Source organism: Mastigoproctus giganteus, chromosome 1 (genome assembly GCF_048544385.1).
Source record: "Mastigoproctus giganteus isolate SK-2022 chromosome 1, ASM4854438v1, whole genome shotgun sequence".
NCBI classification, from domain to species: Eukaryota; Metazoa; Arthropoda; class Arachnida; order Uropygi; family Thelyphonidae; genus Mastigoproctus; species Mastigoproctus giganteus.
In genome coordinates this window covers 54,701,684-54,918,083 of record NC_143575.1, presented here as the reverse complement: position 1 = coordinate 54,918,083, position 216,400 = coordinate 54,701,684, and the positions used below count along the sequence as shown (strand labels likewise).

Here is a 216,400-nt window from a genome sequence, read left to right as displayed (position 1 = left end):
CCACGATGAGCAGAGGCCATTGATTACCACTCTCTCTGTCTTCTCCCACTCAACCATCCCTTTTTCCATAGCAGCAATTTGCCTCCAATGTCACACTGCTCCAATCTGTACAGCAGTCTTCCATGTGCAACAGTATCAAAAGCCTTTCTAAGATCCAAGTATATAATATCAAAGTTATTCCCTGCATCCAGCTCTTTTGTGACTGTATCATAGTATCCAATCAAATTGGTCAGGCAAGACTTCCCATTAACAAAACCATGCTGTGTCCAAGCTATAACTGAAGTCTTGTCTAGATGATCCTGCAGTGTTTCTTTAACCAGTGCCTCCATTAATTTTCCTGGAACAGAAGTTAAACTCACAGGTCTATAATTACTTGTGTTAGCCTTTGATCCTCCTTTGTAAATTGGGGTCACATTTGCACGTCTCCAGTCTGTGGGTACCTCCCCTGAGTCCAAGGAAGCTCTCATAATTATGGCTAAGGGTTTGCTTACTTCCTCTGCTGCCTCCTTTAATATAACTGGATAGATCCCATCCACCCCATGGCGCCTCCGTAGCCAGGTGGGAAGGAGCAGCAGTGCATAGCACACGCTTCTTGATTAGACTGGGGTTCGAGCCCGTCACCACCAAATACGGAGGATGCGGAGAGGTCAGGGAATGACCACCGCATATCCCGGAGCAATATGGCCTTAGTTGCTAATGCTCCTAAAAACCAAATAACAAACAAACCATCCACCCCAGGTGCCTTTCTTGTGTTTATCTTCAACAATTTCTCCTCCACTTTACTCTCAGTTATTACAAGATTCTCTAGCTTACTGCCAGAGTTGAATACACCTCTGGCATTCCCCTCGCTGAATAACTCCTCATGTGTGAATGTTGATGCAAAATATTAATTAGTTTGTTAGCTACCCGAGCAGGATCATCAACAGTTGAACTATCGATAACAAGTGGACCAATCTGATTCATCCCCTTCCTTCTAGATTTACATAAGTAAAGAACACTTTGCTGTTATTCTTTGCATCCCTTGCCAAAGATTTCTCGTAATCTGCCTTCACTTGCCTAACCTCCTTTGTAACTTGGTTACACATCAACTTGTATCTATCATAGGCTTCTGTGTCACTTGTTAATTTATATGTATCCCATGCATTCTTCTCTGCCATATGTCTTGTTAGTTCATCTGACATTCATTTAGGCCTAAACCTTGAACAATATTTCTTAGTTGGTATGTAAAGCCTAGTAGCTTCGAAGATAAGTTCTTTAATGCTTCCCATTTTGAATTTGCTGTTGGTAACATCATCAGTTGGTCCCACTGTATAGAATTTAAATACTGTCTCAGACCATCGTAGTCGCCTTTACGAAAACAAATAACCCTTCCCTTTAACCCTGATGGTAGTTACCTCTTTGAGTAAATCCCACTTCAGCACACTGTGATCACTGCCACCTAGTGGTTCCTTTATCTGCAGATTCTTAATGCACGAAGAATCACTACTGATAATTAAATCAAGAGTATTCCTCCCTCTAGTTGCCTCCCGAACATGCTGATGTAGAAAACAATCATCCAATAAATCCACAAAAGCCTTGCTAGTGTGTGAGTGACCAACCCACAAATTCCAGTCAATATCTGTGAAATTAAAATCCCCCATTTCAATACTCTCTGATTTACTGGCCCACTCTATTTTCCTGTTCAGTTTCTTATTATACTAATCAGAGTCATTAGGCCTATAGCACACTCCTACTCTCAATTTTGATCTCCCAGTGCTTATGTCACCAAACTGACTCGACACTGCACTGTACAGCGATGTTGACTGGCTTCACTTCCTTGGATTTTATGTGTTTCTTAACTAATAGCATAACCCCTCCTCCCTTCCTATCCTGTCTATCCTTTCTGTAGACATTGTACTCCCCAAATTCCAGTTCTGCATTCCTTATGTCTGTGTGATACCACGTCTCTGATATCCCAACCAATATCTGCCTTTGATGCTTTGAGCAATACCTCAAATTCATCAAATCTGTTTACCGAACTCCTAGCATTGGCATACACGCAAGTATACATGCACCTGTTTCTATTCTTAGCTACCCTAACACAACCCATGTGTTTACTTGTACCGCAATGACTCACAGCAGTCTCTGAAATATCCTGCATCTTGTTTTTCAGGCTTCTGCTCATTCCAATAGAAGCAGTGCAAGAATCAATTTCACTTCTGCCAGTGGCTACTGTTAATCTATTAGTCCTTGTATCCCCCCCAAGCTAGCAGTTTTCCAACCCACCTAACACTGCCTCGATAGCATCAGCAAATATTTTTGCACCCTTTCTATTTAAGTGTATCCCATCCCTGTAGAAGCAGTCTCTCCTGTTAATAAGTAAAGACCAAGCTGAAAAAAAAATTCTACCCCTTGAGCCTTGCACAATCTTTCCAGGGCCGAAATGATCAACAAGGCTCTCATCCTATACTCCCTCCTATCGTGTCTGGGCAGAATTGCAGACAATTTCAAATTCGACCCTAATTCACGGCTTTTTTTCAACAGTGACCTGTACTTGTTAAGTAATTCTCCCGGTTATATAGTAACATGTCATGAAGGACTGAGGCAAATGCCTTGCTAAAATCCAAATAAACTACATCAAAATTGTTCCCTACATACAGCTCATCAGTAACTACATCAAAATGGTTTACCAGGTTAGATAAACATGATTTTCCTTTAACAAAAACAACCCCAGGGGCTTACATCTGGTGAGTATGGGCTTGGCAAACCCAGGGTCCTGAGCTGGATATCATCATTCATCTCTCTGTCTCAGGGTAACTCGGGAATTTTTTTTTTGGCTGGTGCAGCATAAGCCTCATGCTTCCTTGCAACATGTATGTCCTTCAGAATGCCATTTCTATTTAAATGTCTCTGGATTGCACTCTTAATCACTGTCCCCAAGATTTTCACTATCACTGAAATCAGACTAACTAGTCTATAGTTACTAACTTCACTCTTAGAACTGCTTTTTTGTTTTGGAAATATGCTGGCACTTCTCCAATAAAAAGGAATCTCTCCTAATACAATGTTGCCCTCATAATTAACTTCAATGTTCAGACTATGCACATGAGCAGACATAAATTCACACTGAGGAAGGATGGTTGCAGAATAGATGTGAGGAAGTTTGCCTTAAGCCAACGGGTGGTTTTTTGGCTGATGCTGTATAAGCTTGCTTTCTGCATCATTTGCCAATATTGTTTTTGAAATGTTTTTGAATTTCTTTAAAGACAAAAATTTAATTTTAACATGTGATATAAATTTAGTGAGGCCACAGAATGAAAAGTATCTAGGGCCTATGGACACCAAAAGACAGCTCTGCACAGCAGAGATGAGGTACCAACTCGTCTTGTTCAACCAGCATTCCAAAATAGAGTTGTTCATATGCACCTAAAAAACTTTTGGCCACCAAATAATATATAATTCTTCAACTGTTTTGGCCTTATAAAATATCCACAAACATATCAGAATGAGTCTGGAAATAACTTACACTTCATTTGGTAGCCACAGAAAACAAAAAAAAATAACACTGCTATAAGCCCTTATATATCGCAGCATCGGTACACTTATGTAATATATATAAATGCCACAAAAATATAAAACTCTTTGAACTGCCACCAAAATATTAATTCTAGAGAAAAACCAATGGCACTAGTTGGTTTGGTGAACACAATGCATATAAGAAACAGTTACATAAAGAAATTTTTTTTGGTTACATCATAAAATTTTTCTATTTATATGATTACACCAGTCTGCATTTTAAGAAATCTCAACTACATTTTTAATGGAAATTTCAAAAGTTACTCGAGTTACTCTATCACATCAATTTTCAATGAATAACAAAAAAAAAAAAAAACTGGTAGTGGTGTTTCTGGTTTATTTTGTATTTTTATCAATTTTGCAACTAGGTTATTTTTATATAAAAATACCAAAAAGAATATGCAAAAACAGAAATATCAAAGACTAAATCCTCCAGTCAAGCACAGATGGCTGCAAACTGGATTTCTTACACATTAGATTGGATTAAAGTGTGCATTTGGCAGCTAGTTTCAATGCCCGTTCCTTTTTTTTTTTTTTTTTTTAAGCATCAGGCGGTAGTCAGCCATCATATTGGCATTATATTTCCTTCGGAACCCCCGACTTATGCGAACTCGGAGTTACGCGGTTCTTGATTTTTTCGTTTGGCAACACTGCCGCCCACTATCTTCAAGGTCGTTTTTCATATGTTATCAATATACGGTGCAACGGCGGAGAGTGACAGCGAAAGATGAACAAAATTCAACTTTGCTGTGCATGAGCTGCACACATATACAAGAATTTGTATTCAAACTGTCGTATTTATATGTGTACGTTCGAATTCGTGCTCAACTTTTGTCAGAAATTACATCGTTTTCACGAGAGAAATGGATCGCGTCGGTCGAGCCGTATACAGTCAGTCCTCGTATAACATGTGTTTACACTACACAAATTCGATCATACACTATTTATAAATACGGTAATGATATCTTATAATATAACACAAACCGAATTGGCTTATGCATGATTCGCCTTTGTGTTTACAAGAAATGGCAGTCGAACGCAGAATCACCCCAACCGAACGCAACACGATAGGAATGAAGAGAAGATTCTGAAAATGTATTTATGGTTTTTTATATCAGTGAAGGGGAAACACATTTCACCATAATAACGTAAAATCCAACACAATTCCAGCTATCGGTATAATCGCAAATGCAATTAGATCGAGTTTACTACCAGTTTATAGGCGCCTCCGTAGCCAGGTGGGAAGGAGCAGCAGTGCGTAGCACACGCTTCTTGATTAAACCGGGGTTCGAGCCCGTCACCACCAAATACGGAGGATGCGGAAAGGTCAGGGAATGACCACCGCATATCCCCGGAGCAATATGGCCTTAGTTGCTAATGCTCCTAAAAACCAAAAATAACAATAACTACCAGTTTATAACAGATTCCACTAGCAGAAACGCAACTGGATTTTTATTGTTTTATGGTAGTAACTCTAGAAATGTGAGGTGTTAATAGTGTATCTCTGCCTTTATGGTGTTGTTTATTCAGTTGCTACATGCGCGCAGCTTTGTTTATGCGTATCAAGCGTGCCTCCTCGTTTTGTAATTGTGCTTTATTCCCTAAAAATGAGTAAAATACTTAAAAGGTGTGAAAAGGAAGCGTACTGGTGGAGACACTGCAGATTCAGAGACAAAAAGGAAAGCAATATCGATAAACAGAGGTGGACTGGATCAAAAATTCTTACCTGGGAAAATTTATAGTGGCCTCATACTATGGTTTATGGCCAAAATCACACCAGCCTCCGGCCCACCGGGGTTTCCACGGTAAGGCTTATGGCCAGTCCGCCTCTATCGATAGAGAAAAAAATATGAAATCGTGAAATGCTTTGAGCGAAATGAAAGACCATGTGATATTGCACGAGCTACAGGCCTAAATGAGGTAACGGCGAAAAGCACATGACAATTGCAAACTTGACAGGTCTCAGCTCAATTGAAAAGGGCTTAAAAATTTTAGAAAACATAGATTCCAACGAAGAACACGTTATAGCTACAAAGCAAGGAATAAAAAAATTATTAGCTTGCTAGGAAGAAATTCTGCGTGAAAAAAAGAAGGCGCTGTGTCGTCAGACGAATTTGTTAGATTTTATGAAGCCATCGACATCGAAATAACTTTTTTAAGTAAGTCATTTATTTTTTTAATACATATTTTGTATTAATATGTATAAAGAACTGCAATTTTATTAATATTTTACTTCTAAACTAGTGTTTTTGTTAGTCCTTGGTCCCAATTAAACAAAATTTATATGTATTTATATGCAAAGTTGTACCTCGACTTACGCGAATTCGACTTAAGCGATTTTCGTCGGACCCACCTATCGCGTAACTTCGGGGTATTACTGTATATCTTGATGGAACCTTTCCCCCTCCTTTTCTACTACCTAAATTTTCTGGGAAATAGCTGAAATGAGAAGATAGAGCAAAGAGTGTGCCTCAACACTCCTATTGCAGCCTAGTTTTCTGAATTTCTCCACCACATCACTTGCCATCATCTGGGTGTTTGTTGTTTCCCAAAATATTATGTACATTTTTAAAGCCAGTCCAAGCATCTCTTTCAATTTGGTTCATGGATTCTTCAAATACTGCTTATGGATTTGAGATCAAACAAAAATTTCTGCTTTAATTTTTTTAAATGCAAGTGAGGGAAATTTAGTGCAAATATACTTGAAACAGATGGGTTGTTGTCTTTAATGATCTTTGAACCTGGTGGCCACACTTTCTTTCCCAATGTTCATTTCTTGCTTGAGTATCTCACTCACACAGTTGTGTAACCAAGTTGTTGGCCAAATAGCAGACCAATAACCTTAAAATCCCCACACATTAGCCAACCATGATCCTCGTAGTGAATTTTTTTTAAATAACTTTAATATTTTCATAGTTTTCTTTTAAGTTTAATTTAATTACAACCCATTCAGCAGTCTTTTAATTGTCAAGACTGCTGAAAGGGCTCAAGGAATGGATGCATACTTGTTTTCATTATGAAGGGAAACTCCTTTTTAGGCTTTGCTTCAATAAGTCAACTGATACAAAGGTTGGCAGGGTTATTAATGACTGTAATTACAGTTGCTGCTGCAACAGGATCTGGAAAAGTTGGGCAGAGGGGCTGAAAAGTGGTAACCGAAGTTTGACATTGACAAATGCAAAGTACTGCATATGGGTAGCAGTAACCCCAGGGAAATGTACCAACTAGTTGGTACATTTCTCTGGGATTACTGCTACCCATATGGCGTTAAGCTCGGGTAGTGAAGAATGAAAGAGACCTGGGGTAATTGTGCAGTCAGATATGAAGTTTTCTGAGCAGTGCAGACAGGCTGCCAGAGTAGATCATGGGATCTTGTCAATGATATACAGGAATTTTGCTATCAGGGATAAGATGATTATCCCTTTGTATAAGGCAATGGTCAGGCCACACCTTTAGTACTGCATACATGTCTGGAAGCCTCATTTTAGGAATGAGTACAGAGAAGGGCAACAAGACTGGTGAAGGGAACAAAAGGGTGCTCTTATGAAGAAAGGCTTAATTTCTGCAAAGTGCAGCTTCTGGAGACTAGGCACCTGCAAGACAATCTTATTGAGGTGTATAAGGCCTTGAATGGATTGAGCAGGCTGAATGCTGATGGGATTCTTCCTCTTACTCAAATTACAAACCTGAAGGGGTGTAGGTTTGAACTGAGGAAAGACAGTTGTAGAACTGGTGTGCGGAAGTTTGCCTTTAGCCAGTGGGTAGTTGATTGCTGGAAATCTGTTGTTGTGGAAGTTGATAGTGTAAATAAATTGAAGACAGAATTAGACAAACATTTGAAATGAATGGATCAATGAAATGGGAAGGTTTTTTTTTTTTTTTTTTTCCTGATGCTGTATAAACTTGCTTTTTTGCATCATGTGCCTTACTAATGCTAATGGTCTCCAACTCTGTTGATTAGTAGAAAGTTCCAGAAAAGTTCACAACTGCTGGAATGTTGTTGCAATATATTGAGTCTTTTTCAGCAAAATCGGGAAAAATTTCTTTTTCAAAATCTGTACCATGAAAGGACTGTTCTTGGGACTAGTCTTGACCCTAAAAGCTCTGCAGACCCTTTGGGTAGATTTCAATCTCTCCCAAGATTGTCAAGTTCACTTTGGATAAACAGCTATGGTTTAGAGCTGTAAATTTCTTTGTCACAATATCATCCTCAAGACCATAAATTTCTTATTTAGGATCTTGATAGCATATGTTCAAGAACAGCTGGTGCAAGTAGTTCAGACCCATTGGGTACTGGCCATACAGCTGAAGTAATGTTGTTGAGATACACAATGCTCTGCTTGATCTTCATATTACAACCTGCTACTTTTGTTCTGTAAATGTAACCTGCTACATTTATGGAACAAAAATAGCAGTCATTAATATGATCCCAAGGTTCTCTTCACATTACATAATGGCAAATGTCATGGCTTTCTTTTTAATACATTACCACAATCACAAGACCTCCAACATGTATGACAGGCCTAACTTTTATCCTGGTAACTTAATTTAATTCCAAAATAGTCAGCATATAGATTTTTCACAATTGATGATATATCCTGCCTGTGTTTACACTTACTACAAATATAACAAAATATATTTGGGTTGTTCACAACTTAAACTAGTTGCTACTATTAAAGACACAGAATATGAAAATCATGTTAGAAGCAGATACTAATTAGCCCAACAGCACCAGAAAACAACTGAATGCAAAAGAAACTGTAGTTTTATACAGTTATCTGATTTGTAGGCTTTTACATGTCTAAACACATATGGGCAACATCTATTCCTGTCAGTCACAGAGTGTAGCACTCGTATCACATATAGATGGAATGTATATCAAATAAAAAAAAAAAAAAAAAATTTTTACTGTTTGTAAAGAAAGCTCGATATATGGCAGGTAAAAACGGTTTGAATTTTTACATTAGCATTAAAGGCACATCCAAAACACCATGAACTTTGGAAGCATCAAAATCTATGCAAACCATCGTTATTTATGTTTATAAATAAATATACACACACATATGAAGAACTACAACTAAAAAACTCTAAAATCATAATTTAAAAATTATTCTCTTACATTCATAATGCCTACTTCATTGCCTCTGTAATCAACAATTTCCAGTTGTTCTCTTAATTCAACCTGTAATGAATAAAAGGCATTTTTCATCTTTTCATTTTACATACATGTGCATGCAAAGAAATATATAAATGTATCTCTTTTGTGTAAGTAAGAATGTGTGTCATGCATACAAGTTTGTTTGTTGTTTGTTATTTTGGTTTTTAGGAGCATTAGCAACTAAGGCCATATTGCTCTGGGGATATGCGGTGGTCATTCCCTGACCTTTCAACATCCTCCGTATTTGGTGATCATGGGCTTGAACCTAGATCTAATCAAGAAGCGTATGCTACGCACTGCTGCTCCTGCCCATCTGGCTACGGAGGCACCTGCATACAAGTATGTGTGCCTGACATATACATGCATGCATATATACTTTCATATACAGGTTGATAAATAAAGTCCCTCTCTGAAGAGTAATGGAATGCTTGGGGACCTGTGATGACTCACAGAAGCTAATAGCACTAACCTCAATATAAAAGATAGCACAAAAAAGGTTAGGTGCAGAGCAAGAGAACACCAATGCTAAAATCTGCAATCTTTCTTCAATTCATGGCACAAACGAACTTCAAACAGCAACAATTCAGATTGTCTGGGTTTCGTGTCATGACTACCTAGTTCATTGGACTTTTTTTTGGGTTACACAAAATCCAGGCTGAGTAGGCTACATCCCTATTGCATTTTCAAGATTCTGAGGAATGGATATTGTAGCATCAGTACTGCTCCAAGTGCAGCACTACTGGTGCTGCAGTGATATCACTGAAAGAATCAAAGTCTGTATCATAGAAGGCAATAGTCATTTTGGATATGTGCCAATCTATCAGTTAGCTATACCTTTAATTTTCCTGTTTGTCATAAACAATTGTATTGTAATTATTATTTTATTATTATTATTATTAGCCATATGGTGCAAGGAAGCCTGATGCTGCACAAGCCAAAAAAATTCCCGAGGAGTTACCCTGAGAGAGGGAGAGAGAGAGAGAGCGTGAGCAAGAGTCAGAAATAGAAAGCAATCACCAAGAAAGAGAAGAACGATAATGTCCAGCTCAGGACCCTGGTTGTGCCAAGCCCATGCTCACAAGATGTGAGCCCCTCGGGTAGTTTTTTGTGTGCCAGTGGTATTAGGTACATTATTTTGCTACTGTGTGTGTGTATGTGTATTAACAACTACACTTCCCATTTCACCCATCCGTTCGCTCCAAAGGTTTGTCCAGTTCTGCTTTGAACTTATTTAAGTTGTCAACCTCCTCTACAACAGATGGAAGATTGTTCCAACAATCAACCACCCACTGGCTAAAGGAAAATTTCTGCCATCTATTCTACAATTGTCTTTCCTCCATTTGAATTCATATCCCCTCAGGTGAGTAATCTGTGCAAGACGAAGAATCCCATCAGCATTAAGCTTGCACAAAATAATCAAAGACTTATATACCCCAATCAGATCACCTTGCACGTGCCTAGTCTCCAGATGCTGAAAATTACAGAACTTAAACCTTTCCTGGTAACAGCAACCCTTTGTTCCATTCACCAATCTTGCTGCCCTTCTCTGTACTCATTCCAGCAGGTCTACATCCTTCAAATGAGGCCTCCACACCTCTATGCAGTACTCAAGGTGTGGCCTGAAAATTGCTTTATACAAGGGGATAATCATCTCCTTATCTCTGCTAGCAAAATTCCTGTATATCATTGACAAGACATGAGCTACTCTTGCAGCCTGTCTGCCCTGCTCTAAAAGCCATATCTGACTGCACAATTATCCCCAAGTTCTTTTTCATTCTTCACTACCCTACGTATAGCATCACACATTTGGTACATTATTCTGGGGTTACTGCTACCCATATACAGTACTTTACATTTGTCAATGCTTAACTTCAGTTGCCACCTCTCAACCCATCTGCTCAACTTTTCTAGATCCTGTTGCAGTAGTGTCCTGTCACTACTGACATTAACAATCCTGCCAACCTTTGCATCATCTGCAAACTTGAACATTAACCCTGATATATCTTCATCAATATCATTGATAAATACAGAAAACAAAAATGGGTCCAACAGTGAACCCTTGGGGACTCCACTAATAACATAAGTCCACAAAGAGCAGGGTCCATCGATTACCACCCTTTGTCTTCTCCCACTCAACCATCCCTTTTTCCATAGCAGCTTGCTCTTATTATATCCATAGCAACTTATTCATAATGCCATATTGCTCCAATTTGTACAGTAGTATTCCATGTTTTGCCTTTAGCCAGAGGGTAGTTGATTGCTGGAACAGACTTCCATCTGTTGTTGTGGAAATTGATTGCTTAAATAAATTTAAGGCTGAGATAGAGAGGCATTTGGAGTGAATGGATGGGTGAAATGGAAGGGTTTTTTTTGGTTGATGCTGCATAAGCTTGCTTTCTTGCATCATATGCATCATATTAAATTTTGCTGAAGTTAATGTGCAACAGTATCAAAAGCTTTCTTGAAATCCAAGTATATGATAGCAAAATTACTTTTTCATCCAGTTCCTTTGTGACCATATTGTAGTATCCAATCCAATTGGTCAGGCAAGGCTTCCCATTTAACAAACCAATGCTGTGTCTAAACTATAACTGCTGTCTTGTCTAGATGATCCCATAGTGCTTCTTTAAAAAGTGACTCCATTTTCCTCGGAACTGAAATTAGACTAACATGTCTGTAATTACTCATGTCACCCTTTGATCGCCCTTTATAAACTAGGGACACAGTACAACCAAACTTTCATAATTATAGCTAAGGGTTTAGTTAATTCCTTTGCTGCCTCCTTTAATATAACTGGATATATCCCATCCACCTCAGGTGCCTTCCTTATGTTTAACTTCAACAATTTCTCCTCCACTTTGCTCTCAGTTATTGCAAAATCATTTAGCTCCCTGTTAGAGTTTAATAAATTTCTTTAATCCACTTTCCTACAGAATTCCTCATGTGTGAAAATAGACAAAAAATACTCATTCAGTTTGTTAGCAACCTGAGCAGGATCATCAACAGTTGAACCATCGATATCAAGTGGACTGATCTGATTCATCCCCTTCCTTCTAGAGTTTATATGAGCAAAGGAGTCTTTGCTGTTTTTTTTTTTTGTATCCTTTGCCAAATATTTTTCATAATCTGCCTTCATTAGCCCAACCTCCTTTGCAACTTGATTACAGACTAGCTTATATCTACTAAAGGCTTCTATGTCACCTGATAATTTATATGTATCCCATGCATTTTTCTTCTCTGCCATGAGTCTCATTAGTTTAGCTGATATCCATTTACACCTAAACCTTGAACAGCATTTCTTAGTTGGTATGAAAAGTCTAGTAGCTTCCAAGATTAATTCCTTGAATGCTTCCCATTTAGAATTTGCTGTTGGTAACATCACCAGTTGGTCCCACTATGTAGAATTTAAAAACTGTCTGAGACCACTGTAGTCACCTTTACAAAAGTAAAAACCCATCCCTTTACCCCTGATGGTAGAGTTACATCTTTAAGCAAATCCCACATGAGTACACTGTGTCACTACCATCTAGTGGTTCCTTTATCTGCAAATTCTTAATGCATGAATAATCACTGCTGATAATCAGATCAAGAGTGTTACTCCCTCTAGTTGCTTCTTGAACATGCTGCTGTAGAAAACAATCATCCAATAAATCCACAAAAGCCTTGCTAGTCTGTGAGTGACCAACCCACAAGTACCAGTCAATATTTGGGAAGTTAAAATCCCTCATCATAAGACAATCTGATTTAGTGGTTCATTCTATTTCTCAGGAGCCTCTGTAGCCAGGTGGGCAGGAGCAGCAGTGCGTAGCACACGCTTCTTGATTAGACCGGGGTTCGAGCCTGTGACCACCAAATACAGAGGATGCAGGAAGGTCAGAGAATGATAACCACATATCCCCGGAGCAATATGGCCTTAGTTGCTAATGCTCCTAAAAAAACAAAAAACAAACAATCAAACATTCTATTTCTTTGTACAGCTGTTCACTGTACTCAGAGTCATTAGGCCTATAACACACTCCTACTCTCAATTTTGCATTCTCAGTGCTTACATCTCACCAAACTAACTCAACATTGCACTGTCCACCCATGAAAACTGAATGCACTTCCTTAGATTTTGCGTGTTTCTTAACTAACAGCATGATCCCTCTTTCCTTTCTATCCTCTCTATACACTTTGTACTCCCAAAATTCCAAATCTGCATTCCTTATATCTGTGTGACACCACATCTCTGATATCCCAAAAATATCTGCCTTTGATGTCTTGACCAGCAAATTCATCAAATTTATTTACTAAACTCCTAGCATTGGTGTAAATACAAGTATACATGCACCTCTTCTTATCCTTAGTTATCCTAACACAGGCCATGTATTTACTTGTTCCATGACTCCTGGCAGTCCTGAAAATCCTGAGCACCTTGCTTTCCAGTCTACTGCTCATTCCAATAGAAATGGCGCAAGAATCACTTTCACATCTGCATGCAGCTACTGTTAATCTATTAGTCTATGAACCCTCCCCAAGCCAGCAGTTTTCTTACCCACCGAACAATGCCTCAATAGCATCAGCAAATATTCTTGCACACTTTCTATTAAGTGTATCCCAGTCCTGTAGAAGTAGCCTCTCCTGTTAACATAGTGTCAGCATTTAGGAATACCACTTGGAATAATGTAGGTTTGTTTTAAAATCATGTTATAACTGTTTTTCTATGACACAAACTTTAATGTGTGCCCTGGATTTCAGTTTGCTCACATGACTTTTGATGGTAAAAGTTGATGGTAAAAATCAAATGTGAGCATATTGATGATATTTTAATGGTTTGCTCATATGTGACTTTTGCTCCTTGAGGCTATCATAGAAATTTTCTCACATATAGCAAGCTGTGCTTGCTACCCGAGAGTCAAAAACACTGAAGAAGCATATTCAAGTGACACTTGAGTCAATTGGACTGAATTTCGGTAAAGTCTGGTCAATCTGTGACAATCAAATTCAAGGATGAGGCAGTGATGGAACCAGTTCAGGAAGTGTTTCTTCACCATCCAGGCTTTTACATTCCACATCCATTACACAGGTATTCTTGTTACATCCTCTAAGAGCTCTTGGGTTCTGCATGCAGAAGATTAGGCCAGGCTTTGTCATATGGCCTGCTGCATTGCTGCAAACTAGCAGCATAACCCAATCTCGTGCCACCTTGAATCCTGGGGGCTTCTTCTCTTTGATGGCTATTTAGGTATGCTGAGGCATCTTCCAGAAAATTGCTGTCTCATTGGCATTGGAAACCTGTTCAGGTTTATATCCCTTTTCCTTGATGAGCTTCTTGAGTTCAGATGAGTAGGCCTTAGCAGCCTCGTGATCAGTTGAAGCAGACTCGCCTGCAATCTTTACATTATGGAGTGAATAACGCCTCTTGAATTTCTGGAACCAGCCTTTGCTGGCAATGAAAGTGGTTTCCGCAGTGCTACTGGTACAGGGGACTTAATGCTTAAATCTGTTGTAAAGAATGAAGGCCTTAATGGAAATCATACCAATGTTCACAGGCAAGTTTTTCTTTTGCTGGTCTTCGATCCAAATGAACAGTGCATCTCCATTTTTAACATCACTTTATCATGTACATAAGCCGTATATTTAGCAGTAAGAATTCCACCAGTTTACACTGCCTCTCTGATCTCAGTTTTTTGTTTCCTTATGTATCATATACTTTCATTGATAACCAAACATGTGGCCTATGGCCACATATACGACATTTAGGTCCTTTGACATTTAGGAGTCCGCATATATAAGTCCTTTGACTTTGACAGTTTAGGATCCTGCTCAGGTGGCTAACAAACTAAACGAGTATTTTGCATCTACATTCACACATGAGGAGTTATTCAGGAAGGGGAATGCCAGAGGTTAAGTAAACTCTGGCAATGAGCTAGATGATTTTGTAATAACTGAGAGCAAAGTGGAGGAGAAATTGTTGAAGTTAAACACAAGGAAGGCACCTGGGGTGGACGGAATCTATCCAGTTATATTAAAGGAAGCAGCAAAGGAAGTAAGAAAACCCTTAGCCATAATTATGAGAGCTTCTTTGGACTCAGGGGAGGTACCCATAGACTGGAGATGTGAAAATGTGACCCCAATTCACAAAGGGGGATCAAAGGCTGACATAAGTGATTATAGACCTGTGAGTTTAACTTCTGTTCCAGGAAAATTAATGGAGGCACTGGTTAAAGAAGCATTGCAGGATCATCTAGACAAGACTTTCAGTTATAGCTCGGACACAGCACGGTTTTGTTAAGGGGAAGTCTTGCCTGACCAATTTGACTGGATACTATGATGCAGTCACAAAAGAACTGGATGCAGGGAATAACTTTGATATTATATACTTGGATCTTAGACAGGCTTTTGATACTATTGCACATGGAAGACTGCTGCACAAATGGGAGCAATGTGGCAATGGAGGCAAACTGCTGCTATGGATAAAGGGTTGGTTGAAGGGGAAAAGACAGAGAGTGGTAATCAATGGACATTGCTCATCGGGGACTAATGTTATTAGTGGAGTCCCTCGGGGTTCAGTGTTGGGTCCATTATTGTTTTCTGTATTTATAAATAATACTGATAATGGTATATCAAGCTTAATGTCCAAGTTTGCAGATGATACAAAGGTTGGCAGAGTTGTTAAGGACACTACTAACACTATGCTGCTGCAACAGGATCCGGAAAGGTTGAGCAGATGGGCTGAGAGGTGGCAAATGAAGTTTAACTTTGACAAATGTAAAGTACTACATATGGGAAACAGTTACCCCAGAGCAACGTATCAACTCTGTGGTACTACAATGACAGTGGCAGAGAATGAAAAGGACCTGGGGATAATTGTGCAGGCAGATATGAAGTTTTCTGAGCAGTGCAGACAGGCTGCAAGAGTAGCTCATGGTGTCTTGTCAATGATATATAGGAATTTTTCTAGCAGGGATAAGGAGGTGATTATTCCCTTGTATAAGGCAAGGTTAGGCCACACCTTGAGTACTGTATACAGGTCTGGAGGCCTCATTTCAAGAAGAATGTAGAGCTGCTGGAACGAGTACAGAGAAGGGCAACAAGATTAGTGAATGGAAGAAAGGGTTGCTCTTACGAAGAAAGGCTTAAGTTTTGCAAATTACAGTGTCTGGAGACTAGGCACCGGCAAGGTGATCTGATAGAGGTGTATAAAGACTTGAATGGTTTGAGCATGCTCAATGCCGATGGGATTCTTCCTCTTGCTCAGAATAATCACCTGAGAGGGCATAAATTCAAACTGAGGAAAGACAGATGTAGGATAGATGTGCGGAAATTTGCCTTTAGCCAGCGGGTAGTTGGTTGGTGGAACAGACTTCCATCTCTTGTTGTGGAAGTTGACAGCATAAATAAATTTAAGGCTCAGCTGGACAGATATTTCGAATGAACGGAGGGGTGAAATGGGAGTGCTTTTTTTTTTTTTTCCTGGCTGTTGCTGCATAAGTTTGCTTTCTTGCATGATATGCCTCTACTATTGCTAATTTATCTAGAATCCACACTTTCTCATTCAAAGGCATCACTTTCTTGGCCCTTTTAGACTTTTGTCCATCACTAAACACACTTCGTTTAGAACCCATGGGTATTCACATAAGCACAGTAATATTTTAAGCAAAAGGAGCCTAATACAGACACAACACACCAAAGGTCACAATAGTCCTACTCAGATAATGCTCACTGCAAGACTGAAGATGTGTGCCACACCATCACTCAGCATGAATGTAGCGAGCTATAGCCAAATTTTTAGTATGATAAATTTTGCAACTGCCAATGCAAAAACATGAATCTGCAAATATACAGATCCTGTGAATATGGAGACCTGATTGTACTACAGGTTCTAATACCTATTATACCTGTGATTTTCATAAAAAAAAAAAAAAAAAAAAAAAAATGCTTTTTTGAGCTACCAGCATAGCTACACAATTAGTTCTGTTAATTTATGAGATACACACCACCACTACAGTGATTGCTCAAATCCAGCTATGAACAAGTACTAGGCATTTTGTTATATATACACTGCATCTTTAGTATGCTGCAAGTTCCCAAGATTTTTCCCTAGATGAGGACTTTATCTGCCACCTTGTGTGTGTGTGTGTGTGTGTGTGTGTGTGTGTGTGTGTGTGTGTGTGTGTGTGTGTGTGTGTGTGTGTGTGTGTGTGTGTGTGTGTGTGTGTAGTGTCTTTAAAGAAGTAAAATAAATCCCCCCAAATCCCTCCAGAATCCAATCTACCTATGAGGGCAATATTTACAAGGGGATGTTCAAAAAAGATTTGTATTCACCAAAAGTAGTTGTAATAGAAGGTTGAAACAAGCACCATGTATATTACACTTTTTAAACATAGTTATCAGACAAAATGACACATTTTTGCCATCTTTCAATACACTTCCATGGGCCAGTTTTATAGAAGTATTTCGACTCTCCTTCAAACTATGACTCAGCACCAGAAATGACCTCATCATCTGCCGCAAAGTGTTTTTTGTGAAGCAAGGACTTCGGGGCAGGAAGAAGGAAGAAATCCAAGATCAAAGAATGAGCAGGATATGGCGATATTTCAAACCCACATTCATGGGAACACCTCACTGCAGCATGCGGGAAATGCACAGGGGAAATATCATGGAGCAGCCACACACCTTTTAACAGCTTTCCCTGTCTTTTTTCTTTTATAGCAGTATGTAGCGTTATGAGGACGTTAGAATAATACTTCGCTATCACAGTATAGCCCTTTTGAAAATAATCTATTAGTATTTCACTATATTGATTCCAAAAAACTAATCATCTTGCTAGCACTTGGTTGTACCTTTGCCTTTTTGAGGGGGGGGATGTTTCTGCATGCTTCCATTGTTTTGACACTTGTTTCATTTTGGGATCATAGTGATGGATCCATGTTTCATCCATGGTGACTACCTGCAAAAATAACTCCTTGCTTTTTCCTGGCATATCAATTCTTATGCACATTTCTGTGCATAGGAAATGTGCCTTTTCCTTCTGGTAATGGGGTCAGAAGTCTGGGAATCCATCTACCAAATACTTTACACATATGCAACTGTTAATGGATTATGTTCTCCACAAACCCTAGACTAATTTGGAGCTCTGCAGCTAGTTCTTTGATGCTAATACAGTAATCTTTTCTGTTACTGCAGTTGCTGAGCAACTTGGGATTTCTTCATCATGCACTGAGGTTCTTTCACATTTGAATTGTTTATACTCATGTTCAACAACACTGTAACCCAGGCAGTCTTCTCCACAAACAGCAATCATTTCTTCAGGGATTGTTTTGGGAGTTCTATCTTGCAGAAAGAGGAACCAAATCACTGATCTGTATTTCACTTCATCCATTGGGACTCTTCACTTCATTCAGCACTACAAATAAAAAAAAATTGGCGAAGGTAAAGAAAGCCCACATGAGAAGCATGCAAAAGTTCAATAAATTTACCAGTAAAAGTACTTTGCCGTAGCAGCATTTGTATTGTTGCTCGCTCCAACATTTGTATTGGTCAGGAGTAGAAATTGAATCCCATGGGGGATTGAAACCCTCCCAAAGTGGAGGGGATAAGCTGACCTTTTTTCTTTAGAATCACTGGTGGACTAGTGGATAAATTATTTATTAAGAAAAAAAAGGCAAAGGTTAAGGTAGCCCACACGAGAAGCATGGCAAACTTTGGAAAAGTTTACTGGTGAAACTATGTTACGAACATTTTTTTATGACGCCAGAACTTCCAATATGACTCTGTTTGTGATTCAATTAGTGATTCTAAAGAAAAAAGGTCAGGTTACCCCCCTCCACTTCGAGAGGGTTTCAAACTCCCGTGGGATTCAACTGCTATTCCAGACCGATAACACTCACCGTCTGTTTACCGAGCAAGCAACAATACAAATTCCGTTATGGCAAAGTACTTTTACCGGTAAATTTCATTGAACTTTTGCATGCTTCTCATGTGGGCTTTCTTTACCTTAGCCAAAAAAATCAACTGTCAGATGAAAACCAAATTGCTATACAGGTTTCAAGGTATCAAAACAATAAAATTTCTATCAGCAATCTACTTCTGAGTGAATACAAATCTTTTTTGAACTCCCCTCAAATAGGTTTAAAGATGTAATATCTGCAATATGCAGCACGGAAATATTTTTCAGAAATGTGCCATCATTCAGTATATTCTCAGGATTATCTCTATAAATTCTAAAAATCATAGTTCAGACTATAAACACAGCTTCATTGTATGGCAGAAAGTAAATGGTAAACTTTAACATTGGGTTTGGCTTACTACAGTCTTGTGGTAAGCTGTTCTGGCAAAGATGTGTATCCTTCATATTAGTGGGGGGGGAAGTGATGCCTTCTGTTTATTAGTATGTTCTTTTTAATTTGCCTTTAGCCAGCGGGTGGTTGGTTGGTGGAACAGACTTCCATCCCTTGTGGTGGAGGTTGATAGCCTAAATAAGTTTAAGGCTCAGCTGGACAGGTATTTTGAATGAACAGAGGGGTGAAGTGGAAGTGGGTTTTTTTTTTGGCTGATGCTGCATAAGCTTGCTTTCTTGCATCAAATGCCTCTACTAATGCTAATGCTAAAAAATGCTAATGCTAATTTTTGAAGCCAGTGAATCAATACAGGATTAGTGGTGTGTTTTTTTTTTTTTTTAATGAATTAATCGGTTAGCCATATATGTACCAGTTCCTGTTTGAATGGGAAGGAATGTGAGGGAAAATTTTGGATATAAACATTTCATAGTAGGATACTGTTTACGGAGAAGCTGTCAAGATTTCAAGTAGGTCTTTTATTTTTAAAATAAATAACTTGATGCCCATGTTTTAAGACCCAGAGCTAAGAAGATTATTAAGTATATTAACTGTATTTAATCTAAAAAATCAAGAATAGAAGTATATATAATGTATTCTGCTTATGAAAAGTATAGTTTGGCAAATTATACAGCAGCCTGCACAGATTCTAAATCATGCATAGATAGTCAACAGCTAATTTTTAAGGATATCTGCAAAAAAATCGCCAATAAGAGACATCCCATTAGAATAATTCAGTACTTGTACTGCAAATGGCTGAGTTTAATGATAACACTAACTTAAATTAAGAAAGTATGGTTATAGAATAAAATACAGAAATATTCTTTTAGCCAGAAGATGTTGACTGTTGGAGCAATGGTCAATTATCTTCTGACTAAAAGAATATATGGTGGAAGGAGGACAGTGTTGAAGTCTACCAGTGGTTTATGAACTATGTTCTTTAATCCAGGCAATAAACAGACCCTCTTTGGCAAGACCATGACAATCTAGTGCTTACGCCTTGCCTGATTGCATCATTCACATAAAGAGAAAGGCATTCTGTGTAATCAGATTGCTATTCAAGTAACATGCTATCACTTTAAAATCAGAACAGACCAACCAACCATGTTCTCCACACTTAATTTTTGTCAACAACTTCAAATTCTCGTATGTTTCTTTCAAATGCTTAGAGGGAAGCTACTGGGATTTGACCGATATTTAATTCCACATTTTTTCAGATGAACTAATGAGACTAGTGATAGAGAAGAAAATGCATGGAATGCACATAATTATAGTAGATATAAGCTAGTCTGTAATCAAATCACAAAGGAGGTTGTGCAAGCGAAGGCAGATTATAAGAAATCTTTGGCAAAAGATACAAAAAAGATGTCCAAATGTGCAGATGATACAAAGGTTGGCAGGTTTGTTAATGACAGTATGCTACAACAATATCTATAAAATTTGAGCAGATGGGCTGAGAAGTGCAACTGAAGTTTAACATTAACAAATGCAAAGTACTGCATATTGGTAGCAGTAACCCCAGAGAAATGTACCAACTCAGGGTAGTGGAGAATGAAATTACCTGGTGGTAATTGTGCAGTCAGATATGAAGTTTTCCTGCAGAGTGGTGATAGGTTGCCAGACCAGGCCGTGGGGTCTTGTCAATGATATACAGGAATTTTGCTAGCACGAATAGGTGATTATCCCTGTACATTCTGCTGCAATTTGCAGAACAAAGAGGCCCTCTTATCAAGAAAGGGTTAAATTCTGCAAATTGTAGCATCTAGAAACTAGTCATCTGCAAGGTGATCTGATTGAGGTGTATAAGGTCTTGAATGGTTTGAGCAGGCTGAATGCTGATGGGATTCTTCCTCTTGCTCAGATTACTAACCTGAGAGGACATAAATTCAAATTGAGGAAAGACAGTTGTAGAATAGATGTGCAGAAATTTGCCTTTTGCCAGCAGGCAGTTTATTGGTGAAACAAACTTTCATCTGTTGTTGTGGAAGTTGACAGCTTAAATAAATTCAATGAGGAACTGGACAAAACTTTGGAGTGAAATGGGAAGGGGTTTTTTTGACTGATTCTGTATAGGCTTGCTTTCTTGCATCATATTCCTCTTTCTAATGCTAATTTTTAAGCTTTTAAAAATGGGTATCTACACACCCATTGATGAGATTCCAAACAGTGCTGTGTGTAGGGGGTGGTTATACTCAAATGAGTATAAATAACAGCAAACTTCTCTAATGGGGAAGTGTTGATTAATTGAAGTATAAAAGGAAGGCAACTCAAAATATTTTACATGAGATGTTTTAATAATGGTGACAAACTTCTGTTTGTCTTATAAGTCAACTATGCAATAATAACACATTTGCAAACACAACATTGCAGCTCTTATTAGTATATGGAACACAGTAAAAATTTATATATGGAGCACACAGTAAAATAAGTATGATCATTATATATGATTTTTTTTTTTCTTAATCAACTCAAATAAACTAGTCAGCAAAAGAATTAATTGGGGGAGCCATTTCAGAACCAAAAAATAAAAAAATTACCATGTATGCCAGTGGCTGGAGAAACACTTGCACACTACCAATATGAACTTCAGTGTCTTCATTTTCAAGGAAAGGGTCACGGTCCTAAACGAATGAATAATGATTATCAGTATTTTTGTTAACTTAATATACTACAGACTGAATATACACAGGGTAATACCAAATGAAAGTGGACTGTATGCTTATTTAAACATACTCTCCAATGGTATTAAGATCATTTTTTGTTGTCTATTAGTTCAGAAATAGATCTTTGCTGGTGAAGAATCAAGATACCTCCATTATGACTTTTAGGGTTTGGTTCTACATAATAGTGCCACCATACTTCCTAATCAGAGATAGTGTATCACATAAATCTGTCCCCTCCAGTGCTACAATAAAGCAAGTGTGTCAAAGCATAGATCATGCTGAGAATAATTTTACCCCATGAACCTTAGCACAGTCTCTCCAGGAGCAAATTGGTTGACAAAGTTCCCATCATATACTCTCTCTTCTACCATTTCAGACACTCAAATTTAATTCTAACTCATGACTTTTTCTCAACATTGCTCTATATCTGTTAAGTAAATCCCTAGATATGTTATTCTTAATATCATTAGTACTCCTGTATAACAATATTAGCTTTTGTGCCCTTATAAAATAATAAATGCTCTACAACATCATTAACTTTTGTTCCTTGCAGACATATCTTAGTCATATTCCATCTATCCTTTTTATACAATGTAATTCCCATTTCCCTGACTGTCACTGATATTGGTTGCCTCCTGTGGAATCAGCATCTTCTGCCTTTCAATCCTCATCATTAATTATTTTTTAATTGAAAAAAGCATAGCAGTAAAAAAAAAAAAAAAAAACTGTTACAACACCAGCAACATGTTCAACAAAAAAATACCTGTTTTAATGTTAATTTTATAGAAAGGTTTGGTGCTTGTATTTTTTTTTGACCACTTTGCTACCCTGAACCTTGGCCATAAGACAGTGGGGAAACTTTTTTTTGGGGGGGGGAGGGATAACATGATACTTGCCTCTTTTTTGGGGGGATACTTGCCTCTAACAATGTTTTTTGGTCTTATTATACAATACAATACCAGATTTAAAATTCTAAAGTTTCCTATTTTAAACTATTTCTTTCCTTTTATTTCCACCAAAGAATACACTAGCTTCCACTAACATATTTGAATTTGGCATGCCAGATAACGAGTTAATTAACCTGAAGTTGGCCAAATCAGAACTCTTTAGTTGCTTGGTTGCATTGCATTGAAATCTATTACTAATATATGAATTAAAGGCCTTCTTTTCACACAGAGGTATGCAGGGGTAAAATGATAAACACTGCTCTGCATGGATACCAAATAATTTATTTAAAAAATAATGAATAACAGATAACTGCTCATAAGGATCCTTAGCCTTAAGATCACAATTTTGCAAATCTTAAATATTTAACTAATATTATTAAAGGGACAGTTGAAATGGATGAAATTCTATTTTCCATCCCCAAAATTTCAAGTGTGTATATCCTACATTTCCTTAGGTGCTTCTTTAATCTCCTTACATCTTTGGCAGCCAATTTCTTTCCTTCTGATTCATCGATGTACAAACTTTCTTCTCCAAAAATGTAAAAATCCTGAACTCTTAAAAATGTCCACCCCCTATCAAGTTTCTGTTTCCATTTTAAAAGTTATTGAACAGTGTTTATTACCTTTATCTAATCAACTATTCCCAATGCATATGCACCATATAAATTATGGTATCTCCAATCATTCAACTGAAATGAACTTCCTTTACACAAACTTCTACATCCTAAAAACTCTTAATGACAAATGTCAAGTAGACATTTACACCAATATCAGTTCTGCTTTTTTTTTGCAATTTACTCACCTTCTCTGCTCCCTCTTTCTAACCAATTTCTTCTCAATTTCTGGAAATAACCTCAATTTCCTTGCAAATCTAATCAAACTGGAAATCCTATCCATAGTTTTTCCGATGATAGCACATTGCATTCCACTTTCCATTTTGAGAAACCTTGTCCTGCTCAATCAGCTTCAACTTCTAGAAAATCTGCTACCAATTCCTTAAATGCCGATCTTCAGGTAATTCTCCAGTGGGGCAAAGACAACTTATAGTTGATTTCAACCCTTCTAAAACTCAGTCTTGTCTTATATCTCACAAAAAGGATTCTTCTGCTCCTATGCTTATCTTTAGTGACGCTCCGATTTCTGGACAAAATGATATATCTCTTTTGGGGATTACCCTGACTTCTAATCTCTCTTGGCACAAGCACAAATATTGTGCTTGTTCCAAGACAAATATTTCTTGTTACAAATATTGCTTCCTCTGCATCTAAAAAACTTGGTTTTCTCTTTCGCTCCCGGCGTTACTTTTCTTCCAAACAGCTGCTCATTCTGTATAAATCGCAAATCTGCCCTGCCATGGAATACTGTTCCCACATCTGGGGTGGTGCCTCCAAAACCTCTCTCAGGCTTCTTGATTCCATTCAGAACAGGGCAGTTAGGTTAATTAATGATTCATCCCTAACAGAGTCTCTCCACTTGCTTTCTCATAGACGTACTGTTTCTGCTGCATGCCTCTTCTACAGATACTTCCATGGGCACTGTTCTTCTGAATTGGCTTCTATAATTCCTGCTCTCTCTTTCAAAACAGTCCAAACATGTACTGCCACCAGCCAACATCCATTTACTGTCCAACTTCAAACCCACAGAACCAACTTTTCATCTTCCTCATTTATTCATTCAACTGCCGCTTTCTGGAACAACCTTCCTTCATACGTACTTCCTGAAAATTACAATCTACAGAAGTTCAAGTCCAATGTCAACAAATATCTTCTTTCATCTTCTCAACCTCCAAGCCAAGCACGGTACTAAGTACTATAGGTTCTAATACCTCTCGTGTTTGGGATTCACATAAAAAAAAAAAAAAAACCTTGAACTTTAATAGTTAAATTAATGGCTTTAAGAGGAATTTGATATCATCCAGCATTCCTTAAGGTAGTATTCTCTCTGAACTTCTGGTTTCCTCTATTCTTCAGGCTTTTTTTGAAAACTCACCCTAATGTAATCTCCTATGATGATGACGTAAAAGTCTTGTCTAACATGAACTCCACTGACTTCTCCCTGATCTTGGATTATCTTGCTCTGTTTAATCTCTCAATAAACCGTCTAAATCTAAACGTTCGCAAATTTCTTTCAAAAAGAGGACTTTTGACATTACCATTTCTTTAGATAGTATACTCGCTACTAAAGTTGAAGCTCATAATGAACTTGGAATTCTCTGATTCAAAATTTAATTTTGCTCCTCATATTGACTGATTAGCTATTGATGAAATTTATAAAAACCATTTTGATCTTAAAACAATATTTGCTACATGTTACCTCTCTCAAGATAATTATTGAATAGTTTAATCTGATCGTAAAACCAACTACTCTTTATGCCCATCCAGTTTCGGCTGGAATTACCAAATCCAATTTTAAGATATTCTCCTTCCTTGAATACTGGTTCCTCAAGTGGACCTTTTCAAAGCCAACTTTGAGATCATCTCAGAGACAATTATGAATGCTGAAATTCTAAAGTCAAATTTATCCAATCTCAGTAAACTCTATAATTCAAAAAGTTGATTGTCCTATTATTTGGACAAATTCCCTGAAGATCTCAAATTCAAGCCTAAATTAATTTCTCTGCTCAACAGATTTCATCAAATTGGTATGCACTTTCTGCTCTGCCTGATCTCAATCATTAACTCCTTAAACATTAATCCTATCCTATCCTTCTCACTTCTGATCAGACAAATTTTAAACTGAAATGTAAAAGAATTGCTGAAATACATGCTATGTGACCTAGTCTTAGTGTACAAAATCATTTATGCTATCTCCCAAATGCAATCACTTTGTTGCCATCTATTAGATAGACTACTTTATTAATTCTCTTATAATTTTTCTCTATCTAACATTGAGTCTTCCCCTATAAATTTGCATGCAACAACATTCACTATTTGCCATTTTAATGTTATTAGTTTTATATTCCTATACGTAATGTTTTTATATTAATGTGTATTATCATAACCTTATTTTTTCTTTGCTTCTATTCTTTTACTGTTACCTTTTTTTTTAACGTGGTACTCATCCAGCTGTACTTGTGGCTTACTCTGGAAACACTTAGATTGTTATGTTCTTCAACCAAACCTGTTCCAGCTCTGTAATTTGTGAAGCTGTGTATGTTCACTGTACTTATACTTGTGTGCAGTTGTGGGAAACCACCGGTGGCACCTCACCCCCAAACACTATATACTTTTTTTTGGCAATAAATTAATATTGACATTGAATGAGTTAATGCTTTTTTGCACTTCTTCTGTGGCAACCTGGAGTAGGGAAATGCCCAAAAAATACTTACATAATCTCTGTCTCCTCAACCATGATTCCATATATTCATGTGGAACCATGACCCAGGCTGTAACAAAGGAAAGAATGAATAGGTTTTCATAAGATGTACAGACATGATTGGACCTATGGAAGCCTGACACAGATACACAAGTCAACAGAACATAAAAGTATATTCCACCAGATCCACAGAATGCATTCCTCAGTGGAGATAGTCCCTTCTAAAAGGTCTCCAATTCAATCCCTTCATCTCTGGGACTTCTGTGTAGGCTGTTGGAACTATCTTGGAGATTTCTGTTCATATTCAAGATGATATTACTTATGGAAAGATAAAGAGAGACTATACAAGAACATTGGAAAGCCACATTAAGAAGATGCTCAAACAATCATTAAACAAGAGTAGGACAGATGATCAGTCTAACAAATTTTCTTGTAACAACCAACACAGTAAAAATCTATATCAGTACTAAAATACAGTAAATAATAATAAAAGTAAAATAGAATAAATTGCTTTTGAAGCAAGGTGTCTCTTCTTCAGCTTAGCAGAATGCACTGCATATTAATCAATAAATTCATATGAATTTATTTATATCCAGAACAGAATATAATAAAAATAAGCTGGATTTTCTTATGTATTACTTTATGTTGATTTATGTAAATGTCTATGTAAAAATGAATTAAATATTGCAAATTTTAATATTCAGAATTATCTAGCATACAAGTTAGTGCAATTGCATCATTTCTGTACATAGCCAACTACTTAAGTAGTTACAAATTAGCATCATTAAGTATATCTCATATTGTATATACCTTCACGAGTTGCCATGATATTGCACTACCTCGAATAAGTAGTGCTTCACCATAGGAGAAGACTATTCACAATATGAGATATACTTAATGATGCCATATAACTACTTAAGTAGTTGGCTACATACAGAAATTATGCAATTGCACTAACTTGTACACTAGTTAACTCCCTATGTAAACTGAGGCTTTAGCCCTAAACTATTCTGTAATCTAAATTACTGCACACCATCAGGCATCTCTCATATTGTGGAGTTATACTTCGCAACTGGGTTGTCATCATTGCAACCCCAGGGTACCTGTCCACCCACTGATGAGGAGCCAATAAGTTCCAAAACGGTGCCGTATGGGTGATGGTATCCGCTGATAATAAGTAACAATAGTCTTCTCCTATGGTGAAGTATTACTTATTCAAGGTAGTGTATAGCAACTCATTGCGAAGGTATTCACAATATGAAATATACTTAATGATGCCAATTGATAACTACTTAAGTAGTTGGCTATGTACAGAAATGATGCAATTGCACTAACTAGTACACTAGTTAACTCCCTTAACCGAGGCTTTAGCCCTGCATAATAAAGTAAACTATTCTGTATTCAGAATTATATAATCAAAATATTTCTATACCATTGCTCAATCATAATTATAATTAATAATCCAGCACAAACAGTTAATTCAACAGTTTTATTTTCAAATTTCAACAAGCATATATTAGTATGCAGAGGACAGATGGCAATTCACTGGAGACAAAAGCCAGATACACTTTGCTGTGGAGATATATGTTGAGTCACTGCAGTCTGGAATTTATGGTGCCTATGAAGTGGCAATTTACTGAAATCAGAGCATCTATGTACATAGAATAAAACCCCTGCTGTAAATCTACAAAACTGGGTGCATGCAAGATAAGTGGGTATTATTAATATGCATTAAAAAAAGGGCTTCAAACTGGTTTACTTCTTCTATTTCTGTAGTGACTTTTTTAGCTATGCCTTGATTAAATGTAATCATCAACTCGTGGCGAGATAAATGGCAGTCCAACTGATATCAGTCTCCAGTATCAATGGTTGCTGATCCCAATACTACAATGCAGTTCAAAATTTGTGCAACCAAAAATGAAAGGGCTAATTTCTCTCATCTTGGTAACATGCAATTCTATAAACACTACATTGGCAACAAATCTATATACCTCCAAATGCAAAACAATGGCTGTTGGACTACACTTACATAAACTCTCAATATCAGTTCATTCGTGACAAAGCCATCATGATGTATTTCTGTCTGAATGCATTTATAATTGAACACTTTTGTTAAAAATCACATGTCTGATAGTAAAATAACTAATATATTTTAATCACTGATATGAGTTTCTTGCTCATGAATCATTTTGTAGTATTAATTTAAATGTGTTAATGAAAGGTGGATAACAAACAGTCATCCAAGCATTAAGTTAACCATATTTTAACTATCCTATTCAGAATTTTAGAAGTATAGCAGCAACATAACTTGCAAAACTCTTCAAAAGTAATACTTATACTACTACTTAAGCAATAGTAATCAACCTTATTAATCAGTCATAGGTCATTATAAAACGTTACATCCAATTTAAACACTGCGAGATCTATGGTATTACAGATATCACAGGGTTTAAATTGTATATATAAGCAATTCTATGGTATTATTTATTAATGATGAATTATATTATATTTCTATGTTATTTATGATGGGAACTTTTGTCAGTGACTTAACAATTATCTTGAAAATCAATGAATTGGATACCATTAATTTCTAAAGTTCATCAAATCAGGTATTTGATGCCCCAGAACTTTTTTTTTTTTTTTTTTCTTGTGGAATGTATTGAAGCATCTAGTGTATTGCCAGAAATCCTGAAAATTGCAAGAACCAAAAGAAACCACTAAAATTTACTACAATTAATATCAAGATTATATCAAAGATCACTCAGTATACCCAGACTTAAAAAGTGCATCCAACATGAGGGGGAATACAACTCAAACACTTATGTTTAATCAACAGCATAGTCATAATCATTAACACGCTACTGCATATTTACTTCGTTGTGTTGTTAAATGATACTATTATATCATCTTTTCTGAATAAAAATGTAAATAAAGTTGGGCAGCACTTTTTTATTCATCTTGTATATATAGCATTTTCTGCACACAATTTATTCATAATTTATATAGAAGGAAGTAATTTTTTTAAAAAACATGACCTGAAATTTCTGTTAAAATTTGTTTATTTATTTAAATTAATAGTAACTTTTGATTAAAAAAAAAAAAAACTTTCACAACAACAGAACTATGAATTCTGCTGAGTCACAGATTACTTCTCAAAATGCTCTAATAATAATAAAAGAATTAGAAAAATATCATACATGAATGCACCCTGTGTATTCATGTATGATATTTTTTGAGTAGTGAAAAAAAAAAAAAAAAAAAAAGACTAATGTACCTCTTGAACATCCCATTCTTCTCCACTCTCATAATTCTGGTACATTTCTTTCATAAGATATAGTCGATTGAGAAATTTTTCTTTAGGCCACTCATATTCTTGCTCAGTCTCCAAATTTCGCATCCTTACAAAAACCTGCATAATAAAGTAACACAATTTAATAGTTTATAATGAGTATTAAAATAAGTTAGAATTAAGTTAGAATAAAATAAGGCAGAATTACTTAACAAGTACAGGTCACTGCTGAACAAAAGCCGAGAATTAGGGTTGAATTTGAAAGTGTCTGCAATTCTGGTCAGACACGATAGGAGGGAGTATATGATGAGAGCCCTGTCGATCAATTCGACCCTGGAAAGATTGTGCAAGGCTCAAGGGGTAGAATTTTTTTCAGCCTGGACTGTACTTGTTAACAGGAGAGATTGCTTCTACAGGGATGGGATACACTTAAATAGAAAGGGTGCAAGAATATTTGCTGATGCTATCGAGGCAGTGTTAGGTGGGTCGGAAAACTGCTAGCTTGGGGGGAGACAAAGACCAATAGATTGACAGTAGCCACTGGCAGAGGTGAAAGAGATTCTTGCACTGCTTCTATTAGAATAAGCAGAAGCCTGAAAAACAAGATGCATGGTATTTCAGAGACTGCTGGGAGCCATTGCAGTACAAGTAAACACATGGGTTGTGTTAGGGTAGCTAAGAATAGAAACAGGTACATGTATACCTGCGTGTACACCAATGCTAGGAGTTTAGTAAATAAATTTGATGAATTTGAAGTGTTGGTCAAGACATCAAAGGCGGATATTGTTGGGATAGCAGAGACGTGGTGTCACAAAGATATAAGGGATGCAGAACTGCAATTTGGGGAGTACAACGTCTACAGAAAGGATAGAAAGGGTAGCTAACAAACTAAATGAATATTTTGCATCGACATTCACACATGAGGAGTTATTCAGCAAGGGGAATGCCAGAGGTGTATTCAACTCTAGCAGTAAGCTACAGAATCTTGAAATAACTGGGAGTAAAGTGGAGAAGAAACTGTTGAAGATAAACACAAGAAAGGCACCCGGGGTGGATGGGATCTATCCAGTTATATTAAAGGAGACAGCAAAGGAAGTAAGCAAACCCTTAGCCATAATTATGAGAGCTTCCTTGGACTCAGGGGAGGTACCCATAGACTGGAAATGTGCAAATGTGACCCCAATTCACAAAGGAGGATCAAAGGCTGACACAAGTAATTATAGACCTGTGAGCTTAACTTCTGTTCCAGGAAAATTAATGGAGGCACTGGTTAAAGAAGCACTGCAGGATCATTTAGACAAGACTTCAGTTATAGCTCAGACACAGCATGGTTTTGTTAAGGGGAAGTCTTGCCTGACCAACTTGATTGGATACTATGATGCAGTCACAAAAGAACTGGATGCAGGGAATAACTTTGATATTATATACTTGGATCTTAGAAAGGCTTTTGATACTCTTGCACATGGAAGACTGCTACACAAATTGGAGCAGTGTGACATTGGAGGCAAATTGCTGCTATGGATAAAGGGGTGGTTGAGGGGAAGAAGACAGAGAGTGGTAATCAATGGACACTGCTCTTCGTGGACTAATGTTATTGGTGGAGTCCCTCAGGGCTCAGTGTTGGGTCCATTATTGTTTTCTGTATTTATAAATGATATTGATGATGGTATATCAAGCTTAATGTCCAAGTTTGCAGACGATACAAAGGTTGGCAGGGTTGTCAAGGACACCATTTTTAAACCATTCTGGGGCACCAGAATGGTTTAAAAGGTGCGCTGGTCCCACAGGAACTAGTAGTTGTTGGTGACTCTATTGTCGGAAGCGGGGAACATCCTTTGTAAAAAGGATAGGTGGAACAGGACCAGGGTATGTCTGCCAGGGGCAAAGGTTGATGACGTTGTAGAGCGGATATCATCTTTCAAGGGCACAAAAGGTGATATAGTTGTACACGTTGGCACTAATGATATTAAGAGTAGGAGACCGGCGGAATTACTCAACAAGTACAGGTCACTGTTGAAAAAAAGCCGTGAAATAGGGTTGAATTTGAAAGTGTCTGCAATTCTGCCCAGACACGATAGGAGGGAGTACATGATGAGAGCGTTGTCGATCAATTCGGCCCTGGAAAGATTGTGCAAGGCTCAAGGGGTAGAATTTTTTTCAGCCTGGACTGTACTTGTTAACAGGAGAGATTGCTTCTACAGGGATGGGATACACTTAAATAGAAAGGGTGCAAGAATATTTGCTGATGCTATCGAGGCAGTGTTAGGTGAGTCGGAAAACTGCTAGTTTGGGGGGATACAAAGACTAATAGTTTAACAGTAACCGCAGGCAGAGGTGAAGGTGATTCTTGCACAACTTCTATTAGAATAAGAAGCGACCTGGAGCAAGGGGTGTTGGGGGTTTCAGGGACGAATGGCAGTCATCATGGAATAGTTGGGTATATGGGATGTGTTAGGGTAACAAGGAATAGGCATAGGAGCATGTATGCTTGCATGTATACCAATGCTAGAAGTATAGTAAATAAATTTGATGAATTTGAAGTGTTGGTCAAGACATCAAAGGCGGATATTGTTGGGATAGCAGAGACGTGGTGTCACAAAGATATAAGGAATGCAAAACTGGAATTTGGGGAGTACAATGTGTACAGAAAGGATAGACAGGACAGAAAGGGAGGGGGTGTTATGCTGTTAATTAAGAAAAACATAAAATCAAAGGAAGTGCACCCAGTTAATATAGATGAACAGTGCTCTGTTGAGTCAGTTTGGTGTGAGATAAGCACGGCGAAAGGAAAAATAAGAGTAGGAGTGTGTTATAGGCCTAATGACTTAAATGAGTACAATGAACAATTGTACAGAGAAATAGAGTGGGCCAGTAAATCAGAATGTCTTATAATGGGGGATTTTAACTTCCCAGATATTGACTGGAACTTGTGGGTTGGTCACTCACACACTAGTCAGACTTTTGTGGATTTATTGGATGATTGTTTTCTGCAGCAGCATGTTCGAGAGGCAACCAGAGAAAGTAACACTCTTGATCTGGTTATCAGCAGTGATCATTCGTGTATTAAGAATTTGCAGATAAAGGAACCACTAGGTGACAGTGATCACAGTGTGCTGAAGTGGGATTTACTCAAAGAGGTAACTACCGTCAGGGTAAAGGAAAGGGTTTTTGCTTCCGTAAAGGGGAGTACAGTGGTCTCAGACAGTTTTTAAATTCTGTACAGTGGGATCAACTGACGATGTTACAAACAGTAAATTCTAAGTGGGAAGCATTCAAGGAATTAATCGTGGAAGCTACTAGACTTTATATACCGATTAAGAAATATCGTTCAAGGTTTAGGCCTAAATGGTTATCAAATGAACTAATGAGACTCGTGACAGAGAAGAAAAAATGCATGGGATGCATATAAATTATCAGGTGATGCAGAAGCCTGTGGCAGATATAAGCTAGTCTGTAATCAGGTCACAAAGGAGGTTCGGCAGGCGAAGGCGGATTACGAGAAATCTTTGGCAAAAGATGCTAAGAAAAACAGCAAGGATTTCTTTACTTATATAAACTCTAAAAGGAAGGGGATTAATATGATTGGTCCCCTTGACATCAATGGTTCGACTATTGATGATCCTGCTCAGATAGCAAACAAACTGAATGAGTATTTTGCATCTACATTCACACGTGAGGAATTATTACAGTTTGAAAATAAAAGAAGGTTATCAAATTGTAGCAGTGTGCTTAATGATTTTGTAATAACTGAGAGCAAAGTGGAGGAGAAATTGTTGAAGTTAAACATAAGAAAGGCACCTGGGGTGGATGGGATCTATCCAGTTATTTGAAAGGAGGCGGCAAAGCAACTAAGCAAACCCTTAGCCATAATTATGAGAGCATCCTTGGACTCAGGGGAGGTTCCCACGGACTGGAGATGTGCAAATGTGTCCCCAATTCACAAAGGTGGATCAAAGGGTGACACCAGTAATTACAGACCAGTTAGTTTAACTTCTGTTCCGGGTAAAATAATGGAGTCACTGGTTAAAGATGCATTGCAGGATCATCTAGACAAGACTGCAGCAATCATTCAAACACAGCATGGGTTTGTTAAGGGAAAGTCTTGTCTGACAAATTTGATTGGTTATTATGATGTGGTCACAAAGGAACTGGATGCAAAAAATAATTTTGATATCATATACTTGGATTTCAGGAAAGCTTTTGACACTGTTGCGCATGGAAGACTACTGTACAAATTGGAGCAGAATGGTATTAAGGGTAAGTTGCTACAATGGATAAAAGGATGGTTAAGTGGGAGAAGACAGAGGGTGGTAATCAATGGATGCTGCTCTTCGTGGACTAATGTTATTAGTGGAGTCCCACAGGGTTCGGTGTTGGGTCCACTGTTGTTTTGTGTATTTATCAATGATATTGATGAAGGTATATCAGGCTTAATGTCAAAGTTTGCAGATGACACAAAGGTTGGCAGGGTTGTTAATGACAGTAATGGCAGTGTGCTACTGCAACAGGATCTAGATAATTTGGGCAGATGGGCTAAGAAATGGCAACTGAAGTTCAACCTTGACAAATGCAAAGTACTGCATATGGGGAAAAGTAACCCCAGAGAAACGTACCAACTGTGTGGTACTACACTTAAGGTGGTAGAAAATGAAAAAGACCTGGGAGTAATTGTGCAGTCAGATATGAAGTTTTCTGAGCAGTGCAGACAGGCTGCTAGGGCGGGTCATGGGGTTTTGTCAATGATATATAGGAATTTTGCTAGCAGGGAAAAGGAGGTGATTGTCCCTCTGTATAAGGCAATGGTCAGGCCACGCCTTGAGTACTGCGTACAGGTCTGGAGGCCTCATTTTAGGAAGGATGTAGATTTACTTGAGCGTGTACAGAGAAGAGCAACACGATTGGTGAGGGGAATGAAGGGATCCTCTTACCAAGAGAGGCTTAAGTTCTGCAAATTGCAGTGGCTGGAGACTAGGCACCTGCGCGGTGATCTGATTGAGGTCTATAAGGCCTTGAATGGGTTGAGCACGCTGAATTCTGATGGGATCCTTCCACTTGTTCAGATTACGAACCTACGGGGACATAAGTTCAAATTAAGAAAGGACAGATGTAGAATAGATGTGCGGAAATTTGCCTTTAGTCAGCGGGTGGTTAATTGCTGGAACAAACTTCCATCTGTCGTTGTGGAAGTTGATAGGTTAAATAAATTTAAGGAGGAACTGGACAGGTATTTGGAAGGAATGGTGTGATTTTTTTTTTTTTGGCTGATGCTGCATAAGCTCCTACACTTGCTTTCTTGCATCATGTGCCACTACTACTACCAGCTATAAGGAATCGAGCATCCATAACATTGTTCACAAGTAAGATAAAACCTACTTTCACTTTGCATTCTTAAAGTGAAAGTCATGTAGAGAAAGAATGGCTAATTGTTCAACAAAGTCCATTCACAATCACTGTGATGCATCCATTTGAGTTGATGTTCTCTCATGACATGCTGCACATGCTACAGTTTGTTAGTAAAAATGATGGTCAACCTGACTATGATGTAATCACCAGAGTCTAAGATTATTTTACAAGAACAAAATCAATTATAAATTGATTTTGTTCTTGTAAAAGGGCAACATCTTCCAATAGTAATTGGTAAATTCACATTTCACTTGTTCAATGCTAAAAAATTTAGCACAAAAAGCTTATATATTCCATCTTTTCCATGAAGAAAGCATATTTTCAAATGTTGGAATTCTCCGTCACCATGTAATACTGCTACATTAATCTGCAAGCATTGCCAGCAGTTTTTCGGAGTGTTAAAACACCTATGTTAAAATGCTAAAAGTTATCAAATAAACAAAATAGTCAAAAATATAAAAATGTAAAAGTAATGTTTTCTAAAATCCAGAGCTCACTCTAGTGCACAAGGCAACAATCACCAACAATAACTAACCCCTGTGGGATCAGTGCATTCTGCACTGATCCCACAGGGGTTAGTTATTGTTGGTGACTCTATGGCCAAGGAAGCAGGTAATACACTGTGTTAAAAGGATAGGTGGAATAGGACCAGGGTATGTCTGCCAGGGACAAAATTTGATGTTGTACAGTAGATATCTTTTAAGGGCACAAAGGGTGATATTGTTGTACACTTTGGCACTAATGATATTAAGAGTAGGAGATCAGCAGACTTACTTAACAAATACAGGTCAATGTTGAAAAAAAGTTGTGAGTTAGGGTTGAATTTGAAAGTGTCTGCAATTCTGCGCAGACGTGATAGGAGAGAGTATATGATGAGAGCCTTGTCAATCAATTCAGCCCTGGAGAGACTGTGCAAGGCTCATTGGGTAGAATTTTCCTCAGCGTGATCTGTGCTTGTTAACAGGAAAGACTACTTCTACAGGGATGGGATACACTTAAATAGAAGGGTGCAAGAATATTTGCTGAAGCTATTGAGGCAGTGTTAGGTTGGCTGGAAAACTGCTAGCTTGGGGAAATTCACGGGCTAAAAGATTAGCAGTAGCTGAAGGAAGAGGCGAAACTGATTCTTGCACTGCTTCTATTAGATTAGAGGGTGGGGTGCTGGGGTTTTCAGAGATGGTGGGGATCATCACGGAAAAAAATAAAGGCATAGGTAAAGAAAGCCAACATGAGAACCACAGGAAACTTCAGAAAACTTAGTGGTCAAACACGTTTCCCGGTACCTCAACGTCTCCCTGCATTCTCGGTAAACAGATGGTGCATGTTATCGGTAATGGCAGTACAAGTCGATAATGATGTCATTTTTATCATTATTAAAAGCAGATTACTGGAGTTCATGAGCGTAATGCATTCGCGGCTGAAATTTACTTATGGGTACACCATCCAGACTGCCTCAGTCTTATGGTGTTTATCTCCTCTTCCCGCTGTTTTAACCTGATAGGAAAACTACTTCTACTGCAACTACCGATAACATGCACTGGCTGCAGAAGTAGTTTTCTCATTGGGCAAAAACAACTTCTACAACTGGACTTTGAGATGGCCTCTGGTGTTGAAACATGTACATGAACTATCCAAAGATGGCTTTTGAAATGTGGTCTGATGCCTATCAGCCCAAGAAGAAGAAGCCTTTGTTGTCCCAACAAATGAGGAAGAAGTGACTTTCTTGGGCTAAAATGCATGTTTCAATGGGACACCGTCATCTTTTCTGATGAATCGAAATTCGACCTGCATGGCTCGGATGAGAAGCAATATGTTAAAAGACGAAAATCGGAGGCATACCATCCTGACTGCATAACACCAACTGTAAAGTTCCCCGCTGGTCTCATGGTCTGGGGATGCATAACAAGCAAAGGGATGGTGCAAATTAAGTTTACTAACAGAATGGTGAATGCAGAAACCTACAGTGCTATCTCCGAGGAGTGCCTGAAACCCATTATTAGGAATCACCAACGGATGTCCAAAACTGCATTTTTCAACAGGACTCAGCACCTTACCACACAGCAAAACTGGTAAGTTTTATGCTATTTAGATTTAATGATGAGTTTGTCTTCTTGTCTCACAAGGTTTAAATCTTACACCAATGTTTTCCCTCATTTTTCTCCCTTAAAGTACCTCAGAAATGCTGGCATTACAGTGTTGGATTGGCCTGGCAACAGTCCAGATTTGAACCTTATTGAAAATTGCTGGTACATTAGCATTAGCAAAGGCACATGATTCAAAAAAGCAAGCTTATATAGCATCAGCCAAAAAAAAAAAAAACCCCTTATTTCACCCATCCACTCACTCCAAATTGTTTGTCAAGTTCTGCCTTGAATCTATTTAAGCTATCAACTTCTACGACAGATGGAAGTTTGTTCCAGCAATCAACCACCCGCTGGCTAAAGGCAAACTTCCCCACATCTTCCCCACATCCTACAACCTTCCCCACATCCTTCAACCCTCTTTCCTCAATTTGAATTTGTGTCCTCTCAAGCGATTATTCTGAGCAAGAGGAAGAATCTAAAACATGTCATCTAAAATTGCTCAGAATAAGCCAACAAGCAAGATTCAACTGCAGGAGAGCATTGTAAGGGTGTGGTACCACGAAATTGGGCAACTGTATATCCAGAAGTTGATTAACTCTATGCCAGATCGTTGCAAGGCTGTAATTGCAGCTCAAGGAGGAAAAACAAAATTTTGAGGGCTTATTTTGCTGATTTACAGTAAATAATACTATTATGTTAACTTGTTATTTCAGTTTGCACATGTAAATGCAATAAAATGTATATTTGGTTGTCATGATTGCCATATGCATGATTTCTCATATTTTTATTAATTATGCATTTTACCCCTCGGGAAGATATTTATGGCAATTAGGTATATCAGAGGATATATATACCATCTAACAAATGCATTTTGAACATTTCTGCAACCCACAATGCAACTCACAACACATTATTTGCAAAATTCACAAATGATGCTGGTTTTTTTGTCCACCTCTGTAGTACTGCTTATTAACACACAGAGATGACATTCCTCTGTGTGGTGTGGATGCCACACCTCAATCCCTGCTTACACCTGGTTGGTCACCTCCAGTATACTAGGTGCCATATTTAAGGACTTGCACATGGGGGTTACACCCAAGGTTACTAACAGTCCCAGGCGCCACCGTAGCCAGGTGGGAAGGAGCAGCAGTGTGTAGCACACGCTTTTTGATTAGACCGGGGTTCGAGCCTGTCACCACCAAATACGGAAAGGTCAGGGAATGACCATCGCATATCCCCGAGCAATATGGCCTTAGTTGCTAATGCTCCTAAAAACCAAATAACAACAACTAACAGTCCCACTATCATAAATGTGCAAGCAGAGGATTTGGTTGTCGTAGAATAGCTGGACCTTGCCAAAATTTGTTCCATTTGACATGAGTGTCACCTGAATATCATTTCCATCAGCGTAATAGAAAAAAACATATCAGCGAGTTTTTTTTTTTTCCATAAAGATGTTCTCAATGAATTTTTTGTTTAATTCTGACTGGAATTTTGACAAATTTCACCCTGTTGGGCTGTTAAGTCAAAATAAGAACTTATCAATATTTAAAAGCATTATATATGAATTTCATTTTTTCAAAACTTCAAGGATTCAAAAAAAAAAAAAAAAAAAAAACTCCACACAGCTAGTTCCTCTAATGGAAAACTTACTACCTCCAGGCACACGTAGGCTGCTGTAACCTAGTAGTAAAGTGCAAGGATATAGACGTATATGTGCTTTGAGTGACCATGATTCAAGCTCAAGTAACTAAGAAATATGATGCTGTTCTTGTATTCACTCTGCCTTGTGAATTCTTCTGACCATATGTGATTGTAAATTTATATGCTTGGCAAAATCACTCTTGAGAGAGTTAATTTATTTATAAAATTGTTTAAAATTTTTAAAAATGTTTTTATTAGTGTGCTTACAAAGGAGATATATATATTATTTTACTGAATTATTGGTAAACATTGATAAATAAATTATTTTCAGAATACCTCATGCCATGTCAATGAGATAATAGTAGCACAGCATCTCTGCCAAAACTAGAAAACATTTAGTTTAATATTCCTTCCCAATGAGATGTTCTTAAAAATGTTCCACACTATTTTCTGCTTCATATCCATTTATTCATTTTTAAAATCGTCAGTTCGTAAAATTGTGATGTCTAGCACTTTATTAATTTTAAAGTAAAGTAATTCAGTAGTATTTAGCATTAGCATTAGCAGAGGCATTTGATGCAAGAAAGCAAGCTTATGCAGCATCAGCCAAAAAAAAAAAATCCCACTTCCACTTCACCCCTCTGTTCTTTCAAAATACCTGTCCAGCTGAGCCTTAAACTTATTTAGGCTATCAACCTCCACCACAAGGGATGGAAGTCTGTTCCACCAACCAACCACCCGCTGGCTAAAGGCAAATTTCCGCACGTCTATCCTACATCTGTCTTTCCTCAATTTGAATTTATGCCCTCTCAGGTGATTTTTCTGAGCTAGAGGAAGAATCCCATCAGCATTGAGCATGCTTAAACCATTCAAGGCTTTATACACCTCTATCAGATCATCTCGCTGGTGCCTAGTCTCCAGACGCTTTAATTTGCAAAACTTAAGCCTTTCTTCGTAAGAGCACCCCTTTGTTCCATTCACTAATCTTGTTGCCCTTCTCTGTACTCATTCCAGCAGCTCTACTTCCTTCTTGAAATGAGGCCTCCAGACCTGTATACAGTACTCTAGGTGTGGCCTGACCATTGCCTTATACAATGGAATAATCACCTCCTTATCCCTGCTGGAAAAATTCCTGTATACCATTGACAATACTCCATGAGCTACTCTTGCAGCCCGTCTGCACTGCTCAGAGAACTTCATATCTGCCTGCACAACCACCCCCAAGTCCCTTTCATTCTCTACCACTGTCAGTGTAGTACCACAGAGTTGATACGTTGCTCTGGGGTTGCTGTTTCCCATGTGTAGTACTTTACATTTGTCAATGTTAAACTTCATTTGCCACCTCTCAGCCCATCTGCTCAACCTTTCCAGATCCTGTTGCAGCAGCATAGTGTCAGTAGTGTCCTTGACAATCCTGCCAACCTTTGTATCATCTGCAAACTTGGACATTAAGCTTGATATACCATCATCAATATCATTTATAAATACAGAAAACAATAATGGACCCAACACTGAGCCCTGAGGGACTCCACTAATAACATTAGTCCACGATGAGCAGTGTCCATTGATTACCACTCTCTGTCTTCTCCCCCTCAACCACCCCTTTATCCATAGCAGCAATTTGCCTCCAATGTCACACTGCTCCAATTTGTGTAGCAGTCTTCCATGTGCAACAGTATCAAAAGCCTTTCTAAGATCCAAGTATATAATATCAAAGTTATTCCCTGCATCCAGTTCTTTTGTGACTGCATCATAGTATCCAATCAAGTTGGTCAGGCAAGACTTCCCCTTAACAAAACCATGCTGTGTCTGAGCTATAACTGAAGTCTTGTCTAAATGATCCTGCAGTGCTTCTTTAACCAGTGCCTCCATTAATTTTCCTGGAACAGAAGTTAAGTTCACAGGTCTATAATTACTTGTGTCAGCCTTTGATCCTCCTTTGTGAATTGGGGTCACATTTGCACAATAGTAGTGTAAAGTAGAGATAATGTGCAAATTTAAATTTGAAAAAAGTAACTCCCCTCCACTTTTAAGGGTGAACAAGGAAATGTTGGCCTTCCCGGAGCTCCTGGTCCTCAAGTGAGTAATACATATATACTAATTATATTATTAATAAAAATATTTTATTAGTGGTTAGTAATTAAATACTAGTAGTGATGATAGTAATTAATTAAAGTCTAAAATGAATGCAAAAGCATAATTAGCATAAATATAATATATCATAATCTGAAATGTAAATTTACAAAATTTCTCAAAAAAATTAAATGATTCAAATTAGTTTAGCTGAGTTCTCCTTTCCATTGCTCAATATGTATTATTTTTAAAGATTCTGGATATTGTACTCATGTGATCCTCATATAACAAAGGTGGTTCCAGAGAGGGGTAATTAGAGAAATAATCACCCCCACAACTAAGGTTGGAGCAGTATGGTATTAAGAGGAAGTTAGCATTAGTAGAGGCATTTGATGCAAGAAAGCAAGCTTATGCAGCATCAGCCAAAAAAAAAAAAAAAAAAACCCACTTCCACTTCACCCCTCTGTTCGTTCAAAATACCTGTCCAGCTGAGCCTTAAACTTATTTAGGCTATCAACCTCCACCACAAGGGATGGAAGTCTGTTCCACCAACCAACCACCCGCTGGCTAAAGGCAAATTTCCGCACGTCTATCCTACATCTGTCTTTCCTCAATTTGAATTTATGCCCTCTCAGGTGATTTTTCTGAGCTAGAGGAAGAATCCCATCAGCATTGAGCATGCTTAAACCATTCAAGGCTTTATACACCTCTATCAGATCACCTCGCTGGTGCCTAGTCTCCAGACACTGTAATTTGCAAAACTTAAGCCTTTCTTCGTAAGAGCACCCCTTTGTTCCATTCACTAATCTTGTTGCCCTTCTCTGTACTCGTTCCAGCAGCTCTACATCCTTCTTCAAATGAGGCCTCCAGACCTGTATACAGTACTCTAGGTGTGGCCTGACCATCGCCTTATACAATGGAATAATCACCTCCTTATCCCTGCTGTTACAATGGACAGAAGTGTGGTCGAGTGGGTGAAGACAGAGAGTGGTAATCAACGGATGCTGCTCTTCGTGGACTAATGTTATTAGTAAAGTCCACCAGAGTTTGCTGTTGGTCCCGCTGTTGTTTTGTATATCTATCAATGATATTGATGAAGGTATATCAGGCTTAATGTTGAAGTTTGCAGATGATACAAAGGTTGGCAGGGTTGTTAATGACAGTAATAGCAGTGTACTACTGCAACAGGATCTAGAAAAGTTTGGGAGATGGGTTGAGAAGTGGCAACTGTAGTCTAATATTGACAAATACAAAGTACTGCATATGGGTAGCAGTATCCCGAGAGAAATGTACCAACTGTGTGGTACTACACTCAGGGTTGTGGAGAATGAAAAAGACCTGGTGGTAATTGTGAAGTCAGATATGAAGTTTTCTGAGGAGTGCCGACAGGCTGCCAGAGCAGGTCATGGGGTATTGTCAATGATATACAGGAATTTTGCTAGTAAGGATAAGGAGGTGATTATCCCTTTGTATAAGGCAATGGGCAGGCCACACCTTGAATACTGCATACAGGTCTGGAGGCCTCATTTTAGGAGGGATGTAGAGTTGCTTGAGTGAGTACAGAGAAGGGCAACAAGATTGGTGAGGGGAACAAAGTGGTGCTCTTACAAGGAAAGGCTTAAGTTCTGCAAATTGCGGTGTCTAGAGACTAGGCACCTGCATGGTGATCTGATTGAGGTGTATAAGGCTTGAATGGGTTGAGCAGGCTCATTCTGATGGGATTGTTCCTCTTCCTCAGATTAAGAACCTGGTGGGGCATAAATTCAAATTGAGGAAAGACAGTTATAGAATACATGTGCAGAAATTTGTCTTTAGCCAGCGGGTTGTTGATTGTTTCTTGCCCAGATTAATTTCACCCTGTTGAAAGAATCTCATCAGCATTGAGTTTGCTCAAACCACTCAGTGCCTTATACACCTCAATCAGATCACCTCGCAGATGCCTAGTCACTTTCGTGATTGGCATTCGTGGCAGCTTTTCAAAGCAACAACAAAGTATAGAGAAGAGGATTAGAGCAGGATTAGGGAAGTAGAGCAGGGTTTCAAAGGTTATTTAGTATATTCTAAAGTTTATATTCATAAATTTTTTCCTGTATTTTTTTTTAATAGAAATATAATTTTTTGAAAGTTTCTGTTATTAATAATTAATAAATTTTATAATGGTTATTACAAGGTCCACCTTGAACACTTCATCAGAGGGCATCATGGCTCATACGGAAATAGCCGATGGTGGTTCCCAGTGAGTCATGATTTTATCCTTTGCAGAACCTGTAGCATGTATTCCAAGGTCGACCTAGTGGATAATTCTAGCTCACTTGGAGATTCTTTACTTTGTCACCATTGCAAGGAATGCACCAAACTTAAGTTACAATTTGGTGCATTGCTAAATTGCTAACAATTTGAGTCACTGAAAAAACGGGTGCTTGCCCTCGAGAATAATGTACCTGGGAGCTCGGCAGGGACTCAAGACTCTAGTAACCCACCAAGGGATGCACTCCCAATTTCGGCCCCCAGAACTGAATAACAAAGTGCAAACTACTCTGGTTCAAAACGACTCCATATTAGGAGACTCCATTGTCAGGGAAATGCAAAATATTTTGCAATAAGGATATGTGGATTAGAACCAGTGTATGTCTGCCGGAGCAACTATTAATGATGTCACCAAAAGACTGTCAGATTTTAAGTCAGGGGTAAAGAGAATATTATTATTCATGTGAGGACTAATGACATTAAGCATACACGACCTGATGATTTGTTAGACAACTATAGGACCATGCCAAAGAAATGATATTGTTAGGTCACAATGTCTATGTGTCTGCAATTCTGTCCAGGCATGATAGGAGGGATTATATGCTAAAAGCCTTGTGGATTAACTCAAGACTTGAAGGACTCTGAAAGGCTTTTGGGGGGAAATTTGTTTCAGCTTAGCCCACACTTGTAGGTAGAAGGAATCTGTTTTTTAGAGATGGGATACATTTAAACAAAGGTGGCACAAGAGTTTGTGCCAGTATTATTGAGGATACCTTAAAGGTTCAGGGAAACTGCTAGTTGGGGGGGGAAACAAGGGTAATATTGATATGCATTTATCAGATAATATTGGTCAAAGTAACACTTGCACATACCTCAAGAGTTCTTGTTTGTTACTACAACATTGTAGCAAGACGTTCTGAGGGCAGAAAATGAGCGGGCACCCAATGCCAGGGACACAAGCTTAAATAACTTTAAGGGGTGTGTCAGGGTAGTTAACTATGCAAGAACACCAAGTCTTAAATTTTTATACAGTAATGTCAAAAGTGTCGTCAATAAAATAAGTGAATTTGGACTGCTGGTTAGGACAAGTAACGCTGACATAATAGGACTTAAGAAAACATGGTACCACACGGAGATAGGGGATCATGAATTTCAGTATGGTATGCATAATGTATTTAACAAGAGTACGAAAGATAGAAGGGGTGGTGGGGTCATGCTTCTTATCAAAAGCAGCCTGAGAATGTTGAAAGCTTTCCCGGATTCAGATGTTTTGTATAATCACACACCATACATATAGAATATGTATGGTGTGAGATTGTTGGAATCAAAGGTTTAATGAGAGTGATTGGGAAGATTATGATGAGAGCCTCTATATCCACATGAAATGGGCAAGTTAGCGTGAATGTCTTATTACAGGTGATTTTAATTTGCCTGTAATTGATTGGAGCAAATGGGAAGGAAACTCCACATGAGGGACAAAATTTTTAAATCAACTAGATGATTGTTATTTGTATTAACATGTCAGGGAAAGTACTAGGGAAAAAGAATACTCTAGACCTTATCATCACCCATGAACCAGATGATATAATAGGGCTGACAGTACAGGAAGTGTTATTGTTGTTATTTTGGATTTTAGGAGCATTAGCAACTAAGGCCATATTGCTCTGAGAATATGCAGTGGTCATTCCCTGACCTTTCCGCATCCTCCATATTTGGTGGTCACGGGCTCGAACCCTGGTCTAATCAAGAAGCGTGTGCTACACACTGCTGCTCCTGCCCACCTGGCTATGGAGGCACCATACAGGAAGTGATCATGGAGTCTACGGTGGATGATGAAGAGAGAGGTAGCAGTAGTTAAAGGCAAAGATAATAATTTCAGGAAAGGAAATTACCACAGCTTAAGATGCTACATGGTCTCTATTAACTGGTTAGATATCTCACAGAGAGCAAATACAATGGAATTATGGTATGCCTTTAAAGCATTAATCACAGAAGCCTTGAATGCTTATATACCATTAAAAAAAAAAAATACTCCATGAGGAGGATTCCAAGTTGGATGAATAATAAAGTTTCTGGATTACTTCAGCAGGAAAGTGAGAGCAATGAAAAATGAAGTTGCTATATTTTTGAATGGAATAAAGAAGTTGCTAGATTACTTGAGCAGAAAAAGTTACAGAGCAATAAAAAGTACTGAAGCATATAACAGCTACAATTTTATCTATAATAGTGCTACAGAAAAGGTTAGAATGGCAAAGGCAGATTATGAGAAATTGCTGGCAAAGAGATCAAAGAAGGGGGATAAGGAATTCTTCACATACATAAATGCAAAAAAGAGAAGGATAAACCAGATCACACCTTATGTAATGGATGTGGAATAGTATTCGATATCCCAGCTGAAATTGCAGATGAACTAAACAGTTACTTTGCATCAATATTTACAGAAGAAAACCCTTCACGTCAATGAGAAATTAAGGGAGTAATTCTGATATGAAGGTATATTAGAATTAATGTCCAAGTTTGCAGATGATACAAAGGTTGGCAGGGTTGTTAACAACAGTAAAGACAGTAAGCAACTCCAACTGGATGTAGACAAGTTGGGCAAATGGGCTGAGAAGTGAGAACTGAAGTTTAACATTGACAAATGCAAAGTACTGCATATGGGTAGCAATAACTCAAGAGAAATGTACCAACTGTGTGATACTACACTCAGGGAAGTAGAAAGTGAAAAAGACCTGGGGGTAATTGTTCAGTCAAATATTTAGTTTGCTGAGCAGTGCAGATAGGCGGCCATGGTAGGTCATAGAGTCTTGTCAATGATATATAGGAATTTTGCTAGCAAGGACAGGGAGGTGATTATCCCATTGTGCAAGGCAATGATCAGGCCACACCTAGAGTACTGTATACAAGTCTGGAGGCCTCATTTTAGGAAGGATATAGAGTTGCTAGAATGAGTACAAAGAAAAGCAACAAGATTGGTGAGGGGAACAAAGGGGTGCTCTTACCAAGAAAGGCTTAAGTTCTGCAAATTGCAGTGCCTGAAGAGTAGGCACCTGTGAGGTGATCTGATTGAGGTGCACAAGGCCTTGAATGGGTTGAGCAAGCTGAATGCTGATGGGATTCTTCCTCTTGCTCAGATTAAGAACCTGAGGGGGCATAGATTCAAATTGAGGAAAGACAGTTGTAGAATAGATGTGCAGAAATTTGCCTTTAGCCAGCAGGTGGTTGATTGGTGGAACGGATTTCCATCTTTTGTTGTGGAAGTTGATAGCCTAAATAAATTTAAGGCTAAGCTGGACAGGCATTTGGAACAAATGGAGGGCTGAAATGGGAGGGTTTTTTTTTTTTTTTTTTTGGCTGATACTGCATAAGCTTGCTTTCTTGCTTGTATGCCTCTATTAATGCTAATGGTCTACTTACAGATATAAGTACTGTGAAAGGTAAAGGGAAGGGATTTTGCTTTCACAAAGACAACTAAAGTGGTTGTAGACAATTTTAAAATTACTTTCAGTGAGAACTGATGATGCTGCCAACTACAAAGTATAAATGGGAAGCACTCAGGGAAGTAATTATATAAACTACTAAGCTTTTTATACCAACTAAGAAATATTGATCAAGGTTTAGACCTAAATGGGTCTCACATGAAACTGATGAAACTAGTGGCGGAGAAGAAAATTCATGGGATGATTATATATTAGCAGGGAACAAAGAAACCTAGAGTAAGTAAAAACTGCAATTAAATCAGTAAGGATGATATTCAACCTAATGCAGATTATAAGAAATCATTTAGTATGAACGCAAAGAAAAGTATCTAAGAATTCTTTACTTATGTTAACACTGGAAGGAAAGGGATGACCTCATTGGCCCACTAGATATAAATGGCATAACTACTGATGATCCTGTTCAGGTTGCTGATAAGCTAAATAAATCTTTTGGCATCTACATTCACCAGAAAAGAAGTTTTTAGAGAGCTAAATGATGTGATAACTGAGAAGAAAGTGAAAGAGAAATTGTTGAAGCTAAGAGTGATTATGGCAGAGGTACCCATGGATGAGGAGATCAATTCAATTATATTAAAAGAATCAGCAAAAGAATCAGCATAATTACAAAAGCAACCTTGAATTTGGATTCAGGAGAAATCTCTTTAGATTGGGGATGTGCAAATGTCACCCCAATTCACAATGAGGGAATATCAAAGTGAGTAATTACAGGTTTATAAGTTTCACTTTTGTTAAACTGAAAATAATGGAGTCGCTGGTTAAAGAAGTAATGCAGGACCATCTATACAGAAATATAGTTATATAAGAAAATCACAGCATGGACTTTTAAGGAGCAATCTTGTCTGACCAATCTGAATATTTACTATGATGCATTAACAATGCAGCTGGATGCAAAAATAATTTTTACATCATATACTTAGATTTCAGAAAAGCTTTTGATAGTGATCCACATGAAAGACTGCTGTAATTAGAGCAGTCTAACATTATCAGCAAGCTACTGTTAAAGATAAAGGAATGGTTGAGTTAGAGAAGACAGAGGTAGTTATCAATGGGCACTGTTCTTTTTGGACTAATGTTATTAGCAGAGTAAGGATATGTAAAGAGATCTGATTAAGTGTTTAAGGTTTTGAATAGATTGAGTAAGCTAAATGATGACGGTATCCTCTTGCTCAGACAACACATATAAGGGGGTATAAATTTAAATTGAGAAAGGATAAACTGAAATTTGATTTTTCAGCCACAGACAGTTGACTGTTGGAACAAACTTCCATCTGGTGTTTTGGAAGTGGGTCAAATTCCTCCTTAAATTTGAATAAGTTTAAGAAGGAATTAGATAAATTATTAGAGGGTGTGAAGAGATGATATGGGAAGTTTTTTTTGTATATGTATTTTATTTCTTTATTTATTTATTTTTTTGTTAGTGAATGCTATATAAGCTTGCTTCCTTGCATCATTTGTTCAGTACTAATTTCGTTACGAGATAAAGCATTTGTTGAATAGAATTACCTCGGTTCTCCCAGACTGCTTTCCAAGGAGTTGGGGCGACACCAACATAATCTCAAACTTTACTCTTTTATCTAATTCTTCACTTATTGAATTGGCTTCATCTATACCTGGTAACACTTCCAGCAGGTCCTTGTTTAAAATAGCAGTATCTGAAAATAAGGTTTGTTTTTCATCACAGGAGCATGAACACATCTGAGACTTTCGAGATATGCATATACATATAAAAAAACAATTTTTGAAAGTTCTGTTATGATTTTTATTTCTTGTTTCTTTATGAATTTGGATATGCTAAATGAATATGACATTAAGAAATAAAAAAAATTACAAATCAGTAATGAAAAGAATTTAATTTGAATGTAAATATATAGTCATGTTTATCTAATTTAATAAGAATACCACTCTTTAGCGATAGAAGTCTGTAAGTCATCTTGGAATAACAACACATCTGAATAATGTAACCAAGAATATGTATTATAGCACTTTTGACAAAAATGAACATTTGAATGTCTTTTTCTTCTGTTATCACTCTGAACCAAATGCTCAATCTTAGTAACTGAAAAACACTCAATCCTGTGGGTGTGGTGAATGAATAATTTATATAGCCATTTTCAAATACAATACTGATTCCCTCTGATACAGATATTTCACTGCACCCTTCTCTGCTTCCCAATGTGTAGCTGCCTCTGCTGCTGTTACAATTTCACAAAAGGTAGCAAATTACTGAAGTGAAAAGAATTTCTGAAAAATTTCCATTAAAACCTCAACAAATTAAAATTATGCATCAAAATGATTATACTGTGTAGCAAATTTTTAAAAAAAATTCTATTTATCTGCATTTCCTGGTGTTTCTTTATGAACTTGGGTATGCTGATTCTGAATATGACCTTACTTTTTGCATAGCAACAATGGTTTAACCAGAAATGAAAGAAAAGTAAATATGCAATAATACTATATCATATTTATTAAAATGTTTAATTTCTGTACAGAATAGAGTATTTATCTTTGTTGCAGTAAACATCAAGCTAAAAATAAATAAAATTAAAAAAGTAGAACTCTTTCTCAGATTAATCAAAAAAAAAATAATAATTTCTTTAAACGTATATTTAACTCTTATTGATCATCCTGAACCAAAAATCAGATACAGTCAAACAGCACACCTCCATTCCACCTTTCCTGGTAACACTTCTCCATCGACTGCATGTCCTGTCAAAATCTCTCTCCATGCTCTTCACTAGCATCACCTTAATTAGATCTGTAGAAATCCAGGTGAGAATGCTGACAATCTGAATCCCATTTTTCTGTAAATTTAAATCAACTTGCCAACTAGTTCTTTGTAATTTTCACTTTTAATGTTACCGAGAAAGACATTCACTACAAGGCAAAATGCCAGGTATTATGCTTGGCATCAGTCATTTTGTCATTAGTTCTCAGGAAGCTAATATCTATATCACATGTTGGCTTCATGACTATGACAAACTAGTGGATCAATAAATATGCCACCGAAACTACTGCATCAGACAATTTTGGAAGCATACATTGTTATATGCCTGAATATGACTCCTTGAGGATGCAATGCTTTAACAAATTGTTTGACTCTTCCCAGCTTCACATGGTGTGGTAGAAGAAAGACTTTCTTGGAACCAAGGGACCGTTTACTACATTGTGTGCACCAGGTAGCAACTGAATCCTTGCTGGTCATTCTCTTCTCCCATACACTGATCTACTGCCCTGCTGTCCCGGAATCAAAAAACTAGGGAACTTAGTAAAATGACCATTAAAATGAAAAGGAAATCCAACATCTTGAAGTCTCCAGAGACATCTATTTATACTTGATGGTATAAATACTTGATCATACTTGACCTTCTGTAACATGATTCACATTTCTGTAATCTTTTTTGATATGAATAGAGTGCACAACAGGAATCAATAGATATATATTCTCATTGTGAAGCAACATGGCTTTTAAACTTTTACTTGAATCATCTATGAAAAGAAACCACCCTTCTAGATTTTGACTAATACCAATTTCTTCAAAAAAGATCATTCAAATAAAAAGCACAGGGATTCTGAAAAAGTGTAAAAAGTGTAAGTGGATGTCTTGCAGCTAGACCTGGTAAATTTCCCTCTTTTAAACAGGATATCAATTCTCCTGTTCAGATTCATCACCCAATTCTGAAATTCACTCTGGAAGGTGGATTAAAAATTTGCAGGTCTTCATTGTGTAATAGCACAGCAATAGAGGATAGTATTTTGAGATACACAGCTTTCTGACCCACAGATGTTTAAACTTTGATATATCCACCATAAAAAAAGTAGTAGATGTCAGAATTATTTGTTAGCTCTCTTCATATTTGAGGTATAGCAAAACACACACTTGAAACATCAAAAGAAATCAATTACTGTTATTATGAATATGAACATTTATTTTTAAAGTGGCTAATAACAGTAATAAGCAGAAAAAATAAGATTTTCATTTAAAAATACCCTCATGTGGTAACATCATAAGCTAGCGAAGGATAGTATGTGAAAATTAGTATGTGTAAATAAAATTCATTTTGGTTACAAAATTATCAGGAAGTGAACATGCAATCGTCAGTTGGAAGATGAAGAACGATGTTGCAGTAGTTAAAGGTAAAGGCGTGGGTTTTAACTTAAGAAGAGGGGACTTTGATAGTTTAAGGTGCTATATGGCATATGTGAATTGGATGAATACATTTGAATTATGAAATACTTTTAAAGCAAAATTCACAGAAGCCATGAACACATACATACCCTTAAGAAAATATTGCAGGATGAGGATGCAAAATGGATGATTGAAGAGCTGACTGATCAAATAGAGCAGAAAAAGATAGCACTGGACAGTTATAGAGTGATGAAAATAACTGAAGCCTCCAACAGGTACAAGTTGATTTCTTTCTCTCTCTCTCTCTCTCTCTCTGAGGCTGGGCTAATAGCTGGGCAGTCAAAAGAACTACAACCTATAATCCTAATATTTGCTATAGGCAATGATTTAAGTAGAGAAGACATCCTGGAGGATGACATTTTTCATAAAAATCTAAAAGACTTTGTTATCATGAGAGAAGAAATAGGAAAAGAAATTAGCTTTCATTTTAAGAAAAAAGCTAGATCAAAAAATTCATCAAACTGGGTGCTGAAATTATCTCTTTGGATTCATTCCATTGTTATCTCACTAGATTGAATCTACATCAAATGGTCATCCCATAAGGTTAAATATTTTCACTGTTATGACAAAGTGTTTTTGTTGTCTGATGTTCGGTCACACGTCAAACACATGCAAACAGGAAGTGCCTACTTACGGGCACTGTGCTCGTCGAGGACATATATTTAATGAATATCCTCACAAGAAAGACCCACCCATCTGCTCAAATTCCAAATACAAAAATAAGGATCACAGGCATTCCAATCACTATACTACTTGCCCAGAAAACTTACGAGCTTTAGAAACTGTACATACATTCACAACCCATTCATTCCAAAATATAAGGAACCGTGATACTTTACCAGTACCACTTCTTTTGATATTTAAAGTACATTTACTACAGTGAAATGCTCAATGGGCAAGATTGGTTGCCAATGAGGTTCACCACTGACCGTTTAGCAGATGTATCGCCTTTTAATCTAATTTGCCTTCAGGAGCCACAACCTCAGGAATAATTCAACCCAATCATGAGAATCCAAAGTCTGCAAAAATTATCTTCAATAAAAATCTTGATACAGTCAGTTTCCAGTCTTTGTACACAATTTACAATGTGCATTAATGTTACTATGGCAACCCTTTCATTTTACATTATTTCCCTGTACTGCGATCCATCTACAGATATCGCTCCTCATCTTCATTACTTAGAACTGCACTTCACACTATTAACCAAGAGCATCTATTAGTTTTAATGGATGAAAATTATAAAGCTTCTCTATGGTACAACAAATCCACAGATATAAGATGATGCTTTTAGAAGACCTAATTTTTTCTCATCAACTGGATGTCATTAACCTTCCAGGCGAGCCTTATACCTTTTCTAATTCCTTAGGTCAATCAAATATAGACATTACATTGGTAACTAACAACCTACTCTCATTTATTCGTAGTTGAATAAATGAGAGTAGGTTGTTAGTTACCAAGGGACCTCGTGGGGTATTCACTTTGTAACATTTATTAGAACAACTTTGAAAAATCTATAAGCCAGGATTTTCCTTCAGATGCTATTAAAGCTATTTTAATCCTGAGGAATTAGCACTTCTCATTCAAAAGACAGTTCAGAAAGCCATATATAACAAGGAAGAAGTTCTTGACAACCCAAACCACACCTTGGTGGTAACAGGAACTCATGATACTAAGACGTAAAGTTTGAGTTGGAAAAACGTTTCTAAAAGCCCAAAGAAACAACAATATCTTACCATCAGAACTCTCAATACTACATGAAGAATTTAAAAATACTAAGAAACTATATGTCAAAATAATTAAAAAAAATAAGTTGGAATCCTGGCAAAATTTCGTAAAAACTCTGGTAACAAGGGTTCATGGTGTTTTATTTACAAAATCTGTAGAAACAAAATGAATCCAGGAGATATTCTAATACAGTTATAACAAATACTGAAGACTCTTTAAATTGAAACAATATTGTCAATAAAAATAGCAGACAGACTTCCCACAGGATGATCCGTTCTTGACTTCCCTCTGCAGGCTGAAATCAGAAATTTAAATGAATCATATTTCTTCCCCACTTCAATGTTGCTTTTCTCATTGGAAGAATTAAAATCTGCAGTTAATTCAACGAAAAAGGCCAAATGTCTTGGACTAGATCTACTGGAATGTACTTTTCTTAAACATTTCTATGAGCAACAACTAAATCACAAGCTTTTTCCTCTTTAATAAATGCTTAGAATTTAGTACCTTTCCTGTTATCTGGAAGTCAGTTTTGCTGAAAGTTTTACCAAAACCAGGAAAGCCTTGGAACAACCTAAAATCTTTCAGGCCAATCGCCTTGCTTTCGCACTTAGGAAAACTAAGTGTGAAAAACTAAGTCTGGAGGCCTCAATTTTTGGAAAGATGTTGAGCTACTAGAACAAGTATAGAGAATGGCAACGAGATTAGTGAGTGGAACAAAGGGTTGCTGTTATGAAGATAGGCTTAACTGCTGCAAATTACAGTCTGGAGACTGTTTTTTTTTTTTTTTTGGCTGATGCTAAATAAGCTTGCTTTCTTGCATCATACGCCTGTACTAATGCTAATGCTAACTACTTGAATGTTTAATCAGTCTCAGAATTAATTCCCTGCTTGCAGAGGCCAATTAAATTTCATCCCTTCAATATGGCTTTACGCCAGTCCCATGGCTGTGAAGCTACAGGCCTAGCATAAAGTCATATTGAAGTAATGAGATAGATACACTGTTTCAAATGAAAAAGCTCATAGATAAATGTACATTTAAATACATTAATTTTATTTATAGACTTCGAAGCTGCTTTCAATAAACTATGGTGGGGGAGTGTCCTTCATTGTCTTAGAGTAGCAAGTTGCCCTCAGTTATCATACCTTCTCATAAAGGGCTATTTTAGTAATCACTCTGCCTTGATACAAACTAAACAACAATCTGTATCCAAACATATTACTCGAGGCTGCCCCAGGTGTCTATTCTTGGGCCCCTAGAGTGGAACTTAGTTCTAAATGATTGGCTTCTCCTTTGATGACCTGACAAATATAAATGCAATAGCTTACACCGATGACTTATCCATTCTTGTCCATGGAAATTCCAGAAGGGATCTAGAAAGTTCTGCAAACAATATTCTCTCCAGACCATCTGACTTGGCCACTCAAAATAAGCTCACAGTTTCAGTGACAAAAACAAAAAGATGATCTTTAAGGGAAGACTAAATTATGCTAGGCCTCCAATGATAAAAGTCAAGGAAATTTACTACCTTTTAGTGTCCACACACAAACACCTTGGTGTTCTAGATGACCATCTGGCCTTCTCTTCACACTTACAGCATCTCTCTAAAAAGATAAGAACTTTACATCAATGCTCTTCAGAATTTCTAGGAATGAATAGGAAATAAAAACAATAATCTCCGTATCTTTTATTGTACTGTCTTTATCCCAATTCTATCATATATCACCTGTATTTGGTTTCAAAGGGCCAGCCTTCCTACTGTCAAATCTCAACTGGAAACTATACAAAGGTGTTTTCACTTGGCATTGCTACAAGCATGCCATACAGTCTCCACACCAGTGGTAAAAGCCATCGCAGGCAATTTACTCACTGACCTTCATGTTATTTATAAAGATCTCTGCTATTATGTTAGGAAAGGGTTACCTATTATGTTCCTAAATGTTACTGTCGATCCAACTGCCGACCCAAAGAAAGGAAAGAGAAATTCTGGAATCTACTCACCAACTGTTGGCAATCCAAGTGGCCCTTCTCTACTAAAGGTATTATTAGTAAGTTGCTTATACCTGACATTTCATTTACCTGTTCCAATATTGTACAGAAATGGTTCTTCCCCAGTCTCTGCACATCATACTTAATAACAGGACATGGATCATTGAATGCAAAGCTTTTACAGTTTTATCTGTAGAGGCGATTTACAGATTCTTGCTTATATGGTGACAATCAGGACTGGCAACACATGATTTATTCTTGCCCAATCTAGCTAGACCTTCAGCAACAAATCTCAACTAAATTTCATCATTTTGCTCCTGGAAATGAACATGATTTGCAAATAAGGAAACATATGAACTCTTCCAACAATTTGTAAAAGAAATCTTTAATAGATGTCGCCAGCTAAAGGGCTTCCCTACTATCAGGATAAAAAAAAAGATAAACTGCAGCCATTATCAACCCACTGCGGGATGGAAGCCTCCTCAACAATTCATGCTGAGGGATATAGACCATAATCTGCGACGCCTCCATAGCCAGGTGGGAAGGAGCAGCAGTGCGTTGCACATGCTTCTTGATTAGACCGGGGTTCGAGCCCGTCACCACCAAATACGGAGGATGCGGAAAGGTCAAGGAATGACCACTGCATATCCCAGAGCAATATGGCCTTAGTTGCTAATGCTCCTAAAAACCAAATAACAAACATAACAAACCATAATCTGCCACGCTGATCCAGTGCAGATTGGCAGATTGACCGTATTTAGCAGTCAGTAGCTTGAACCCTGATCTACTCAAAGGGCATGTGCTACTGCACTCCCACTCTTGACCACTTGGCTAGAGACTATCAGGATATCCCCTTATAACCCAATTGTAATTTCTTATGATACAGTTACCTGCCTCAAATAGAACTTATTGATTAACATTCATGTTTTTACCTTACTTAATCGTTGACTATATATATTTTTCAATTCTTCATGCGATTCTGGCATCAACCCGACTGAGTCTTCTGATTTTCCAAGTGTTGTCTTAGACAAGTTTCCTGAAATTTTACTATACAACAGTGGCTAACAGGCTTTGCTTCCTGATTTCTCCAACGATTAGACTGCTGACTGCAACCCCTTGACTAGGCTACATGATGAATGCTGAATAAATCTGTTATTCCATACTCACTTTTCTTTTCAGTGTTCATGATGGCTTTTTTTTACCTTTTGTCAATTAATTTTTTTTTTGTATGTATTTATTGCTCTTATTTTATTACTCTTATTTATTTATTTACTTCTTTTTTTTTCTTTTTTTTTGCTGGTATCATGGTTTGAGCTCCCAATGGTGTGGAATCTGCTGGCATCCACTGGAACTGATTTTTATCCAGTGGATGTGGGATTCTTACCTGTCACTTTCATTTAACAGTACACGTATTCTTATGGTCTGCCTTCTCATGGTGTGGAAAGGTACTAGGGAGCAGCCATCCTAGTGATTGCTGCTCCCTAGTAGCTAAGTGGATAAAACAACAAAACAAGACACACACACACTCCACAGACACAACACCATACTCACATCCAGCCATTTTACAGAATTCTGTATTCACACAGTGTATACCATGGTGGAGTTGAACTAACATTTATGTGCCACCATACATAAGACACAGCACATGTCCACATATAACAGTACCACAAATAAGGTCAGATGCCAAGGCTGCATATGAGAAAGCAATGGCTAAGACAGCAAAGAATGGGGGACAAGGAATTTTTCATGTAAGTGAATACAACAAAGAAGAAACTAATCAGATCAGACCCCTTGTGCACTGGGTGTTTGAAAGTCTCAGATAGTCCAGCTGATGTTCAGATGAATTGAATATGCACTCTGCACTGGTCTTTACTGACAAAAGACTCTTCATGCTGAAAAGAGGCCGAGGCATATGAGATTAGTGATGTCATAATTACAGATGATATTTTATTAGGAAAACATTCGAGCATAAAGGCAAGTAAGGCTCCCAGAGTTGATGGCATATATCCTGTAGTTCTGAGGGAGAGCACGAGGGAGTATACTGAACCACAGATTAATTATAAGGGCATCTTTGCACTCGGAGGAGATTCCTTTGGACTGGAAAAGTGCCAATGTACCACCAATACATAAAAGCAATTTTAAGAGTGAAGTTGGTAACTACAGACTGGTTAGTCTGATTTCAGTGGTAGGTAAAACCTTAGAGGCAATGATTAAGGGTGCAATTAGATAGATGTGGCATTTTGAAGGACAACGTGGCTTTGTTAAGGGAAAATCATGCTTAACTAACTTAGTAGACTACTTTGACACAGTTACTCATGAGCTGGATTTAGAGAACAATTTTAATATATTTATTTGAATTGTAGCAAAGCATTTGACTCGGTACCTCGTGAGAGGTTTGGTTTGGTATTGGATTGTATTGGCACATTAGCAGCAATGGCTATTATGCACCAAGACAACCTCCAAAGAGGTTAATGTATAAGCTTTAACAGGTTTGATTACTGGTAAGATTCTAAGAGAGATTGCAGGGTAGCTGCAGGGCAGAACGGAGAGCCCTTACTTAGTAGCACTAACATAATCTCAGCCCTAACTTAGTAGTCTACTAAGTTAGGGTTGTGATTAATAAATATGCTACAGATTGGTGTAATGCCAGGAGTGGGGTCAACATCAGTTTCGGATCACTATTGTTTCTCAATTTCATAAATGACATTGGCAAAGAGATATAAGGCATGATGTCAAAATTTGCAGATGACAAACATTGGCAGAGTCGTTAAAGATCAGTACCAAGCAGCATTCCTTCAGGATGACTTGAACAGATTTCAAAGATGGTCAGATAAGTGGCAGCTATGTTTCAATGCTGCTAAATGCAAGATCATACACTTGGGGAATAGCAACCCACAAATAAATTATACCGGGTTTTTCCATTAAGAAGCCCATGTATTTGGTTTTTGCATTTTTAAAGTTCTCATGTTGTCCCTAAATAGAAGCCCATGGGCTTCTTAACGGAAACAGGTTTATTTTGAAATAATATTTATTTGATTAATGAAAGGCTATTTTTATTTTAAATAATATTTATTTTAATTAATGAAAGGTTATTTTTATTTTAAATATTGCAACAATAGAACAGTATGAAATTAAAAATTATTTTTATTATCTTAAAAAAATATAAATATATAAGACAAATAATAATTGCAAGAAGAGAATTATTTACATTAGTAATTTTCATTCAGAACCTGTTGTATCAGAGCAATCCAAGTTAGTAGTGGAAGAATTGTTGTTTTCGTCTTCATCCGAGCAATCCGAGTTAGTAGTGGAAGAATTGTTGTTTTCGTCTTCATCCAATTCCATTAATTCTTCATCACTTCCATCACCAGCAGCCAGATCATCAGATTCAATTTCAAGTCCATGATTGTTTTCAAGGATAATTCGCAATTTTTGATTTAATATATTGGTCGCTGGTACTTCTTGTCCATTTGCAGCAACCGCAACATTCAAATGCTCTTTGAATTGATTTTGATTGGATTGTATTATAGGCAGAAATAACCATTTCAACAATCTTTTGGTAAGATGGTCTTTTTCTATATCCTTTTGGAGTAAATTCAGCAGTTTCTTCTCTTACCCAATTATCCCATTCCTTTCTCATAGAATCTTTGAAACTGGAATTTATGGCAACATCTAGGGGCTGCATGTAGTGCATTGTCTTTCCTGGAATTATTACTGCCTTTGAGCCATAATTTTTAAAAAAGATATTTTAAAATTTCTTCTTTCTTATGAGTTCCATAAGATCCCAAATAATTACTGATGGAGTGTTACTAAAATAAGATCCTCTCTGGCAGAAAACAGTATCCATCCACGTCTTCAGTAGATTTGTGTCCATTTATCCGCTTTTGTTTACAGCAACAACTGCTTTACCACTGGGGATTGTTACTTTGGGAATTTTCTTTAAGCCACAAAAAATAATCATAGGTGGGAGTATGCATCCATCCAATGATATTGTCAAACAGACAGTGTATCGATTTTTTCTGAACCCTGTATCTGCACCATCCACATTTTTGCTCCCAACAAAGTAAAGAGTGCAATCTCTTGCCATGTCAAAGTAACATGGAGTTTCATCCATATTAAAAACATGATCACTTGTCAATCCTGCTGTAGCATTATTTACTTGAATTAAGTATTGCTTTACTTGTTTCTGCGTTTCCTTTGGATCGCGATTATCCAGTTGTCCATGATGAGTTATTTTACATGATCTAATCCGATGTCTCCTGGTCCATACAAATAAAAACTTGTTGCTTATTTTAAAAGCAGGTGGTATTTTAAGGCCAAATTCTGGTGAGAAAATACAGTTTCACAATGTGTTATAGGTAACTAAGTGGTGGTTATTTCGTTCCTTTTTGAAAAATTCGAATAGTTTTTTCTCAATTTCGAGATAAAACGCCTTCCTTCCTGCACCCTCAAGACATTTGTGTTTACATTTTTTAACCAGCTTCAATAATTCTGCTTCTTGTTGCAACCAACGGCGAAAATTTTTCCTGTCAATGCCTTTTTGTTGCGATATCTAATTTTGACTTTCCCCCACTTTTAAATGTGTCACAAACTGTAGTTTTTCCTGGATAGCATACGATTTTCGTTTATTAGACTTTTTATTTTCCATTTTTAGGGTTAAATATTCTGACAACGAGTAAAGACGCGCAGTTCACATCTATTGCAATGACATCTCGGGCATGCACAGAGCGCCGATATACGGTATGTTACGAGAAAGTGCATTATTATTTGTCCCCAATAAAACCCCATGGGCTTCTATTTGGAAAACAAAATCCTAATACAGGCCCAGATGGGCCTATATTTGGGTGGGCCTCTTAACGGAAAAACCCGGTACACTTGGTGGGGTTGAATTAAAAACAGTGGAGGAGGTAAGGGATCTGTAAATTACAATACAGGCAAATATGAAGTTTTCTGAACAGTGTAAACAGCAGACAGGAAAGCCCATGATGTCCTATTGATGATTTATCAAACGCTATCCCATAGCAATAGAGAGGTCATAATCCAACTGCATAAGGCAATTGTAAGATGACATTTGGAATACTGTGTTCAAGTATGGAGACCTCATCTGAAAAAAGACATTGAGCTCCTTGAAAGGATCCAAAGATGGCCAATTTGAATGATGAGACTGGTAGAAGAACGATCATATGAGGAAAGACTGATTATGTGGGCTACAGAACTTGGCACCCAGACACCTCAGAGGTGACCTGATTAAAGTTTATAAGGCTCTGAGAAGGATTAGAAAAATGAATGCAGGTGGAATTCTTACTATTATAAAGAATTCCAGAACTAGGGGTCATAAATTCAAATTAAGGGATTCAGGTTTAGATTAGATTGTAGGAAGTTTTCTTTCAGCCAACAAGGCATGGATTGCTGGAACAAGTTTCCCCTCACAAATAGTTGAGGATGACAGTTTGAATAAATTGAAAGGTCAATTGGATTGTTACTTGTGTGAGGAGGGAAGCATATCATTTGTATTTTCTTATCAACTTGCATGTTTTTTTTTTTTTTTTTTTTTTGCCAGTGCAGCAAAAGAAATGGCCTTTGCACTATATGGCAAACACTATTACAAAATAAAAAAAATAAAACTACTGCCATTAAGACTATGTTTCAAAGGTCATTTAAATAAAAAGAGCAAACCTTTTATAAAACTTGATTTTTGCAAACAAGGAACTTATGTGTCAATCTTCAATGTAGTCCCCATTACATTTGACCCACTTCCTCCAACTAGGCACTAATGCCTCGATTCCTTGAGAAGTTTCATAGTTTTTATTAATGCCATTCATGCAATGCCATCTTGACCTCTTAGTATTAGTATTAATGGTGGCAAATGATGTAAGAAATCGTGCTTATATAACATCAGCCAAAAAAAAAAAAAAAAAAAAAAAATCACATTTCACCTATCCATCCTCTCCAAAAGTTTGTTTAGTTCTTCCTGCAATTTAATCAAGCTATCCAGTTCCACGTCAGATGTAAGTTTGTTCCATCAATCAACCACCTGTTGGTAAATTTCTGCACATCTATTCTGCAACCATCCTTCCTCAATTTGAATTTATGGCCCCTATGTAGTTTGAGCAAGAGGAAGAATCCCATCAGCACTGAGGTTGTACAATCCATTCAAAGCCTTAAACACCTCAATCAAATCACCTTGCAGTTGCCTAGTCTCCAGATACTACAATTTTTAGAACTGTAGCCTTTCTTGGGGGAGCACTCCTTAGTTCCCCTCACCGTATGTAGTTTGAGCAAGAGGAAGAATCCCATCAGCACTGAGGTTGTACAATCCATTCAAAGCCTTAAACACCTCAATCAAATCACCTTGCAGTTGCCTAGTCTCCAGATACTACAATTTTTAGAACTGTAGCCTTTCTTGGGGGAACACTCCTTAGTTCCCCTCACCAATCTCATTGCCCTTCTTTGTACCTGCTGCAGCAACTCTACATCCATTCTTAAAATTTGGCTTCTTATACACCTTATTCCTGGTAGCAAAATTCCTGTATATCATTGACAGAACCCCATGTGTTGTCCTGGGCAGACTTTCTGCACTGCCAGGAGAATTTTAAATCTGACAACATAATTACCCCCAAATAATTTTCATTTTCCACTACCCTAAATGTGGCACCACACAGGTGGTATGCTAATCTGGGATTACTGCTATCCATATGCGGTACTTTGCATTTGTTAATGTTAAATCTCAATTGCCATTTCTCAGTTCAATTGCCTAATTTTCTAAGATCTTGTTGCATCTTGTTGCATACCATCATTAACCACACTGCCATTCTTCATATCATCTGCAAACTTAAACATTAAGCCTGATATGCCTTCATCAATATCATTAATAAATACAGAAAACAGCAATGGGCCCAGCACTGAACCCTGGAGGACCCCCACTGAAAACATTAGTCCATGAGGAACAGTCAATTAATAACAACACAGTCTTCTCCCACTCAACAACCTCTTTATCTATAGCAGTAATTACCCCTTTTTCCATTGCCCTTAATGCCACCCTGCTCCAATTTGTATAGCAGTCTATTATGTGCAACAGTATCAAAAGCTTTCCTGAAATCAAACTATATGATATCAAAATAATTTTTTTGCATCCAATTCCTTTGTTACTGCATCACAGTATCAAATTGGTCAGACAAGATCTCCCCTTAACAAACCCATTCTGTGACTGAAGTATAACTGCACTCCTGTCTAAATGGTGCTGCATTACTTCTTTAACTAGTGATTCCATTATTTTCCCTGGAACAGAAGTTAAGCCAACATGTCTGTAATTACTCATATCTCCCTTTGTGAATTGGAGATACATTTGCACATCTTCAGTCCACAGGGAACTCCCCTGAATCCAAAGATGCTCGTATAATTTATGGTTAAGGGTATGCTAACCTCCTTTGCTATCTCCCTCAGTACGATTGGATAGATCCCATCCACCCCAAGTACCTTTCATATGTTTAACTTCAGTGATTTCTCTTCCACCTTCCTTTCAGTTATTACAAAATCATTTAGTTCCCTGTCAGAGTATGATTAACCTCTGGCATCCCTAAAGAATTCCTCATGTGTGTGACTGTAGATACAAAACACCTATTCAGCCTCGTAACAACCTGAGCAGGTTCATCAGCAGTTAAACTAATGACATCAAGGGGACCAATGTGATTCAACCCCTTCCTTCTACTGTTAATATAAGGAAAGAAGCCTTCGCTGCTTTGCTTGGCTTTCTTTGCCAGAAAATTCTGGTAATCTGCTTTTTTAATGATTGCAGACTAATTTATATCTACCATACGCTTCTGAATCTTCTGATAATTTATATGAATCACATGCATTTTCTTCTTTGCCATACATCAACAGTTCATCCATTTAGGTCTAAGTCTTGAACTGTATTTCTTAGATGATATGAAAAGTCAAGTAGCTTCTATGATTATTTCCCTGAATACTTCCCATTTAAAATTTGTTGTTGTTGGTAACATCAGTTGGTCCCACTATACAGAATTTAAAAACTGTTCAAGACCATTGTAATCTTTCACAAAAGCAAAAACCCTTCCCTTTACCCTCAATGGTAGTTACATCTTTGCCGACCGGGCTAGCCGAGTGGGTAAAGTACCTGCCCGGCAACCCAAAGGTCGCAGGTTCGATTCCCGCCTCGAGCTTGGATCAAAGTACTGCAAAAACCTTGGGAGGTGCAATATGGCCACAGAAGCCGATGCGCCAACAACTACCAAATCAAAAAAAAAAAAAAAGTTACATCTTTAAGTAAGTCCCACATCAATACACTGTGATCACTGCCACCTAGTGGTTCTTCTACCTGCAGATTCTTAATGCATGCAGAATCACTGCTGATAATCAGATAAAGAGTATTACTTTCTCTTGTTGCTTCTCTAACATGCTGCTGCAGAAAACAGTCTCTAATAAATCCACAAACGTCTTGCTAGTGTGTGTGTGTGTGTGTGTGTGTGTGTGTGTGTGTGTGTGTGTGTGTGTGTGTGTGTGTGTGTGTGTGTGAGAGTGACAAACCCAAAAATTCCAGTAACCATCTGGAAAGTTAAAATTCCACTTTATAACATATTCTGATTTTCTGGCCCACTATTTCTCTGTATAATTGTTTAATATTCATCTCAGTCATTAAGCTTATAGCACTCCTAATCTCTTTTTTTGTTTTTCTAGTACTTATGTTACACCAAACTGACTACCCATGTCAACTGGATGAACTGTCTTAGATTTTATGTGCTTCTTAACTAAGAGTATAACCACCCTCCTGTCTTGTCCTGTCTGTCCTTTCTGTATACATTGTACTCCCCATATTCAAGTTCTTTATCTTTTATATCTGAGTGACACCACATCTCTGATATCCCTACAATGTCTGCATTTAATGATTTGACCAGCACTTCAAAATTTTCAAATTTATTTACAATGCTCCTAGCATTGGTGTACATGCAAATACACTCTTAGTTCTTACTCTTTGTCTAACCACTCCTCAGTTGTGAGAATAACATTCTTTGTCCCAAGTGTCACCATTTCAAATGGTTTTTTAGTACAGTTTAAGAAACACAGATTCATTCCTTACCATTTATCTAGTGCAGGAAATATAACTCAGTAACAATGGAACTGAATGTAAAAAAATAATTTGTAAAAAGTGACATCATATGCTTAGACTTCAATAAAGCCTTCCTCACTGTTCCACATGAAAGACTGCTGTACAAAGTGGAGCAGTGTGGTATTATGGACAAGACAGTGTTGTGGTTAAAGGACTGGTTGAGCAGCAGAAGACAGAGGGTGGTTATAAATAGGCATTGCTCTTCTTAAACTGTTATTAATGAAGTCCTCCAAGTTCAGTGCTGGGCACAGTACCATTTTCAATACTGGTGAATGCATATCAAGCTTATCGCCTAAGTTTGCAGATGGTACACAGGTTGGCAGGGTTGAATGAATGATAAGAATTACAGCATCCTACTGAAATAAGACTTAAAAAACTTGGACAAATGGGCTGAGAAGGGAAATTGAGGTTTAACATTGATAAATGCAAGTTATGGCATATAGGCAGCAAAAAGCTCCAAATAACATACCAATTTGTAGCACCATACTCAAGGTGGTGGAGAACAAAAGACATCTAGAGGTAATTGTACAGCCTGACACGAAATTCTCTAAGCAGTGTAGACACACTGCTAGGACAGGTTATGACGTTGTCAATAATATACAGGAATTTTGCCAGCAGAGATAAGGAAGTGATTAACCATTGTATAAGGCAATGGTTAGGCCATATCATGAGTATTGCACACAGGTTTAGAAGCCTCATTTTATGAAGGATGTGGATCTGTTGGAACAGATGCAGAGAAGAGTAATAAGATTAATGAAGGACATAAAAGTATTTTTACCATAAAAGACTTCAGTTCTGCAAATTGCACACTTGGAAACTAGACACCTATAAGGAGACCTGATTGAGGTGTTTAAGGCTTTAAATGGATTACATAAACTAAATGCTAATGGCATCCTTACTCTTTCTCAGGTAATGTCCCCCTACACATTACTCTTTCTCAGGTAACGCATGGGGGGGGGCATAAATTCAAAGTGAGGAAGCATGGTGTAGGACAGTACCATTTTGCAAAAATATGCAAATATGCAAAAATTGGGCTCAGCCAGAATGATTGTCAGAACAAAACTTCCATATGGTATTTTGGAAGTGGGTAATTGGAATAAATTTAAAGAAGAATTAGGTAAATTATTAAAGGGTATGGAAAGTAAACTTTAAAATCTTGTTTTTGCAGGATAGTGACACTACTAAGATAAATATTGCATATTAAATATTTTCATATATTTCCCCTTGGGCAAAAGCATGATATCACAACCACTGACATTTACGGAACATTAGCATTAGTAGAGGCATATGATGCAAGAAAGCAAGCTCATAACAGCATCAACCAAAAAAAAAATTTCACCCATCCATTTGCTCCAAATATCTGCCTTGAATTTATTTAAGCTGTCCACTTTTACAATGACAGATGGAAGTTTGTTCCAGAAATCAACCACCGCTGGCTAAAGGCAAATTTCCACACATCTATTCTACAACTGTTTTTCCTCAATTTGAATTTATGTCCCCTCAGGTGATTAATTAGGGTAAGAGGAAAAATTCCATCAGCACTGAGCTTGCTCATACCATTCAAGGCCTTATACACCTCAATCAGATCACCTAGCAGGTGCCTAGTCTCCAGAAACTGTAATTTGCAAAATGTAAGCCTGTCTTCATAAGAGCAACCCTTTGTTCCATTCACTAATCTTGTTGATCTTCTCTGTGCTCGTTCCAGCAGCTCAACATCCTTCCTAAAATGAGGCCTCCAGACCTGTATACAGTACTCAAGTTGTGGCCTGACCATTACTTAATACAAGGGAATAATCGCCTTCTTATCACTGTCAGAAAAATTCCTGTATATCATTGACAAGACACCATGAACTACTCTTGCAGACTGTCTGCACTGCTCAGAAAACTTCATATCTGACTGCAAAATTATCCCAGGTCCTTTTCATTCTCTACCACCCTGAGTGTAGTATCACACAGTTGATATATTACTCTGGGGTTACTGCTACCCATATGCAGTACCTCACATTTGTCAATGTTAAACTTCAGTTGCCACCTCTCAGCCCATCTGCTCAACTTTTCTAGATCCTGTTGCAGTAGTGTACTGTCATTAGTGTCATAACAACCCTGCCAACCTTTGTATCATCTGCAAATTTAGACATGAAGCCTGACATACCTTCATCAATATCATTAATAAATACAGAAAACAACGGTGGACCCAACACTGAACCCTGGGGAACTCCACTAATAACATTAGTCCACAAAGAGCAGTATCTATTGATTACCACTCTGTCTTCTCCCACTCAACCATCCTTTTACCGATAGCAGCAATTTTCTCCCAATGCCACACTGCTCCAATTTGTACAGCAGTTTTCCATGTGCAACAGTATCAGTACATTCATAAAAGTTACAAATTTTATTTAAATTTCATATTAATGAATCTTCTTTCAGCATCACAATTATTTTCATACACTGTTAACTCATGGTCATGATGGAACACTTGTCAACATTTGAGCGATGGAACACTACAAATATCAGAGCCAGTTTGCTAAGCCTGAATTCTAGATAAAGGTAAGACAACTGTGCTAAACAAGGACTAACCACATCAAAAACAGAACACTTCATCAGTTAATAGTGAGTAACATCATGAAGAGGAAGGCACACTGACTTATCTGAAATACCTCCAAAATTTACTATAAAAAAGAAAGTGAGATGATAAATTATTTGGATCGACTAAAAAGGTTAAGTATTTTAGAAGAAATATATAAATAACCTACGGGGCCCCCTTTTCCCATTTACATCACGCTTTGAATACAACTGAAGGTGAAAACTGGTCTTCATACTAATTAATAAGAAAGATTCCAATGTAACTTTCTCCACTAAAAGCATTACCAAATTCTTATGCTCAAAGACTATTTTGATGGTACAGGCACCCTCCAACATACTTAATACTCTACTTCCATAAATTCGACTTTTTTTTTTCCAGCCAGTGGAAACGTATTTTGCATCTTATAGGAATTAATGGAGGCATCATGAAAACATCGCAATGTGAACCCAATAACAAATTGTTTTTGTGGTAATTCGTTCCAAGACTCAGAAGTTGGAAGTTGAAATTTTCTCTATATAACTATGCTATTTATCTCTCTAAAAAGGTCATTTTTATAATGGAGCGCTACCCTTTCATCGTTAACATATGTTCCATTATAGGAATCAATTTAACACCTTTGTGATATTTTTCTAAAGAACATTTCTGGAGGTCACAACCATAAAACAATAAAAACAATTTGCACTTTCCGGTTTATTGGGCTTTTCTGTTAGTGCATCTAATTATAAATGGATAGTAAACTCGATCTTATTGCATTTGCAATAATATTGAGTTTACTACCCATTAGAGATAACTGGAATTGTGTGGTTTTGTATTTATTATAGTAAAATAAATTATTATGGTAAAATGTGTTCCCCTTCACTGAAATCTTCAATTATATATAAGAAACAAATAAATTTTCATAATCTTCTCTTCATTCCTATTTACTTATTACAATGGTGAAGGGAAAGGGACCAATGGAAAGTGCAAGTGGTGGCAGTGATAGGAAACAAAACAAAATTGATTTAGAAATGAAGATGGAAATGATTAAGAAGTAAGTAAGAAAACAGGACAAAGTTTGTCATCTATTGCAAGGGAATTAGGTCTCACTGCTTCAACAGTGAATACTGTTGTAAGGGATAGTGTGCATATAAAATAATGTGTTAAAGGATCAAGGCATTTAAGATCGACAGTGATCACAAAACAGCATTCAGGTTCTATATAGATGATGGAAAAGCTATTAATAATATGGATGGAAAATCAGATTCAGAAGTGAGTGCCCCTGAGTCTAATGGCCATTCAAGCAAAAGCGTATTTATGAAGATATTAAGGATAAGTATGGTGAACCCAAAAGTCAAGTTTGTGGCAAGCAATGGGTAGTTTAATAGGTTCAAGCATTGTGCTGGTTTCCACAACGTTAAAGTATGCAGTGAAGTCGCCAGTGCCAATTCTGCAGCAGCAGAGAGAAATTTTGTGATGTGTTAAAAAAAAAAAACCCTTCTAAATTTTCACAGTCCTCAACCTCTGCGGCGGCATACTTATCAGCTGAAGAAGTTGATTCTGGCAACCTTTAATAGGTTCAAGCATCGTGCTGGTTTCCACAATGTTAAAGTATGCAGTGAAGTCACCAGTGCCGATTCTGCAGCAGCAGAAAAATTTTGTGATGTGGTCAAAAAAACCCCTTATAAATTTTCGCAGCCTTCAACCTCTGCAGCGGCATACTTATCAGCTGAAGAAGTTGATTCTGGCAATGATGCTCAAAAGGTAAAACTAGCTGATGTTATGCCTGTCCCCTCCCTTTTTTTGTAATTTTATAATTTTGAAATTTTTGTAATTGAACACTTTTGTAATTTTTCCTATGCATGAAATTAAAAAAATGAACAAATAATTCTATTTACATGTTCATTGAATATTTATTTTTTGCTTCAATCAAATTCAGCATGCATAGTTGCGAGTGCTGCATAAGCATTTAGGGAAATTCCGACTTACCAGAGTTCCGCAAAATGCAACCCTTACATAAGTCAAGGAGTGGCTGCACTTTCGTGTACCATCTATATATATAAAACACTTAGGTATGCTGCCCAACAATTAACAGTTGGCAACAACTGCTAATTGCTGCCAGCACCCGTTCGCATGGTTCACCTCGCATGACCACCATACCAACATTCTTTATTAATTTTTGTACTAATGTTTTTCAACTGAAGAAAGGCAATCTATGCCTGAAATGTAACTGCTATTTTAACTGTTTATTTTGTCTATCTTTACTCAGAAAAAAAGCTGAACTTATTAACATAATCAATTTAAGTTTTAAGAAGTGTAAAAATGGCTGAACAGTGTTAAGAACTTTGAGAAACCATAGAATAAATGCTAATGAAACATTAGAGGAGAGATCTAATAGACTAAGAGACCAAAACGAGACTCTACAACTATGAAGACGGACAGAAAATACTGAAGAAAGAGAAGCAAGATTGGAAATGAGAAGACAGGCGAAATGCCATAGGACTAATCAAATAGAAGTACCGGATGTGAATAATCAACAAGTTGTAATTAAGTGGAAGAGTATGACATAGGAAATAGATGTTAGAACAGTGAGTTTTGTGATGCAAGATATTGGGGACATGAGTTAGATACATCGAATAAATACACTAAATGCTGTCATGATGGAAAGGTTTTACTCAACCCACTGTCTGCGACACCTACTCTATTACGAAAGCTGCTTACAGGGGATACATGTGAAGCAAATAACTACAGAGAACATATAAGAGAGTACAACTCAGCACTGGCAGTCACATCAATGGGCGCAGATATGAAATCACCGCCTGGAAATGGTCCATACTGTTTTAGAATACACAGCCAGATTTACCATTTTGTCTGATTCAAACGAGACAAATAAGCCAGGATACGGACAACTTTATATTTTCAATTCTGCTGAAGCAACAACAAAACGGCTTGAAAAACAATCAAACCAAGGGTGTAGGGCCGAAGTAATGCAAGAATTGGACGAGATGCTGTTAAAAGTTAACCCATTTGTTGAGTCATAAATAAATGCATCAAATAACCCAGGCCAATCCAACAATGAATGTGCACATAGTATTTATAGAAGACCCAGGAAACTCAATTAAACTTAGATAAAAGATGATATAATGCACCTAAATCAAAAATGTAGGTTGCTGCAGTATTTGTTGGAGAAGATGGGGAACCACCTGAAAATAGAGACATATGCATACATCTCACAGGTGACAGCTGCAAAATTATATCACCACTAAACAAGAATTGAGACCCTATGCTATTCCCCTACGGAGAGGGTGGCTGGTACTGTCAGAATATGGACAACTTTATATTAAAACTGTCAGAATATGGACAACTTTATATTTTCGATTCTGCTAAAGCAACAACAAAATGGCTTAGATTAAGTAATACAGTTACAATTCTTTGCTTATAGACTTGTGTTGAGACCTGGTTTTAGCCTATTTCATAGCATTGGGAAATTATTTCAGCAATACATTGTAGACGCTTATGTGAAGACTAAAGGATCTAGATTAAACTATTTATGCCATAATCGGGAAGATCTAAGAGTGGAAATGTACCGTGGATATATGGATGCAGTAGAAGCAAAAGCTCAGAACCAAAACTTGAAAGCAGGGAAGATGATAATTCTGCCTTCGACTATCCAAGGCAGCCCAAGGTACATGCAACAAAACTATCAAGATGTGATGGCAATTGTATGAAAGTTTGGGAGACCTGATCTATTTGTTACATTTACTTGCAATCCTGCCTGGTCTGAGATTGTGAATGTAATGGAAGAGAAGCAATAACCTGAACACAGACCAGACATAACTGTGCGAGTGTTCAAAATAAAACTTGCAGAACTGCTTGACGACATTCTCAAGTGGAATCTTTTTGGTACTGTGATAGCCTTCATCTACATGATAGAGTTCCAGAAATGTGGACTACGACATGCGCACATACTCCTCACCCTGTCTGCAGATTCTAAAATACACACAAAGGATGACATCGGCAGAGTCGTAAGTGCAGAGCTACCATGCTTAAAAACAAATCCAAGGTTGTTTGAAATCATCACAAAGTGAATGCTACATGGTCCCTGTGGCACACTCAATGCACAATTTCTGTGCATGAAAAAAGGTGTATGGAGTAAGGAATTTCCAAAAAAGTTCACAGATGCAACAGAAGAGAATGTCAATGGCTATCCGATATATAAAAGAAGAAAAGGACCTGCTGTTAAAGTAGGAAAGTATGACGTGGACAACAGATGGATTGTACCTTATAATCCATGTTTGTCGAAGAAATTCAATGCCCACATTAAAACGTGGAAGCGTGTGCCTCCATGAAGAGTGTAAAGTACCTCTATAAATACGTTTATAAAGGTCACAATATGGAATCTGTACAATTACAGAGGGAAGGTACCAATGTAATTCGATCTTTTATGAGATTCAAACTCTCTTAGATGGACAGTATATTAGTCGAAGAAATTCAATGCCCACATTAAAACGTGGAAGCGTGTGCCTCCATGAAGAGTGTAAAGTACCTCTATAAATACGTTTATAAAGGTCACAATATGGAATCTGTACAATTACAGAGGGAAGGTACCAATGTAATTCGATCTTTTATGAGATTCAAACTCTCTTAGATGGACAGTATATTAGTGCACCTGAAACAATGTGGCATTTGATTAAGTTTCCAATGTCAGAGAAGTTGCACTCCATTATAAGATTGGCAGTGCATCTACCTGATCAACAGCAAGTGATTTTCCAAGAGGGCAGAGAAGATGCGGCCTTGCAGCAGGAAATGTCTACAAAGAATTTTATTTGAATTAAACAGGACAGATGTCAAGCAATGCTATTGAATTATATAGAGATACCAAAGTACTACTTATTTGAGAAAAAATTCAGGCAAATGGAAACGTAGGCAAAGAGGTGGAGATGGTGTTATTGGACGTATGTCTGTTGTAAGTGTTCAAGACAGTGAGCGCTACTATCTACGTATGTTTCTTACAAGAGTTACAAGTTTTGAGCATTTGCGAACAGTCAATGGAAAACTCTGTGAAACATTTCAGCAAGCTTGCAGAGAACATGGACTTTTGAAAGAAGACAGAAGAATATGGCACGACACACTTTCCAAGGCAATCGAGGCACATACACCAAGTTATATACGGTTACTGTTTGCAATTGTATGTCGATTTGGAGAACCAAAAGATGTATCTGAACGATGGAAAAGACATAAGCAGGGCATGAGTGAAGATTTGTTCTCATACCGCAAATACCTCTTATTCCATCTGATACAAATATGCCTTTCAAATTTAAAAGAAAACAGTTTCCTATATTAGCATTTTCAATGACCATCAATAAGTCACAGGGACAGACTTTTGAAAGAATATGCTTATACCTTCCGAAACCTGTATTCCGTCATGGGCAACTATGTTGGTCTCACAAGAATTAGATCAATGGACTCATTAAGTGTTGTATTTGAGAAGTTACAGCTTTGTTCACATGTATAATATGCATCCACAGAATTAAATGTGAAATTCAATAAAGAGTTTACCACACCTGATCCTAATATTTTTTACTTGTCGATACATTAATGCTCAAAAATTCTAGTATTCAGTAGCCCAGCTAGAATTTGAGCACCTATGTAAAAACCACTAAGCAGGCCCCAACACTATTTTATTAACATAAAATGCTAACACTTTACCCTTAAAAATGTTACTGAAAATGTATATTTTAAGAAATATCCCAATGCTTTCTGGCAATTACTAAGTGACATAACACATGTCCATATCTTGTTTGGAGTGGGAGATACCATGGAAGCTTAGCCGGTTGTTGTTGCTGTTGTTTTTCTTTACTGCTCAAAGATTATTCTTTTTTGTAACTTTTGATTTAAATTTAGTAGTGTAGTTATTATTTGTGTCTGTCCGATTATGTATGAATTTGTTCATTACTTGGCTTTTAAAGTTGCTTAGGCAACCTAAGTCAACTTCAGCCATTGCATTGTATCAATATTAGAACATATTAATTCTGCCATCATTGTTATAGTATCGAAGTGTTTTTGTTGGTCCTATGAACTATAAATTTATAGCAATACAAATGATTTTATTATGTAACTTTTACCATGTAGAACCAGTGTAGCTTGTACTCGAGTTAAAAAAGCAGGATTAGTGTAGAGTTACTCTTGTCAATCACTTAGTTTTGTGAGTTCTTTTTAAATTAAATTTAGACTAAAATCATAACACAGGCTACAGCAGAAAAGCAAAGAACTCTAATTAGGGGAAATACTTTGGTTTGGGGAGAACTTCCAAGGGCAGTTCTCCCATAAATCAGGATTATGTTATGTGTGTTACTTGTGTCCCCTTTGCCAAGCTACCTTTAGCAGGACAAGATACAGCCATAGGAAATGGCTTTGTGTGTCATTATTGCAAAGAGCATGAAGAGGTTAAGCACAAATTTTGTATTCTGATATGATTATAACAGGCCTTGAAGAATAGGGCCGATACCCACAAAACATTAAAAAAGCGGGACCCATCAAATACTCAGTCACCCACCCCAAAGCATGATTTATACCCCAGGATCAGACAACACAACATCCTCTGCAGCAGATATCCTTGGTCCCACACAAAGTAGCTATAGCTGATGACTCAATTGTCAAGGAAACAGGAAATATACTATTCAAAATGAAAAGGGTGGAACAGGACTAGGGCATGTCTGGCAGGGGCTGAAGTTCATGATATTGTAGAGCAGCCATCATCTTTTAAGGACATAAAAGGTGATACTTTTATACACTTTGTACTAATGTTATTAAGGGTAGGAGATCTGAGCATTTAATTAACAAGTACAGCTCAATGTTGAGAAAAATTAGTGAGTTACGAATGAAACTGAAAATGTTTTCAAATCTGCCCAGACACAATAGGAAAGAGATGAGGCATATATAATGAGAGCCCAGTCCATTAATTTAACCCTGGAAAGACTGTGTAGGGCTTGGGGGTAAAATTTCCTCAGAGGGGTCTGTGCTTGTTAACATAAGAGTGTTTCTACAGGGGGTGTGATACACTTAAATACAAGGACTGTTCAATAAAGAATGATCAATTTTTCATGGACAACCATACTGCTTGCTATTTCTAGCTGAACTGCATCACATAGGAACTGTGCAGATGACTCTTGTGCATGGTGTGACCTTTATGGTTGGCCAAGTTTATGCCTGTTCAGTTTTGCCTATGTACCAACGAACACGACATTCAGGGAACAGTATATTGTTTTCAGATTTTGTTTCCATCTCAAGAAAACATCAGCTGAAGCATATGAAATGTTAAAAGAGGCTTATGGTTAATCTATGATTCCACATAGCACAGATAACAGGTGGTTTAGAATATTTAAAGATGGCCATAATTCAATCACAAAAATTGATAGTCCTGGAACTCCAACCCCTGCTCTTACCACAGAAACCATAAGCACTGCTTCTGTAATTGTGAGAGAAGATCATTGTATAACAGTAAGGCAATTGGCAGAGATGTTGAGAATATCAGCAGAAAGCATGCATGGTATTCTCCATGACCATTTGTATATGACATGTTTGTGCATACTGGCCTCCAAGACTACTCACACCTGAGCAACAGAAGTTCACATGAAGGTTTGTCAGGGGCTGCAATAGATGGTTACTGAAGATGGTGAGATTTTGCACAAGGCGATAATGGTGGATGAGACATGGCTTCATCATTTCATTTCGACCATCCCCCTCAGACAGTCTGATTACTTCTTCCCTGATTTTATTCGTGCTTCCACAACACCATATGGTTGCACAAGGCGATAACGGTGGATGAGACATGGCCTCATTTCATTTTGACCATCCCCCCTCAGACAGTCTGATTACTTCTTCCCTGATTTTATTCATGCTTCCACAACACCATATGGAAGTCTTTTCAACAATCAACCACTGACTGGCTAAAGGCAAACTTCTGCACATCCATTCTGTAACTGTCTTTCCTCCTTTTGAACTTATTTCCCCTCATGTGCATAGTCTAAGCAAAAGAAAAAAAAATGCTATCAGAACTGAATCAATGAATCAGACCACCTCAATGGTGCCTAGTTCTAGACTCTGCAATTTGCAGACCTGAAGCCTTTATTGGTAAGAGAACCCCCTTTGTTTCCTTCACCAGTCTCATTGTCCTTTCTACACCCTTACTAAAATGATGCCTCCAGACCTGTTTACAGTAAGCAATATGTGGCCTGACCATTGCCTTGTACAATGCAATAATGACCTCCTTAGCCTTGCTAACAAATTTCCTGTATATCATTGTCAAAAACACAAGAGCTGTCCTGGCAGTCTGTCTAAACTGCTCTGAGAACTACATATCTGACTACAAAATTACCCACTAGTATTTTTCATTTTCCACTACCCTGAGCACAATACCACACAGTTGGTACATTAATATGGGATTACTACTATAACCCATATGTAGTAACCTTACATTTGTCAATGTTAACCTTCAATAGCCATTTCTCAGTCCATCTTCCTAATTTTTATAGATTTTGCTGCAGTAGCATACCATGATTACTGTCATACAATAAGTCTGATATATCTTCATCAATATCATTAAATATAGAAAAAAAAAATAGGCCCAACATCGAACTCTGGAGGACTTGACTAATCATATTAGTCCGCAAAAAGCAGTATCCGCTGATTGAGAGAAGACAGAGTGGTTATCAGTAGACATTGATAACCATTATCTTTATCCATAGCAAAAACTTACCCTTAATGCCACACTGCTCCAATTTTATAGCAGTATTTTATGTGCAACAGTATCAAAATCTTTCCTGAAATCCAAGCATATGATTATTATCAAAATTATTTTTTGCATCCAGATGCTGTTACTGGGTAAAAATATCCAATCAGATTCGTCACAAAAGATTATCTTACCCCTTATCAAATCCATGCTGTGATTGCACAGTATAATTGCATTCCTGTTTAGATGGTCCTACATTACTTCTTTAACCAGCAATTCACTTATTTCCCCCTGGAACAGAAGTTAAACTACAACAGGTCTGTAAATACAATATCGCTTTTTGATCCTTTTTTTTTGTATTAGGGATATATTTGCACATCTCTGGTCAACAGGACCTCCCCAAAATCTCAAGTTGCTCTCATAATTATGTCTGAAAGTCTGCTTACCTTCTTCGCTGCCTCCCTTAATATAATTGGATAGATCCTGTCCTCCTGAAGTGCTTTTTTTTTTTTTTTTTTTTTTTTAAGTGTTTAACTTCACAGTTATCACAAAATCATTCAGGTTCCTCTTAGAGTTGGATAAACTACAGGCATCCTCCTACCTCAAGAATTCCTCATGTGTAAATGGAGATGCAAAATACCTATTCAGTCTGTCAGTAACCCGAGCAGGCTTATAAACAGTTAAACCATTGATATCAAGTGGACCAATGTGATTGAACCGCTTCCTTCTACTATTTATATAAGTAAAAAGTCTTTGCTGCTTTTGTTGTCATTCCTTGCCAGAGATACCTTGTAAACTGTCCTGGCTTGCCTAAACTCCTTAGTGATTGCAGACTAGTTTATATCTACAGCAGGCTTCTGTATCTTCTGATAATTTATGTGCATCCCATGCATTTTTCTTCTCTGCCACACATCTCAACAGTTCATCTGACATCCATTTAGGTCTAAACCTTGAACAGTATTTCTTAGTTGGTATGAAAAGCCTAGTAGCTTCTATGATTATTTCCGTGAATGCTTCCCATTTAGAATTTTTGTTTGCAACATCATTAGTTGATCCTACTATATAGAATTTTAAAACTGCCTGAGGCCACTAGTCTCCTTTATGAAAGTAAAAATGCTTCCCTTTGCTCTTCATAGTGGTCACATCTTTAAGTAAACCCTGCATAAATACACTGATCGCTGCCACCTAGTGGTTCCTTTATCTTCAGATTCTTAATGTATGAAGAATCACTGCTGATAATCAGGGCTAAGGTTAAGAAAGCCACGAGAACAATGAGAAACGTTGGTTAACTTAAGCGGAAAATTTGTTTCCCAACACCAGACTCTAAAAGTATTAATTTACTTTTCATCAAACAAGCAACCAATGTTTTATTTTCCTTACAAATTTCTTCCATCTTTAAAAGATTCAACGCTACTATTACCTGTTTACCGTTCATAATAGTTTTGTGATGAAGGGTAAACAGGTAATAGTAGCGATGAATCTTTTAGAGATGGAAGAAATTTGTAAGGAAAATAAAACATTGGTTGCTTTTTTGATGAAAAGTAAATTAATAAAAGTTTTGTTCTGTTCATTTTTACGTTCTTCATTATGTTTTTTTTCTCATTATTAGAAGCAGATTTTTTGAGTTCATGAGTGTTTTCACTATATTGTTGATTTAGGTTTGGTTATGAAAAAAGGAAAAGGTTTCGTTATTTTTCGTAAACTGACCTTAAATGGTAGGTTAGGAAATAACAGGAAAAGAAAGAAAGATTGCTTTTATATATATATAGTGAATAGCTATTGAGGTGTTGATTAATGTTATGATACGTGTGTATCTGCACGAGTGTCTTTAAAAATAAAAGTACAGTAATAAAAAATTGAATAATTTTGTTAATAAACAATTTATGCGCTAGTCCACCAATTATTCTAAAGAAAAAAGGTTAGGTTACCCCCTCCACTTCGGGAGGGGTTCAAACTCCCATGGGATTCAAGTGGAGGTAACCTGACCTTTTTTCACCATGATGGAAAGCGTTCATTAGGGCAAGTTACCATTAGTGCTTCTGAGTGCTACTAAACCGATGTTATCGTGTGTTCTGTTGTGTTCATGCACCAATCAGCACATTATTTGCCAAGCCTACCTGTCAATCAATATATCGTTCTTGACTCTTCTCCAGACCGATAACACCTACCGCCTGTTTACCGAGCGAGCAGCGTTAGAGTGCTGTATCGGGAAACTAATTTTCTGCATAAGTTATCCGACGTTTCTCGTCGTTCTTGTGTTGGCTTTCTTTACCTTCACCATAATCAGATCAAGAGTATTGCTCTCTCTCTTATTGCCTCTCTGACATATTGCTATAAAAAACAGTCATCCAATAAATCCATAAAAGTTTTGCTAGTGTGTAACCAAACCCCCAAATTCCAGTCGATATCTGGAAAGTTAAAATCTCCCATTATAAGACATTATGATTTACTGACCCACTATTTTTCTGTATAGTTTGTTGTTGTACATCAGCTTATACCACACTCCTACTCTCAATTTTGTTTTCCCAGTGCTTATGTTACAACAAATTGACTCAACTTTACCCAGTCCACCCATGTCAACTGGATGCATTGCCTCTGATTTTATGTGCTTCTTAGCATAGAGCATACCCTCCCCCTCCTGGCTTGTCTATCCTTTCTGACGATCATGCTGACATCATGCCTCCTCTCTTTTGAGGCACAACATAGGACCTGCTGACATGAGCTGCAGCTGGCCTTTGGATTTTGAACAGAGAAGTGCTGTCTGTTCACAGTGTGATCTCCTCTTCCACATAGGACACTCTGACCCTATATTTTTACTCCCCCCCTTCATTACATATTCATCTTCCCCACCTCCCTCCAAAACATTTTACCTGGTGTTCTCTACCACCACAAACCTTTTTCTGCTCTTCACAATTCCTTCCTGTGGAGAAGGGGCTTCCTCCCCAGTGTTCCCCTATATCCCTTAACTTCCTGTTTCTAGGTGGAAAGTCTTCTTATCATCCACTTCCTCTATCTTCACCCCCTTTTAACCATCACTTGAACTATTAACCTAACCCACCCTTTCCAATTAAAAAAAATTTTTTTTTTTTTTTTTTTTTTACTTCACAGTCCTCCCTGGCAAGCTAAGAAAACATTCAGGGTTCGCCCAAGCCAGAGACATATTTACTCCCTACTACACTTGTCCTGCCTCCACAGGGCAATGGATGGGGTCTCATGGCTAAACAGCCAGAAGACCAACACACTACACTACACAGACTAAAACTTATACTATCTCTGGCCTTTACAGAATTGTACTGCATTGCAGAATATACTATGTAGAGATGGGGGAAGGAAGGCCATCAGTGGCACTTGACAAGCAACACTGTTCACCATGTTCTTTCTATACACATTTAACTCCCCATATTCAAATTCTGCATCCCTTATAGCTGAGTGACACCACGTTTCTGATATCCACACAATCTCAGCATTGAATAACATGATCAGCACTTCAATTTCATCAAATTTATTTACTATGCTACTAGCATTGGTGCACATCCAAGTATACATGCACCTGTTCTTGCTCTTAGTTACCCTAAAACAGCCCATATATTTCCTTGTTCCACGATGACCCGCAGCAGGCCTTAATCTCTGGTATCTTGCTTTCTGGGTTATTGCACATTCCAATAGAAGCAGCACAAGAATCACTTTCACTTCAGCCTTCAGCTATTTTTAATCTATTAGTCTGTATATTCCCCCAAGCTAGCAGTACCCAACCCACCTAACGCTGCCTCAATAACATCAGCAAATATTCTTGCATCCTTTCTATTTAAGTCTATCCCACCCCTGTAGCAGTCTCTTCTGTTAACAAGCACAGAACACGCTAAGAAAAATTTTATTCCATAAGCCTCACACAATCTCTCTCTCTCAAGTCATCAGAGGCCACTATATGCATGAAACGTAACAGCCATTCAGAAAAGCACTAAATTATGGATAAAAAGTAAAAATAATAAAATAGTGGTTTGCATTATTTATGGTCAGCTTCACATACTCTTACTGCCAAACATGCTCCCAATAACATAGCAATGAGACAAGCACATTTCAAACAGATAAGCAGATGAAGAAAAGAGCTCTTTAAAAGTCTGTTTCACAGATGAAAGGATATCTGAATTTCTGAACATTAAAAGTTCTGCCAGCAAATAAATCTTTATTTGCTGTAAAAATGCAAGTTAATAAAGACAGATACAAATATAATCCATCCCAGCTGTAGCTAGGGGGATTTTACAGCACCCAAAATGAGGTATCTCAGCTTCTGAGACAGCTGTTCAACATCCTTAATCCAGGACTGAGTTTCACCTAGAAATGATTTGATCTACAATAGCTCATAGCAAATATACTGTGTACTAATTCATGTATACAGGGTGTTTATAAATGGTGGGAACACTTTCTGTGACTAGGACAGACATCAGTGTCATACACATACCTTGTGAAAGAGAAAATGTCAAAAGTTTTTTTTACATCACATCACTTCACAACAATTCAATATAGGAACCATGTGTGACACGGCAAATGTCCACACCATAATTGAACTCTTGACATACCCTGTCCAGTATATCCTGTGTCACCATGGTGGTAGCTTCTTCAATTTTCTGCTTTAGTTCCTGGATGACAAGTGGCAAAGGTGGTACATCAACACAATTCTTTATGTAGCCCCACAAGAAGAAATCACACGGAGTTAGGTCTGGTAATCTCGGCAGCCATTTCAAGAAACATTCGTCCCTTTCTCCAGCACGTTCAATCCAGCGCTTGTGTAGCTCAGTGTTAAGGTAGGCCTGAAATCATCGAGGTAGGATATCCCAGTTACAGTGCCCTCAGCAAAAAAGAATGGTCCGTACAGTTTTCGGCATGACAAAGTGCAGAAAACATTCACCTTCAGCAAATCAAGCTCATATTCAATTATCTCTTCAGGTTTCTGGGTGCCCCAGATTTGACAATTGTGTCGGTTGACCTTCCCATTGGTGTAAAATGTGGCCTCATCGCTAAATACTATGCGATTAAAGAAGTCATCATGTTCTTCTGTCAGTCCTTGCAGTTCAAAATTGGAAACGCTTCTCTTTGTCATCTTCCTTTAACAAATGTACCAACTGCAATTTATACGGCTTCATAGAAAGTTTTTTACAAAGAACTTTCCATACTGTCGGGGCTGGCATTTGCAGCTCACGTGATGCTCTCCACACTGATTTATTGTGATGTCTCTCTCACTTGTTCCACATTATCAACAGTAACACTAGGCCGGCCACTGCTCTTTCTCGAACACAAGCAATGTGTTTACAAATTATGTTAAATAGCCTTACTGGTTGGTAGCTCTTTACCTTACGCACTTCGAAATTTCCTTTGAACACCTGTTGTTCTTATCAAACAGTAGCACACAAAATGCCTTCTTGGGACTGGAAGCCAACATCTTTCAACAAGGCTGTGCATGTGGTAGAGGTATGACAGGTATCGCCAACTGGCGGCGAATGATGGAACTACACACCTCGGCAGTAACAACTGGAAACTTTCGTGTTTTCTCTTTCACATGGTATAAATAAGTAAATGGTATCTCTCTTACTTCATGTGCAATAAATTATTGAAAGTGTTCTCACTGTTTATAGACACCCTGTACCAAATACCATATTCAAGCTGCATGCTGGCAACTTGAAGTCAGTATCCACATAAAGTATGTTGAAGAATAAACTTATACGCAGCAATGAAACTACTGTGCAGCCAGGTTCACCACTGCAGGAAGCCCCAGTAGTCAGGTAAGGGGAGAGCGGGAATGCAACATCTAGATTGGCATGGTTGTTAAAGATTACACAGAGACCATTTGGCAATCTGGAAGTTGGGAGGTAAAATTTACAGTTTTGCTACTGTTATCAGGGATAGTTAACAATATGCTATACAGTGTATTCATTTTTTGGATCAATCTTTTTGTGTTGTTATTTTGATTTTTAGGAGCATTAGCAACTAAGGCAATATTGCTCCGGGAAATGCGGTGGTCATTCCCTGATCTTCCCGCATCCTCCGTATTTGGTGGTGACGGGCTCGAACCCCGGTCAATCAAGAAGCGTGTGCTACGCACTGCTGCTCCTTCCCACCTGGCTACGGAGGCGCCCTTTTTGTGTGTGTGTGTGTGTGTGTGTGTGTGTGTGTGTGTGTGTGTGTGTGTGTGTGTGTGTGTGTGTGTGTGTGTGTGTGGAATGGAATAACAAGAAAATGGAAATAAGAAGATAGAAAAATTGGGAATTAGCCTAGTGCAGTCAAAGGCAGCAAATGTTAAACCTAAGCAGAGCATGGACAATAAAGTGAGAGAAAAAAAAATAAAGAAACTGAGGGAGATAGAGTGATAAAAGGGAGAATATATATAAAGTGGAACATTGGTGTTATATATATACATATATATAATAAAAGAATAATAGTATTAAGAAGCTAAGTAATCATGGAGGGCGGAGTGTAACAGTACGAAAAGAAAGATAATGTTGATTATGGATCAGGGACACTGCATTAGCAAAATGTACCCTACAGTCATAATGTGTATATATATAAATATATCGTATGTAGAAAGTGTGAAGAAGATTTTTGTTTAAACCTATTGAATCTAAGGTATACACCAGAAGTGAACTTGACTAAATGAATAAGGAATGTAGTGATATATGGTAGGATGAGACAACCAGGTAAGATATGAAAAAGAGAGAGATAGATAGTTGGCAAGAAATTAAAAATAAAAATAAGAAATGTAAAGGTGACCAAAATAAGATTACATTGCAGTGTTTTTCACAATTTCAGTGTCTTCATCAGAAGCCATCCACCAAAATTATGAGAAAGATGGCAATGTTCTTGCTTCTGTTTCCGAAACCCTGTACCCACCAATTGGCCTAACACAGTGTATTAACCATGTATATAATTTAATTAAATTTTATTTTCATTTCATTATCTATCTACCATATATTTTTCTCACTCACACACAACTGACCTTAAATACATGATGTACTTACTCCCAGACCTTCGTTCAGGGTCCTAACTATAGGAACAGGTTTGCAACCCCGAACTACCCGAGCCCAACTACTTACCTCTACTTCATTCATCTTTCTGCTTTACTTGCCCCTACTTCAGTGTCCTGTGAGCCATTAGTTTTTCAAATGCTTGATTTGATTTGATTTGATAGTTGTTGGCGCATCGGCTTCTGTGGCCATATTGCACCTCCCAAGGTTTTTGCAGTATTTTGATCCAAGCCCGAGGCGGGAATCGAACCCGCGACCTTTGGGTTGCCAGGCAGGTACTTTACCCACTCGGCTAGCCCGGTCGGCTTTTCATATGCAATATGCAGGATACTATCTTCTTACTTTACCCAATCTATTTTTCGCCTTAACAAAGTTTAGCTGCCTTTCACTGCTACTTTGTAAGATATTATATCTCTCAACTATCCTGGGCAGTTTGGGCACCATGTATTTAACAGCATTCATCCCATATATTGCATTTCAATTTATACAAACACCATACCATAAATTTTTTTTTTTCTAACGCTAGGAAACGCTAGCGTACCTACACATAAATATACCGGCATGCCACCATCTTGGTCATTTGGTCAGTTTCAGTCTTACAAGGTAATCCCACAAGTTTAGACAAAATACACCAACTGTTTAAATAAACTTATTTTAATGATAAAATAATACTGAATGGTATACTGAAATAATACAATAAAAACTGTAAAACAATTTACCAAAAACTAATTTACTTTAAAACAAATAAAAATGAATTGATGAATTTAAAATACATTAAAAATATAAATTTAAAAGCGATAAAACACCATTGAAGCTTTTGGGGGCATTCGCCTCCTTTCTCAACAATAATAATGAAGTTCAAGCGACACAACCTTAAATAACAGGCTCGTGGCACACGGGTCTGACCAGGTGCATGTTCAAAATGGGAAGCATTCAAAGAACTTATCTTGGAAGCTACTAGGCTTTACATACCAACTAAGAAATATTGTTCAAGGTTTAGGCCTAAGTGGATGTCAGATGAACTAATGAGACATATGGCAGAGAATAAAAATGCATGGGATACATACAAATTAACACGTGACACAGAAGCCTATGATAGATACAAGTTGATCTGTAACAAAGTTACAAAGGAGGATAGGCAGGCAAAGGCAGATTACGAGAAACATTCACACACGAGGAGTTATTCAGCGAGGGGAATGCCAGAGGTGTATTCAACTCTGGCAGTAAGCTAGAGAATCTTGTAATAACTGAGAGTAAAGTGGAGGAGATGTTGAAGATAAATACAAGAAAGACACCTGGGGTGGATGGGATCTATCCAGTTATATTAAAGGAGGCAGCAAAGGAAGTAAGCAAACGCTTAGCCATAATTATGAGAGCTTCCTTGGACTCAGGGGAAGTACCCATGGACTGGAGATGTGCAAATGTGACCCCAATTCACAAAGGAGGATCAAAGGGCAACACAAGTAATTATATACCTGTTAGTTTAACTTCTGTTCCCGGAAAATTAATGGAAGCACTGCAGGATCATCTAGACAAGACTTCAGTTATAGCTCAGACACAGCATGCTTTTGTTAAGGGAAAGTCTTGCCTGACCAATTTGATTGGATACTATGATGCAGTCACAAAAGAACTGGATGCAGGGAATAACTTTGATATTATATACTTGGATCTTAGAAAGGCTTTTGATACTGTTGCACATGGAAGACTGCTGCACAAATTGGAGCAGTGTGGCATTGGAGACAAATTGCTGCTATGGATAAAGGGGTGGTTGAGGGGGAGAAGACAGAGAGTGGTAATCAATGGACACTGCTCATCGTGGACTAATGTTATTAGTGGAGTCCCTCAGGGTTCAGTATCAGGTCCATTATTGTTTTCTGTATTTATAAATGATATTGATGATGGTATATCAAGCTTAATGTCCAAGTTTGCAGATGATACGAACGTTGGCAGGGTTGTCAAGGACACTATTGACACTATGCTACTGCAACAGGATCTGGAAAGGTTGAGCAGATGGGCTGAGAGGTGGCAAATGAAGTTTAACATTGACAAATGTAAAGTACTACATATGGGAAACAGCAACAACAGAGCAACGTATCAACTCGGTGGTACTACACTGACAGTGGTACAGAATGAAAGGGACCTGGGGGTGGTTGTGCAGGCAGATATGAAGTTTTCTGAGCAGTGCAGACTGGCTGCAAGAGTAGCTCATGGTGTATTGTCGAATATATATAGGAATTTTTCTAGCAGGGATAAGGAGGTGATTATTCCCTTGTATAAGGCAATGGTCAGGCCACACCTAGAGTACTGTATACAGGTCTGGAGGCCTCATTTCAAGAAGGATGTAGAGCTGCTGGAACGAGAACAGAGAAGGGCAACAAGATTGGTGAATGGAACAAAGGGGGTGCTCTTATGAAGAAAGGCTTAAGTTTTGCAAATTACAGGGTCTGGAGACTAGGCACCAGCGAGGTGATCTGATAGAAGTGTATAAAGCCTTGAATGGTTTGAGCATGCTCAATGCTGATGGGATTCTTCATCTTGCTCAGAATAATGACCTGAGAGGGCATAAATTCAAATTGAGGAAAGACAGATATAGGTTAGACGTGAGGAAATTTGCCTTTAGCCAGCGGGTGGTTGGTTGGTGGAACAGACTTCCATCCCTTGTCGTGGAAGTTGATAGCCTAAATAAGTTTAAGGCTCAGCTGGACAGGTATTTCAAACGAACAGAGGGTGAAGTGGAAGTGGTTATTTTTTATTTATTTATTTTTTTTTTTTTTTGGCTGATGCTGCATAAGCTTGCTTTCTTGCATCGAATGCCTCTACAAATGCTAAATGCTAAAATGCTAATGTTCAACACTCCCTTCATGTGTGCTGGAACCGGAAATGGTCTGGGAGCATGGCAAATTAAAACATTTGTCTCTGGCGACCACAGCCTCCAAAAGGGGGGGGGGGTGGAGCCGAACTGCCCTATCTCTATTCATACTATTGTTACCAGATACCCAATCCACAAACTCTCCAGCCACTTGCGATCCCAGAATCTATGCGCCCGGTCAAGGATGACAGCATTCTCAGGGGATACCTGATGTTGTTTTTCCCAATAGTGCTCGGCAATGGCGGATTTATTGAGTTCTGCGGTCTGTTTAGCTCTCGTATGTTCCCCCAGGCAGTCCTTAAGTCGTCGCCCTGTCTCCCCCACGTACCATTCCCCACAATCCGGGCATTTGATCTTATATACGACCCTTGTAATGGGGTCTTCTACTAGAATCCCTAGTAATGGGGTCTTTGACCTGTGACACCACTGTGTGGAATCTCCGACCCGGGAGCTGCACACACTGCTCCGACAATAATTTACCAAAATTTAACATTTTGGTAAATTATTTTACAGTTTTTATTGTATTATTTCAGTATACCATTCAGTATTATTTTATCACTAAATCAGTTTATTTATATTTAAACAGTTGGTGTATTTTTTCTAAACTTATGGTATGTATAACCCTAACCTTAGAGGCCTTTTTGCAGATATTACAAGGTAATGGTAAGTTCCTTTCTTCTTGCCTATTCCTACATTCCGATATCATTACTTTAGTTTTTCAATTCTTTTTACTTGCTTCTGTAAGGTCATCCATGATCTGTATACCCTATGTAATATATAATTACATTTATTAGCACAATTTATTAGACCTTATTCTTGCCGCAAAATTTAAAATATCGTTCTTCATACATGTCTACAGCACCCGTGTACCATAGCATACAGAACATGTCGGAAACAGACGCAAGAACATTGCCGTCTTTCTCATAATTTCAGTGGATGGCCTCTGATGAGGACTCTGAAATTGTGAAAAACACTGCCTGCAATGTAATCTTATTTTGGTCACCTTTACATTTCTTATTTTTAATTTCTTGCCAGCTATCTGTCTCTCTCTTTTTCATACCTTACCTTTCATATCGTCTAATCCTGCCATATATCGCTACATTCCTTATCCATTTAGTCGAGTTCACTTCTGGTGTACACCATAGATTCAATAGGTTTAAACAAAAATCTTCTTCACACTTTTTATATATATATATATATATATATATATATTTTTTTTTTTTTTTTTTTTGTTAGTTGTTGGCACATCAGCTTCTGTGGCCATAATGCACCTCCCTATATATATATTTTTTTTTTTTTTTTTTTTTATTAAAACGTGAACAGTTGATACATTTTCAACAACAACTACTGTATTTACATTCTATGTACAAAGCAAAAAAGAAAGATAAAGAAAACTTTTTAGAAAGAAATACAAAGGTTTCAATATTTTAATTTCAGGAAATAAGAAAAAAAACAGTTTCTTGGAGTTGGATCGTTCTCACGTTAAGTGTCACACATTGAAGGTGATGGACTGTTCAGTGATGGTGAAGAGGTGACCGCCGCTGTTCCATTCGCTGTTAAGATGATCCACAGTTTCTGGTCTTTTGCAGTGGAATTCGAGTAGAAGTCTGCTCTGCAACTTCCTCCGTAGGCTCCACTTCAGATGTTGCGCCGATGTGTCGACAGGTGGCACGTCGTCACTGCTTCTTGTGTGCTTCAAGTAGAAGCTGTAAATGACGGCCTTGGCCGCAATGAATAGGAAGTTGCAGGTGGTGTGTGCTGTCTGCTCAGAGTGAAGTAGGTACCAGTAGTCCTCCGGAGTGTGGGCGTGGTTGCAGGCAAGCTTTGCTGCATCCAAAGCGTATTTGACGAGTTCCTTGTTCACAGGGCATGCCAGGTATATGTGTTCCAGGGTACCTGGGGTGGCGCAGAAGAGGCAGTAGTTTGAGGAGCTTAACCCGAAGATTTGTAGCTTGACTGGGGTGGGAAGGATGTTGTGCCACAGTCTCCACTGGATGTCTGCGTCCGATTTGGAACATTTCGTCCTGTACGGAAGGTTCCACTGAAAGTTTGATGGTGGCTTGTGGTGAGTGGAGAGGGGTGCAGGGACAGCTTGGCAGGTGGATGACTGGAAAATCGTGGTTGCATGGCGAGACATGATTAGCTGATAGACTTTTTTGGAGGGTGCAGGAGACAGAGGTACCGTGTCTTCTGGTGATGTGATGACGACGGTTGGTGTAAGCGAGGATCCAGTGACATTTCCAATCCCTTTAGTTGTAGTGATGTCTGGAAGAGCTTGTGTGATCGCTGATTTTAGATGTATGTGTTGCTGCTTTGCATTAATGGTTTTAATGGGCAAATCTTCTGATCCTTTCCATTCAAGGCTTGGTGTCAGGAGGTCGCCTATGGTTCTTATTCCTGCCCAGTTCCACGTAGGGAAGAAGAGAATATCATCATTTGCAGGGTCTATTATTCTTTTATTGTAGAAGAGCGGTTCTGAAAGTATTCCGGGAAGGGATGTTCTCTCAAGATTATGGTGAAGGTTTAGCTTTTTCCAGCGGTATAGTGCGTCTTTTTAAACGGCGGTAGTTTGAGTGGTACTGGTGCCATGTCCATTCTCAATATTGTTGAAAGGGATAGTCCTCTAGTGGCTGTGGCTAGTAGTTTATCCGTAGTGTTGGATTGTGCGTATTTTGTTTGCAGCGTCTTAAGAAGAAAGGTGATCCGGAATGCTGTGATTTTGTCGTCTAAAGAGACCAACCCTTGACCCCCGTGAGTAAGTGGTTGGCTAAGTTTGGAGAAGGACATCCAGTTGGTTTTGTTCCAAAGGAAGCTTTGGATAGATGCCTGGATTTGGTGGAGGAAGTCAGCAGGTGGAGTGAGAATTTTGAAGGTGTGCCAGAGAACGCTTGCCGCCATATGATTGACCACAAGCACTCTTCCTCTCAGCGAAGATGTGGCGCACACGCTTCTCCATCTTCCGAGTACTTTGTTGAAACGACTCAGCAATTCGGGCCAGTTCTTCTGGGAGAAAAGGAGGGTATTGCCGAGGTACACACCTAGGTATTTCTGTCCCTCGCTGGACCATGTGCCTTGGATGGGGGAGTCGGTTCTAGTTTTCCAGTTGCCAGCCCACAGGCCGCTGGTCTTACAGTGGTTGAGTTTTGCGCCTGATGCTTGAGCATAAAGATCATGAGCCTTTTGAATGACTTCAAATTCACTCTCGTGTCGTATTGCAATTGTGACGTCATCTGCGTATGCTGAGTAGGTTATATTTAGGTGGGGTTCTGGTAGCAGCGTTCGTCGGGATTGTATACTGGTGGCAATTTTATTAAGGAATGGTTCTATGGCAATTGCATAGAGTTGTCCAGAGAGTGGGCAGCCTTGTTTTATCCCTCTGGAATACGGAAAGTGGCAGGTGAGCTGGTTGTTGAGTTTCAGGCAGAATTTGGCTTCCTTATATAGCAGATGGATTGTTCCGATGATGTAAGGTCCATATCCAAAGGCTTTCAAGGTTTGAAATAGGTAGCTGTGTTCAACGCTGTCGAATGCCTTTTCCTGGTCAAGGCTAATTAGTGCTAGGAATTCTCTTTGGCTGTTTGCAGTGGAGAGGAGGTCTCGGATCAGATGTAGATTGTCATGAATCGATCTTCCAGGTACAGAATATGTTTGTTGGTGATCGATGATATCAGGGAGAGTGGCTTTTAATCTATTGGCGATGGCTTTGGAAATGATTTTACAGTCCGTGTTCATTAAGGAAATCGGGCGCCAGTTTCGTAGATTGGCGCGATTTCCTTTCTTGGGAATCAGTCGAGCGACAGAGGTGGTGACCGAAGCTGGTAGTCCTTGGAACTGAGCTTCTTCAAGCATTTCAAAGAGTAGCATTCCGAGTTGATCCCAAAACGTTTGGAAGAATTCAGAAGTCAGTCCGTCCAGACCTGGTGATTTATTTTTGGAAAGGGCTTTGCATGCTGCTGTTAGTTCTTCTAGGGTGATTTGTTTCTCCATGCTGCAGTGGGCCGTATGGGAGATTTTTTTAAGTCCTGAAAGGATTTCCTCCGTTGCCTTTGTAGAGGTTTCTTGAGAACTGTAAATTTCTCTATAAAATCTTGTTACTTCAGAGAAGATTTCCTCTGGGTCTTCAGTGATGTTTCCGTTTTGCAGCTGAATGGCAGTGATGGTGGTTGATTTCTGATGTCTGCTTTCTAATGAGAAAAAGTATTTGGTCGGGGCATCAGATAGATTTATGTGGGTGTATCTTGATCGGAGCAGGGCGCCTTTTGCAGAGTGTTCTAAGTGGGTTTGTATGGCTTGTAGTGTTGACTGGTAGGTCTGACTTTCAGATGGGAGATTTTTCAGCCTTTGCTCAAGTTGATAGAGGTTATTACGCTTTTGTTGACTTTTCTGATGGCTGTAGGTTTGCGAGAATGATTTCAGTTTACTTTTAAATCTAGGCCACCATGTGTTCATGGGCTCCAATCTGTCTTTGGATTGGGCAAGGTTGGATATCAGGTCTTGCAGCTTAGAGATGTATTCCTTGTCTTGAAGAAGGCTATTGTTGAACATCCAATAAGCACCTCTACTTCTGTAGTGATTGGGTGAGAAAGAGAGCTGTAATTTGATAAAGGAGTGATCTGAGATATAAGATGGCAAATGTGTGATGCTTCTGACCAGGGGGATGGTGTGTTTTGGGATGTAGTATCTGTCCAGTCGGGCTTGGTAAGGTAGTCTTGCTGATGCTGTATTTGCTGATCTCCAGGTGTAGGACTTTTCTTCTGGGTGCTGGTGTCTAAATACGTCGACCAATTCATTGTTGTTTATCAAGGCTTGCAGGTTATTGATTAGTGTTGTGCGGTGCTCAGTGCATCGTGCTCTGTCCATTTTTGGGTCAAGAGTGCAGTTGAAGTCGCCAGCAAGAATGATATGTTCTTGATCTATGGTAGAGAGGTGGCTTTGTATGAAGTTGGTTATTTGGATAGCGAGTCTGTCCTGCTGTGGCATGTAGATGTTAAAAAGGTGCAGGGTTTCCTTCTGGGGTGTATCCAGGAGGGCGTAAATTGCGTAGCCAGCGATCTCTGCTATCACATTGAGCTTGCAGGCTGACCTTTGATGAAGGCCGATACTCACTCCTGCCCCATGATGTTGTTGTGTTGGAGAATGATGAAAAACATATGGCCAATCTGCCCATTTCAAGGATGGCCTTGTGTCTGTTTTAATATTTGTTTCTTGTAGGAAGAGTAGGTCGGCATGATGTCGTTGGACCTGGTGAAGGATCAGCTTATTGCGCGATGCAGAGGAGCATCCTCTTGCATTAAGTGATAGCATGCTAAGAGTCAGCATTATCTGCAGGGATAAAGATAAGGGTTTTGCAAGTTTTGGGGCGGTTAACATCCTGATTGATGATATTGCTGTTCAAGCCCGTTAATCAAGTAGTACAGGCGTTTGGATCTATTCACATCTGCTCTGTCTTTCTTTCCTTTTAGTTTGGAACGCAGACCCGTAAGTTGTGAGATCAGCTCGGGTATGTTAGAGGTGAACTTCAGAGCTGTCACCAGCTTCTGTGGCGAGCCGCGTACTTCCCGTAGAAAGGATCGTAGTTTCTCCACAGTTAAAGGACCTTTAGTGTAGGGAAAATCGGTTTCCTCGTCCTCTGAAGCACTTGAATAGTGAGAATCACAGTTGGTCTCTTCTTCAGTGCCCAGAAATTCGGGTTCTTCTTCATTTGGATCGTCAGTAGTTTGTAGCTGTTTATTTATTTCCATACTCGGTGGTATGATGGACTTACTTGAGATCTGGCCGTTTATCTTCTGTGGTGTTCTGTATTTATTTTCGTCGCCCCTGTTGTTTTTGTTTGCGGTTTGCTCTTTTCCTGCCGCCGTGTGCGTTGTCTTCTTCTGTTTTGTGGCTTTGGACATGGTCTGCCTTGGGGGTTGCTTTTGAGATAAAACTCTTCGGTCTCCTGAAGAGATTGCGTCCTGGTCTTCTGTGGTTTTTGAATTTTCTTTTTCTAAAGAGTTTGTTGTGGGGAGCATCACAGACTGTTTGACAGTTTCTTCAGCATCCCCATTTTCTCCAACAGTCAGCTCGCTTTGTGCATCTGGCCTGACCCAGGTTGGTGCCGCCTGAATTTCGGTATTACTTTCAGAAGAGTTAGAGATATGCGGGCAGTTTTTCCTGATGTGACCCTCTTCGTGGCAGAAGAAACATTGTGAGGAAATGGAGGTATAGAAGGTGTAAGTTATTCCGTTTAGATCGGTGTTGATGAGTTTTGGGATGTTTGCTGCGTCATTGTTGGCGAAGTGCATAAGTGCTTGCCTGCGGAAGCTTTTTATATGCGAAAATTCCGGTTTCGTGGTTGCTGCAGAGAGTGTGCATATTTTCCCGGTAACTGATCCGTATTTGGATAAAATCCCTCTCAGAAAGTGATGAGGGATTTCAGGTGGGACGTTTGAAATTGTGACTTTCGTTGGTGCTAAGGCAATTGGCGCCGCTTCTAGGTGATGAAGACCGATGTCTACTCCATTTTGCAGGATAGTTTGCGCCCATGAGGGGTGGCTGAAATACACCTGCACAGTTCCCGCCACACGGGATGCGTGGGTAATATTTTTCGGTGGTACTTTCTCCGCGATCGCTGTAAGGTACTGTTCTAAGGGAGTGTTTTCCTTGGTAGCGAAAATTACTATTCCATTTTCCCGGGAAGTGATAGCGGTTGCTTCATTTGTAAGAGCGTTGTTCGACCGCGTATGTACTATTGTTGGTCGCGAGAGAGAGGTTTTTGCTGGCGTCAAGCATAATCCATTAGATACGGTATTAGCATAAGTATTAACAGTTACTGACCTTTTGGACCTTGAAGTATTCACCTGTTGTCGCAGGGTGTGGTTTCCAGTATCTTGGTCACTGCTGGCAGTAGCTGTAGGTTCCGTTGCTGTGGTTGTTTGACCTTCGCTGGCCATAGCTGGAGGCAATAGATGGGGTGGACGGGGAGTGGAATAAGCCGCTATTGGAATGTCCAGCTTTCCATGGCTGAAGTTAATAAATTATTTTCTAACCTAACTGAAACTCCGCTAAATCTACACACACAAAATTATTATTACTCGAAAGCTCTTCCGAAGAGGAATCGAAATATATATATCTTGACTGAGGGTTCTCGCAGACAAACGTTGAAAGGGGCAAAAGGGCGGGAGCTCAAAAGCACGTGTCCGATCGGCGTGGACTAGATTAATCCCTATATATATATATATATAGATAGATAGATAGATAGATAGATAGATAGAGGAACCAACAGTCCTATTTCCAGTTTACACCAAATTTGTTTGCTTTGTTCTTTATTTGCTTAAAACTAAATTAACTCCCCATTGATATAATTTCTGTACCTATTAAAAAAAAATCTGTCAAAACTGGAATATGGATCATAGAAACAGAGGTTTTGATTGATTGCCTTCACTTGTACATTGATGGGTGTTAGTCCACGTTGAGTGCTCATCAACATATACAGGCAGTAATCAGCAGGTGAATTAAATATTAAAAATTTTAAATATTTATAGTGTTCAATATGTTAACTGTCAGTAAGATTAGTTTTAATATCCCTATTACCATACTTTGCAATTACCCTTAGTTGCACATAAGTAATTGATACATTATTAATTCTATTTGAAAACAAATTGCACAAGGCATAATCCTTATTGGTTTTGGTAATTAACTATATAATATCGGTGTAGATACACCATAGTTAACCCATAAATATGAACTACCATAGTTAACCCATAAATTTGAAGTAGTTCAAATTTATGGGTTAACTATGGTGTATCTACACCAATATTATATAATTATTAATTCTAGTACTTGAACACAATTTATAGTTTAGATATGGCTTATATTATAGGTTATAATGCATATAATTTGAACTACATAATAGATTTAATTATATCAATATATATTGTTTGTTGTTGTTTTCATCCATTCAGTCACAGCCAACTTTCAGAGACTTTATGGGCAAGCTGCCTCCATGCTGTCTGGTACTCAACAGCTTCTTACAAGTCCTTCATGTTCATGCCAGTGTCGCTCTTGATGGTAACAAGCCTGTGCATTCTTTGTCGGCCTCTTCTCCTTGTTCCACTGACCTTTCTTAGCATTATCGATTTATTCTTGAGCTCATTCATAAAGTTTTCTAGTGAAAAATACTGGAGTAAGTCACCAAGTCTTTCTCCAGCAGTGGTGCTATTATATGGCTGTATAGGCCTTTACTAATTAAAATTCAAAAGTCTTTAAAAATCTATATCATTTTCCGATAAGGTGATATTTTATCCCAAAATTAGATACACCTAATCAATGTGACAAACCCCTCCACCTAATTAAAGTCCCCTGCATCTATAACTTGTAGAATTCAAAAAGTGGCTCTTCAAACTTTCAGATACCAGTGCTATACTAAAGCATAGGCAGCTGGAATTGACAGTTGGAGCAAAGAATGCTCTAACTGCCAAAACAGACTTATCATAAATTTAGCATAAATATTACCTTTCCATGATTATAAATAATCAAACCTGACAAGCCTTATCACACAATACTTGAGTTTCACAAAAGAATTTTAAATAAACACCTTAAAACCATATTAATACACTATTTAGCAAGAGCACATATAAAAGCAACCATCACAGCTACACACTAGTGCCAACTAATATATATATGCATCAATATATATATATGCAAATACAAAAAGGACAGCAATGTACAGATGAAATACACTTAGATCGAGAAGTTAAAGATCGCAGATTTTTCACTGTTTGTGACGAAATATACATATGTAAAACTGGCAAAACAAATTTTTCCTTTCTTTCAAGAAATGAAAATAAAATTCTCATAAGAGACCTCAATATGCAATCATCACAGCCCTTCTAGAAGGAGCCTTAAATGGTATGTTTCACTTTTATTTCTCTAGACAAGAGAACAATAGGTGTTTTGGCAGGACTATGCAACATAGAAAGGAGATACCAAAAGAAAAAGTTATTAAGCACTAGACTTGTCACTCGTGTGTGTGTGTGTGTGTGTGTGTGTGTGTGTGTGTGTGTGTGTGTGTGTGTGTGTGTGTGTGTGTGTGTGTGTGTGTGTGTGTGTGTGTAACATGAAATAACTGATGGCAATTCCTAATTCCTCTACCAGAAGCCCATTAACAACAGTTACTTTTAAAATTCCTCCAGTCATTGATGCAAATTGAACTCAGATCTTTCCAAAGGATTTTATACTCTGAATATAAGGCAATCTTTAAATTTTAGTCTATTTTCAGTGCTTCAAAGTAGGTGTACCTAATAAAGTGGCCACCACTCAATGTAAATTCAAGATTGGCCAAGTTATTACATGTAAAACAAATGAGATATTCTATAAATTGTTAAAAAATGTATGGAAGTAACTGTTACTGGTTGCAAAAGTTAAACTGCCTAACATATGCAAGGTTCATATAATTCATACCAAGGGACTGATCCTCTCCATCCATTGAAATTCCAGCTTTTGCAGCAATCTCTTCTTGAGCCATTTCGTAAGTAACCACGTTTAATGGCTTATTTGGATCCCTGTATTGTTTGGGATTTATGAAAACATACAGTTGTGTAGTTCCGAACATTACTCTGAAAACAATGAACAAAAATTAATTCATTTTAAAATCACACGTGGGCCTACTTAGCTAATCCCAGTTATTTACAATGGAAAAATAAGTAATTAAGACACATTAAATTGATGTCTTAATATCAAATTCTTGTCTTAATAATTAATTAAAAGTAATATATTAACAAAACCATACAAACTAATTACCATTAAATTAATTGAAATTAATTGATTTATTAAAATATTAACTCAATTTTTTTTATTTTTTGAATAAAGAATTAACTCTGTAAGAGGTAACATTCAGAAGAAACATTGTAGAATATTTTTCTACAAAGTAAGATTTTTGTCAAAAAGTGATACTTGTGCATATATTTTTCATGATTTTTTTTATTTTGGCATCGTGTATCAGCAGAAACCAGTCCTCTGTACACTTGAGAGCCAAAATATATAATATATGGATCAATAATATTTGTTATTATATTATTACTGCAAATCTTGAAAAATTCAAAGTTTGCAGAAGAGTACAAAAACTGCATTTTTACTCTGTAAATGCAAAAAAATACAGTAGTACTAGATAAAAAGTATATTTTCATTATCAATACATATCAAGATATTAAAAAAAAAAGAATATGAGAAGAAAAAATTTGATGAAATTAAAAAGACAATTCAAAGTGATATGCATGGAATTGAAAAGTTCTTCAAAATTAAGTTTCGTCGAAGAAAAAAAATATTTTTACATATGCCCATGGAGGAAAACAAAACAGCTGTTTTCTTTGAAAATTACTTAAATAATCCAATGAGATGCAGTATTTCAAGAGTATTTGTAAAATGCTTTAACCATTTTACTCTAGAAAAAATAAATAAAATATTTTCCATATTTCTCAACTCTAATTCTATTTTCATTCAGTTCTCATACCATACTTAGATTTCACTAATAGAAGGCCTGAAAAAAGCCTTTTCACATAAATAAGGGCGCCTCCATAGCCAGGTGGGCAGGAGCAGCAGTCATAGCACACGCTTCTTGATTAGACCACCAAATACGGAAAGGTCAGGGAATGACCACCGATGCCAAAATAAAAAAAATCATGAAAAATATATGCACAAGTATCACTTTTTGACAAAAATCTTACTTTGTAGAAAAATATTCTACAATGTTGCTTCTGAATGTTACCTCAACAGAGTTAACTCTTTATTCAAAAAATAAAAAAAATTGAGTTATTTGAATAAATCAATTAATTTAATGGTAATTAGTTTGTATGGTTTTGTTAACATATTACTTTTAATATGGCAATATGGCCTTAGTTGCTAATGCTCCAAAAAATAACTAAATAACTAACTAATAAAAACTAACATAAATAAGTTGCATAACACTATCAGTGATCATAAGTTGTGTGAAACTATGTGGAAACCATTAGTTTGTTTGTTTGTTTATTTGGTTTTTAGGAGCATTAGCAACTAAGGCCATATTGCTCCGGGGAGATATGCGGTGGTCATTCCCTGACCTTTCCGCATCCTCCGTATTTGGTGGTCATGGGCTCGAACCCGGTCTAATCAAGAAGCATGTGCTATGCACTGCTGCTCCTGCCCACCTGGCTACGGAAGTGCCCAAGAAACCATTAGTGACATCAGTGATGCAAACGCATTAGCAACTCAACATACATCGAATTGCTCACATACACTGTTGCATAAAACGGATGGTGTGTGTTCATGCCATCCATGTTTTTTTTTTTTTTGTTTTTTTTTTTTATGAAATGATTTCACACACTATAAATTGGCTCGATGTTTAGGGTGGACCGTGGTGTATCGGAGAACCAATTATGGATCGTTTAGAAGCATCGCTCGATGACAACAAAAGTAGCGTGTTGCACACACCCGAAATGCAATTCAAAAGTGCACTGGTCCTGAATATAAAATAACTCATTAGATAGTATGAACCAGAGCTGTAATGCTCAATATGTTCTATGCTGATATCACCATTTATAAAATAATAAGAGAAGTTTACCTCAATATAGAACACAGAACATCTGTATGATACTCTCCAGAAATTAAAACGAAAAAAATCGAAAAATCTTACATTAGAGTAACAAATAATTAAAAATCAATTTAACACAATTAAAAATAAGAGAATTAAAAGAATTTAATGAAAGATTTTTTCATTAAATTCTTTTAATTAATTCTCTTATTTTTAATTGTGTTAAATTGATTTTTAATTATTTGTTACTCTAATGTAAGATTTTCGATTTTTTTCGTTTTAATTTCTGGAGAGTATCATACGGAAGTGTTCTACATACTATACTGAGGTAAAGTTCTCTTATTATTTTACAAAAATAACTGTTTCTGTGAAACTTCATTAGGATTTTGTTGACCTCATATTAAGAAAAGTTATAGCCAAACCATTAAATAATAAGCAACATTAATCAGTCATCAGCCACTCAGATATTTGCCCTTCTTTCATTTTTTTTATTTCTCAAAGAATTCCACCTTCTTCCCAATGACTACAATATTTGTAGCCCTTTCAAAATGCCACCATCCTTTAAACCAGCTCTAACATTAAGACACTTAATTTTTTTCCTTATAGAGCAATTCAATGAAGCAACTTTTGATGGAGCACACAGCTTTTGCACAATCAATAAACCAGCAGCAGAAAATTTCTTTAATATTACTTCACAGACTTCTTTGCTTGGAGGAATATTAACCACAGATACTTGCAGTGCGGGAATTAATTCCCTTGGCTAAGAACAAGATATCAAGCAATGCTTTGCCAAAGCCAAAAACAAGGATGGTAGGCAGTACTGACAATCATCTTCTAGCCAACTGTATTTAAACATGTTTGCTACTAATATCAATGTAAGATATAATCTGGTGATCTACTCCAAAAAAAAAAAAAAAAAGATAAAATAAAATAAAATAAATAAAATAATAAAATAATGATTCCAAGGTTCAGTTGTGGGACCACTATTGTTTCTCAGCCAAGTGGACAGAAGCTACAGTACAGTAGACTATGGTTAAAGCCCATGACTGCTAAATATGATTATCATACCTGGTAATCGTGCCAGAGTATAAAAATGATGGGATGAGGGTGTGATGTGAAGATCAGGAAATTAGTTAATGATCAGCAACATGCAGAGCTTCTTCAAAAAGACTGAAAGATACGCTTTGGGGTTGGTCAAAAAAGTAGCAGCACTATGTTTTAATGCATAAAATGTAAGGTCTTACACTTGGGAAATGGCTATCCCCAAGTAACTTATACACTTAGTGGAGCTAAATTAAAAACAACAGAAGAAGGGGATTTGGGAATTATAATACGATTGGGCATGATGTTCTGTGGGTAGTATAAACAGGCTGCAACGAAGGCTCACTGTGTCCTATCGACAATTTATCAACCATTTGCTCATAGAGATAGATCATAATCACACAAGGATTATGACCTCCTTTCTTCACTTTCATCTCTGACCATATTGTAATTCCCAAACCGCTTTCTTCCTTTACTGTCTTTAACTCCACCAGGAATACTATCTCCACATTTTAAAAAAAAATGCACCGAGCTTCTTCAAAAAGTACACAGAACTGCAACCTGCTAGATTATATTTGCAAAATGCTGAAAAGTTCAAAAGATTAGTTGGATGCATACGGGTTTTTTTTTTTATTTATTATTATTTCCTTAATTTTTATTTTTGTTATTTATTGTTGATATTTTATTTTTCTTGACTTCACCTAAGAGCATCTAAGAGCACGAATACTGGATAATGAGATGGTTTAATCGAGTATTATCAACCTCTAACCACATCAAAACCTTTACTCCACTCACACTTAAAAATCATCCTTCAGAATCAATTTCTAATTGAGAAAAATATGCCATCATATGAAAAATTAATGGACTGAGCATAAATAACGTTGTTGGATAACCTAGTTGCATAAAGCCACAAAAATAGATAGACGAATACATTCAAAGCTTCATATGTCAGATTAACGCAACTTTCCTCTATAAATACCATTCAGTGCTACAACTCTCTCAAACCAACAAATAATTCTCTCTAAATAGCAAAAGAAGAAAAGTTGAGTGGCACCACCTGAATGGGTGGTGCCACTCAACTCAGAATAAATAATAATAGCCTTCCCTACTTGGGAAGTATGATTATTCAAAGTGTAATGAGTAGGGGAAACTCTTTATGAACGAATTCACAATGTGAACTATTCAAATGAGGGTATTGTTTGCAATCTTTGTTTGCTTATTCAGCTATGTAAATTCGTGGTTGGCTCACTATTTACAACATAGTTATAAAGGTGAATAAACACCTTTATAACTTCTTATTGCAGATTTCAATCTTTCTCTTATTAACTGGACAACCAGAATGGAAACTCACCATGGGGGACAAAATTTTAAAATCAACTAGATAATTGTTACTTACATCAGCATGTCAGAAAAAGCACTAAGAATAAGAATATTGTCAATCTGATCAACACCCACTCTCTGAATAGTATCACAGGGTTGAAAGTACAAAAACTCTTAGCAGGGAGTGATCATGGAGTGCTAATGTAGATGACAACAGGGAATGTCTTGGTATTTAATGGTAAAGCAGAGATTTCGCTTTCTGAAAAGGGAATTACAACACTCTACGACATTTCACCGCCTGATATGAATTATGAACCAAGAAGACAGTTGAGAAGTATGTAGAGAGTGAACACAGGAGAATTGCTAAGTAACTTGAAGGTCACTGTCACAATAGCTACAAATGCACACATGCCATTAAAAATATATGGCATGAAGATGAGTCCGAGGTAAATAAATACAGAACTGGCTTGGCTAATAGAAGAAAAAAGAAGGCATGGTACAGTTATAAAGTGACTGGAAGCTCTGAAGCATATAATAGTTATAGTTACTATAAATTAATTTGTAACAGTATCCCAGTAATGGTTAGGCTAGAAAACATGAGAGACAGACAGACAGAGAAGTATTACATTTATGCAGATAAAAGAAAAGAGCAAATCAGAATTGACTCTTAATGATGCAAGGAATTCATTGTTAACACAGCTAATGGACTGAACAGGTTAATTGTGCTACTGATCCTGAGTGCTGTTAAATTGGCAATATGGAAATAACATTTTGTAATAAGTCAAAATCAAAAATAAAATACATGATTCCAATTATAAAACATCCAGAGGTATTTCATAAACTAATTACATTTCAATTTTGGATAAACATAAGCATAATATAAATAACCAAAAACAATAATAGTCTTTACCTCTGCATTCTGAGATAATTATTGCATTCATCTATGCATTTGTCAAAAGCCCAAAAATCATTTCTGTATTTTAACTCTATATATTTTATTTGCAATAAAGTTCATACTGTTTTACAGTTTGCCTATAGTAGCAAGGTCTCTTTTTAAATATGCCCAAAGATTATAGTCTATTTGCACTTCATTCCTTGTTTGAAGAACTGAATTAGTGAAGTGTCTTTTAGAAAGAAGTGTTTGGAGGGTTGACCGAAGCACAGTTTTAGTGCATTTATTGCAGATATCATCCAGCTTACCATAATACAGATGATTAGATGATCCTGCTGAGTTGATCACAAGGGAAAGGCCTTCATTTTAAGTAAATCTGATTTGTGCTCAGAAAGCATATACTGAAGGTATCAAAAGCATATATTGAAAAAGTTTTAAACACAAGAATTTCTTCATCAGATGGAAAAATTCCAAGCAATTCATTGAAAGTTAATTATTGAGTTTGTTTGAGTTCTCAAAAAGTAAAATTCAAAAATTTGATTTATTTTATTTTTTGAGTTCTGAAAAAACAATTTTGAAAGTTTTACTTTAGCATTAGTAGAGGCTTATAATGCAAGAATTCACTCTTTTCATCCATCCATTCACTCCAAATGTTTGTCTAGTTCTACCTTAAATTTATTTAAGCTGTGAACTTCCACAATGACAGATGGAAGTTTGTTCCAGCAATCAACCACCCACTGACTAAAGGTAAATTTCCACACATCTATTCTACAACCGTCTTTCCTCAATTTGAATTTATGTCCCCTCAGGTGATTAATCTGGGCAAGAGAAGGAATCCCATCAGCATTGAGTTAGCTCAAACCATTCAAGGTCTTGTACACCTCAATCAGATCCCCTTGCAGGTGCCTAGTCTCCAGACACTGCAAACTGCAGAACTTAAGCCTTTCTTTGTAAGAGCAACCCCTCGTTCCATTCACCAATCTCTTTGCCCTTCTCTGTACTCATTCCAGCAGCTCTACATCCTTCCTAAAATGAGGCCTCCAGACCTGTATATAGAACTCAAGGTGTGGCCTGACCATTGCCTTATACAAGGGGATAATCACCTCCTTATCCCTGCTAGAAAAATTCTTGTATATCATTGACAAGACACCATGAGCTACTCTTGCAAACCATCTGCACTGCTCAGAAAACTTCATATTTGACTGCACAATTATCCCCGGGTCTTTTTCATTCTCCACTACCCTGAGCATAGTACCACACAGTTGACATGTTACTCTGGGGATGCTGCTACCCATATGCAGAACTTTATATTTGTCAATGTTAAACTTCAGTTGCCATCTCTCAGCACATCTGCTCAATTTTTCTAGATCCTGTTGCAGTACGCACTGTCATTAACAACCCTGCCAACCTTCGTATCATATTTCTGATATACCTTCTTCAATATCATTAATATATACAGAAACAATTATTTTCTTATAATAAATATATTTCCATATTGGGACATTGCATACAAAGAAACAAATCTGCAGCCAGTACTAAACAAACAACAAGGAATAACAAGTTTCATATCGAAAGCCTTTCAAGTATACATATAACATCATAAGAGCGATTTCAAGTCATTACCTAAGCCTGTAAGTTTTGATTAAGCACAAATCTAACAATAGATGTCAAATTATTCACCATCCATCCATCTTGCAAGGAAAATTATGCTTATAAGAGATTTAAAAAAAAAAATTTTTTTTAAAGCATATGACCATGATACCTTCTTGGATTTTTTGTATTTGTTCTGGTAACAAATGTTTAATTAATATTACATATTAAAAATCCTGGTACAAACTGCCAAAATCTGGTGTCAAATTGAAAAATAATTCAAATATTTTGTCGTGAGAAAAAAAGAGAGAGTGCATTCATAATGAATTTTTTTTTTTCCAAAAGATATTGTTATAGAATATTTTTCTATAACATGTGGTATCATGGTTTGGGGGATGTTTTCATGGATGTCACTGGATTCTTCATCTCCTTCTAATACAACCTCACCACCAAATCCTACCTCAGCAGTGTTTATGCCCAAGTTTTGTCCAACATAGCAACCATGTATCCAGATGGCAATGGACTCTTTCGGCAAAACAACACCCTCCATGACACAAGGCCCACATTGTAGAGGAGTAGTTTTAGGATCACATCAAAACGTTTTGTGTGCTCTCCTGACTGCCAAATTTCACTGACATCAATCCCATAAAACATTTGTGTGGTAGAATGCAGTATTCACCAGATCAAGCCAGTGCTTTGCTCTACTGCTAAACTGTAGCATTTCCTTCTGTCCAGACACCTGAGAACACCTTCCATGGTCTCGTGGAGTTGATGCCACAATGGATGCGAGTATTATCATGGTGAAAGGAGGCCCGTTGTTCATTGTAACTGACATCTTCCAGATGAAAGCTGTCCTCCATGGAACAATCTGCAATAAAAGTGATTATGTGTGTAAACATTTTTTAATCAGTTTGATCTCTGCCCAAGGAGATCAATTTTATGCAATTATAAAATACCTTCTTTGACAGTCGCCAAGGGTGACAAATATGTAACTGTCTTTGGAAAATTATTAAGATTGCATTTAAGCATGTAATTAAATTATAGAATTGCTTAAAATTTAGCTCACCTATCATTGTCAGAGAGTAGTGCACGAGCAAGTACTGCATCGCCATTCAACAATATACGGCAGTCACTACTACATTTCTCCAACGTAATAGCACCATTATCATGCCATGTTACAGCAGCATGTCTTTCCTGTATGCTAAAAGAAGAGTGCATTGCATTAATTCCCATTTATTAATTTTTAAAAATTAATTCATTCACATCTGTTATTATACAGGATAAAATTTTAACATAGATACTATAAACAATTTCAAATATTTATATATCTCTCTCTATGAGATTTCCAGGCTGTTGTTGTTATTTGGTTTTTAGGAGCATTAGCAACTAAGGCCATATTACTCTGGGGATATGCAGTGGTCATTCCCTGACCTTTCTGCATCCTCCATATTTGGTGGTCATGGGCTCAAACCCCAGTCTAATTAAGAAGCGTGTGCTATGCACTGCCACTCCTGCCCACCTGGCTACGGAGGCACCAATTTCCAAGTAATTGTACCTAATTTCCCGACTAAAATTTATGCAGGGATACTGTGAATGATGGTCTTATAGATGATCCCCAAGGGTGTCAACATATTTGGACAACTCTCAGCACCAGTGCCACTTTGTTAAGTTTGATGCCAGTATAAATAGCCGATATTATTCATATTAGTGTTGGCTTATGTACATTAAATTGGATTTAATTTGCCTAACCAAATACAAAATTCTCAAGATAAAATGATGAATAAGAAAGGGAAAAAAAATATTACATTAAATAAAATTTAAACAGATAACTTAATCACATCAACAACACTTCTTAATAATTAGGTTGGTACATGCAGCAGCCCGGAAAGCAAGGTGTCTGGGACTTCGGCCCTGCTGTGGGTCATGATGGAACAAATAAATATGTGGGCTGTGTTAGGATAACTAAGAGTAAGAACATGTGCAAGTATACTTGCATATACACTAATGCTAGGAGAACTGTAAATAAATTTGATGATTAAGTCATCAAATGCAGACATTGTAGGAATAGCGGAACCATGGTGTTACTCAGACATTAACCCCGTGGGCTCACATCTGGTGAGTATGGGGTTAATGTCTGAGTAACACCGTGGTTTCACTATTCCTACATCATTCTTGTCTTTCTTGGTGATTCTCTCTCTCTCTCTCTCTCTCTCTCTCTCTCTTTTTTTCCTGGTGCAGCATAAGCCTCAGGCTTCCTTGCACCAGATGGCTATTAATAATAATAATAAGTGATGTTGATATGGGGAGTACAATGTATACAGGAGAGAGACAGGACAGTAGAGGTGGAAGGATTGTGATCTTAGTTAAGAAGCATATTAAATCTAAGGCAGTTGACATGGGTGATGAGTGCAATGTAGAGTCAGTTTGGTATGATATAAGCACTGGGAAAACAAAATTGAAAATAGAAGTGTGTTATTGGCCTAATAACTGTGATGAATATATCAAACAGCTATTCGAGAAATAGAGCAGGCCAGTAAATCCCAATGTCTTATAATGGGGGATTTTAACTTTCCAGATGTTAACTGGAATTTGTGGGCTGGTCACTCACAATACTAGCAAGCCTTCTGTAGATTTCTTGGATGACTGTTTCCTACAGCAGAATGTTAGAGAGGCAACAAGAGGAAGCAATACTCTTGATCTGGTTATCAGCAGTGATTCTACATGCATTAAGAATCTGCAAGTAAAAGACCCACTGGGTGGCAGGGATCACAGTGTACTAATGTGGAATTTAATTAAAAACATAACTACAGTCAGGGGTAAGGGGAAGGACTTTTGTTTCATAAGAGTGAACACATTATATTAAGACAGATTTTAAATTGTGTGCAGTGGGGCTGGAGCCAACTGATGATGTTACCAACAGCAAATTCTAAATTGGAAGCATTCACAGAAGTAACTATAGAAGCTAATAGGCTTTTCATACCAATGAAGAAATACTGTTCAAGGTTTTGACCTAAATGGAGGTCAGATGGACTATTACACAAGTGGCAGAGAAGAAAAGTGCATGGGATGCATATAAATTATTGGGTGATTCAGAAGCCTATGGTAGATATAAATTGGTCTGTAATCAAGTCACAAAGGATGTTAAGCAAGCTAAGGCAGATTATGAGAGGTCTCTGGCAAAGAATACAAAGAAAAATAGCAGACTTCTATGTTTATATTAACAATAGAAGGAAGGGGTTGAATCACATTGGGCCACTTGGTGTCTATGGATTAACTGTTGATAACACTACTCAGGCTGTGTGCAAATCGGATAAGTATTTTGCATCTACATTCACACATGAGGAATTCTTTAGAGAAGGGGATACCAGAAGTTTATCAAATTCTAATGGGGAGTTAAATAACTTTGTGATAACTGAAAAGAAAAGGGAGGAGGAATTTTAGAAGCTGAACATAAAAAAAGGCATCTGGGTGGATGGGATCTATCCAGTCACATTAAAAGAGGCAGCAAACGATGTAAGTAAGCCTTTAGCCATAATTATGAGAGCAACCTTGGATTCAGGTCACTATGGATTAGAGAGGTACGAATATATCCGCAATTCATAAAGGGGAATCAAAAGGTTACATGAGTAATTACAGACCAGTTAGCTTAATATTTGTTCTAGGGATTATGGGTTAAAGAAGTAATGCAAGACCATCTGGACAGGCATGCAATTATACTACAATCACAACATGAATTTCTTAAGGGATGGTTTTATCTAACCAATCTGATAGGTCACCTTGATGCAGCGCTCAGGTAGCTAGCAAACTGAATGAGTATTTTTCATCAACATTTACACATGAGGAGTTATTCAGTGAGGGTAATGCTAGAGGTGTATCAAACTCTGGCAGTGAGCTAAATAATTCTGTAATAACGGAGAACAAAGTGGAGGAGAAATTTTTGAAATTAAACAGCAGAAAGGCACCTGGGATGGATGGGATTTATCCAGTTATATTAAAGGAGATGGCAAGGGAAATAAGCAAACTCTTAGCCATAATTATGAGAGCATCCTTGGACCCAGGGAAAGTCCTGATGGACTGCAGATGTGCAAATGTATCTCCAATTCACAAAGGGAATCAAAGGGTGATATGAGTAATTATAGACCTGTTAGTTTGACTTCTGTTCCAGGAAAATAATGAAGTCACTAGTTAAATAAACATTGCAGGATCATCTAGACAAGACAGCAGTAATAATTCAGACACAGCATGGGTTTGTTAAAGGGAAGTCTTATCTGACCAATCGGATACTATGACATGGTCACAAAGGAACTGGATGCAAAAAATAATTTTGATATCATATACTTGGATTTCATGAAAGCTTTTGATACTGTTGCACACGGAAGACTGCTGTACAAATTGGAGAAGTATGGCATTAAGGGCAAGTTGCTGCAATGGATAAAGGGATGGTTGAGTGGAAGATGACAGAGAGTGGTAATAAATGGAACACTGCTCTACGTGGACTAATGCTATTAGTTGAGTCCCCCAGTGTTCGATGCTGGGCCTATTGTTGTTTTGCATATTTATTAATGATATCGACGAAGGTATAAAAGTAAAAAAAAAGTAAAGTGCAGCCATTATCAACCCACTGCAGGATGGAAGCCACCTCAACAATTCATGCTGAGGGAAATGGACCATAATCTGCCACGCTGGTCCAGTGCGGGTTGGCAGATCGACCGTATTCAGCAGTCAGGGGCTTGAATCCCGGTCTACTCAAAGAGCGTGTGCTACTGCACTCCCGCTCCTGACCACTTGGCTACGGAGGCGACTTAATGTCAAAGTTTGCAGATGATACAAAGGTTGGCAGGGTTGTTAATGATAGTAATGACAATATGCTGCTGCATCAGGATCTGGAAAAGTTGGGCAGAGTGCTGAGAAGTGGCAACTGAAGTTTAACACTAACAAAAAAACTGAAAAGTACTGGAAAGTACTGCATATGGGTAGCAGAAAAAAAAGTACCAACTGGTCAATAATACACTCAGGGTAGTGGAGAATGAAAGAGACCTGGGGGTAATTGTGCAGTCAGATATTAAGTTTTCCGAGCAGTCAAGACAGGCTGCCAGAGTAGGTCATGGGGGGGGTTTTCTCAATGATATACAGGAACTTGGCGAGCAGGGATAAGGTGATTATCCCCTAGTATAAGGCAATAGTCAGGCCACACCTTCAGTACTGCGTACTGGTCTGGAAGCCTCATTTTAGGAAGGATGTAGAATTGCTAGAATGAGTACAGAGAAAGGCAACAAGACTGGTGATTAGAACAAAGCGGTGCTCTTACAAAGAAAGGCTTAAGTTCTGCAAATTGTAATGTCTGAAGACCAGGCACCTGTGAGGCTGTTATGTTATGTTATGTTATGTTATGTTATTTTGGTTTTTTAGGAGCATTAGCAACTAAGGCAATATTTCTCAGGGGATATGCGGTGGTCATTCCCTGACCTTTCCGCATCCTCCATATTTGGTAGTCATGGGCTCGAACCCGGTCTAATCAAGAAGTGTGTGCTACACACTGCTGCTCCTGGCCACCTGGCTACGGAGGCACCGCCCATGAGGCAATCTGATTGAGGTGTATAAGGCCTTGAATGGATTGAACAGGCTTAATGCTGATGGGATTCTTCCTCTTGCTCAGATTACAAACCTGAGGGGTCATAAACTGAAATTGAGGAAAGTTGTTGAATAGATGTGTGGCAATTTTCCTTTAGCCAGTGGGTAGTTGACTGCAGGAACAAACTTCCATCTGTTGCCGTGGAAGTTGATAGCTTAAATAAATTCAAGGCAGAACTAGACAAACATTTGGAACCAATGGATGGGTGAAATGGGAAGGGGTTTTTTTTTTTGGCTGATGCTGTATAAGCTTGCTTTTTTTGCATTATGTGCCTCTACTAATGCTGATGCTAAAGTAATGCAGGACCATCTGAATAGGCATGCAATTATACTGCAATCACAGCATGGATTTGCTGTTCTTTCTTTTCTTACCAATCTGAAAAGTTACCATGATGTAATGACTAGGGATCTCAAAAAATAATTTTGACATCATATACTTGGATTTCAAGAAGGCATTTGATACAATAATACATAAAAGACTGCTGTACAAACTGGAACAATTTGGCATTAAAGGCAAATTACTGATATGGATAAGGGATTGTTAAGTGAAAGAAGACAGAGTGGTTATCAATGGGCATTGCTCTTCGTGGACTAATGTTATTATGGAAACAATAACATAATAACTAATGTTATTATGTTATTATTGAAAACCACAATGGGCTCAGCACTCAAGGTTCAATGCATTGTGGTTTTCAATATTTATCAATGGTATTTATGAAGGTATATCAGACTTAATGTCTAAGTTTGAAGATGATGTAAAGGTTTGCAGGGTGATTAATGACAGTCATGGTTTGAGCTACTGCATCAAGATCTAGGAAAATTGGGTAGATGGGCTGAGAAATGGCAGTTGAAGTTAGTAACATTGACAAATGCCAGTTACTGCACATGGGTAGAAGTAACCCCAGAGAAACTTATCAACTGTGTGATACTACACTCAAGGTAGCAGAGAATGAAAAAGACCTGGGCGGTAATTGTGCAATCAGACATGAAATTCTCTGAGCAGCGCAGACAGCAGAAATGCTGTCAGGCCAGCTCTTCTGCTTTTAACAATGATATACAGAACATTTGCTAGCAGGGACAAGCAAATGTTCCCTTATAAGACCATGGTTAGGCCACATCTTGTGCACTGTATACAGGTCCGGAGGCCTCACTTTGGGAAGGATGAAGAACTGCAGAAATGGGTGTAGAGAAGGACAATCAGACTGTTGAAGGAACAAAACGGTGCTATTACTTAGAAAAAGCTTATTTATGAAAATGTCAGTGTCCTGAGACCAGGTAACTGTGGGGAGATCTGATTGAGGTGTTTAAAGCCTTGAATAAGCTGAATGTTAATATCATTCTTCCACTTGCTGAGACTACAAATGAGGGGGGCATAAATTCAAATTGAGAAGGATAGTTGCAGGTTAGATGTACAGTAGTTTGCATTCAGCCAGCAGGTGGTTGATTGTTGGAACAGGCTTCCATCTGTTGAATCTGAATAGGAATTGGATGGGTTGAATAAATCCAAGGAAGAATTAGACAAACTCTTGGATGGTACAGATGGGTGAACTGTATAGATGGGTTTTTTTTTTGGCTGACGCTATATAACCTTGCTTTTTTTGCATCATTTGCCATTACTACTAACACAGCAGTTCAACCTTGATCAGAATACTAAATGTATAACTATAGTACTAACTCTTAACATTTACCAGAAGACAGTGTGTGCTTGTAAATGTTACGAATTAATACTACAGTTATAAGTTGATTTCTTACAAAACTGTTGCATTTGGTTGATTCATTAAGGTATCAATAATTAACTATGTCACTAATGGAAATTTCAAACAACATAGACTCCAAAACTGAACCCTGCAAATTTCTGTACCTATCTGATGCTCTTCTGAAGCTTCTAACTAGTCTATCCTATTTTATGTCTACTGTTTGAAACAATAATAATAAAAAAAAATGATCTCAGGTTGCTGTCTTTAATATTATACATCATCATCATCATCAGCCATTTTCAATCCACTGCAGGATGAAGGCCTCTACAGCAACTTTCCATTTCCTTCTATTTTGAGCACTGGCCATCCATTTACTACCCACAAACTCATGAATTTCATCTATCCATGTCTGCCTTTGTCTTCCAGGTTTTCTTCTAGCTCCTCTTGGGTACCATTCTGTTATTTTCTTAGTCCATCTGTCATCATGTCTTCGAGCTATGTGTCCTGCCCAAGACCATTTTAGTTCTTTAGTTTTGATAAGAAGTCCCTTACTTGAGTTTGCTGCCTAATCCATGTGTTTCTCTTCTTATCTAACAGTCTGATTCCCAATATAATTTGTTCCATTCTTCGCTGTGTAGTTTTCAGCTTCTCTTCCATTCTTTTGGTGAGTGCCCAAGTTTCACTTCCATAAGTCATGGTGGGGAGTATACATTGGTTCATTATTTTTCATTTCAGACAAACTGGGATATTGCTCTTCAGTATGTGACTATATTTCCTGAATGCTATCCATCCAAAATTTATTCTTCTCTTGATTCCAGCCATTTATCATTATTACAGCTAATAACTTGTCCCAGATAAGTATATGACTCCACCTTTTCAATTACTGCTCCTTCAATCATTATTTCCCTTTCTGTGGCATACTTGTTCATCATTACTTTTGTTTTAGCCATATTCATCTTTAGTCCAAAATCCTTACTAACTGTGCATAACTGACTGAGATTTTCCTCTAATTCTTTGGGATCATGGCTTATGACCACAATGTCATCTGAAATCGTCAATAGTTTAGGTACTCTCCTTTCACATTGACTCCTTTCTGCGACCAGTATAATCTTCTGAAAGCTTCCTCAAGGGCAGCATTAAACAGCTTCAGAGATATTGTGTCTCCTTGTCGAACCACTTTCTCGATTTTAAATTTCCTACTGTCTTTGTCTAGTCTAATAAAGGAGGTAGCATTCTCATATATTTTCTTCAAAATCATAATATGTGGGGTATCTATGCCTTGTCTTTCCAGTGCCCGAAACATTGCCTTATGCTGTATGGAGTCAAATGTCATAATCGACAAATGCCAGGCATAATGGTGTTTTATATTCATTTGCTTTCTCCATTAGCTGTGATATTATATGAAGGTGATCCATAGTTTAGAATCCTGTCCTAAAGCCAGGTTGCTCTTTCGGTTGATTCTCATCAAGTATTCTTTCTAATCTGTTAGTAATGACCCTTGTGAACAACTTGTAGATGTGGGATAACAAGCTAATTGGACTATAATTTCCAATTTCTGATTTATCTCCTTTCTTATGCAGCAAAACTATGATTGCATTATTCCACTGCTTAGGCATCACACCTTTTCTAATGCACTTTGTGAAGAGCCTTGGCAGTTTTTGTGTTATGTCTCTTCCTCCCAATTTTAACAACTCTACAGTAACTTCATCTTCCCCCGGAGCTTTCTGATTCTTCATTTTCTTCAATGCATGTTCTACCTCATCAGGAAGAATATTCGTATGTGTTGCTACTTTGCAATCCATCTTCCCCACTGCTGGCATCATTCCCTCGCTCCTTGTATAATTCTCTATAGTAATCTTCTGCTATTTGAATTATGCCTTCTCTGCTGTTTATAAGTGCACCATCACTATTCTTCAGTTTCAGTCGGCGCCTCCGTAGCCAGGTGGGCAGGAGCAGCAGTGCATAGCACATGCTTCTTGATTAGACCGAGGTTTGAGCCCGTGACCACCAAATATGGAGGATGCGGAAAGGTCAGGGAATGACCACCGCATATCCACGGAGCAATATTGCCTTAGTTGCTAATGCTCCTAAAAACCAAATAACAAACAAACAAACAAACAATCAGTTTCAGTATCATTTGTCTTTCTGTATTACTGCTCATGGCTGCTGATTTAAATCCTTTGTTTTCCCTTAATGCTTGTTCTATTTTTCTTGTGTTAAATTTTCTTATGTCCTCTCTGAGTCTCTTTCTAATGGCTTTGCATAACTCAGTATACTCAATTTTCTCCATGTCAGTGTTTATCTTGCTCTTCATTTTTTGCCTTCAGTTCATCATAACAAGTGTTTCTTGATTAATTTTTTCTTCTTTGGATTTATTTTTCCCTATAGGTTTCTTGGGCTTTATCACTTTCAGAAAGTTGTAATATTCCTCATCGATATCTTGGTTCTGAGCAGTCTGCAGAAGCTCAAACTTGTTCTTAAGTTCCAGTACATACTGCTTTTTCTCCTCTTCTGTTATCTCAAAGACCTTTGTATTATTTACTCGAGTCAGTTTTTTTCTTTCCTTTCCTACATCAAGTGTACATCTTACCATTCTGTGATCATTTCCAACATTTACCTTATTCAGGACGGTAACATCATTCACAATATATCTTCTGTTAGTGAGGACGAAGTTGATTTCATTAGTTGTTAATCCATTTGGACTCTTCCATGTCCACTTTCTATTCACCCTTTTCTTGAAAAAAGTGTTCATTACTGACAATCCTTGAGATTCTGCAAATTCCACAAGTCTTTCGCCTCTTTCATTTCTTTCACCAATTCCAAAATTTCCTATAGTTCCCCTTTCTGCGCTATTTTGTCTTTTTCCAACCTTAGCATCGAAGTCCCCCATAATAATAGTGTAGTGGGTTTTCTGCTCATCTAGAAGACTCTCAATTTCGGTGTACATTTCTTCAACCTCTTCATCATCATGGCTCAATGTTGGTGCATAAATCATTATAACCTTTAGTTTGTACCTCTTAGAAATCCTGAGTATTAGTCTTGACACACTTGGTGATGTACTTTTGAATTCCAAAATGTTGTTTTTTAAATCTTTATGGACCAGAAACCCAACTCCACCTTCATTCCTTACACTGTTTCCCTTGGTCTACAGCAGATTTCCACTTGATAAACTTATAAGGGATTCATTTCTTCTTCTTGTTTCAGCCAAACTGATGATATTGCAATTTACATTTTCTAATTCCTTTTCCAGCTCTAATATCCTGTCTTCACTGATGAGTGAGCTTACTTTGTAACAGGCGAAGTTCAGTTTCCGTGCATAGCAGCCTGGTCGTACCTAGAGATTCTTAGCACCCTCTGCTTCCACTCTGATCCTCTCGCTGCTGTAAGAGGGAGAGTGAAAGCCACTGGGGACTGAGGGCCATTTGTTTTGTCGTGCTGTCATATGCTGGAGGGTTTGGTCTTAATATTATACAATACTGTATACCTAATATTATACAATACTGATTTAATTTGGACCATAAAGGCAGGACAGAAACAGTGTCAAAGGTCAAATGAAAGGTCAAAATAAATGACATCCATTTGAAACCCTCTGACCAAAGTACACTTAATATCATAATCCACATTCAAAGTTTGTTACCCTGAATTTATAAATAAAAATATCATGATGGATTTCACCATATACAGTCTTAAAAAATGCTTGCAGCTGGTAATATTTAAAGACTAAATTAATTTTGCTGGGACATACAGCCCGTCAACTGACTATAAAATTCCAGGATCACCATTGTTCCTTTCTCAAATAAGAGACTTATGAAAGTCTGCTTTAACTTGATGGGTACAGTCTCAAATTCAGATATGGTCCTAATGAAATGCCAATATTACACTGCCTGGTCAGTCACACTGTTAGTCATGGACCTGTATTCGGACCATGACTAACAGCGTATTGGATTTCCATTGGTATATTTGAGGAATACTGGACCACTCATATAACAAAATTGGCCTAAATTCCTTAGGGTGAGGTGGGCAGAGATCTGTTCCGAGGAACACACTTTTCCGGTTCTTACTACAGCTGCTCAAAGGAATTAATTTTCCGGTTCTTACTACAGCTGCTCAAAGGAAAAAAGAAGTCAAATGCTTGAAGTCTTCCTTGTATTCACTCTTTCATACATTTGGCAGGGTGGATGGCTGCATTGTCACCTTGAAAGTACTCCTTCCATACAGATGAACATGCAACATTGCCAGGTACTCTGTCCACACATATATTCAGATATATTCTGGAGTTCATGGTGGCTTTCAGTGGATTCAGGAGTCCAAAGGCATTTCCAGTGTCGACTAGAAAAAGTGGGTCCCAATGCAAAGTTTAGTGTGGGCTCTCCGAAAATTATTTTTTTTGGTAAAAATAAAAAATCCTTAAAGATTGTCCTGGAAGCAGCAGCTATGCTAATACCATTTCACCTTTATTCACTTCAGTTTCGCTTGTGCTGTGCAACTAGCTAACAATAAACATGCTTCGGGTGAAAAAAATTATTGTTCGTAGACATAGTAAATTTTAACATAAACATAACTAAAAAAAACTTACATTTTTACTTGATTAAATTTTTTTCCGTTTCAGGCAGGAGGGCAGCGGGCCCCCTTTCGTTCATCATCCCCAATGCACCATTGGCTACATTGGCATAGTTACACCACTGGGTATTTCCCAACACATGATGCCCACCTTTACACCTTCTCCTCAAGCCTATAATGTCAGTGCAGAACAGGCTTACATTTTTACTTGATTAAATTTTTTTCCGTTTCAGGCAGGAGGGCAGCGGGCCCCCTTTCGTTCATCATCCCCAATGCACCATTGGCTACATTGGCATAGTTACACCACTGGGTATTTCCCAACACATGATGCCCACCTTTACACCTTCTCCTCAAGCCTATAATGTCAGTGCAGAACAGGCTGGTTCCAGTGCCCAGTGCAGTTCTCTATATATGCACTTTTCCACTTAAGAGACCCTGAGAAGAATCCAGTTTAAGTTGACTAGGCCACTGCTGACAACACCCCAACTAATATATAACTACACAAAGCCTTGTGTTATCAACAGACAGAGAAGATTCAGACTTAACATGACAAATTTGCTACATTCTGAACATCTTAATAAGCAAGAAAAGATGATGGCAAATGGCTTCTATTGCTTGGCACAGGATTGGAGCTTGGCTTGGAGCTGTGGAAATCATTTGTTATGCAGCTCTAATTTGTATGGTCATCTGGTATCACCATTTAAAAGCAGATTTTTTTTTTAAAAGTAATGTTTCCCTATTTTGAAATTGAGAATAAAATGATGACCTATGAAAAAAAAAACACTAAAGAAAGTAACAAATACAGCTGACTTCTGCTTGGGCCACCAATATTCAAAATAAAATAAGATGTTCATAAAATATATTTATTCATACCTTGGGCCAAGAAGTGGAATATCAGAATCCTCTCTTTTTCCAACAAAGTTAATTCCTTCCTTTAAGAGATGGGTGATCTTTCCTGTTAACATAGGATCAAAGTTTAAATTATAAAAATGAGGACATATCTTTTTTTCCTCTTCAATTCTTAGTTTTTCATGGTCCTGTACAAAGAGAGAAAGAGTTTATATTATCTGAAACAATCAACATGAAACAAATAATAATTTATATATTTTAATAAAAGGTGAGTGTATAAGTTCCCATTTCTCCAGTTGACTATCAGTTCTCAAAAAAGTAAAGTTTAAACTTAAGAACATGATCATCCTTCCATGGATCATTGTGCAAAAATGATGGACAGGCCTAGCCCCTCCCACCCTTTGCTTTCTTTGTGTTTTGCATTCCCCCCTCCCTGCCACTGAATTAAAATCAGAAAATGGGTTAGTCTTTACAATCTGGTACCCCTTCCGATCAATCGTTGCAAGTAGCAATGATTGATAGACCTAGCCCCTCTCACCAGTTTGCTTTTTACTCAGCATTAGAGGGAATTCTTCCCCCCTTCTGCTGCTGTTTTAAAATTGGGAACTCATTTTCCAATTTTAAAACAGCTGCAAGGGGAAATGAACATATTAATCACTTCCAATCACTGTGAGCAAAGCAATGAGTAGGAGAGGCTAGGCCTGTCAAATACTGCTATTATTGTGAATTCACTCTAACAGTTATGAAAGCAAAGGGTAGGAGGTGCTAACCCTATCCATCACTGCATCATGCCACACCTCTGTAACAATCGATTGAAAGGGGGATCATATTCTAAACATTAACCGAAACTAATTCTTTAAAAGTTAGTGCAATAAAGAATTTGGTTAAACTTTACAAGTGGGTACCTATTCTGTGGATCTTTGAGACAAGCAATAATAGACAAGTGTGGTTCCTCCTACTTGCTCTGACAGGCTGTTAATTACCAGTGGTGTGTGCTAGAGTTAATGCCGTCTTTCCACTAAATAAAGCCTGCAAGTTTGCATTAGAGTATACAGAAACACAGGGTACCTTTTTCTGAAGATTTTGAAAATGCAAAGGGAATATAGATAGTGAATGCCACCCTGAAGCTGGTTTTAAATCGGGAAATGAGTCCCCGTTCGGCAGGTGACGAAACTTGTTTCCCAATTTTAAAAACAGCACCAAGGTGGGCGAACTTATTTTCCAATTTTAAACCATTGCCAAGGTGGCATTCACTCTCTCTCTCTCTCTCTCTCTCTCTCTCTCTCTCTCTCCCAGGGAAAGCACTGTCATGGTGCCATAGATGTTATGTAACCAACTCACAAAGACCAATAGTCTGTTCTTTCAGCTCCTTCTAACAGTCATGTGACATCTCGTGACTGTTAGGAGGAGCTGCACTTGCCAAGCAGGCTGTGAGAGCAATAAGCTGATGTAGTAGTGGGGTTTTAGGAGCATCAGCCACTGACATATCTTGCTCCATGTACACTGTCTGTAAATTGCGTGTTCTGTGATTGATTTTTGTTTTCTGGATGAAAAACATGAGTTTCCGGGAGGGAAAATACCATGCTACCCTCGCCTGAGACTGACTAACGACTAACTCAGCCACATTGTGAAAAGGCCCATAAAAATTCCTCCCAGCATCGACAGGACTTGAAATCAGGTCTTTGCCACCTAGCATGAGGAGGGCCATGATCATACTAATGGTATAATCGGTGTTTATGATAAAATGCAGGAGGGTAGCAATGAGTGGGGGACTTGTCTGTCACTGCATGTCACAAAGATCCATGGAAGGGGTTCCTGCTTGTAAAGATTCACCAACTGTGTGGTACTACGCTTAAGGTGGTAGAAAATGAAAAAGACCTGGGAGTAATTGTGCAGTCAGATATCAAGTTTTGTGAGCAATGCAGACAGGCTGCCAGGGCAGGTCATGGGGTTTTGTCAATGATATATAGGAATTTTGCTAGCAGGGAGAAGGAGGTGATTGTCCCTCTGTATAAGGCAATGGTCAGGTCACGCCTTGAGTACTGCGTACAGGTCTGGAGGCTTCATTTTAGGAAGGATGTAGATTTGCTTGAGTGTGTACAGAGAAGGGCAACAAGATTGGTGAGGGGAATGAAGGGAACCTCTTACCAAGAGAGGCTTAAGGTCTGCAAATTGCAGTGGCTGGAGACTAGGCACCTGTGCGGTGATCTGATTGAGGTATATAAGGCCTTGAATGGGTTGAGCACGCTGATTTCTGATGGGATCCTTCCACTTGTTCAGATTACGAACCTAAGGGGGCATAAATTCAAATTAAGAAAGGACAGATGTAGGATAGATGTGCGGAAATTTGCCTTTAGCCAGCATGTAGTTAATTGCTGGAACAAACCTGCATCTGTAGTTATGGAAGTTGATAGGTTGAATAAATTTAAGGAGGAACTGGACAGGCATTTGGAGGGAATGGTGTGATTTTTTTTTTTTTTTTGGCTGATGCTGCATAAGCTCATACACTTGCTTTCTTGCATCACATGCCACTAGTACTACTACTATATGAACAGTTTGCTTAGACAGTAGTAATGATGAATATTTATTAAATCAAAAGCTCAGTAATATCGGAGTACAATATGAATATAAAATTATAGGTGTGTAGCAGTGTTGACCTATTTAGGTTAGATTGTTTAACATTGAAAAATAAAAAATAAAAATATAAGAACTATTATTATAAGACTTTATATTATATAGTTAGTCTTACTTTTATAATTCAATGGTACTCTGTAAACTGGAATGCATGAGAACCAATCAGAAAATGTGTTAGGCCAGCCCAAAATAGCTGCCATCTCGTACAGGCTTATGATACCCATTTGCTAGCACCAGATTATAAGGGCCATACATGATACTTTAAACACTTGAGTGAAGGACTGTCTACATTTGTTAGGCACAGTTATAGTGCTTAAGAAGCATAATCTTGATAAGTACTTCCACAATGGATAACTACAAACTTACATAGTAATACAAAATTATTCAGATGTTTAACAAACAAATCAAAATTGTGAATCGTTAATCAATGAAATTTAAACATTCTTCACTAATTTTGTAAACAGAATAAAGAAAAACAATTAATTAAATTAACTGAAATTATTAGTATGAATGAGCCTTAACAATGATCACCTGGCAATCAGGTTAATTTCACCTGAGCAATGATGAGAGACTACGTATGATGTTCCAAACCATCATGTTAACCATCTCCCAAATACTCGCACATTTCAAATGTTTGCATTTCTCCCGATTTTAATTCAGTGACGCTTGTTGAAAAATTAATGGTTGCACCCTGCCTCAAAACTTAGCGAACACCTTTGGTTGGTAGTTATTGTAAGATTTTATGAGCATGAGCAACTTAGGCCATATCGCTTTGCATATTACATGTCTGTAAATTGCATGTGCTCTTTGTCGATTTGCTGATTGCTAAACGAAAAAAACCGAGCTTCCAGGAGAAAAACCTCCAGGGGCTCACATCTGGTGAGTATGGGCTTGGCACACCCAGGGTCCTGAGCTGGATATCATCATTCTTCTCTTTCTTGGTGATTCCTTTCTACTTCTCTCTCTGTCTCTCAGGGTAATAGGGAATTTTTTTTTTGTCCGGTGCAGCATAAGCCTCAGGCTTCCTTGTACCATATGGCTAATAATAATAATAAACCCTCTGCTCTCACATGAGTCAAACTCAACAGGTATGTGAAAAAGACCCAAAAAAATTCCTCGTATCATTGACAGGATTCGAACTCTGCTCTTTTCCACCCAGTATAGGGAGAACAGTGATTACACCAACTGTGCTATGCAATGCTTTTGAAAAAGTTAAGCTCTGCCACTCGTGATAAGGTTTCTAAATAGGCCCACAAAAAACAATAATAAATAAAACGCATCAAATAGCACTATGAAAAGTGTACAAATAGCAGATAATACTAAAGGAATGATGTTCTGTAACGCTTACTTTTTTTCTCTTTTTTTTTAGTGTGTTTGCAAATTTGGAATTATCTATCTGGTAAATTGTTATTGGACAACTGTGCTGTCCAATGCTTTTGAAAAAGTTAAGCTCTGCCACTTGTGATAAAGTTTCTAAATAGGCCCACAAAAAAATAATAATTAAAACACATCAAACAGCACTATGAAAAGTGTACAAATAACAGAATAATACTAAAGGAATCATGTTCTATAACACTTACTATGTAACCCTATTACCATGATCGGAAGTGACCGCATTCAGCAAGAGCTGGTTATAGATTAAGATTTGAATGTGAAGTAAACGGTATAAAATTGTTTAACAATTATATAATTAATGATTTATTAAAATATTTTATGTCCCATAGTACTCCAGCAATACATTTTTAAAAATAAGTAGCAATTCGAATGGAAACGTCTAGAATCATTAATGTGTGTTTAATACCACAAACCAGATTGCCTTTTCTTCTTTTTCATTTTCTGTATTCATTAATGATATTGATGATAGTATATCGGGCTTAATATCCAAGTTTGCAGACGATACGAAGGTAAGCAGGGTTGTTAATGACACTGACAGTATGCTGCTGCAACAGGATCTAGAAAAGTTGAGAAGATGGGCTGAGAGGTGGCAACTGAAGTTTCACAGTTGCCACCTCTCAAATTGAAAAATGTAAAGTACTACATATGGGAAGCAGTAACCCCAGAGTAATGTATCATCTGTGGTACTACACTGACAAATTCAAATTATTATTCAAATCACTATATTAGGGCCACCCATAATCTCTTACATATACCCATATATGTATTATGACTGTAAACTGCATGTTCTCTGATCAATTTGCCTTGTTTTGCTGGACGAAAAAACCCAAGTTTCTAGGGAAAAAACCTTACTATCTATGCTTGAGACCGACTAACAGCCACAGAGTGAAAAAAGGCCACTAAAGTTCCTCAAGTCATCAACAGGAATCGAACCCAGGCCTTTTCCACCTGGTGTGGGAAGGACGGTGACGATACCACTGTGCTACCCGTGCAGTTGATACTACACTGACAGTGGTAGAGAGTAAAAAGGACCTGGGTGTAATTGTGCAAGCACATATGAAGTTTTCTGAGCAGTGCAGATAGTCTGTAAGAGTAGCTCATGGTGTCTTGTCAATGATATACAGGAATTTTTCTAGCAGTGATAAGGAGGTGATTATCCCCTTGCCAATGATCAGGCCACACCTTGAGTACTGTATACAGGTCTGGAGCCTCATTTTAAGAAGGATGTAGAGCTGTCGAAATGATACAGACAAGGGCAACAAGATTAGTGAATGGAACAAAAGGTTGCTCTTACAAAAAAAGGCTTAAGTTTTGAAAATTACAGTGTCTGGAGACTAGGAACCTGCGAGGTGATCTGATTGAGGTGTTTCAAATTGAGAAAAGTTAGTTGTAGAATAGAGGTGCAGAAATTTGCCTTTAGCCACCGGGTAGTTGATTGGGGGAACAGGCTTCCATCTTTTGTTGTGGAAAAAGATTCAAGGCAGAACTACACAAACATTTGGAGCGAGTGGATGGGGGAAATGAGAAGGGGTGTGTGTGTGGTTTTTTTTTTTTTTTTTTTGGCTGATGCTATATAAGCTTGCTTTCTTGCATCATGTGCCCTTGCTAATGCTAAGCAGCTGGGCTCTGTTGTATCACAAATCAGCAGAAGGAGTTGTCCAAGATAATCACAACAATGCTGACAGCGCAATGACCTGCCGCCCTCATGGTTAGCACAGTTGGTAGGATCGCCGTCCTCCCACACAGAGTGGAAAAGGCCTGAGTTCGAATCCAGTCGATGATGGGAGGAATTTTTATGGTACTGTATTGCAACAGTAGTAGTTGTTCTCGGGCAAGGGTAGCATGATTTTTTCTCTCAGAAACTCTGGTTTTTCTCCAACAAATAGAAAAGTGACCTCAGAACGAATTTACAGACAATATACATGGAAGAACATGGCTTTAGTCGCCGATGCTCCTAAAATCTAACAACAACAAAGGTGAACTACAAGGGGATTCAAGAAAACATTGAAGACGTTGATCGTGTGGAAGAGGAACTGGGAGTGGTCATACACCCAAATTCAGAAATAGAATACATCCTTGCCCATTCCCACCGAATAGAATTCATTCTGTTTTCGGCAGGAGTGGGCAAGGATCTACCACAGTGTCATATTCCACAGGAAGAACCCCCAATTTTCCCAATTAGCAGATCTACTCCTGCCACAAATGGTAAAGATTTGAATGCGAATCCACTACATGAACTCATTACTCCACCGAGCCAAGTTCTCAGAATTGTAGCTAAGCCAGCTCATACACCGTGCCATACTGCGCTACCAATCCCAGTCTTCCAGATGCAGAAATGTCCTTTGCCTGTCAAATACAGCAGTTGCAAAGTCCTGGAAATCCGAGAAGTTATCACGCATTTCCAATAGAATTGTTTCACAGCCTTCTACTATAGCACTAAGATTCCTCCCCCCGAGATAACAATTCAACTCTTTAGATCATTATGTTCCACAAGCAGGAGAAAACCTGCAACGTCACCAATTATGGCATATAACTGTCACATCAACTAATATAGACCCAAAGTTGCTCAAGTCAATGCCCAGAAAGCCTTTGCAATCGATGGACAACTGCATCAAGTTATGAATAACACAACTTAGATGCTCATCTCCTCCAGGAACCTTACTGTACTGGAGGTCCAGTAGCACATTACTCTAATGTACAATACTCCAATGGAAACAGCCTTGCATCAATAATCATAAGAAACCCAGACATTGCTGTTACAAGGCTTCAGTCTCTTTGTTCAACACATCAAGTCACTGTCCATTGGAAGGAATCTTTAGCCAGATAACACTCTGTCTGAATATTTCCAATAATCGTTTGACATCGCCCCCCACATCGCTGGGTTCGACAGAGTTGTGTGTCTCTTTGGGAATAATAAGATCCTCATTGCAATAGACTCGAATGCCAATTCACCATGGCATAATCTGATTACAGATCTCACAGGCACCTTGACTGAGGACTTCCTGGCCTCCCCTGATGTCCTTTTGCTGAAGAAAAAGTCAACCTCAGACATTCCTCCAATACGGGTCAGCCAAACATTGATTTTCACAGTTCCTTTTACCTCTCTGGTGAGACACATTGAAAACCGGATGGTTAATGAAGTTCTCCTCACCACTAGTGACCACATTCAGTATATCCAACGAAATCCCTACTCCTCCACCTCACTACTATGACACAGCAAGATTTGCTGTAAAAACGAGCATTTTTGACTAAACCATCCGGAGGCTTCTACAACAGCATTCACAAGAACAATTATCAGCCATAAGCCACACAAAATGCTAATTGACACCGAGATACTAAAGCGCGCATCACAAGCCTCGCTGACCAACAGAAAACTTCACCCCAAAAGTGTCCCACAGTGGACAGCACAACTCACCATACTCAGAACATAGTTGAAATCCATCATAAAATGGCTTCAAAGAGAATGCAGACGTGCGGTCAACATAACCTCGTTGATGAGCTCCTTGAGCAATTTAGATCATATAGACATAATTATGCAAACAAAATATATCACCAGAAGCAGAAAGCATGGCACAGACTTGTACAAAGTAAATGTAACAACAACCCCTGGTACTCATCCATAAGCTGATCGGCGCCTCCGTAGCCAGGTGGGCAGGAGCAGCAGTGCATAACACGCTTCTTGATTAGACCGGGGTTCGAGCCCATGACCACCAAATACAGAGGATGCGGAAAGGTCAGGGAATGACCACCGCATATCTCGGAGCAATATGGCCTTAGTTGCTAATGCTCCTTAAAACCAAATAACAAACAAACATAAGCTGACAGGCAGGGGTTGATTACTGGACCTCATGACCAGGTGGATCCGGACCATTGCCAACTACGGAGCGACGAAGACTGTCTGCATCACTCCCCGTTCAAGAGCTTGGTGGACACCTGCACTGAACAAAACCGTCCAAGAAAAACAAAATCTGCATAAGAGATGGAAAGAGTCAGGCGCTGTACAAGATCAGGATTGCCTTCTCCAGAGCAAGGGTAGTGTTCAACCGCCAGAAATCATCTGCAATCAAAAAACATCTAAAAGCAACCCTACAAAAAGGCAAACCATTTTATGACTCTCGGCACACAGGAATTCCTAAAACACTGGATCTTGAACTGTGGATGGATCACATTGCACGGTTCTCGAACAATGTGGCCCCGACATATTCAGGCAACTTACCTGTCAACATCGCAATGGATATGCTCGCCACCGTTAGCATCACCAGGAAGCAGCTTATAACTGTTATAAATGGATTGCCACCCACCGCAACTGCAGGCCCTGACCATGTGCCACAATTCATGATCAAGTGTCTCAGCAAGTTTATCATCGATCCACTACTCTCAATTTTTAACCATCTCTTAACGCAGCACTACTTTCCCCCTATATGGAACAGATATACTGTGAGGCCACATCCTAAATGCCAATCTGCATCCCTCATTAACCAGTTCAGGCCAATCTCTCGCTCTTCCAGCCTCTTGAAACTTATGGAGAAGGCATTACTTTCAACCATCACCAATCAAATCTTGCCTCAAAAACCCCCACAAATTCACTATGCCGTTCCCAGAAGATCCACAGTCACCAATTTAACATCCATTACCAGCACCATTCTCAGAGCACTAGAAGCTAAAGCAGAACTTACCGTCATGTACGTCGACCTGAAAGCTGCCTACGACTCAATCAGCATTCCCTCGCTCGTTCACCTCCTAGAAAATTACTTCCGTATAAAAGGTGACATGTTGTGGTTTTTCACAACCCCGCTATCAGACAGAATCATTGTTCTTACAGGGGATCAAGATATAATCTCAAGAAAAATCACTGCGGGAGTTCCCCAAGGTGGAGTCCTCTCCGGAGCATTATTTACTGCAGTCATTATTCCATTTGTTCAAGAGAGAGAGAGAGAAAAGACAATCTGCTATGCTGACGATATTAAGCTACACACCCAGATTAACCCGGGCAAACATATCTCAAAAATTAATGAAAACATCAATCGAAAGCTACAGAATCGTATCTCCATCAATTTGTACTACTTATTAATCCTGCAAAATCAGCCCAAATTGTCTTTTCTTTGAAGCACCAACCCACTGAAGTCCAAGTTTCTCTAGAGGGCATTCTCCTTCCAGTGGTAAATGCACATATGGACTTGGGAGTAGTTTTCGATTGTAAACCCTACAATCAAGCCCTACATTGACAAGCTCATAACAAAATTCTGCAAAATGCGGTGGATTACCAAATTCACTTCATTCAAATTCACAACCTACTTCACAATAAGGATCTGGATGTGACTCGGCGGTACGTATACACCTCTGTATACTCCGTCGTCTTATACGCCTCAGAAATATGGGCATCTGCAACCCCCACGAATATCAAGCGTGTGTACTTCTCTGAATACTGGCTCCTTCGTTAGATCACACATAAACATCATCGTCCACCCCAGCAAAGAACAACTGCGATGGCAACCGCACTGAACTTTGCTCGACTGCCAAACCTTATAATGGAAAGACGCCTCACACTAACTGCCAAAATGGCCACTGGAATAATCTCGGAGCCAAACGTATGGGAACTGTGCAGCTGGAGAATCCCTCAACCCGGACTGAGGCCAGCTCCAACACTTATAGCCAACCATAATAGACTAGCCCTTGGCGACCACTTTCTCCCCAAGCAGATGCTTATCACAGTCCAAGCAATCGAGGACGATCTCTAAAAATTTGCCAAAGATCGCATATACCAGAGAGAGAGAGAGAGAGAGAGAGAGAGAGAGAGAGAGAGAGAGAGAGAGAGAGAGAGAGAGAGAGAGATCCTTGATAACCTAAACCCAACCAGGCAAACTGCACAGTAATGTCGCAGTATAATAAATTTAAAAAGGATGTCTGTATAATGTTGTATATAATGTCAAAAATACTGTATAATATCTTTATGAATATATTGTGAATAATTTAACTGAAACTTATTATATTGTTGGCCCTGGGGGATGAACCCGAACTTCGATGTGGGCCCCATTCTCGACGCCTTTGTCCACCAGCCAACGTGAATCCCCAGGCATTCCTGCCGTGAAGGGTACATTGTATACATCCTTTTGTACACAATAAAGATTACATATATATAATTCTATCATTGAAGAGGGATCACTAAAAACTATTAAAGGAAAGATACCACAGAGAAAATGCCGAACCTAATTACCATCACGGACAACTCAGACAGCGATTCAGGATCAACAACATCATTACAAATGATCTCCAATAACTTCCAACGTGGAATGAAGATTTCACTCACGAGGTAGGCCAAGCCATTCAACGAATCAAGCCTGGAAAAGCTGCAGCCTGAACCTAGTCGAAGGGGATACAATAAAGCGTCTGTAGGCCATTTCCCCAACCTTAAAAGATCTTTTCAATCATGTCTCAGGAAGGAACATTTTCTGGAAGCATGCAAACTTCAGACTTATTCCCAAAGTATCAGTCGATATGAATGCACTAACCGTGTATCGCCCTCCTCATCCGTGGAAAACTTCTGGTGAGCTGTAGCCTAGTGGTCAGGCGCGCGGGTGCATAAGTACACGTGCCTTGAGTGACCGAGGTTCAAGCCCATGACTGCTGAATACGGTGCTATTTCTTGTATTCTATCTTGTGAACTCCTCTGACCGCTTGGTCATCCCGGAGTATAAACAGATTTTTTTTTATTTTAATCCATCAGAGGATTCCAACTTACTACCAGGACAAGGGTTGCACTAATCAATATGAATTTATGGCAGGAAGATTTACTATAGAGGCTTTACTTCAGTGACCCCGAATAGCTGAACAATCACCAACTGAATAAGTCATCGTAACTTTTTTTCTATTTTAAAGGGATTTTTGATTCAGCCTGTGACTCAGTTTGAATCCCAATGCACTTCAGGAATCTTCAGAAACCTAAAAAGCTACTTCTCGAACAGGAGGCTTACCGTCTGTACAAAATTACAGGATTTCGCATCTGCTGATGCCTCCTCTCTGATGTGAGATATCCAGGCCCACACTCTTTCCTGAGGCCTGCTCTTACCCCTTATGGGATAGAATGTTTCTTTCTGCCGACTTTACGGGGATTTCTCTCTTCTCTAACTTTTTGCTTTGACCTTGTCCTCATGTCATCCTACTATTAGGATGTTCCTCACTAATGGTTTCCTGACCTCCTGATTGTCTTAGGGACCCATCCCTGTGGTCTCATCCTTGTCTCTTACAATTTATTATTCCCATTTCTTTTCATGGGTCCTCTCCCTCCTTACTCTGCTTGTGTCCCTTTACTCACTTGGCCCAGCTCCTTGTACAGTGAAAGGATACTGAAGTGCCCCTTCCTGGTGATGAAGCCTTCCGCTAACTAAGTGGTCAGATGAACAACACTATTTACGATACTCGCACTCTCATCTGGCTTGGCAGATTTTGCTTCTTCACAGTTGCACATCGAGGTTTTGTGGAGAACCACTGGACTGTTTACAGATACTACACGCAATGTCCACAATTAACGTTTCTACAGCAAATGATCGGTTCTTTACGCTAGTAGATAAGTTTTGAAGATGTGTTAGCTTCCCGAGGACACTTGTGGTGTGGTAAATTTCAGATAAACAACCTTTACAAAAGCAAATATTTGCCAATGTCGCAAGAACACCTGTGGAACGCGAAAAATCTTTTGAACATACATCAAGTAGGAAACTAACACTTAATGAACCAGCCCGTTTCCAGAGCAACGCTAATCATATTGAGTGTCTTCCCCTGAGAAGGACTATTTGAACATGTGATTGTTATTGAAGAAGCGCTAAGTGTTCCTTATAAAATTACCACTCAGTCTGCGTATGAGTGCAACAATTAATAAATGGGCCGTGAGTTGTTTGTGGAGGCGTATGGTTTCAATCTCGCAAAGTGTATAGCAGCATCCACGTGCGTTACACAGGACGACGGCCAAGAGTTTCAAATAAATATGTCAAAAGTATTATTAAGTTTTACAATTTTTCTGTCAACTACTTTAGTTGTTTGAATTACCTCACGGGATCCAACAGACTGACGAAGTTTTTCCTCGTATGATTGCTTCATGTGGTTAAGTTCTCGGTTGTTTTCAGCGAGTGCGGCCTTCATTTCCTCTTCCCACTTAAATCTGAGCTGTTTCATATCTGAAATGATAACACGCAAGGTAAAGTATTCCCACTTAAATCTGAGCTGCTTCAGATCTTAAATGTTAATACACAAGCATAGTATTCGTTATTTAAGAAATATTATTCAAACAGCTGAGGGTAACACTACACGTTTGAAAGTAAAACGTTACATAATTATCACTTGTGCAGCAAAGTCAGCGCAAACACACCAAGTGGAGCAGTAATCAATCCAGCAATTTCCAAGCATGGTAAGGGATGAGGGAAAAGCGTAATATACGATATTACCCCCACTTAAAATCCGAGAGGAAAAATGGGTCTAAACATAAAAAAAATATGGAAAATAAATATAATGATATATCCTTCTATATTGTGTGGTGAGAATTAAATAATAATAATTAAGGAAATAAAATTATTAATATTAGCAAATGATGCAGACTTCCTGCATCAGGCAAAAAAAAAAAAAAAAAACTCACATAACAATAATAACATGAAGCAAAATATTTATTCTGTTCCTGTAAGGTAACCATCCAATTCTCCATTTAATTCAGCCAGTCTTACTACCAAGATGAGTGGTAATCTACAGGCCAGATGATTGTGAAGATTATGATGAGAGTCTCTATGCAAATAGAATGGGCAAGTAAGCGTGAATGTCTTATTATGGGTGATTTCAATTTGCCTCTTAACTGACTGGAATAAATGGGAAGGGAACTCCACATGGGTGACAAAATTTTTAAGTCAACTGGATCTTTGTTATTTGTATCAACGTGTCAGGGAAAGTACTAGGGAAAAGAATACTCTAGACCTCATCATCACCCAAGAAACTGAGAGGAAAGTGGAGGAGAAATTGTTAAGGATAAAAAAGGCACCCGTGATGGATGGGATCTATCCAGTTATATTAAAGGAGGCAGCAAAGGAAGTAAGCAAACCCCTAGCCATAATTACGAGAGCTTCTTTGGACTCAGTGGAGGTACCCATAGACTGGAGATGTGCAAATGTAACCCCAATTCACAAAGGAGGATCAAAGGCTGACACAAGTAATTATAGACCTGTTAGTTTAACTTCTGTTTCAGGTAAATTAATGGAGGCACTGGTTAAAGAAGCACTGCAGGATCATCTAGACAAGAATTCAGTTATAGCTCAGACGCAGCATGGTTTTGTTAAGGGCAGGTCTTGCCTGACCAATTTGATAGGATACTATGATGTAGTCACAAAAGAACTGGATGCAGGGAATCACTTTGATATTAGAAAGGCTTTTGATACTGTTGCACATGGAAGACTGCTGCACAAATTGGAGCAGTTTGGCATTGGAGGCAAATTGCTGCTATGGATAAGGGGATGGTTGAGTGGCAGAAGACAGAGTGGTAATCAATGGACACTGCTCAACGTGGACTAATGTTATTAGTGGAGTTTCTCAGGGTTCAGTGTTGGGTCCGTTGTTGTTTTCGGTGTTTATGAATGATATTGATGATGGTATATCAATTTTAATGTCCAAGTTTGCAGATGATACAAAGGTTGGCAGGGTTGTTAAGGACACTACTGACGCCATGCTGCTGCAACAGGATCTGGAAAGGTTGAACAGATGGGCTGAGAGGTGGCAAATGAAGTTTAACATTGACAAATGTAAAGTACTACATATGGAAAACAGTAACCCCAGAGCAACGTATCAACATTGCGGTACTACACTGACAGTGGTGGAGAATGAAAAGGACCTGGGGGTAATTGTGCAGGCAGATATGAAGTTCTCTGAGCGGTGCAGACGAGCTGCAAGAGTAGCTCATGGTGTCGTGTCAATGATATACAGGAATTTTTCTAGCAGGGATAAGGAGGTGATTATTCCCTTGTATAAGGCAATGGTTAGGCCACATCTTGAGTACTGTATACAGGTCTGGAGGCCTCATTTCAAGAAGGATGTAGAGCTGCTGGAATGGGTACAGAGAAGGGCAACAAGATTAGTGAATGGAATAAAGGGTTGCTCTTACGAAGAAAGGCTTAAGTTTTGCAAATTACAGAGTCTGGAGACTAGGCACCGGCAAGGTGATCTGATAGAGGTGTATAAGGCTTTGAATGGTTTGAGCATGCTCAATGCCAATGGGATTCTTCATCTTGCTCAGAATAATCACCTCAGAGGGCATAAATTCAAATTGAGGAAGGACGGATGTCGGATAGATGGTCGGAAATTTGCCTTTGGCCAGCGGGTGGTTGGTTGGTGGAACCGACTTCCATCACTTGTTGTTGAAGTTGATAGCCTAAACAAATTTAAGGCTCAACTGGACAGGTATTTCGAACGAACGGAGGGGTGAAATGGGAGTGGTGTGTTTTTTTTTTTTTTTTGGCTGATGCTGAATAAGCTTGCTTTCTTGCATCACATGCCTCTACTAATGCTAATAGGCACCTGGGGTGGATGGGATCTATCCAGTTATATTAAAGGAACCGGCAAAGCAACTAAGAAAACCCTTAGCCATAATTATGAGAGCGTCCTTGGACTCAGGGGAGGTTCCCATGGACTGGAGATGTGCAAATGTATCCCCAATTCACAAAGGGGAATCGAAGGGTGACATGAGTAATTACAGACCAGTTAGTTTAACTTCTGTTCCGGGTAAAATAATGGAGTCACTGGTTAAAGATGCATTGCAGGATCATCTAGACAAGACTGCAGCAATAATTCAGACACAGCATGGGTTTGTTAAGGGAAAGTCTTGTCTGACAAATTTGATTGGATATTATGATGTGGTTACAAAGGAACTGGATGCAAAAAATAATTTTGATATCATATATTTGTATTTCAGGAAAGCTTTTGACACTGTTGCGCATGGAAGACTATTGTACAAATTGGAGCAGAATGGTATTAAGGGTAAGTTGCTACAATGGATAAAAGGATGGTTAAGTGGGAGAAGACAGAGGGTGGTAATCAATGGGTGCTGCTCTTCTTGGACTAATGTTATTAGTGGAGTACCACAGGGTTCGGTGTTAGGTCCACTGTTGTTTTGTATATTTATCAATGATATTGATGAAGGTATATCAAGCTTAATGTCAAAGTTTGCAGATGATACAAAGGTTGGCAGGGTTGTTTATGACAGTAATGGTAGTGTGCTACTGCAACAGGATCTAGATAATTTGGGCAGATGGGCTAAGAAGTGGCAACTGAAGTTTAACCTTGACAAATGCAAAGTACTGCATATGGGTAGAAGAAACCACAGAGAAATGTACCAACTGTGCGGTACTACACTTAAGGTGGTAGAAAATGAAAAAGACCTGGGAGTAATTGTGCAGTCAGATATGAAGTTTTCTGAGCAATGCAGACAGGCTGCCAGGGTAGGTCATGGGGTTTTGTCAATGATATATAGGAATTTTGCTAGCAGGGAAAAGGAGGTGATTATCCCTCTGTATGAGGCAATGGTCAGGCCACGCCTTGAGTACTGTGTACAGGTCTGGAGGCCTCATTTTAGGAAGGATGTAGATTTACTTGAGCGTGTACAGAGAAGGGCAACAAGATTGGTGAGGGGAATGAAGGGATCCTCTTACCAAGAGAGGCTTAAGTCCTGCAAATTGCAGTGGCCGGAGACTAGGCATCTGCGCGGTGATCTGATTGAGGTGTATAAGGCCTTGAATGGGTTGAGCACGCTGATTTCTGATGGGATCCTTCCACTTGTTCAGATTACGAACCTAAGGGGACATAAATTCAAATTAAGAAAAGACAGATGTAGATGATGAGCGGAAATTTGCCTTTAGCCAGCGGGTGTTTAATTGCTGGAACAAACTTCCATCTGTAGTTATGGAAGTTGATAGGTTGAATAAATTTAAGGAGGAACTGGACAGGCATTTGGAGGGAATGGTGTGATTTTTTTTTTTTTTGGCTGATGCTGCATAAGCTCATACACTTGCTTTCTTGCATCACATGCCACTACTACTACAACATTTGGATATTTGCGAAAAAAAGCAACAAGCATGCTGAATGCACTAACAAATTAATTAATTTGCGTAAAAACTTAGAATTACAAAATATAGTGGATGCACATCATCAAAGACTAATAAGCCAAGAAAAAATAAGATGGCAATCATCATTGAAGAAAATCGTTCTTTGATTTTCAAAACAATATTTGGCAAAACAAAATTTGTCTTTAAGGGGTAGTAATTCAAAATTATTCGATAACAATAACGGAAATTTTTTTCAATTAATACAAATGATTGCCAAATTTGATTCCGCTTTATCGGAACACATCCAAAGTATTTAGATTGATAAACTTCACATGCCACATTATTTAGGGCAGAAAATTCAAAATGATGTTTTATATATAATAGGAAATATTTTTTTTTTTTTTTTTTTATGAAAACCCCAATCACGAAAGGTATGAAAACCTATAGTACTTAGTACCGTGCATGGGTTGAAGGAGAAGTATGGGGAGAGGGGGGGATGCCGGAAACTTTGCTCTAGAGCAGGGGTGGGCAACTTTTTTCGTCAGCGGGCCGAATGAAATTTTCGTATCATGGTGCGGGCCGAATGAAATTTTCGCATCATGATGCGGGCCGGAATAGAGTGAACGATTTAATAAAAAAATCAGAACCTAAAAAATGTTATATTACTTGAATTACCAAATTATTAATGTATTTTTAAAAAAAATATCTGAATGTCCAATTATCATTGAAAATGCGGCATTCGGCATCAATTTTTCTTTTTTTTTTAATTGGCTCATTTTATGGGCTATAAATTATATTAAATTAAAAATTGTAATAATTAGAAAAGGCATAAAACATAAAATATCTCGCACCAATATTATTTTTTTTCAATAAGAAGTCAAGCCCAAAGGAACTTCGTTCGATCGATGCTACAATAATAATTAGGAAATAACTCTTTGACGCTGCGTAGAATCACTTGGTTACTGTTGTACTGGCCGCGATTCCCGATTGAACCGAATTAAGCCGAACGTTTATGGCGAGTGTAGTCAGGTATGGATTTTCTATATTTATGCATTTACCGAGGAGGCCGGATTCAACATCGTCGCGGGCCGGCTGTTGCCCACCCCTGCTCTAGAGACTAAACATGGGTTTCACCACTTCAGTATAAAGGACTGAAATTTTAGATTAGTTACAGAAAACTAAATATTATTCTTTGATTTTAGATTGTACACCTGACGCCAGTCATCAGGAACAATTTACAATTATTTTAAGATTTGTAATTTATAATGATAAAACACAAAAAATTGAAATTAGGGAACATTTTTTAGGTTTCTGTGAAATTGAAAATATGACTGGTAGTGGGCTAACTACATTCATTTTAGAAATTTTGTAAAAATATAACATTAATATTCAAAATAGGCGTGGGCAAGACTACGACAGCGGAGTCAATATGAGGGAAAAACAACGGTCTTCAGGAAAAAAAATTTAGATATAAACCACCGAGCCTTTTTCGTACTTGTGCTGCACATACTTTGAATTTAGTGGTGAAGATGCGGCAAAAATATCTTTTGAGACAATTGATTTTTTTGGAATTATACAGGAACTTTTTCCCGCTAGGTGGCGGAGATGAGAGCAGTGTAATATTTGTGCTCCGTCTACTTGTCTATTTTCACTTACCTATTAGTCATTCACTATATATGATTAATACTGATAGAAAGCGTGGGACTCCCTCCATCTGAATATTCCAACAGAAGAAGAAATTAAAGCTCAGGTAAAGTTTTATTAATGATTTTCTGCATGTTTATCACTTGCTATTTCATCTTCGTTCCCCTGCAAGTATCCCTCAAGGTCACACACCCTGCTGCGCTAAAGAATTAGGCACTAACGCCCAGAGCTAAAGTCAGAAAGAGCTTTCCTACAATAGCCAACCCTCCCTGGAGGAGTAAAGAATTCAGTTGACTAGTACAGACTCATACAGTTTACCCTTCAGCATGGAAAAACAACCATCGGATTCAACGGAACTGACGTGCAGCATTTGTAAGACCGCAAATAAATACACGATCAAATGTTCACGGTGCAGCATCATAATTGGAAGCTGCTGTTTTCAAGTGGATATAGTGCGTTTAAATCAGAAACGACGCAAGAAGTTTCTTTGCACAAGTTGTAGGTCCACAAATGAAAATGGTAGAACAGAACAACTGAATAAAACAACTGAAGCGCCACAATGTATCATAGACACTAGTGACTCAGAAAATGAAGACCCCTCCCCACAGCCCGCTAGCAACCACACGGTAACGGAGCGGAACGGGAAACTAAATTACTCCTTAGCTCAAATCCTTGGCTGTGACACATGCCCAGAAGAATGTGAACACAAGAAAACAAGTGACGACCCCCAGGATATTAGTAACATTTTAGACCACACTGTAGAAGCAGGCTGTATTGCATTTCAGAGAGAAGATAAAAACGAAGCGAAGCACAACCAATTAGCCCACGACACACGGAGGCAGGAAGACTTACTAGAAGAACTCCTTCTCCCCATTTTCAAAACTCTCCAGGGCATGCAAAAGGAAAATCACGAACTAAGAGAACAAAACATGAAACTAATTGCCAGTCAGAAAGTAATGGATAGGAAACTAGACATCATCCTAACACAGCTACAACATATTAACAGACGACATAATCAGACAGCTGAACACTTACGAGCTGGCCCTGCTACCTATCCTAAAGAAGCAAAGAAAGAGCATGATGCTCGTCTCAGGACTACCCTCCCAGGCGAAATAAAAACAGTATTGCACGAAGCTGATCCCCGCAAAGAACAGATACGCCCAGAAATGGTGGAAAGTACTAAAAACTTCCCGAACAGAAGTCCAGACTGCAGAACAGAAAACAGAGCAGAGACAACTGTCGCTAGCACTGCGATACCCGCAAGCCAACCCTGCATAGATAAGAATCACTTCTTCAACATAGAGCTATATGCACCGAAACAACCTACCTACGCACAGATGGTTACTCTCCCATCAAAATCTGCTGACCAAAGTTCTACTAAAAGAGAACGCCACCCGCTACTTACCAATCAACAACATGATGCAACGCGACCAAACGGCGATCCTATGCATAAAATCCCTGTTTCCTCGCCGAGGTTAACCACAGGATATCGTCCTTGCCTTGCCGAAAAGTACATCACTTCGGTTCAAACGAGAGGGAAAATATTTGTGTCGCGAATCAACCCCAATATTACTCCTGGTGTCATCAGAGAAATGTGTGTTGAGGGAATTGGTATCGATGTTGAGGTACGTCAAGTACGAACTAGACACCCTGCCTACTCCTCCTTCACTATCTCTTACCCCATTAATTGTGAAGCCCAACTACTGAACAGAAATATATGACCCAGTGGCACCCTCGTTAAAAGATACAGAGAACAATCGACAAGGCCCACTACTAGTGCAGGCAGTGAACACCCTAGTAAAACAATAGCAATCAACGAACACCTCGCCAGACTTCAAAGGGGATACAAAAGTCTCCCTTTTTCTACAAAATGTTCGCAGCATATCCAATAAACTCCACACTTTACAGAGTCTTCTAATAAATGCAGAACACTCATTTATCTGTCTGACAGAAACGTGGCTTCAAAATAATAAACAGCTGAACGCCCTGGTAGACAATTTAGGCTACAAGTGCATTGGTAGAGGGAGAGAGATCAAAAGGGGCGGAGGAGTAATGATGATATATAAAACCAACTTCCAGATTGTGAAAGAACACAGCTCTAATTCTGATAACTTTGAAGCTGTTATCGCCACATTCTCTGGTGAGAACAGCAAGGTACAGCTTTGCCTCATCTACATGCCACCAGAACATACGAGAGAGATCAGAAATGAGTTCTTTACCTGGCTGGTATCAAACTTAGACGTAAATATTGACACAATCATTTTAGGAGATCTGACTATGCCGTTACCGAGGAATAAAGATGCAAAAGCAGAGCTAGACGCCACAGTAGAAGCACTCGGAATGAAACAATTAACGACACCTGCGACAAGAGGATTACAGCTCCTGGATTTAATTTAATTTTAACGCGCAAGATGTTAACTTAATAGACAACTCCTTACAGTTTTCCTCCGACCACTCTGCGCTTTCAATGGAGGTTGCTCTTCGAAGACAGACTGCCGATCAGAACTGCGGCACACATCAGAGTAATGAATCGAAGTTGATATTTTCCACAAAATATATTAAATCCGAGGTCATCTTGCAATGCTTAGCGCGATACAACTTTCAAAGTCTACATAAGATGGCCATAGACGAGATTTCGCGGTTACTCTTGAATATCGCCCGTCTAGGAGCAGCGAAAATATTAAAGATCTCAGACAGAGCGAACTCTTGGTTCACTCCAGAAGTTAAAAGTTATGTTTAAAAAGAAGCAAAAGCTATACCGAAAGTGGAAAAGAACTGGACACCCGACTGATCGGACAACGTACAAATGCGAAAGGGCAAAGTTCATTCGACTGAAAAGACAAGCATACATTGAGGTTATTAAGGAAAAATTAAAAAAAGGAAAGAGAATAGTTAGAAAGAAAAACAACAAAAAAGAAATGACGGACCAGCTGTTTAGAGAGTGGACAGAAGTCACATTCGGAAAACCTTTGAAAGAAAAGCAGAAAAATTGTGAGGAAAACATCCGCGAGATGCAGAAAATTATTGAAAAACTGATGGATCCCACTGGCACTAACCGAACTAGAGATAGAAACATATTACGTGAAATTAATATCAGCAGGGAAAACTTAAAGGAAGCTATTAACTCGCTCCCCAATAAAGCAACGATCGGGCCGGACCAGTTCCGCTATTCATGATAAAAATATGTAGTGCTTACATAATCGACCCGCTCCACCACCTCTTCCAAAGAATACTAACTGAGGGGGTTATCCCGAAAACATGGAAGAGATATTATAAAACCAGTTCCAAAAATAAACAATCCTAAAACCAGTAAAGATTTCAGGCCCATCGCAATCGGATGCTCTCTGCAAAAAGTTTTTGAGAAAGCAATCCTCAACACCGTCAATCAGCACTGCTTTCAGGCCAGAATACTTACATTCTGTGCTTCCTCGAAGGTCGACTATTACAAATTTAATGGAGACTCTACTCCGAATACAGCTAGCTTTAAACAATAAACAACAGTTGGACATCGTTTTCCTGGATGTAGCAGCAGCCTTCGACAATGTCTCAATTCCAGCTATAACAGGAATCCTCAAGGAGTATTTCCTCATTTCAGGAAGCACTTTAAGCATTCTCACTAACACCCTTCAAGAAAGACAAATTATCGCAATAAACGGGAAACAAACAGCAACTTACTGTATCTCTAGGGGAGTACCTCAAGGGGGCGTATTCTCCGCCACCTTCTTCGCAATAGCACTAGCCCCATTTTTAGCTCAAAACTGTGAGCAATTTATTACATATGCTGACGATTTGAAATTTTTTGTAATCTCTAAAGAACAAGAAACTGCACCCCATCTATCAGAGGAAGCAAACAAGGCAATCAGGAAACTAGAAGAATATCTGCACTACATTGGCCTGAAAGTTAATGAAAAGAAAACTGCCCAAATGACCTTCACCAATAAAAAGAAGAAAAATGAAATTACGATTTTCGTGAACAATACCAGAGTCCACAAATCTCCCGCACATGTTGACCTTGGCCTTAAGTGGGATGAAGGATTAAACTTCATACCTCACTTCGAATACATTAGGAAAAAGACATACGCAGCACTCTGGAGCACTAGACAAGAACTCACCGGTCTCTGAAGCCCTCATCTCATGATTCAATACATCCTTAAATGCGTTATACCGATTCCGTTGTACGCATCGACTATCTGGTCATCGGCCCCCGAGAACAGCATCAAGGCCTTCTTAGGAGTAGAATACTGGCTCCTGAGATGGCTAAACAAGATCGCCGGGAAACCGTTTACCATCTCAAGAGCAGTCTTGTCTGCCAATCTGGACATCACACCCTGGAAGTATATCATCACAACCAGAAACATCTTAACTCTGGCAAAGCTACTAACGGAGAGAACAGATGCGCCGAAAGTGGGAAACGTGATCACTCGCCCTCGGATGACACGACCGAGAATAAACAGAGAAGAACCAAGTCTCAAGTGCCAACTGACTCAATTGGACTCTCTGGGGAGATTTTTCCCAGCAAATACTGTGAATTATTTTAATAATTTAAATATAGATGCAGAGAAACTATGTACAGACAAAATGTATAGGACACAAATATTTGGTAATGTGTAACGGCAGGTACAAATATAATAAGAAGACTAATTTAATAATTTATATAATAATATTTAGCATTTAACAACCATTCGCAATTAATCCATTAACACATATTCTGTGTTTTGTCATCTCCAAATATTGTAAATAAGTTCATGTAAATATGCTTGTAAATACTGATATAATGTAACCACACCCTCTAGCCACGTGCTGTCTATAAAATAAATAAATAAATTTTCTGTTTATACTCCGGCACGACAACCAAGTCAGTAGAGTTCTATGGGTGTCTCGTAAGAGAAATAAACAGATAATGATAATAATAATAATAATAATAATAACAACAACTTTATAATTTTTTTTCTAGTACTACTAAACGGTGGACAATATTAAAAAACAAAATTTCAAATGTTCGCTGAAACCTTTGTCAGACGCGTTGGGAAAGTCAAATTGACGCTATAAAACCTCTAGTATACAATCTACAACAAATTGCTGATGCTCATTATGTAATATATTCGGATTGTGATAATAAATTCGGTTTAAAAACAAAACATCAGTCTCAGTCATTTCAAATAAATTAGATCTTTTAAATTCGTGTGCTATACTATTATTTGGTGGTGACATTTTATCTAATGAAACTTTTGTAAGCAAATTATTACAAAATACACAATCGGATATATTAACAACACTAACGCATTTAAAAAAAAAATTAAATGGAAACGATTATAAACTTTGGAACAGATGAGCATTTTGTATGCGTACTTGAAAACGCAGCAAAATTTGCTAACTCATTAGAAATTGACATTGATTTTCCTAAAGAAAACTTCAAGAATGAAGGAAACAATGAGAAGGAAACAAAAATTATTTGATTATGAACCTGGAGGTTCATAATCAAATAATTTTAATAATTCATCTCCAAATGAATTTGTGCCAACACCAAAAGATAGCTTAAAAAAAAAAAAAAAAAAAAAAACTTTTTTGCCATTTTGGATACTACAAGAAACACAATAGATGAACGTTTTGAACAGCTCAAGATTTATAATAACAATTTTAATTTTTTGCAATGTTTTAGCAAGCTAAGTAAAATACCAAAAGATGAAAATTTAGAACATTATTCAGAATTACAGTTATCAGATGCCACCAATGTCCAAAAGATCTTTCATTTGCAAGATCTTTTGGATCTTGCAAATGAAAAACAAATTTTTCAAAATTATGTCCATGAATCAGACAGACTCCACAAGAAATTAAGTTTTATATTCAAAAATAATTTAACCACTCTACTTCCTAATATATTTATTTCATTAAGAATAATGGTAACAATTCCCGTATCAGTAGCTAGAGGTGAGCGCTCTTTTTCGAAATTAAAATTAATAAAAAATGACCTCCGTTCATCAATGCGAAGAAGAAGAAAGAAGAAGATATTTGTGATTCTTTAGATATAAAAAATATTATGACTGATTTTACTACAGCTAAAGTAAGAAAAGTTAAATTCATATAATGTTTTGTTATTGAAAATAACAAAAATTAAATAATTATTTTTATTTTAAGTTTATATATAGTTTTATTTTATTGTCTGAAGCCAAAGCAAAATAAATGTATTTTCGTTTTTATTTTATTTTTAACATATTTACTTCATGTATCATAATATATGTTATTTTGTGTTTAAAAAATAAAATTATATATTATTTTGGAAATATTTTTAATTCCCCCAAAAAAACTGATATAAGAAAAATGACCGTGGGGAGTAGGTAGGGGCGGCAATAAGAAGTACGCACTAGGGCGAAAATATAGCCTGGCACGGTCCTGACCAAATAGTATTTGCACAGAATTAAAAATATTGCCTGTATTAATAAACCCAGTTTGATTATGTATCCGTCTCAAAAGAATTTCACGCTTAAAAAAAAAAAAAAATCCTAGCAAATAAATTAAGTAGCCTGTAGGAAGAGATGACTTTCTCTTCAAGCAAGTTCTTGAATTTTTTTTTTTTTTTTCTTTCTCTAATCGTAAACGTCTAAGAACAGCTTTTCGATATGCTAATTTTAATGCTATAAAGCAGCCTTAGTTCGTTATTAATCTTATCCAATCACCAGAGCAGACAAGGAATAACTAAATTATTCATTATTTTTCTTACCATTGTCAGACATTCCTGGCTGTATCGGAACATTTACTGCTCCTCTCTCCAACATTTTCTTTAATTGTTCATTTTCTTGCCTCAGCTCTCGAATCAGCTTCTCTGTTGGGTCTTCATTCACCACTGCAACGGTTTTAATTTGCTTAGCTCTATCAGCTGTAAGTATAATGGAGCAAAGAATAAACCTTAAAATATGAACTCTCATTATATCCAAAAAAATCCATGATTCCACTCTTGAAACAAAAAATACATTGGCTGGCATTTGAACTTCAAACTACTTGTTACTGCTAACAAATATGCATTTTACTATACTGTTATCAGAAACGTACTGCCAGAGGAAAAAATTACACGTAAAAAGGCCAGTAGCTTTTTAAAGTGTACAGTTCTTTTCAGTTTATTTACAGAGATCTTCGAAAGTACAGTTCAAAATGAGCAATTGAGGTTAAATTTTATAGCAGAATGGGGAAGACAAGTAATGTAAAATTTTAGCAGACTTTAAAAAAAAAAAAAAAAAGACGAATTGCTTTGTCCCAAGCAAGAAAACGTTGTTTTACGCCTATATCGCAACTCCACGAGGCGCCTCCGTAGCCAGGTGGGAAGGAGCAGCAGTGCGTAGCACAGGCTTCTTGATTAGACCGGGGTTCGAGCTCGTCACCACCAAATACGGAGGATGCGGAAAGGTCAGGGAATGACCAACGCATATCTCGGAGCAATATGGCCTTAGTTGCTAATGCTCCTAAAAACCAAATAACAAACAAACAGCAACTCCACGACAGAGTGTGGCAACCCATCCTCAGGATTTATTGTTATACGCCTGCGAACCGTTCCCGTAGAAATTTAAAATGTCATACTAATGAAGACAAACAGCAATAAACGACATCTAAAACATCGTCCCGTTGCCCTATACCAAATTTAAAGACTAAATAAATACCCGGTATGGCCATAACACACTAGTGTGACGTTTGCCGTGAACTAACAAGTAACCCTCAGATTTCCGAAATTTGATCTTCATCTTTCCATTTTTGTCATAAATTTGCAAAGTTGCCAAGTTCATTTAAATCAGAAAAATTAACCCTGAGAATGATAAATTAACCCACTCATGATATACAGAGTGATTCACTACCAGTGCGACAAACTTGCAGGAGGTGTGGGGGGGGGGCACAAAGAGGAATCGGAATCACATAGCATTGCAGGGTCCGAAATGCCTTTGTCATGCGGTAGAGGACGCTGAACGGGAAGTCGCGTGAACAGCGATCCCGCTGGAAGTCAGCATTTGCAAACCGGTTCCCGAGGTAGTATGATGGACGGGTATTCAAACGTTGAACTGGCCGACATGCACCTCACGTATGGAGCTGCGGAATGTAACGGGCGCGCCGCTCTGCGCTTGGCCTTCCGCTCGAGTACTCGTACTCGCATTGCCTTCTGCAAGACATAGGACATTCTCCTCATTGTCTGGCGTCCTCGTCGTTCGCTCTCGATTCATGGTACCACTTGTGAAACAACCAGTCTCACGTAACCTTCTGTGCACACGTGCGAAAATCGTATGATTAGGATCCCGCAGGACGCCAGACATTGAGGAGAATGTCCTATGTCTTGCAGAAGGGAATCCGAGTACGAGTACTCGAGCGATAGGCCAACGATTGGGTATTTCCCAATCCACTGTATGGAGGATACTGTCAACAAACCAAATGAGATCATACCATCTGCAACGCGTCCAATCATTGTAGCCTGCAGATTATCCACTCCGGAGGACTTTTGCTACTTGGTTTCTTCAACACAAACGGTTAGCAAATGCTGACTTCCAGCGAGATCGCTGTTCACGCGACCTCCCGTTCAACGTCCTCTACCGCATGACGAAGGCATTTCGGACCCTGCAATGCTATATGATTCCGATTCGTCTTTGTGCCCCCTACACCTCCTGCAAGTTTGTCGCACTGGTAATGAATCACCCTGTATATATATATATATATCATGAATGGGTTCATCAGTTCGCGAGAGGGAAAATTTCTGGCTTACTCATTCAAGCAGTACTCGCCGCACGAGGAGCATGCATCGATATATACGAACTGTGAGCTGGCAGACATGCACCTAGTGTGTGGATTAGCAGAGGGCAATGAAGGAGCCGCTCAACGAATTTATGGAGAACGCTTCCCAGACAGACATGTACAGGACTACCGTTTGTTTGCATGTGTACATCAAAAGTTGTGCGATTATGGGTCATTTAGAGGTAACAAGAGTAGTGCGGGCAGACCACGTTTGACGCGAACTCCCGCCATGGAAGAAAGTGTGTTGAATGCCGTCCAGAATAATCCTACTACCAGCACACGTGCCTTTGCCTCTGCCTTAGGCGTGTCTCGTTGCAGCGTACAGTTCTGGCACGACGACTCCTTACACCCCTTTCACCTCCAAAGGCTTCAGTTACTGCTTCCCCAAGATCATCCTGCACGTGTGGCTTTTGCGCAGTGGTTTCTCCAAGAAAGTGTTCAAGACTTGAATTTTCCAGCCTAGGTTTTGATCACGGATGAGGCTTATTTCACTCGGGAAGGCTTATTCAATCAGCACAATGCTCATGTGTGGGCTCACGACAACCCACACGGTGTGCGCCCCCATACAGCACAACATCGCTTCGCAATAAATGTGTGGGCAGCTATGTTCGGTGACTGCTTAGTCAGCTCATACCTGTTACCATCCCGCATGAACTCCGCTAAATATCGAATCTTTCTCGAACAAGTTCTACCAGGGTTACTTGACGATGTTCCAGCAAATGTGAGACGCAACATTTGGTTTCAACATGACGGGGCGCCTGCCCATTATGGAAAGTGTGTTCGTGACCATTTCAACAGGCGTTTTGGGCGTCGATGGATTGGCCATGGTGGACCCGTTGACTGGCCTGGCCTGGCCCCCACGCTCACCTCATTTATTGAGCCTTGATTTCTTTCTGTAGGGGGGGGGGGGCCCTCAAATCTATTGTGTATGAATTGCCTGTGGAGACGGAAATGGATCTCGTGGCGAGACTCATCTGCGCTGCTGCTACTGTCAAAGAAACTCCAGGTGTGTTCGACCGTGTCAGCCAATCCATGCTGCGTCGGTGTCACGCATGCATCGCGTCTCATGGTGGAACCTTCCAGCATATGTTGTAACATCATGAAATGCATCCATCTCGTACTCCATTGTTAATATTATGTCAAATAAATGTTTGCCACTAATTACTGTCTTGTGTCATTTCTGCTACTACTTTCCCGTGACGTTTCTGGTTATGGGTTCCTATGCGATTCACATTCCTTTAAATGTTACCTACCTCCCGTAAACGTTTGTACCAATATTTTTGAAACACCCTGTATAGAGAGGGTGTATCATAACATGTGGGACTCACTTCAGAGATGGATTTAGGACCAAAAAACAATAAAAAAAAAAAAATTCATGTAAACATAGGTCTGATTTCGCCTTGTTTCCGAGTTACAGCCATTTTTTTTTTTTTTCCCCAGCAACTATCTGCCTTCGTTTACAGGAAATGCTAAAAATGACCACCATGCGCCTGAATAAAACTCTGCAACCTCATCCGCTCAAGTTTCACGTGTCTGTCGGATTTGTTGTTCTGGTGCTGATGGGATTTCCTTCACTATCTGAAACTCGTTTTCTAAATGAACCATTTTCTGAAAGGCGTTCGTGAATTCTTTGAAATATCTTTTTATTTGACACAACGATTAGAAAAGTTTTCTGCATAGAGACGTCTTGCCTCGGCTGCATTACACCTAGCAAGTCCATAGATGAGATGCATGTCTGCCATATCTCGATTTGAATAACCCTTCATTATCACAGCAAATGCACAGTATCAATCAAAACGTTAATAACAAGCTCCAAATGTAGAATTAAGTGAAATCACTCAAAAAAATACTACGAGGTCTTGTTTACACAACTATCAGCAAGGCCTTCTGTGCGATATCGAGCATTTTTTGTAAACAGTTGAATGGAGCCAGCTATGCTAACTCAGTTTGTGGAAAGAATTCCTGGAACACAGAAATGCCTGTAACTCGGGAAAAATGCGAAATCAGACCTATTTTTATTTATTTATTGTTTTCAGGTCCTAAGTCCATGCCTTAAGTGGATCCCATATGTCATGACACACCCTGTATTTCCAACAGACTAACAGTTCTTAAACTCGAACAAATAATCATAACCTCCCACTGTTACAGGCACTCTACTTTTGATCACACAGATTTTCATTATCTGCTGTATGTCTTTTCTACAGAAATTTCCTGGGTATTATTTTTCCGATTTGACATACAATTCCGCGTTCTTCTAAAGCCGTCAGATGCGTGAGGTAGCCCGTCAGCATCCACTCACTATTCAATTCAGAATTCACCCAAATAACGAGTCTTTCTCTTTACTTATTTCCTCTCTTTCTGTTTCCTGGAACAAACTATATGAACTATATAGCTAATAAGTAATAAGCAATAATAGATAATAGCTAATAAATAAATAAAATAAACAACCTGCTGGAACGGGTACAGAGAAGGGCAACAAGATTAGTAAATGGAACAAAGGGTTGCTCTTACGAAGAAAGGCTTAAGTTTTGCAAATTACAGAGTTTGGAGATTAGGCACCGGCGAGGTGATCTGATAGAGGTGTATAAGGCTTTGAATGGTTTGAGCATGCTCAACGCCAATGGGATTCTTCATCTTTCTCAGAATAATCACCTCAGAGGGCATAAATTCAAATTGAGGAAGGACGGATGTCGGATAGATGTGCGGAAATTTGCCTTTGGCCAGCGGGTGGTTGGTTGGTGGAACCGACTTCCATCACTTGTTGTTGAAGTTGATAGCCTAAATAAATTTAAAGCTCAACTGGACAGGTATTTCGAACGAACGGAGGGGTGAAATGGGAGTGGGTTTTTTTTTTTTTTTTTTTTTTTGGCTGATGCTGAATAAGCTTGCTTTCTTGCATCATATGCCTCTGCTAATGCTAACCTGCGTTCACCTTCTTAGTAGGTTAATCTAGCTGATCTGTGAATTTCTCCCAAGCTATCAGCTTCAACTACCTAAGGAGACAATTTACACCAGCCATTAACAACTTGCTGACTAAAAAGAAACTACCAGGAAAATTCCACAATTCGATATAAAATCTTTTTCCATGTAATTTAAATTTATGGCAGAGAAATTATCAACAAGTTTCTTCTGGCATTCCCACCTAAACCGACCTACTATGTTAAATGAAGAATACATGCATGCATCAACAATCTTTCGTTTTCAGGACCATCATGGAATAAAAAAAAAAAAAAAAAAAAAGGATCATGTTTACAATATTTACCGTATCGGAGAGTAGACATTGTTTCTTCATAGTTAATGTCGGCAGGACTGATGGCAGCGATCTGTAATGACAAAAATTACATTAAAAATAAAAGAAAATTGACAGTTATGCTTTTTATAACAGAATACAAGCCAATCTACATTAATTAAATTACTATGGTAAAATGATTGAGAAAAAAAAAAAACTTTTAAGTTGATCTCGTACAAAAATGATACAATTTCTCACAGCACATATTATCAGCCAATAGGAGAGACTTAAAATACAGTCGTACAAGTTTTCAGCAAGAAAGAATACAAATTAAACTTGAGAACTGTTTCGTGTTCTCAGATTCATTTAAGCAACATGCATAGCGATAACGATTGACTTCTAGAGGTCAGCGACCTAAGTTAAGAAAACAGCGAATTAATCTTCTTATATTTCTGTCTACTAACATGTACTGGACCAGTGAGATTTTGCCAATTTCATTATGGTCACCGTAATGATAGTTATGAGATGTTTTAGATCCTCTTGGCATGTCAGGATGAGTTATAACTGTAGTCAGCAAATCAATAAATGAAAACATTAGGCATTAATACAGGTTATCATCTTTGTCTCGAAGATTCGCCTGACCGCTCTTGGAAAGCTGCAGCAAGCTTCCTGGTATAGCCGCACGTGGTAATTGGGTAGGGGTGGGGAGCTGATGGCGTGTGCACTGAATTAAAAATAAGGAGACAAATAAAAGCTGAAGCGATTATCATTCTGGACTGGTAACTTTATGGATGAAGAGTCCTCGTCTTTGTGTGCCCATAAAATATCAACCCCGGTAAGTAGTACTGCCCTGAAAGGTCATTTTAGTAGTTAAAATGAAAGCAGATTAATTTAGAAAATGTTTTACGAGAAGTGATAATGGTAATTTCATAACTACAGTAAAAAACTGCAGATTTTCAATGGCAGGCCTCTGGCAGAGTCCAAAATGGCCAACTATTAAAGATCTTTTAATACCCTTCATAATGTTAACATTGTATACAGGTTATACAATTTGAAATATGTAATATCTGCCGTAGCCTAGTGGTCAGGCGCGCGGGTGCTTAAGTACACGTGCCTTGAGTGACCGGGGTTCAAGCCCGTGACTGCTGAATACGGTGCTGTTTCTTGTATTCTGTCTATCTTGTTAACTCCTCTGACTGTTTGGTCGTCCCGGAGTATAAACAGAAAATTTATTTAATAGCTTAGACAGATGTTTCTCATCCCTGGTCACTATCCTTCCCCCCCCCACCTCAAAGGGGTCCCAAAAGGAGATTTTGGGAGATCGTGACACACTATCATAAATTAAAATGCTAAATATGGAGCACTCGTATAAGCGAAGAAGGGTATTAAGAATATATTTTTATCAATAAGAAGCATATTGCAGATTTTGTCTTGAAAACGGATGCACCATTCCAGTAAACATCAGGGCCGTCTTTGTCCTATCAGAGACCCCGGATTCTGAACCTTTTTTAGGATGATGCCCTCTTTTTTTTAGGGGGGGGGATTACCATATATGCATTACCGCTTACTGTCTTCACCATGTTCGTCCTTCCGTCCGCCCGCATGCAACACAGGGACTTCCAGCAGACGGATTTTCTTAATTTTATATTTGGTTCATATAGAAAGATTTGTCGAACCAATCCAAATTTTATTAAAATCGGAGAAATAGAAATCTGGCAATTATTTCTTTTTATTGAAAAATAATTTTCATAAATTAAATGTAGTTTTAATGCAGTATTGTAAGCTTTAGACAGTGTACGCTTCGCGTGTATTGTTATTTAAGACTCTGTGGGGGGGGGGGGGGTTAAATGTTTGTATATATTATATTATTTTATTTTTTATGCTGTTTATTCCCCTATTTAAATTTACTCCCCTTTATAATATCTCCCCACTTGCGCATCTGACTATTCAACTTCACAGAAAATTCTAAGTTCATAGGGGAGAAACTCTTATATGTTTAATTCCCATTGGTTAGGCTTGTGTCCAGTACAACAAATAATTTCACAAATGTTATACAAAAAAAAACAAGTTTATTATGCATATTTACAGTTAAATCATAACAAATCTCATTAAGAATAGAATTTCACTGTTTCAACACCAAGGTACTTACAACATATCCAGTCTCTTCCTATCTAACAGGCTCCTTTACAGACTTGACCCCTTTTTTTTATCTCACCTTTCTCATTACACATACACAGGTTAAATAGTTACACTCTTTATATGCTCACCTTATTTCTGCTCCTATTACAACACAATCAAATCATACCTCATAGGTGTCAATAACATTTTTTTATCATTAAAGTTAAATATATCATTGATCATATTACTTTTATGTATCATCATAACTACCAATTTATTCTTTAATTCCCTATTCCTCTTTCTTATATATTTCTTTAACCATTGTCAGTTACAGAACTTGATCACCAAAATACAATGTCACATTCAAACACACCTTTAAGGGTTGGCAATATACATAAATTTTATCTCCACACATTTAATATTTCTATTTTTACTACAATTCCTTCCGTTCACTTTCTCATCTACATTACTATCCTCCTTATTCCAAATTACTGCCTAAACCAACCATAATTGCCTTAGAGTAGAATTTACTCCTATTTGGTTCACCCATCTAATCTTATCTTTATCATTAAATTCCCCAATTATCGTACTACAGTCCTTTCTCTAGCAGTTAACTTACAGTATTCTCAAATTAACTTTCACTTACTTAATTTCTGTGATCAGGTGTCTTCATGAGGGCCTTCTATCCTATCCTTATCCAGAGCTGCTATCTTCTGCTATCCAGGGCAACATCTTACAGCTTCCAGGGCATTATCATACGGCATTCACAACTGCTACTCCGCTTTCAGGATCTGCTACTTTTCCTGTCAGGACGGCTACCTTTGCCTCTCAAGACTATATCAGGATATTATTGCCTTCCTCGGTGGACTGGGTGTTCTAAGGGAATCTTCTTCTCTCATTCTCACTGTTTGCAGAACTTCCTTTTACTACCCCTTTCCAGTTCATCTCCTAATTTCTCACTCACTACATTACTGATAATCCCACTTCGACTTTTTTCGTCGGCTATTTCTTCATCATCTTTCAAGCAACTCTACCCGACTCACCCTTTCACTAGCACCGCTCAAAAATTTCTCCCCTCTCCTTCTCTTCCTTTTTCACTCTCCCTCCTCTTCTGTCCGTATCCATCCACAATTTTCTCCCCGGAGTTTTCCACGCCTTCCCAGTGTTTTCTTCCAATCACTCTTTCTTTTCCATTTTTTTTTTTTCTTTCCATTTGTTGGAAGGCCTAGTTCAGCCTGCCCCGTAGTAGCACGTGATTCTCTATACCCCTTTTTTACAACCTGTTGACATGTGTTCTTTGATGTCGGCCGAATACTTCAAAACAACTCTACCAGTCTCATGACAGCTTGTCTCTATAGCACTTCAGAAAAACCACAAATTGTGACACTAGAGACCATCGTGCCTATTTTTAGAGCCTAGTGTGTGTTTTTCCGAATACATTTCCGGTGTGTGACCCCTCATAAACCTTAAGTTGTTTTTGTAGCGCCGGACCCCCTGCTGGGTTTGTCATAGTATCCTCCATCTGTTCCCTAGTTTAACGGAAGTAAAGCTAATGGCTCTGTTTTCGTTCCTACTACTCTTAATTTTTATACCTCTTACCAGAATAATTCTTATTTCTGAAACTGCATATATTACCCATTTATCCTATGAACGGCAAGAATCAAAAGAAAACTAACTTTCAAAGTCTTAATAAAAAAATATTTTATTTTTGTAAGATTTTCAAATCTTACATTCGACGCCCCTTTTCCCAAAAAAATTTGATACCTGTGTAAAATTTTTTTTCTATTCTCCAACACTTTCTCTGGAATTCAATTACCGTAAATCTATTTATAGATCTCTTTAATATACATTAACTCTCCATTAACTTCTAACACCAAAAGGATTTATACTCATTCTGATTACCCTTTGGAATACACAAATATTTACAATTATATACATGTACATTAATTAAATGTAGATTTTGGGCTTTACTAAAACTATTCCCATCCCATATTTTCATTAAATGCTGCTCCTAAATACATTTGCTGTAGCCTGTTTGTCTCTTTCAATTTGAGGGCCCTTTCCCCATTGGAAGCCTCAGCTCTGTGTTTCCATGGCCCTTCGATTCCTTTCAGCTCTGTTGATTCATTCAATAAGTTGTCATTCTCATCACTGCCACTTTCTTCCACTTTATGCGTTTTCTGCCCGGAATTCTCCTTATTTTGCTCCTTTACTTCTAATGTTCTCATGTGTAGTGTTTTTGTTCTAATCCGTCGTCTGGGTCCCTTCTTTCGCCCTTTCACATCAATTTCTTCAGTCTCCTTCCACTTCTTTTCTTTCCTTTCCATTACCGAGCTTGATCTCTTATCATTTCTCTCACACACTGGCCTTTCTAGATTAATCCCTTTCATGTTTGGCCTATCCTTACTCTCTATTGGACCGAGTTTACGATTTTCTGAGTGCCACGGATAAAATCGACCTCTCTTGATCTTCCACAATTTTCTGGGGTCAGAGTTCCCATACTTGACTCCCTGATCCACCATCTGAGTCCGGTAGAATCTGGCTATATGCCCATATCTGCTACACCTATAACACTTGACTTGACTTGACTTGACTTGGATGATTCCATTTATGTCCTAGGGTGGCCACAACTATTGATTCTCTATTCATAAACTTATTTCTATGTGTGTGTGGCTTCCTCCTTATGCTGCCTGATTTATTGCTCCTTTTTTCACAGGAATTATTTTTCCAGCGTCTAAGATGCAGAGCATTCATGCTTATATGCTGCCCTTGATTTGTGCCCCTGTTGTGACAGTATTCATTTCTGCTCTCGTGATGCCTATTTCTGTACCAGCACTCCCTAGCCCAGTGATTGCTTCGCCCGCATATGTAGCAATTCTTTCCATGTCTTTCTCGCCTAACTTCTTTATCCCCGTCCTTTATTTGTTTCTTGGTATTAAATTCTTCTAATAACTTGTTTAATTTGGCTTCCGCCCCTGCGATCTGTTTCTCTAAACCTTCTAACCTTCTCTCACCTCCCTTATCCCTACTATTTTCGGGTTTTGTTTCCCCTTCGGATACTAATATGTTAATGTCCTTTCTAGTGGACCCCCCCCCCCCTACCATGAAAATCTAGTTTCTGCTCTTCGATGGCCAATTCTACTGCTTCTGCTAAGGATTTTGGCTTTCTCCGTAGTATTTCTCGCCTATACCTTTCCCTAATCCCCGATAAAAACTGCCCCATTAGGATTTTATCGAAGGCGCCACTTTCATTTTCGGAAACTTCGGTATTTAGTTTAATTGTTCTGAAGTTTTTATAGTATTCTTCCACGGTTTCGCGACTGTTTTGTGTGATGTTGCTTAGCCTATTGATTCCTTCCAGGAAGGTAATTTTCTCTGAGAATAGCTTTCTTAATATTTTCTCGAATTGTTCGAGAGTTTCAACTTCTGTGGACTGCGTAGTTTCTAAATATTTTCTCTGTGCTGCGCCTTCTAACTTCAACTCGGCCATAGTGACTACCTCTAATTCTGTTAGCCCTTCCTTTTCTTTTATCATTATCAGTTTGCGCAGGAAATAGTCTACACTTTCCGATGGTTCGCCCCTGAAGACTTTTAGGAATTTACTGAATCTAAGAGATCCAATATTGTTGCCCCCTATGCTAGAGCTTGTTTCCACTGATCCTTCCCTTCCATTATTTTCTGTTCTTTCCCTATCCCTACTGCTATGTGCCCTTCTAGTAGCCATCTTTAATTTAATTGACAAATTAATTAATTTTTCTATTGATAGTAATATAATTTCCCCTATTAAGTTTAATCTGTCCTCAATGCTTTATCTCTTAGCCTAATAATCAATTCCTTTACACTTAATTACTCCTAATACTTCAATATTTCTTTCTTTATATTCACATTTATCTACTCAATTCAATTATCTATCTATTCATTTTTCTACCTATTTACCTACCTATTCATTTATCTACTTATTCAATCTCTGATAAATTCTCTAATACACTATTAACCGTACTTCAATGTTTAACTCTTTAAACCTACAATTTTCTATCTTAGAAAATTTACCTGATGATCAATTCAATCCCACATAAATAATCAAACTCAATGCTTAACTTTTTATCTCCACCATTATTTACCTTAATATTTTTCAACCAATAATCAATTTTATATTAAACAACAATTCTAAATCGATATGATATGTATTCTGGCTCGCCAGCTGAATTTTTTCTCAGTTTCAGCAACTGGGCTTAACTTATTTATTTGCTATTCTGGTACTCTGCCTTCCGCTGAGTGCCCGATCAACCGTATTTAACAGTCAAGGGCGTGAACCGCGATCTACTCAAAGAGCGTGTGCTACTGCACCCCGCCCGTGACCACTCGGCTACGGAGGCCTTACGATGCGGATACATGCACCTAAATTATTCTGGTGAATTTAGACTGATTGTAACGCGATGGTTTCCCATCTTCAATAGTTGTCCATTTCAATGTGTGTTCAGGGAGAGATTTGTCTATTGTGCAGGCTGGAGAGAGAGAGAGAGAGAGAGAGAGGGAGGGGGGGAAAAAAAAAAACCAGGAATAACTCATCAGGAAAATCCCGAAATTCTTACAATTAATTTCGAGATCCGAATCCAGACAGACCAGTCCAAAAAGTGACAAAACCATATAGACTTTCACGTGGAGAAAAAACCTAACGCAATTCAGAAATGTGCAAGTTCCACGGTGAAAATGTATAGGAAGGAATAACATATTTTATTTGCAAAACCATTCGATATTTTTATTTAATTTTTTTTTTTTTTTTTTTTTGCTATCATCTCTTCGTCTGATTAATTTTTTCCTCATTTTGTCTATTTACGCCGAATCACTTTAATATCAACAGTATTATTATTAGCGACCTCAACATGAACCGTTGGGGAAGTTTCCATCCTGCAGTGGATTGATAATGGCAGCAGTTTACCTTTTATTATTATTAGCATCTTGGAAAGTGGTTTAAATTGAATCATTTTCCAAGATGCTAATATCCCCCTTTGATTTCGAATAGCGAAGATTTTGCTATTCGAAATCAGAATAACCGTTTTTAAGTGATTAGTATTTCACTTTCATAGTTGTGCTGTCCTTCCCCTCTAGTGGCGTGATGTGTTTAGCGAACCATCTCTGACAAATGAATGATACCATTGTGTTAGTTATGAATTATATACGAAATTAATCTATGCTAAAATTTTTGCAATTAGCATGCAGAAGATGTCTGTACGATGAAATTCGTGCAAAATAACGGGGCAAAAATTTTCTGCATAAAACAACTAGCATAAAATTAATTAGTTTCTATATTCCAGCGGCAAAAAGGTCATACAGCAGAAACCATTTTATTCAAAGTGATCGGGACCGAAAGTTGGTTGATTAATCGGAAAAGTTGGCTAAGCAGAGAACCATAAAAAGAGTATACATACGTGCCTTAAGAATATCATTTTCACTTAAAACATATACAGTAGTTAGAAACGAAAAGGCCCTACTGCCCTACATGTAGGGCCGCCGTAGCCTAGTGGTCAGGCGCGCGGGTGCATAAGTACACGTGCCTTGAGTGACCGGGGTTCAAGCCCGTGACTGCTGAATACGGTGCTGTTTCTTGTATTCTGTCTATCTTCTTAATTCCTCTGACTGTTTGGTCGTCCCGGAGTATAAACAGAAAATTTATTTTATTTTTTAATACAACCTCATGAAAAGAGAAACATGTAAAATAAGGCATGGAATAGACGGAATATAGCGCTGCTCGAACAGTTTTTAACATGTTAACACATGAAATACACTAATTTTTTCTTGCGGGCTTTATTTTTGAGAGGAGGCGCTAACGCCTCCTCTCAAAACCCTAGGCTAGTGCCTACTCGGCCTTACTCTAAAGCCGGCCCTGTAAAGATCTATCTAGGGCAAATCTGACGGCTACATGAGAAATTTTTGGCCTTTGATTTGATTCAATAACTTTTTCATCTATTTCCGTCACAATGTGTATGATTTCTGCGTCGTCCATAATTTCGTTTTTCAAAAAATTGGGTGACGATTTGTTGCGAAATGAAATTATGAACCAGGAAAAAATTTTTCTCCACGATTTAGTAAATGGTGCACATAATTTCATTACATGCTAGTGCTGTATTGTAAGCACATCTTTCAAATATTTTATAAGATTTGTATTCATATTTTGAATTTTTCCAAACTGAACTCAAAAACTTTCGCCTATGTCGTCTCTTTAGGCATCCAATATTTAATTAAACTAAGTACGCTAATTACAATAACAAATAACTTTACTGGTGCAAACGCTTTTGCACAAACAACTGACCTCTTGGGAAGCATACAACTCAACAGGCGTGAGTGGCGACACTAAAGGTAGACATTAGTGCAGAGGTTCCCAAACGTTCTCGGTACCCTTGGTGTCTCAATTTTTTCACGACGCCCCTAGGCCAAAAGAAATACCTAACAGTTCCGTTTATTAAGCAGTTAGGTCCAATCAATTCAATAAGTAATGTTAAAACCGTAAATTACCTCAAGCTAGTAATCCGCGCGGTGTCCGATAGATGTCGAGCATCGCTGTGTTTCCCTCAAAATTTTAAAATAAACCGCGGCGACCTCGGCGCCCAGTTTAGGAACCGCTGCTTTAGTGTATACTAGCCGCAAGCAAATTGGACCAGTGCTCACGGCACACTGCAGTGTGCCATCAACATCAGAGTTTAAGTTCTAAAGAAAGAACCTCTACTATGCATAAAGTGTATAAAATACATGCTTATATCATGCACACTTCTTACCATGATAGTCTTGCTATTTCCACCTAGGGCATTCATGAGCAGTCGAGTTAATACCGAATCTCGAAACGGCACTATAAAAGCAGAATGTAAAGAAAGGCAAATAAATAAGACACTACCTAGCATATTATATTATAAATTCGTTATTAAAATAAAGAGTTCATAATATTGTTTTCATAAAAAAAAGTATCAGGAAAATATGATACTTTTTTTTTTTTGCCCAATGATTAGTCTAACACCAAATTATTACATACATTCAGCTTTTCAGAACACTATTTATACACTCAAAGAATAATTAATTAGGGAAGACTGCAGGAATAATCTTCTGAAACTATACACACAATGGTGTCCCTTATTTTTCGGGAAGTGTACAGAATTGAATATTCATACCCCTCATTATCTACCCGGAACGAAGAGTAACAAGGTTATTATTATTATTATTATTATTATTAGCCATATGGTGCAAGGAAGCCTGAGGCTTATACTGCACCAGCCAAAAAAAAAAAAAAAAAAAAAATTCTGAATTACTCCGAGAGAGAGAGAGAGAGAAGTAGAAGGGAATCATCAAGAAAGAGAAGAATGATGATATCCAGCTGAGGATCCTGGGTGTGCCAAGCCCATACTCATCAGATGTGAGCCCCTGGGGTTTTTTGATATAAAAAAGCATTCCAACATTGAGATATTTTAGTTTTGTATGTTAGCAAAGTGGCCTTGCAATGTGCAAGGCGAATTTGGTTGTGTTGAGCAAATTAATTAATGGGATAATACACACACACATTCAGTGATCACTGAATTATGACCACCCCCATCCGTAATGGACTATGCTGCATAGCTAGCAGTATAAAAAATCGAACAGCTTTCGTACGTTACAGCAGTGGCAATTTGCATTTAGTCGTGCAAATTAAAGTGATAAAGTAGCAGTTATGGGGCGTAGTAACGATATCACAGAGTTTCAAAATGGCATGATTGTGGGAGCTCGCGCGTCGGATGCTTCCATATTGGAAACGGCACATCTTGTCGGTTGTTCACGACCCATGTGGTTAAGGTGTACAAAGAATAGTGTCGAACGAGTCAAACCGTACATAGAACTATAAAAGATTACGCAAAGTTGACGCGAAGGATGCAGCGCGTTGTACGGGCTCAACGGCTAATCATTGTGCGACAATTGACATCACAATACAATATGGGGAATGCAAAAACAATATCCCAAATGATGCACTGCGCACTCAGACGTATGGGATTCCACAGCAGACGACCCAAGAGACACCCTCTCCTTAACACTGATCATCGTCGACGGCGAATGCTAGCCGACCGGGCTAGCCGAGTGGGTAAAGTACCTGCCCGGCAACCCAAAGGTCGCGGGTTCGATTCCCGCCTCGGGCTTGGATCAAAGTACTGCAAAAACCTTGGGAGGTGCAATATGGCCACAGAAGCCGATGCGCCAATAACTACCAAATCAAAAAAAAAAAAAAAAAAAAAAAACGGCGAATGCTGTGGTTCCAACAACACGTTGGTTGGACACTAGAGGCCTGTACACGAATGTGCTGGTCGGATGGGTCCAAATACCTGGTGCAACACGCCGATGGAAGCCTTCGTGTGGCGAAAGCAAACACAGGTCCATGGACTCATCCTGCATGGTGCCCACTGTACAGGCTGGTGGCGGTGTTTGCTTAATATCGAGCATGTTTTGTTGGAAAAAGGTCCATAAGCACCATCCCTGGTGCTTATGGACCAACGTTTCACATGGTCTCCTAAGACTGAGCAGCTCTTAGGTGACCATGCGAAACTGCCACGTTGCATTGCATTTTTTCCTGGACAGAAACGGGATCTTCCAAGGTGATAATGAACAGTGTCATCGTGCCCGCACTGTGCACGAGTGGTTTGAGGAACACAGTGAAGATATCAACAATCTTGATTGGCCTCCAAATTCGCCTGACCTCAACACAATGAATACTTATGTTTTGGAATGGGAAGTGAGGCACATGGACACGCAGCCGTCATCTATTCCGATTCTGTGGAAAGCTTTACAGGCAGCATGACTGTAAAGTGACGGACGTCTTCAGACGTCTAGGGGAGTCGATGGCTATGCAAATAGCGTCCGTGCGAATGATGGCCCAACACGGTATTAGGCAGGTGGTCATAATTCAGTGATCAATAAGTGTATATACATATAATTTTCCTTTTGCAGGTAGCATAAACTAGAGAACAGTTGTAAAATGAATACAAGAAAACTCTTAGACAAAGGACCATTAAGAAAACCAAGTTTTTTTTTTTTTTTTTTTTTTTTTTGAACGATGTTCAGTAAGCCTTGTTCCTTGTTTATTTGCCATAATGCAAATACTAGCTATCCTTTCCGACTTATTCGAATAAATATTTTTTAGGTTCTGCTATTGCGCCAAGTTTGTTTATTTACAAATTAAACAGCCAATTATTAAACTAAGCGCATAAACCTGAGTCATAAAAAACTGCCGTCGTACTTCTGATTTTGCAAATAATATAAACAAAATAAATTAAATGAACACAAAATAAGTCAATTTTTTTATTCATATATATATATATATATATGCATATACGAATATTTTTATACAAACATCAATGAACAGCGATCAATAAAATTAAAAGAAAACTAGTTAATTCAATGAGAAATTTCAGCTTCTTTGGATGAAATCAAACACTGAAACTGCTGAGGGCCATAATCAAATCATTTTCTAGTGACATACGATTTCCTAATTTTGTTTTTATAGTAATTCCGTCATAGTGGAAAAAATTTCTGCACCTAAACAGGTTGATGCGACAGGGAAGAGTTCTGTTAGGCCATGTTACTCAGTTGTCTATATTCGCCCTTTATTTTCTGAGAGAACTAGATTAGGAAATTGCTTCTTTAATAGCATTCTAATACGCAGTTTTAAACACTGAAACTTATCACAAATGTAATTTTTTCGTTAGTTCTTCTCCCCCCACCCCGCCCCATAAATCTATTTCAGTTCGGATGCGCGACCACTGGGTACTCTGTGGGGGGGGGGGGAGGTAAGAAAGTTACCATCATGAGGTGACTGATCCACGACGCTTTTAAAAATGGACTCATCTGGTCCTCTGTCTAGGACAGGGGTCGGCAACCTACGGCTCTTTAACCTTTAGCCCACAGAAAGCACAATTTGAAATGGAGTTAAGAGGAATTAAAAATCAAGGACATGTGCAGTGCAAGACTAAAATGCCTTACAACTGAAATTGGAGATTTGGAAAGGCAAAAGGCTGCCCTTGCAATTCTACACGACAGACGAGTTGAAAAAGCAAGACCAAATTGTGTGTGATGCGTGGAGTAGCTTACCGGACACGTATATAAATTGAAAATACGTATTTGGTTTGGACTTCGCTCAGTTTTTGGTTCGACGTATTTCTGCGGGCAAATATTTTCGAACGTGAACTATATTAAAAATAAATCAAGAAACCGTCTGAACAATGCGAGTCTCTCAGCATGTTTAAAGATGAAAATTACGGCATGCTCGCCTGATGTTGAGAGACTCGCTCAAGAAGTTCATCAGCAAAAGTCACATTAATTTTTACCTAATTGGATGTTTGTTAAGGTTTTTTCAGTATTAATAAATAATATTTCAAAATATATTTTTTTTAATAAAATACCTTCCCACTCTATTCCATTTCTTAAAAACTACCTCCTCCCAGCTTGAACTGAGGTGCGGCTCTTCGGATTCTCTCTTTTTTTTTTTTTTTTTTTTTTTTTAATTAGATCAAAAATGGCTCTTCACTCAAAAAAGGTTGCCGACCCCTGGTCTAGGAGAACTGGAGATAGGTCAGAATGAAAATGAGGAGGGGTTAGCTTACCACTCTTAGGTTGGTAGCGAAATTTTCTTTTTGGTCTTCCGACCAACATAAATTGACCACGACGATTTTTATAGACATGATACACTAATCCATAATGGTTTCAAAAGTCTTGATGCCAATCCAAAACAATTCAAATAGTTGGCTTTTAAATTTTATTCAACTTATAACAAGACTCATTATTCAATAAATGTTCGTTAAAAAAAAAGTTCAGGTCTTTTTTTCACTTCCTTCAAATTTATTAGTTCAAAGCTTTATGAGAAATAAATAAACAGGAACTCGGTTAGGACGCTTTTCTTTTTTGAAAAGCGTCATAACCCTCAGTCTCAATTGGAGGAATTTTTAAAACGGAAAAATAAAAAAAAAAAAAGAAATATAGATTCCTGAATGGAACAACCAAATCAAAAAATTATTTTTCTCAATGGTTCCTAAACACCTGCATATAAATTTAGATTTTTTTTTTTCCCCTGCAAGTACTGTATTTATGAAAGTAAACTTTGCCGCTCTCGAGGCTTGCGCTTGCTTAAGTAAACTCGACTTTACGTAAGGTTTAAAGTTTAAAAAAAATAATAAAATAAATAAATAAAATAAGCAGGGGTTGAAGACGGCATGTAGGCAAAGCGGTATTCCTCCCGGATGCATTTTAGTTCATGATTCAGCGCACGATTCTCCTTTGTATATGTATTAAAATCGTCTTAATAAAATTTAACGTTCCTTTGACGATAGCAACCATACGTATCAAATGTTCAGCGAAAGAAAGGGGCGTCAGCGTTTATATATATATATATAAAAACACCCAAAGAGGAACAATTCCGCTTAAATGAAAAGTGATCATACCTGAAAGAAATGGAAAAGCCGCAGTTTATCGACAACAGCTGGCAATTCGAACGCGGAACTTAAGTTAGGGACAAACAACAAATTACTAAAAGCATAATATTAGTGAGATGCAGAAGTGAAATGCAGGGCAAGTGCGTATTTTTAATACGGAATCCGCCTTAAGAAAAGTTTTCAGGAACCGAACCCTTACGTAAGTCGGGGACTGCCTGTATAAAATATTTGTATATCTTACCTCTGCTATTGCGCCCATTGGCTTTTTCTGCAAGAGCATGAATACAATTTCCCAAACAAGATAAGGACTGATTGATAGCTGCTCCTTCCTTCAGCCTGTCTCCAGTCGCTCCCGTACTTGCAACTCTTTCACTAAAAAGCACAACATATACCAGGATAATAACTGTACAATCTGAGCTGAACTCTAACACATAAATAAACTAAAGAACAATAAAATACCATAATAATATCGTTATGTATGCAGTGGCGAAACTACCCTACCGCCAGTTCCGTCACTGCCATGATGGTTTGGTATGGTTGTTAAGGGAAAGGGAGAATTCATTGGAGAATCTCAGGAGGGTATGGCCGCAAGAAAGACGGAACCCTCTAACGAAAAAAAATTCTCAATATTATTAAAAACATTCTCATTTCTCTCAGAGATATGTTCGGTTAGAGTATTTTAAGTGCCAATGCAACAATGACTCTTTGGATCACGAGGTGTCAGAATACTGGGCTTGTAAATTGGATGTACTCAGGCGAGAGTGGTAGGAAATTCCCAAGTTTCGAAGTAATATGTATAAAGAAATATTTTACCTTTAAGAAGCGGTACCATTTCAACGCACATATTGAAATAGGCTGAGGAAGCGCGTATTATTTTTTATTATTTTTTTATTGATTTAATTATTATTATTTATTTTATTATTTTTTATTGTTGTGAAATGTCTCGGGACACTATTATCCTCAGCCGAATTTAGTTAAAATGTCCCCAGTAAAAAAAGCAAGTTTTTCATTATTCTTTTAATAAAATAATTTTATAAAAGACCATTAAGAATCGATCTCATGAAGGTTCATTAGTACGTATGCGAGTAACTGTACTCCTAATGGTGGTTTTTGATAAAATTTTATATTTGGGTCATTTAGAAAAAAATCCTTCACAAATATTAGTATAATAAAATACGTTCCCACGTGTAATTAAGAACATTACACGTTTATACGTGTAATGTTCTTTATCGTCAGGAGATTGAACTTAAAGAACTTTTTAAAAACCAAATAAAAGTTTTCCAAATGGAAAAAAAAAGTAATCTCTTACCTTCCAGCTAGATCTACCAGGTGTACTATTGATGTCTTTGCTGTTTCTGCACCTCCGTGTTTCCTTGCCTTTTGCATTAGTGTGATTCCGACAATAGTATGGGCCCGACTGAAATTTTCAAAAATATTCTGATCGGCTTAATGATTATAATCTGCACGATGTGACTTATGAAGGTTTAATAAATACATTTTGAACATCATAAATCCGGCACTGAAAAATCGATCACTTTTTGAATATTTCTTCGAGGGTAGTCGAGTAAACAGACCCGGCCAGATTTAAAAAAAAAAAAAAAAAAAAAACACATTACAGCAGCTGCCGAATTTATGCATTATGTTCCATTAACAATTTACAAACAATTTATTTCTATTTTGCATTTCCTACACTGTGTATCATTACTGTATTCGTAACGTATGAACGCATTCAATGCATTGCTCGACAAAGTTAACAGAACACGTAGAAAACGTGATGTAACGCATGCAATGTTGTCCCGCTTGCGATAAAGCGGGACAACATTTGTCAGGATGGTGTACCACAGAATAACGATGAAATGAAGAGGCGAGAGACTTCAGACAGGTATAAGGGACATTTATAGGGGTTGTATAAGAATTATGAAAAAAGGTCACATTACATAAGTCGATACAAGGTGCTCGAAAATATGGTTACATGACATCGGTACGGCGTATGATCCCCTCCAATTGGTAATCAGACCTGACAGCACTGAACCATGCTCGATATAAGGGTGTCTATAAGACTCCGTGGCAACAAATCCCATTCTTCTACTAGCGTCTGCGCTAGTGGAAGAATAGGATACCTCCACCACACGAGCACTACGTGCAATGGCGTTGTCATTCATGTAAATAAAATTTGGGCCACCTTCGGTGTGCAGTTATGGACCCCTATCAAAAACATGAAAGGGGTGCGGCCGTTGATCATTATTCCACGCCACACGAGAACACTGCAAGGGCCCCTTTCTCTGATGTTGGAGGGATGGTACCGCATTCCTTGTTGGCTTCAGATGAAATAACGTCTAGAATCTGTTTGTATGCTAAAGCGCGACTAATCAGAGAACAGAACTGTACTCCACATGTCCGGGCTTCAAATCACATGTTCATGGCACCAATTTTGACGAGCTCTGCGGTGGTTTGGGATTAATGGGATACAAACCATTGGCTTCCATATGTAGAGTCCACTTAAATTGAGACTTCTTCACACTTCGGTTAGAAACGTTTTCACTTGTGGCCACGGCAACCTCAAAAGTTACCTACACTGAACGAATTCCGTAATCACTCCCTGCTAACGTTTCCTGTACTGCCAGCCTTATGTCATCTGTTTCATGGGTGATAATCAGGTATTGAATATTGTTGTCGCTAGTACTTTTCCTAACATGCTGAAACAATAACAATCATCTAGTTGATTTAAATGTATACTATATATACATATGTTTCACTTATACTAGGTTTGAAAAGTTCTTTTTTGAATAAGAGAGATAATAATATTTATTTTATTTTTGTATTTCAATAAAGGAGCGCAAAAATATTGCATTTCTCGAAGCGAAATACAACTTGCTGTGCCCCTGTATATTTTTACAATTTTACTGTATATAATTACATTAGAGTAAAAACGATCCAGAAAATGAACTGAATAAGATTTCACTCATATTTACAGAGTTAATACTTGTAAACAAATTATGTAAAAATTTACTCTTCAGCAAGGAATCCACGTGCGAGTACTTAGGAAAAACCGGTCGAGAAACACTGCTGTAAACTATTAATAATGCATTCAAAACATTACGTAAGTTAATTTTTTTCAGTTCCAGTGATGAAATTCATACAGCAGTTTTTAAGATTTATTTTCGAAACAGTATCTGATAATTATTTCTCTAAGACTATAGAAAAATTTCATTTTTATCTGCAACTTCATTTCATATTTATTATACCTTGAAGAAAATTGAACCATTAAAAAGGACATCTAAATTCTACTGGGATCTTATTTTGAATATTTTTTTGAAGGAGAGCAAAAGTTATGGTTCTGTCACTGTCTATTATTTTTTCTTTGTAAACCCTATGTCATAATTGACGATGTTCATCGACAAGACTACAACGCTCAAAAATAGTATTTCTTAAAATTTAATTTTGGAGTGTCTGTATGGAGTTTATCGATAGTATTTAATGTATCATTCAATATTATATAATTAATGTACTGATAGGTATTACTACATTGCATTATTTATATTTTTCGGTTTTTGTTACTGGGAAGGTTGGATTTTAGACGATTGAGTTCAAGTTTATTTTGCTTTATAAGTAGTGCAACTAATATACCGTCTCTGTGGGTGGAGCCGAGTTAGGAGGAGACCGTCGGCATGATTTGCCATGGCTGTTTAAGTGCAGAGGATCTATTCGAAACTCTTGCGGCGGAGACAACCGTATCTGCAGAAATTATAGTTAAGTTTCTGCGTTTTATATGCCTAATTTTAGTTCATGTCTCTGGAATTTAAAAAAAAAAAAAAAATGCATACTAACTCTTGCTGAATATCCTATAAATTTATCCTGGTCATGTTATTACAGAACTCCGATTTCTGACTGCCTATAATCTTTTCGACTCTCTCAAGTAATATTATACGCTTTTTTCCTTCTTTTAAGAATTTATATTTAACCTTAACACGAAGGCAGTGAGTTCGATAAAAATCGCTGTGATTTTGGGGCAGCGACTTTACCTGATGCTTATTAATAGTACCTTCGCGATCTAGTGATTTATCTGTTAAAAAATGTATACATTCTTCTTAATTGCCTACTATTTAAACTTTCTCGATAGAGTATATTTACTCTGTCGTCTTTATAATTCGAAATGATAGATTTCAGTGCGTGCCTATGTGGTAGATTGCGAAGAGTTCATTTTTGTAATAAATGCCACTTATAAATATCAAACATGGAGATGGTTATCATTTTCTTAATACAACATTATCGTGGTTTGGAATCATTAGAGTAAAATTGTGTCTCTCTTCTTTTTTTTTTTTTTTTTTTTTTTGCTAGGAATAGCATAAATACTGCAGAGAACTTTCACCTACCTACTCGTAGCGTTCATGTTTGTAGATGCTATGCTTCTATTAGTAGTCCCTTCGTCGATTTTTCTCTCAATGTCGTTGTAAGAAGTCACCATGAAGGTCTTCAGACCATCTGCTATTGTAAAAGAAGACCGATTTTAAAAAACAATAAGAAACAACAATAATGATCATAGTGGAAATAAACAAATTGTGCAGTAGTTTACACTGTAAATCTGCTGCACAGTTATTCAATTAATTACAGTAATATTTTCTATAAAATTGGCAGTAACATAGGCTAAATAAGACTGTTTGAATTCTCCCGGTTGGAAGCTACTGCATTAGAAGAAACACCCTTGACACTCCCCGGCATCCCCACTTCACAGGGTTCTACAATTCCTTTTAGGAAGGCAGGTCTGAATTTAATACTACTGCGAATGTTTCAACAGCGGTTTTGGCCTAGATCCAGTGGCAAACTACCATATCACCAAATAAAACAGTCTGTTTGTTTTGTTTTTTAGGAGCATTAGCAACTAAGGCCATATTGCTCCGGGGATATGCGGTGGTCATTCCCTGACCTTTCCGCATCCTCCGTATTTGGTGGTGACGGGCTCGAACCCCGGTCTAATCAAGAAGCGTGTGGTACGCACTGCTGTTCCTTCCCATCTGGCTACTGAGGCGCCTAAAATAAAACAGTACGGTGGGGGGGGGGAGTCCGATCCTTGGTTCGGTCTGGTTATTAAATAGTACAAACGGAGGGGGAATCCATTCAAGTATTTTGCTGGTGGGACAAGTTTGAAGTTTTCAGTCTGCTATTACCCATTTTTTTTTTTTTTTTTTTTTATAATTCTGTAAGTTTGGGTTCATTTGAATTAGAGCCAATGTGTGTCGCCTCTGTAAATTGCACGTATTCAAAGGATATTTCTGCCGTAACTGTTTCCAAGATGTCCCAGATAAGTATATGACTCCACATTTTCAATTACTGCTCCTTCAATCATTATATCCCTTTCTGTGGCATACTTGTTCATCATTACTTTTGTTTTAGACATATTCATCTTTAGTCCAAAATCCTTACTAACTGTGCATAACTGATTAAGATTTTCCTCTAATTCTTTGGGATCATGGCTTATGACCACAATGTCATTGAAATCGTCAATGGTTTAGGTACTCTCCTTTCACATTGACTCCTTTCTGCAACCAGTCTAATCTTCTGAAAGCTTCCTCAAGGGCAGCAGTAAACAGCTTCAGATATATTGTGTCTCCTTGTCGAACTCCTTTCTCGATTTTAAATTTGCTACTGTCTTTGTCTAGTCTAATAAAGGAGGTAGCATTCTCATATATATTTTTTTCAAAATCATAGCATTAGCATTAGCAGAGACAAGGGATGGAAGTCTGGTCCACCAACCAACCACCCGCTGGCTAAAGGTAAATTTCCTCACGTCTATCCTACATCTGTCTTTCCTCAATTTGAATTTATGTTCTCTCAGGTGATTCTTCGTATTCTGAACAAGAAGAAGAATCCCATCAGCATTGAGCATGCTCAAACCATTCAAGGCTTTATACACCTCTATCAGATCACCTCGCTAGTGCCTGGTCTCCAGACGCTGTAATTTTCAAAACTTAAGCCTTTCTTCGTAAGAGCACCTCTTTGTTCCATTCACTAATCTTGTTGCCCTTCTCTGTACTCGTTCCAGAAGCTCTACATCCTTCTTGAAATGAGGCCTCCAGACCTGTATACAGTACTCTAGGTGTGGCCTGACCATTGCCTTATACAAGGGAATAATCACCTCCTTATCCCTGCTAGAAAAATTCCTATATATCATTGACAATACACCCTGAGCTACTCTTGCAGCCCGTCTGCACTGCTCAGAGAACTTCATATCTGCCTGCACAACCACCTCCAGGTCCCTTTCATTCTCTACCACTGTCAGTGTAGTACCACAGAGTTGATACGTTGTTGTTTCCCATGTGTAGTACTTTACATTTGTCAATGTTAAACTTCATTTGCCACCTCTCAGCCCATCTGCTCAACCTTTCCAGATCCTGTTTCAGCAGCATAGTGTCAGTAGTGTCCTTAACAACCGTGCTACCTTCGTATCGTCTGCAAACTTGGACATTAAGCTTGATATACATGCCATCATCAATATCATTTATAAATACAGAAAACAATAATGGACCGAACACTGAACCCTGAGGGACTCCACTAATAACATTAGTCCACGATAAGCAGTGTCCATTGATTACAACTCTCTGCCTTCTCCCCCTCAGCCATCCCTTTATCCATAACAGCAATTTCCCTCCAATGCCACACTGCTCCAATTTGTGCAGCAGTCTTCCATGGGCAACAGTATCAAAAGCCTTTCTAAGATCCAAGTATATAATATCAAAGTTATTCCCTGCATCCAGTTCTTTTGTGACTGCATCATAGTATCCAATCAAATTGGTCAGGCAAGACTTCCCCTTAACAAAACCATGCTGTGTCTGAGCTATGACTGAAGTCTTGCCGAGTTGATCCTGCAGTGCTTCTTTAACCAGTGCCTCCATTAATTTCCCTGGAACAGAAGTTAAACTAACAGGTGTGTAATTACCTGTGTCTCTCTTTGATCCTCCTTTGTGAATTGGGGTCACATTTGCACATCTCCAATCTGTGGGTATCTCCCCTGAGTCCAAGGAAGCTCTTATAATTATGGCTAAGGATTTGCTTACTTCCTTTGCTGCCTCCTTTAATATAACTGGATAGATCCCATCCACTCCAGGTGCCTTTCTTGTGTTTATCTTCAACAATTTCTCCTCCACTTTACTCTCAGTTATTACAAGATTCTCTAGCTTACTACCAGAGCTGAATACACCTCTGGCATTCCCCTCGCTGAATAACTCCTCATGTGTGAATGCCGCTGCAAAATATTCATTTAGTTTGTTAGCTACCTGAGCAGGATCATCAACAGTTGACCCATCGATATCAAGTGGACCAATCTGATCCATCCCCTTCCTTCTAGAGTTTACATACGTAAAGAACTCTTTGCTGTTTTTCTCTGCATCCCTTGCCAAATATTTCTTGTAATCTGCCTTCGCCTGCCTAACCTCCTTTGTAACTTGGTTACAGATCAACTTGTATCTATCATAGGCTTCTGTGTCACGTGTTAATTTGTATGTATCCCATGCATTTTTCTTCTCTGCTATATGTCTCATTAGTTCATCTGACATCCATTTAGGCCTAAACCTTGAACAATATTTCTTAGTTGAGGGAGATTGATTGATATTTATTAGTTAAAACGGTCCCAGCCACCCAATGCCAACCCAGCTGTCAGTTACACATAATTTAGCAGTACTCCTATATACTCCCTCTCCTGTTTGCCCAAGTACAGGGAGGGAAAAAGCCTGCCATGACCAAAAAAAGATTAATATGAACAAATCGAAAATAATCAAATTACATAAAAAAATAAATATACATATAATTAAATTTCAGACAAAGTCCAAACTTCATTGGAAAGAGTAGCCGAGTGGTCAAACGCACGGGTGCATAAATACGCCTGCCTTGAGTGACCAGGGTTCAAGCCCGTGACTGCTGAATACGGTGCTGTTTCTTGTATTCTGGCTATCTTGTGAGTTCCTCTGACCGTTTGGTCGTCCTGGAGTATAAACAGAATTTGTTTATTTATTATTTACATCTGTTCACAGTCCGTTGGAAAGCCAGCAGATACCGGGAGAACAGAAATGCCAGCACAAGGAGCTGGAGTTGCAGTGGATATAGTAGACTCAAACCTCCACGATTTCACAGAACTTTAGGTAATTCGGCACTGCACCATACCGCATTACAAATCCAAGGCTTCCAGATGCAGAAGAGTCTTCCGCCTAAGAAATATTGCAGTTGCAAAGGCTTGGAAAGCCAAGAAGTTCTCCTGTTTATCAACTAGAATTGTCTCGCAGCCTACTGCCATAAGATTGAGATTACTAACCCGAGATACCAATTCAATTCGTAGATCGCTGTACTCCTCACGGGGGGGGGGGAAGACGGAACAATGCACGAAGTGAGATATAAGTTGTGGTTGAGAGTTCCGCAATTCCAAACTGAAACCGGAATTTACACGCCCACGCAGAAGAATAAAGCAAAACTGCGCGTAGCCACGTGATGATCATGCTTCTTACCATAGAAACCTTTCTTTGGATGTTCACGAACTTTCAGTCCTTTCTTCTTATCTGGGCAAGGATTGAGTAGATCCCTTACAATTTCATTATAGATTTCTAACATGCTGAGCCTTACCTAATGAATAAGGAAAATTTCATTTTATAAGCACATGTTACAGTGGAAATATGCAGTGCAAAATAATAAAAAAAATAGCATGTTCTGTTAAAAACTAAGTGAATAAATTGAAAATATTCAGTGAAGAAATGTAAAATTTTCCAAATGTCATCAGCATTACAAGAGGCATATGATGCAATAAAGCAAGCTTATACAGCATCAGCCAAAAAAAAAATCCCATTTGCTCTTTTTTTTTTTTTTTTTTTAATATCGGAATCACTGACAAATATTACGATGGGAAAATAAGCTGTTTACAACAGACGTAGCCAAATGGTCAACACCAGATTGTAGTAGCACACGCGTTTGAGTCTACTGCGGTAGTTTGATCCCCAAGTGACTGCTAAATACGGTAATGATAACTTTCTTGTCGAAAATGATTAGTTGTAAATTCCACTGTCTTTCTTTGCCTTTGCAGTCGATCTGGAATATAAACAGAACATAATATCTGCAAGAGGCCTACACGATCTTTTAACTGGCAAAACAACGACAGAGGTCACAACTTCGGTTGAAAGATGACAGCCAAAATTATCAGAACTCTAATTCTCGAAACGACAATGAAAAAGTACTGTATACGAAAGTTGATATTCAACTGAAAGTCTTCAATGCATATGATTGTCAATGAGCCGTGTGACTGATTTACAAGGGCGATTTGCATAAGAGTGAAACATATGCGCATTTGGAAATACAGGTATTCAAGTACAATGGAAGAACAAATACCGAGTGGAAAAAGCCAGAGTTCGAATACAGTCAATGCCCGAAGGAAATTGAGTCTTTTTTATAACGTGGCTGAGTTAGTCGGTCTCAGGCGAAGATCCCATGGCTTTTTCTCCCGAAACTTTTTTTGTCCAGCAAACAGAAAATCGAAAAGAGAACACACGCAATTTACAAACATATTATATACAGAGTGTCTCAAAAATATTGGTACAAACGTTTAGGGGAAGTAGGTAACATCTAAAGGAATGTGAGTCGCATAGGAATCCATAACCGGAAACGTCACCGTAAGTCGGTACACGGCGCTGTTCATCAGTTCGCGAGAGGGAAAATTTCTGGCTTACTCATTCAAGCAGTACTCGCCGCACGAGGAGCATGCATCGATATATACGAACTGTGGGCTGGCAGACATGCACCTAGTGTATGGATTAGCAGAGGGCAATGGACGAGCCATTCAACAAATTTATGGAGAACGCTTCCCAGACAGACATGTACCGGACCACCATTTGTTTGCGCGTGTGCATAAAAATTCGTGCGATTATGGGTCATTTACAGGTAACAGGAGTAGTGTGGGCAGACCACGTTCAACGTGAACTCCCGCCATGAAAGAAAGTGTGTTGAATGCCGTCCAGAATAATCTTACTACCAGCACACGTGCCTTTGCCTCTGCCTTAGGAGTGTCTCGTTGCAGTGTACAGCGTGTCTGGCACGACGACTCCTTACACCCCTTTCATCTCCAAAGGGTTCAGTTACTGCTCCCCCAAGATCATCCTGCACGTGTGGCTTTTGCGCAGTGGTTTCTTCAAGATAGTGTTCAAGACTTGAATTTTCCAGCCTATGATTTTGTTCACGGATGAGGCTTATTTCACTCGGGAAGGCTTATTCAATCAGCACAATGCTCATGTGTGGGCTCACGACAACCCACACGGTGTGCGCCCCCATGCGGCACAACATCGCTTCGCAACAAATGTGTGGGCAAGTATGGTCGGTGACTGCTTAGTCGGCCCATACCTGTTATCCCGCATGAACTCCGCTAACTATCGGAGCTTTCTTGAGCAAGTTCTACCAGATTTACTTGACAATGTTCCAGCAAATGTGAGACGCAACATTTGGTTTCAACTTGACGGGGCGCCTACCCATTATGGAAGGTGTGTTCGTGACCATGTGAACAGGCGTTTTGGGCGTCGATGGATTGTCCGTGGTGGACCCATTGCCTGGCCCCCACGCTCACCTGATTTCTTTCTGTGGGGGGGCTCAAATCTATCATGTATGAATCGCCTGTGGAGACGGAAATGGATCTCGTGGCGAGACTCGTCTGCGCCGCTGCTACTGTCAAAGAAACTCCAGGTGTGCTCGACCGTGTCTGACAATCCATGCTGCGTCGGTGTCACGCATGCATCGCGTCTCATGGTGGAACCTTCGAGCATCTGTTGTAACATCATGAAATGTATCCATCTCGTACTCCATTGTTAATATTATGTCAAATAAATGTTTGCCACTAATTACTGTCTTGTGTCATTGCTGCTTCTTGTGCCTCTGCTACTACTTTCCCGTGACGTTTCCGGTTATGGGTTCCTATGCGATTCCTACCTCCCCTAAACGTTTGTACCAATATTTTTGGGACACCCTGTATAGCCAATATGGCCTAAGTTTCTGATGCGCCACAAACCCTACAACCATCAATAGTGATGCCTTCATATGCAATGGGCCAATGTAGCGTCTTCCTTTTCTTTTAGTGTTACCAAAGTAAATAGTTCCCTGCTGCCCTCTCTTCGCCTTCTTAGCCAAAGGCTTCTCATATTCTGCCTTAGCTTGCCTAACCACCATAGTGACTTGGTTGCAGACTGGTTTACATTTGGCATAAGTTTCTGTATCCCCTGATAATTTATAATCATCCCATACATTTTTCTTTCTCTGCCATTAGTTCATCTGGCATTCACTTTGGTCTAAACCAGACCTGGACAAACGTTTAGGCTGAAGGGCCACAATAGGAATTAAAAAAGAAGGCGGGCCGCACGTAAAATACTATTTTTAGATATATATTATTTGTTATCATGAAGAAGAAATATAACATAAAAAAATTATTCTCTAACAACAAAGAATTTAATGAGATGAATGGAACTGTTTTACATCTTTTAACATTTTTTTTTTAAATTTCGGGTGTTAATTTTGTAGTTGAGATTCTTAAAACTGCTTGTAAATGTTCATCGGTGATGCTGGATCGTAAAGAATTTTTATTTAGATTCATGATGGAAAATGTTTGTTCATATATGTAGGTTGATCCAAAAATAACCAACATTTTTCGGGCAAAATCTTTAAGTTCGTCGAATTTGTCCGAATTAAGAGTAGAGTGTATTGTAAAATTTACAGATTTCCTCACGACGGTGCAATTCCCTTAAATCGGTATCACACTGCACTGCATATCTATAATCTGAAGCTGTAGTTCACTCTGTGCACTATCAATTTCTTTTTTTTTTTTTTTTTTTTTTTTGGTAGTTGTTGGCGCATAGGCTTCTCTGCCAAAATGCACCTCCCAAAGTTTTTTCAGTACTTTGATCCAAGCCCGAGGCGGGAATCGAACCCACGACCTTTGGGTTGCCAGGCAGGCACTTTACCCACCCGACTAGCCCGGTCGGCTGAATTTCTATTGAAAATGGGTAGCGCACTATTGCCAAACTTGTCTCAATTTTTCGGAAGTCGCCAAATCCTCGTGAAAAGTCGTCATTCAAAGTGTTGATAATTTCACAATATTTTTCAAATTTATTTTCTGGAATCTTCAGCAACTCCATGTTTGGAAAGTGGTCTACCTTGTTAATCAATAAATGTCGAAGGAACAACTGGAGTTTTAATTGAAATCCATTCAAACTTTTTACCATATCATGGGCGTATAATTTTTTCCCTTGTAACACGGTGTTGAAAAGTATTTAAGTGTGTCACGATGTCCAGGGGAAACGAAAAATCACAAATCCAGTTATTATCAGTTAATTCGGGAAATTCCGTAATATTTTTCAGTTTTAAAAATAGAACGATGTCATCTTTAAGATCCCATACTCGTCGAAGAACTTTTCCTAAGCTAAGCCATCGAATTTGGCTATGATAAGGAATATCTGTGTACTCGGATTCAATATCGTGAAGAAAATTAACGAATTGTCGGGGTTTCAGGCCCCTCGATCGTATTAAATTTACTAGTTTAATAATACAAGATGTGACATGTTCAACTTTTAACACATTTTTACATAATACTTGTTGATGTATAATACAATGAATTGTAATTAAATTAGAATCAGGATAATTTCCACAAATTTTATCATGAATTTTCTTTAACGCTCCAACATTTTTACCTGTCAAACTTGATGCTCCATCAGTTGTTACGCTTACCATTTTGTTCCATTGTAAATTATATCTCATTTTTCAACTTTTTCAAATATATCAGCTCCCGTTGTTTGGTCTTTAAGAGATTCCATTGAAAGAAGCTCTTCAGTAATTTCAAAATTAGAGGCACATCCAGTAACAATACATCCAATACTTGTGTGAGCGATCAGTCCACAAGTTCCAATCAATACTTGGAAATGTACAGGCTAATTCCATTTGCTGTTTATTATAATCAGTCATTTGCCCCACAACACACTCCTACCAGAATTTTTTTTTTTTTGTCAGTGATCAGTTAGTTGTTGTAGGGAAAATTTTAAGCGCATCAGCAACTTAGCCCATACTGTACTGTACTGTACTGTACTGTATATAATGTGTCTACAAATCGCGTATGTTCTGTGGTCGAATTGCTGTTTGCTGGACATAACACCCGAGGTTCCGGGAGAAAAACCATGTTACTCTAGCCAGAGACCCACTAACTTAGCCACGTTTTGAAAAAGACCACCAAACATTCCTCGTATATTTGACGTGATTCGATCTTAGGTCTTTTCCACCCGGTGTGGGGAGGGCTATGATTATACCACCTGTGCTACTTATGAGGGCTCCCTGTGATTACATTGTACCAAACAAATTCAAAATTACACTGGTCCCCAATACAACTGGGTGCACTGCTTTAGATTTTGTGTGCTTCTTAGCCAAGAGCATAACTCCTCCCCCTCCGTTCTGTGCACATTCTACTCACCATATTCAAATTCCGCGTCCCTTATGCCCGAGTCGCACCATGTTTCCGATATAGTGTCTGCATTTGATGACTTAATACTTCAAATTCATTTACTGTACTCTTATCATTAGTGTACAAACATACGCTTGTATCCTGTTTTTGCTCTTTGTAACCCTAACAGAATACATAAACTGAATTTGCTCTTTCCATCAGTAACCGTAAGCAGGCTCAATAATCTCCAGTTCATTTTTACTAGGCTGCTTCATGCTACAATACAGCAGTGCAAGAATCAATTTTATCTTTGATTGCAACTGCCATTAAACTATTACTTTGCATATATCCCTCTAAGTTTTGTTTTCTGACCCACCAAACACTGCCCTCGATAGCGCCAGCAAATATTTTTGCATCCCTTTATTTACATGTTTATATCCCTTGCTAAGAAATATTCTACCCAATAAACCTTTCACAATCTGTCCTGGACCGAACTGATTAAAAAGCTCTCACCACGTACTCTCTCCTATCATCCGAGAAGAATTGCAAACGTTTTCAAACAAATCCCTAACTCGGCAGTTTTTCTCAGTATTGCCCTATACCTACTAAGTATATCCTCAGATCTCCTATTCTTATTATAATAAGAATATTATAACTGTGGTTAAGCATATTGCACACAAGGCAGTCTTTCTGTGTCATCTAACTACCGAGGCCGCGTGTAAATAAATAACTGCCCACGAACTCTCTCGTTTGCAGCTCTTTCACCCACATTCGAAATAAATGTTTCGTTGTATTTCTCCGCAACTTATTATCTCAATGTTTGTCAATCCGAGAACTGTAGGCAAATGTCTCTCATTTTTCAACATGTGTCTTAATCGGGCTGACAACACCGTGGTCAAATCGAAAAGAGAAGAATCGAACTTCCACTTTGTTAAATGTAACGACTTTCATGCCAAACTTTTACAGGAATAAAAAATAAATTCTATAATCTAGAAGATTTGTTTCTCAGTGCTCACTTCGACGTAACCAGTTTAAAGAAACTTGGATATATGATAATAACTGCGACTTACTGGTGTCTTCGTTTTCTGGCTTCGAATTTCTTTAACTACAGGTCTTTAGGTGGAGAAATAGCTACTTTGATTAAATCTAGCTGAATAGTTTCTAAGAAAGTCAACTCTGCATCTAATTGCTTTGAAGCAGAGAGAGAGCGAGGAAAAGTTAGAAGTGTTTTCCTGCAATACGTTCCTCCGAAAAACAAGCCTTGAAGTACCCGCGAAAACTTATTAATAATCATTTCAAAGCTCTTAAACCGGACTCAAACTATTAGCTTTCCTATTAGAAATAATCAAACTGTAGGTCTATTCACTAAGATTAAATTATTTAACCCTGTTTTCAATGGTATATCCTTTGATTCGGATGACTTTCTCATTGTATTAAGTTTTGGTATCGAGAAATTCAGAAATATCGACACGACACTAGACTTATAACCTGGGATCTGCTTTCTTCTACAACTTGCAAATGAACCGTTCAGCTATATTTTATCGCAAAAAAACATTCCCAAATTCTCCTCTATCACTCCGCTCTCGAAGACTATTGTGGGACTCTAAACTTGACAAGACATTGAAGCAAGAGCTTGCTTTGTAAAGTTCAAGAAAAAAATAATAATAATAAATAAAAATAAAATTTTTAAACTTTTTAAATTAAAGCTCCGCTACAACAAAAAGGATTTTTTAAAAAAATATACTCCATTCACTGCCACCTCAGAATATTGTTTTAATATACAGGGTTGTTAAGATTAAAGTATCCCTGTGTAGAGGGCTTTGGAGCGAGTTCTAAAGCTCGTACAGAAGAGAAATTTGGATAACAGTTACAATAAAGAATGCGCTCGCCATTTATTGGAGAAAAAAAATTATTTACAAAATTTGTCACTGTCTGACGCTGTGTCACTGTATGGCGCGTAACTACCTTAGTTACGATTATGCAAATAACTTACGTTATTTGCATAATCGTAAGTTATTGCCACAGCGCCACTACTCAGGTCTACCGTACTGCTGGCCTGTTAAATACTGACCTCTGTTTCTGTGGAGCAAAAGAAAACTGGCAACATCTCCACGAATGTGCCTGCTATGAAGATATTAGGAATGAGCTGCGAAATGAAGTCCCAACCTTCGGCATAAATCAAGTTGACCAACTTGTTCTGACCCCACATCACTTGTCTGCACTCCAGGCTTTTGCAGCTGCTGTCTTTGCCAGAAGGAAAGATATGATTACAACCAGGGCTCCCACTCCTGGGTTTTTCCACCCAGATCTGGGTTTTTTTTGATTGTCATCTGGGTTGATAGGTTTTTTTCACAAAAATATCTCATTATCTGGGTTTTTTCGTTAATTTTTAATTTTAAGTCAAAATTTATTTTTATTTCTTGTAAATACAATAAAATTTAATACATTTAATAACAGTTTACAATTTTCTTAATTTTATATTCTAACAATACCGATCATAATTTGTAATATCTCAAGTGCTTGTACAAAATATTACAAATGTAAAAGGATTTCAAAGTTTTCGCAGGGTTCTACACTATGAAATTACGCTTACATGTTCATACATGTAAGCATACATGTTCGTGTTACTAACATGTATGCACAGCCTATTGAGCAGGCGGAAGGCGGTCTTTACTGCACAGTCTTTCGTGATCGTTCGTGGTATTATTGCATTATTTGGTGTGATTTTTACATTTATGCGTGTACTACATACAGTGATATAATAAATTTAAATTGTAGTGACTATTTCTATTTTATGTTAATGGATTAGTGATTTATTTTTTATTTTATAGAACATTTTAAATAAGATAATTGCTAATTAGCCATACCCACAAATTGCCCACAATGTCTGAAACTTGTTCCCCACAGAGAAAGATGAGTAAACGGTGGTATACTCAAAATTTTAGAAATGAATGGTTAGAAGATCCGGAATTAAAGGATTGGTTGAAAGAAGACAGTAATGAAAAAGGTGCGTCTTACTGTATTTGTTGTGAAATGAAATTAAAGAATGCCAATAAATCGATGTTACTAGTGCATAAAAATACAGTTAAAAAAAAAAAAAGTGCAGATATTGCTAAGACAAGTTCAACATTAGACACGTTCTTCACAAAACCTACGGAGAATGAAGTAGCAAAGGCAGAGTTAACAATTGCTGCACTCATTTCTGAGCATAATATTCCATTTGCGCAATGTGATCGCCTTATAGAAGCATGTAAGAAAGCATTTCATGATAGCAATATTGCAAAACAAGTTCAGATGAAGGCGACTAAAGTCTCTTATCTTATACAAGATGGCATAGCCTATCATGAAAATATATACATTTCTAACATATGCAGAAACAACAAGTTTTCAATGATAATAGATGAAAGTACAGATTTATCTTTATCGCAAGTTCTAGCTGTTGTTTGTTAGATATTTTGATATTCAAAAACTTGATGTTGTAGATGTGTTACTTGACACTCTTTGTGTCGAAAATGGTACTTCAGAAGGGCTTTATCAAGCTGTAAAAGATCTTTTCATAGAAAAAAACATTCAAATAAGTAATCTCGTTGGCTCTGGAAGTGATAATTGTGCCACTATGATGGGTACTAAGAGTGGGTTCCAGTCATTGCTAAAAAAGTATGTACCATCAGTATTTATAATGGCATGTGTTTGCCATTCTTTTCCATTATGTGCTAGTCATTCAGTCAAGGTACTGCCATCATATCTAGAAATATTTATAAAAGACATCTCTTGTTATTTTTCCCGTAGTAGTAAAAGATTAAACGAGTTCAAAATGATTCAAGATGTTGTAGATACTGCTAAGCATAAAATCCCCAAATTAGCACAAACACGTTGGTTATCCCATGGCAATGTAATAAAAATTATTATTGAGCAGTGGGATGTGTTAGTTCTTTATTTTCAGTCTCAATCAAAAATTGACAAAATCGATGGTGCAGGAAATATTTACAATACTATGATCACCAAAGGAACTATGCATATGTTGTTGTTTTTAGAATATGTACTGGAGAAAATAAACTGCCTGAATATTGAATTTCAATCTGAGCATTTCAGATTGCACTTACTTCATTCGGTGGTTTCAATTGAGTATAAAAATATTCTTAGTTTTTTCATAAAAGAAGTCATTACTTCGTGCAAGCTGGTTGAAATTTATCCAAGCAATACAATAAATCATAAGCCTCTGAATAAAATATATTTGGGAGGCTGTTGTATGGCCTTATTAAATTCAACACCACTTGGTGACAGTGAAAGCAGGTTTAAAAATGATTGCTTAAAATTTCTTGTTGAACTTTGTATGGAAATCAGAAAAAGATTTCCTCTAAATGATGATGGAATTATCGCCAGTCTCAATGTTCTTGACCCAGCAGTGATACATGATCGTGCCAATTCGCCATTCTCCATTTTCCATTTAGCAATGCAGTTCCCTCACCTTGTTTCTGAAGACAAACTAGATCTTCTAGATGATGAATGGAGATCATTTCGTTTAAATCAAGATTTAGATTTCTCTTACAAAACCATCCCTGAGTTATGGTATCTGTTACGTAATGTAAAAGATGGCTTTAATAATTCTAAATATGAGATTTTATCTTACTTTATGACCAGTCTAGCTATTTTACCTCACTCTTCGGCAAGAGTAGAAAGAATCTTCTCCCAAGTAAACCATATAAAAACAAAAGCCACAAACTCCCTTAAACCAGAAACTGTGAAAAATCGACTAATGGCAAAACAGGTGATAAATAGATGTAATCAAAATTGCTATACATGGAAACCTAAATCAGAATTGGTAAAAGAAGTCATACAAGGAACTTGTCATAAAAGATACGAAGAATGTTTGAAAAAAATGAAAGAACTTCAAAAAATAAATGTGGAGGGAACTGAATGGGATGAAAATTCTGATTACAATTAAATAAAAGATATTTTTGCATGGTAAGTTTTATCTTATTTGTGTTGCTATACTATATGATGAAAACTAGGTTTTTTTGGGTTTATTTAAGTTGCAATCTAAGTTTTTTTTAAATTTGTGAGTGGGAGCCCTGATTACAACTAATGCGGTAGCGACATAACTTCAAGCACCAATCAAGGATCAATCTATTGACCTTTTCAGGCATATTATTATTCTATTTTATTTTTATGTTCAGTTCCTAGTTGAAATGATGGGTGCATATCTTCGTGCAGTTTCCGCCAGATACGCACTCTCCCGTTCCACTCGAAATAACTTAAAACGGGACTCATGGGACCAGGAGACCCGTCTCTCCAATTATCCAAGGTCCAGTGCCGATGTTCTTTCGCCCAGTGAGTCCTATGTCGTGGTGTTAGCAATGGGACTCTGGTGGGTCGGCGGCTCCCATAACTGATTGCGGCTAATGATCGCCTGATGGTCTCAGTGCAGACGTTCCTCGTTGAAGTCGGCAGTGATTTTGCCATTGTCGCTCTCCGTCTGGTTGCTGTGGCCTAATAGTAATACTTTTGAAATGGTGTTAATGTAATGGACTGATATTTATAGTTTTGGATTTTCTGATTAAGTTCCCCGGGAGTGGCGATCGTACTCACTTAGCTAATAGTAAACATTGTACAGTATATAGGTACTTTTTTTTTTTGTTTTATTTATTATTATTTTATTTTTTCTCTATAAACTATTGTAAACTTTTCTCTTCTATTTCAGGGGATGTCCATCTTTTCTTTCCCTTATCTTCTCTCCAACTTTTCCATCCCTTCCAATTCCCATGCTTCTCATTCTTATCCCCAACTTCCTTTCTCTAAACACCTTGGGGCTCCCAGGCTTGTCTGATAGCCCCAGTAAAAATCTCAGCTAAAAAAAGAAGACCCTGGCATGCCTCCACGTGACCAAGGTTGGGAGTCAGGGGACCATATGTCTCCCTGTCCCCTGTCTGCGAAGTCGCCAGGTGCTGGCACTCAACATAACATACATACACTTGCCGGCCTTTGCCTTTAGGGGATTCCCTGGAGACCGCAATTAAAACAAACACACCTTGACTATTGTTCTTCAGTTGGCTGAACAATGCGAAACAGACGGCCACCTTTCTCCGACCACAGCGCTGTCCACGATGAAATGTTATTCCGGAAATGGCGTATTCCCGATACACTCTTGATACTGTCTAGCGGGTATAGTGCAATTTCTGTATCACCTCCGCGATAGAGTGACCCATGCGTCGGGCACCCGCTATCATCCCTCTTTCAAAGTCGGTTAACTCACTACGTTTATCCATACTGACATCGAATTACCGTCTACGTGAATGCAGTGTACCTATATACCTGCAAAGCGGCGAGTTCGTCCACTATCGAGAGGGGGTGACAGCGTTGCGTTGCCCAGGAACCAGGTCTCCCGTGAATTCTGTCCTTTCAGTGAATATAATACATAAAAACAGCAAAAAATATAAATAAAAAAAAGGATGAAATAATCATAATTATAATTAATTTTATAGGTTTTTAGTAAACTGCTGCGCAGAAACATGACATCACAGTTTCCAGCTTCGGCTGTATTGTTCTTCCTTGGATTAGAAATCCAGATGCAGAAAACTCTTTCGCTTGCTGCACTGGCACTGTTGGCAAGCATTAAATCCCTCCCGTAGTCCTACTGGGAGTAGGAATGTACTCGACAAAGATGGACAAAACTGTATAACTTAATGTGACTTGCTACATTGACCAGGATGATCCTATATAATTTATGCAGATCGCGTAATCGTCCAAGGCTACAACTGCCGTTCACAATTTGGGGGGGGGGGGAGGATATACACGTATCCCTGGCAGCATGCCGTGATGGGTATATTGTATGGTATCTTTATGTACAATAAAGATTAATTACTCTTATTATTTTATATTTTCGTATACCACACATCTTTAAATCCTTGGACTAGACACATCATGGACTAAGTTGCCCAAGCGCATGAAAATTTAAAGCACCAAATATACACTTTGTAAAAACAGTAAAAAAAAAATTAGAATGCAGACGGTTTTGAATGCATGACAACAAGGTACTTAAATTATACAATAATTTTGAATTTACCGCGATGAATGGAAGCCTAAGTTAGTGTTTGGGAAACGTTTAAAGATAGCCTTCTTTCAGTTTTGTGTTGAAAGATTTCATTTTTAGAGTACAGTACCGTAGTTTCAATTTCTAATCCTGAAGCACCGAGTACAAAGTTCATAATCGGAAGCAATATAATATAACAATAATAACGTCAAAATTAAGAAATAATTCAGGAAGCCTATAAATCTTATTTTCATCTACTTTTCAAGTCTGGCAATGAGATATTGTGAGAGAAGGATTTTAAAAAATAATAATTTTAAATCTGGAAAACTAATCTTCATCTTTCAGGCGAATATACGCAATATATAAAGAAAACAGTAGTGGAAAAGTGTTGTGTGTGATTCAAATCACACAAAAAGAAATACGATACACCTGATTATTTAGTAAATAATGTTACTTAGGAAAAAAACTCAAAATATTTACCTTATGAGTTAATATATTAATTTTTGTTATCACTGTATTAAATTATTCACATTCAAAAATAGTAACCGCACCCGACCCGCGAACCAAAACGTTTCTGAAGAACCCACTCACAACCCTACGTGCACCTGTGGATAACCGGTACCTGACTCGATGCAGGACTCTAATCTAGCTAAGTTTTTAGGAGAATTCGCATATATGCGTACAGTGTACATTGAACCAGACTGACAATAATACCGAAGTGAGAAAATTAAGCGAATAGCATCGTGAAGGATCATTTAGAAATTACGTGGCAAAAGGGGAGGAGTGAAGATGAAATTGTATGATGCTTTAGAGATATATGCATGAATTGTAGACGTGATTATTTTTTAAATAATGTGATGGAATGGGACTAAAAACTGTTGTCATGAAATATAATAGTGGGAAATTTTTGAAAATAAAAATCGCATTATGTGATTTGTGAATGAACCTTAATCAGATATAAATTCATTCTGAAAAATGAAATATTTCATTTGTTCATCGTATATTGTATTTCGTAAAGTAGAAGAAAGATATCAGATACAGAATCTGAAATTGTACTTTAGTGCTAGAAATCATCACTTAAATAATACTATTAACAAATTTACATCGCTAAAATAATTACAATACTTTAGGGAAATGTAAAATAAAAAAGAAAATGGGATGTCCGTATTTCGGACCTGTCCGACAATTTCCATTATAAACTTTTCTTATTACATCCTGAATGTTATAAAAATCAAAATGACTGAAAATATCACTGATAATTTTGAAAAACTGGTTATTACTTACTTCAAACTCTGTCTTGTCACCAATTTCTATCTTTCCTTCTATAGTTTTGAACATGTCCTCACAAAATTTAGGGACGATACCTGAAATGTAAATTTATTAGCCCTTTTTTATGGAAGAGTAAAATCATGCAGATAATCAACCAATTTATTTGATTTAGAAATCGATGCACATAATTCTTGAAATGCAAAGATTTGGTTCGCACAGGACTTAAAAATTTTACAATTCGGACGTCTCAGACAATAAATACCTTGAATTCGTTCACATGCGTGAAACAGTATTTTCAAAAGCATATCTGCTTTCAATACACTGCATATCTCTCCCTACAGAAATTTATAAGTATTCTTTAGCGGGGAAGATTTCATTTAAAAGGAGATTTATGAACTGCTCTCTTTCTGGATTTCTCTATTATTGTACATTTCTCTAGTACACGCTAGATTTTATATGAAACTTTGATAGCTAAGTTGTTATTTTTGCCAAATGAAATTATAAATAAAGTATGTACGCTTATATTGTATGGAATGTGCCATCTGTTCTTTATCACCAGAGTTTACTTAAATGCACTGTTAAAGGATCGAATATGTTGTTTCGAAAAAAAAATAAATTAAATAAATAAAATAAAAATAATAAGATAACAGCACATTGTATTTCAGGGACGAAGGTGATTTAGGTAACGTGAGCGCTTACATCATCTGTTTCATCTAATGCAGCACATGCGCATCGTATTATCACACCATCAGTTGCAAAACTGCAGGCCTACTAGAATCAACATGATTCGATTCCTGAACATTAAGGGTGTCCAGACGGCAGAAATTAATACTCATCTTTACAGGCTAAAATATTTTCATATTTCGTATTCCTACCCAATCAGAGTCGTGTCCCTTACTCTGAGACGGGCTAACTGTAAAGGCTGATTGCCATGTTTGAATGCTGACAATGATGCCTGTGAGGATGTCGCTCAGGCAAATAAGATCTTGCCTTGAGGACGTTGTCCTATTTTGTGGCTTAGGCAGGCCCTGCGCTCATTAGACGCTTAATTAAGTGAACCTGCATGTTGATTGATCACGCCGGTATAAGTTGTAATTTGAGCATAGATAGTAGTGACCTAACTACTAATGGTAAGGGCGCCTCCGTAGCCAGGTGGGAAGGAGCAGCAGTGCGTAGCACACGCTTCTTGATTAGACCGGGGTTCGAGCCCGTCACCACCAAATATGGAGGATGCGGAAAGGTCAGAGAATGACCACCGCATATCCCCGGAGCAATATGGCCTTAGCTGCTAATGCTCCTAAAAAACCAAATAACAATAACAACAATAACTAATGGTAGAGGTGTGATGCCTCATCCCCACCACGAGGCTAAGTCGCTCTCTCTGATCAAATCTTCTTTTCTTTTTCATTTGTTTAAGTTGACCCGACGTGTCAGATCTCTGCTTATTGTTTACCGTTTTTATAAAACTATTGATGACTGCTTATTGTTTACCGTTTTTATAAAACTATTGATTGTTTACCGTTTTTATAAAACTATTGATTGTCTTGTCTAGAAAGCAGACGAACTAGAGTTCGTCTGCTTTCTAGACAAGACAAAATCAAGTTCGTCAAAATCAAGTTCGTCGTCTTATTTCATTTAAGTGAGTCACTGGCTCACTTAAATGAAATAACTCTGAATAAAGTGTCCCAGGGGCCAGCTGTGTAAATCAAACTGCTTCTGGAACGGCGACATAGTGCGTTTAGTAATGAACTCTTTTTTTTCCGGAATTAGAATTATAATTTTGTGTGTTCGATTTGACAGTTGGTTGCTCTCACCTGCATCTGTCTCGGGCGGGTGGCCAGGACGATTTCTCTGGGCGGCTGAAAAGAGCAGACTTGAAACCGTAGAGAAAGACAAGGAAACTGTTCTTATTCAGTGCCATAGACTGAGTGTTTACTAAGGACTAATACCAGCAACATTTCAGTTGCTAAGGTGATCTGTGCAGACCCTGTATTTTGGTGTTTGCATTCTGTTATTTATTGTATTACAAGTTTAAATTTTTGTAAAAATTAAAAAAGTTTTTTCAGAATTTTGACAAATTTAGGCTAATTCCTATTGAGTAGATTTTTGGTGTCTGAGCAACACACCCTTTCAATTGTATATATGTATATAGCGGAACTGCCATGGCAAGGAATAAATTGAATTTATTGGATGATTGTTTTCTACAGCAGCATGTTCGAGAGGCAATCAGAAGGAGTAATACTCTTACTCTGATTATCAGTAGTGATTCTTCATGCATTAAGAATCTGCAAATAAAGAAACCACTAAGTGGCAGTGTGCTGATGTGGGATTTACTCAAAGATGTAACTACCTTCGGGGTAACAGGGAAGATTTTTGCTTTTGTAAAGGTGACTACGGCGGTCTCGAAAAGTTTTTAAAGTCTATACAGTGGACCAACTGATGATGTTACCAACAGCAAATTCTCAATGGATAGCATCCAGCAAGTAATCTTTGGCAAAGGACTTCTTTCCTTATGTAAGCTCGAGAAGGAAGGGGATGAATCAGATATATCTCTTGATATCGATGGTTTGACTGTTGATGATCCTCCTCAGTTAACTGACAAACTGGATAAGCATTTTACATATACATTCACATATGAGGAGTTATTCAGGGAGGAAAATGCAAGGGTTTATCAAACTCTGGCAGAGAGCTAAATGATTTTGTAATAACTGAGAGAAAAGTGGAGGAGAAAGTGTTGAAGTTAAACATAATAAAGGCACCTGGGGTGGATGGGATCTCTCCAGTTATATTAAAGGAGGCAGCAAAGGAAGCGAGAAAAACCCTCAGCCATAATTATGAGAGCTTCCTTGGACTCACGGGAGGTCCCCATGGACTGGAGATGGGGAAATGTGACCGCAATTCACAATGGGGGATACAATGGTGACAAGTAATTACAGACCTGTTAGTTTAACTTCTGTTCAGGGGAAATTAATGGAGGCACTGGTTAAAGAAGCACTGCAGGAGCATCTAGCCAACACTGCGGTTATATTTCGGACACAGCACGAGTTTGTTAAGGCGAAGTCTTGTCAGACTAATTTTAATGAATAATACAATGAGGTCACAAAGCAAGTGGATGCTATAAATAATTTTAATCGTATACTTGGATTTCAGGAAAGCTTTTGCTACTGTCGCACATGGAAAACTACTGTGCAAGTTGAAGCAGTATGGCATTAAGGGCAAGTTGCTGCTATGGATAAAGGGATGGTTGAGTGGTAATAAATAGACACTACTCTTTGTGGATTATTGTTGTTTTCTGTATTTTTGTTGTTTTCTGTATTTATCAATGATATTGGTGTAGGCATATCAGGGTTAATGTCGAAGTTTTTAGACGATACAAAGGTTGGCAGGGTTGTTAATGAGACTAATGACAGTACACTACTGCAACAGGATCTAGAAAAAGTTGATCAGATGGGCTGAGAGGTGGCAACTGAAGTTTAACATTGAGAAATGTAAAGTACTGTATATGGGTAGTAGTAACCCCAGAGTAACGAATAATCTGCGTGGTACTATACCCAGGGTGGTAGAGAATGAAAAAGACCTGGAGGTAATTGTGCAATCAGATATGAAATTTTCTGAGCAGTGTAGATAGTCTGCAAGCGTTGCTCATGGTGTCTTGTCATTGATATACAGGATATTTTCTAACACGAATAAGGAGGTGTTATCCCTTTGTATAAGACAATGGTCAGGCCACACTTTGAGTACTGTACACAGGTCTGGAGGCTTCATTTTAGGAAGGATGTAGAGCTTCTGGAAGGAGTACAGAGAAGGGCAACAAGATTGGTGAGGGGGGGACGAAGGGGTCTTCTTACCAAGAAAGGCTTAAGTTCTGAAAATTGCAGAACTTAAGCAGAACAAAGCTGGAGAATAGATACCTGCAAGGTGATCTGATTGAGGTGTATAAGGCCTTGTTTGAGCAAGCTCAATGCTGATTGGATTCTTCCTCTTGCTCAGATTAGTCGCCTGAGGGGACATATATTCATATTGAGGAAAGACAGTTGTAGGATAGATTTGGGGAAATTTGTCTTTAGCCAGCAGTGGTTGATTGCTGGAATAAACTTCCGTCTGTCGTTGTAGAAGTTGACAAATTAAATAAATTCAAGGCAAAACTAGGCAAAAACATTGAGTTTATGGATAGGTGAAATGGGAAGGGGGAATTTTTTTTTTTTTTTTTTTTTTTTGGCTGATGCTATATAAGCTTGCTTTCTTGCGTCGTATACCTCTATTAATGCTAAAAGGAAAGGTAATATGGCACAGAATAGTCAGATAAAGGGTGAAGGTTTTTGGAGGTTCTAGTAGTAAGACATCGGACTCATCCCCTTATACACCGAGAGCTCTTTTTGTGGAAGTAGGGCGACTATAGGACATAAAAGTACAGACAAAGAAGAGGAAGGTGAAATATTAGATGACACCTGTCGTGCCGGAATTAGGATATTCGTGAGATCATGGCGCATTTATAGAAATTTTTATTTTGTGATGAGGACAAGGTAACGCGAGCGACTAATGGCTCGATTTTGGAAATGTGAGATATAATGGAGGCAAGAGCTATTACAGTTCTATACAGAAAATGAGTTTTAAAAGCACGTGCTAGGGATTGCCAAATGACTGCTGAGCTGGGGCTACAGGAAACGTATACTGTCATTGCGGTAAAAAATAGTGAAACTGTAAACAGTACAGGAAAACATATATGTGGTTTTAGTTAAATCGGATACAGAAAAATATCTTCAAGCGAGGCTGTCCATCAGGAATTAAAACATGTTAGACCAGCCTTAGGTGCAATTAAAATAAAAACAATGAGAAGGATAAAAGATATAAAGGCGTGGTGATAGACGAACTCGCAAAAAGATACTGACTTAATAATAAAAAAAGTGTGGTAAAATCTTAGAAGTCGGTTTTAAGACAGGTGCCGCAGAAGCTTGGTATAAAGATCATCGGCTATGTTATAGACCCGGATATAGAAAAAAAAGACCTTGTTTGATCAGATTTATAGGAAAAACCTTAGGGAATATGGATTTACATATGAGCATATAACGGAACAAATGGGAATGGGCCTGTTAATAAAGTAGCAGGCAAGACTGAAAAGAATTGGGGATATCGTCAAGAATTGGAAAAATACTTGTACAGAAAGAGCGGATATACGTTAATCGGTCGTCGTACAAGGTGCGCGACATGGTTATTGTATCTAAATGTTTCAAATGCCTTTCCTATGGGCATATTTTCAAATACTGTAGGGGACAACTGACGTATCATCACTGTGCCAGAATAAGACATGTGTACATAAATTGTGCACATAAAGAAGAGAGACCTGTCTATACCAACTGCAAGATCGGGTTGGGCAATCACATCACTCTGTTAAAGGTAAACTATGTCCGGAATATATTAGAAATTTGGAGCTAACAAAGAAGAAAATTTAATTATGAAGGAGTAAGAACTGCAAATTAAAGGAGTGAATATAATGCAAGTGAACAGAAGAAAGGCATATGATGTGGCCTTGCAGTTCTTTAAGCAAATGGAAGACAGGGGAGGACATCCAGGGATCTGGATGTCCTTCTGGTCCAGGAGACATACGTCGGAAAAGATTACGTAAAAGGTTTCCCCATGAGTTATTAGGATTATTATTTGAATTATTAGGAATTCAAAACTAATGGTTACGCAAGTAACTGAACTATGCGATGCATATGGTTAAAAACTATAAGAAGAAACCTCATACCTTTTATGTAGGACAGGAATTCTCTCAACCCTCACAGTTTAAGTATTATGTGATTATTTGAATGAATGTCCCATATTTAATATTAAATAAACTCAATTACAAAGACTGCATTAAAATTATATAAATAGATATGTGTTAAAAGATTGTCACGTATTCAATTCTCATCCCCAACATAACGCACCAAGAAAAGCCAGGGAAGCCGACAGCCATGAACACACCCCCAAAAACTCAACCAATGACGTATGCCAACGTGAGAACTGAAAACAATTGTCAAATTAATCCTTAAGAAACATAAGATAAATGTATATCGAAATTAAAATATCTAAAAACCTAAAAATTGTCTAAACTTCTTATAAGGGACCAAACTTATTCGGGTAGCTTCCGTGCTCACAAGAAGTAAAGTGTTTTTCGTGAATAATGTCCACCCTTTTGTACGCATAAATTGAATACATTGCAATCTTTTAATTGAGTTCATTTAATATTAAATATAGAACATTCATTCGTTTAATCAGATAATCACATAATACTTCAACTGTGAGGGTTGAGAGAATTCCGGTCCTACATAAAAAAAAGGTATGCGGTTTCCTCTTATAGTTTTTAATAATAACTTTAATAGGACATATTGAGCTTGGATGCTCTTACGATCTTAATTAGATGCATATGGTATATTCTGACGTACAGTTGGAAGCTTTTTTTTTTTTTTTTGGTATGCATTTATTGCCAGTTCAGTCATGAACTAAATCCTTATCTGCAATATATAGATAAAGTTTGTTCTATTCTCAAGACCGAAAGGGTGATCTGACGAGAAATACGAATGTAATGCGAATGAAATAATTCTGTAATGTGGGGTAGCCCAGAGACTGACAGTACAAGTGACTTGTTTGAATAAACAATTTAACAGAAATTGTTATAAATGAATTAGGGTAGTCAGCGACTTATTCCTCTACTGTAGGAGAGTCAAATATAGATGTTACTCCGGCTTCCCAATCAATTATATTAAAAATAGTGAATTGGCAGGTACAGCATGATTGGACAACTATTGACCACCGCTGTATCACCTATAAGGTTGAGGACAGTCGAACGAGAAATGGAGTGTATAGTATTGATAGATGCTATTAAAATTGCAAGATGGAATAAGTTTGAAGAGTGTATTAGAAGAGATCTGATTGCTAAAAATGAAGAACACTAGAATGGCAGTTCGCCTGAGGAAAAGGTCGGACTGTTGGTAATATGGTTACTCGGGCAATTCGGGACTCTGAAGAAAATAAAAGATACAGTCACACAGTGCCTTGGTAGTCGAGTGAGTTGATCAATAAGAGAAGACGCGTCTTTCGCTGAGACGAGAATTCCAAAGGTCCAGATGCCTTGGAGTGCAAAATAAGATTGAAGAGTGTAAAAGGAATTATATGAACGAGCAAAAAGAATATTTCAAGTTCATAAAAAAAGTAAACAGGAAACATAGAAAAACTTTGTCAATGAAAAACGGAATGATAATATATGGGGGTATTCATTATAAGATTGTTATGGATAAGAAGTTAGACAAGTTATAATATACTGTTGGGGGTCTAGAACAGAATAAGTTAGACTGGAGGTACGCGGTAAGTGTATTTTGAAAACTTTTTCCACAAGATATAAAAGACCAAGAAACGGTCCAGCAGAAAGAGGTTAGAAAATTAAATAAGAAATATCGCGGAACTGGAAAGAGTGATTTGTTTACAAGGGAAGAATTAGAGGAAGCAGTAGTTAATAGTGGGAAAATCCACTGGAAAACACTGTCTGAAGTCTCTTGCAATGAAATGGCCAAGCATTATAACAATCCCTTTTTCCAAAAATGTTGGAAAAAGGGGTTGTTAAGATATCAGCAAAGAGGCTGGATAGAGATGTAATGGACCCTGTATCATATAGGCCTATCTCTCTGCTTCCAAGGATTTGGAAACGTTCGAGAGGATGTTCATTGAAGATGTTGGATCATTATAAAGGACAATGCCTTTTCTCTGTCTGGTAGTATGGCTTCGAGAAGGGCAGGTCGGTTGAAGATGCTATATTATATGGGCCTTCTTGATGGTATAAGGTGCACTTTAGAAAAATATGTTATGGGTATTTTTCTAGACTCTAAAGGGGCTTTTGATAGGATCTGGTGGGGAGTGTGTTGAGGAGGAGGCTTAGACAGGATCACTTACTCGGAGGATTGTATAAAATTTTTGAGAAGTTATTTTAGTGAGAGCCATGTGGTTGTAAGGATAATATGGAATTCAGGATGCAGATAACTAGTCTTCCCCAGGGTCCGATTGTGGGTCCACACTTGTGGAATTTCGTGATGGATGAATTGTTAAATAAAGACTGGGGAGATTCTGAACCATATGCATATGCTGATAACTTGACAATTTTGATTAAATGGGACTCCAGGAAACAATCAGAAGATAAAGCAGCAGAAATTATGAGAATCTCATGTTTATGAACCGAAGAGAACAAGCTAGAGATATCAATTGCCAAGTCTAGCATAATAATTTTAAAAGGAAAGTTGAGTATTACGTGGCCTCCCATCATGAGCACTACTGCTGGATCCTTTAAATATGCCACTAATGTTAAATACCTAGGAATTATATTAGAAAATCAAATAAGAAATATCATGAATGATATTTCTTATTTAATTTTCATGAACGACTTGCCCTTAATGCCCCAAGTTAAGTACTCAAGAGAAAAAGTGCGAGTTGCAAAAGACTTGCACTTTTGGTGGTAAGCCGAGCTTGTCGGACTGTATCTAATAATGCACTGTAGCCATTAGCAGGTAGAGAACATGAAGATTTGTTAGTACTAAAAGAATATCTGGAGTATTCTACGTTAACGAATATTCAAATGGTTACTGTGGCATGGCCTTACGAAAATATAAAGTTCATGGGAAGCAGGGAGAGAGATGTGGTGATTGTAACCACTGTGCTACCGCGAGGGTTCGGGAAGCAGGACATGAAAGTAGAAATGAAAAGAATACAAGAGGAAATTGAGAGAATATGGTAATGTAGATGGAATGAGTATGTCAAGGATTGAGTTATTGCTTTCTGCCTGATGTAGTAGCCCTGAAGATGTACGCAAAGTGGCCGGATCTGGGTGTGTATACTACTATGAAAATTAATAAGCACGGACTGAAGGCAAGATTATGTGAGTTGGGGATTGAACAGACTGCACTTTGTTCTTGTGGAGAAAGAGAGGATACGAATCATATTCTGAGACACCGTGTACTGTATCAGGATTTAAGGCTACAGATGTTACAAGAGTTGAATATAAGTGTTACGGAGCCCAGTTATGTGTTTTTAACATTAGAGAATTATAAATTTTTTAGAGAATTTGTAAGAAAAGGTCTTTGAGAGAAGACAAAGAGGGAATATAAGGCTATTTACATAAGCCAATTTACATAAGGCTATTTACATACGCACAAGTTGATCCATATATATACACACATGCACACACACACATATATTGTAAATATTATTTGTAAATAGTGTAGATATATTATAGCGTATAGATATTTTTAATGTATAAAATATATAAAACATTGTTTTTAATATTAGTGAGATTCATTGGTTCAAGAATGACGTGGTTTGTCGTAACAAACCAGGAGTGGCGGAGCGCTATCATCCAGCGTCAAGGGGGTCTGAGTTTAAAGAACTGCAATTTTAAGTGAGGGCAAATATGTATTTGATACTACTCTGTCCAGCAACATGCTTAGCAGGATGTGGCTTAAACTAAGCATCACCCTAGGGCAAGTCCAAATATTTAATATAAGGGAGTGAATGTTGAACTTTTAAGCTATCAGTACAAAACCACGGAATGCCTAATTATTTTATTATTATTATTTTTTAATACTGTACGGTCCATCCTAGAGACCTTATACGCCTACCTACAAATTTTAAAATGCGCCATTTTAAATAAACGAAAAACATTCAATAAAATACCAAAACTAACATACAATAAATATGTAATTTTTACATAAAAAATATTTAAAAATGCTATTTTCTTTCTTGGTAACATCTTATCTTGCAAAAAAAAAAAATTATTAACTCAATTATTTTATTGATAAAAGAAATCAAAACAAATGAAAAAAAAATTATCATAAAAATAAAAATCAGACATTTTCGTAACAATTTTTATGTACTATTAATTGTAAATTATAAAAATACTTTCACTACTGATATATACATATTCATTTAGTCTTTAAATTATTTTATTTTTTTTAAGTGAACTTAATCAGAATTTAATTTATCCATGCCTGTAAATTAATTTCATCCACACTTGCAGTCTGTTTCTTCATCAAATGAGGATTCTTCTTCACTTACTCCTAATTGTATAGTAAAATTTTCTCTCCTTTCATCAATTAGTCTGTTGATCTATACATGCTATCTCAATAATATATTTGTAGCAATCTTTCCATTGTAAAATGCTAATTTCAGTTGCCTTTTGAACAAAATAATGATTTAACGTCATCTAATGTAGGCGAGTGGTCAAGAGCGGGAATGCAGTAGCACACGCTCTTTAAGTAGACCAGGGTTCAAGCCCATGACTCCTAAATACAGCTGATCTGCCAACCCACACTGGACTGGCAGATTATGATCCATTTCCTTTAACATGAATTGTCGAAGAGACTTTCATCTTGCAGTGATCATGGCTGCAGTTTACCTTTTTTTTTTTAAATTTAAATGACACTTTACGAAATGCAACGCACTGCTTTATCTGTCCCCAGTTTAACTCAATTGGGTTCCGGTCTGCATGGTGGGGAGGGGGCAAACGAAGTACAAACATGTACTATCTTTCTAATATTTTATCCAGTTTATAAATTTTAGTAGGTAATTTATGCTGTTTAATTAGACTGTACAGTTCATCTTTCTGCATATTCTGATCGTATAGTACAGTTTTTTGCAACTATTCTCATATATCACATTTTTCGCTGTTAACGTTGGAACCTTTTTTAACAAAAGATTGTGATACGGGGCATTATCTATTACTAATAGACTTTTTGGGGGAATTAATTTTTCTTCTATGTAACGCTCGAAATTTGGCCACATCATTTCATTATGATAATCTCCCGTCTTCCTTTGAGCTTAAAAAATATAAAAAAAGCTTTAGGGACAAAACCATTATCCCCACCGGCACAATCAATCCGGCGGAAATACGACAGCCATTACTTTCTTTCTCGCTGTTTCGTTTGGGTTCCAGCTGTGCAACCACATTTTGTCCATATGTATGGTCGTCCTTCTCTAAAACATTTTATGGTCCTTAAATATGAAATTCCAGTTGACAATATCAGACCGTTCTTTTTAGAAGAATTAGCATTAGCAAGGGGCACATGATGCAAGAAAGCAAGCATATATAGCATCATCCAAAAAAAAAAACAACACACACACCCTTCTCATTTCACTCATCCACTCGCTCCAAATGTTTGTCTAGCTCTGCCTTGAATCTGTTTACGCTATCAACTTCTACAACGACAGATGGAAGTTTATTGAAACAATCAACCACCCGCTGGCAAAAGGCAAACTTCTGCACATCTATCCTAAAACTGTCTTTCCTCAATTTGAATTTATGCCCGCTCATACGATTATTCTGAGCAGGAGGAACGATCCCATCAGCATTGAGCATGCTCAAACCATTCAAAGCTTTATACAACTCAATCAGATCACTTGTGCCTAGTCTCCAGACACTGTAATTTGCAAAACTTAAGCTCTTTCTTCGTAAGAGCAACCCTTTGTTCCATTCACTAATCTTGTTTCCCCTTCTCTGTACTAGTTCCATCAGCTCTACATCCTTCTTAAAATGAGGCCTCCAGACCTGTGTACAGTATTCAAGGTTTGGCCCGACCATTGTCTTATACAAGGAGATAATCACCTCCTTATCCCTGCTAGGGAAATTCCTGTATATCACTGACAAGACACAAAGAGCTACTCTTGCAGACCGTCTGCAATGTTCAGAAAATTTCATATCTACCTGTACAATTAACCCCCCCCCCCCCAAGTCCTTTTCACTCTCTACCACTGTCAGTGTAGTACCACACAGTTGATACGTTACTCTGGGGTTACTGCTTCCCATATGTAGTATTTTACATTTGTCAATGCAAAACTTCAATTGCCACCTCTCAGCCCATCTGCTCAACTTTTCTAGATCCTGTTGCAGGAGCGTACTGTCTTTAACAACTCTGCCGACCTTCGTATCGTCTGCAAACTTGAACATTAAGCCTGATACACTATCATCAATATCACTAATGAATACAGAAAACAACAATGGACCCAACACTGAACCCTGGGGGAGTCCACTAATAACATTAGTCCACGAAGAGCAATGTCCATTAATTTCCACTCTGTCTTCTCCCACCCAGGCATCCTTCCCTTTATCCATAGCAGCAATTTGCCTCCAATGCCACACTACTCCAATTTGTGCAGCAGTCTTCCATGTGAAACAGTATCAAAAGCCTTTCTAAGATCCAAATATATGATATCAAAATTGGATGGTCACAAAATTGGAACTGGATGCAAAGATTTCCATCTTTGCATCCAGTTCCAATTTTGGTGATCCAGTTCCTTTGTGACCACATCATAGTATCCAATCAAATTGGTCAGACAAAACTTCCCCTTAACAAACACATGCTGTGTGCGAGCTATATCTGAAGTCTTGTCCAGATAATCCTGCAGTGCTTCTTTAACCAGTGCCCCCATTACTTTCCCTGGAAAAGAAGTTAAACTAATAGGTGTGTAATTACCTGTGTCTCCCTTTGATCCTCCTTTGTGGACTGGGGTCACATTTGCACATCTCCAGTCCATGGGTACCCCCCCCCCAGAGTCCAAGCAAGCTCTCATAATTATGGCTAAGGGTTTGCTTACTTCCTTCGCTGCCTCCTTTAATATAATTGGATAGATTCCATCCACTCCAGGTGCCTTTCTTATGTTTATCTTCAACAATTTCTCCTCCACTTAGCACTCAGTTATTACAAAATCATCTAGTTCACTCACTGCCAGAGTTTAATTCACCTCGGGCATTCTCCTCCTTGAATAACTCCTCATGTGTGAATGGAGATGCAAAATACTCATTTAGTTTGTTAGCTACCTGAGCAGGATCATCAAAAGTGGAACCATCGATATCAAGTGGACCAAACTGATTTATCCCGTTCGTTCTAGAGTTTACATAAGTAAAGAATTCTTTGCTGTTTTTCTTTGCATCCTTTGCCAAAGATTTCCACCTTTGGGAAAGGAATTCTTTCCATCGCAATTCTAAAAGTTTAATTATTCATCGTAAAGTTCTTTCGCTGCATTTAAGCCCTATATCTTCACAACCACGACTCACTCTGCCCCGTTATGAAAAAATGCCCATAAACATTCCTCGACCATTGACGGATTCGAATTCAGGTCTTTCCACCCGTTCTGGGAGGACAGTGATTGTAGCTACAGTTCTACCGCGAGGGCTCTTCGGTAACTGTTAAGTAAAAAATCATTTTCATATCGCCTTTCAAAAGTGGCCACAATAAAGACAATACAAAAAAGAAACCAAGTCATGTTAATTAGCTGTTTAAATATCAAATGACATTTTATGTAAAATATGAAATATATTTAAACTGCATTGGTTACCTTTATTCAGTCCATAGCCCACAATTGACCATGATTTCCCAGAACCTGTCTGTCCATAAGCAAAGAGAGCTGAATTGTATCCGTCCCAGGCATTTTTTAGCACTCCTCTTCCTAAATCATTGTAAACTTTTTCCTGAAATGATGTATAAACTTTCATAAGAGAATTTAATGCAACCGTTTAGAAGTTCTCCACTGAAATAGCTTAGCATTAGGAACTCCTACCTAGTATCCCGTTGTATCAACTTTAACACGCAGTCCGGCTTGGATACGTCGTGGCGCAGACACCACGAGGTGCTGGAGTGTATTCACAGATATGGTAAATCCAGTGCTTACCATACTAGTGATGGGCATAATCGATTCATAAATTATAACTAGTAGTAGATTTACATTGTCAAGATCTCAATTAGTAACGATTATTCTCTCGCTACGAACATTCCGAATGATTATTAAATTTGGTTACTCTTCTTTGGAAATTGTTTCTAATAATTTTATTCAATCAAATTCAGTTACCTTTTTAATAACGTAAACGGTAAATGAAAACTTACTGTTTACGTATCAAATACATTACTAACGAAATACATATGATAGAATAACAAAACTGGTGAACGTTAGTTTTTTTTTTTTTTTTTTACATTCTTTGGTGTATTCAACAGTTTTATTCGTTCTCAATTGCGAAAAAGTGCCTATTGTCTTCATATAGGTCCGTCCGCATGAAACAATTTTACTCACAATGAACAGATTTCGATGAAATTTTAGATCATTTTAGAAAGATTTGTCGAGCAATCCAAATTTCATTTCATTTAAAATAACGAAAACCCCAAACACGAGAGGTATTAGAACCTATAGTACTTAGTACCGTGCTTGGGTTGCAGGTTGAGAAGAATAAAGAAGACATTTAACTTGAACTTCTGTAGACTGTAATTTTCAGGAAATACGTACGACGGAAGGTTGTTCGAAAACGGCAGTTGAATGAATAAACGAGAAAGATGAAAAGTTGGTTCTGTGAGTTTGAAGTTGGAGAGTAAATGGATGTTGGCGGCACGTGTTCGGACTGTTTTGAAAGAGAGACCGGGAATTATAGAAGCCGATTCAGAAAAACAGTGCCCATGGAAGTATCTGTAGAAAAGGCATACAGCAGAAACAGTAGGTCTATGAGACAGCGAGTGGAGAGACTGTTAGGCATGAGTCATTAATTAACCTAACTGTCCTCTTCTGAATGCAATCTAGAAGCCTGAGAGAGGTTTTGGGGGAATGGTGGCATAGTGTTTTGGGAAGGAGCCACCGGTGGCTTCCCATATCTGCGCCATGGTACTTTGATAAGAATTAAAGAATCTCTGTAAAAGCCAGAAAAAGTGTAATGGCTGGTTTGTGACAGAGTAGTGCTATGTTCTGTCTCTGGCTGCTTGGCCGCAGGGCCCCTAAGGGACCCCACGTTTCCCGCCACCACCACTGGGAAGTGAACCAGGCTGCCCATTATACTCCGGCTGGCCTCCGCCAGGGTTGGGGGCACTGCCCCAGATGAGTGAATAATATTCCATGGTACGGCGGATTTGCAATTTCTACAGAGTGAACAGCTAATAATTTTGGAAGAAAAGTAACGCCGAGAGCGAAAGAGAAAACCAAGTTGTTTTTTTTTAGGTACAGAGAAAGCAATATTTGTAATGTGCTGGTGCCAAGAGGGAGAGATTAGAAGTCAGGGTAATCCCCAAAAGAGATATATCAACTTGCCTAGAAATCGGAGTGTCACTAAAGATAAGCATAGGAGTAGAAGAACCCTTTTTGCGAGATATAAGACAAGACTGAATTTTAGAAGGATTGGAATCAACTGAGTTGTCTTTGCTCCTCTGGGGAATAACCTGGAGATCGGAATTTAAGGAATTGGTGGCGGATATTCGAGAAGTTGAAGCTGATTGAGTAGGGAAAGGTTTCTCAAAATGGAATGCAATGTGCTCTCATCGGCAAAACTATGCATAGGATTTCCGGTCAATGAAAGAAGGTCATTAATATACAAGAGGAAAAGAGTGGTGGAAAGAACTGAACCTTGGGGACAACAGCATTACTGGAGAAGTTAAAAGACAAGAGCCATCTACCATCGCCCTCAGTGAGCAATCAGAGAGAAACCTGGATAACCAATTACAAGAAACAGTTGACAAACCATAAAATGGAAGCTTGTTTAGAAGACTTTTATGCCAAACACGATCGAAAGCTTTTGAGATGTCAAGAGCAACTGCTTGTGTTTCACCGAACTTATCCATTGAATTATATGGACAACATAAGCTAGAATATCACCAGTGATATATCGTGGATTCTGTCAGTATGGATTCTGTCAGTGGATCGACACTGACAGAATCCATACTGGCGATCGTTGATCAGACGGAAGGTTTCTAGATAGTTTAAGAGTTGGCGGTTAATTGATTTCTCCATTACTTTAGAAAGAGCAGAAGTAATTGCAATGGGACGATAACTGGATGGGAGGGATCTGTCGCCCTTTTTAGGAACTGGTTGGATATGAGCAAATTTCCAAGCAGAAGGAAAACCACCTTTGGAATAAGAAAGTGAAAAAAGGCGGAAAAGAACAGGAGTAAGTTCAAGAGCACAGGTTTTGAGAACAAGTGGAAAAATACCATCAGAACCTGGAGCTTTCTTAGCATCAAGATTCGTCAAAATCCCTCTGACATCCTTTTGACGGAAGACCATAGGAGGCATTGAATGGAGCGAGATGGGAATGGTGGGAGGTGTTTTACCAAGATCATTAATACATGAGTTGGAAGAAAAATGGGATGCTAGTAGGTCAGCTATATCCTTGGCTGAAATGACAACAGAACCATCTGGTTTTGGCAGAGGTGGGAGCAGGCAAAAGTTGCGGCCAATAGCTTTGGCAAGAGACCAGAATGCTCGGATACCATTAGGGCAAGAAGTAAGTTTTCTACTCTTAGCCTATTCAAAATCTAGTTTGGACTGATTAATAACTGCTTTACAATTGTTACGAGTTTTGGTGTAGGCAGAAAATGAAACTGAAGAATTGGGAACAAGCCAATTACGATATGCAACATTCTTCTCTTGAACAGCCTTAGCACATTTATTGGAAAACCAGGGTTTAGATAAAGGACGAGATTTTAAAGTGGAGTGTGGGACAGAGGATTCCATACCTACAAGAATAATTTCACTGACACGATTTGAGCATACGGTTACATCAGAAATTTTGAAACAGTAATGTAACCAAGGAAAAGAAGAAAAGAAATCTCGCAGGTCATCCCATTTTGCAATGCCAAATAATACAAGGTTGGGAATAGCCATGAGATAAAGGATCCATTGGAGAAGAGACAATCGCCAAGTTGTGATCTGAGGTGCCTAAAGGACCACTCACTTCGAGCGTGTACTTACAAGGGTTGTTTGCGAGAAAAAGATCAAGCGTGTTGGCTGTATGGTTAGGATTGTCCGGTATTCTTGTAGGTAAATGAACAATCTGTGCAAGGTATTTGCTGAGGCTTTTGCAAGTAATTGCAAAAGCCTCAGCATCTCGGCCAGCTGGATCGGTGTGACTAGAAAACGGAAGCCAGCTGGAGTTGTGAACATTAAAATCACTAAGGAAAATCACAACACTGTTATACCATACAGCCAACCACACAGCCAACAATCCTAACCATACAGCCAACACGATCAAACGTGTTGGCTGTATGGTTAGGATTGTCCGGTATTCTTCTAGGTAAATGAATAATCTGTGCAAGGTCATTAGTAATTGCAAAAGCCTCAACATCTCGGCCAGCTGGATCGGTGTGACTAGAAAACGGAAGCCAGCTGGAGTTGTGAACATTAAAATCACCAAGGAAAATTACCACACTGTTAGGAATGTTGGACTGGTGAAAGTCAAGTTGCAAAGAGAGGAAGTCAAACAGCTCCAAGTGATTAGTGGAGTTGAGAGAACGGTAGAGACAGATGACTTTGACACAATGGTAGAAAGATTTTAAGCCAGAGAAGATCGAAAAGAGGAGATTCCAAATTAGTCTCTGACAGGGAATATAGGAACGGACATATGCACAAGTACCACATTTGAGGCGAAAGGAATCATACAGCGAATAGTTTGTGCAACTGGGATGAGCAGTAGTTGAATCAACCGATAACTGATATCCTGTCAGAAAAGGTACATGGGGTTTGGAAGACTGCAAGTGGAAATGGACATCTTTGAGATTAGAATTGAGACCACGTATATTTGTGAAATGAACTAGAAAGTGTTTGGGAGGTTTAGATCTTTTCGCAGATAATCTACTCTATTAGTTTGACAATTCATGGTGTATTCAATAGTAAGAAAAGGGAGGGGGAGGAAATGCTGTATGAAGTAATGAAATTTATGGATATGGCATACACATGGTAAGAATATACCTAGATCCTTGACATAACGTGGCCTCGACAATGACCCCTGTATACACACTACTCGGGCTCCTAGTCACTATCTGGCAGAGTAGAGGTACCAAGATTATACACTAGCTGATTCAGAAGCCTCCTAAAGAATTACCAATAGGTTCGGTTCGGTACTAACTGGCGGCCGGCCTGCGTACACCGTTTTAAAGCTGTACGCTCGAAATGTAAGGAAGATTGGATCTCGCCATGATGTTCATCATAACCTCAAAAGTCATCAATCATACTGCATGATGGAAGAGATGGGGAAGGGCTGACCAGAACTTAGCTCTGGAGACTATACATGGGTTCCATCACTTCAAGCCTCCAATAAGCAAAGTGGTGATGGTATTTCACCGGTTGTCTAGCATATCTGAGAGAATGTGTGTGACAACCTCAAGGACCAATTACGTGTGTGTTCTGACTGTTCTCTGATCGATTTGCCTATTTTGGTGGACGCCCTCGCGTCATTGAGGGGATTCGATCCTGGGCTTTTTTCAACCTGGTTTGAGGAGGACTGTGATTATAACCGGACATCCGCAATGACTGGACCGTTAATGGACAATAAAATGTCCGATTGGCACATTTTCAACGTATATTTCATTTAAAACCTGAGAAGGTTTTAGGATCAGTTCCAATTCAACAGCAACACCTTTCCGCACAGATTCGACTTTTAATTTCGCATGTTCGAACATTACTCGAGATGGAAAAATCGGATCGACACCAAATATCAGCAGGCTACTTTGGTTTCCAGGGAGGATTCAAGGCTTGGGCGCTGACTCTCTTTAAAAATTACAGCTGTGAATTACAGGCTCCGAAAAAGCGATAAGTGTTTGCCTGTTTATTTACCTAATTGCTATTTTATATTGTACTTTATATGTAGTCTTATAGTTATTGTTACTGTTATGGTTATTTTTATTTTAGATAAAGAGTTTTTGTAGATTACTACTTAATATACGTAAAACTGTTATTTCGTTCGAATCTTGCAGCCATTGTTTTTGTATAGAGTAGTAGGGAATTCAAATTTTTAATTGCGGTAACTAGGAAGCTAACGTATAATTATATAGCGTAATACGCGTCACTGCATTTAGGATTCTATTAGATAGCGTAGTATTAAGACAATTAATTAATTAAATTTATTGATCTTATTAATTTAAAATATCATGCCCCAGACTAGAGCAGCAAAGCAACGGGCACAAAGTGACAGAAGTGCTGTGACTCGGGGGAGAACTGAGGGGAGAAATTCTCCAACGCATCACAGCCTAAAAAAATGTGCAACTTGTGAAATGTTTCAGAACTCTCTGGAACAGAACATGATCTAGCCAAGGAGGATGTCTCTGTGTGTGTGCCAGGTGCAGAAAGATTGTCTAGAAATTAGGCATCAACTGAGTGTTCTACTGGGCGTCTACGAGAGCTTGAGGTGTAGGGTAGATGCCTTCGAAGAAATTAATATGAGGGGCCCGTCAAGCTCTTAGCTGCCCAACTAAACGCCAGAGCTCACTCCTGAGCATCAGGCAACACAGCGGCAATCTCCAAGGCAGAATGCGCTGGTCCCAAAGGAACTAGTTATTGTTGGTGACTATTGTCAGGGAGACGGGGAATATATTGTGTAAAAAGGATAGATGGAAAAGGACAGGGTATGTCTGCCAGGGGTAAAAGTTGATGACGTTTTAAAGCATATGTCATATTTTAAGGGCACAAAAGGTGATATTGTTGTACACGTTGGCACCAATGACATTAAGAGTAGGAGATCTGCAGATTTACTTAACAAGTACAGGTCAATTTTGCAAAAAAGTCGTGAATTAGGGTTAAATTTGAAAGTGTCTGCAATTCTGCCCAGACACGATAGGAGAAAGTACATGATGAGAGCCTTGTCAATCAATTCGGCCCTGGAGGAAATGTGCAGGGCTCAAGGGGTAAATTTTTTTTCAGCCTGGTCTGTGCTTGTTAACAGGAGAGACTGCTTCTACAGGGATGGGATACACCACTGAAATAGAAAAGGTGCAAGAATATTTGCTGATGCTATCGAGGACGTGTTAGGTGGGTCGGAAAACTGCTAGCTTGGGGGGATTCACCGATTAAAAGGTTAAAAGTAACCGCAGGCAGAGGTGAAGGTGATTCTTGCACAACTTCTATTAGAATAAGTAGCGACCTGGAGCGAGGGGTGCTGAGGGTTTCAGGGACTGATGGCAGTCATCGTGAAACAGGTGGGTATATGGGATGTGCTAGGGTAACTAATAATAAGAATAGGAACATGTATACCAATGCTAGAAGTATAGTAAACAAATTTGAAGAATTTGAAGTGTTGGTCAAGACATCAAAGGTGGATATTGTTGGGATAGCAGAGATGTGGTGTCACACAGATATAAGGAATGCAGAACTGGAATTTGGGGAGTATAATGTGTACAGAAAGGATAGACAAGAAGGAAGGGAGGGAGGAGGTGTTATGCTGTTAATTAAGAAAAGCATAAAATCAAAAGAAGTGCATCCAGTTGATATAGATGAACAGTGCACTGTTGAGTCAGTTTGGTGTGACATAAGCACTGCGAAAGCAAAAATAAGAGTAGGAGTGTGTTATAGGCCTAATGAGTACAATGAACAATTGTACAGAGAAATAGAGTGGGCTAGTAAATGAGAATGTCTTATAATGGGGGATTTTAATTTCCCAGATATTGACTGGAACTTGTGGGTTTGTCACTCACACACTAGTAAGACTTTTGTGGATTTATTGGATGATTGTTTTCTGCAGCAGCATGTTCGAGAGGCAACCAGAGAGGGTAATACTCTTGATCTGGTTATCAGCAGTGATCATTCGTGTATTATGAATTTGCAGATAAAGGAACCACTAGGTGGCAGTGATCAAAGTGTACTGATGTGGGATTTACTTAAAGATATAATTACCATCAGGGGTAAAGGAAAGGGTTTTTGCTTTCGTAAAGGCGACTACGATGGTCTCAGACAGTTTTTAAATTCTGTACAGTGGGATCAACTGACGATGTTACCAACAGTAAATTCTAAGCGGGAAGCATTTAAGGAATTAATCGTGGATGCTACTAAAAGTTTCATACCTATTAAAAAATATTGTTCAAGGTTTAGGCCTAAATGGTTATCAAATGAACTAATGAGACTCGTGACAGAGAAGAAAAATGCATGGGATGTATATAAATTATCAATCGACTCAGAAGCCTATGGCAGACATAAGCTAGTCTGTAATCAGGTCACAAAGGAGGTTAGGCAGGCGAAGGCAGATTACGAGAAATCTTTGGCAAAAGATGCTAAGAAAAACAGCAAAGATTTCTTTATTTATATAAACTCTAAAAGGAAGGGGATGAATCTGATTGGTCCACTGGATATCGATGGTTTGGCTGTTGATGATCCTGCTCAGATAGCAAACAAACTGAATGAGTATTTTGCATCTACATTCACACATCAGGAGTTATTAAGGTTTGAAAATGGCAGAAGGTTATCAAATTGTAGCAGGGTGCTTAATGATTTTGTAATAACTCCGAAAGAACAGGTCCACTGGGCCCACTTAATTAGAATAGAAACATCTATTAGAGATCTTTTCCTAAAAAGAGAGCACTTGGTGTCCACCTTCTTTGATATGGAAAAAGCGTGACACAACTTGAAGATTTGGTATTTTAAAATATCTTTATAACCTCGGTCTAAGAAACCACCTTCCCGATTTTATTATAAAATATTTTGTCCCTTCGGTTTTTCCAAGTTCGAGCAGGAACCACCCTCAATCGGTCCTTTTGCCAAGTGGAGGGATCCATTTTAAGTGTTACACTTTTTGCCATTAAAGTAAACTCCATTATCGAGCAACTTCCTGAAACCGTAAAGAGTGCTTTCTGTGTCGATGACATCAGCATATTTTTCAGTCATGGAACGTGACAGTTATCAAGAGAACTGCAACAAGCCATTAATCATTAATCACCTTAACTACTGGGCAATCGCCAATGATTTCAGGTTCTCACCGAAGAAGACCGTTTGCGTACATTTCTGTCAACTAGTAAGCGAGGTAGGCGTGGCCTGTGTGGGAGACAGTTCATGAGGGCGCCAATTTTTTTTTTTTTTTTTTTTATATTCATTTTGGTTAACATTTATCAGTACAGTATTCACCATTTTGGGCAACAATTTTTATTTCGCCTACTAGCGGGACATAGGGTCGCAGCGCTGCTGCACAAGTCCATCACCCTGAATCTAAATTAAGACTTGGGTAAAGCACGATTCCAATAGTACCGGGACTAGTTTCTTGAGACTCAGTTAACAAAAAGTTGACATTTCTCCGACATATTCGTCATCTACACAAAAAAGTACATAACAGGGTTAAACGCTCTCCGTGCTCTTTCTTCTACTTGCAATTCAAACCGACGCACCTCTGCCATCAAAATTAAGATGAATGGTCTCACATATGTGTCCGCCAGAAATAGTGTCCTTCGGTGACTTGACCCCATTCCCATCAGGCTAATCGTATTGCTACTAGTGCATTGAGAGCATCTCCTATCCAAAGTTGTGTGTAAGCAAATGAACCATCTTTGTCGCTTCGATGAAAATTGTTGTTTCTACAGTATGCTTTTACGCTGAACTACTACCAGACCACACAAAGTGGACATGCGTTTTTGAGCCACGATGAGAAAATCTTTAACACTCGTCAGACTGCCAACCGTCCATTCGGTATTCTTGTCCAAGAGCTATTCAGATAGTTAACATCACGGTAGACAAGCTTTCGCACTCAGCAAAGCAGCCCCTTCCACTTTGGAATGTTCAAATACCAGCATGTGACTTCTCCCTTAAGAACTGGATGAAGTCTGATACCCGTTTACCGTCTCTCTTCAGCTCTATTCAGAACACAGAGTTGAACATTGTGACTTCTTGACAGTTTACACAGAAGGCTCGAAGTCAGAATCGTGTGTCTGCAATCTGCTGCTGCGTTTTCAGAAAATACTACAATTTACTGATAAGAATACTTCCACAGTCTGATTGCAATTTACTTCGGAGAATACCTCCACGGTGTGGAATTCAGCTTTCCGGGTTATATTTCATTTATTAAAAATGACTTTTTCTCAGGCTGGACATTACATTGAAATTGTATGCACTGACTGCAATTTCCCACTAACTACTTTTCGTGGTAGGGACTCCAAATTCATTTTATATGAACTGCAGCGCTTCAATGTCATATAATGGTGCGGGTACATGAAGCTCAGAACTTCAATATCTTGTAATGGAGCGGGAGTGCTGTAAGTCTGTAATTATCTGTACAGACTTGTGATTAGTGGCGGGGATATCAGGAAAGCTGGCTGAGACCGCCTAGTACAATAAATTTAAAATAATAATAATAATAATAATAATAATACTATATCTGAGCAGATTCCCCTGAATGCAGTATATACCTCACAGAGCTCCACGCTATAGAGCTAACCTTAGATAACATAAGAGCTTGTCAATACCAAAAGCTTATTATACACACCGATTCTTTAAGGACACTACACGTTTCATCAGAGATGAGCTGCACTACCCATTCAACTCTGTCCCGGGTTTAGCTGATGATATGCAATCTCTGAAGGCGTGTTCGATAACAGCTTCTGCTGGACCCCCCCCCCCAGTCATATCGGGATTAGCAGAAACGATTTGGTTGATATTGCAGGGAAATCAGCAGCCCGGGAAATAATCTTGACTTGTTAGCCTCGTATACAGACTACAGGCAAATAATCTGTAAAAAGTTATATTCATAGTCGCAAGATTCGTGGCAGGGTAACAAACAAACTACATGTGATTAAGCCTGAACTCAAACTATGGCAGTCTAGTCTGCGCAGGGATCGGAAAGAGGAAGTTGTTCTTGGTCAACTCCGCACAGAAGATTCATCTCTGACATTTCTTTCTGCTCAGGGCTGATGACTCTCCTACGTTCGAGCACTGTGATACCATTTTAATGGTCAAACATATTCTTATGGAATGTCCTGATTTCTCAAATGCGGGCCGTTTATATTTTAGTGGTTTTAACTGTCTGACTGAGCCTTATACACTCAGATTTTATCTGACAAAGACGATATGCCCGAAAATTTTAAAAACTATAAATAATGTTTTTCAATCTTTGTACATTTCGACATTGTAACCTATTTGTTGGTGCCAGCTGTTTTTAATATATTTTAGTATTGGACTTGGCACCTCATAGCCTTAGTTGCTCATGCGCAAAAAAAAAAAAAAAACTAAAATCACTCACTCACCCCAATCGCTTACACGCGCTAATTTAATTAATGCAACAGATTCTGGACCGTGAGCTCAAGCTCCTTGCCATATTTTTGGCCCTAGACAACTTATTTATCTGAGCATAAATCTTCTCTGGGTGCAGCCGGTCTTATTAAACTTGTCCTGAGTGCAGTCAAATCCTTCCCTCCAGTCTCCCAAAGCTCCCAACTTCAAAATATCCCATAGGTCTTGGTACATCCGTCCCTTTATCATAGATTCAGGTCGGATTAATGAAGCATATACTTTTCCAGCTGTTACTCCACTGGACATTTACCTCTCTGCTCCTAGCTGTTCTAAAGTGATGCCAAACTAGTCACCACTTCACGAGTGCTATACGACCACCACAAAGTTGCAATTTGCAAGAAATATTCGCGCTGTGTCACTGAATAAGTGAGAGCACTAAAAGAGAGAGAAATGTTACCTTTTTTTATTCAGGATTTTTGAAGCGAGTGCCAGACCGCTTTCTTAGCATTTTTGGATTGTAAAAAGACGATTCTTTTGTAAAATGTGCCGGCTTCTGGAGAATTCCAAATTGAAAAGTATCGGAGTTTACACAGTTTTTTGCTAATTATAAAAATAAGATTTAGTATAGGAGGAGGCTGGTTATCCTATATTGGATCGGAGAAAAGACCAGAGACTGATGATAAAAGTTGAGTCTAGGCCTAACACAGCAGAGCGGGGAAGCGGTAACAAACGCGTTTGAGTTGGTTCCAGCTCGCATGACTACCATATATGGTAATGATTGTATTCATTGTCGAAATGAATTACAGTCATTACCGTATTCATCATCGAAATCATCAACTGTGTAAATACCTCTAACTTCTGTGGTCATGCTGGAATGTAAACCAAACATTTATAACTGATATTACAAATGTGATGGAAATACGGGAGCTGAGATTATCAGGTACTCGCAGATATGTTTGGAATGATATTCTTTTGATATATACATACAGAAACGATAAGAAAATAAAACTGCGTACAAATGTAAATTCCAATAACAAAAACTGACTTTTATGATGAGCCATACCAATGCCCACAATAACGTATTAAAATAAGTCAAAATTAACTAAGAATAATGCAGTTAAAACTAAGAAAATTAATTTAAGTAAAAGATAAAAGAAAATTACAGTTGAATAGAAACAAAAGAATTATTATTACCTGATCGCAGAATAAACTGCCATTATAATGGCTTGGATCCGGAGCTAGATAGCCATCCTTAAGTTCTTTGTAGCCATTGTGAGACCAATAGCTGTAATCGTAGGCAAATTTTTTCGGTTTTTCATTTGGGGTATCCGGATTAGTGAGGTAGGTCACACTTCCTGACATCTCCACGATGCTCTTGGCATTTCTCTGTTTCTCTCGCTGGTTGTGATCAGCATTAAGGTTTCACAAGATTGATAGCATATCAGAATTATTCCTTTATTCAATTTCACCGAACAACGAATTCAATTTCAATTAAATAAAATGGCAGTATTGTTTCAATATAATGTCCGACATAATTATAAACATATTGATTACATATAAAACTATACAAACATTCTTAACGGATATGTTGTTGTAGGGTTTTTAGGTGCATGAGCGCCGTATATATTTATATCTATAAATTGCATGTGTTCTGTGGTCGATTTACTTGTTTACTGAACGAAAAACTCGAATTTCTGCGAGAAAAAACCGTGCCTACCTATCCTCATATCAACTAACTCAGTCACATTGTGAAACAGGCCCATAAAAATCCTTCGTCATCAATGGAATTCAAATTCGGGTCTTTTCTACCCTGTATAGGAGGACGGCGATTCTACCAAGTGTAGTAATGAATATGAATTTCTGGGCAAAATCTGAAGTCAGTTCTAATAATCTGAAGTTCTTGCCATTTCTCTCTTCTCCAGAGAGAAACTGAGAAGGTAGGTTAGAACCTACTTTCTTTTATTCTCTCGAGAAACAATAAGGAAAGAAAGAAACGATCCTTTCTAATTATGTTTTTTTGTTATTCAGACACAAACTGGTTTTTAACAGTAACCACAATAAAGCTAGACTAAAGGTCTATTATACTTTTCACCAACTATAAATAAAGGTAATGTAACATATTTAGTGCAATTAGTAAAACTATACTTCCGTGTGTTACTTGTCTGACGGCACCGGGGGCTTCCCCCATCACCGCAGTACTTCAAAGTAAAGTGTGTTAGTTGTCTGACGGCACCAGGGGTGTACCCCATATCCGCTCTCCGCAGTACTTAAAAAAAAAAAAACTATTATATTTAGGCCACCCGAATAATTAAATTCATCTTCCCGCAGTACTTCAATGAGATAAAATTGGGCAGGACCACTTTAAAGGCTACCCCAAACAATAAACGAAAGTACCCAAAATATCCGAGTTTAGTCCGCTGCCAACTTCAAAATATACCGCTGACAGTGGTTTTAATATTTTACTGAACACCATTGGTCATACAATAAAACTGCAAATACAGTAATTGGAATTAAAAAGCATAAAATTCTTTAATATGAAGTGCATCTTATCAAGTTTCGTGGGAATGACTGTTTCGAAATAATTTCCGTATTAGGCCTTCATCGGTATTTTCGTCGAAATCGAGGCTACAGAAAATCAGACTCATCATCAATATCTCCATTGCCATCACGCATTTTATCTCCAGCCTTTTCTCTAATGGTGTGAGATATGATTGGGAGGAAACCGCTTTTTACTTCGTGATTATCAGTACCATCGTCTTCGGTTTCATTACCAGAAGCAGCATCGGAATTCATTATTCCTTAACAACTGTCCGAATAACACTGTTTAACATGTAAAATGTTACGAAAACGAAAATACCCAAGCTTAACTAATTTTATGCTGCTGAATACGAAAATCACATTAAAATTTGCCGATTGGCTCTTGTTTTGCAGTTGGGGTCTCATATTAGCGAGTTACTGTACATTATCAACTATGGCTCTCAGAAAACGCATGGCAACGCCGTAGTTTCAGTACCACACGCTCTTATCACTTGATCGGCAACTGTCGCTTCGTTCTGCATCACGTGATAAGTTGTTGTCGCAGCAAACGAGTCTTCAACTCTGTTGCAGTCATCCTCGAATAAGACTAGGTACTTGGTAATTTGCTCTCAGTTAACGTTTGTTTTCTGTGAGATTCCTATTTTTTGCGCAGTATTCGTGTCGAGTAAAATTCATATACCCCGTAACTGTGTGAATAGTCCGGATAACTTCTGTTACGTATATGGAGAAGTCACGTTAGCTTCAAGAAAGCGTCCCTTAACTCTAGCCATAAAGAAGGCCTACTTCTTGTACTTTAGGTGTGAAGTGGGTGACCAGGACAGTTAGTTAGTTTATACATACATATATTTCCGTCACAGTGTTGCACCCGGATCTACATCCATCTCCACTAATATAATTGTAGGCATATTGCTCAACTAAATTGAGCAATATGCCTACAATTATTGAACTAAATTGAACATTTTTACACACACTAAAGTTAGTGTGTGTAAAAATGTGTGTAGTATGTTATAGTGAAGAGGCCACTCAGCCACCAGGTGATAGCCACAATTGGGCAAATATCACCCAGTGCCTGCCCTGGCACGAAAAGCCAGGCCTCGGTCTGCTATCACAGACGGTACGATATGTACTTAACTCCCGCACCCACTAGTGAAGTGCAAGACTAGTGAATGCCAGCATCCTGGCCCTAGGATGCCTGCTCCTAGGAGCTCGCAAAAAAAAAGTAAATAAATAAAATAATAAATTTAAAAAAATAATAAAAACACTGCCTCATTCCCCCTGCCAAAATTAGCCACCAAATGCATCAGCTCACATCTGAACTCATCATACAAATTACAGTCGTATAACACATGACTCTACCATACCACAAACACAGTAGGGCTCATCTTCCAATCCTAACTGATGTAATTTCACTTTCAGTGAACCATGTCCTGTAAGTATGTATGAAGCCTCCATACAAGGATAAAACTACTCGTTTAATTTATTCTTATAATTAAATTGTACACTAGAAATAACAAAATATGTTGTCCTACCAGTTACACTTAAATCCCAACGCTTCTGCGACAAATAAACTGACTTAGATAATATATCCCGCTTGTTTTCTGTAATCGTTAATGATAGATTTACAGTAATACCCAAAAAAGTTATTTGACCTCACGTAAATAATAACAGAATGATCTATATACAAGAAATGAATCCAAAGGCATCACCCCAGCTAAAATTTGCAATGCATTGGTCGACACAGTCTTACATGCCCGTAACAGTTAGTAACATAACTCTTTGTAGAGACAATAATTTCTGCTTAAATTTTACACGAGCGGTTCTTGCATACCAAATAGAGGCGGCATAAGTAACTGTTGGTATAAAAATAGTATTATAATATAAATGTATAACCTTCTTACCTAAACTCCAATCGTTTCTAGTTAACCTAATAATGGAAGCTGTATAATTTTTAACCTCAGAACTCAGGTAATCTAAATGCTGTGTAAATTGCAATTTATCATCAAGAATTACTCCTAGGTAACTTGAGAAACTAAAGGAATCTGTTTACCATTTATTTTTAATCTGGGTGGTCTATTGTAATCCAGCTTTCCTTTTAATAACATCATAACTGTTTTATTGGAAGAGATCTTTAATTTGTTTAATTCAGCCCACTTGATTAAATCCGGGATAATCATATCTAACCTACTTTCCAAAACTGCCCTTGACAGTCACGCATAAAGCCAAATAATCTTCATAAGCCACCTTATAGCAGTGAGCTGTGGATCTACTCAATCACTGGTTTATTAAAACAAGATTCCACAATATGGGACCTAAAACAGAACCCTGTGGGTAACCACGATTAATATCTCTTTCATACCTTAAAGATGACCAGGACAAGGACTCCACACATATGCTGCACTACCTGTTCATAAAACAACGCGTGAGTGAATCGAAAGGGACGTTTTATGCCTTTCGCATGCCTATGATATGGAAGGAGCCAACAAATCACGTCACAGACTTTACTTCTGTATGGCGCCTCCTATCAGAAAAGGGATGACAATGAAGAAAAAGTGGACAGTGACGTACCCAAATATGCCATCTGCAATTCGTCCAGTGCCTCACGGTGAAGCACTACCTGTTCCTGAACCACCCGACCGTTTTTCTGTACACAAGATGAAGACATCAACTTGATATACACGAAGAAATATAGCAGCTACGTCGAGGGATCCACCATTTTGTCCAAACCTTTATCCTTCTGAACCACATAAGATCACAGAAAGTGAGCTTAATGACCTCATCAGGTATTTCGAACTGCCCAAGAAATAAGCAGGGCTTTTGGCCTATAAGCTACAACAGTGGAAAGTAGGAGAGGGGGCACTTTGAACGAAACTGACCAGGGGGGGCGGTCTGTCAAGCCTCCCTTCCCCCACCCTGCCAACCCTCCCCTCTCCGAGCTCGCGGTATGCCTCCCCCCCCTCCCTCCCCTACCCCCGAAACACTTTGAACAGAATTGCACAGCGGGTGGTCTGGAGACTTCCCCCTCCCTCCCCCACCCCAAAACACTTTGAACAGATTTTGTCAGCGGGTGGTCCGTCGACCCAACCCCGCCACTAGGTGGCGCCGTCATCGAAGCACTTTGAACAGAATTTCACAGCGGGTGGTCTGTCGACCCACCCCCCAAACACTTTGAACCGATTTTGGTTGCGACTGTCGCCGCTAGGTGGCACTGCCATGGAAACACTTTTAAGCTAGCTGACCAAGGGCTGTATTCCACCCTCCCGACCCCCGCACACAGATGTTGAATCTTTGATTGTGATGACATCACCAATCACGTGAATCCTTCCCATGATAATGTTATTTTTAGGCAATAAATTAATTAGTGCTATTTTGAATTGTTTTTACTTTAAAGTATTCATGAACAAATCAATGGTATTTTTAAAGTATTCATAACCAATATTTTTAACCAATGGTATCTTTTAAAGTATTCATGAACAAATCAATGGTATTATTTGAACATAATTAAAGTATTTATGAAGAAATCAATGGTATTTTGTGATTTGAAAGTGATTTTCAATATAATTTTTAATGAAGACAGATTTTAACGGATGACCTTTTTTGTTTGGAATACTGAACTACAGTTGCTCTCGAATAGATTTGAATAAATTTGTACATGAACATCCTCGTGAATATTGTTGTTTGCCGTATAACGAACAGTCAGACTCATTCATGGCAAGATTTCACTGGTTCTCTTTATTTCGAACACAGTTATAATTTGATTAGTGTTATTACTTGAATGCAATTAATGTGTTTTTCATAATTATAAAGTTCGAAATTAATTTAAAATGGTTGAAGTTTAAGGGGAAATTTAAAAAGTTAAAATAAATTAAGGGGAAATTAATTTAAAATGGTTGAAGTTTTATAAGGGGAAATTTAAAAAGTTAAAATAAATTTACCACAGGTTGTGTGAAAATTTCAAGGTAAACATCGTAACTCCCAAGCTGTATAACATTCTTACTATTCTGGTTAAAATTCTAAAATCTTCATTGCAGACACGGTTTAAACGAGCTTTTATCGGAATTCTAAAGAGACCGCACAGGTCTTTACTAATAATAAAATCTCAATTCAGATTGCATACTGTTATGAGAACAATCCATTTTTTGTTTTCCCGTATGAAGTTTTCAAGCATAGTTCCAGAAAGTGTTCAGCATTTACAGTATGGAAAAAATTTTGAGCTCCACAAAAATAGACCGGTGATGCTAAGTTTAAGTACTTAGCAATTAAATTTAACTTATTTACATAGTTTTCCACTCATCTAGTTTTATTAGAGTTCAGATTTTGTCTTTCCAGTGAGCGAAATTTTTACCCACACATAGCTGAACGAGAATGGTTTACATTAGAAATTGTATGTTACCCAGTGCCACAATCCTTGACACGTTGTCTTCCTTTTGCTGCGAATATTTTATCAATTCAGGACGTTTCTTCTCCACTTTAATAACAACAACACAAGAATCTGAATGGAGGGTTGAAAAATTCACAAAACCAACACGAGCTTCAATCCATTTGAAGATACAGAAATTGTAATGATATCAACCCCACGGCTAAAGGCAACTGAAATGCTATAATTATCGCGTGGGAGTTTAACCAATCATAAACCAGCTTTGCACGATAACAAGCAAAAAATTAAGTGACATCCACAACATTTTTTCAAAAATGTTTCCAACATTTGTGCGAAACGTAATCTGTATACTGATATGTCCATAAGCCTGGAAAACGCAAAATAGGTAGAACTCTGAGAAAAAAACCCCCAAAACAGCAGTGCCATAAACCTCCGTTTACGTCATAATCCTTTGGTTTAATTCCAGGAACACAATTCCCAATTAAACAACATAGTTTTTACATAATTGTAACATGTCTCTGTAGCCAACAGAAAATACTGTAATTGCATGTCTATATGAACGCAATAATATTTATTGTGATCCTGCGATTGTGTTTTTCCCAAAACACTAAGACGTTAGTATGAACTTATTTTCTCTCTCAATAATAGTACTAAGACACAGATAAAATTCGCAAAAGAATAAAAACTTATTTCTCTATCAATAATAATGTTAAGGAACCACAAAGACACAGATAAAAGTTACAAAAGAATATTCTATTTTATTCTTAAAAAAACTAAAGAAAGATACAAAATACTTACAACTAAAGATTCCCTAATCTAAATAAATTAAGCTACTGTAACCACCATCTGTTGTTAAAGCATCGTTACTCCGATCGTGCCAGATGATGGGCACGGTGGAAGCACCGGACGTGGAAAAACCGCTCTCGTCAACGGCATAGGGATTCCGAGGACCACCAACATTTACTTCTTCTTCTTCATACTCCCTGACAATAATTATGTCCGGTGAATGAACCTCACGATCAACGTATGCCGATCCTATTGACACTTCCGATGCCGACCGTGAGGAGTTGGATGCGGATATATCACCATCGTATGAAAGATGCAAACTTGCAGAGGTTGAAAATTTCATAGACACTTCCCATGAACAGAGGCTATTATTCAGCGATAGAGATGAAAATTGGTGTAATCGATACAGGACTGCCCCGTACTAATGGGAGTTGAGCTCCGTGTTTTTGGAAAATATGTCGAGGCATTCCAGTCAAAGACCTCATAACGGTTAGCAACGTCCGAAAGGTCTTCGCAGGAATCCAAGGGAGTTGAACTCCGTATTTTCGGAAAATATGTCAAGGCGTTCCAGTCAAAGGTCTCACAACAGTCAGCAACTTCCAAAAGGTCTACGTCGTTGCAGGAAACCCACAGGTCACAACACTCTGAACTTTTATCATAACAGACACCTGACCCTGAACACATGCACAAACTGTACCTACACAACACTGTAAGGACGGAAAAAACGTGAGAGTAGCATGAAGAAATAAACGCAAAACTAGCCCTTTTAAACTCAAGCAGATTCAAATGTTAACCCAATACAACCAATCAGATTGGTGGGGAAAGCTGAAAAATACTGTTGCTAAAAACAACTTATTAGTTAACGTGCTCCTTTTTACATAATTTGTTAACACACATTTTGTTGGATCTGTGAACTGCAAAGATTTAGAACATATTTTTCTGATATAATTTAAAACTTCATAAATGAACGTTCTGTTATGGTAATAGAAATGAGAAAATACAGATATATACACCTAAAAATTAACAGATTTTCTAATTTTCACAACCTATTTGTAGGTGTCAAATGTATATTTTAGCCGTTAGGGGATAGCACAGCTTGGAACTCCACAAAGTTTACGAAAGATAGCCTTTGTTTGTCCATAAGATCTTCACTGAAAATGGGGAAGTTTGAGAAAATCACATGTCACCTTTAGATATTTTGCGTGTCCAACCGGAAAAAATTTGTCCCGTTATATTATTTTCAATTGCTAGAATTTGTACGAAATCGAACTTTTTGTGGCAGTTTCTCTTTCGAGATAGAGAAATTGTCCTTAAACGATTTCGCCCACCTTTCAATCCAACCCTCAGGTTTTTTATGCATTCCAACTCAAAAAAATCACGCAAAACCACTGTAAAACGGTTCGCAACCGAATCGTTGGAATTATTGAAATTATGAAAAATAAATATCGTAAAGCTACATTGACTGGTAGTTTAAAATCAACACTTGTTGACAAGCTGATGGAGGGGAAAAAATAGCATTCAATCTTAGCAACTGCGAATGGATCCAAAACAGTTAAAAGCTGAGATTTTTAATAAATTTTCAGTTATCCATCAACACTTTGTAACCTTTTCAAAACAAACGTGAAAAAATCAACTTAAAATTCTTAATTTTAAGCATTTTCCGTGTACTATAAGATAAATTTGAACCTGAACAGCTCATTCAAATCATAAAAAACATCCCCAAATAGCATAAAACTCCAACAAATACAGCCAAACCTCGGAAAATCTAAGAAAAGTTATGCAAAAAATCTTAATAACATGTTTTTCAACATTTATTTAAGATTGAGACCCCCCACCCACACAAGAGGATTACGGTGTCCCAGCAGATTAACGCCTCATGATTCGAAAATATATAGAGCATCATCACCAACTCATGGGGATTAATAATGATTATAACGTTCTTGGGTTTTTTTTCTCAGAATTCCAATAAGCTTACACATTAACATGAAAAAACAACGGAAACTGTGTACAAGTAATTAATGGATCCTTTAAAATTAGAGAAAATGATCAGAAAGAGAGAAAATAATCGGCTTTTTCTTCCATGTACCCAAGGAATGTGTTTGTGAGATTTTTAATTAAAATTTGCTTACACATCACAACATTTTTGTGCTGTCAAAACATGAAATTCATTCATCACAGTAAAAATCAGGGTGGAAACACACAAAACATTGTCAAGAGACAGAAATATAAGAAAATTAAGTAAAAATATCTTAAATAATACAGCTTCAACATTTATTCAACCCTCAGACCCCAGCCACAACTTCACAAGTTCTTAACAACCCCCCTCAAAACGATTATGGTGTTAAGACACGCCTAAGGTTAAAAAAATATTAACCGTTATCATTGGAATAATCAATGAAATAATCATTGAAATAATCAATTTTAGATCTTTTGTGTTTCCAGGAATTCCATCATCACTCAAAATTTCAGAAATTACACATTTGGAACCAAGGGAACATATTAGAATTAGTGAAAAATAATAGGGTTTTTTTCAAATAAAAAAGCGTTTTTTGTCTTATTTACAATCAAAATTTGAAAATTTGCATGTGTGCGACATATAGACAAATAACTTTGCTGGTTTTTACCTAGCAAAACAGTAAAAAGATTATATTTTTAATAATAAAAAAGACTTTCAAAGTACTCTGAACAGTTGAAATGTTAACAATTTTTGGACCTGTTGTTGCAGCAGAAACATGAAAATACACACACCACACTGTAAAATTAACAATGACAACAGAAACTATACTTTTATGAATCTATCTGTATAACAACTGATGGATTTTCATATGCACACACTCATACAAAAGATGAGCAAAAGTAATTTGAGACAAAAATCTTGATTTAACAAAGCTAGACAAACACAACATACAAGATGAGGGCAAAACGCCATACATGTGTTCAAACAATTCTAAACTACCATATTTAAAGTGCGTGTTACAATAAGAAAAACCAGCAGTGTGTTACAATAGGAAAACTCACCACAATTTTCCAGACACATAAGTAATTTTGAATCTCAAAGCAAACAAGAGATCCGAAACCATTGTAATAGCAGTAATAATCACCCCCCGTTACAATCATCCTTATTGATGTATCAGCAGATACCGTGTTTATTACATAATTCGTCATTTACCAATGTAACCCCTTATTTATATTTGAAAAAGGAAAAATTCGAAGCAAACGCATGAAAATTTAAGATAATTTTAACTGGAAGCGTATACATTTGAATCGTCACACATTTAATTTCATTATTTCGACTGAAATTAGCCGATTTCTGCCGAAGGCAATTAGGCTAACACACACACTGTGTATGCTATTTTCACATTCACGCTGAACCAAAATAAACCTGAAAAATGAAAAAAACAGCTGCAGATCACCGGCTATTTTACACACGCTAAGACCGAACAACACCAACCTAAGTCAAAGATGGGGTGCATAAGGAACAAACTTAAAACGGGAAAATTACACCCACTAACAATGCTCCTTTTTCATTTAACCCTGATCACTGTGGGAGCACAAAATAGCTCGTTGCAAACGAGCTATTTTATTTAATAAAAACGCTATTTTGTGGTCCCACAGTGATCAGGGTTAAATGAAAAAGGAGCATTGTTAGTGGGTGTAATTTTCCCGTTTTAAGTTTGTTCCTTATGCACCCCATCTTTGACTTAGGTTGGTGTTGTTCGGTCTTAGCGTGTGTAAAATAGCCGGTGATCTGCAGCTGTTTTTTTCATTTTTCAGGTTTATTTTGGTTCAGCGTGAATGTGAAAATAGCATACACAGTGTGTGTGTTAGCCTAATTGCCTTCGGCAGAAATCGGCTAATTTCAGTCGAAATAATGAAATTAAATGTGTGACGATTCAAATGTATACGCTTCCAGTTAAAATTATCTTAAATTTTCATGCGTTTGCTTCGAATTTTTCCTTTTTCAAATATAAATAAGGGGTTACATTGGTAAATGACGAATTATGTAATAAACACGGTATCTGCTGATACATCAATAAGGATGATTGTAACGGGGGGTGATTATTACTGCTATTACAATGGTTTCGGATCTCTTGTTTGCTTTGAGATTCAAAATTACTTATGTGTCTGGAAAATTGTGGTGAGTTTTCCTATTGTAACACACTGCTGGTTTTTCTTATTGTAACACGCACTTTAAATATGGTAGTTTAGAATTGTTTGAACACATGTATGGCGTTTTGCCCTCATCTTGTATGTTGTGTTTGTCTAGCTTTGTTAAATCAAGATTTTTGTCTCAAATTACTTTTGCTCATCTTTTGTATGAGTGTGTGCATATGAAAATCCATCAGTTGTTATACAGATAGATTCATAAAAGTATAGTTTCTGTTGTCATTGTTAATTTTACAGTGTGGTGTGTGTATTTTCATGTTTCTGCTGCAACAACAGGTCCAAAAATTGTTAACATTTCAACTGTTCAGAGTACTTTGAAAGTCTTTTTTATTATTAAAAATATAATCTTTTTACTGTTTTGCTAGGTAAAAACCAGCAAAGTTATTTGTCTATATGTCGCACACATGCAAATTTTCAAATTTTGATTGTAAATAAGACAAAAAACGCTTTTTTATTTGAAAAAAACCCTATTATTTTTCACTAATTCTAATATGTTCCCTTGGTTCCAAATGTGTAATTTCTGAAATTTTGAGTGATGATGGAATTCCTGGAAACACAAAAGATCTAAAATTGATTATTTCAATGATTATTTCATTGATTATTCCAATGATAACGGTTAATATTTTTTTAACCTTAGGCGTGTCTTAACACCATAATCGTTTTGAGGGGGGTTGTTAAGAACTTGTGAAGTTGTGGCTGGGGTCTGAGGGTTGAATAAATGTTGAAGCTGTATTATTTAAGATATTTTTACTTAATTTTCTTATATTTCTGTCTCTTGACAATGTTTTGTGTGTTTCCACCCTGATTTTTACTGTGATGAATGAATTTCATGTTTTGACAGCACAAAAATGTTGTGATGTGTAAGCAAATTTTAATTAAAAATCTCACAAACACATTCCTTGGGTACATGGAAGAAAAAGCCGATTATTTTCTCTCTTTCTGATCATTTTCTCTAATTTTAAAGGATCCATTAATTACTTGTACACAGTTTCCGTTGTTTTTTCATGTTAATGTGTAAGCTTATTGGAATTCTGAGAAAAAAAACCCAAGAACGTTATAATCATTATTAATCCCCATGAGTTGGTGATGATGCTCTATATATTTTCGAATCATGAGGCGTTAATCTGCTGGGACACCGTAATCCTCTTGTGTGGGTGGGGGGTCTCAATCTTAAATAAATGTTGAAAAACATGTTATTAAGATTTTTTGCATAACTTTTCTTAGATTTTCCGAGGTTTGGCTGTATTTGTTGGAGTTTTATGCTATTTGGGGATGTTTTTTATGATTTGAATGAGCTGTTCAGGTTCAAATTTATCTTATAGTACACGGAAAATGCTTAAAATTAAGAATTTTAAGTTGATTTTTTCACGTTTGTTTTGAAAAGGTTACAAAGTGTTGATGGATAACTGAAAATTTATTAAAAATCTCAGCTTTTAACTGTTTTGGATCCATTCGCAGTTGCTAAGATTGAATGCTATTTTTTCCCCTCCATCAGCTTGTCAACAAGTGTTGATTTTAAACTACCAGTCAATGTAGCTTTACGATATTTATTTTTCATAATTTCAATAATTCCAACGATTCGGTTGCGAACCGTTTTACAGTGGTTTTGCGTGATTTTTTTGAGTTGGAATGCATAAAAAACCTGAGGGTTGGATTGAAAGGTGGGCGAAATCGTTTAAGGACAATTTCTCTATCTCGAAAGAGAAACTGCCACAAAAAGTTCGATTTCGTACAAATTCTAGCAATTGAAAATAATATAACGGGACAAATTTTTTCCGGTTGGACACGCAAAATATCTAAAGGTGACATGTGATTTTCTCAAACTTCCCCATTTTCAGTGAAGATCTTATGGACAAACAAAGGCTATCTTTCGTAAACTTTGTGGAGTTCCAAGCTGTGCTATCCCCTAACGGCTAAAATATACATTTGACACCTACAAATAGGTTGTGAAAATTAGAAAATCTGTTAATTTTTAGGTGTATATATCTGTATTTTCTCATTTCTATTACCATAACAGAACGTTCATTTATGAA

At 38.0% G+C, this 216,400-nt stretch overlaps 1 protein-coding gene across 1 annotated transcript; it reads right to left on the bottom strand.

Annotated features, from left to right (window-relative positions):
• Positions 1–8,662: 8,662 nt before the first annotated feature.
• Positions 8,663–203,863, bottom strand: LOC150090807 (kinesin-like protein KIF28). The gene is made up of 19 exons (XM_090373827.1): positions 203,696–203,863; positions 191,894–192,026; positions 178,556–178,635; positions 165,296–165,410; positions 161,177–161,288; positions 158,113–158,220; positions 157,045–157,175; positions 152,142–152,212; positions 143,284–143,344; positions 137,977–138,132; positions 136,987–137,001; positions 125,605–125,717; positions 114,074–114,108; positions 101,850–101,984; positions 93,837–93,991; positions 47,701–47,849; positions 29,232–29,366; positions 21,570–21,653; positions 8,663–8,737 (listed from the first exon to the last, which is right to left on the bottom strand). The coding sequence occupies exons 1-19, from the start codon at positions 203,861–203,863 to the stop codon at positions 8,663–8,665; spliced, it is 2,031 nt and encodes a 676-aa protein (XP_090229953.1).
• Positions 203,864–216,400: the final 12,537 nt, after the last annotated feature.

Excerpts from the sequence above, each read along its gene's own strand:
- LOC150090807 (XM_090373827.1), bottom strand. The coding sequence starts at position 203,863 with ATGTCAGGAAGTGTGACCTACCTCACTAATCCGGATACCCCAAATGAA. Across the intron at positions 152,213-157,044 it reads CAATGGGCGCAATAGCAGAG|TGCCGTTTCGAGATTCGGTA; the intron begins GTAAGATATACA and ends CTGCTTTTATAG. Across the intron at positions 138,133-143,283 it reads AATGTCTACTCTCCGATACG|CTGATAGAGCTAAGCAAATT; the intron begins GTAAATATTGTA and ends TTATACTTACAG.